The sequence below is a fragment of the Pseudorasbora parva genome, chromosome 16 (assembly GCF_024679245.1).
Source record: "Pseudorasbora parva isolate DD20220531a chromosome 16, ASM2467924v1, whole genome shotgun sequence".
NCBI classification, from domain to species: Eukaryota; Metazoa; Chordata; class Actinopteri; order Cypriniformes; family Gobionidae; genus Pseudorasbora; species Pseudorasbora parva.
Genome location: NC_090187.1, coordinates 40,677,275 through 40,918,299, shown reverse-complemented (window position 1 = coordinate 40,918,299; position 241,025 = coordinate 40,677,275). Strand labels below are relative to the sequence as shown.

Here is a 241,025-nt window from a genome sequence, read left to right as displayed (position 1 = left end):
TTGTAGTTGACAAGTTATAATTTCCTATAAATTAGGCTTTTTAATAATTTTTCAAAAGCAGTCAACATGAAATGAGATACTTCTCTTCCTGTAAAAAGGGATCAAATGACTTAATTTTATGAAATACTAAATATTTTGTATTGGGAGGAAAATCATGCACGGTTATGCACAAAGGTAAATAAGACTTTTTTTGCCTGTTGAAATGTATTAATAAACATGAAAAATTCTATATCAATTTAACAGAATTTGTATGCTTATATTTGTACAATACCAGCTTCTGAGGCCATTTTAAGGGGAATACAAGCATTTGATGTTTTTAAAATGACCTGGTTGGTTCAGCAAATCATGGATTTATGCCTCAAATGCTTAAAAAACAAAAAATCTACCATATTCATGAAAAGTGCCAGGTACCACCACACATGGAGAGAAAGCGCCCGCTCGTGTAATTTCTCATTTGGACTGCTCTCACATTCTGATTGGGTCGTGCAGAGAGTCCTAGTTTGTTTTTCCACACACAAAAAAGAAAAATATAAAAAATCTTATAGTACACCTATTTTTATATCAGCATATTACAGTGAAAAAGAGCTCCCTGTGTCATCGCAATTAACTGCATACAAGATTCTCCTGATTATAATTACAGAAAGCATCACTGAACTTTTACAATGTACACACTGGAGGGAACTTGTCATTTTCAGGTTATGTCCACGGAGACCATGATGAGGAAGAGGCCAGAGATATGAAGAAAACGAGGAAGGTCACAGGCCTACAGTAGTTAGACTGCCCTCTCCTGCTCCGTTTGTGAAAAAGCTTTCACTAGAGGCCGCCACTTAACCAACGACCTCGGTTGTTATGAGGCCCATTAAACTCGGAGACAGTGAGTCATTGCGAAACCAATCAAGGTCATTTATGGCTTAACCTGTCCAGAAGGCGTCTGTCTAGCTGCTGCAGAGGGCAGCTTTTCCATTAGAGCTGCCAGAGAGTGTGGTCTGATGGGATCACAGGGCAAACTGTAATGAGTGCTGGCTGAGGGTGCATCGGCCCAGGCGATGGGGCTCTCTATGAGTAATTCTGACCGCATAGAGTGGCTTTGCGTTGTCCGCACAGGGGGACGGTGCTGTCCTGGCTCTGGCCCTCCATGTCCATGTCGAGAAGGCTTGGATGTGTGGCGCTCACTCCGGCGCTCACTCCGCTGTCACCCGAGCCCAGCGGACTGTCACAGCTGCTACCTGGTGATGAGCTGAGCGTCTGGGACAGAGATGATAGTTTCCACGGGTCCGGACGTGCCCGAGCTGGGGTGGGGCGGGGGCGGGGAGCGAACTCAAGGGTTTTGGGACGCTCGAGCGTGCCCGTATGGCTGTCCGGCTCTGGCACGGGAATTGGAGGAGGGGGTTTGCGCCTGTGGGCTGAGGGGAAGACAACAGACGGGTCAGGTAGGCGTGGAATGTCAAGAGTTTCACGAGAACCTGGAGGAGAACATATGAATAACATGAAAGACTAAATTACATACAAGATATTACTTTAAAAAAAAAAAGTAATATCTTGTACAGTGATGCTTATTTTTAAAGAAAATGTCCACCTCTATATAGACTCTCACCTAAAGGATTATTAGGAACACCATACTAATACTGTGTGTGACCCTCTTTCGCCTTCAGAACTGCCTTAATTCTACGAGGCATTGATTCAACAAGGTGCTGAAAGCATTCTTTAGAAATGTTGGCCCATATTGATAGGAGAGCATCTTGCAGTTGATGGAGATTTGTGGGATGCACATCCAGGGCACGAAGCTCCTGTTCCACCACATCCCAAAGATGCTCTATTGGGTTGAGATCTGGTGACTGTGGGGCCATTTTAGTACAATCAACTCATTGTCATGTTCAAGAAACCAATTTGAAATGATTCAAGCTTTGCGACATGGTGCATTATCCTGCTGGAAGTAGCCATCAGAGGATGGGTACATGGTGGTCATAAAGGGATGGACATGGTCAGAAACAATGCTCAGGTAGGCCGTGGCATTTAAACGATGCCCAAATGGTACTAAAGGGCCTAAAATGTGCCAAGAAAACATCCCCCACACCATTACACCACCACCACCAGCCTGCACAGTGGTAACAAGGCATGATGGATCCATGCTCTCATTCTGTTTACGCCAAATTCTGACTCTACCATCTGAATGTCTCAACAGAAATCAAGACTCATCAGACCAGGCAACATTTTTCCAGTCTTCAACTGTCCAATGTTGGTGAGCTTGTGCAAATTGTAGCCTCTTTTTCCTCTTTGTAGTGGAGATGAGTGGTACCCGGTGGGGTCTTCTGCTGGTGTAGCCCATCCACCTCAAGGTTGTGCGTGTTGTAGCTTCACAAATGCTTTGCTGCATTCCTCGGTTGTAACGAGTGGTTATTTCAGTCAAAGTTGCTCTTCTATCAGCTTGAATCAGTCGGCCCATTCGCCCCTGACCTCTAGCATTAACTTAGCGTTGACTCTAGCATTGACTATTTCGGCCACAGGACTGCTGCATACTGCGTGAAAATCCCAGTAACTGAGCAGATTGTGAAATACTCAGACTAGCCTGTCTGGCACCAACAACCATGCCACGCTCAAAACTGCTTAAATCACCTTTCTTTCCCATTTTGACATTCAGTTTGGAGTTCAGGAGATTGTCTTGACCAGAGAAATTGAACAGGTGTTCCTAATAATCCTTTAGGTATGTGTGTGTATATATATATATATATATATATATATATATATATATATATATATATATATATATATATATATATATATATATATATATATATATATATATATATGCACCATATTTAATATTATATTATATACACTGTAATTTACAGCAATATTTTTTATTACAGTCAGGAGAATCACTATTGATTGCTAAAAAGTTGTTAGTGATTTTAAGCAGATGGATAGATAGATAGATGGATAGATAGATAGATAGATAGATAGATAGATAGATAGATAGATAGATAGATAGATAGATAGATAGATAGATAGATAGATAGATAGATAGATAGATAGATAGATAGATAGATAGATAGATAGATAGATAGATAGAGCATCAAAATACAGTACCTGTAAATGATGTTATGGTCGGGGCTGGTGCAGGGGGGAAGGGCATACTCCCGTCAGAAGGGGTGCGGCGATGCCCCACGACCGTCTGTGCTCGAGGACGAATGGCCCCATCCGAGGGTGTGCGGCGGTGCCCGCGGTTTAATGCCATTGCTGCAGAGACGTGGGTGGGTGTGAGGGACTGATTGGGCTCTCGTTTGAAGCTCTCTGCCCTCAGGTCCAGCAGAGGGTTTAATGCCGGCGCAGGAGAGATCACCGGAAGAGCACTACTAGGGGTCGGCGGAAAATCATCGGGGTCAGACGGCAACAGGGACTTGGTGGAGTTGCAGTCGGAGAGAGAGGAAAGGGAGAGGAGAGTAACGGAGGGGGACGGGTCCATGCTGGGCAGGGTGGAGTCGTGATGCCGGTTCTGGGACAGGGAGAGGGACAGTGTGCGGCTGGGTGGAGAGGTGCTGCGTCTGAATCGCCCCGTGCGCTGGAACAGGCCATCCTTCTTCTTCCTCTGCTCCTCTCGGGGGTCCTGCTCATCTTGACTCATCTGTACACGAATTAATGAATAATGTCACATGAGTTCAACAAAAGGTCAAACACATGGCATATGCCAAAGCATTAATTAATTGCATATATCATATTATCATCATTTAATAGTATCTGTCAGTGTCTATGCATTTAATTTTTTTAATATATTTGTTAAATATTTATACATAAAAGTATTTGTTGCACTTAATCAAATTTTGCGATGAAATATATACAATATATATATTTATATAATTTTTACTTTTAATGTAAGTTTAGAAATCATTCTAATATGTTGATTTGCTGCTAAAAACACATTTCCTGTTGTTATTAATGTTGAATGTATATAATTATTTTTGGTAAATTATAATTAATAATAATAATAATGTGTTCGATTTATATAGTGCTTTTCAAGGCACTCAAAGCGCTTTACATAGAAGGGAGGAATCTCCTAAACCACCACCAATGTGCAGCATCCACCTGGATGATGCGACGGCAGCCATATTGCGCCAGAACGCTCACCACACACACACACACACCAGCTGATTGGTGGAGAGGAGACCGAGTGATGAAGCCAATCAGAATAGGGGGATGATTAGGAGGCCATGATGGACAGAGGGGCCAATGGGCAAATCTGGCCAGGATGCCGGGGTTACACCCCTACTCTTTTTCCGAAAAACATCCTGGGATTTTTAATGACCACAGAGAGTCAGGACCTCGGTTTAACGTCTCATCCGAAAGACGGATTAATAATTAATTGAAATTAATTATAACATATTTTTTAACATATTAAATTACAAGCGTTAATTAGCATAAATAGTACAAATAAATGTATAATAATTATTAATTAATTAAAGTATTAAACACTATTTTCAATCTTGTTTTATATATATATATATATATATATATATATATATATATATATATATATATATATATATATAAATTAATGAATAATTATTTGTACTATTTATTTATGGATTTTTTTTCTGTTGATTTTTATATATATATATATATATATATATATATATATATATATATATATATATATATGCACCAGCTCAAACCCTCTTTTGGCGTTAAAAAACTACTGTCAGGATTTACTAAAGACACTAAAGAAAAATTAGCACTGAAAAGCTGTGGACAGGGTTATTTTTGCGGCTGACGTTACTGAATATGCATTTGAATTTTAATAAATCATGCAGTGATTTACTAACGTTTATGCTTGTAAATGTACTGGTGTTTGTGCCATTATTTACTGTACAAAAGCATGTCTTGAAACCTGACGCTAACCGGTAGATTGTGTTGGTCATTATGGAAATTATCCTGTTTTCTCCAATTTGCATGTCATCAGTAGATCATGCACTGAACTTCCATTCCTATTGGCGCTTTAATGCAATTGCCCTGTCTAGTAAATCTGGCCCTTAACCTGTTTTCTTCTATTACTTACTTTCCCACTTTCTCACTCTCTAACAGTGTGTACCTGTTGTCGTCCCAGCTGGAAGATGTCAGAACCGAGGCCCACAGCGGCCAGTATGGAGGCACAGCCCAGCATCAGCAGGTCACTCTTCTTCCTCTGGCTGCAGCGTCGAAGTGTCGAGTCCTGTGAGCCCATTCCCAGCCCTGTACCCGCTGATCCTGAGCCCACCTCCTCCATCGCCCCATTACTGCCCAGGTCAGGAGCCAGACGTCCTGGGGAACTATCATCAAACTCACAATGCTCCTCTACACAGAAGATAAAGGTGATGAATTAATAATAAACTAGTAGAAACAGACCATAAAATCACTATAATTTATAGTTCATGTCGGTAATGATTAGTTTGTTCATCATGATGGTCTTTAAATCTGAGTGTGATTTAGACTCACCCATTTCATTTAGACTTGAGAATCCAGCTGTTATAGGAGCATGTTTTGGGGACTTCCCCAGATTTGGGGCACTGGAGGACCACACCTTGCCCTCCCCGAGTGATTTTAACCTAAACAAAAATGCTATTAATTAACTTAGAAGTATGCTGTAAAATAGTGTTTATGGTATTTTATGGTAATTCCTATTCTGACAATCATGGACTTGATAATGTTAACTCTTTTTCTGCCATTGACTGAATTTTCTGGCTTTCTGTGTTTTTACTGTTATACGGTAGGGGGCGCTATTACACATCTTATGAAAGAGTACAGAATCTCCTGATCAAAACACATGAGATAAAGAAGCAGAAACAAGCAATATTTGTAATCATATGCATATGTAAAATAATGCGATCATCAACATTAAACAGCATATAAATCAAAACAGCCTAATGTTAATGAATGAAATGTCGACCCAGGAAGAGCTCTAGGACTGTGAAGCTTTGAGGGTGTTGATGGACCCCAGCTGTGTATTGATCATCGCTCTGAATTTGATCCAAATTGTAGTCTTTGACAAAAACACAATTTTCTCAGGTGTTTTGTTCAAAATGTTGCTTTTTCTTGAAACTTACCCATATTAAAGTGTTGATTAAAAAAACAGCTTGAAGCTAGAATTTCTTTGTTTAAAAGCAGAGGGTGAGTTTTTTTAATGATATATTGCATGTTCAGATATTCATACAACAAAATATTCTGGGGGTCTATTAAACTTTTGTGTAAATTATCAAAAATGCTGGTGACTAAAACACTGTATTCTGCTGTCAGGCCAGTAGGTGGCGTTGCCACTCTGTAAAGAAACTGCGCCTATAGACTGAACACTGTTTGGATAAATGCATATTTCTGTAGTTTACACTAAGACAATAACACTATTGTTCTCAAAAACTTGTCCTTTGAAACCAATTTTAAAATGTAGCATTTTCATGAGCATTTCCAGAATGCTTTCGTCATGTAAATGAACGGCAGAAGTGCAAAAAAGTTCTGTTTTTAGTTGAAAACGATGTGTAAACGACCCCTGGAATAAGCTGAAAACTTATTTTTAAAGTTGTGTACCTTGAGAACTTACTTTCAAAACTCAGAATGTCTGATTTAGACCACTTATTGAAACTAAAGGCTGGATTACACTACAGGACTTTTAAAAAATGAGTTTCAAACACTAGCCATCAATTTTTAAATATGGTTACAGAGAAAAAGTTGGTATTGTAAACTAAATGACTGAGGATTACACTCTAACAGACTTTAAGTCGTTCTGAACACAAACTCATGGAGAAAAATGTGGCTCTTTGACCAATGAAAAAATGTGTGTTTTAACAATTTGTTCTAAAATCAGCTCAAAATATAAATTCGTTAATTCGTGTCTGATATCCTCCGACTGGATGGAATCGCAGTCTGAAGCTAAAAATCAGAGTCTGTGCCGATCATACACTTTGCGGTTTTCTCTGAAAACGGTCAACTCCGATAACCCATAATTTTCAAACTAACTGTGAAATTCGGCAACTAGTGTTGACTTGTGTTGTGTATTCAAGCCTGAAGCTAAAAACATCTTGTTCTGTACTTTTGAAAATGTTTATATTTGCATATATTCTAAATTTGGCCAATGTAGTAATAGTGGGGTATTAAAAAATATATATATATTAAAATTGGCACAAAACCTTTACTAACATTGTAACTGGAGAAAATATATATTGACATTTTATATTTATACATATATATATATATATATATATATATATATATATATATATATATATATATATATATATATATATATATATATATATATATATATATATATATATATATATATATATATATATATATAGGCGAAAAATTAAATTTAATGAAATATAATATTTAATATTCTTTTTGTGTACCTGTCCTCCCCCCCGAGTCTCTCGCGCTGATGTGTGGAGCTGGGCCCCCATGTCCGGCCCTTCTTCTTGGTCCCTAGGTCCTCTTTCTTACACACTGCCGTCCGGCCCCACGTCTTCCTCCCATCACTGGGAGTCACTAGACCATACAAACGATGGCGTCAATATCAACACATTTTAGAAAATATTCAATATTATGTTTGTTTTAGCTTACTATATATTGCTACAAAACTACATGAAGTATGGATTTAATAGAAACACAAGTACAGTATGTAATCTAAGACAGTCTCAATGCACTCACAGGCAAGATAAACTCTTTTAAGTGTCTAGGTATTGATTGTTGGCACATGGCAGTGCAGGCATACGTCAATATGAACTGAGCTGTCCAGCAATGCACTCTGGTTCTTATTTATTCGTCTATATAAAAACCAAAACATCCCTCTCATCTTGACTTACGGCGTATTGCTCTGAGGCGAGGAATGACCCCTGGGCTGGCTGGAGGAGTGGTGCTTTCGCTCCCCTGACCTTTCCTCTTGTCCACGCTGGGTGACGCTTGCACCGTGATCTTATGCTCGAAACCTAGAACAGACACATGCTGTCAGAGACTTAAGGGACTTTCACACCAAGGACGATAACTATAACAGTAATTATAAAGTTCTACAGCAACCATGATAACGACACAGAAGAACAACATCATTGGAAACACATATAGAGTGATTTATTCGAGCTGACTGATGATGAAAACATTGACAGCCAATGAACAGAATCCACACGACTGTAAAGAGCTTAAGCATTTCAAGCGGCGTGTGGATGGTACTATAGTATTATTGTGAACAGGCCTTTACAGAATATGATTCAACACTTTATTACACTTAAAAGTTGACCTGAGACGGATGTTGCAACAATCTTTTCTTCCCTATTGTGGTGTATATCTGAGTGAGACTGCTTCTCGAACAAGAAAAAATGCCGAGCGGGACTTGATTTTGTGTGCAGATGTTGATTTGATTAAAGCCACACTGTGTGATATTTTCCCCCATCTAGTGAATATAAGTTTCTGTTCCTCTCAATTCTGATTTCGTTTTAACTCCTACGGTGGCCGATTTAGTCCAAGATTAACATGGCTTCCAGTTTGACCTCGTCCATGAGTGCCATCAAGTGTTAAAATGCGAAAGGCGAAGCTTGAATTTACGGGTATGTCCCTCTTTGGCTAATGTACTTTCAAGATGGAGGAGCAACATGGCGACCGGCATTCGAACCCCTCACCCGTATGTATTTTCAATGGCATATTATAAACTTACGAGAATACTTTATTACTTGAAAGAAGTAAATATACATTAATGAGCACATATATTTTTGAAAGAACTGTTTTTAGCTAAGAATAAACTAAAAAAGTTACACAGTGTAGCTTTAAAGATTACGAGGGAACATGAAAAAAAAAAAAATGCTGTTCACGGATAAATCGTTTAGATTTTTTTTGGTGCAATATTCCATATAAAAATAAGAATTATCAAATTTGATTTCATGGTGTATTAAGCGATTTCTGAAAAAAGCTGTTGAAAATGGACTGAGCCGAGAGGGCGTGTCCACTCATGATGGGGGAGGAGACAGAGGGAGCAAGAGGGAGATTTAAAAAAAGACTGTAGAAAGAGAGATTGCTGAGAGACATTACAAAAGCTAATGAGGGTTTACTTTAGAGCTTTAGGCAAGAACAAGAGCTTTAGGAGCTGCGTTAATATTTTAAAAGTTTTCCTGAAAAGGCCAGAAAACAGAAGCTGAGGTTGTGTTATTTCTGCTCCATATGTGATTAACATTGAATTTGCTATGTGCTGTTGTTGTAATGTTAAAGCTACACTGTGTAACTTTTTTAGTTTATTCTTAGCTAAAAACAATTAGTTCTTTCAGAAATATATGTGCTCATTAATGTATATTTACTTCTTTCAAGTAATAAAGTATTCTCGTAAGTTTTTAATATGCCATTGAAAATACATACGGGTGAGGGGTTCGAATGCCGGTCGCCATGTTGCCCCTCCATCTTGAAAGTACATTAGCCAAAGAGGGACATACCCGTAAATTCAAGCTTCGCCTTTGGCATTTTAACACTCGATGGCACTGTGGCGAATGTGAGTAGGGGGATTGCCATGTTAATCTTGGACTAAATCGGCCACCGTAGGAGTTAAAACGAAATCAGAATTGAGAGGAACAGAAACTAATATTCACTGGATGGTCAAATACCTTTACACCGCTAAATGGGGGAAAATATCACACAGGTTAGCTTTAACTGTAGTAAGAGTGTTATGGTTTGCCCAGAGCTGCTGGCGACTAACCACCAACTCTTGATTTATATCCACTTATGCACTCTATAATAAAGCTATAATAAATTCAGGAGATTATTCTGCTATAATAAAGAGACAGCCACTCTTGCATTGCGTGTTTGTGGGCGGAGCAATTAAGGCAGACGTGTGTTACTTTGGACTGATTTCACATTTCAACAGTTTTTCTTAGAGATCACTTACTGCACCTTTAAGGACATATTGATTTGGAATGCCTCTACAATTCAGAATTACAATTTACAATAATTAATGATTATCATTTTATGGCTTCCTTTTAAATTTTTGGATTATTTTGATTGGCATTTCATGGTAAAAACATACCACAAAAATTATGATTTAATTAAAAGTATATAGATTCCCCTTCCACCCACCAGATGGCAGACTAATGCAGTTGCTGTCCCTGCCGAGTTTCAGTAGTCTGCTCTTTTTGAAGTGGCCTTTGCGTTTTTTAACATGTGGTTTCTCTTGATACATCTGATGGATGATGATGTTGAGCTCTCTCTCCACAATGTCGATCTCCCGCTCGGCTAACTCCTGCTCGCGCCTCCTCAGATGCTCCTCTTGCTCCCTCTGCTCCTCAGCTGCCCGTGCCAGAGCTTCCTCCCAGGACCGCAACTCCTAATGAACAGGCAGTTATTTAGACCACTAATCCAATAAGCCTACAAGTTATTGCTTATCATATTGTTAGTGTAATTTCTTTAAGGCGTGGATGATATGATTTTCCCACGCTTTAGGCTCTCTTTGATGTCTTTTGTATATTGGTTCACAATACTTGTGGGTAAACATACACGGGTCTCTTTATCACTCAAAATAGCTCTACTGTATCTCTATTAGATCCTACTTTTATAAAATATCCACCTGAAAATGTACATTACTTTTACAAAAAATACATGCAGTCTTGGTGAGCATAAAAACAAAACAAAAAACTTTTATTAGGCAAGGATGCATTAAAACGGATCAAAAGAGACAGTAAAGACAATTAAATGTATATATAATAAATGCTGTTCTTTTGCTCTGTCTATATTTCTAAGAATATTGAGTATGTATTACGGTTTTCACAAAATATTACTCGGTTAAACTGTTTTTAACATTTACAATAAGAAGAATTTTTTTTAATTTAACACAAAATCATTATTTTAGAATAATTTCTGAGTGAACGTGTTATTTAAAAAAATTATCATAATTACAATTTTATAAAATATTACAGTATTACTGTTTTTATAATTTATTTATTTTTGATCAAAAAAAGCCTTGATGAACATAAGACACAAAAAAATCTTATTGACCCCAAACTATACTTTCTAATATAATAATATTTATTTGTTTTAAATTTAAAAAAATAATAATTTAAAAATGATGCAACTTTGATATGACCTGGTTTTAGTAAATTAATAAAAATTATTAATATAGTAAATTAATATAGTAAATATAATTATAATATAAATATTATCATGTTTTTTGATATTGGACAGTAATAAAGCAAAGATTGTTATTGTAGATATTTTATTTAAAAGTAAAACACTTGACAAGACTTTAATGTGACGTCTAGTATGTTAATATAAATACCAATAATTCATATTATGAAATAAATCATATTCATTTTAAAAATATAGTTGAATGGGTACATTTTGTGGTATGATAGTATAAGGAAAATGGTATTTCATAACTGAAACATGCATTAACCACAAGCTACTGTTAGGCTGCTGAATCCCGGAGATGTACCAAACGTGAAACAAACATCTATTAATGGTCCTTACCTTCTCCTTTGCTCGTAGTTCATCAAACATCTGCTGGATCTCCAGCCTCCAGTCTTCCTGCAGGGAATGGAAAGACTCCAAGGGCATCTGGAACATGGCTGATTGCTCAATGTCCACCAGTCTCTTCAGGATATTCCCAAAAGAAGGACGCCCATGTGGGTTAGGACACCAACACTCTACAGAGAGAGGGAAAAATGAGGATGTAATGTAAAGCAGGGGTTCTCAAATCCGGCCCTCGAGGTCCACTTTCCTAAAGAGTTTAGCTCCGACCATGATCAGACGCACCTGCCTTAACTTTTTAGTAGAGATGGTCTTATTATTGAGCGATACGAGGGTCTGTGGCTCTACCATTGGAGAAAGAGTTACGGCTAACTTGGATCACATGTGCTTTGATAACCAATCACAATACAGCCTTGACATTATGTGACTGTCAATCACTGAGAAGTGCTGTAAACTTATATCATACCCGTCACGCAATTTTTCAGTGTAAACTTTCGGTGGGTGGTCGATTCATTAAATGATAGACGCTTTCCCACAAAAGCAGTTTATCCAGTGTAGTGACGCCTCTCCTCCATTGACATCCCTTAAAAAACAGCCTCTGTTCTCCTTCCCTGCGTACCATAGTGTTAGCAGGCTTTACACTTTTTTGGCTAACCTTTGCAGAATTGCCTTCAAGTGGCTTTGTTTTTATGCCCAGTACACACTATACGATTTTAGGATTTCCCAGGTGAAATATGACCCGTTTTGGTGAAAATGGTGATCCTAAGTTGTACAGTGAAAGAGATTAGAGTGTCAGAAATTTGGCAAGATCATCTCACAGTGTGTTTGCTGCTACAACCTACGTCCATAGCCAATAAAAATGTGACATGAAATGGTGCTAAAACTTAAATGTGCCTTAGAATGGAAAATTGAATTAACCTTGCCATGGTGAAATAATAAGAGTTCAGTACATGGACATCACATACTGTGAGTCTGAAACACCATTGCCTCCTCTTTCATATGTAAATCTCGTGAATCAAAAACACGGAAAAATAAGTACTTCTTAACATAAACCCAACCGTGACGCAAGCGTTGGGGATCATTTATATGCACGCCCCCAACATTTGCATCTGTCCAAACATGTTCATTGTCAGGCGGAACTGACTGAATCATCGGGACTGCAGGTAAAGACACTTGAGGATAGCGAAAACGGCAGATCTCATGGACACACGTCATGTTCCAAGCTGTGCAGGAGACGTGAGGACTTTTCATATGTCAACAGTCATGGTTGAGGCTTATTATAATCGGATACCACAACAATTTATTTCAAAACCATTCATTTGTTCGGCCCATTTCAAGCAAGCTTCGCTTCGCATCTTGAACTGAAGAAAAGGGCAACTATATTCCTGCAAGCAGTAAGTAGTGATTTATCCACTTAATGACTGTTTAAACAATTTCTGATTAAATTGAAAGTTTCTTAGAGAGAGCATTGTCTAGATAACGCAAGATGCGAGTACAGTAACAACAGGAAACTCCATACAAAACTAAATAGTGTGTCAAATGACAAAGTTTAATACTATTTTGTATTACAAAATACAACCGTAGATACGTTGCTTACAGATCGTTCACTCGATCCTTCTAGCAAACGTCAGCTTTTCCACCATATAAGTTAAAACGACAGTCATTTGACAAGGCTATTCATTTTGTAAAAATATAAGTTATATATTTATATTTTTGAGAACTGAAGTAGGTCTATGATGTTTTTGCATGTATTTCAGAGTACATCACATCACTGCGTAGCCTACATTGTGACTAACATTATATAAACATGCAGCATGTTAACGAAAAACGACAAGTCTAAAATGTAGACTGAATGGCACTTTAAGCAGAACATCTCAAATGGAGATTGCTGAAATGCAGCTTACTTGTTTGTTGGTGTTTTCAGATCATCCGCGCGCGACATGTTTATGTAAAACACCAGATAGTATACGTGTTCTTTTCACAGAAAAGCTCTGTTTGGGGAATTTAAATGACAGAAATCTGGCAACCGCAAGGATGCAAGCTCTCTATCGAGCACGGATGATCTAAAAAGACCAATAAACAAGTAAGCTGCATTTTAGCAATCTCCATTTGAGATGTTCTGCTTAAAGTGTCATTCAGTCGGTCTGTGTTCTGTCAGGACGGTCAGGACTCACGAGCCGCTTCATGAACAACTGAACTGCTGTGAGCTGTGAGCTGCTGAAATAAGCCAATCAGAGCAAAGCTCAACATTAATATTCATGACTCTTCCATAAGGTAAAAACAGAGCATTACATCCTAGGGACAATTTATAGGATTGTATATGGACCTGTAAAACTGTATCTGGACAATTTTTGCCCTTAAATAAGCCACATACCCTCTATGTAGATATCAGAGAACAATTTAACAGATTGTTTCAACTCATTCTAGCGCACCTTTAAACCTACTTACCTCAAGCTCCATTTTGTGTGTTTGATTAGGGCTGGAAAATGTTGAGAACCCCTGATGGTAAATTTTACATGGTGTTCAACCAAAATGTGTTCTTACCTCCCAGCAGCTGTGCAAAGGCCTCGGGGCAGGTGGAGGGGATGGGAAGGGTCAGCTTGTTCATGGCAACTCCATAGGCCACAGCCAAAGCATCAATTTCACGGTACGGCACTTCACCAGTCAGCAGCTCCCAGAGTAACACTCCAAAACTAACACGAAAAAGACCATAATCAGTCACAGAACCTCTAATTAGGCTGCAAAACATAGTCCAGAGGAGGACGGCAGCTGAGCTCACCTCCATACATCACTGCTTTTTGAGAACAGGGACAGCTTGATGACCTCCGGAGCCATCCAGGCGTACGTGCCCGCCGCGCTCATCTTTGTGGTGCGATGCCATTCCCGAGCAAGCCCGAAGTCTGTGATTTTCAGGGTCTTTCCACACAGGTCGTCTCTCTCCACAGGCTCCAGAATCAGAACTGAAATGAAGAACAGAGAAATATAAAGCCACAGTGGATTGAAGATCCAGTAAGGAGTCTCAGTGGTGCCAGATCCTTTGGCAAGAAGTAGCTTTACACAAAGATGGCAAACAACATCCTTGATTTGCAATCAAGATAAAACTGAAGTGCAAACATACTGTATGTAATAAACATTTGAGTCATATGAGAATGACGTACAGTGACACAAAAAATGCATCTACAGATCACAATAGATCTCTATTAGTCTCGCATATCTAGACCTTCAGACTGACGGCAGAATTATCTGGACTTAGATAATGACCACCCAGAGGACATCTGACGTACATGTAAAGCAACCAATCACAGTTTGTTTTGTTCCACGTCAGGTTCAGGGGTGTGGAAATATGATGTTGATGTCCCTACAATAACAGACTAGTGTGTAAAACTCTTGGATTATCTTGTATTTTAAAGAGGCTATGCCGAAAACTTGACATACTTCACACACTTTTGAAAATCCAGCGTTTATTTGATCCAGATAAGCGTTCATTGTCACAGTTGTAAACACAACAGCTTTTTTTCCATAAGGCGGTTTGGCATCACAATGGCTTTGTAAGGACCTCATTGTCATAGTTTTTCAAGATGAACTGACATTACAACCCCATTTTTAAATTCTGCGATGTATTGCGACGAGTGAAACTGGATTTTCAGCGGGAACAAAATGTAATGCAGGATTTGATTATATCTATTAGGAATCAATTGGATCATGAAAAGCATCAGCAGCTGGAGTGCCCATGACCGCCACCAGAGGGCTCTCCTCCTGTCTCCTTTGCTTTCCCATCATGAACTTTGAGGAGTTACGTGACAACCATAATACAGTACGGTAAGTAAATCTGAATCTGAACCCGATTGATATCCACTTATAGAGGTTTTGAGATAAACCAAAAAGTCACAATTCACTTTCTAATGCACCTTGATGTTAAAGGCCATGGGCCTAATCAAACAGAAACGTATTTGTCACTTGATAGAAACTAGACAAATTATGCAGGGGCCGCATGGAAACCTTGAAAACCCTGAACAAAACAGCAAAAGATAAAACTAGTGTAACCCAATGACATTAAATACAGGTTATGTTTAGTACTGGCCCTGGGTTGGGTCACCGTTTGATGAAGTATAGGATTCTGTAGCAAAGACAAATAAAATATGGCCTAAAATTACACCTAAATTACTATATGGCTTTATTAACCATAAGCCCACGTGCCTCTCGAGATGTCACTAAAAAGCAAAGCTGTTTCAAATGTGGACCTGGTTGTTGCATTTTGATGATTTTTTTTTTCATCTTTGGAATAATGTACACAACTGTGTAAAATGTTTTTGAAAGAAATCTCTTCTGCTCATCAAGACTGCATTTATTTGCTCAGTAAAAACAGCAATATTGTGAAATATTATTAACATTTTAAATAACATGAAATCACATGATCCTTTAGAAATAATTCTAATATGCTGATTTGCTGTTCAAAAACATGTATTAATAATAATAATAATAATAATAATAATAATAATAATAATAATAATAATAATAATAATAATATTGAAAACAGCTGTGCTGCTTCATGGTTTTTTTCAGGATTATTTGATGAACAGAAAGAACAGCATTTATTTGAAATATAAATATTTTGTAAAATTAAAATTACTCTCACTTTTGATCAATTAAATGAGTTTGTGCTGAATAAAAGTATATTCAAAATAGTGTACATAATATATAATAAATGCAATGTATTCCTGAATTTAAAAAAATGGAATGAAATTGTTCATAGTAAGACCAGGAACATGTATTTAGAAAGAAATAAAGTAAATTGGTAACAATGAATGAATGAATGAATGAATGAATGAATGAATGAATGAATGAATTGATGCTATTTAATTCACATAAATGTAATTCAGTCCCTAAAAATTTTTCAATTGGAGACCTGAATTTTTTTTTTTTACAGTGCAGTTTGTAATTATTGCTTCACTGAGCTCATTGTTTCTGCCTAAAATGAATACATTGCTTGCTAATTGTATGATTTTATATATGTATTTCTGAAATGCATAATTTGGAGTCACCTCTGATAACAGATCACTCTAAATTGTAATGTAGATTGTACATGCATTTTCTGTAAAGCTGCTTTGAAACTATATGTAAAGCACTACACAAATAAATGTGAATTGAATTATTAGACTCTAGACTTTTGGAGGGAGTTAATGCTCTATACTCCATCAAATATTTATCAGCAGTAGCCTAGCGTGTGTGCAGGCAAGAGAAACAAGATCTCCTAAACACACACATGCTCTCTCTATCACGTAACTAAGGTAAAGCGCACGCTCATCTAAACACAACACAAGCTTAGTTTTACCTCACAAGCGAGACACATGACCAGCTTTAAACTGCACACACATACACGTAACAGGCGCCAGTAAATTGCTTGTGGAGCACAATGTCAATATTTCACAGAAGTGGCATTAGAGGAGAGAAACCAATCCCGGCATTGTCATCCGTGAATTCAGATCTGTTTACTGAAACTACTAAGACCCACACACTTGGTTTATTAGAACAAGAATTATATAAGTCAAAAGGTATACACAAGACAAAAACAGATAGGAAACACTAGTCAAACGTACTGTCACGCCACTTTCATCCACATGAGATTATACAGTTGGCATTAATACATGAAAGAGTTCAGCTAGACTTTCTGTCTAGTCCACATTTACAAACAGGAGTCACACTGGGTAGAATAAAAAAAAACATTTATATATATGTCGAGTAACGTAGTCACTCCTATAACCACTTTGCAGAGTTAAATTATATATATATATATTTATATGGCTTTTCAAAAGGCATCTGGAATAATAAACAAAGTGCAATATAGTGTTGTCAAAAATATCGATTTTTCAATATATATCGATATGACGGCGAGCTATACGCAAACTCGTCTTCCCTCACTCTTTTGTTTCATTCGGTCCGGATCAATATTGTTGGTGTTATGGGGCTTAAATTATGGCGTGGAATTGTGCATATTGCACATAATTTTAGTCATTTCCGCAGATTTTGTGCTTGCACCCAAAGTGTGGGCACATAAAGCTGCCTCTCAGGAGTAAATTGAGTTCTTTTTTGCTGCTTATTGCACTTAAATACACACAAAATAATGTCAAAATGCCGTTCTTGGCAAGTATTCACGTAAACGCAGTCAGTTCTGTTTTAAGTGAACATAAACCGTTGAGAAAGAAAACGCATGTGGATTAATGGATCCGTGTCAGGTCTTAAAGTGACAGCAGCCTCATTAACCTGCTGCCAAATTATGAGATGGTATTAAAAATATCTATATGACCGTTTTCTCCTATGGTATCAATGTCAAAATTGTTGCCAGTGAAAATGCTTCGTGGCTAGTAGCTCAGATGCAAAAAGCGCTAAATGCCACCTCTGTCAAAAACTGGATAATTATCGAATGCATTCCGCACATAGTTCATCAAATATTTTTGCTTTAAATCTCGACGTCAGCCCATTCAGAAATACGGGTTTGTTGGCAGAAACTGCTACACACCACTTCCCTTCGTCATCAAAATAAAAAGTCAGCAGAAGATGCAAATCAAATAATATGATTTCAAGATGAATGACGGTGTGTGTATGAGCCGGCTTTCAATTGCCTGCAAGTTTTTATCGTGTTTTGTCATGTTTCCATCATGGCAATGACAAGATTTTGCGAGTCTCTTCATTGTTACATTTTGAATTCTGCTTTCATCATTTGCAATTTTTCCAGTTGCATCGTTAGTGATTTTGCAACCGTGTTGTTGTCCAAAGAGGTGAAAAAAAAAATGTCGGTTTTGCATAGGGCTGTACTAGAATAATCGAATATTCGAATAGGTGAGGTGGCATTCGATTTTCAGTTTTGAGATTCGAATATTCTTTTTTTTTTTTCAACACGTGACTTCCGTCGCGGACTCATTCTCACTCATGCTTGAAATAATAATAATAAAAAAAAAAAAAACACTGCAACATGCTTTCAATAAAAGCATCGCGCATTTTAAAGATTTAAATTAACAAAAAGTCAGAATAAGACAAAATAAATCCCTTATATAGAATAAAACTAATTGTAATAGATATTACATTTTGTGTCATTTTAAAAACAATTCATTTATTCTTATTCAACTGTTTATAAGCATGCTACCGTGTTCTTTATTTATTACAGTTACTTGAAATCACTGTGTGTTACTAATTTAATTTCTGTTTTGGGATTCATTTGTTTTAAAGAAAAGTTCGTTATGAATACCTTATTAAAGTTCTTGCTCTCAACAGACTTGTGTTTTGTATCACTTGTGCACTGTCTGTTTTCGGAGCATAAACCTGCCCGTGTAATGCGTACCGGAAACTGTTCTATTTAAAAGATTATTAAATGTTTATTAATATTTAAAGAATGTGTGCCACCTGATCATATTGCACCAAATGCAACACTGCACTCCACTGGGTCTGCCGCAACACATTTACGATGCCGAAGAGTGAAACGTGAAGTCGTGAAAGATGATACAAATGCAAACCGACACTATTATTATATATTTAGCCCCATCCACCGAAGCTTCGAATATTAGATATTGATCGCCACCTAAGCTTCGAAGCTCAAAAAATGGCATTCGAAACAGCCCTAGTTTTGCAGCAAAAGACAGTTGCATTTTTTTAAATAGCAATGAATGGACTAAAGTGACATTTTTTAAAAATAAGGCATTTCAATAATTGACTAATAACATTTTCATTAAAGTGAAATTACTGAACCTAAACACTGATAAAACAAGCTAATTTAAAAGAAAACCAATGCTAGACCAACAAATACACACATATATAGATGAGATAAGAGAGTGATGCTAGTCTGTGGTGCCCTGCTCTTTCTCTCCTCCCTGTATTTCCTCCTGTGTTTCCGTCTGCGGGCTGGCTATGGAAATGTTTGGAGTGTCAATAGTCAGCTGGACTGGTTTGAGTGGAGTGGGGTGGGGACGGGTGGAGTGCATTATCTGCATTATCACCACACGTATGCAAACGGAGCAGAGAGAGACAGGAAAGGAAAACAGCTGAGTTTTCTGACCAGCACATCCTCTCAGGTTGAACAGGAGCTTTTCCCTCCAGAGTAACACATCCATTAACATGCTCTTTAATAGCGGTGTAAGAAAAAAACATTGTGAATATTGTGATATTATGTTTGGCGATGATGTATCGATTCTTAAAAAACAAAAACATTTTACATTAAGGATTTGTGGAAATGGCTGTTTTCAGTTTAAACCCAACTGCTAGATGGCAGTGTTGTTATCTCTGAACATGAACAGTGATGAGTTTGAATCCTGTAACAAAGATGACTTTATGGCCTGGTTTCACAGACAGGGCTAAGATTAAGTCAGGATTAGGCCTTAGTTTAGCATTTAAGTAGCTTTTATAAACGTGACTTACAGAAAAACATTACTACGGTGCCTCTTGAGACAAAACAATCCAACTGATATATTTTATGATATGCTAGTTCAAGATCTTTTCAGTTAAAACCGCTCAAACATGCATTTTAATCTGGGACTATTTTAAGTGTGTTTTTTGGAATTGACGAATCTGCGATTGTTCACATCTGGTCCCCGGTTGTTAAACTGAAACACGGCACCATCTGTGCTGCTGAGAGAGACATTTAGAGGAATATGTTAATATTTTGTTGTATGTTTTTCTCTCAATAACAAAATAAACACAACAAAAATGACAGCCATGAGAAAACAGCAGTTCAGAAAGCACCTGATCATAGCCATGTGATTTAGATTGCTATCTTTGTAATTATTTTAATATAATATAATATAATATAATATAATATAATATAATATAATATAATATAATATAATATAATATATAATATAATATAATAAATTATATAATAAATTATATAATATAATATATAATTTGTATATATATATATATATATATATATATATATATATATATATATATATATATATATATATATATATATATATATATAGACAGTAAACATATTATGTAAAAACAAACTTATTTTGGATGCGATTAATCATTTGACAGCACTAATATAATTAATATAATATGATAAAAAATAAAGTGAAAACAATTAGCTCACATAATGAAAGATATCTTAATTGATGAATTCCTGAAATATTAGATGAAAGTACCACAAAATGAACACATTATACCAAAAGATGTTCTGTTTTTGTCTGAAACATTGTGTATTTCACACGTTTCATGTGTTCAAACAAAGACATGCGTTCTGCTTAAAATATCTTCTAAGAGTTTTGACTGGTGCTAAGGCAAAGCAGTGAGTCAAGAGACAATCTGACAGAACAAAACACAAACAAACACACACACACACAACAACACACACACACACACACACACACACACACACACACACACACACACACACACACACACACACACACACACACACACACACACACACACACACACACACACACACACACACACACACACACACACACACACACACACACATATATATATTCCCTGGTTACACTCATTAGTTTAGTTCTGTTCAGCTGTGTTTAGTTAATTATCTCAGTTCTGTCTCCTATTTAAGTTCCTCTTGTTCGCTCTTTGTCTGGTCACTGTTATGTTAACCTGCTATGTTGGAATGGTTCCCTGCCGGTTCTGTCTGTACCCAATTACAGTTTATACAGTTATACATTTGTATAATACAGTTTAAGTTTATATTTGGATCTTCTGAGTCTTCAGCCTGTTCCTGTGCACCCACACACACACCGTTGCACTAATATTGGCAGCTTTTGCTTCTTAGGTAAATGATTTTGTTTTAAGAATGGTCAGATTGAAGACAAAAGCACTGATTAAGACAGATAAGGTTTTTTTTCTTCTTTTTTCTCAGTGTGTGTGGTTTGAAAATCTTATTTCTTAAGTCATTTATCTGCTCAAGACACTTTAAAATAAGGATCTGTTTTTTTACCATTGGTTAATTACATCAGCAATGAAAATCAATTCTAAAGCATTTATTAAACTCAGTTAATGTTCATTTCAACATTTACTAATGCAATATTAAATGCCGAGCTAACAATGATCTGTGGTATTTTTATTGAAGTCCCCCTGTAGTCAATCATTTTATCCCTTATCACAAAAATGACATATGTTTTTTTCATGTGAAAAAAAAATCTTCAAGCCTTAAAATAGCTGGAATGTAATTCGTTTAGTATACGCGGAACCGTGAACACGCAAATTAAAGCTTATTAAATATTAAAGTACATTAAAAACACCATAAATTACAAAGAAAACGTAGGTTTTACCACAGGGGGTCTTTAAATAATGTTAACAAAAAGGAATACGGTAAATACTGCAAATGTATTGCTCATTTGATTAATGCTAGTAATAGCATTATACGCTCCATGTGTTACCAACATTTCAGTCAATTTGTTAAGATCTTCCCCTGCTCTCTCTCTAAGTGTGTGTGTGTGTGTGTGTGTGTTTCTAGCTCTGGTGTGAGGGGCGATTAGGAGATGGCTGCTCACAATGTTAATAAGTCATTGTTACGTCCCTATCTTCCCGGCCATGTCACGCTGAGGGACGGACGGCTGCCACTGGAGGGTTATTAGGGGGTGAGTGTGTGCGTGTGTGTGTGTGTGTGTGTGTGTGTGTGTGTGTGTGTGCGTGTGTGTGTGTGTGCGTGCATGTCACAGAGAAAGAATATATAGGATTGTGTGAATGTGAGGAGAGAGAGGGTGTTCATGAGAGTGAACAAAGAGGCTCAAAACACATTGGTTGAACATGGTAGAGGTTGAAGAAGTGAGGGTGTGTCAATGGTAAATGTGTGTGTGTGTGTGTGTGTGTATGTGTGTGTGTATAGTACACTGCATATACAGTACGTGCATGTTTGTTCCAATTAAGTTCTGCTGTGGCTCGTCACTAAGGGCTATTGCTGTGCTATATGCCATTCACACCACGCATTGTAAGTGTGTGTTTATGTGTTGGGATGATATATGAGAGGACAGACACACAGGTTTTACCGCTCGCAACTGTATAACATCAAACAATCTCAAACCAAGCACCAAATCCGCAGGACATCAACCATAACTCCCATTTATTACATTGATATTTACTTTATTTACACTCTAAATATACAGATGTTTATGATTTATGTTTTTGAAAGAAGTATTTTATGCTCACAAAGGCTGCATTTATTTGATCAAAAATACACAAAAAGAAAAATATAAAATGTGAAATATTATTACAATTTAAAATAATGGTTGTTTATTTTAATATACTTAAAAATATAATTTATTCCTGTGATCAACTTATTTTTTTATTCCTGTGATCTAATATATATATATATATATATATATATATATATATATATATATATATATATATATATATATATATATATATATATATATAATCACATTTAGTGGTTTAACAAAAATATACAGATTTAATTAAAATTATAATAAATTAAATATAATATACAATAAAAATATGTATCTGTTTGTTTTAATATGTGGTCTGTTATCTCCTTCTATCTTGCAATAATGTCCAGCTGACTCTTACATGAATCAGTTATCGCATGCGTTGATGGGAAACTTCTGAAAACATCTGGCCCAATTGGCATAAATACAACTTAATTATAATTTCCTTGATATATGTCTCCATCTGCGGCTACTTTAACTTAAGCCTGATGATGATAAAGTGCAGTTTGTTTGGTGTCATGGCACACACATCTGTCACACTGCAACCCTTGTTTAACTGTTTGTCATTACAACAAGCAATTTGACCCTTGACCCTTCATGATCCGATTGGAGACTAGACCATTTGTCTCTTCGGCAATCCATTAGATTGGCACATCATCCAGCAGTTTAAAGTCAAGAGGGTGATAAAAATATTTGAATAGTCACTGATTTATAATGAAGCAATATAGAGGTTGTGTTATTGTGTTAATCACTTTTACTATAGCTTGTTTTTAGGACAAATTCTGACCAATCAGTATCCAGGTCAGCAAATATGTCTTTGACAATATCTGGCACAGGCATGTCACAGCCACATTGGCTGATTTGTCAGGCTTACAATCCAAGAAAGAGACAAGCTGTCTGTGAAACATATTCTCTCACCCACTCTATGCTTGTTGTCCTCTTTGTCTCCCTGAAAAGGTCTGTGTCTCAGTCAATAGCACAGTCGCCCACTCTTCCATATCTTCTAATCTGAAGGCACAACATTTTTACTATACTGTATATATCCTCACTGTATATCCTTATACTGTAAAAAATGTGTTAATAAAAAAGTTACCTGGTTGCCTTAAAATTTTGAGTTCATTGAAATAAAATTTTTGAGATTCGACAACCTTTATTAAAATATTATTAAAAGATTTTGTAAGCATATTGGGTAATTGTGTGTGTTTTATTTCTGATGACGCAGTGAAACATGCCAAATAGTGCTATTTTCATGATTTATGAAATTTTTTATGTAGTTCAGATACAATAATATTTTGAGTTTCTATTTATTAAACAACTGTCCTTCATTGTATCAAATCAAATTTTTAATTTCAATAAACTCAAAATTTTAAGGCAACCAGGTTACTTTCTTTTTTAAGTTAAACATTTTTTTTACAGTGTACTGTATGTATGTATATATATATATATATATATATATATATATATATAGATAGATAGATAGATAGATAGATAGATAGATAGATAGATAGATAGATAGATAGATAGATAGATAGACAGTACACTGTAAAAAATACAGATGTTTGTGTTCAAATACTTATTTTCCTCACTGTGTGTATATATATACAGTGAGGAAAATATGTATTTAAACACAAACATCTGTATATATATCTGTGTATGTGTGTGTGTGTGTGTGTGTGTGTGTGGGCTGGTAATCCCTACGTTATGGGGACAAAACGTCCCCACAAAGATGACAATATCTGAAATCCTTGTCCTCGTGGGGACATTTTTAGGTCCCCATGAGGAAAACATCTTATAAATCATACAGGATGAGTTTTTTTGAGAAAGTAAAAATGCAGAATGTTTCCTGTGATGGGTAGGTTTAGGGGCAGGGGCAGTATAGGGGGATAGAAAATACGGTTTGTACCGTATAAAAACATTACGCCTATGGAAAGTCCCCATAAAACATGGAAACACTACGTGTGTGTGTGTGTGTGTGTGTGTGTGTGTGTGTGTGTGTGTGTGTGTGTGTGTGTGTGTGTGTGTGTGTTTGTATATATATAGTGTGTACTCAGAAGTGTGAAATGAAACGGTGTCCTGAAGGCAGAACAGCTGGTTCTTCGGCTGAATCAGGTCCCTTGTTCTACCTGCTGCTTCAGCCCAGATACACTACCTTACACTGCTGAGGGAGAGATTTTACAGCCTCACATGCTAACGTAGCACTGTGAATCCTTCACTTTGTGTTTCTTAGGGGTTCCTATTTTTGGGCCTGCTTCTATAGAGAGATGGTGTAGAGATGGCCAACAGTCGTGAGTCACACCTGCCAAGGTCTCACAGCCTTTACTGATAAATGATCAATACAAAATTAGACACATCATTATAGCTCAGCTTTCTGTAGAAAAATCTAAACCTTTGTAATAAAAAGAACAGGTAAGACTAATAATATAGAAGTTGTACCGGCCAAAGTGTGTGCTGTTTGTCACAACAGTAATCCTAGAGCTCCTGTACTCAGATTCAAGCTACTTTTTTGTGGTAATGGCAGAAAACTATTTTTAGAACAGCAGTGAAAATTTTAAAGTACTCACTCACTCACTCACTCACTCACTCACTCACTCACTCACTCACTCACTCACTCACTCACTCACTCACTCTCTCACACACTCACTCGCTCACTCACTCAATCTCTCACACACTCACTCAAACGTACTCACACACTCAATCACACTCACACATTCAATCGCTCACACTCATTCACTCACACACTCACTCACTCAATCACTCACACACTTACTCGCTCACTCACTTACACAATCACTCACTTCCTCACTCACTCACACACACTCACTCACACTCACTCAATCGCTCACTCAGTCAATCTCTCACACACTCACTCAAACTTACTCACACACTCAATCACTCACACACTCACTCAATCGCTCACACACTTACTCGCTTGCTCACTTACTCACACAATCACTCGCTCACTCACACACTCACTCACACTCACTCAATCGCTCACACACTCACTCGCTCATACACTCAATCGCTCACTCACACATTCAATTGCTCACACACTCATTCACTCTCACACTCACTGACTCAATCACTCACACACTTACTCGCTCACTCACTTACACAATCACTCACTTGCTCACTCACACACACTCACTCACACTCACTCAATCGCGCACACACTCACTCGCTCATACACTCAATCGCTCACTCACACATTCAATTGCTCACACACTCATTACTCACAAACTTAATCACTCACTCACTCACTCAATCGCTTACTCACTCAATCTCTCACACACTCACTCAAACTTACTCACACACTCAATCACTCACACACTCACTCAATCGCTCACGCACTTACTCGCGCTCACTTACTCACACAATCACTCGCTCACTCACACACACTCACTCATTCGCTCACACACTCACTCACTCATACACTCAATCGCTCACTCACACATTCAATTGCTCACACACTCATTTACTCACACACTCAATCACTCACTCAATCGCTCACACACTTGCTTGCTTACTTACTCACACAATCACTCGCTTACTCACACACACTCACTCACACTCACTCAAACGCTCACACACTCACTTGCTCATACACTCAATCGCTCACACACTCATTTACTCACACACTCAATCACTCACTCAATCGCTCACACACTTGCTCACTCACTTACTCACACAATCACTCGCTCACTCACACACACTCACTCACACTCACTCAATCGCTCATACACTCACTTGCTCATACACTCAATCGCTCACTCACACATTCAATCGCTCACACACTCATTCTTACTCACACACTCAATCACTCACTCACTCACTCACTCAATCGCTCACACACTTGAGAAATTCCTTTCTTTACATTAACATCTTAATCGGCTTGGATACAATGGCTTTTAAAAACTAATTCCAGACCTTTTCAGATCAAATACATTACACCAAGACATCAAATAATCATCAAAATGGATGCAAAACACATCAACATTTTTTAGCTACATCACCCACCCAAATAAAGCAGGTCTTTATATTCAGCATTGAAAAATATCTCCTGAAAGCATATGTTAAATGTGTATATATTCATAAATGGATAGAATTGTTATAGCTGAAATTAGCACAGTGACATAAACAGCCATCAAAGCAGAATTTCACTGAAAAGGTTATTGACTAAAAGTGCTGGTGGCAAGCATGGCTGTGGACCAATCAGCAGAGGCATGACTAAGCTGGGCAGGGCTTGTTTGGACCAATCATTGAGTGTGGCCCCCTTCTCCTCCCTGTCCTCCGCTGCTCTGGGAGACTGCATTTCCTCTCTTCATCACTGTGCCCTACAGACAATCCCTCTCATCCCCCTCTCTCTCCATCATTCTCTCAGTCTCTCTCACCCAGCCAACCTCTCTCCATTCCCGTATGAATCAGATTCCAGCTGTCGCCTGCCGAGGCATCCATTCTTACACTCAACCAAAGGGGGAAAGAGGAGGAGAGGGATGATGATGATGGGAATGGGTGAAAGGAGAATAAAGGAATGGCAAGAGGAAATGGGGCATATCATCAGTGTGTGTGCGTGTTTGCATAAGTATGTATTCTTGTGCTGTGGCTTTGTGTGCTTTATATGTAGGAGTGCTAAACACAGGGAGTGACGTGGATATTTCAGACAGCAAGCTGAAAACGAAAAAGGAAAGCAAAGGAAAGATGAGAGAGAGGTGGAAATCGAAGGATTGGAGCTAAATTTACGGCAGTCTGTCTGGGCTTTATAATGTGTAATGAGACACTCATCATACTGATGTCCCATTCATTTCATGAAGCCATGTTTATAGTGCACTTTTACAGTATAGCTTCAGTATATTTTATGTGGTTATTTTGCCAAGAATACAGGACACGAACTACAAGAACTGACAGGAAAAGCCCCAGATCATAAAATATCAAGATGGCATCGGAGAGAAATGCAGTAGCACATTGATCTGCAGTCGCAGGTCTTTCATGCGGAGAACTCTCCATATTTATGCATAATGATGCATTTAAAAGTTAAGGGCCAAACAGGTCTTCATAAAAGTCTACATTGTTATTGCAGATCAAATATAACCGGGATAACATTAAATAAATAATGATTTATTTATTTTATAATGATTAATTACTTAGATTATTAGCCTCTAAAACCTTCTAAGTCCCGTCCACACGGAGACGCGTTTAGCTGTATGCGTATAAATTTTGTACCGTATCAGCGTTTCGTCAACATGGATCCGGCGTTTTAGAAGCATGAATCCGATATTTTCTGGAACCGGGTCCCAAAGTGGGTAAATCTGAAAACGACCATCTTCTGTTTTCGTGTGTACAGCGAATCCGTATATTTTCTGAAACGGTGATGTCATCACACTACGTCCAGCACGGTGAAAAAGTTAAGGGATACAACTACGGGCACTGGGCATGCGCACATCAATATAGCGTCATTTTATTACCGTATCTGCGTTATTGTAAGGGTATGTTTTGGGTTGGGGTAGGTGTAGGCATTAATAAAACACATCTGTTAAGTAGCAAATGTATTGTGGCAAGGGGGGCGTGGTTCAGCGAGGTCTGCAGCGGGAGAGAGGGCCACGGGACGAGCGGTAAGTGAGTGGGTTGGACGCAGATTAATAACACCTGTCTCTTGTTCTAGTAATGAGCGCGGAGACGGGATAAAACACCAGCGGAACCGGAGACCGAGGAGAGAGAGAGTCGGACTGTTGGTGCGAGACACTGAGTTTACCGGAAGCCGGAAGTGCGTGACCCGGAAGTGATACAGAGACTGAGCGATATATGAGAAAACAGACACACGAAGAAGTGTGCACGTTTGTGTTTGAGTTAAGAATAAAAAGCATCAACAGTCCTGCCGACCCCCGTGTCCTCTTCCTTCCTTACCTTATCGAACTTGTTACACTGGTGCCGAAACCCGGGAAGGAAGCAGGACAGAGCCGCCGCCATGACAACGCCCTCCGCCTCGCCATTTGCGGAGATCATCACCTCCCTCGCGGTCCTCCACCAGGAACATCATAAGGCATTGCTGGACCTTCGGACCGAACAGGAGCGCCGCTTCGAGGCCATTGTCCAAGGCCAGCAAGAGGACCGCGAGCGGTTCCGGAGCTGGATGGACCGGGAGGTTCGCGCCGAGGCCGCTGGGCGGGCCAGCGCACCGGTGCACGTGCCCCTACAGAAGATGGGGCCGGAAGACGACCCCGAGGCCTTCGTGGATCTCTTCCAAAAAGCCGCGGAGGCCTGCGGGTGGCCCCGGGCACAGTGGCCGGTGCGCCTCATCCCACTTCTATCCGGCGAAGCCCAGGCGGCCGCGCAACATCTACCGGTTGCGAACCTCCTGGACTACGACGACCTGAAGCGGGCCATACTTCAGCGGGTCGGCCGGACCCCAGAACAACACCGCCAGCGTTTCCGCTCCCTGGAGTGGGGCGAGTCCGGTCGACCCTTCGCATTGGCCCAACAGCTCCGGGACGAGTGCCGCAGATGGCTGCTGGCCGGCGGCAGCGACGTGGACCATGTCGTCGATCTGGTGGTGCTGGAGCAGTTTATCACTCGGCTCCCCAGGAAGACCGCCGAGTGGGTCCAGTGCCACCGGCCCACGTCGCTGGAGACGGCCATCAATTTGGCGGAGGACCACCTGGTGGCGTGCCCGGGGGTCGGCGCACCCCCACTAACTTCTCCCTCTCTCTCTCCCCCTTCTCTCTCTCTCTCTCGACCTGTCCCTCTCCCCAGGTCCCGCCCTCCAGGCCCTCCTCGCGTTCCCCCCAGAGGCCGGGGTGGGATGGGCCTTGGACCGTCTGGGAGTTCGCGGGTCCCGCCCAGGGGGGCGGGGCCGCTGGGGACTGGTAGTGACTATGGATCCGGTTCCGCCCCCTTTCCGCGCTCAGCCTCCAACCCACTCCCCGCCGCCGGGGCGGCGGGTAGGCCTGGGCTGGCCTGCTGGCGGTGCGGCGATCCGGATCATTTTGTGGACCGATGTCCGATGATGGACATCGGAACAATGATCCGGATCCCGGACGTCCAGCGGACCACCCCCGATCAAGCAGGAGAGTACCAAATTCCTGTAAGTATCAAGGGGGGTACATATCAGGCCTTGGTGGATTCAGGATGTAACCAAACCTCGATCCATCAAAGCCTGATTCAGCCTGGGGCGTTGGATACAAGCCGCGTGGTTAAGGTGCGGTGTGTGCACGGGGATGTGGTGGAATATCCGGTTGTCCCAGTCACGATACAGTTTAGGGGAAAAAAGCATAGTGTTGAGGTGGCGGTTAGTCCCCACCTCCGGCATCCGCTAATTCTGGGGACGAATTGGCCCGCCTTTTCGGCGTTATTGGGATCGTTGTGCGCGGATGCCGCTTGGGGAAACAAGGCTAGGAACGGGGCGGTGCGAGGGCAGGTTGGCGAGACTGACACGGGGCCCTTGGGAACAGCTTCAGAGGAACCGAGCGGGGTTGAGAGACTGATTCTCTCGGACCGCGATGACTTCCCTCTGGAGCAGTCCCAAGACGAGACGCTAAAACATGCGTTTCAACAGGTCCGCACTATCGACGGTCAGTCCCTCCAACCCGCATTGCCCGTCACGTATCCTTATTTTGCCATAATTAAGGATAGGTTGTATCGAGTGACCCAAGACGCTCAGACAAAAATGGATACAACCCAATTGTTAGTACCAAAGAGCCGCCGGGAAATGCTTTTCCAGGCGGCTCATTCTAACCCGATGGCGGGCCACCTGGGACAGGCGGCCACGCTGAATCGTTTAATGACCCGATTCTTTTGGCCAGGCATTTATGACAATGTGCGCAGGTGGTGCGCGTCTTGTCCTGAATGTCAGTTGGTGAACCCACTGGCCGCCCCAAAAGCGCCATTGCGCCCTCTACCATTAATGCAGGTCCCCTTCGAGAGAATTGCGATGGACCTCATCGGGCCATTAGAACGATCCGCACGCGGGCATCGTTTTGCGCTAGTTATCGTGGACTACGCAACACGATACCCGGAAGCAGTGGCTCTCCGCAACATCTCGGCGAAGGGTGTTGCGGACGCACTGTTTCGTTTAATCTCCCGGGTGGGGATTCCGAAAGAAATCCTCACTGATCAAGGCACGGCGTTTATGTCACGCACGTTAAGCGAATTGTACGGATTATTGGGCATTAAATCCATTCGAACCAGCGTCTATCACCCACAAACAGACGGCTTGGTCGAACGATTTAATCGCACTCTTAAATCCATGATCCGTAAATTCGTACAAGAAGACGCCAAAAATTGGGATCGGTGGTTAGAACCCCTCTTATTTGCTGTGCGCGAGGTCCCGCAAGCCTCCACGGGGTTTTCCCCCTTCGAGCTTCTCTACGGGCGTCAGCCACGGGGGGTGCTGGACGTCCTACGAGAAACTTGGGAGGAGGGGCCTTCGTTGGCCAAAAACGAAATTCAGTACGTCATGGACTTGCGAACAAAACTCCACACATTGGGGCGGCTATCTAGGGAGAATTTGTTGCAAGCCCAGGACCGCCAGAGCCGGTCATATAACAGGGGTACTAAACTGCGCAAATTCACACCGGGAGAGAAGGTGCTCGTTCTACTCCCAACCTCGAGCTCAAAATTAATGTCGAAGTGGCAGGGGCCGTTTGAGGTCGCACGGCAGGTAGGAGAGCTCGATTATGAAGTGATACGATCCGATAGGAACGGGGCACGTCAAATATACCACCTCAATCTGCTGAAAAAATGGAATGAGGTGGAATCGGTGTTGTTGGCAACGGTGATCGGGGGAGAGGATGATCTCGGGCCAGAGGCGAGCATTAAAGCGCAATCAGTCGCGCTGGCCCCTGGGGGAGATCACCTCTCACCGTTACAACTCGCTGATTTATCGAAGTTGCAAGCGGAGTTCGCTGACGTGTTCTCGCCCCTACCGGGACGTACCGACTTGATTCAGCACCATATCGAGACCGAGCCGGGTGTGGTAGTTCGCAGCCGGCCGTATCGCTTGCCTGAACACAAGAAAAAAGTAGTTCAGGACGAATTAGGCGCAATGCTCGACATGGGAGTAATCGAGGAGTCCAACAGCGACTGGGCGAGCCCGATAGTTTTGGTCCCCAAAACGGACGGCTCGGTCAGGTTCTGTGTGGACTACCGCAAGGTGAACGCTGTGTCGAAGTTCGACGCGTATCCAATGCCACGGGTTGACGAATTGCTTGATCGGTTAGGCTCGGCTCGATTTTATTCGACACTGGACTTAACAAAGGGCTATTGGCAGATCCCCTTGTCTCCATTGTCCAAAGAAAAAACAGCTTTCACCACGCCGTTCGGATTACACCAATTTGTCACGCTTCCTTTCGGCTTGTTCGGGGCGCCCGCAACCTTCCAGCGACTCATGGATAGGATTTTGCGTCCCCATGCTGCATATGCTGCTGCGTACCTAGATGACATAGTGATTTATAGTCACGACTGGCAGCGGCATATGCAGCATGTGAGGGCGGTCCTGAGGTCGCTGAGGAGAGCGGGGCTCACGGCCAATCCGAAGAAGTGTGCGATTGGGCGGGTGGAAGTAAGGTATCTGGGCTTCCACTTGGGTCATGGACAGGTGCGTCCCCAAATTGATAAGACTGCCGCAATTGCAACCTGTCCGAGGCCCAAGACCAAAAAGGAGGTAAGACAGTTCTTGGGGCTGGCGGGATATTATAGACGGTTTATACCAAATTATTCGGACCTCACCAGCCCTTTGACTGATCTTACTAGAAAGGGGCTACCAGATACGGTCCAGTGGACGGAGCCGTGTCAACAGGCTTTTACCCAAGTAAAGGCTGCCCTATGTGGCGGGCCGCTGTTACACTCCCCTGACTTTTCTCTCCCTTTCTTGTTGCAGACTGACGCGTCGGACAGGGGGCTGGGCGCAGTCCTGGCCCAGGAGGTGGAGGGGGGAGAGCGGCCGGTGCTGTACATTAGCCGTAAGCTCTCCAAGAGAGAAGCTAAGTACAGCACCATAGAAAAGGAGTGTTTGGCCATCAGATGGGCCGTTCTCACCCTCCGCTATTACCTCCTGGGGCGGGAGTTCACTCTCTGTTCGGACCACGCTCCTCTCCAATGGCTCCACCGCATGAAGGATACCAACGCGCGGATCACCCGTTGGTATCTGGCTCTTCAGCCGTTTAAGTTCAAGGTGGTCCACAGGCCGGGTGCTCAGATGGCTGTGGCCGATTTCCTCTCCAGAAATGGGGGGGGGGGGGGGGGCTGCAGGCCGGACGGCTCCCCGGCCTGAGTCGGGCGGTGGGGGTATGTGGCAAGGGGGGCGTGGTTCAGCGAGGTCTGCAGCGGGAGAGAGGGCCACGGGACGAGCGGTAAGTGAGTGGGTTGGACGCAGATTAATAACACCTGTCTCTTGTTCTAGTAATGAGCGCGGAGACGGGATAAAACACCAGCGGAACCGGAGACCGAGGAGAGAGAGAGTCGGACTGTTGGTGCGAGACACTGAGTTTACCGGAAGCCGGAAGTGCGTGACCCGGAAGTGATACAGAGACTGAGCGATATATGAGAAAACAGACACACGAAGAAGTGTGCACGTTTGTGTTTGAGTTAAGAATAAAAAGCATCAACAGTCCTGCCGACCCCCGTGTCCTCTTCCTTCCTTACCTTATCGAACTTGTTACATGTATTTATTGTTATTTTATTGTGTGAGTTTGCCTCACCTCCGACCACTGCTGTACCCCTGCTAGCCACAACTCTTCTTCTCCATTTTAAGTGTATTTCTGTGGCAGAATTACAGCGCCACACACTGGCCTGGCATACAAACTACATCGTTTTTAGTCCGTTTTCGCAATCTCGTGTGGACGCAGATATTTCTTGAAACGAGGAAAAAAAAAGATCGGATTGGGAAAGCGCTGGCTTCGTGTGGACGGACCCTAAACCTCTTACCATCAGTTGTGCATATCCACCATGTTTTGTTGTTTTTTAACTTTTTACTCACTTTTGTTAGCCTGGATGCCAGCCGAACTTAGCCCCGCCCACAACATTTTTAGGTCGGGCAGTTCGGTCTGGCCTCGCTCCATAGAGGAGTAATTATCCCCGAACAGAAACTGTTCAGACCAATGAAATCATCAGGGCGGGCTTTAGACGACGATGGACAGATGATCAACAGTAACGTAATCATGCACGTCATCAAACGGGGCTTGGATTATATTTTTTCGAATCCTAAACGGAGAGCTTGTTTGTATATGCATCACCTTCACTATTTCTCTCAGAAATGATGATCATGCTGGGTAAGTACTCTGTGTATCATTCAATTATTTTATTTTTTACAACACCGGCAAAGATCGTGTATTCCAGCCTGATACCAGCGCGCGTGCAGACAGGGTTGCCAAGTTTTTACAACAAAATCCGCCAACTACTAGCCCTAAACAATAGCTTCTCGGGGGGTTCTCCGGGGGAAAAATGGTGTTTGGGGGGTAAAATGTGTGTTATTTTGGCAAGGATGCCTGCTAAAATTCGCACTCATGGGTCTATATATCACATAATAAACGCTTCAACCCGCGGACATAGAAAACAACCCACGGGGGAAAAAACTCGGACTTGGCAACACAGTGCAGTTGAGCTATGTTGACATTTGACAATGCGTCACTTCGTTGCTCTGATTGGTTGTAGGTCTATCCAATTGATGTCTTCCCTGGTTCGGTTAAAACACGCCCCATAATCACAGCCCAATGGAGCATCAGACTCATATTCTGACTAGAATTGAGTATGACCACGTCAGGCTACCCTTTTGTAGTCCTGAACCGAATCTTCCTCCAAAGCGTAAAGGGTTGTGGGGAATATTAGCCTTTATAGTGTGCACGGATCCACACTTCCACAAAATCTACCAGAAAAAGTAGACCATCCAGCGACTTTTGACATACTCATTTTATTTTTTTATTTTATACATACTATGCTTAGGGACACACTTGTTGTAATCTCAAATACTATTTATGATGGATAGTATGGATGGACATTGGGACGCAGGGTAAATTTTATGACGTGACTGTAAGTCCCAAAGCTTGTCTACACACTCAAAAGTATGTTCTTTTTCTTCACAAAAAGAGTACATACTCATTCAGAGGAATTGGACTTCTACATGATTTCATCCGTAATAAAGTGTTTGCAAACACATTAGAAACTATTCATTTAAATGCGCTCGGGGTTTCAGTCTAGTAGCGTGCAAGTGCTTGGTTTTACATCGGAAGGCCTCGTGTCACCGATACCTTTGGTTGGCTGCAGAAGCGACACCAACGGCTCACTGAGCTTTAATCAGTTCCAGCACGGCACAATGTTGCCCTCCAGGAGAGATTTTATTATGGCTTTGTACCCATATGATCTTCTGCGTGGTGACTTTCAGACATTAGATGCTGCTGCTTTGTTGTCTGTGCTTGTAAAAGTTTCCGCATTCTCGATGAGAGTCAAATTTCTGTCCCCGACCCTGTTCGAATGTCAATATTAGACTGCCGGTAATGTCAATAGATAATTCTACAGATGATGGCCTTATTCTCTAGACATGCATTGAGTCTCTTTTAGGGACATTTGGAATGCAAACCACCAACCAGGAACTGCATGAAAATTTGCCTGAATAGGGAGGAGAGAACAGCGAACTCCAGAACAGGGTCATTCCTTTTCACTCTTTTGTCCTCTCCATACACTATCTTTATTTTACCTTCATAAGTAAATACTTTATTTTAAGTAAATCTGAAATGTTACTGACATTCTCTTGAGTTGCTGTAGTGTTTAATGAGTTGTAGAAATAAGACACCAGTGGTGGTAACCGCACGGCCTCCCTCTCCCACAGGGTTAAATGTACCTGTGGACGGCCAGCTTTTCTCTGTGTCAGCTGTGCCTCTGTCAGGCCTCTTTGAGGTAAATGTCACCTGAGGCACATGCAAAGAGACACTCACTCACATGACACAAGCAGCACCTGACAGTCAGCAAAGCACCTGCCTGCCAGAGCTACTCCGCTTATCTGTGTGCTGACACACACTTTCTTTAATGGCTGTTCTTTAATAATTAAAGTGTATTAAACTCAAACATAACATTTGGGGTTTTGTATAAACAACGTATTTGACTATAATCGATCGAATCAATTAACATTCAGTAGACAAAGTCCATTTCATGTTTTCTAGGTGCAGCGATTGTGTACTTAAAGTTGGCTTCTCAAACATCACTTAATGGAATTACAAAAACAATTGCTGTGCCTGAAGTCAAATACTTCTCTACAATAAACAGTGTGCCAAGGGAGTAGTATGTCCAAAATACAGTCACATCAGATGACCCACATCTTCCATCAAAGACTTTGAAGTGTGCATATGATGGACACCATGAGGCCACAGGAGAGGATTTATGACCCTGTCCCAAATGGCACACTCCGACTGCATCTGAAATCGCATACTCTTTTAGGTGCTTATTTTGAATAAACCGCTAAAGTGTCCATCATATGCACACAGGCATACTCTTTTATGAGTACTGTTAATTTGGACATGCTTCTTTTGTCAAATACTATATAGTAGGGAAGTATGCGATTTTTGGATGCACTCTTCATGTGCACTTGAAATCTTATGGACTTACAATGGCTGTTAATGCATGTCCGTTAAGTCCACGTTTTAGGTTCTAGATAAGTGTTTGTGAGCGTCCCCTTTGTGGTCGATACGCACCCTCAATGCACACTTTTGCTGGGCCCACAATCCTGCTAGCTCCTCAGCAGACTTATACCCGACAGTCAAAGCAACTTCACGTCATGAAAGTGTGGACTCTGAGGAAGATCAACTCAAAGCCTTGAAATGGCAGTGAAGCAACTAACACTGATAGATCCTGTGAGAGTAACAACATTCATTTATGCTACCCATATTCATACTCTAAAAAGTACGTTTCAAAAATAGTACCCACTATACAGTATGTGATTTTGGGTGCAGTCAAAGTCAGTTTTCACAAGCACTTTCCCCATCTGAACAGGGGGCCAGGTGGTGGCTAGCAGCATTATTTCCCACCAGAAGATATATCACAGCTACTGTGGTCACAAGTACCCTCATTTTCACAACTTGCCACATTTGAGATTACATTTTTCTTATCATTAAGCTGAAAAAAGTACATAAAAAGCAGCCCGATTTACATAATATCTTGATTTTTCAACTCGCTTTGTAGTGTTTCAATGTCGGTATATTTACACCGTAAAAAAGGCCATAAAAAAAGGCCACAATGTACTGTATAAGTATGAAGGAATTTTCCGTATTGTTTTTTTTACAGGTGTTTTATCTGTATTTTGAATTACACATTGCATTAGTTTGTGTTTTAAGGGTTAACGGAAATTGGAACACTATGGCAACCGATTTCTTACCTGTACTGGTTTGGGAAGAAGTGAAAGTGCGTCAGTTTCTTTTAGTTTTTCCTCCCTCCATTTGGGCTTAATCACTGTTCATCGGTTTGAAATGCTGTAATATAAAATTTGAGATTTTCCTTTGCAGCATTTTCTCCATATTTACAATTCTTTGTTGTCTTTATCCACTGCCTACACAGCTCTGGATCCTTCACTGGAATCTCACAGTAACTCACTCCCGTTAAACGTTCACTCTTTAAATTATTGCACTGGGAAAAATAAGTCGAAACCATTATGACTAAAAGTTTGCTAAGAAGTATTTCCTACTATAGCAAGGCAGTATTTGACTCTGGTAATCATAACAGAATAGTGGGAGTGGCCTTGGATGGCAACATGCCCCAGTGCATTATGGGTGTTGAAGTTTTTCTACCTATTTGGCAAAAGCGAGTTAAATCTCTAGTTAAGTAGCACCAATTTAAATTTTCTCTACTTTTCTACTGCATAGGTAGCCAAGTTAAAAGGCAGTTTTGCAACGGTGCAGTACCTCTTTTATTCACCCAAGCTACAATTTAAGATGAATTCACCTTACATTCTCTGAGATAATAAACCATCTGACCTCAAGGGACTGGTTAATGAAAACACGGCTGCTGTGCTGTGTAATGATCTGTTTACAGGACACTCTGATACAACCTGTTCTAGTCTAGGGAGGCTCTGCCTTGCTCCCCCGGCTCCCATCTGCCTTCTTTCAGTGATCCAACAATACTCCTCTGACTTCTATGACCCTGTAAGATGGCAGAAGAGCAGGCCACCCATGGGCATTGTGCTCAAGATCAGAGGGACTCGGCCATGCCAGTGTGTTCTGTGTACAGAGCTACAGTATAGAGACTGCCTGTGTTGTCACATTTGCATGTATTGTTCAGTGTGCACTGCATGGGTATGTGGACTACAACACTATGTACTCTGTGTCTTTCCCACAATATCCACAACATGCTCTGTGTGTCACTTAAGTTGGTGGGCATGGATGTGTGGTACTGTCTGTGTCAGAACACCTGTAGTAGACATTTCTGTAAGCGTAAATGTGTGTATATTAGCTGTGTGGGCAGGTCTTGCTTTGATCAGACTCGGTGATGCTGCAGTCCAGAGTAAATGTCTGTGTGTGTGGGATGCATTATAGTGTGTGCTCAGTTTGGGTGTGGATAAGCACTTTGTTGTCTTTGTGTCACGTGAGATCTGAGCCAAACCTTGGACTCTAGCTCTTTAAATAAAAAAATAAACAACTAAGAAATTCTCATGCCTGCAAAAATGTGTCTGGTTATATATTAACTAGAACAGTTTTACTCTGTCATATGAGCACTACAGTCTTCAGGTCATTAACCAAGACTGCCAGGTCTGCTTTTTATTGTCTCTTTATTGATTTTTGTGTGGCAGATACTGTGTGTATTTGCTATCTGGCTTGCATTTAAACTGTGTCAAAGTTTAAACTAAGAAAGACGCTGACCTACACTAGTTGCTTACTCTCACTCACACATGCCAAGACAAAAGATGACCAATACACACAGCTTCTAAACACACCTGCACTACAGATGCCCAATTCCCACCAAAATGTTTCAAATATGACCCAAGGAGTATCACAGTCAGTGCTGGAGCTTGCCTTTTTTGGATAAAACCTATATGTATGTGACCCAGGAGCACAAAGCCAGTCATGTATCTAGCGGGTATATTTGAGGCAATAGACAACAATACACTGTATGGGTCAAAATGATAGATTTTTCTTAATCATACACATATTAAGTAAACGTTCCACGAAGATTTTTTGTAAATTTCCTACCATAAAAATATATCAAAAGTATTATTAGTAGTAATATGCATTGCAAAGGACCTAATGTGGACGGTGATTTTCTCAACAAAACAAAAAAAACTTTTTTTTGCACCCTCAGAGTCCAGATTTTCAAATAGTTAATCTAGGCCAAGTATTATCCTAACAAAATATACATCAAAGAATATCTTTATTTAGCTTTCCGGTGATGTATAAATCTTAATTAAAGGGTTATGTTCACCCAAAAATTACATTTGTCATTAATGACTCACCCTAATGTCGTTCCACACCCGTAAGACCTCCGGTCATCTTCAGACACAGTTTAAGATATTTTATATTTAGTCCGAGAGCGTATCCAAGTGTATGCACACTATACTGTCCATGTCCAGAAAGGGAATAAAAACATCATCAAAGTAGTCCATATGTGACATCAGTTAGTTAGTTAGAATATCTTGAAGCTTCGAAAATACAGTTTGGTCCAAAAATAGTAAAAACTACGACTTTATTCAGCATTGTCTTCTCTTCCGCGTTTTTTTTCAAACCTCAAATAAAGATTCAAACGGTCATGAATCAGCGGATTGATTCATGATTCGGATCTCCAACGTCAAGTGATTTCAGCAGTTTGACACGAGATCCGAATCATGAATCCACTGATTCATGACCGTTTGAATCTCAAATAATGTAGAGAAATTCAATTAATTGGACTGATTTGCATCATTAGATGTTTCAATAAAAAAGACAATTGATTTACAGAGTTCTCAACACTACTTGAGAGTGAGGAATAGGAAAAAGCACACAATCGATCGATGTCTACAAAACAAAACTGTATGTGAAAGATAATGCAAATAATAAAAGAATAGTTACTGTAACAGAATTAAAGAGTAATCCTCTACACAGAGCCACTCAATTTGAGTCAAATAGAATTGCAGATTTCCGTAATAACCAATGCAATCTACAGTAGTGCAAATTAACGTCTCGTTGAAGACGACATGCTTTTTTTGTACAGTAAATAATGCCGCAAACAGCAGTTAATTGATGAGCGCAAACCTTAGTAAATCACCTTGCACGATTCATTTAAATACTCTCCTCATAAATGTTGCGTCTGAAAGGGAAACTCCTATAAATGCAAGAGTCAGCCACAAAAATAACCCTGTCCACTGCTTTACACCACTAATTTTTCACTGTGTCTCTTAAGTAAATCCTGACAGTAGTTTAAACCGCCAAAAGAGGGTTTGTGCTGGTGCAAGCTGCGAGTAAATTTGGCCGTAAAGCCTCTAAAAATGGCATTGGTGCATAACATTTAACACATAAAGGCCCGGAAAAATGACTCATGGTCACTAACCAGAGTGCAAACAATGCAAGAAGTCCATGGCCCCACTTTTACCACCATCCCTTTTACTGACTCATTCTAATCGGTGGGAAAGGAATGTATCCTATTACTTATTAACGGAACACCTAAAATTATGGGTGACACTTGTGTGTCGCATGAATGCAGGGTGTTTTCATGAAGGCAGCTTGTGAAACTGTCAGGCCTCTATTGTACGTCTTTTTTTGTAGCCTCAAAAGCAAAACTTCTGAATACCGAGTCTGTGTGAGAGAGGCAATAAAAACAGTAAAAGTTGAAAGGTCTGTTTAGAGCTGCGCCCTCTACTGTACAGGCGTGAATTTGCATTTCCTTCAGTCTGAGGATTATATCATTTTACTTTTGGTGCTAAAGGGCCATTTCATTTCCCAACTTTTTGTTGTTTAAAAAACAAGAAAGCAATCCCAGCCCAGGTGAGAAAAAGTAACAGATTTCTTTCCATAAAAGTAACTTTTATTGTAGTAGCACAAGTAGTTACTTTTTTAGAAAGTAACGCAATATTGTAACACATTACAGTTAAAAGTAACTTTTCCCAACACTGCTTGTAACGCTACAATACCAATATAAAATATTTTAGTCACAGTTTGACAGGTACATAGTTTGTGACGTCATGTGCAAGTACATTTAGGCTATGCATTTGGCAGATGTTCATAAGAGACATACAATTGTATATATTTTTTAATGTTCGATGGGAATTGAACCCTTGACCTTGTGCCATGCACTACAAATTGAGCAACAGGAAATTTAGAAAGACATATAACTACAGCAATTCATCTGTCATTTGTGACAAATGAGTCGCTCTACCCTGTACCCCGCTGACCCCGGTGCTTATAACCCAGCACTGACCATCCCTCCTCTGTGTGAGTTCAGACCCTGGGGCTTTTCCAGGACATACAAACATGTAGCCACACATATACGTCCCTTAGTCTTTTCCCCCTGTTCCCTGTATCCATCTGAATGGCAAGGTCCAGATGCTCATTTTCTCATATCCAAGCCAGACGAGTGACTCCTGTCATTGTAGAGCCATCTCTGTCTTGGGCGTGCAATAAAGGGCTCATTGTTCCTGTGTTGTCAGCCATTCTCTGACCATTTTCCCTGATTCATTTTCTCTACAACTGCTAATAAAACATTATTTGACAAGTCTTCCTTTACAACTTTACAAGCAAGTAGGATGGTATGGACATCATGGCCATTAATGGATCGAGTACAAAAAGGGCCCAGCCTCACTGAGGTGAATATTTCAGAACAGATCATCAAATCCAAAACAACCACAACCCTATTTTATATATACATTTTAGGTGTGCACATGCACATAAGAGAGTAAGGGATGTGTTAAGGCCATAAAAATGCAGGACTGCATATTTACTTTCACGGTTGAGAATATAAACTTGTCCTGTCACTGAAGAAGCATGGTAAACTAGTAACCTTAACTAGTAGTTACTAGTAATGTGTCAAACTAAATGGGTTGTTAATGCCCAATAATGATATTGACATCTAGAGGGCAGGGTGGTAGCTTTCCAAAATACATTAAACTTGTAAAAATAAATGTTTCTGTTTTATTTTGTGTAAAATGTCATTTATTCCTGTGGTGGCAAAGCTGAATCATCATCAGAATCATTCTAAAATGCTGTTTTGGTGCTGAAAGAAACATTTCTCATTATTATTATAAATGCTAAAAACAGCTGTGGTGCTTCATATTTTTGTAGAAACCAGTTTGTAGAAACCTATACATTTTTATAGGAACATTTAAACTGAAAATTCGAAAGAACAACTTTTATTTGAATTTATTTTGTATCAATGTAAGAGCCTTTAATGCCACACGTTACTAACAGTAAATTACTAACGTTACTAACAGTAAATTAGGCATAATTACAAGTAACTAACCCTTAACCAAACCCTAACCGTAAGTACATGTAGTTAATTAATATTTCTCAATATTTATTTAAGTACAATGTAATTATGTCACCTTAAAATAAAGGGTAACACTTTATTTCACAGTGTCCTTGTTACATGTACAAATACCACAGTAATAACAGTTAATAATGCATAATTACATGAAACTAACCCTAAAATAAACCCTAATCCTACCCTAACCCTATAATACACGTATTACTAAATATTACTCTGTACTTTAATATATAATTACACTTTAACAATGACACTTTAAAATAAAGTGTTACCTATTTTTGCTGAAAAAAAGTATTAATTTGTTATAGATAATAACAATTTATGAAATGCAAATTAATAATGACAAATAAAATTTGCCACAATATGTGTATCCAAATGCATAAAATCCAGAAACCATCAGCTGACATTGCTGTAAGCTGATTTAAAAGTGCAACTAGGTGGAATGACCAGCTACTGGCTGATGCTGATAATCTCAAAGTTGTCAAATATAATCTGATTAATATGTCTGACTAATATACACGTCTATCACAGCCTTTAACATCAGTATGCCTTTATTTTATTACTATAATATTTAAGTGGAGTGTAGGGATATAAATTGGCTTCATTAAGAGTGAGAAAATGTTTGCAGTGACTCTCTGATTGCACTAGACAGTGTGTATTAGCCATTCCTGTGTTTCAGGAAAGACCTGCCTGGAGTGTGTCAGGGGAAGGTGATCAGGGGTTTAGCGTTACTCGCAGCTGAGTCACCCTTCCAATTGATCCCCATTTCTCTTTTGTTTTGGGGCATTCTTTAATAACAGTAACTTAAGTCCAGCGTGAGCTCATTTACCAACATGAACTGACCAATGACTCCAGCCTATCAACTCGCACAGAGTGACATTACTTTAAAAGAGGTCACAGTAATCAGATTATCCTAGTTATTCAGATGCACTGACAACCAGCGAACCAAGTATGTTCAAATTAGCCCTCAAGGCAACATGAGGGAGAGGCAGCTATTACAGTCATTTTGGTATGCTAATATAAAAGTCTTTGTCTTTGACTCCTCGTATCATTGTTCTATATGATATATTTACAAATCCAAGTGAATTATGAGGGGTACTAGATAAATTGTGACAAACAAACACCAACACCTCGTAAAGGAATGCAATTGTTGGTGCACTAAAGAGGACACTATACCATCCACACAATCCCTCTGTACTGCGTTGTTGAGCAGGGACTGTACTGGGGGAGGGGGATGTCTAGGGTGCAATAAATGGGGAGCTGGGAAGAGGCTGGAGGGCTTGGAATCCGCCTCTGTTGCCACGGCAGCTGTGCCAATCTCCAAGTACACCTACAGTTTGAAGAGGATACCTGAGCTCAGAGCCCCTGGATAATGAGAAGCAGTGAAACTCTAAACTCTGACAGCTAATGCTTTCACCCCTCCTGTGTCTACAGGGGCACGGTAAACAAGCATCCCATTGCTGGGAGAGGGAGCAGCACTGGGAGGACTGTTTTCGTGGATTTGACAAGGACAGGGATTAGCAGACTTTGCTAAATCTTCTCTGGAGTGTCTGTCAAGCTCTGCTACTGCAAAAACTGCAAAAGCCAAACCCTTAGTATCTCGTGTTCATTTTCCAAAATGCGTCCATACTCATCCATTCAGCCACTCTCTTCTTTTCTGCCCACAACAACTCCAACTGTGCTTAGCAGCAAATAGCACAAAGGACCAAAAATAGCCCAGCGTTTTCCAGAGCAGAGCAGCCCAGCTCCTTAAGAAGAGAAAGCAATGCAACGACAAGAGGCTACACAAACAAAAAAAAGTCACCACACAGGATCTGTTCCTTTTGTCCTTTCACAATAGTCACAGATTCCCTTGCACAAATTTTAAGATAAGTAAATATACATTTGATGGAAACTGTTGTGGGGTCTGGATCTGACATAGCATAAGTGTCCCAAAGGCATTTACCCCTTATCAATATGTTGTCGCATATGTGTGTTGGTGTTGAGTGCATCAGAACACACACTCTGAAAACAATTGCAAAATTTGTGCATTTAGGGGTACAACAGCTTATCACATCTTTGTACCTTAATTACCCCTGAAGGATTCATAAAGTAAGTATATATTTCTATTCCCATGGTAATAATATATAACTTTTAGCTTAATGACCATTGAAAAGATGTCCTTCCGACACGTCTCGTCATGGTTGAAAAATAATTCCATAATGAAAGTTGAACGGCATGCATTTTTAGGAAATGTTCTGTGTTACATATTTTTACAGATTAATGCCATCCAACCACAACTATTTTTGGCCAGGGACACGAGTTGCCGTCGGACCAATGTTTTCTGGGTACTGACCCAGTGACAAGGTACAATTTAGCAGAGGGTTCTTCAAACTCTCGGTCCTGGAGGGCCACTGCCCTGCAGAGTTTAGCTTCAACCCTGATCAAACACACCAGAGCAAGCTAATGAAGGTCTTCAGGATCACTAGAGCCCTCCAGGACAGAGTTTGAGGAACCCTGATTTAGCAAATTTATTTTGACTGTGAATGAACGAAACATGACTCACTGTTGCTGGATTTGAGGTCTCGATGGATGATTGGCACAAAAGTCTGGTTGTGCAAGTAGTCCATTCCAGTCGCAATCTGCACTGCCCAATTCACCAGTACCCGAGGAGGCACCTTTTTCCCAGCAAGTGCCCGGTTAAGTGCTCCGCCACGGGCATATTCCATAACCAGGCAAAGATTTGGCTCCCGCAGGCAAACACCTCGGAGAGAGATGATGTTGCGGTGTCGGAGCATCCAGAAGAGTCTGGCCTCCTGCCTTACGTTCTCTGCCGTGGCGCTGATGTCCTCATCTGGGTCCTGACGAGCCGCTTTAACAGCCACTTCCTCAGCTCGCCATACACCCCTATACACCTTTCCAAAGCCGCCCGCGCCGATCACTTCCTCCAAGCACAGCTCTGAGAAATCAATCTCCAGTGGCGACTCCCCACCGACCAGACCTCCCGGAGGCAATGCTGGGTAGCTGGCGTCCCGTCGGGTCACATAATTACTAGGAAATATGCCCACCTTGCCTTTGATCTTTCCAGTCCACCAGCCCTCATCTCCAGACACTTTGGAGTCCTTGGAGAGCACCTCCAGTAGGTCGCCGCGACGCAAGGTCAGCTCCTCGTCTGCTGTGGCCTCATAATCGAAGACAGCTGTCCAGTAAGTGTTAATGCCTTCATGGTGATGGGCAAGATGTGAATCTGGGGATTCCACTGAGACGTGAAGAGTAGAGGAGTTCTGGCAGCTGCTGTTGTGTGTTGAATTTGGATTTGCTGGGGCAACTGGTGGTCCACAGGAACCCCCGTTGTTAGTGCAAGGTAGTGGGGCAGCACTGCCATTGCTTCCAGCTCCTACTCCACTCAGTCTTGTGTATGGATCCATTACTGAGTGCACAGGTCAGCGATGAGGTCTCAAAAGCTGGAGGAGGCCCTCTGTCAACTTGCGCACAATATCCATGCAGAGCCCATCTACTGAGTACAGGCCTTGTTCATGAGGGAAGAGATCACTGAGTAAAGCTTCTGCTCAGCTACCCCTTCACTGTCCTCGCTGGTTGCTTGGATTGTCCACAGCACACTTTTTGTGTGTTTTATAATTTAAAGAGCCATTACAGTGAGACAAATGCTTACAGCTCTAATATGACTAGGGAAAATCGTCTGAATAAGAGTTTTGCATTACAATGCAAGTTGTTCCTATGAGATCCAAAGTCTGTGAGATTAGGTGAGAATATCCAGTCCATCAAGATGTGAGAATGTTTTCTTTTTGGTTGCTTGATAAGACAGCATTGGGCTTTTCCATTGGAAGAATCATTGAAGCCCTTGACTGATTTCTGCTAGTAACTAGCTAGGATGAATCAGGAACTAGATGGGTCTTCTGATAATTTGCCCTACATCACATATCATGTTCTAGTAGGGGTTAAAATCTACTGGAATATTGCCTTAAGATCTAATCTATGCAAATTCGATCCATGTAAAACTATCATATCTGTAAATGTACATCGATGTTGCTCTTTGCAATGGATGTGCAATGCATATTCATAGCCTTAAACACACGCATGCACAGGCTTAAGGCATCTTCGGACATTCAGCTCTGATAGGCTCACAGGGATGCGCCAGCTCGTGATCTCAAAACATCCACGATTATTTGCAAATTCGTAATATTCACGTTTCTCTCGTCTCGTGCAAATCCGGCACATCGCGAACTCTATAAGATCTCGATATCCGTCAAGGAAAGCGCGCGTCCATTTTAAGATGAGAATCACAATGGCAGAGTCGTGGTTGTCATTAGCTTTAGTCGATATACATAATAATATATTCTACCCATATAGAGTTTTGCATATTTGGAAAGGCATATATTCGGTTTATTAATATTTAATCAATAACTACAGCTACAACTCGTCTACTGTTTGCAATTTAATCCAAGTCATACGATACTGTCAGTTTGTGTTATTTCTAAGTGCTTGTTTCGTCTTTATTTTCCACGATTGTCATTTTAACAGTTGTCATCGAGCAGTTGATCCATAAGCTGGAGTCAGTTGCGTATATAAATAGAAATGTATGACAAGCTTAAGCGGAACTTTGGCTTGGTATTGGATTATTAAAATGCAGCGATATTGAGAGCATTCTATGAAGAATGAGAGTGATGCAGACGGCTTGCATAAAGGTGACTTTTATTCAGGTCGTAGCGATTAGGCGAAGAATTTCTTAATAATATATTTATGTTGCCCAAATAAAAGCCAACACAAAATGCGTCCACCATCTTTATAATAATAATAACAACAACAACAATAGTAATAATAATAGCCACCTAGTTCCTTTCTAGATTCTGCAACAGTATTTCTTGTAATCCAGATATCAGTATGAAAGTATCCATGCGTCCTACCAGCCCAAGAACCGGTTTTCTAAATTCAGATGTATGTTTGTGGTTGCTTGGATCGTTCACTGTACATCACAACATCCACACAGCTCGTCGCATGGGCGTATCATAATGCTGAAATATTCCCATTTGTTGTATACATCATCGAATTCCACTGAAGGATGCTCTTGTAATATTTCTCCAAGCTGGGTCAGATAGTCTGCCTGTCGTCCATCTCAATCGTTTCTAACAGCGTTTTCTTTATCTGTGAGACAGACGATCTATTCCATGGACCGGGCTGTCAGCTCCTGAGGCTGACTTTGTATCCAAATACACCGGCTGGACTGGGGGTGGAGGACAGTAGGGCATTCTGGGAAATGGAGTTTGTAATGTATGCAAAGTGGATGTGGGACCTACTAGGACCAGATATAATATAATATAATATAATATAATATAATATAATATAATATAATATATATATATATATATATATATATATATATATATATATATATATATATATATATATATATATATAGATATAGATATAGATATATATATAATGTATCTATGTGTGTGTGAATAATAATATAAAATATATAATTTTTTAATATATATTTTATAGATAAAATGTGTGTACATGCGATGCGTCTGTGTGTTTATGTTTTTTCTGTCCCGGTGGTGAGTACTTCAACCTGAATGCACACTGACTCATGGGGACTCATGTCACTGTGGGGACCTAAATTGAGGTCCCCTTGAGGAAACAAGCTTATAAATCATACAGAATCTTTTTCATTTACCATTTGAAAATGCACACAATTTTGTTTGCAGAGTTAGTGTGAGGGCAGAGAATATATAGTTTGTACAGTATAAAAATCATTGTGGAGAGTCCCCACAAAAATAGTAGACCGTGCGTGTGTGTGTGTGTGTGTGTGTGTGTGTGTGTGTGTGTGTGTGTGTGTGTGTGTGTGTGTGTGTGTGTGTGTGTGTGTGTGACCTGGTAATCCCTACGTTATGGGGACAAAATGTCCCCACAAAGATGGCAATATCCGAAATCCTTGTCCTTGTGGGGACATTTTTAGGTCCCCATGAGGAAAACATCTTATAAATCAGACAGAAGGAGTTTTTTTTAGAAAGTAAAAATGCAGAATGTTTCCTGTGATGGGTAGGTTTAGGGGCAGGGGCTGTGTAGGGGGATAGGATGTACAGTTTGTACAGTATGAAATCCATTACGCCTATGGAAAGTCCACATAAAACATGGAAACACGACATGTGTGTGTGTGTGTGTGTGTGTGTGTGTGTGTGTGTGTGTGTTTGATTTACGAAGGCACACATTTTTTTAATGACACGGGTATTACACTGTTATTACGACGTAAACATTTCATACGTCCTCATATTTAAAATAGCTTTAAAAACATACTAACCAACGTTTTATTAAAAATGTAACAATGCAGAATGCTTCATGTGATGGGTAAGGTTAGTGTAAGGAGGACAGAAAGTACAGTTTATACATTTTAAAGACCATTATGTCAATGGAGAGTCCCCACAAAGATAGTGAACCACACACAAACATACCCAAGCTGGATTAGCTGGATCATACCTTAATATAAATAGCGACTAAATATGACTATATTACTATGACTTCAATTACGTAATTATATGTTTGACAACTTTATTGGACAAACTCTTTATTAACCTGAAACATAAAAGAATAATAATGATAATACAATTTTTTCATAAGCCTTAGATAGAAATGCAGTTCAGTATAGCTGACCTGAACAGCATGTACTAAAAGGAGAACAGTTTTGCTCCATTATGTCATACTGCCCCCTGCTGAGATTCTGGATTACATCAATGGCAGTTTTTCTTTTTGGCTTCTTGTAGTCACGCCATAAAGTCCTGTTCTCCAGTACAGGATCAGTCTGCCATGTATACTAACTGCTATATAAGTTGATGTTGGTTAAGTTGTCAGACTAGAGAACAGAAGATGTAGTGCAGAAGGTGTGTGTTAAGTGTCACTAACCTGCTCTTTCCCCATCATGCTTTGGTCTCATACACTATCTGGAGCAAAGATGCATTAAAGGGGACAAATATCATAAATTCAGAGGATGGAAAACTCATACATGATTCTCAATAGCCTGTATGAAGCCAGACAGTGATTTTAAAACAAATGCTTAATATAGATTAACCATTGCAGCAACGTAATAAGCTATTTTCCAATGAACATATGTAATAATCAGTAAAATTAAGAACCGCATTAGCCTGAGGAAAATATTTAGATTTTTAATGAATCTAAAGATATTTTAAAGCCTGTTTTATGGTGAAGAATAGGCCTAATGGCGTACCACATGTGTTTTTTTTCGTGGACATGCAAATCAACTGAGCTGCTTTAAATGTTTTTGCTTATGGAAAGTTAAACATAGCTTTGGTGTATTTTAAAGCTGACTCTCCATCTGAAATTATTTTAAATAATTCACTATTTTGTGTCAGACTCCACAAACTTAGTCTCTTGTTCAAAGCATTAGAGAGCATTTTTGGTTGTGATAGCCAATTAAAAAGTTGAACTAGGTTATTACATACGATTGACATATATTAACATATATTAACATATAACAAAGCTGGCTGCAATGAATTACAAGTAGTTTAGCAAACATTTCAAGCCATTTAGCCATCTTGGTTTAAAACGATTCTACAGAAGAGTGAACATTGATAATATTGAAGGAATTCTTATAACAAAAGTCACCACAAGGGTGTGCTATACACTACTAGAAAAAAAATACTCATATGCCTGCTAAGTTTAAAGTAGCCTACTGAATAGATAGAATGGTAGGCTACTGCCTGGTATATAAATGTGTCATACTATAGAGCCCTTAAAAAAGGATAGTCTTTACATACCGAGAATTGGCTTTGTTGCACGAACCACATGTGTGCTGTTTGCAAAAATGCTTTGAAATGACCCGAAAAGATATGACACTGCAGTCTGACGTCATACAATCGCATCAAAGCACATTCATTTCCAAATGGAAATCCTCATTGTGCTGCACAGTACAACACAATCAAAGTGTAATTTACATATATAGGATGGGTGGACCATTACGTTGCCGTTGCAGCAATCGTTGAAGTGTTGGTTTTCCCATTCAGTCACTATGTGTATGCTGACAGTAGTATTAACTGTTTTAATGCCAACCTCTGACATGAACATGATATAGAAATGGAGTACATTATTGATTTGCTTTTGTTTTAGGGACTTATAATGCAAAGCGGAGAAGTTTAAACCCAAATTTCACACATTTAGTCATTTTATTTGGAATAAATCAAAAACAAGAAAGACGTTGAATGTAATGTTTTATTTTATTTTATTTGTATTTATACAATGCATATGTTGTGTTTATTGTTTGTAATGTTGTGACAAACTATGTGCTATAAAATTATCGCAGTTGACGTTACATTGCGGATTTCGCTCTCTTTCCTATATTACTACAGACACTTATGAATGCACCCCCCGCGCATGCGCAGTGTCGTGTGTGTGTGCGCGAGTAGCAGCCGGGCGTCGTGGTTTCGGTTGGCTGGGAGGAAGAGGAATAACGAATGTGGGAGCCAAGAAGAATTCCTCGTTGGCGAACGGCGCTGGGGCGACAATATCCACAGGATTTCTGAAACGTTTTTACGGACTACACACGTCTTCTTAGGGGAATTTAGGGAAGTTTTCCCCTCACGCGTTCCCGGATCGGATAAGGTAAGAGACGTTTACCGGGGATAATTAGTTTTAACGACCAGGTTTAAATCAACAATGCGAAGTGGCGAGTAAAACTCGGGAGCCGTTGGACAGCTTTCAGATTTTGTCATGTTTCTTTATTGTGTACACGAGCATATAGTGGGCAATGGTGGTTTTTATGAGGCAAGCACTGGTCATTGTGCAGGATTTGGGCTCACTGTACTGTATTTTCATTAAGTGAAAAAACGTTAGAGAATATAAACGCTTTAGCGTCCTTCCTGATCAGTCAGCGCGCATGCGTCAGCACTATGTAGTTTTCACTCACCTGGACTAAGGCCATGCAACAATAGTGAGACTACACTTTTCACACAATGGTGTCCTTGTACTTAAAGAAGTTAATTTGTCTCCTTGAAGAATCTAAAACTGTGTGTTGGCCGTTGGTGAGGTCAGATTGTTGCTTAGTAAAGTTTCAGAACCATTGGGGAACCCAATGGAAAAGGCCAGTGTTGCTTTGCAGTTTGTTTATGAATAAATTAGCTTTACGTTTGGTATTTAACACATATTTTGTGTATTATCTGTGGTATATTGTAATGTATGTGGTTATGGGAGAACCATTTAAAATTTGTCTTCATAATCTTAACAACAGGTGGTTTGTGTCATTTATTGGATTAAAGGAATAGTGCTTGCAGAATTAATATTATATCATCATTTGCTTAGGCTCATCTTAGCACAAACTTGTATGATTAACTTTCTTTTGTGGAATACAAAAGTTGCATGCACAGTTTGAGTCACTTGCTTTCTGGCATCTGAAAAAACATGTTTGATACATTATGCTTTTTCATGGTTCATATTTATAGTATGATATAGTTAGTAGAATATGGAGCAGGAAAAACAGGCCCAAACTGAGCAAAATGCAATTTGGTTCCGTTGTTGTTATTTATATGGCCAAAAAGTAGATGGAATCCTGATAACCAATGTGATTTTATAACCTTATAGCAAACTACTTGCAAAAATGCGTAAGAATATCACTCCATATCCCCAAAATAATAAAATGCTTTAAGATGATATTTAAATGTTTATGATCAAAGTTATGTTGTGTTTATTGTGCATGACATAATATGAAATACAATACAATGATGATTAAGATAATCTACAAATAAATGTTCCTCAAAAGCCTGTTGTGTATCATACTTGATACTTTTAGATTTTTTCTAAAACATTATTTATAGGTAATACAAATTTCTTCAATCCATTACAATTCGATGTAGAGAGTCAATCCATTACAATGCGATGTTTAATTTATAAAAGCCAAGATTTCATAGCAAAAAAGACACGTGTACCACATCCTGGACATTTCAGCCTTTTACTTGCAAAAAATGTATTTAAATATCATTCAGAGGCTGGAAGGCTATGTAGATTGTGTGCAATAGGATTTTCAGCAAAGTTTATGTAATTTAAAACCTAGGAATTGTTGTATGATCAAATATGAAACCAGTAGGCTTTATTGCAGGGATGGGCAATGTTGGTCAAGGAGTGCAGCTGTCCTGCAGAGTTTAGCTCCATCCCAAATCAAACACACCTGAAAAAGCTAATGAATAGCTTCAGGATTACTAAGGCTACAGGCAGGTGAGTTTATTTTTATCAGGGTTGGAGATAAACTGCAGGACAGTGTTGCTTCAGATCTGACGTTGCCCATCCCTGCTTTATAGGGTTCATTTTGTTTGCGAAAAAAAAGTCAGTTAGTCCCTAATCTCAATCTCCGACGTCATGCCCACAGGCCGTTGGCTGAACATCGGATTCATATGGCGAACAAAACTTTGGGAGTTATGTAGTCACCATCTGATTGGTTGATATGTTGATTTCCGGGAGATGTATGTGGCACATTATTTTGCGGTCTATCTGGAAACAAAATTGCCAAACCTTTTTTGGAGAAAGAACGCCATTATGCAGTAAATGTTGTACAACGTTCATAAATTAATTGCATGCTGGATGGCTATTATGTGGACATTGACTTTGTTTTCACGCCCCTAAAGAACGCTGTGATTGGTTGCTTTTGGTCAGTTGTCCTTTTTGCCCTTGGCCAATGAAAGTGGACTCCGTCACAAGACCTTCAACCGTCAGTCTGAAGATCTGGCTACGCGCATTCAGAATTAAAATTTCCTGATAATTTACTCACCCCCACGTCATTCAAGATGTTCATCATGACTTTTACAACATGATGACTAATGTGTGGTGCATCCACAGATCAGAGGAAGAAGAGCATTTGTGGTAAAAAAGTATATACATTTTTTAAATATTTTTTAAGGAAATTTAAAGAAAATGACCAATCATTTGACTAGATAAGTCATTTATTCCTCGTCTGGCATCTTGCGGAGCCCTTTGAAGTTGCATTGAAACTGCAATTTAGACCCTCAACACCTATTGTACCCTTAAAACTCCACTATATGGAGAAAAATCCTGGAAAACCTTATTTTCTTTTAGACTAAAGAAAGACATGAACATCTTGGATGACGTGGGGGTGAGTAAATTCAGGACATTTTCATTCTGAAGTGAACTACTCTTTTAAAAGCCTTCGCTTGTCTTGATATGTTGAAAAATAATGTTAGATTTTTCTTTTTTCGGTGTTTGTTTGAACTATCCCTTTAAGTGCTTAATGAATATTATTGATTCTACTGCAGGTCATATGCTGATTTTTATACAGCTACACATCAGTGTATGTTTCAGGAAAGTCAGATGGCATCACCAACACACACACACACACACACACACACACACACACACACACACACACACACACACACACACACACACACACACACACACACACCATACCACAACATTAATCTGTACATGAAATTAGAGAACCAGACTGTCGTTCCTGGAATTTAGAGGTTTTATTTTAGCAACTTCCTCTCTGAGGCTAATTCAATCACATGAATGTATCTGATAACAGTCATATTGGCCAAATTTAGTTCTCATGGTATGTGTAGCAGAGAACTGCGAGAGGCTTCTTTATGGACAGATGTGGACATCAGTCATCAGTCACTGCTGCCAGTGACACAAAAATAGACTCAAACTTGGAGCCGATTCTTCTTTCAGGTAATAACTTAAGACAAAATGCATTTTTGTGAGGAGCTTAATGCCATTGTAAATCTAAATAACTGCATCCAGGTGTTAGGCTAAAGTCCAGTTTTCAGTAACGTGCCCTGTAAAGTAGCAGTATATCTGTGTGTGGACTCTGCGGAGGAATAGCTGGGGTTCTTGGGAATTCCTACGTTCTTTTTCCATCAACTAACCAAAAAAGCTTCTTAAACCCACATTCACTGCCTTTTGCAGTCTGCTGGTTAAAGTTATTGATAGGTTGAGGGTTTTGAATGGACAAACCCAGCTGAGAGTGTAGGCCTGGATTGTCTGAGGGATTTTGCATTTTGTCATTTGAGTCCTTGTTGGTATTTTTAAGGCGGTGGTGGCATTGTCTTCTGCAAACATGGCTTATTGGTTGTATGGGTTCTGTTTCTTTACTCTTGCATTTGTGTGTCATTGTTATCAGGTGGAGAGAAAAAGGAACAAGCTGTGGACCACGTCTTTTTAAGCTCTAAACCCTGAAGTATACTTTTTTTACTCATGCATAGCGTATGTGTACAGTTAAAGGCATAGACTTTCAAAGCATACTCTATTTGATGGCATGTGCAAACGCAGTCAGTTGACATTTTAGAAAGTTTCATCTTTGTCCAGTGTCTGTGACCGATCAAATTTTTAAACTGAAGTTGCATCTATCTCTTAATCCCATCACAAAAGCAATGGTCAATGCGGACGTCTGTTGTTGTAGTCTCCGGTATTTTGTTGGTGTTACTTATGTCTCCTTTAGTTAGTTTTTTTTACTGCAAAACAACATCCCGGTTCTGTGTTGTCACCTGGTGGAACAACTGATTAGTGCAAAACTAATTAAATTATGTGCATGTTACAAAGATGGAGCGGCATGCATACGGACACTGCACTTTTCATTACATTAACTTCCATTCATATGCATGATAGGCCGGAAATGCAAGCTCAAGTTTGCGTTTCAAAGCTTAAGTTTGATGAACTTTGACCAGACGTGTGACCAGCAGAAGACTAATACATCATGACGTGACCTCTTGGCTGAATTAAAAGAATGTTTGGTTATTTTTGCAGTAAAGTCATTTTTTTGTGTGTTATATGTTGAGTTCATGTTTATAAAAAAGACACTGTGGAGTCTGATGTCATATCACGGCCATTGCAGTGTCCGTAGAAATGTTGTGTGATCATAGTCTGGTGTGACCGCAGCTTCACGTACACTGTTTGCGGACCCACGCATAATTTAGGTATACTTTATTCAGAATGATAGCGGCTGAAGCCGATACCAATGGTTTTTCTTATATGGGTTAGTCTATATAATCTATGGGTAATCTGTAAACTATACAGAGAACCCTCTCATTTGGTGCGCTATAAGATTGGTTGCAACTAACAACGGGTATCATTTTAAACTGCTATTTATTTTCAGATATAATAATTAATAGTAATTACACCCAAATAAAAACTGAAATGTTTGTATTCAACTCAGTTGCTTATTCAAACATCCATATATAATTAACAGGAAGTAAGATTCTCTAGTGTTTCTGAACATCGGATAATGTTAAGTGACATTATTGGCATCTTTCTGCAGTTGAAACACTGATTGAGTGATTACATTGAGTCATGATATGGATTTCGGTAAGTTGTACTATCTTTCAACATAGCTTTTTGATGGTCATGTGTGTTTTTTCAAGCGGTAACTTGCATTAAAGAGTAAGAAAAGATTGCCGCTTGAACTGAGGTGGTACAGTGATCAGTCGCGTCACATTTTAGAGCGTCAAAACGGCATTTATTGTCTGAATTTCGTGATAAAGATAGAATTTGAAAACTGAGACTTTGTTTCCTTTTAGTTGTAAGAAAGCACAGTGTGATTATTAGATGAGAGGCGTGCTACAAATAGTGTTTAGTGTCGGGAAAAACTGCAGACCTGGAAACCCTGGCTTGAACTACGGGTGATTCATAGGGTCAAACATAGCCTGCTATTATGTAGCTATTATTTAACTGTTAATGTGTATTTGTCGTATTAATTTGCCCTAAATTCAACACAAGAGATTTTCTTCACACACAGTATGAGTCGGACATGTTTTTCTGCACCCTTTTGATTGACAGGATAATCGGCCCCAAGCTGTTTTTAAACAATTGGCTGATAGGGAAAATAATCGCTTATATTGGCTGATAGTTTCAACTTGAGGATACAAAATGATGAGAGATTTTTGGGCAACAGTCAGGTCAAGTTTAAACCTTAAATAAATTTAATTTCATGTAGACCGAGAGTAAGTTGTGATTAAAATGTTATCACCACACTAGTAGACATAGTTACACAGACAAAAACTTTTAAATATTTTCAAAATCATTTACTAAATGAACCATACTTTTGTGAGTAATATTCTTTAAACATGACAGACTGCTCTGGGTTACCTTCTCAGGTAGTTTATTAGCGTGACATCACTACCTGCTTTTATGACATCCATTAACTGGGCCAGAAATATCCCTAAAGCTGCTGAAGTTTCTTATTCTCTCTCTCTCTCTCTCTCTCTCTCTCTCTCTCTCTCTCTCTCTCTCTCTCTCTCTCTCTCTCTCTCTCTCTCTCTCTCTCTCTCTGTCTCTCTGTCTCTCTGTCTCTCTGTCTCTCTGTCTCTCTGTCTCTCTCTCTCTCTCTCTCTCTCTCTCTCTCTCTCTCTCTCTCTCTCTCTCTCTCTTGCTCTCTTGCTCTCTTGCTCTCTTGCTCTCTTGCTCTCTGCTTCTGCCTGTTTGGCCAGAGTAAATATAGCCTGTTTGGTTTTTTGCTGGAGGATAAACACAGATGTCGAATCGGACTGTTTGCCACTGTGGACTTACCCCAACGGTTTCTCTTAGAGATATAGAAAATGACAAAAAAAAAGGTATAATAATAGGTCTGATTTTATCCCTGTTGACCAGTCCAATTTGGCAAGTCACTGTTAATAGACTTACTTTTAAGTGTATAATTACTGTTATAGCATGTAAGGTAGTTAAATATTGCATTAGTAATCACACATTAACTAGAGAGCTATTTGCATCGTTAGGAGAGAACTGGTTTTTCCGCTTGTTTGCTAACTCTCATTGAACATTAAAACTGACAGCATTGTAATGTGATATGGTACAGGGAAGAATAGGTTTTATTTGTGTGATTTGCACAGCTACTCAACCGAAAGGCAACCAAGTGGTTCTGTCAGCTTGGTGTCATGACTTATTGACATGTCTTTTCTTGAACGCGTCACTTGAGAGAATGACTTCCATAAAGTGTCAGCCGAAGTGAGCAGGCTTCCATGCTGTTTTTACACCTGTTTCACTCCAGCCTCTCCACCTGCTCCGCTCCAGAACCAGAGAGACCTGATTGACGAGAGGGATCCAGCAGAGTTGAGGGTGTTTGTGCGCAGAACAAAACATCTTTGATATGGCTTCTCAGTCGCATGCATAACAGAATAACAGATGTCTGAAACCTAAAACTGTCATGCATAGCGGGAGTGAAATTTAGGAAGTTTAATTATTGAGATGCACATTGTAGGAATTTTGTCAGGCCTTTTGCATTAAAAGGAGGGATACACCGAAATCAAAATTCTTGGCCGAAACTGAAAAAGAGGAAACCAAGGCGGAAAACCGAAACACTGAAAGTACCTTTGCATTAATGGCTATGACTATGTAACTTTACTAAAAATCAAGGCATTGCAATTGCATAAATTAATATTAAAGTTTCAAATAATACATCAATTACTAATTATGCAAATATGTATTTAGCACATTAAAACAATGCACAGTATAAAATGCAATTCAAACTAAAATGTTTAACTTGACCTCACTCATGTGTACATTAAATAATTAATGCACAGGTCTACTGGCCTGCAGAAAGGTGTACAGAAATGTAATAACTGCATATTTAACTGTTTAAAGATGAATCTTTATTAAACTTACAAAAGCTATTCAATCAAGAGCAGTGAGTGATGATGTCCTTATCTTTGTTTGACATTAAACAGAGCAGTAAATGTTACTGCCCTTTTACGGCCTAATGCAGGGATATGCGTCGCCTTTCTCGACTGTATAAAGTTATGTCTGCTTGGATACTCATCAAGATGGACATGTCGAGATACTTTTTGTGCGAGTTTGTCTGTTTAAGCGCAAGATTTGAAAGTGAACTCAATATTTGCGCGCTGTGAGACGTGCGCGCTTTCAGATGGGTGCACAGAGACAGATCTCACAGTGCACGCGAGTTCTCATTCGCATCTTCTGGCTCTACACGCGGGTGATGGCGGTGAAAATTATGGCTCATATTCGAACATACGGCAACACTTGCATGCATTGAACAAAGTTTACAAAGAGAGACCGTTTTTGCCCATGGTTTTCTTTTATTATCGCTGTTGTTGTAGTGAAACACTGAGGAGCCAGTATGTGTATCCATCGACAGAAACATAAACAAAGCATTATTTTCAAGTTATATCAAATATATAGATGCATCGTCAGATGTGAGATGAACCACATACTTCCAACACCGCAGACGTATGACAAGCAAGCGCAGGTCGCGGTTTCTGTTTGTTTGCGTCATCACAACATTTCGGCCGTACTGTTTCAGTGATAAAAGTCTTTCGACCAAGAAACGAAAATGCACTTTTAGGCCATTTTCGGACGAAAACTTTCGGTGGCCGAATATCCAGTGCATATTATCAGTTATAAGCTATGATTTTAATATACGTTTGGTAAACATGGAACTTTTCCTTGGCATGAAACGGTAAAAAATCAAACCAGTGGAAGCAGTGCATTTATCCTTTATTCATACAATATCTCTTCAGTCAATACAGTAGCCTACACTTAAGTAATGTTTCTGTTTAACGTTAAATAAAATCAGGCATGGTATGCTAACTGTGTCTTACATAGCTTGCATACATCTTTATCTCGCAGCTCAGCAATTTTGGTGTCAACCTACTGATCAAAATCCAAAGTACTTCCAGGCTCTTTAGATTTTGGAGTTAAAATCGCTTTCTCTGCCGCGGTCGAGTTGGGCTCTGCACTTTCTGCCATCTTCCATGCAAGACGCGTCAGCATTGACTCCTGTGACCAACTCCTGAACCCTCAGGCACGTGATCGCGCCCATTAGCAAAGCAGACAGCCACGCCTCTCCTACCACGGGCTTTTTCCCCCACTTTTTAAAATTAGAATATTGATTTTCACCTTCGAAATTCGTTTTTTAAAAACTATTCGAATGTATATTAGAATTTAAAATATTCGTTGACAGCCCTACTACTTGTTCAAAAATAATTATTATACAGAGATATATTATACAGAGAAACCCTGCATCTCTAATAAAAATTAAAATCCATCAAAGAAAAGCTTTAAATGTCTTGCGATTTCTTAAACATCTAGCCTGGAACCGTTAGTGGATGTGGGAGTACTTGGGAGATCTGAGAGGGAAATTGACTTTACCAAAAAGTGTCTCAAAAGGGAAAAGGCTTTGTTTTATAGGGGATCTCCATTAAATTAATGACACCAGATGTTTCAGACCCACACAGTTGTAGAAGTAGGCCATTCATTGTCCCAGGAGATCTCCTTGTTCACAACTTTCTGTTCTTAAGGAATTTCCTATTGATCTGGCCGCGCAATTTATTTTGCTCTCTCTGGAGAGACGGGAGGAAGAGAGACATCGAGAGGAAACTGTCGGAGCGAGTAGGGGATCCTGGAGAGCATGTCAGCGGATACAGAGGAGGAAGTGTTGATGAATGGAAGCTGACTGTCTCGAATGTCTCCGGTAGCGTTTCCACACTTCCGGCAGTTTCTAGTCTTAAACCAGACACACCTACTGTAGTGTAGTTACGTCACATGGGCTGCAAGTGAACTGAGATGTGGAATTGATAGACTCAATCAATTGGGCAGTTTTGTTGTATCTTCCTCCATCTGTCTCTTATTGAGGGAAGTGTGGTAGTGTCGTGCGTCATGCTGGTTCTTTATGTTGCACTGTTGGAGAGGAGGGTAACTCAGACAGGAAATGAGTGCAGGGAGATGACAGGCCCATGAATCACCCCCACTTTGAGGAGATGGGTCGCATCAAACACACACAGTGCGTTAAAATGCCTCATGTTGCCTAAGCGGACATCAGAGGAAAAGCATTCGCTCCCATGTCCTCTGACTCACTCACACATGCCAAGAATTCAGTCCACTTTAACAATTTAAAGCTCTTTGTGAAGATTATTACAGGACATTTTACAAAAAAAAAAACTGTTTCAGTTTTTCATTATTTCACGTTTAATTTAACATTGCTTGTAATTTGTGAACTTTACTAGAAATTTCTGAGTGAAAATTGATAGAGTAAATTCTAAACCAAATGTATTTCAGTGTAAACGGCACATGTAACCACAGATTTATTTGATCATTCAATGTGACAATTTCTGCCATTCTTCAATGTTGGTACCTGCTGATAGCCAGTTTCTTTAAAACACTCCTGTGAGTTTTTGTGTAATCGCTCTGTGAAAAGTGTCAAACGTTTCTGTTTATAATGTGCTTTTGCCAATAGACTGTAAAAAAATGGACGTACTGTCTGTGATGTCACCCATAGGATTCTGAAGAGCAGTTTTGATGCATAAAGTAGGGTGGAGCTGGCCGTTGCCATCCTGGACTCCTGGATACCTGACAATTGGCAAAGTGGCGGGACGTGGGCGGAGCTGAGGTGAAGCGATGACTAACAGACAGCAGACAAACGGCAATCCACCTGTCACTCAAAGTGGCCACGCCCTTTATTATACAGAACTAGGCTTTATATAATGTAAACAAACGAGTAAAAAGTTGGGCTGTAAAATTGGCCATTTTCACATGGGGCTCAATAAGATTCTCTAGCAGCCAGTCAGATTCCCTAGCAGCTAGTCGATGAATTGCAGTTCAAGTCATTTCTATATTGGCTTCAAGAGAAACTGGGGGAGATTCCCGCTTGGTTTTTGCAGTGTTGAGCTTTGTAACCAATTGATAGTGTGAACACAATGGCCAATCAAAGGTGTTTAAGGGTGCGTTCACACGTCATGTTTGGTTCGATTAAAACGAACCCTGGTGCAATTGTTCGTTTAGTGCGGTTCATTTGAACATATGTGAAAGCTGCCATCCGAACCCTGGTGCGCACTAAACAAGTGGTTCTCAGCTGGTAAAAATAATGCCATATGTACACGCATAAAATGACCGCGTTTAATCCAGCACACAGCGTTGTTTTGAATGTTCGGTAAGCGAGCTCCTACATCATATAAACCGGCCAATCAGGTTGTGACCGTCTCCCTGTGCCTTTGGTTCGGTAACTTTAGGTGCGCTGTTAAAAATGCCAGTGTGAACGCCAAGCGGACTAGGACTATATGTTTTGTTTTCGTTTTTTGGTCCGGACCAAACTAACCAAACTAACCGAACTACAACTTTGAACTAAGTTTCATGCTGCTAACTACACATGGCAAAGTTTCTGGATTGACAACCGTATTTTAATGTGCATTTGAATCTGATTGACATTAGCTACATTTACATGGAGACTTTTTGCTTCAATCTGAACTAATTAATTCCGATCGATTAGTCCTAATGTAATGTTTACATGAACGCTAAATAAAGTGATTGGGTGGTGCGTATTTCACAAGCTTCTGACCAGATTAAATCTTTTGACATGCACGCACTGCACAACTATACAGTTTCATGCTGTTGTGGCATATTGATCATCCTCATTTTCTTTGTTTTATATTTTGAGTCTATTTCGATTCATAATTAGGCAGCGACGAGCACATAAACCGTTGTGCCGTGCTGCTTGTGTTTATCAAACAGTAAAAATGCTCCATCCTGCGCCCAAAACCAGGTGTCTGTGGATGAGTCTGAAACAAGTACTGATGGGACGTTGTCCTGCTCCACTTTACAGACGATGAGTGGAAAGAGAATTTCAGAATGACAGGCCACTCATTTATGACACTTTATTCAACAGGAAGAACAGCTCGTCTATTTTACGAAAAGGCACATGCTTAGTACTCCGTTTCATTTTTTAATCCGATCAAGTGTTTGTGCTCTCAATTCGTATTACAAAAGGAATAAACCACCCCTTAAAATCCCAATGATATTTTAATTGGATCTGGCCAATTCGTTCTGATTAAATTTTGACTTTTTTTTTATTTCAGTTGCACTTCCAATTTATTCCTACTAGTCCAATTACAATCGGGTTATTAGGGTCCAACGGTCCATGTAAACACAGCTAGTGATAACCAAAGCAGTGAATGGATGGAACAAAACAATCTGATACTGTTTGTAAAATGATCTGTGCATTAAGTTTTGGCATGTAATTGCTAAAGAATAGACCTGCCATTTTTTCATTATGTGCGTTAACATGGAGCACTGTAATTGCTTTAAAAGTCCCATCCGAATGAAAATGCTCCATATAAACACCTTAGTCGGAATAAAAATGGCCAAACCGAATAATATTGTAATTGAGAGGGGTGGGATAAACTTTTTCATGAACCGATCAAACGAAAAATGTCCACCATGTAAACGACCTGACCCGATTACTTTTGAGTGCATATCCTTCTGTGAAGTGATATTCAGCGAGCGCCTTCACCACTGAAGAGCAAGGCTATAATGTTGACAAGAGAGGAAAGTTACTTTTTCTCAGGTGTTAAACTTTTAATTTTGTTACAGGTTATGAATATAATGTTGGAATAATGAGACCGACATGGCTACACCATCTCATCTTGACAGTGTTTGTCCCAGGCACTTTTTACTTCAATTCATTTTTCTGAGGTGATTCTTACACTTTACAGCAAATAAATAGCTTTTATATAAAGGTATGAGTCTACAAGTCCTGGTGGTCGTTGAGAGTTGCCATGGCAACCAGGAACACATTTAAGCTGCTGCAGAGAACAGCGTCGACATTTCTGATGTGGCAGACAAAATGAAGCGCATCTCACACAATGATTGCGATTGAAAACGGTTTAGATAACGTCTCATGTAAACTCTTTCAATCGGAAGGACAAATAAGTGTGCATGTAAACGTGGCTAATTGATTTTAAACAATGTAATGTTTCTGTTTAACAGATAAGAAGATATTTTAAAGAATGTTGACGCCACCCATTGACTTCCATGGTATTTTTTTCCCTACTACGGAAGTCAACGGGTGTCGTCAACTGTTTGAATACCAACATTTTCGAAATATCTTCTTTTGTGTTCATGCAGGTTTGGAGCAACTTGAGGTTGAGTAAATGATGATGACATTAATTATTTTTGTGTGAACTATCCCTTTAGTAGTACAAACTCTTTCTTTGGCGTTTATTGTCAGTACCGGGGTCACAGTTCACATGGAATGGGTGCTTTGTACTCTGTGTTTTTATCCAACCATTTTTGACTCCATAAAATCTCTTAATTTAAGGGATTTTTTGGTTTGACATGCGTGCTGTACCCGACAAGTGTCCTGGGTATAGTTTTAAAATAGTGAGATGTTTTTGAGCTTCTTTAAATGCTTGCGTTCTGAATATTTCTTTCACAGAAAGCTTTCGCTTACCTCCTTCAAGAGCCCTGATGTGGTCAGAGCTTAAGGGCCGCACTTTTTCCGCTCTGTGTAGTCTGCACACGCCCACACGCGTATGCCTACACTCGTTTAAGTAGCCTACACACATTCCTACATTCACTCCATCTTCGGTCTTCAATACCTTGCTTTTTTTGCATCACTTTATAGTGGTATTGTGTGGTTTTATAGCCGTATATCAGTGACGTTTTATTGGGTTACTGCTTTCTAATCGGTAAAATCATAGGATGATATTCTAATGATCTCTTGATTAGTCCGTCCTGTATTATTATCCTCTGATTTAGTGTTTGGGCTTGCATCCAAAGAACTGATGAAGACCTTGCCAAGGTTCAGTGTTGAAGGATTTTTTTTCTTTTGCCAACTTTTCCACTGGCTATATTATAAAATGATAAATGTCTGTCTATAGCAAACTATTTTAGTCAGTATTTTTCAATATTGCATTTATTTTAAGCCTTATAATATAAAATGTATGACCATCTATCGTCTTATGCACTCCAAGACTGTATTTGATAAAAAATACAGTAAAAACAGTAATATTAAAAATATTATTATAATTCAAAAAGACTGTTAATATAATTGTATATATTAAAATGTAATTCCTGTGATGCAAACACATTTTCAGGATCATAACTCCAGTCTTCAGTGTCACATGGTCCTTCAGAAATCATTCTAATATGATGATTTTTAATAACATTTCTTCTTATATCATTGTTTTTGGCAACATTTGGGGTGCTTGATATCTATGATTAAAAAGGTAAGCATTTATTTGAAATGGATGTATTTTGTAACATTATAATTGTCTTTACTTTCATTTTCGATCAATTGCTAAGTATAAAAGTATTAATTTCTGGTAAAAACTGTCAATCTTACTGATATATATGAATGCAAAAATAGGTAAACAATATTTCTTCTATTTAACTTGTGATGTAACACTTTAGTCTTGAAATCATAACTCACAGACATAGATAATGTGATTGTGGCAATGTGTTTAATCCTTTAAATCAGGGGTCCCCAAACTCGGTCCTGGAGGGCCACTGTCCTGCAGAAATTAGCTCCAACCCAACCCCAATCAAACACACTTGAACCAGCTAATCAATGTCTTACTAGGTCATATAAAGACATTGATTAGCTGTTTCAGATGTGTTTGATTGAGATTGGAGCTAAACTCTGCAGGACAGTGGCCCTCCAGGACCGAGTTTGGGGACCCCTGCTTTAAATATTCAGTTAAACTTTGGGCCATACGGGTATAAGCTGACAGACAGATGATAACTGTAGCTCAAATATGCAAAACCTGCTGTAGTTCAGTTATAACTGCTGTAAACGTACTTGTGTTGTAACCCATGGTGGAGAGATTGAACTGTTCGTTACTACCTTAAATTCAAATCTAGCCTCAGGCAGTTCTGCCCACAGTGACCATATAAACTGAATTATGGCCTGTGGGCGAGCGTTTCTCAAATTTGACAAGGATAACTCGTACTGAGCTATGAACAAAGCTGCTTCCAGGACCACTTCAAAGATGCGATGTTGGCGCACTGGATGTTACCTTGCCTCGTGCAACCCTTATAAATGACTGCTCATGAGTGAGGCGTTTCTGCAGTGCAGAGCTGCCCTCCTTCTGTCAGCACTCTGGTTGTGGCTCAGACAAAGCTGTAGATTGTCTCCAAAAGTACAGGAGTGCCAGGCTTGGGGTTAATACTGATGCTTGTGCCAAAAGCACCAAGGGCCTTGTTTTCTTGCCACTGTTACAGACTGGAATTTCTTTAGAGGAAGTCGTGTATGTGCGTTCACGTGTGCCTGTGCCATTGTAACTTCCCATAGCCGAAGTCCAACAACTGTAGAGTCATTGTTTTAATTTTAATTGAGTTTAGCATTGAGTCAATCCCAGATGTCATTTAGTCCCTTTTCATCGGATGCCTTTATTCATTACAAAATCAGATTTGGTAAAAGGGCAGAGCTGCAAAAGCCAGTTGCGTGCAGACTGTCACAGATCATCTGTGGTAGACCCACAAGGAATGCCTGCAGATTTCCACACAATTTGAGTGGCTTAAATTCAAACTCTGCACTCAATAAATTACCATTGCTTTCGATTATCACCCTGAGGAGACCAGGAAGGGATTGAAGGTGATTATTTGTAAAGGATTGTTTACATGGAACCAACTACTCCCACAGTCAGTACACATTCACCCACCTACTATTATAATAAGAGCAGTATTTGTTTGGCCGCTATTTTGTACAATATTTGTTTTTACCAAAACAATGACAAGTTGAAATTATTTTCAGTTGTAACTGTATCTTTGGGATATAGCAAGGCAAACCTGTGATGGTATTTTGACCAGCTGAGAACTCGTGAAGAGCTTATGAAATGTGTGAAGTAGTCAAAACAGCGTCAGGAGACCGAACTGTAATGGGAAAAGAAAATCTTTTCTTTTTCATGAGACTGTGACTTCCTGCTTTTATTCCTTATGCTGTATTAGAAAAGGGAAGTGGAAGTGGCTAATATGTCAAGTAATTGCCCCTCAAATAGTCAAATAGTTGTTCCTCTGCTGCCAACTACTGGTTATAGTGGTAATTTCATGTTTGTTTGTTTTTTAATTAAAAGTGCTTTTTTGCCTCAAAGGATTAGTTTCCCTACACCTTTAAACTTTTAGTTTTACAAATCACATTAAAAATAAATAGCATTAAAAACTGGATAATATTTAGAGCTTTGAAGGGCTGGAAAGAGTGTGAAGCACTTGAAAACCCTTGATTTTTCTCTCATAAGGTTGTATGAAACTTGAGATGAATGTAGTAAAAAAAAAATGTTTTTTCCAAAATACCATGTGGTGTTACTACATCAAGTCTATGGTTTATGATTTGTGGTTTGAAACCCCTGACCTTCGTTCATGGCACAATGGTTCTTCTGGTTTCCACATCAGCACTGTTTGAGCTGATATATATGGTTTATAGCAGAGAATTCTGCGCCAAACGTTTCCCACTAAATCTCACTGCAATGTTATTAATTCTGTGGCGAATTCAAAAGCTTTCTCACTGGATCTCCAAGTGCTGTGTAGTAACGGTGGCACATGATCGAGATCGACCCGCGTATGAAAATGTGGTCACAGTCTGGACTGGAGCCCTGTATCATTCAAACTGTTCCAGAGTTCATTTGGAAGAGGACCAATCTTTTTAGCGAAAAAAGTTCAAATATTTTAATGCACCTGAATCTTAAATCTGAAAACATTTACATGCACAAATGTTTGGAGCAGCTCTTGTACTACTCTCCATTGGAATTGGAAATGAATAACATTTTCAGTGATATTTCTCTGTGGACTCCGCATGATTAAAAAGCAATCCACAGACAAAATGTATGTCCTGTTGCTCGCTGCTGGTTAGAAAAAAAGTCTGAATGCTATTTTGTATTGCAAGCAGTTAGAAAAATTATATGACTTGTATTTATCTCCAAATATTTAAGTCGGTGTGAGAAGATTTTTTTTATCCTCTTATTTGTTTATCCCACCATGAGTTTGTCTCTCATGCTGTACGCAATGTAGTGTCTGTGGATTTGAAACACACACACACACACACACACACACACACACACACACACACACACACACACACACACACACACACACACACACACACACACACACACACACACACACACACACACACACACACACACACAGATGCCCACTGTGAAAATGAAGAGTAATGACAGTAGGATGTTGACTGTTGTGTTCCTGGATCTCAGGAGAGTTACACTACACACCGCTGGAGAGAGAGGGAAGGAGGGAAATGGCCTGTTTTCTCTGAAGAACAGTGGAGCTCTTATCATCGTGGGAGAGGGAGAGATTGACCGATTAGGGATGAGAGATGGCTGGATCCACAGAGAGTGAAAGAGAGAGAGAGAGAGAAAAGCGAGGGAAGATCCAAAAGCATGTGTAAGAAAGGGTTAGTTGCACCTCTGTTCGTTTTTTGTGCATCTTGATTCTAGTTCACGCAGCAATGTCACCTTTCAGACGGCCATTGCCTCAGCTAGTCTGTTCTATTTCTCTTCCTGTGTTGATTTTATCAGTCTGACATAGTTACACGTTTTGGTCACACTAACATAAAGAAACTCCCCCGAGAGGCTAGATTGTCTCGCAGCGATTCAAAGGACTTTGTGGGCTGTGTAAGCGAGCGAGAGATTGATAGGGGTTTTCTAAAACAGAACAGCCTCTTTCTCATGAGCGAGGTCGGGGTTGTAAATTAGCCTGCGTGAGAGAGCGAGGCTCTGACCACAGACGTCGGCCGTGTTTCATTCTCCAGCGCTCGACGAGGATGAGCCATCGTCACCTCTCCTCCCCTGTCCACACGCTTTGAACGATGACGGGAATGTAAAGTGGGCTGAACTATGCGTGGAGCCATATGAATTCCTGCACAGATCAGCAGTATAAACACACACACTGTCACGCTCATGCAGGGGTGCGCCTTTCAACCCGTTCCCACGTTTCAATCTCGCAGGAATGTTCCTAGCCCTATGGGGAGTATTTAGACGTGTCTCCCTTTTTTTATTCCTTTATTCTTCCCTGAATCCATGCGCACCATCTGTTGTATCTTTACAGAATAAAGTGTGAAATCAAAGCACTTCTTTACTGCCACTCATTGATGAGCGATCTGTTGGATGTGACACTACACTTGCTCAGAAGTGATCGTTCAGCACACACACACACTGTGAAAATGCACATTAGAGCAACAGTATAAGTTCAAATGGCGATAAGGCCCGTTTTATCACTGAAACTCCTGGCAAGAAACTTTATGACCTCATCGTCTTCAATTCAAGAGACACTATTAGCAGTGTAACAGTATCTATCTTATGGCAGCTATTGTCAAAACACCCTTGTTCCCTGTCAAGCATTGAGGCTGTTATCAGTTTGAGACTGCTGACTGGACTTGAGTTGCGATAAACTATTTCGCACATGACTTTGGCATAAGAACAAGTTTCAGTTGCATTTTACAATATGTATGACCTGCTGATCAGACATTTAACATCACGTCATACACCAGTGTTATTTTTGTTTTATTTACATACTATTAGGGCTGTAACAATTTGACCAAGAATAAAAACCTCAATTAATTGATCATTTTACTTCGATTAAGATTAATGGCCGATTATTTTGATTCTTTTTTTTTTTTGGCTTTCATTTCCATTTTTTTTTTGCCCTCACAAGGTTTTTGAGTAAGTTCCTGATAAGGGTTTTACTGTAAATATTAGGGGTGGGCGATATCTCGATATTTAAAATATATCGAGATATTTTTTCAGCTCGATATGGATTTGGACATATCGTATATATCGATATATTGTTTGTATTTAATTCTGATTCCGCCACTTTGCTTGTTTGCCTTCTCTGTGTTGTGCTCGCGGAGCCTCGCGCGCCTCCCGCCTCTTGCTTTTGTTCCCCCTCCCCTCGCGTGTTGTCTCATTGAACACGGCTGCTTCCACAACCAGGTGAGGATTAGTTATCATGTTGACAAGCGCGCACGTTGTTCAGGACTCAGTTTAGAGACCATGTTTTCCTTCTAACACAACTGCTTGCTAAAATTCATAAAGAAATATTAATGTTCATCATAGTTCAAATCGCACGTTTCACCCACAGTCAGGTGATTGACACTACTGGTGCGACGTGCGAGACGCGGTCGCAATCATGTCAGTTTATGATTTGTGTCTAACTGATCGCATAGTTTTCGGTTAAAATGTCAAAATGATCGCATATCATTTGAAAACATTTAAAAAGTATTGCAATATCATTACTATTATTATTTTGTCAGCTTTATCACGGGATTATGATGAATAGGTCTATTCACGTTTTAACCAAGAGGGAAAAACGCGACATCCCGGGTGTCCTGAGACACGCGGTGCTCTTACTGTATCATATTATCATATAGCCTACCTTCTGACATTCATATTTCGTTCTGTAACTGGAAAAGAAGTGAAATTCAGCTCATGTGTAGCCTACATGATCTGCATGATGAGTTTGAATTTTGTCAAACTCAAGACAAATCACTGTTTGAATTTTGATACAAATTTAGCAGGAAATGGTGTTATGACAAAATCAGTTTATTTATATCTCAGTCATGCCCCCATCTTTCTGCAAAATGCTTACTGTTTACTTTAACTGTAAAAAAGGGAGACTTTGATTCATCTTTTGAAAGCATGAAATAAATGAAAAGAAGGCAAAATTATTTTTTCTTTTACAGTTAAATTATTATTATTTATGTAATCAGGGATTTTTTTTTTAATGTCTCAAAAGCACTTGACTACCTCTTTGCACTTCAATTTAAAAAAAAAAGAGTTTTTGTGGTATTTGGCATATTTGTTTTTGCTGTAGTTTTTAGGGGGTTATTTTTCCTGTAAAGAGATATATATCGTATATCGAGATATAGCAAAATATATCGAGATATATTTTTTGCTCCATATCGCCCAGCCCTAGTAAATATTTTTAACTATTAAAGGTGGGAAAAAAAAAAAAAATTCTAATGAAAAAGTGCATTTCTTTGTGATTTTTAAACTACTTGAAGGAAACGGTTCACTTTCAGCAGTTATTGTCTGTGGGGCAGATTTCTGCTTGTACATCAGGTACAGATAAATTAACACAGTAGGCCTACATTACATTTATTTGAATGCATTAATGAGAGGGTGTTGTGTGTGTCAATTACTCATTAGGAAGCTGTGGTTTGTACTTACTTCAAAGGTATTAAAATATATGCCTATAACGGTTGAGTTTCTAAGCTACTTTACTTTAGCAACAGGATAGCGTTGACACTGCGTTTCTTTTCTGTCTTCAGGGCTCGAGCGTGTTGTCAGAGACACGGCTCGGCTATCTGTTACATTTTGTAACGGATACATTTTGCGTATTGTTATTTTTGAATAGTGCACAATCGCTTTAAATGTTCAATCTGGCAAGCCTTTTCATTTAAACGCATTTACTTGACAAACTTTGAGGAAAAAGTGAAAACGACCTGGCTTCAAGGTTTACGCACGCTGCCTGTGTTTGTGGCTATAAGAACGGCATTTTACTTACCTGTATAAACGGTGTTAAACATGCAGTTAATATAGTGATTCTGGGCATCTATAAACAAAGATAACTGCTCCTGCATCTCTCTATGTGCCTGCAAACTGCAAACTGGATGGAGTCACGTGACTAAAATGGAAAAATACGTCGGTTAGAAGTTCTGAATATCGGTTTAGATTACTTTTCAATTAATCGTACAGCCCTACATACTATTAATAGTATGTACATGCTATTATATGTACATACTATTATACTATTGTATTTATAAATTAAATATATAAATATTTTTGTCATTTGTAGTAGTTTTTTAAAATCTCTATTTAGCTTTCATTTATTTTTTTGTTAAGTACTTCACCTTAAACTTATTTCAGGTATAATTGCCATCTAATGTTTATATTCTATTTTATTTCAGCTTTATTTTTTTCAAATTGAATAGTTATAGTTTACAATAACAACACTGGCATGCACGTAATGCAGTATTAAAGGTTTAGATCACTCAAAAATGCAAATCTGCTGCTCACTCGCTTGTAATATTACTCACTCTGTTGTTGTAAATATATTTAGCAGAATGCCTTGCGTCTCATTATATAGCACAGCAAAATGATTGGCAGGACTGACATAGATGCACATGAACCAGTTTTCTTTGACATGCCATATTTAAATTGAATGTGAGAAAACAATTTAATTTAAAAGTTTAACAGAATAATAAAAAGTTTTTGTTTCTCACAAAAATCCTAAGCGGTTTCGGACTACTTGAAATCACATTTATAATTTTAAATTTATAATGCTTAGTTATTTTTGTAACTTGACAGCCCCAGTTTATTGAGTTTTGTATCCATTTTCTATTGTGGTCTATGGAAGAAAGGCCTACCGCTTTGTGACCTATCATTTTACTGACACACCTTCCTCTTGGTGCTTTATATACATTAACAGTACCGTTCAAAAGGTTGGGGCTCAGTATGATTTATTTTATTTTTTTAAGAACTCGACACATTAAATTGATCAAAAGTGACAGTAAAGACTTTTTTACTTCTATATTCTGTTTCAAGTGATGTTCTTTTGAACTTTATATTCATCAAAGAATCCTGAATTTTTTTTATTGCAATTAGCATAAAAAATATTATGTAGCACAACTTTTTTCAACAACATTGATAGTAATATCATATAAGTTTACAAAATTGATGTGTGTTTGTTTGTGAGTGAGTGTGTTTGTGCCTGCGTGTTCGTCCGAGTGCATATCCATTCCAGTGTATGTGTCCGTGCGAATGTGAGTGTGTGTCCGTAATAGAGAGTGTGTGTGAGTGTGTCTCAGGTGGCTTCTGAAGTCACACAGCTCTATTCTAGATGGTAAACGTGAAGACTAACTCAAAATGAACAGCCTTTAAGAGACACAAACTGCTTCTTCCTCCATATGTTTTCAATACTCTACAGCACACGCTGATGGCCATGTTTAGTCTTCAAATGTTCACTGTCAAGGCACTTGAGTTGTCATAAAGCTCTCTTCCTGAGAATATAAACCTCATCAGCTTTTTAGTGCTGCTTATTTCAAGCTTTTTCTTGATCAATTTCTTTAGTTTCAAAACATATTTCTTTAATAAAGAAATGTACTTAGCACAAACTTTTGAACAGTAGTGTGTACTTGTAAATATTTTAAATGGTGCTACAGGTACTTCAAAGAATAGCATGGTACATGTCTTAAAACCATAGCAGTACCATGATACTTATTGTTAGATCTCTTTCTTTTCTTCTCTCCTCCTTCAAAACAAACTCTCTGCCTGCTTTTGTGTGTTTTCCTCCCCTTTTTTCTCTCTCACACAGATATGCAGCCACACCTTGTTCCTTTATATCTATCAGTCAGTGCTGCTTTTGTCGGGAAGGCTGAACGTGCCAGAGTCAATTCACGTCTTCTACAAAACACTTGTTACGTCACACTGGGTCCGAGGGAAAGCAGCGGTTTACCACGGTCTTTTCTTTCAGCCATTGCAGGTAGAACAGCCACACTATTCAGTCAGTTTCATGTGCAGTCCTGTGTCCGACACAATCAGTCTTCAGTTTGCCTCGCCGTCGCTCTACCTGCCCCGCTCCGACTGTTTTTAATGTGTGCCCTTGCAGCTGACAATATAACAGTGTCCTCATGTTACTGCTGTGCGGCGTGAGAATGGGACGTTATGAGATGTGTGTGACCTCACCCAGAAGCAGTTAAACTGTTTATGAAGCATTAGCTGAAGTATTCGTTTTAGCCATGGCTATTTATTTTGACACGCATACATACTAATGTACAGTGTTGATTGTGCCCAGTCAGACTCTCAAATACTCTGAGACGATTTGAAAATCAAATGGTCTTATAAGTAAGGATCAAACAGGAAGTTGTGTTCACTCTTTGGACTGGCCCTTGCACCTCAGTAGAGTCGTCTGGAGCTGGCTTCACACTGTGTACTAACATGGTGCGACACAACAAAGTGTCAAGTATCACATCTCCTCCATGTTAATCTTGAGTTTTTGTACAAATCAGTTCTGTTGGGATAAGATCAGGATGTGCTTGAGGGTGAACTTGACCTTCTGTCTTTGTCCTACTCCGTAAGCATTCAGGTCTAGCTCTTTTCCTCGAAGGTGGCTCACTTTTCATGAGCTAATTAATTCATATAGAGTGTGTGTGTGTGTGTGTGTGTGTGGGCATGTTTTTGTGACATGTGTATAATTACATGGATATACAAGGAGAGGGTGAAATATGAGGGCATTGGCCATGTCCCCACTTTTCAAAATGCTTATAAATCATACAGGATAAGATTTTTTGAGAAAGTAAAAATGCAGAATGTTTCCTGTGATGGGTAGGTTTAGGGGCAGGGGCAGTGTAAGGGGATAGAAAATACGGTTTGTACCGTATAAAAACCATTACGCCTATGAAATGTCCCCATATGTCACAAAAACAAACGTGTATGTGTGTGTGTGTTTGTGTTTATATACAGTTGAAAGAAAAAGTTTGGGAATCTGTGATATTGTACAAAATAAGAGCAATCATACAGCATGCATGTTATTTTTTTATTTAGTATTGTCCTGAATAAGATATTTTACATAAAAGATAATTACATATAGCAAAAGCTGAATTTATTAAAATGACCCGTTTAAAAATGTATGAACCCCTGATTCGTTCCCTTATGGTCCACAGCTGTTTTTTGCCTTTTTGCCTGTGTTGTTTGTTCTTGAGTCCATTGTTTGTCCTGAGCAGTTAAACTGATCAACGTTCTTCAAAAACTTTTGAACAGGATGAAGATAGGGCTGGGCGATATGACGAAATATATCGTCTGGACGATAGAAAATGTGTATCGTTTTATATAAGGCTCTATCGTTTACGTCACGATAAGGCGTTTACGGCAGAATTTTACGTCAAGATGCACCTCACGCCACGGCATGCCCATGCACGCTGCAATACATAAACAAACATGGAGGAAGACGGTAGTAGACGCGGTTCAGACAGACCAGGTTTTATCACCTGCGCAAGAACCACGAAAAAGAATACAGAGAGAGTCAACGAGCAAAAACTGCAAAAGCAGCGTCGAGTGGTGGCATAAGTGCTCAAAACAATCTCCAGACACAGCCGCTGCAACAGGCTTTTACGCGTGGCACACCATATAGCCATAGCTCCCGCAGATGGAAGGAGATCACTTCTGCTGTTGCCAAGCATATCTGCAAAGATATGGTTCCAATCTACACGGTCGGGAAATGCTGGTTTTGTGAGTTGGTGCAAACACTCGATCCGAGTTGCTTTCTGTTGCCTGCTCTATAAGAATACTACTTGGAAACATCTTTACACCTACATTATGCTGCAAGAGAAGTCTGGGTGGTGTTACTGTTAAAAGTTGACAACAGTCTTGCTTGAAAAAAAGGTTCTAAATAAAATAAAAATTTAGTCCATACTACCTTTATTTGTTTTGTATATCATTTCAAACTGCATTTCCACATTGCATTTAATTTTGTATAGACTATTCATAAACTGAATTAACAGAAAAATTGCTATATCGTTATCGGGATATGAAATTTTGGCCATATCGCCCAGCCCTAGATGATGATGTCAAAAATGTTCTTATTTTGTTTAAATAGTTCTGCCTTCAGAAGCAACAGAAAATACTTGTTTCCAGGAAGACAAATTTAGTACAATTTACCCTGATCTTCAAATTCACAAAGTTTCCCCTCGGCTCTTAGTGCACCGTGTTTCTTTCTGGAGCAACAGTGAATGTTTCAAGCTTTTTTAATAGTTGCGTTTGAGTACCTCAATCTTCCTCAGTGTGAAAAGATGGATCTCAAAATCAAAAAGCAAAACTTACTTCTGACTTCAGCATTTTCTGATTGGCTGCGAGGTGTTTTCGGATAAATTATAAAATGACTTGATGCTGGTTTTCTGTCAATACAACACAATGTTGCAATTTTCTAGCTTTTTTCAGATAGACAGATAAATATTTACGTTGAAAAGCAATAAAAAGCTTGCTGCAGGATGTGCATTAATGTGTGGTTTACAGTAATGCCCCAGATGATGTTATCTCATGAGTTCAGCACATCACCGTGTCATGAGCATGTCACAATACACACATGCAACATTTCCAGTTTTACATCAAGTTTCCCAAGCGATGTTTTGGGGATGTTTTACCACAGTTTTATGTTTTGGTACGCGACTGGTCCCGGGCTGGCACACACTAACTGACTAGCACACCCACTTTGGGCCTGAGAGTGGACACTGTGTACTAGGGTCCCAACATACCAATCACGGTACCAACATTTCAGTAGTCGTTACCAATACCAGTAAAATCACAGATATATCTGTGATTGGCTACAGTGTTCAATGCTTGTAAAAACATGCTATAATGGAAAGCTTTGGCAATCAGAGAGCGCTCAAACAAACACAGAGAGAGTGTTTGAAAGCAGCGTCTATCCGTGAGAACCGAGTATTGGTACGACCTGTACTCAGAAATGCTGTTACGTCGGGGCCGATAGCTTAATGGGCAGCACCAGCATATAGTGTCATTGCGCTTCGTGCGAGTCTCTGCTTGTGGACCTTTCCTGATTTCCACACAGCTCACTTCCTGTCCACACTATACAGTACTATCATGTCACAATAAAAGGCAAAAACAGCACACAAAAAATGCCGTTACATCCACTTTTTTTCTTGCTGTACTGATTGGTATACGGTAGTACAAGTACGTTTGACAACCCGTACAGTAAGTCCTAAAGAGTAGTTTCTGCAGTTGTTTTTTAATCTTTGCCTCGTTAATATTTACCGTTTTAATTCTAAAAGTTTTCTTGTCGTTGTTGATTATAGGTTCTTGTTTAGCCAGAGACTGAGAGAAAACAAAAGGGAGGGGAAGAGGAACCGTTTCAGCTGCTTAGTAAAAACCACAACACCTGGGATCAAGGAAGTGAGCGAGCATGTGTGGGTTTGTGTGTGGTTCCCATACGCCGTGATGTTTCTGACCCCAGCCGCCTTATAAAAGGGCCCTTTGATGCAGAGGCAGGCCTTCTTTAGCATGGCACAGCTTTAGGTGTGTGTGTGTGTGTGTGTGTGTGAGTGTGTGTGTGAGATTAGGAGGTAGAGGGTGTACTTTAACCCATTTAGTACTGGGAGCTTGCCAGATTTAGTAGCTTAGTCGACTAATCCCCTTCCGCCTGCCCTTTTCTTACGAACAAGTGTCTCTACTTGTGTCTTTGTGTACTTGTGTTTTTGTGAGCTTTTGTTAAAGCAAAAATAGGGGATGAGAGTGAGAGAGAATTGGGAACTGTGTTCACCTCCATTGATTGATTCCTGGCTGTAAAACATGTTGATGGTTTCCCTGATGGGATTTGAAACAGACCTGTAAGTTTAACCAGACAGCAGCTGACTCAGCTCTCGTTCTGTTCTGTCCCCTATATTCCCTATTTCTCTTTCTTTCACTTTTCTCCCCATCGCTCACTCATGGCTAGAGTTTTGGAGCTACTGCGGGGACTTCCATGATATTCTTAGCCACAGTAATAAAGTGCTTGTGTTGGCTAGGTTATATTTTAAAAAATACACGTTTATCAATAAACACAGCTATATTCTGGTGGGTCGAAACCCAAAAATGGGCTGCAGGTCTCTTCTAATTGTAATAGTCTAATCATTTAATTACCTAAATTTAAAAAAGGGCAAATGAGGATGCATAGTTTATATATCTAATGTTAATATCCAATTTGTTAGTGCAAAAAAAACATTGCGTCATGCATCAACTAACATGATCATTAAATTTTTCATCATCAAAACACATTCACTTACTTGCATTTGAGAATCAGAATATCAGGTAGTTGATGACAGCCATGCAAGTGTGTGAATATTTTGAATAAAAAAGGAAATAAAAGCGATTGATCTGCCATACAGCAATATTGTGGCTGCGGTGTGTCTCGTGAAGGACCAGATGCGTTGTCATAGAAATATTACTTAAAGGGGGGGTGAAACAATCAGTTTCAGTCAATCTCATGTCAATCTTGAGTACCTATAGAGTAGTATTGCATCCTTCATATCTCCGAAAAGTCTTTCGTTTTATTATATTTGTAAAAGAAATATGGGCTGTACCGAGTCTTTCCGGAAAAAACGGAGCGCCTGGAGGCGTATCGTGTGGGCGGAGCTAAAGAATGACGAATGCGCAAAGCGGTGACGTCCTCAAGCGTGGAGAAACCCATCTATCTCAGCTAATAGATATATGATCCATAATCATTCGGAGGCTGAAATAGAAACAGCAACAGCAGGACGTCCGTCTCTGTGGTATGTACTGTATTTAGAGGCCTGTCAACATGACATGATTCGGTTTATGGACTATTGTATGCGACCAAACCTTAGTAGCAAGCAAAACGGTTTTGCACGTCAGAGTAGTGCAATGTTATAAGTTACATGCAGCAATGAAGTCCGTTAGCGCATTTGAATGACGAAGCACGCGATCGTGTCGTTTATGATGTTTACATACGCAATGATAAGCAACAGCACAGACATTTGAAGCAGTTTTACTCACCGGCTGCTTCCAAAGCATGACCGAACCTTTGTGAGAAACCGGAAGGAGTATTTTTGACACAGAAATACTACATCAAACATCCAACATTAGTTTTTGAAACTTTGTCTATGTTTAGGATGGGAATCCAAGTCTTTAACAGTGTAAAAAGCTCAGTATGCATGAAACAGCATTTCACCCCACCTTTAATAAAATAACACCCATGGCAATATAAATGCATATAAAATAAATGTAGTAATTTTCTTTTATACTTGTTGGAAGCAATGTTCAGATACATTTTTTTGTGTGCAAATATCAAGCTTTTAGTCAAGTCAATCTTTACATCAATGCAAAACCAGCATATAGAAATCAAGAGAATGATTCATCATCATGCAAAGTCATTATGATTAATATATTGTTTTAAAAAAAGGGTTCGAGTTGCAGAGCAACTATTGTGAAGAATGAGTCTAGAGTCCTGATTTGGTAAATGTCAATAATACAAATACACCATTCAAAAGGTTTGGGATCGGTAAGATTATATATATATTTTTTAATTCAGCTTGGCTGTGTTGAGACAGTAAAGACATTTATAAAGTTACACAAGATTTCTGCTTTAAACATGTTCTTCTGATCTGATCTGTTCATCAAAGAATTCAGAAAAATGTATATTCATTGTTCTCATTTTAATTATGTTTCAAGAGACAAAAAAGCTGATTAAGCTGATTATTATGTATTATTTAATATTAATAATAGAAAACTGTTATTTTAAATTGCAGTATTTCACAATATTACAATTCTAGTGATGTTCTAGACATTGATCAGTCTTGGTGAGCATAAAAGATTTATTTCAAAACTAAGACATATCTGACCTCAAACGTTTAAATGGTAGTCAATAGTCATACATATTTTGTCATTATGTTTGCACACCTGCATTACAGCACATTTCCATTTACTCCGAGTAATGTAGCTCAATTTGCTGACAGTTTCTTGCATTAAATCACCCTGCAAGAAAGTCCATATGTTATGCTAGTGATGCCCATCGTGCACCTTTCTTCATAGCACATGCTAGACTACTTCAGCCGTGATTAAGAGAGCCAATGTAGTGTTGTGTTTTTAATCTCATTCCATCGGGATGGCAGCGCTGCATTTGAAGTGGTCGGGCATGTTTGCATGTGCATATGCTTCAGTCCTGCTTGGCTCGCTGAAGGCTGGGTACATTCTGTCTGAGCCGAGGCTCTGTCACGTTGCTTTATAGCTCAGCGTTATAGAAACCGGGTCAAACAGCTCGCTCTGCAGCTCTCCCTCACCCTCCTCATCCTTCCTCTGTCTCCTCCACCACCAGGGCAAAACGTCTGTGAATAATCTGCAAAAATTTATAATTAACCACAGATACATTTAGAATCAAAATCAGCTTTGTTTGCCTCCATTTTTCTCCCTATTAAATGAAGAAATTAAACATAAGGAATCATTCACCCATGAATTAAAATGATCCTCATTCTTATGAGTCCTTATGAAATGTCTTAAACATTTTGAAGAGTGTTTTGCATGCCATGCAATTGCGCTGAAGCTTCAGAAAGTAATGCAGGGTTTTCAATGAATATTATTTTAAAGATAGGTCTCTCTCTCTCTCTCTCTATCTCTCTCTCTCTCTCTCTCTCTCTCTCTTCTCTCTCTCTCTCTCTCTCTCTCTCTCTCTCTCTCTCTCTCTCTCTCTCTCTCTCTCTCTCTCTCTCTCTCTCTCTCTCTCTCTCTCTCTCTCTCTCTCTCTCTCTCCTCTCTCTCTCTCTCTCTCTCTCTCACACATAGCTTCATATAACATTAGAAGACTGCATGGAAAAGAACAACCTGAAAAATAAAAGTCAAATGACTGAATTTTAATTTTTTTTGGTGGATCTTTCTCATTAAACTGAACTGTAAATGCATTTTAATTGTGTTAAACTTTCCATGGGTATCTTTAGCTCACATTTGTGTCTAGTTACGGCTGACGCTTGGTTTGTTGTGGCTGTTTTTGAGATCACTATTGTGTGCATGAGAGCGTTGTCAGATCTGTAACAATCAATAGAGCGGTCCTGTCAAACACCGAACACGCTGATTGAGCTTCACATCATCACATGCGTATCAGGGATGGAAATTAACTTTTTTGTCCACCGGCCACAGTGGCTGGTGGATTTCAAAATCTACCAGCCACTCAATGTTTTAACCAGCCACTTTCTTGTTTATAACCGACAATGTGTAACTGCACGTGAAAATTAATACTACAAGCTCTACAATACTTAAGTTGTTTATTTAATCTCAAATCTCAATGAAATACTGAATTTTTTTTCTTTCACTCTAATACACACACAAACCATGAACTGATATACATTTCATTAAATGAGTAGGGCTCTGTGTGCTCTTTTTTTTTTTTTTTTTTTTTTTAACCTGGATGTGGCATTTGGATGATTTGTGATCTTTTATGGCTTCCAGTTTTAGGTTTTTAGTACCAACAATGAAACTATTAGTTTTGGCATCTCCTGAAGCGTGTTGACGACACACCGAGCAGAACATTGTCAGTAGGGATGCACAGAAATAAAAATTCTTGGCTGAAACCGAAGCACTAAAAGAAATTTAGCCAATTATCCATTGCATTTATGGCTAATGCTATGACTGTGATTTATTATTTGAAACTTTAATATTAATTAATGCAATTGCAATGCCTTGATTTTTAGTAAAGTTACAATTACAAATTATGCAAATATTTATTTAGCACATTGCAACAACCCACAGTATAAAATTAAATTCAAACTAAAATGTTTTACTTGACCTCACACGTGTACATTAAATAATAATGTACAGGTCTACTGGCCTGCAGAAATGTACAGAAATTGAATAAAGTAATCAAATGTAAAATAACTGCATATTTAACTGTTTAAATGAAAGATTAATCCTTAATAAACTTACAAAAGCTATTCAATCAAGAGCAGTGCGTGATGTCCTTTTGTTTGACATTAAACAGAGTAAAGGCGACTTCCCCTTTAAGACCTAATAGAGGGATATGCGTCATCTTTCACGACTGTATAAAGTTCACTTAAGGCATATTCAGACTATGTCTGCTAGAATACTCATCAAGATGAACATGTTGGCATACTTTTTGTGTGAGTTTGTCTGTTTAAGCACAAGACTCGAAAGATAACTCAATATTTGCGCGCTGTGAGACGGGTGCGCGCTTCCGGATGACAGTGACGGATCTTCTCTCAGTGCGCGCGAGTTATTATGGTTATTATTCGCGTCTTCTGGCACTACATCCGGGTAATGACGGCGAAAACGACTGGTCATATTCGGACATACGGCCGCACTCGCATGCACTGAACACAGTTTATAAAGAGGGGAAACAGTATGCTATTTTTATTTACCCGCCACGGTGGCCGGTAGGTGAAGCGAGTTTACCCGCCACAACTCAAAATCACCCGCATTTGGCTGGTGGCGGGTGCTAATTTCCATCCCTGATGCGTATAATAACCATATCTAACATTATCAAAGGCGTTTATAAACAGCGCTGTCAAAGCCTCCGTACATCTTCAACACGATATGAAGATTAGATAGCAGCTCCAGTGTTTTTTACTATTATTTATATACTGTTAAAGAATTTATTAATATTTTGAGTAATTAAAAAAAAATATTTTCTGGTTTTATTTTAATTGTAGTTTAAACTTAGTAGTTTTGTCTTTGTGCTTTTTAAGTTTATTTTTAAGTATTTCAAATTAGCTTAATTTTTCAGTTTTGGTTTTTAGTAATTTTAGTACTTTAACAAACTTATTTTTTTTCAATAAGTTGCCTAGGCAACTTTTATCTTATTTTTTCATCGGATGTATTTTATTTTACCTTTTTTTAGGTAAATTTGTAGTCATTTTATTAATAAAACTAACATTTATTTCATATCAGACAAAAAATTTCGGCTAATACTTTATTTATTAATATTTTATATTCCACAGTCCGTGCGTTGTGCATGTGAGTGTGTTTGCGCGTGGGGGTTCCTGCGCAATCTTGTGCGTAAGCATTATTGTAACTTTAACCCTAACACTACAGTTTCATGTGCTTTTAGCATTTACTAGTGTTTGTTCCTGTCGCCTGCTGTGTTCAGACTTAAGTTGTGTTTGATGTTGGCAACATTCAGGAAGTATATTTATTTGGAGCAGATAAAATAAAAAGGGAGTTCATATATCTGACTGTGATGTGTTTTCATTGCCTGATTTTTATTTTTATTTTTTTATTTTCTCAAACCTGGAGCCGATTCTGAGCAAGGCTGGACTGGGGCTAAAAATCGGCCCTGGAAAACCCAGCCCATCCGGCCCATAAGTTCCCCATGAATGTTTTTGCTGGGGTTAGGGCCTTAAATTTGAGTAAATAAATAAAACTAGTTCAGGGACAAATAATGATAGATATTATTGAATTTACTGCAAATGCACAAACTTAATAATGCACTTGACAGTAAAGCACTGATGATTCTGAGCTAGGACGCAGTAAAGTAAATTTACTGCTGTCAACATTTACTCAATCTCATTTTCTTCCAAACCTGTATGACTTCCGTGAAACACAAAAGACAAATTATTTTATGTTACACAGAAATAAATAAATTTGTTTTTTGAATGACATTAGGGTAAATAAATGATCACATTTTTGGGTTGAACTACCCCTTTAAAAACCATATAAAAATCATATTTTTCAAGTTAACACCTAATTTATGTAAGACACTGAGAGCTATCTTTCATGAGGTTCTCATTGAAATAACATTGTCACATTTCATTAGATCTATTAAAAAGTTCATAAAACATTTAGAGAGAAAAAAGCTATCCTTAATTCAGTTTAGGCCAGGTTCATTTAAATGTAAGATCATGGTACTCACAGGTAAAACCATGCTCCTCATTACCATGGCTATATGGTTTCTAAAATATATCAAACATATAACCGTTTGTAGTTGTGTGTATTGCCGTTTTCCACTTTACCTCGTCATGTTTGCTCGTGGCTGTTTTCAGCTGATTCACCACAGAACCTCTAATGTTCCCATATCACACGATTGTATAAAACTAAATTCGGAGTCAAAGTGCTGTTCATAGAGCAGCATAAGCGCAGTCTGCGTTCGTCAGTCGCTGCGCTGTGCGGATATTCGCCTTTATCAGTTCCACGCGCTCAAAAAAAGAAAAAAAAGAAAAGAAAAGAAAAAAGCGCCTAATATGGAGGTCTCTCTCTCTCGCTTTGGCCTGTAAATTCAGAAGACAAACCAATCGCTCGCTGTCGCTGCATGATGGGCCAGTCAGTGGCAAAAAATTAATTAAATAAATAACCTATCGGCCCCAAAGTGCTTCTGCCCACTGGGAAAATGCCCGGTATGCCAGATTACCAGTCCAGCCCTGATTCTAAGCATTTCATTGGCCATGTCAATCACAATAACGATTGCCTGCACCCAACCCTGATCCCAAAACCTACCCGTCACTGTAACCTCAACCAATGAAATTAGTTGCAGGGCGAGATTTCCGCTGAGCTGGTTTGGGGGAGAAAAAAATCACATGTTTTCATTGATGAAACTGTAGCCATGTGCAGTAATATTGAAAATTGTTGACATGATAATCGTAATCACATCGTAAGATTCACATCCATGTAAAAAAAAAAAAATCTGTTGGCCAAAATTCACAGAAATTAATTTTGGCCAACTGAAAAAATTTAGATGTGATTAGTCACTAGACATTTTTTAATTGGAGACCTGATTTTTTTTTTTTTTTTTTTTTTTTTTATACAGTGTATTGGCTCCTTGAAAGGAATCTTGAGTAAAAGCAGCTCAATATTTAACAGTGCATGCAAAAGACCTGAACCAGAAGTGATGTGACTTGTTTTACAGAATACGTAAGTTTGTTACACAAAACCCCCATGGTGTGTGTTGTCAGGCTCTCAGTCCGCACCCTCCAGCCGCCTGTGCCCGTGTCAGTAGGTGCACACTGCAGCTGACACGGTTCTGGACAGCTCGGTAAGGACAGGCCCTGGCAGACCGTTTGCCATCTGGGCTCATTGCTCCACAAGAGCCACTGTCGTCCAAACCTTGAAGAGAGCCACAAGAAACATGGTTCAGAGGTCACAAGAGGACAGGGAGATGACGTAGCTGAACTTCACAGACAGGATGTCAACCTGAAGTGCAGTAATGCACCATAGATTAACACAACAAAGCACTGCCGTAAAAGCTCTTACCGTCTCACATTTAGGCCGGAAATGCTGAAAACAGCACTGTGGTGAGGGCGGGGGTCTGTGTTCGCATTTCAGGGGCGTTAAAAGCTCAGATGCAGATGCTCAGCCGGGACAAGCGTCACAGCCGGGATTCTGCCTGTTTGAATTCATTGTTTGTTTTTGTGAGTGTCTGGCTTCAAACAATAAATGCACCCAAGAATCTGGAGCATGTGGGGACAGATGAGGGACTGAGAAAGCACAAGCTGCTTTCGACATCTTGTGTCCCCCTGGCCAAAGTTGAATAGAGCAGCTTTCGTTCATACTGGATTATGGCTCTTGTTCGTTTGCAGAGTAGGGTTGTCCAAAGTACCGGTACTTCTGTACCAAGTCGGAAATGTAAAAAATGTGACTCTACAGCAACCACTGTTTCTGCTTTAAAATGCTCCAGTGTGCATCTGTGTCAAGGTTTCTGTTTACAATGTGTTTTTTGAAGCATTGCTTATCATCGTAGCCAATCTCGGACGTATCTGCAAATGATACGGTATAATCACCCAAGTATGTAATTGCGAAAGAATGCAAAAGCATTGAAATACATGTTTTCCTCCCATCTCATATTTTCTTTTCCATCACCATGTCCATGTCTCCATAGAGTGCGTCATTTCCTTCCGGAACGTAATATTCGGCTTCAGGAATTACCAACACTGTAATAAAGGCTGGTGTTAAAAATTATTTGGTTTATTTTTACCCATCTTGTTGGGTTTTAAACATTAACCCATTTGCTGGGTTAGTTTTTGAAAGTGCTGAGTCAGTCAATTTGATATAGAAGGTTTTTCATTCTAAATTAAAGAAATGCACTCTAAAATCTCTTTTATATATATATATATAGAGAGAGAGAGAGAGAGAGAGAGAGAGAGAGAGAGAGAGAGAGAGAGAGAGAGAGAGAGAGAGAGAGAGAGAGAGAGAGAGAGAGAGAGAGAGAGAGAGAATAGAACCAGTTCATATACAATATATTTTATTTAAAGTCAGTCTTTTACAGTCAAAACATTTAGTAAATGTTTTAGGACGGGACAGGAGCAGCAACAGCAGCCAATGGGAATCTGTGGGTAGAAAATATGTATCATTAGGCTGTTCTGTTAGCAGATGACATTAGCTGTGACTTACCCTAAACAACAAAAGTAAAATGAGAGACTACAGACATTTACAGTAATAATTTGATAGAAATACAATGTAATACAAACCTTTAATTTCATTCAGGAATTTCCCCTCAGGAACTTTTCTCTCAGAACAGAACACAAAATGACCTTTGACAAATGTATCCAAATTTAACCGGTTTGGCACTGACCACCCAACATTGGGTTACATTGACCCAGCGTTGGGAAAGGTATGTAATGACACAGCAGCTGAGTTACAGAAAAACTAGTCAGCACTGGGTAAAATATTAAAAATAACCCAATAAAATGACCCAGCAGGCTGAAGCCCAGAAATGACGTGTACATTTCACAAATAATTGCAAAGAAATGGCTAGTAATGCATTGAATTAAACATGAAAAAAAAAGTGAATTTTTTCCCCCACAGATTATTGGATGTTTTATATATAAACACATACAATAATCTGTGTTTAATAATTTTTTTTTTAGTATATGCTGATTTGGTGCTCACATTGGTTTTAAAACATTTTTAAACCCTTCATAAACCTTCTGGTAATAGTACATCATCCAGACACTAGCATTCGGTTTTCAACACATTATGGGATGCTTGGATTCCTGCACATTGGTTTGGACCAAGCCTGCAGTCTCCCTCTAATTTACTGAAGCTTTCGCACCTCGATCGCCCCCCGGTGACCGGTCCCAGTATAGCCGCCCCTCTGTGTTTTCTAATGGACGCGAGACAAACTAAACAATAAAATTACACTTCAAATATTTTTTCCCCAAAGTTAGTTTATGTCATTGAAGGCAGTTATCATCACGATGATTTCATTTCAAGTGTTCGTTTTAAAAAAAGTTTAGTTTTAGTTAGTTATCTGGCGCTTTAAAAACGGGGGGTGTGACGTCATGATTGACAGCTGAGACTGACGGCTTCTCTGAGTGAAGTTGTCACTGAGGCACTAACGGACTTTTTTCGGAAGTTTTCGGAGCAGATTGGAGCTTTAGCTTTAATTTCTACATTTCCATAACTGTTTATTTCACACCAACATAATTAATTGTTCTGCATCTGCGAGAGTGTGGGCGGGCTTTTGATATCGCAGCTGTACTTCCTGTTCTACTTCCTGCGCTCTACTGCGCAACTCCGGTGTCATGACAAATCCTGTCCCCCTGTGAAATCGTGTCCGCTGGTAGCAGTTTTAAATGCCTGATCAAAAGTTGTTATACATGGTTCTGGACAATCAATTGTTTAAAAATAACTAAATAATAAACTAATAAACTATGAATTCATTGCCACACTAAGTACACACGCAAAACATTTATTTTAAATATTTAATTGATTGCTATAATGGGAGCAAAAACATGTTCTGAATTATATACTTATATAAGCACTTATAGCTTCAGTTATATACTACTAATATATAAAACAAATGCTTTGTAAGACATTAAAGACTAGTTTAACACAATTTAAACAGTAAAAATTAAAACGCGATTGTGTAAGAATTGTAATCAGGCTCTGAACGGATTACCTATTAAAATTTCTTTCAGCCAATAGAATCGCTCTGGGGGTCCTTGCGGACACGATTTCACAGGGGGACAGGATTTTTCATGACACCGGTCCCGAAATCGCTACTGAGATCGCTATCGGTCACAAGATGTCCGCGCCGTGCACCCCCGCCTGAAAGCTTCAAATCTGCCAAGCGGAAACAGATGATGTCGAGTCGTCCATATTTTTTTACGGTCTATGGTTTGGACAGATTGTATGTAAATTGGTACATTTATCAGAGTACATGTAGTTTTTAAGACTGTTAGGGCTGATTGAAGGATTGTGTACATTGTTGTTGTTTATTTAGGTGGTTGAATAATAGGAAAAAAGTACATTTGTGGAAAAGCCATCTTTTTAATTTGTCAGCTCAGCTGCTTAAAACTTGCTTACGGTCCTCTCAAAATGACAGTCTGGAAATTAGTGGGATATTTGGTAAACTCGGTAGCGTTGGCTGGCTTGCAGGGGCAGCAGACAGTTGGTTCTGGTTTCCAGTACCTCTCCCCTCAGCTTTAATTGTTTGCAGGAGCTGCAGTTCATTACAGTGCTAACTGCACAAACCAGCAAACTGCTAACAGCTTTAGCCAAGGCCACCCAGTGGGCTTACAGCTCCCCTTTTTCCTATTCTGTCCATCTGGCTCGGGGAAGGAGTAGAGATTGAGGGGGAGTTAGATTACAACATATCTCAAAGGGATGCAGAGCCCTGTAAATGCACGCTGTTGAAGTTAACTGCTGACCGAGTCTGCTCAATGATTAACGCCTCGCGTTCACATTTGTCTCCGTGGATGTGCACTTAATGCTGAGGAATGACTAAAATATTGGTCCTTTGTGATTTATATGTTCATTTTCTTAAAGGGATAGTTCACCTAGAAATGAAAATTCTGTCATTTAATTGCAACATTTTTTGAAGAGACGTGAACATTTAATTTAGGCTTTTATTCGCAAGTAAACTTTGATCAGCAGAAGCTAAACCGGATCTGCTTAATGTGAAAGAACAAAACTCTTGCTGAAGCTCAGACGTGCTGCGTAACACTAGAATTAAAAGGAAGTGTATGTAAGATTGTGGCCAAAACTGGTACTGCAATCACTTTCAAATGACTGTAGAGCGGTGTATCCCCCTCCCCTTCCCCCTGACTTGAGGTTGCCAGATAGGCTGCAGGAGATTTGTAGATCTCCAGCTGTGGTAACTAGAGCAGATCTGGCAACCCGGATGTTGAAACACCACTGACTTGATGTGATTGGTCGATAGGTGGAGGGCGGAGCTTCAGGCCAAAACACAACATGTCAACATCAGTTGAGGGCTGCAACAGCAACTTTTAAATGACAATATCCTTGCCAGACTACTGTTGTCAGTGATATAAATGTTTGAAATGAACATGATTTCTTATCAGGGCAATTTTATGATTAATTGAAATACATTTCTTACATACAATTCCTTTAACCTCATTGGTTCTTGCAGAAGGGATAGTTTATGCATATGGGTTAGTTTTAAGATCTCTTTATAAACTTTTTAAAGTATCAAAGTGGTAGTTGTGTAGCTGTCTATGGAGGGACAAAAAGCTCTCGAGTTCATCGAAAAGATCTTTCTTTATGTTCTGAAGATGAACAAAAGTCTTGAGTTTTGGAACGGCGTGAAGGCGATTAATTAATGACAGAATCAAAAATTTGGGGCAAACTATCCCTTTAATGAAATTATTATTGGGGACTTTTTTTATTTTCTTCCCCCATGACTTGCACTGACTATATCTGACTATATCAACATGCAATATTGTTGATGAAAAAATACACTAAAATGTAAAATGGTAAATGGACTGCATTTATATAGCGCTTTCAACAGACCCTATGGCCATCCAAAGCGCTTTTACATATTGCCTCACATTCACCCATTCATACACTCATTCATACACCGACGGCGGTGTTTGCCATGCAAGGCGCCATCCAGCTCGTCGGTAGCAGCTGGGCTTAGGTGTCTTGCTCATGGACACTTCGACACTTGGTCAGGTGGAACCGGGGATCGATCCACCAACCTTCCGGCTTGTAGACAATCTACATGAACCACTGTGCCACTGCCGCCCCTAAAATGTACACTAAAATGTAATCCCTTCATATTTTCTTCAACAAAAGTCAACTATATTGTTTGCAATTGTAAAAAAAAATGGCAAAGTGACAGTCCGCTTTGCTGCTGTTTTAATAATAAAACATATTTTGGAAGTATTTAATTAGTATTTGGAATTTTACTGTTTTAGCTTTTGAGTTAGTTATAAGTTTTTATAATTTAGAGGGTGTTCATTTATATGATAATATTATAAATCAGCGAACTAGATGAGTAAATGAGTAAAATAAACCATTAGTGTGAGTTGAAATATCTTGATTTGTGCTTATTGGTGAAAGTGCATTAATTCTGATGTAAAATGTAAAAAACATTCTCAAATAACAACAATCATGATCAGTAATCAACATTACACTTTTGAATTTAAACAGAATTTTTGTCTTTCATTTCCTGCACACAGACATGTTGAGACTTGTACGGGTTTGTGGGTGGAGAGTAACATTTTGCTCGACATCACCTCAGACCACATCATTCACTTACCAGACAAATGTCTCTTTTTAAGAATGTGTGTTTAGGCTGGGGAAATATGTGCATGCTGGTGTTTTATTGTGAGGGCAAACGTTACGCATCCAGAATCAGGCGTGAGGAATGTGGCGTACAGGAGAGTTGGGGATACACTCAGGAGTCATGGGAGGGTAGGCCGTCTTTGGATTACAACACAAACACACACAGGCCGGGAGGAGCCCCGCGCATGAATAATTCAGCCACTGTCGGTGATTATAGCGGCCCACTGCTGTTTCTGCCGTTCAGCTGTGTTACTGATCGCCATGCAGCGCTGTGCCTGTGCGCTCACCCCGCATGAATACTGCAAGACCTTCAGTTATTACACCATATGAATACCAGAACACTATATGCTTGTTATACATTATAAAAGGAAGAAATGCTTGGGGGTCGTGTGTCAGTTTTTCTTCCTGTAAGCTTGTTGACTTTAGTGAGGTTTTGGGGCGAGTGAGACTCAATGCACACTGATAAAAATGCTCAAAAGAGCAGTTATATTGGGGTGGTTTTGTGCCTGTGTGTGTTTTGCAGAGCGAATGAAAAGATGATGAAGATTAAGGGTTCGTAAAAAATCGGGAGATTTAAAACAGGCAAAGTATAAGTAGTATGAACTATTTTAGTGCTTTAGTAGTATTAGCTTTTACTAAAATAGATTTGAATACATTTGTTCTATATTCTTGAATATCCTATATTCTTCAGCGGTAGCCTAAACATACAGACTGTTAATATTATAAAATATTTAAGATATGTTAATATTAATTCTGTCAAATCCTTTAATCATGATTTAACCGCATCCAAAATAAGTTTTTGCTTACATAATTTATTTATATTTATGTATATTTGAATACACTCACATACATGTATTTATTTAAATATTTGCATGTATATACTGTTTATATATATATATATTAGGGCCGGGACTCGATTAAAAAAATTAATCTAATTAATTAGAGGCTTTGTAATTAATTAATCGAAATTAATCGCATTTTAATTGCATATAAATATTTGACCTGGAACAATGAGAAGTAATTATTCACATGGATTTTTAGTATACCATTGAATAATGACTGAATACATAAGCTTAATCAACAAAATATTGTTTATTTATTTCAGTCCAGCAGACCAGTGCAATGTTTGCCATTAAGTTTAGCAAAAGCATATTTGGGATATTTGAGGCTCGGTGTGCTGCGGTGATACGCAAATTCCTTGTTGTGTAGCTTGCACACACCCATGCTCTTGTCGACGCTTCCATCCTTTCGTTTTTTAAAACAAAATTTCCCATCCACGTGGCCAAGCAAAGCGGTCTCATCAGCTTCTTCGTTCATGTTCACACTGGTTTGTTGTTGTCGTGACTCGTGAGGTGAGCGCTAGTTGGTGTTCCAGTATAATCGGTCCGTCGAAACACATTTATTGAAAAACGTTCCGCGGTGCAAAAATAAGTGTGGTTAAAATTATGTTAGTTATTTTTTTGCGTAATTAGTTAACGTTAAAGTCCCGTAGTTAATTAATCTTAATTAACGCGTTAAAGTCCCGGCCCTAATATATATATTTATTTATTTATGTGTGTGTGTATGTGTGTGCATGTATTTTATAATATAATAATTATATTCAGTACAACTTTTTTTTAGATGCGATTAATCATGATATATCTTTTTGACAGCACTAGTTTATATTTTAAAAGAATTGTTTTCTATTTATATGCATTTTGAAATGTAATTTATTTCTTATTCTATTTCTGCATCATTGCCTTAGTCTTTAGTGTCATGTGATCCTTCAGATATGCTGATATGGTACTAAAACAAACAAAACAATTCTTGTTATTAATGTTGAAAACAGCTGCTTAATATTTTTGTATAAATGCAATGACTTGATAATTTAAAAGAACAGCATTTATTTGACCTATTTTTAAAAAATATTTCTTTCTAACTTTAACTTTTAAGTTTAATGTGTCCTTGCTAAAAAAAAGGTGTTTCTTGAAAAAAATTCCTACTGACCCATGTGTATTCCTACTAAATTCCTACTAAACTCTTTGTTTTAGACAGTAGTTGTCCTCACTGTTACACGACCTCATTACATTGGTTTGGTTATCATCTTAGAAATAAAAATCTATTTTATGTAAAAATGGCTTGACTATTGGCAATCTGGTCAAATAATAAGCTGAGGACGATGTTTAAAATCATGACTAATAAATCTTCCAGTTCATTTGTTTCTCTGGAAATGTCAAGTCAAGTGCATTGCATTGTGGGATTCTGTATTCCATGCAGTGTGCTCTTTTGTAGACTGCACATTTTGGAAAATATGGGTCATGTGGGTATTCCGGTTGAAACTTTGCATGCTGTGCACAGTATTCACACTATATGCTCGAGCAATAGTGTGACGAGTAGGATGATGTTCTGAGCAGAGCCGCCGCACGTATTGTAGTCTCTTATTCTTCTGTGCTTCAGATGTTGGGCTTCTTGGCTAACAGGCAAACATCCTCCTCAAACAGAATTTGGGAAAATGAAGAAAATAAACTTTCTGAACTTGCACATTTTTGAGTGAGTTAGAAACTCATTCTCTTACCACAAAAACATTCTCAAACACATTCTTCCTTATTTTCTTTTCCCTTATTTATTGTCTTTCTCCTCGCTCATGGTGGAATGAGTCTGAACACAAGCTGATCCTAAAAGCCAGAGATTATTCTTATTCACTTAAAGGGATAGTTCACCCCAAAATGAAAATTCTGTCACTAATTCCTCACCTTCATGTCGTTTCAAAGTCGTAAGACTTTCGTTCATCTTCAGAACACAAATAGAGATCTTTTTAATACAATCTGAGAGCTTTCCATCCCTTCATTGACAGCTATGCAACGACCACTTTAACACTTCAACTAATCGTAAAACGAATCCAATAATTGAGAAGTTTAGTCCAAATTTCTGAAGAGACTTGATCGCTTTATTTGATGAACATTTCATTTAGGCTTTTATTCACATATAAACATTCATCAGCTCACACGTCAGTTGTGTGAGAACCAATGAGGCTCACTCTTGTTACGCAGCACATTTAAGCTTCAGCAAGAACCAATGAGATTCATTCTCGTGTTACGCATCACGTTTAAGCTTCAGCAAGAACCAATGAGGTTCATTCTCGTGTTACGCATCAGGTTTGAGCTTCAGCAAGAACCAATGAGATTCATTCTCGTGTTACGCATCAGGTTTGAGCTTCAGCAAGAACCAATGAGATTCATTCTCGTGTTACGCAGCACGTTTGAGCTTCAGCTAGAACCAATGAGGTTAATTCTCGTGTTTCACAGCACGTTTGAGCTTCTGCAAGAACCAATGAGGTTCATTCTCGTGTTTCACAGCACGTTTGAGCTTCAACAAGAACCAATGAGATTCATTCTCGTGTTTCGCAGCACGTTTGAGCTTCAGCAAGAACCAATGAGATTCATTCTCGTGTTACGCAGCACGTTTGAGCTTGTTGCTTTGCTGTCAATGGAGGGACAGAAATCTCTCAGATTTCATCAACAAGATCTTCATTTATGTTCCTGAATATGAATGAACGTCTTATGGGAAACGACATGAGGGTGGGTAAATGACAGAATCTTTGGGTAACTATCCCTTTATTTCTGATTTCCCTCAATACTTTTCATCTTTCTCCAGCTGTTCAAATAATAAATGATCTACTCTTACTCTCGAAAGGTTATCTTGATTCCTTATTCATTGAATCATGACTGACCTTTGTCTGTTGGCGCTGCTTTTTCTAGTTTTAGACCTCATACAGAATAGATGTATTTAATAAAGTGATGTAATTGCTTTCTCTTGAACTTTTGGGTTATGAACGTTGGAGAAAAACAATGTTGGAGCTGAATGTATGCTAGGAAACAATCACAAACAAGACACCGATTCCCCAGGGCCCCGAACAGGGAACAGAGTAAAATTCCCTCTTCTACTTAACATGGATCTCTCTCTCTCTCTCTCTCTCTCTCTCTCTCTCTCTCTCTCTCTCTCTCTCTCTCTCTCTCTCTCTCTCTCTCTCTCTCTCTCTCCACCCTCTCATCTCATTGTTAGTGGGTGTAACTCAGAGAAAGGCGTCGTTTCATCAGGACTAGAGTAGCAGCATTATCTCTATCACTGGCTCCATCATCCTCAGCACTGGCTTCTGCTTTATCTGGTTCTCATGACAGCTCTGAAAAGCCCTTTCCCACAAAGAGCCACTCAGATCTTTACAACGAAGGGAAAGCGATCTAGGGCATCTTTGGAGGCTGATCTGCTAGTGAAAGCACAAGAGCTCTGCAGACTCATTCAGAAATCTGCACACATGCAGTAATACATGCACAGCCAGGCATTTTCAGACATGCAGATGCGCTTGCATTCTCTCGCATTTTCTAAATTCATGCATGCAAGTTCTTTGTTTGTAAAAGAGGGAGAGGAGCAGACAGAAGAGAAACTGTGTCAGAGACTCTTTTGTTTGACTACAGTAACCCTCCTCCCCCTTTCTAATGCCTCATGACCCATGCTATTGTGTGTTTGGTCGTGTTGGTTGGTTGAGGTTAGAGAGGGTTCAGTTCTGTTAGATGGATTTGGTAGCGTTGACCTATCAGAAGTGGATTTACAGAAAAAAAAGCTGTTTTGGAAAAACCTGGGTGTCCAGAATCCAGATCAGTTTTGACTGTAGACTCATGGGAAAATAGCATTTGTCCTGATGTAAATGAGTTATTGTTCAGTTATCTCTCTTGCAGTCCATCCAATCATAGCAGCCTAATCTATCCTGAGTTATTAGATTAAGTTATTAATCAGTTTATCAGAAAGCATGTCCCCTGAGGGTTAGTGTACATCTGTGTATGTTTAAAAGAGCGAGAAACATATGATGTACAGTTAAGCTCCAGAAACAAACATCCACATGAATCATGTAACAGCTTTAATATCCAACAGAGTAAAAGAATAACTCTGATTGGATAAGCTTCTTTGAAGACATATGGTCTCATTATATTTTGACTTTTGTGAGTGCAAACAATTCTCACTTCTGTGTTACTGGCATTAAAAAAAGAAACAGCCTATGTTTTTCCTCATATACCATAAAGGCCAACTATATTACATGGAGTAATAAACAACAGCAGCAATAGTAATGAGAATAGACATTCCTTGTGCCAAGTAAAATAACCTAACATTCAATTTTTTTAGGGTTATTGAAAATTATTATTAATTATAATAATTTTATTATCTTAGTACAAGTATGCTGTAGTTGCATTAATACAAATAAAAATGTGAATATAATGGAAATAAACTATTTTTCTGCCCTTCTTCTTGACCTATAAATGTGAGGAACATGTTTATGAATATTGTTCATAAACTGCATCCATTTTGGCAGTTTATTAGTGTTTAAAAATTGTTAATACAATATTATTTTATTAATATTAATAATAGGAATCAACTTTTTTTCTGCAAAGGGTGAGTTGCCCTAAATGAGACAAAAATGTAGGCTAATGTTAACATTATTAAATCATTTTGGGGGCAGGGTCATGTCATCTTGCTGAACACTTTTAACGTTGTGTGTTCAGTTGTTGTTTCAGACTTGCAGTTGTTATTTTCGTTGCTGTCTGGGACAAAGTTTTAATTAAGACGTTTTAATCTATGATTGACCCAATGTTAATCCAAAGTGAGTGTCTATCCTGGGGGAGTTTTTTTTTTTTTTTTTTTTTAAAGCAAAAACTAGAAGGGAGCTTTAGCATTCTCCAATGAAGATTCACTCCAGCCTGGCCTGCAAAGCCTCATCCGCCCCCCACCGGATGCTGTCCTCATCACTAGGCCCATCAGTTCTTGTTAAGCTGTCTGCAGTGTACTACAGTTCCCGGTTGTGTCTTCAGCCCCTCATGGCACAGCTCTCATCATGCACATTCACTATGTGATTACACTCAATCACAGGACGGCATGAGTTTCCCCCCCAAATGGGCCTCCATGGACTCGGTGCTGTCTCCCCTAGCTAAATGTTAGTCACAGCATTTCCCCTCAGGGATCAGATAAGAATCTATGTATCCGTCAGTATATCAAAACATTAATTAGTCTGGGTTAAACTAGGCACATGTCTGGACATGGTTATGAAAATACACAAAGAATCTGAGATGCTTGCATGCTAATTTAATTCCCCATCTCTTAAAGTCTCTCAATGTCAACACTGATTCAGTCCTACATCACACCAGTGTTTCCTGCACTGCTCTTCTCTGAATCTATAACACAGTCAGGATTTTACACAAACACACACAGAGTCTGGTTCACTATCTTTGTGGGGACTCTCCATATGCATAATGGTTTTTATACATATTACAAAGCGTATTTTCTATCCCCCTACACTGCCCCTGCCCCTAAACCTACCCATCAAAGGAAACATTCTGCATTTTTACTTTCTAAAAAAAAAAAAAAAAAACTCAATCCTGTAAGATTTATAAGTATTTTGAAAAGTCTGGACATGGCCAATGTCCTCATATTTCACCCTCTCCTTGTAATACCTGTCATACCCATGTCATTATACACATTTGTGCCCCATATGTCACAAAAACATGCCACTCAAGTGCTGTAAACACGCACATTTGTTAACAGATGTTTGAGCTCATTTTTTAAAATCTCGCAATATATAGGATATTTAAAATGTAAATTGTTTTATTTAAAAGCAGACATTCAAGCTTTCTTTAAAAATATGTTTCATGTTTGTGTGATACATAGGCTATAGGCAGTGTTTTAGTTCATTGTTTCAGTTTCAGTTTCATCCCCCACCCTGAGAACCCCACAATCACCGTAAAAAACTGCCACCGTCACAGCCCTATATGACATAGGTATTACAAGGAGAGTGTGAAATATGAGGACATTACCCATGTCCCCACTTTTCAAAAAGCTTATAAATCATACAGGATGAGTTTTTTTTTTTTAGAAAGTAAAAATGCAGAATGTTTCCTGTGATGGGTAGGTTTAGGGGCAGGGGCAGTGTAAGGGGATAGAAAATAAGGTTTGTATAGTATAAAAACCATTACGTCTATGGAGGGTCCCCACAAAGATAGTCAACCAGACATGTGTGTGCATATGTGTGTGTGTGTGTGTGTGTGTGTGTGCGCCCGTGCAAACGTGTACATTCACTCTCTCGGGAGAGGGATGTAGCTCTAGCAGCTGTGGGGATGTAATTCAGTCCTGTAGGCTGTCATCATTATCAGCAGCCCTGCGGTTGTTGGCATAGTCTCAGAAGTTTGTGAACTGAGAGAGTGGGGACTGAGTTTTGTCTATAGAAGAGAGTATATAAACAAAAAAGAATAAAAAATAGTACAGATAAAGGGAATACAAGGACAAGAGAAAGTGTGTAAGGAAATGAGTGGAGGATATATAGGAGGCTTTCACAATGAGTACTTTTAGGAACTTGGTTATAGGAACTAGCCACCAGGGTGGTTTCCCGGCAAACTAAATGTTCCCCTAGTGCCGTTTTCCTGATTGCATTCGCACCGCCATTAGGAACGCTGAAGGGACGTAAGCCACGCTTCTTGTGACTTTTATTTTGACTGCGCTCAAAAGTACCGACTTTGGTACCAAGTCAGTGCTAAAATGTAAAGAATTTATAGTTTATTTATAACTGAACGGATTCTGAAACACCTCTGATTGGACCGTTGTGTTCACGTGCTCAACATCTATAGCCCTATTCGGACTGGATTAGATTAACATGGGGACGTGGGGGTAAAGTAATTATTACCAGAGGTTCTCTGTGATTTTAGTCCCGTCCGAATGTGCCATCTCGGTAATCATTACGGACAATGTCAGTAAAGATTACCGAGACTTTTACCTTCTGTAAAAAGGTCCGGAAAAATTACCTTGGGTAATACTAATCCCGTTCGAATAGACCCACTGTAAAAATGTATGGTAAGTGCATTTTGCGAGCATTGAGGCGCTTGAAGCATTCGGTTGCGGACAACTCTGTGTCAAACGTCCAGTATATCATTTTCCGCATATCATTTAAAGCAAAAAGAAGATCAAAAGCAGAGGCACAACACTTATTTTAGCTCTAGGAAAGTTTCTATTACCAACACAATCCAATCAGAATCGTTAGACTGGACCAAACTGTTTATTAAAACACACATATGAGACGGAGTTCAGACTGGCGCTCGCGTGTTTGCTCACGTGATAACAGCAGCGTCATACGCACATGACGACACGGAGGATACCGTTGTGCGTAAAGCGAGTTACTCCTCCCACTTCTGCTAGTTTTACTGAGATGTCTTATCCCGTGCGAATTGGCCATTAATATTACAGACGTCCTGAGGTAAAATGACTTTACCCCCACGTCCGAATAGGGCTTAAGACTGTGATTGGCTACAACGATCGGCGCTCTTCACCGAGTACTTCAATGATGCTCTTCACCGAGTGCTTACACAGATACACCAGGAGAAGCGTTTGAATCACAGAGCCAATCACGGACAAATGTTGAGATGGCCACACAATGGCCAATCAGAGGGGTTTAAGAATCTGTTCAACAGCGCTCAAAATGCTAGAGGGAAATGCTGGTATCGTCACATTTCAGTACCGACTTGGTTTCTAAGACAGTGTTTTTGACAACTCTAGCGCTGAGAAACACCAGAGCACGAGAATGCTCCCATTCACCGTCTTCATTAGTTGATGATCTGTTTAACAGTCCTGTCTAATACGTTATCAGACAGAACTGTTATACAATGAAAGCAAACCCTATATGGAAAAGTGTTGCTATGTCGCTAGCTAAGCTGAAATACATGATTGTGTTTAGCTTGGTCCCATCAAAGTCACGTTGGATTTTCTCTTTAGCATAAAGGTTGAAAAGTCCATCTATCACTGTCTTCAATGTTCGTAGAGGCTATAGTATGTGTGTGTCAGCTTTTAAAAAAAAATGGTGTGTGCTGGTGTTTTGCATGCTTTCGGCCAATCATCTCACTAATATGCATCACTGGTAGATCCTATTGGTCTGGGTTAGACCCTAATCTGGGAGCTAAATTAGTTCCCTCAAAAGGTGAAAACACGCCAAAAGAGGATACTTCTGACATTAGGTCTAGGTACTATGAAACTATTCCTCCGGTGCAAAAGCCTTCATAGAATTAAGGATGAGCTAAGAGTTGTTTTCTGGCTGAAGAGTTGGAGGAGGACAGCTGGAGGAAATGGCCTGAATCCCTGCATTCCTTCTGTGGGTCAAACATGAGTCTGAGAGACCCTGCCAGATCCCCAGTTCCTGGAGGATCTCTTTAAACAAAAGAACTGTGTTTCTGAAAGCATGTAATATATTGCTTTTTAAAACAAATCATACTTGGATCATTCCAATAATGTGTGTGTGTGTGTGTGTGTGTGTGTGTGTGTGTGTGTGTGTGTGTGTGTGTGTGTGTGTGTGTGTGTGTGTGTGTGTGTGTGTGTGTGTGTGTGTGTGTGTGAGCCTGTTTATGTGGTTTATGAGGACACAAATTTGTATAACTACATGGGTATTACACTGGTATTACTCTATAAATGTGGTTTATGAGGACATATCAAATGTCCTCATAATTCAAATGGCCTTAAAAAAATACTAAATGATGTTTTTTTGAGAAAGTAAAAATGCAGAATGTTTCCTGTGGTTTAGGGGCAGGGGCAGTGTAAGGGGATAGAAAATACGGTTTGTACAGTATAAAATCCATTACGCCTATGGAGAGTCCCTATAAACCACATAGACCAACATGTGTGTGTGTGTGTGTGTGTGTGTGTGTGTGTGTGTGTGAATCAAAACCCTTGATAATCTCATATGATATCATTATAGGATAGTGGCCTCACATAAGCCACTTTAAAAATGGATGGTTAGACATACACTACTGCTCATATTATTTTCCAGCAAGGATGCATTCATTTGATCAGAAGTGACTGTAAGGACGAGACCTATTTTTGCAGTTCTTGTGACTTCTACAGTATTTATAAAATAATCCTGATAAAAGTAAAGTGGTTTTCAGCACTGATAATAATCAGAAATGTTTCTTGAGCACCAAATCCACATGATGGTATGATTTCTGAAGGATCAGGTGACACTATAGACTGGAGTAATGATGCTGAAAATTGAGCTTTGATCACAGGAGTAAATTACATTTTAATATATATTAAAAAGGAAACCGTTAATTTAAATTGTAATTGTACACTCTAAAAAATGCAGAGTTGTTTTAACCCAATTTTGGGTCCAATATCGACTAACCCAGCAATTGGGTCGTTTTAACCTAGTGATTGGGTTGTTTAAATCCTGCGGTTGGGTTAAATATTTGCTTAAGACAACCCAATCGCTGGGTTAAAACAACCCAACTGCTGGGTTAGTCCATATTTGACCCAACATTAGGTTGTTTTTTACTCAGAATTTTTTAGAGTGTAATATTTCACAATATTACTGTTTTTACGGTATGTTTATCAAATATATGCAGCCTTTGTGAGACTTTTTAAAATATATAGAACAAAATATAGAAAAAACACTAGTTTTTTAGGTTTTATGTTATTTATAAAATTATAGAAACAATAAAGGGTCCATTTGTTTACATTGGTTAACGCATCAACTAACATGAACTAACAATCAATGAGCAACACATTTGTTACAGTGTTTATTAATCTTTTTTAATGTTTGTTAATAGAAATACAGTCATTCATGTTAGTTCACAGTGCATTAACTTATGTTAACAAAAACAACTTTTGATTTAAATAATGTATTAGTAAATGTTGGTATTAACATGAACTAATATTAATAAATGCTGTAGAAGTGTTGTTCATACTTAGTTCAAACTAAAGTACTTAACTAATGTTAACCAATTGTAAACTGTTACCATTATAGATTCTCTGTTTAGTTTAAAGTCAGAAGTGTTTAGTGTTGTGAAACATTAGTGGATCATTTTACTCTGCTCAGATACCTGTGCGAACTTGAATTGATCTATTACAATGAGACGTTGTAAGCCAATGGACACACTGATCTGGATACGTTGTCAGTTGGAAAATCCACAGCCGTCACACATTAATGTCTACTTGATATACCAATATTGAAGAGCTGGAAACCAGCTCCTGGTGGTCTCATTGGTTACATCTTCCAAAAATGCTGTTTATCACTATAGTTTTTAAGATACCAAGAATGAAACCTTTTATCCCTTATATAGTCATGAAGAAGCGGCTTGCACTGTGACCCCTGTTGAGGAGAAGTCTGGAGGAAAAGCGAAACTGCGAGGGATTATTATTAGTGTCTCTTCTCTTAGACTGGTTTGACATTACCTCCTGTTGCATAATTTCTAGCACTTCTTTCTTGGAACTGAAGGAGAGTAATTAGTCATCAGGCGTAATAGATGGAAATTGCCTCTTTGGCGGCTCTCCCACTGATTGGCATTGAGAGATCTTTTTAAAGCAGTCGAGATGTTTGTAATGGCTGTTCTGTGCTCTAAGGCTTATGTAATTGCGGTTTTCTCATTTTTTTTAAACTTATTTACGTGCGAAAAAATTCCATCAACACGGGAATCATAAAGCTGTTTACCCCGACATGAGAATGTGAGGGCGATAGGTACGACTTTGATATCAGACGGCGAGAATGAATGTGCATCCCAGCATCAGATGAGGCCTGACATGACTGCCGTGATGGAGACACAATAGTGTGCATTTCTGTGTGTACGTACGATATGAATCCAGCAGCGCTGTGGGCTTTATCATGGATCTGCGAACTTAGACTTGGACTTAGAAGAGTGGAGGCTGGCTTGGGGTGTTAGAGATGAGATAATGCTGAGAGACTGATTCTGGGTAAACCATGAATAGCTCTTTGTTCTCTCTGAGTTTGAAGTGAAGTTTTCTGTATGTGCTTATTCTCAAGTCGTATATAAAATGATATCTTGGCTCAGTGGCATATGAAGGCTGTTGTTATGTGTATGGAGTTGCAGTCGCAGCCATACTGAGCCTGAGGCTGAAGCTCTTCCATATCAAAGCACAGGTCAAACCCTCTTCTCTTCAACAGACACTTTATGTACATTTTGTCTAGTGATGTGCTGACATTTCAGTAACAGAAAAATTTGGCTAAAACAGCAGGAAAAAAGGGTTTCTACTCCTTCACGGATAACGAGTGGTAGGAGAATTTTAGAATGAAACGACAGTCATTCATGACACAACTACAACAGCTCGTTCCACGCGTCACATGTCATTATGCCATTTCTACATCATTGCGTTCAAGTTATGCGCTGAGGAAAACACGTGTCAAAGGCATTAAACATCACACATATCTGTCAAAGCATGGTAAACACTTGCTTTAGTTTGAAGAGCTTATAAATATAAAACATTCTTATTGTTTAGACAACGTGAATCATGGACGCTCACTCCGTCCTCCGCTGTTTTCCATGTTTTGTCCATAGAAATAACCCTCCTTTAATTAGTAATTCTCTGATGACATGTTTTCACAGTGTCAGCAAGCAGTACACAATTTGGAAAATCTACAACAGGTCAGCATGTTAGCAGTGTGATCAACATGGATGCTTGAGTAGCAATATGTAAAATTAGTTTGCCTGATTTGATTTATCACCTGAGAACACGTAACCCTGAACAGCATACCGAGTTCAGTTTCCCATAGTGAATTGGTTTCAGTTTTTGGCTAAATGAAAACTTTAATTTCATTTTCAGTAAATTAATTTTGTTGCATCACTAATTTTGCTCCTCTGCTCAGCTTTTCCCTGTCCCTCGTTACCTTACATGGAGAGAGAAAGGCATCCCTTTACCTCTACAATCTCTAATTTTTCAGCAGATTGCCCTGGCTCTACTGTAAACTCACTGCTATTTGGACTGCTCGTATGAATTCACAGAAATATCTGTCTATCCGCATCTGTGCCAGAGAAGGTTGTCAGCGAGCCCTCGGTTCTGTCACAGTTGCGTCTCAATATCAGGATGTTGTGTTTCCACTGTCACCCTTCCAACCGTTGTAATTCTCAGCTGTCAGGACGGTTACAAGATGCTGGATTTGAAGAAAGAGTGGGAAATTGTCCACAAGAGCTTCCCAGAGAGCTTTTAACGTATTTGGGGCAGCAGCCCTGAAGTAGAACAGTTGAGCCGAGGAGACTCTTGTACTGTCAAAGCACAAAGCAGCATTAAATACAAAGACGTTACATTGTGGCGATTCTCCTCAGAGGCAGACACTGCTCAGTGGTTAATGCCGAGAGATTGTTCTCTATGTATTTAGAGTCTCACTCATTCACCAGAAAACTTCGAAAGTCGAAAAGACTGAAATAGTCTCACTAATAGCAACTTTTTACAATATTCATGCGGCTCAGATTGAATAATCCTTCTAATGTGTGGCTCTCCATTGCAAATGCGACTGCATGTCACAGCGCAGCTTCTATTTCAAACTGATGTTTCTTGCTGCGTCAGCGCCTGGAGTGTCTTCCAAGGCACTGTCCCACTAATGATGTATGTAAAACAGGAATTTTTAATCTCTTTTGAGGGGTTTTAATTTTACAGGGATTTTTCTAACTAATGGTAGGCCAATACTGATAATTAAAGGTGAAGGGTCTGATATATGGGCTAACCTAATTAATCAATAATGCGTGTTAAAATGTTAAATTCTGCAAACATTGCATGAACACGATGTTTACTTAATGCACTGTATTAAAATATTTGAAAACAATGGATATTGTGTAATTATATACACTACTGTTAAAAAGTATGGACTTTATTATTACATTATATGAAATTGTGTGATATCACATTTATCATCTTTATATAGGCCACCCTGCTTTCTAAATTATTATCAGCATAGGCCAACAAAAATTTGGTCAACCACTAATCAGTTTACTTTTTAAAGTAAGTCTTATTGTACAAATGTTATTAGAGTTTGAAATAACTGTTTTATATTTTCATATTTTGTTTATTCCTATAATGCAAAGCTGAATTTGTAGAATAATTACTGAAGCCTTCAGTGTCATGTGATACTTCAGAAATCATGCTAAGATGCTGAAAGGGTACTCAAGAAACATTTATTATTATCAATGTTGATAAAAGTTCAAGATTTATATTTAAAAAAATGGCATTTATTTTAAATATAAATCTTTTGTAATGCAAATGTCTTTACTATCACTTTTGGTCAATGTAATGCCTCCTTGCGGAATAAATGCATTGATTGAATTTTGAAAATTGAATGTTACTTTAATGCATAATGCAGTTGAGATATACGTATACCTATATGCTGAAAACATTTACATTATTTTACATTAAAAATATTTGAAAGCAGAAATCAAGCATTATCCACTCGAAGCCAAATATCTGCTATTTTGAGATAATGTAGATATATTGGCCTTATACTGAAGTTTAGATATCTAGATTTGTCATTGTCATTGCATTCGATTCTGTTCTCTAATATCAGAATGAGTCTTATGTAAATACGTTGGGGAACCTGACCTACAGGACTTCCTTATGTCGTTTAGGGAAGCCATCAGCTAATTGATTTTTTTGAAAACATTGTTTTTGCATGTTCCTACATACCGTAGGCAAGCATGCATATTGCTCTTTTAGGCCTGTTCACGTACGCTGTCTGCACACATAACCTCAAAATACCCTTTCTCTGCCCACCGCCTTGGTGTGCTGTATTTTGAGTCTTGGCAGGCCTAATTGGATGAAGTGGAGCATGCTGTAATGTGTTGTCATGGTGAAGCAGCGCTGGTTTGTAATGTGATTTGCTGTAGTGGCAGTCAGAGCTGTAAATTCTTACTGATGAAATCAGGAGTGTGTCAGACGCCCAGTGTGAACACTAAACGTAGGTGTGTATCGGCACGCGATCCTCAGTGCACACCGTTGCCAGCCGATCTCTGCTATCGTAGACATACTCACACTCTTCTCCTTCACACAAACAGTCAGGATGGGAAATAGAGCTGAATTGATCAGTATTGATGGGCGGGAGTCTGTCAGGACATAACGTTTGACACCGCAGGGAATATTTGTGTGCCGGAGCGTGTCTCCTCTTGTCCCTTCAGTATGAGAGTTTGTATGTGTGTGTGTAGAAGGTCGGGAACACACACACACTTTTATCTTTCCCTCTAAAACAGCTCGTGTCTATGCCTGTGTGAGATAGATAAACCCAAAATTCATGAGCTATGAATCAGGCTTAGGCTGCCTTTGATGTCCTATGCTACGAGGAGACATTCCAAAGCCTTCTGTATTTGTGTGTGTGTGTGTGTGTGTGAGAAGAGCGAACCGTATTAGCGGTACGAAGGCAAGAGCAGCAGCTGTCAGCTTGTACCCATCAGTTTGGCTTTGACTCTATTGTCTGAGGAGACAGTGGGTAGATGCCTGCGGGCTGGCACACATGCCACAGCTACTGTTATTTCACACATGCATGTTGTATCGCACCTTGTGCGTTGTAATTCATAATAATATCAAGCTTATTATTGTGACGTGTCATCATTTTCTCACTGTTGTTTCTCATAAACACTCGCGACACACACACACACACACACACAACACGCAATGATAGCTCTGGTGAGCTGCTGTTTCTATAGCAGCAGGTAGTAATGCTAACGTCTCACTCTGCTCTCTCTGACAGATCGCTCCATCTTCTGACAGCTTGGTGACGCCCACAAAAGGAACAGACTGACCATAACTCATGGCTTCCTTAGTACTGGGACTTCACTTACACCTGACCTAGGACTGGGAACTCACCGTGTTGCATTATACTGTAAGTTTCTTCTTCTTGATGGCTGTCTCTTAATCTAGTGAGATCATTTCATAGATATTATTATTGAGCATCATCAATGTGACTTGTTCGATTAATCAACGTGAAAGAGAGCTCAATTCAGCATTTGCATGCTGTCTGACATTATTTAAATGAGTTCACTTTGACATCATCATGCCCTTGAATATTTAAATTGGCAAGGCTTAAAACATGTGCACATGATAAACTTTCGTATTGCAGCACTGGGCCAATCAACATTTATGCTGGACTTGGGCCACTGGACAGTCCTTATTGTCTAGCCCTGCCCTCTGCTGAAATAAGAGGTCACCTTCCTCTGTCTCGTCTATAACAAATGACTAATATAAAGCAATTTAATATGAATTAATAGCGTTTCTGGAATAAAATAATCAGATTTTTTTGATATAATGCGATAGCTAATTGAATAGATTTTTCCCCCAGCCCTAATAAACACAAGAAACAGTGCTTTACGTTTTTCAGCTATAGTAATAGTTACAGGTTTACCGGTAGTTTTCAGGTCCAGAAATTGAATAATCAATTGTAAAATAGTACTACATGCTTTAAGTATGGATTAATACAGAATTCAGTTGAGAACAGTGAGTGATTTATCTGTTTTTCTTTGGTTAACAATGACTACAGCAGGGGTCTTAGGCTGCGTTCACTTTAAGACCTAATGCACAGATCTGACACAGCATAGACGTCATTTTGAACAATATATACTTAAAGGTGCACTATGTAGTATTTTTGCAGAAAGAAAAAAAAAAAAACACTAGGCCAGTGTTATATATTTTGTTCAGTTGAGTACTTACAATATCCCAAATGTTTCCAACTATTAGTAAATTGTGAGAAAATTGCTATTTTAACTAAGGACCGGGACGTGTCAGCATAGCGTTTGAGCGAGTCGCCTGCCAATCGTGTCACATCTGCACTACCCTCGGTTTCGGGTTTTATTTGGCAGAAGCGCTTTACTCTTAGCAGTGTGAACAAGTGAATGCACGGAGTAACGTCATAACATCATTTTCAACACACTCAAATGTATCTAATATGATAAACAGAGCTGCATTACCTCAAAATCATAACCGGAAGAGCGGATCAGTGCAGGCGCCTGGCGAATGTGTCCCGTCCCGTCATAATAAAAGTCCCGGTGCTCGCGAACCGTGTGTTTGTTTAACAATCGCTCCAGCGGCCGTGCTCAGGTCCAGAACACTTGGTCCTGCTCTGCTTCACACTACAGTAACGTTAATAACTGCATGAATGAACATAATTTCTGCCCGAGTCCTATTTTCCACTGGCTGTGATGGGAAGACCACATGTCCCAAGATGCTGCGCTCAAACTTTGTGTCATCAAACTACACCTTTGTTTTGAATAGGCGCCCTCCAGTGGACGGAAAGTTGCATAGTGCACCTTTAATATTTAAATAGACATATTTTAGTTTTTGGTTCAAAACCTAACCTTACTCTAATAATCTTAGACAGCATTTCTGAGCGTCATTGGCATGTTGGACCGTTCAGCTTGACATGATTGATTTGATAAGTGAGGTTAACTACAGGATTTGTCATGATCATTAGTGTTGAATTGTTCAGTACATGTTTGATTTGACACATTCCATTATATTTTGAAATGTTCAGTTTTTGAAATGTTTGGTTTGGCATTTAAAACCTAGTGAGCTAACTATGGCATGTTTAGTATCATGAACATGTTGAAACATTTAATTTGACGAGTTTGATTCAACCCTCAACTTGAGCTGACTGCAAAACTGAAATGTTTTTATAGACATGCTGTAAGATTAAAATTTACGGTCATTTCCCGAGTCAAAGCGTTACGTTATGGTGGATTCAACATTAATTTCAAGTTGATTCAATATGTTCGATGAAATCAAAACACACTCACGCTCCACCTAGTGAGCTGACTTTCTAGACGGCATTTTTGAGCAACATTGGGTTCATAACATTAGATAATGCATGTTTGATTTGACCCTCGCTATCTAGATGACATGAAGAAACGGAGATGTTTGGTTACTGACTCAAAATATTGTGAGTTCACTATCTGGCATGTTTGAGCATCATAGACATTTTGGGTAGTTTGATTCATCACGGATGATTCATCACTCCAAATTTAGTGAGCCAGATTACCATCTATAGGCTACATTTTTGAACACAACAGACATGTTGTAACATTTACTGACATTCGGTTTTGGGCTCAACTTTACTGTCTGGACGCCATTTTTGAACATTGTTTGCATGTCAGAATGTTCAGTTTGGCATAAATGTTCAGTTCAATGTGTTTGATTCAACACATTTCTTAACATTTTTGAATGTTCAGTTTGAAATGTAACACATTTTGGAACATTTCAGATGTTCGTGTAAGCATGTTTGGTTTCAGACTCAAAACATACTAAGTTCACCTAGAAGCCATTTTGAGCATCATTCATTGTTCAATTTGACACTCAAACCCTAGTGAGCTGCCCACATAGATAACACTTCAGACATCATAGGCACTTACGTTCGTAATTTTCGTCTCGATTGGTTGAACTCTAGGTCCTGAAAGACAGGTAGTGGGATACCGTTACAAGCTTTTCTTTCAGTTGCACAATAAGTGATGTTTGTTGGCGGTATAAGAGCACTGTTGAAGAGAGAAACAGACAGAAGGACACTCCCGATGCCCCGCATGGGAGATTTTCGGCCTGCAGCCTCATCTGTTTGTTTCAATTCTTGATTTGTTTGTCTGGTGTGTGGGCTGACCTGTTTTTCCTCTGCTGTGTTGTTTGCGTGGTGTGATAATGGCTCATCTATCAGTGATCTTAACAAAGCGAGTCTGTGTGTGTGTTTGCGATGCTGTGTTTGGGAGCCCCAAGGACAAACTGGTGTTTCGAGTTTTGTTGCCCTTAGGCAGAATTTACTTCCTCCTCCTCTTGTTTTGCGTCTGGATGCTTCCAACACAAGATTTGGGTTTCTTGGCCAGTCAAGTGTGAATTCTGCCATGTTGTTTTAGCAAACATGATCAGGTGTTTATATGGCTTACAAGGTCGTGTGTGTGTGTGTGTGTGAGTGTATTGTTTGAATGGTTATATAAATTGGTCAGTATTCAAATTTGGTGACATCAGGAACAATCATAATATTTTTTTAACTATAGTATTTTATGAAAATACTAATCCTGGTCTTTTTTAGCCATTTGCTTAGACACTCAGACTACACGTGTACTATGGCTCTTCCTGTCACATTCACAAACTCAAACACCTGTGCACTATTTGATCACATGCCAGCCAGATGGCACACATGGGCATTTCCTAGTAACCCGCTGGCCTCCTGAGATCGGGATTTTCTGGCTACAATTACAGATGGGTCAGGCCATCCAACAACCAACTATTCAGTTATTGATGTGTTTTTTCATTCTTGTTTTATTTTAATATATGAAATTGTGTGATATCACATGTATCAGCTTTATATAGGCCACCCTGCTTTCTAAATTATTATCAGCATAGGCCAACAAAAATGTGGTCAACCACTAATCAGTTTACTTTTTTAAGTAAGTCTTATTGTACAAGATCAGTATATATTATTCCAAATAAAAACAAATAATTTTTTTTATAAGACGGACTGGCCATTCAGATTTTGTGAACATGAAGACTGTGTATCCGTGTGTTCTGCTAACTCCCACTGTGTGGCACATGCTAACACGACCTCCAGCTAATCTATAATTCATATTTGCATGTTTTCTCTGCTTTATTGATTAGCCCTTCACTCACACAATGGATTTTATGCACCTTTGACCTTCATCGCTTATCTTAGTGAATTAAAGGATTATGACTGCACACATGGAGCAAATGCGAGTCCAAAACACCGTCTCATGAAACTGTAACGACCTTCCTCTCTTCACCATGACCCTCACCTTTTATTTTCAGCATCATAAGCTATCCTCTGTCCTTCACATCCAGTCAAGTAAACCCTATAGGGCTGATGAAATGCACAGCCCCTTCCCTCTACTGCATGTCTTTCCATTTTAATCACACTGGCCAGCCGATACCAACAGGGGGTTCATTTCTGACGCCCCAAAAACAAAGTGACAGGAAATTGTCAGAGGAAACAAGCTGTGTTGGGATTGACAGATCCTGTCCTGGCAGTCTGTTGGCAGGTATAAGAGTCACTTGCTGTAGGCTGCAATTGTATGTGCGAGAGGAATTAGTGTGATTTAAAGCTCCAGGGCTCACAAACCAACACCAAATACTGTCAAGGTCTGATGGAGGGATCATGTGACCCAAGTTAGTTGAATTAAAATCAGTACTGTGTGTGTGCGCGTGTGTGTGCGCGTGTGTGTGCGCGTGTGTGTTTGTGCGCGTGTGTGTTTGTGCGCGTGTGTGCGCGCGTGTGTGAGTGCACGTGTGTGTGGGGGGTCTCCGTTTGAGCTTGCAGAATCTGAGCTAATTACTATGTGAACAATTAAAAACAGTTTGAAGTCTTTGAGATCTGGCGCTTGGTGTGGGCTTGCTTCCCAGTAGTGTGTTATTTTAAAGCGTCTGCATACACACACACATTCACACAGTTCATACTTGCTTTTCCCTGTTCACTCAGACAAAATAAAACAAGGAATTTACAGGCTGAGGGAAAACGAAACACTCAATTTGAAAGTACTTCCCCTTATTTCTGCGGCTGCTGTTGTGAACTTGCCCCGTGAGTGTTGGGATGTGGCAGCTGCCAAATGTTGAGGGTGAAACTTTTACATAGACTCACCTTGAAGTGCTTGTACATTCACACACAAAAAAACGAAGCTATATGGGACATGGTGCGTTTAAACTCAGTGACTGTTGCTAATGGCATAACTGAGAGCAAACACTGAATAACTACTGTTTTGAGTTCTGACTGGATTGCATTGAATTTGAATTTGGAAACGTTTAATAAATTAGCAATGTTTTGTAGTTTAATATCCAGCAGATAAACTTGATGCACATATCAAATCAGTAATTATTCCATAACTACTGTACAGCTGTAAATTGGGGTCAGAGAAGGAACTACAGGAAACGTTATAGATTTTTTTATTAGACAAAAAGAGATTGCCAAATTGATGTTGTGAGCTGAGAATGACCTTGAAATGAAGGATTTTGTGGAGGGATTGAGCCTAAATCTCACCTCAGAGATGAAATGTCTGTAGATGGCGTTAATCTTGGAGGGAAAGGGGTGTAGTGTGCTGTTCTTTGGCCAGTACTCAGATCTTTAAACAGTAACAGTAAAAATTGACAAATGCCTCATAAATTGTCATTACTGTAACCTTATCACAAACAGAGGCAAGCTGTGTATGCTTAAGCTAATATATGGATGGATGGAGTGCAACGGAAGAGATGGAGATAAGAGACGATGAAAAGGGAGATAACATGAAGTTATACAGAGGAACAGGCGATGCTGAGTGGCTTTTCATAGTCACTGAGCTGCAGTGAAGCCTGATTCAAGCTGACTTTCATATTAAAGCAAGTCACTGGGATTCAGATTCCCTCTTGCTCTCTTCCCTGGATTCCTTCACCGCAAACCCTGTCAGATTTCCTCTCTTCCAGCTCCTCTGTTTGCTCTGCTTCTGCCTCTCTCTAGTGTCCTGTCTTTTTGTGTTTGTCTTGTTCTTTGACTTTCTGTCAGTTTCATTTTGTCATTTGTTCACAGTGAGGGATGAAGCATGTGGAGAGAGACTCTGAGACTCAAGGGTCCTTTCTCTCCGTCACCACGTTTGAGCGTCTTGTTCTGGTGTATCGCAGTCCTGTGCTTAAAGGGTTAGTTTACCCAAAAATGACATTTCTTTCATTAATGACTCACCCCTATGTCGTTCCACACTTCCGTAAGGCCTCTGTTCATCCTCAGAACAGTTTAAGATATTTTAGATTTAGTCCGAGGCCTTTCTGTCCTTTGAATATAAGTGAATGCCCACTTGCTGTCCACGTCCAGAAGGTAAAGAAAACATCATCAAAGTTGTCCGTATGTGACATCAGTTGGTTAGTTAGACTCTTTTGAAGCGTCGACAATACATTTTGGTCCAAAAATAACATAAACTACGACTTTATTCATCATTGTCTTCTCTTCCATGTTCCTCAAATAAAGATTCAAACGGTCATGATTCAAGATTCAAATCGCGTGTCAAACTGGCAAACTGCTGAAATCACGTGACATTGGTTATATGAATCACGAATCAATCCGCTGATTCGTGACCGTTTGATTCTTTATTTGAGGTTTGAAAACAAACGCGGAAGAGAAGACAATGCTGAATAAAGTCGTAGTTTTTGTTATTTTTGGACCAAAATGTATTGTCGACGCTTCAAAAGAGTCTAACTAACCAACTGATGTCACATATGAACAACTTTGATGATGTTTTCATTCCCTTCTGGATGTGGACAGCAAGTGGGCATTCACTTACATTCAAAGGACAGAAAGGCTTTGGACTAAATCTAAAATATCTTAAACTGTGTTCCGAGGATGAACGGAGGTCGTACGGGTGTGGAACGACATTAGGGTAAATCATTAATGACATAAATTTCATTTTTGGGTGAACTAACCCTTTAAGCATTCTTGGTTAAGTCTGTAAAACAGTCCACCCCATTACACACTCAGCAGTTTCCATCAGTAATCTAGAGTCCTTGTTATGTAACCCCTTTTGTATGCAGTTGAATGTGGCCAGAATCCTAATCTTACTTTCAGATATCTCTCAGGTAATTGGACGCTTCACTCTGCTGACCCAACGACTCCATCTGTCATAGCGGTCATGTGACCAGGGTGATGGTTTTCATGGCTGGTAAATCTGTCAGCACCTGTCAGGAGCACCAGGGGGCGTGGCCATGTAGTAGTAGTAGTACTAGTAGGCATGACACTTTGCCATAACTGATGATCAACACTTCCTTAGCTAGTAAACACAGGTCTACATCTGACCTTCACAATTTTGGACTTTGGGTTTGCTCCTTAATGTCCAAAGATTACACTGAGTGACCGAAGTGCCCCTCACGTGAAAGGTCATTCGCTCTATTACTTTTGTCAGTTGATCTATCTACTCATTGACACTTCATTTCACTTCACTTTTGTAAAACACCACTTTTGAAAAAAAAAAAAATGCATATTATGTAGTGTGAAGTCTGATGTTTTGATAAAAATAAAAGGGGTCATTAACTTAGTCAATTCTTTCACTGTTTATTGAACATTTTTACTGAAATGTGTCCTATGTAGAGGTGTGCGTTATTGACAAAAAATTATATCTCTATATTTTCTGGGATTTTCTCGATAACGATAATTAGACAATATTTTGCTGAGCGTGTTATTGTGCTGGTATCTTGGTGCTGGTGATCAGCTGACTCCTGAAGTTCATATTCTTCATATTCTGTGTGGTGGTCAGTTCACAGCAGTGACAAAAATCATCTTTTCCAAAACATTTAAATGTATTTTTTCCTTTTATGAGCATTTTCTAACACAGAAGTGGCATTTACACAGACTGTTTAATGAGTTTAGAGGTGACAAAAAGCCTGCAGTTATGCATAAATAATGTTTAGATGTTTTAAACACATATATTTGAAATTATTTAAAACATGAAAAGATACTTTAAAACCGCCAGTAGGCGGCAGCAAGTCACTGTTGATGAATGAGTCATTGAGATTCAACCGATTCATTCATACAACTGATTCATTCAGGAATGAATCATTTGACTATCTTAATCTACCTTAGTCACTGAATCATTGATTCAACTGATTTGTTCAGAAAGCTGATTCATTCAGTAAGGAAACACTGCGCGCTGCTCAGAGACTCGATTACAGTGCTGAGACTTTGTTTTGAACTATTCTTGTTGGCGAAATAGGGTAAACATGGGCAATATGGTGTTTAAAATGTAAGTCACTTAATATTAAATTCTTGTTTAGTAAACTTGTATAAAATAAATATCACATTTATGATATAAAAAAAGAGTCATGCAGTGAAAGTGTGCGCCCGCACTAGTCTAATCTTCAAGACTACATCATGTAGTGTGTAGTATCGAGTAGTGTACTACTCGATAATGTCAGATCGCACATCGTTAAAACAACAATTACGATATTATCGCAGACGATGTATATTGCACACCCCTAGTCCTATGATGTGACAACTAAGAATATAGGGGTGTCACTGTCGCACCACAGGACAACAAAACGTAACACTTTTATAGTGGTTACAAAAAAAGTTAAATATTAAAAAACTCTGAGACAAAGTTTTACCTTGTGCACATGTCATGGCTTCACAGTAACACGACCTTGAATGGGGTCCTTCAACTAATTCAGCTTGTCAGTGGAGTTGCCCGATTTAAAATCAGGATATGGTGTCATGTGTGTTGGTGACATGGTTTTCATTTACTACATTTTAAATGACGACAATATTAATTATATACATTTTAATCTTGTGTGACAGTGAAAATGCCATGTTACATTAACAACCCAAGAGAAATATCTACATCACGTTAGGTAACCATATTGGCCAGCTGCTAAGTACTAGGTGTGGTAGTTGCTTGCTTAGAGATTTGGTAAATGTTTTTCTTGACTGTATATTTAAAAAGAATGCAAAGTGGTATTTTTGGCTTTAATACAGAATATCTGCCAGGAATAGTAATAGAGATTAGCCTCAAAACAGTATGAGAAATCCACATCTTAAATCCGCTCACCTCACTTCGCCTCTCTCATACCAACGTATTTCTCTTCTCGTCTCTTTTTCATCCTACTCCCTTCTTCTTATTTTAGTTTTAGTCAGCTTTTCTCTGCATTTTTCTCTCAACTGCTATCCCCTTGAGCAAAATAACATCACAATATTAGGTAAAATGTTTTGGGAGAAGTAGGGGCTCCAAAGTGCTTAGAGTAAGTGGTATGTAGGGAAAGGAAAAAAGATCCCAAACCCAAGAATCACAAATGAATGTTATCCATATGTTGTATAACATTTAGTCAGATTAAATGAATCATACCAATTTCTCTTTGTTTCTTGTCTTTTTGCAGGTCTGTGATTTGAAGTGGCCATTGAGCTTACTGACTGGTACAGAAGGATTAGGGAAGGTGAGACCTTTCCTATTAAAGAAATGAGTGTGGGAGGAAGAAGCAACAGCAGTGTGGAGCTTGTCCATCTCTCCTCCCTCTCACAAAACACTTGCAGTCTCGATCCAGGATGCTCTCTTCCTCACAACCCCTGCCCTCATCTTTGGCCCTGAGACTACACTGGGCTCCATGAACATGTACAGAGATACAGGGGTGTGTGCCACCCCTCTCTCTCAACCTCTTCCTCCACCCCATCTCCGTCTACCCCTTCATAATGGCCACTCTTCCATTGGCGATCCAGCCCCGCCCCGTGTCTCAGTGCCCAAAATGGGGGTTCGAGCTCGGATTGCCGAGTGGCCTCCTCGCAGGGCACTTTCGCGAGAATCGCTACTTGAGAATGGTCAAGGGAGTCATTCGGACGACCTCAACAGCGAGGATGGGCTTACACATGCAGGTGTGACCAGGTGTGCACCGCGAGTGACCAGAGATGCTGACTACCTTGAATCAGGTCTAAGGCCTCCAGGCACACCGCCAAGGTTTCGGACTTCTGGATTCGCTCCCCTCCGACATCGCTCCAACAGTGAGATTACATTGAGTGAGCAAGATGAAACGGAGGTGGAAGGTCGTTTGTTCCGGGAATATGGCAGTACATCTTCCATCAATGTACAGGCAGTGTCTGATCAAAGCTTTTTTGACATGCTCAGCCAGTTTCAACAGGAGCGGCCAGACCAGCGTAGCACAGCCCCCGACAAGTTTGGAGAGCTGCTTGGTGCTTCTTTAGAGGGACACTCTTCACATGCCACATTGTCGACGCCACAGCCCGATGACCGCCCGGAGAATCGTGTACGCAAAAAGAGTGGAGGAACAGAGTCATCCCTTGGCAACTCCTCCTTATTCCGTAAACTCCGTAGCACCAGTCGGGGTGAAACAGAGACTCCACGTGGTGATGCAGATGACTCAAGGCCCCCTGAGACATTGTCTTCCAAACCCTGGCTATGTGTGAGAAGTTTTGCCCACTATGACGCTCAGAGCGTTCTGTTTGACTTGCACGAAGCAGCAGCTCGCCGTAGCTATGCTGCCCAGCGGCGAAACACGGCCACCGGAGCATCTGCCGCTTCTTCAGCTGCCGTTTCTTTGGCGGTTTCCAGAGCTATTGCTCTGGGGGGAGTGGAGCCCAACTTTTCTAGCACTGATGACCTCAGTGTCAGAGACCTATCAGAAGGATCAACCACAGGACTGGAACAATCAGAGCAGGGTGGTCCAGCTAGCATTAACCCCAACTCTCAGCACCAGTTGTTGCTGAGCTGCCCGCACTTTCTCAACGAGACCGGAAGCTGTGGGGAACGTAACGTCAGCTTCTTGAGCTCGTGGGCAGAGCGAGGAGAGGCTGGTGTGGTGGAGGCTCAGCTTCATCTTCGCTGCAGTAATGCCAGTGTGTCCAAACTGGAGGCACTGCCAGAATTTCGGGCCACCAGGTTAGAGAGACTGCAGCAGCACTGCATCGAGCATGTAGACCTCGGTGCCAAATACTACCATGAGCACTTTTATGGGAAAGGTAGGACATTTATATCATATATTTCATCAGGAGACTTTCCCACAACCTCTAACTATTTTATGATACATTTAACAGAATATAAGATGCATCTGAATATCAAAATTGGGACCCACTTTATATTAGGTGGCCTTAACTACTATGTACTAACATTTTAATTAATCATTTGATACAATGCACTTATTGTGTACATACATGTTTTTACATTGTACTTATATTTGAAAAAATACCTTCATGTAATTACGTCTGTTATTAATTTCTGTAGTTACATTTGTAATCACACATTTGGCACTTCCCTTACACCTAACCTTACCCTTAAACTTATCCATACCACCACACCTGTCCCTAACAACTGTGTTTTGCTATACAATTTGAACACAGTAAGTACATTGTACTTATTTTTTGATATTAGTACATAGTACTTAAGGCCACCTAATATAAAGTGGGGTCCAAAATTGGATTGCATTTGACCCATTGTGTTGGCAGGATCCGCTTCAATCTCACTTTAATGGTTTACATAATTTATGTTCAATATAGTGTATCTTAGAGGTGGTCTGACCTCCAATTGTATCTTTACAGCCATAGCCTCAATTATACTACTAAATTTAATGGTTTCCCTTCATTTAGGCCATTTTTACACTGGCAGTTTGGTTCCAAACGGGGCTCAGTTCACATGAACAATTGCTAATGTGAAAGTTGTCATGTTGACCTGGGAGCGCGCCAAGGTACCAAACTCAAGACTACCTGGAGGAGGTGGTCTGAGTTTGGTTGCACTTGAACAGTCACAATTTGTTTAAATGAGAAGGCAACACGGACTCGGATGTGCACTTGCTCAGGAAGGAAAGTAACCTGGTATATATATATATGCATGACCAGGTTACTTTCCTTCCTGAGCAAGTGCACATCCGAGTCCGTGTTGCCTTCTCATTTAAACAAATTGTGACTGTTCAAGTGCAACCAAACTCAGACCACCTCCTATATATATATATAGGAGGAAAGTATTTTAAGTTTAGTTTAGTTTAATCAAGTTTGAAAGTTTGAGTGTGAAACCAGACCAATGCTACGGGGAGCGTTGGGAACAGCAAACGTGCCCAGTGTAAAAATGCCCTTAGTCTCATTACAGGACACATTTTTAACTGATTTAATCCTGCAAACCCAAATTCCACCTTCAGTTCTACCTTTAGAAGAGATTATCAAAGCATGCCACAATTATCAATGCTTCTCACTATTAGCCAACAGAAGCACAAACTGAAGCTGAAGCTACAGTCCTGCCACACATCTGCCTCCCAAATGTTAATCTCACTAAAGGTCTTGCTTTCTAAAATGCCAATGCTGTAAAAACAATCCACAATGTCTAAAAATAGCATGCTTGTCACCTCGTAGTCACATTAGATAAATCCTTGCAGATGGCGAGTTATCTGAATGCTCGATCATCCAGATTTTTAGAAGTTTGTTTTTAATGACCAGGCTACATGCCAGAAAGGGCATGCACTAGTTTCACATTTTATTTTTAAGCAGCAAAAAATGCAACCATCTTAACATGGGGATATGGATACAATGACAAAGTGAAGTGTGTAATTTCTGCACCACTAGCAGCATCAAATGGAAACGCAAAACTAATTTTCAGACATTTCCTCCTATCTGAAATTGGTTGGATTGAAAGATAATCCAGCCCTAAACTCATTTGCTGAGTGTACGTTGCTCAGATGCTAAGTTAATTGTGATGTTTTAATAGCGTCCCTTTATACCTTTCGGGAGAATCAGCCCATGATTGGATTACTTAAAGTTGTCTCTGCATTGTAAGCTGGGAAAGAGAAAGTATTTTAACTTTTTTAAAGTTTAAAGTTTTTCACTTTTATGCCATGCTTTTCATTGTGTGCTCTCTTTTTCTCATTTAAGTGCTAAATGTTTAACTTAATGAGTAAGGATTCCAAGCCGCCAAGGTATTTTACCTAGTGGTGCCAATTACTACTCGTTACAGGTTTACTTAATTTTCCAGTGCAGCAACAATTAGTTTGAAGTACTTCTGCTTTGTCAGTGAGGCACTGAGGTAGTGCATGTGCATTTGTGTTAGTGCCAGCCATATAGCAGTACTGATTTAGCATTCCTCAGTCGGGAAGGGTAACATAATGCAAAGCGTTGTATCAAAATATTTGCTGCATTATTAAAAAGCCCATATCTGCATGCTCCCGAGACTTATAATTCTCTCAACTCGAGTTTCCTGAGCTTTCAGTACCCTCAACAAAACAACTAAACTCATATCATGTGATGAGAAATACCGGATAACAGATTAAGGAAACATTAGACCAAATGCCAACAATAAATTAAGGCCGGAAAATTTCAGGATATTGCATTCACATCTTGCTTCTTCCTATGTACAGTTTTTTTTTAAAAGCCTGGATGCAGTAAATTGTGGAGTATAGCATTTTTCATGCAAAATATGTAGTCCATTTTGTGAAGGAAAAAAAACTAAACAGTAGTTGAATCAGACTGAAATCACCACAGAAGTCATCCATCTGAATCATGGCTTTGAATCACTTCCTCACCATTTATTCTTTTACAGACAAACCACATTATTACTAACATTATTTATCTTAATTTTAAGGATAAAAATCCAATCCGAAAAGCTGTTGAAAAAATGAAATGTATTGCCAAGAAAAAAATTAAATAGTTGGTTATAAAAATTATTTTGCAAGTTAGGCACGATTGCGCGATTTTAGAAGGGCTCGATCCTTCTCTGCAGAAAATAGTAGGAAACACAGGAAAACAATGACTTCCTTCATTCTCAAAAGCATGTGTAGTATTGTATTAGTGGCTTTGTTCATGTTTTTTATTAGATTTGAATGCTCAACGTACTTACAGGAAGTTCTATAGCCACCATGACCTAGATTTGTAGGTTTTCCTTATAAATCCCTTCTGTGTCCCCAGTGTCCTTCCATCCATCTCTCATCCTTCATATCAACTTCCACTTTTCTCCTCTCCATTGTCTTCACCTCATTAATTATTTTCTTCTCTTCTGTATGGTCTCATTTTCTGTATTAATGGTATTAATCTGTCTTTTTTGTCTCCTCTCTCTCTCTCTCTCTCTCGCTCTCGCTCTCGCTCGCTCTCCACAGAGCACTGGAACTACTTTGGTACCGATGAGAAACTGGGGCCCGTGGCACTGAGCATCCGGCGAGAGAAACTGGACGATACCAAAGATTTAAAGGACCAGTACCAGTACCGCATCATCTTTCGCACTAGTGAGGTGTGTATAACAGAAAAGTATGTGCAAATAAACTTGGATCATACTTTGGCTCAAATCAGGACCCATGACAGGATGTTTTCATTCATCTACAAAGACCCAGCCACTTTTATTCGGCCCCCCTGAGCCTGAAAACGAATCAGTTTTTGTTGTCTGTTCTCACAAATATCTGATTAAATCTGATAAAACTGCTTAACAATACGACTTGAGAGGTTAAGGCCATTTGCTCTTAATGTGAGACACTGTAAAAACAGGAATAAAGCATTTTAAGTACTTTTCAGCTTCTCTTCTTTTATAAACATAAAGAAGCATGACACTGGTTTGTGTCATGCATTTATGGGTCTGCCCATCCTGTGTCCTGAAGTTACATTAAGTGAATAAAAATTCTGAGTGTGTTTGGTGCCTCCCATGTTTGCAATAAAGACCACGAGGCTCTTTTTACTTAATAATAATGGCGTGTTTGAAAAGTGCTGAGCTGTACTAGTATAACTGCTGCTCTGCTGGGTTTAGTCAGATTACATGGCTGCCTGGACACATCAAAATCACCCACTCTGAACAATGCAGCGTCTTCAGGACATTCACACTCACACAGTCATTATTCCCACTAAAGATGTGCTCAAATCGTTTTGAAACGGCCTTCAACATGTGCACACTAGTTCAAGGGTGTTATTTTGGTCAGAAGTTTGAATTGAATGATTGAACGGGTGGCTCTACATGTGACCCAGTCATATGACCTCGTCAGATGTGTGACTAATGCCAGAAATCAGAAACACAAGCCTTAAAAACAAACTTTTTTAAGTATTCCAGGGTTTCCAGCTGTTTGGACTGTACTTACAGTAGCTAATGGCTTTATCGTCAGCATGTGTGAGGTTAACAGAGATGCTGCGTGCATTGAATCAGGGAGATGTGGGGAAAGGATGCCACACAGTGGGCACTTCTATGCAACATTTTTCAACCATTCATAATCATTCTCATGCTCTGTCACATGCACCCAGGGGATATTTGGCCAGTCATATGATGGTATTTGATGATGTGTGTGTGTGTCTGTGTACTTCTCCCCACATGGTTTCCTGTGGCTGCTGCAGCTGGTCACATTGCGAGGAGCAATCCTAGAGGACGCGGTTTTGTCCACAGCAAAGCACGGAACGGTTCGTGGTCTGCCTCTAAAAGAAGTTCTGGAGTATGTGCTGCCAGAGCTCAGCGTATCCTGTCTGCGATTGGCTCTCAGCACGCCAAAGGTCACGGAGCAGCTTCTTAAACTGGACGAGCAGGGGGTGAGTAAAGGATGACCAGTGGGACACTACTTCCTGTCTGATGAAAGTCAAGTGTCAAAAGTACATCTGTGAGTTCTTAAATGGCTCTGCGACTGTGTGTGTTCAATAGCTCAGTCAGAAACACAAAGTGGGCATCCTGCTGTGTCGAACGGGGCAGAGTACGGAGGAGGAGATGTACAACAATGAAGAGGCTACGCCAGCCTTCACCGCCTTCCTCGAGCTACTGGGAGAAACTGTCTGTCTGAGGGGTTTCAACAAATATGCTGCCCAGCTAGACACCAAAAGTGAGCATGGCTTTCTGTCTCTCTTAAACAAGTCCTAAAAAGGCTCAACACAATAAAGTGTCAAGCGATGAATCACATCTTTTCCATGTTAATCTAAGTTCCATTGCGACCATGAAAATACATTTTGATGGTCTCTCGGTTATATTTGGAGCACCACACTGGGTAACTCCAAGAATTCACTGTGAATTTTCATTGGCCCAAAATCTTGCTCAGGACTGACTAATTCCTTTTGGTGGTGCAGAAATTACACACTGCACTCTTTAAGTTAACATCTTTGGCTACGTCGGCACTAATCCGGATACATTTGAAAACACTGTTTTCGTTACGAATCGCTCTCTGTCCACACTACCGTTTTCCAAAAGTACTAAAAAGTTAGAAAACGCTGAATTCTAGGGGTGTAACAATATATTGTGTATATATCGATAATAATAATATATCGATAGTTCACCCAAAATAAGTGCGTGAGGGGAAACAAATATAGTTTTAGTGTCAGTACTACATATAACTAGTATATATAATGTAAATATGATATTTGTGGGTCCTGATAATGCCAAATGTCTTGTTACCAGTAAAAAGTGGCCTACATTATTTTAAATATATCTAGTCAGTGACAGTGCAAGCATATTCATTTAAAATAATTCTGTATTCAGCTTCAGAATCATTAATGTTTTTATTCTGGTGTCACTATTGTCCTGTGCACTGGGTTTCTAGCCCCAAGTCCAACCCTGTTAATTTTCACCCCCAATGTAATACCAAATTAAGCATTTTAAATCAACAGTATATTTTTTTTATTAACATTTTAGCATAGTATCACAATAATAGCATATTGTGAGTTCAGTATCAAGATATGTATCGAGTCGTGACATGAGGGTATCGTTACACCCCTACTAAATTCACCTTACAGTGCATGCGTAAAACCTCATAAAAGCTCACTGAGATGATACAGATGGAACAGGCATCATAAAGTTCTGGCAGGATCATTATCTCACCGTTCACTGATGCGTCCAGGTCACACTCAATCACTATTATATGTTTGGTGTAAAACGCAACTGCTCTCATGTTTTGGCCGCAGGAAAGCAATTGTACGTAAATTATCGAAGTCATCTTTGCAGGACTGTGATATAAAGAGTGTGCGAAGTAACATATCGTCAGCAACAGTCTGAAAGCACAGGCACAATAGTGGTATAAACATGCATCAGTTGAATATGCGTCACATGACTAAACATGCATCATCATTTTCAAATACATAATGAAAACAGCATTTTCCAGTGTATCCAACGTGTTTCAAAAAGCTCAGTTTTCATTGGACAAAAGCAGCGTCTGAGTGTGGACGGAAGGAGAGAAAAGATGTTTCCAAACTAAAACGTATTAGTGTGGACTTTATAAACATTTTGAATGTTCATATCACACACACGCGTTGTGTTTTTGTGTTTTATGAGGACTCTTACAGACATGTTTTAATAAAAACTTTGTTCTAACACACACGCACACAACACCGAGATCTTATGACATCTTATCACAACCAGAACTTAAGAACTTCTATTCTATATTTTCAATGAGGTCTCAGAGATTTGGACTTTACATCGTCTTCATAATCCTTAATAAGCATGTGTATGTTTAACAGCGGACTCTACTGGAACACACTCCCTGTATACCACCTATCAGGACTACGAGATCATGTTTCACGTGTCCACCATGCTTCCATACATGCCCAATAATCCTCAACAGGTAAGTAAGCACACATGCTCACCACTGCATCTGTATAGCACAGACATGACCTAACTTATCCTGACACATCCCCCCTCTCTCCCCCACCTGGACAGACTCCCAGATTGCCTTGCACATTGTTCAGATGCTGTTCATTTTCTTTGCTCTTATTCACCAGTGTGTGTTTGTGGTGGTGCTGCATGTGGTAGACCCATTTTGCATAGAAACATCTGGAACGGTAGTAAAGTTTATGAAGTGGCAGCAGTAAATTCAATGGATGTTCTTGCTCTTTTTTGCGTTCAAAAGGAGTGGCCACATCTTCTGGACGTCCACTCTCGAAGTCAATTTTTTTGTTACATGTGGTTATGAAGGAATTGTTCGCCTTCTTTCTCTTTTGGTTTGTTATTGTCAGGTTCTCCCGCTGTTTTTATATGCACTGGCGTATGAATCAGAGCAGGGTGTGGTTGTCTAGTGATTTCCATGCTGTTGATTAAAATCCAGTAATGTGGCATCTTTGCCCTCAGGACGTTTCATGTGCAGGAGTGCATATGAGTCAACAGCTTTGCCCTAAAAACATTAATTGAAAACAGGCTAATTTGGTATTTGCACATTTAAAGGTGCACTATGCAACTTTTCGTCCACTGGAGGGCGCCTATTCTAAACAAAGGCGTAGTTTGATGACGGCAAGTTTGAGCGCAGTATCTTGGGACATGTGGTCTTCATCTCACAGCCGGTGGAAAATAGGACTCGGGCAGAAATCAGTTTCATGGATGCGGTTATTAACGTTACTGTAGTGTGAAGCAGAGCAGGACCGAGTGTGGCCGCTGAGCTGAGCATGGCCGCTGGAGCGATTGCTATACAAACACATGGTTTGCGAGTACCGGGACTTTTATTATGACGGGACGGGACACAGTCGCCGGGCGCGCGCACTTCCGCTTTTTCCAGTCAGGATTATAAGGTAAAGCAGCTCTGTTTATCATTTTAGATGTGTTTAAAAAGATGTTATGACGTTACTCTGCGCGTTCGCTCGGCGCTGCTGTGACATTTTCACACTGTTAAGAGAAAAGCGCTTCTGCAGAATAAAACCGAGGGTAACGCAGATATGACACAATTGACAGGCGACTCGCTCAAACACTATGCTGAAACATTACGGTCCTTAGTTAAAATAGCAATTTTCTCACAATTTACAAATAGTTGGAAACATCTGGGATATTGTAAGTACTCAACTGAACAAAATATATAACACTGGCCTAGTGGTTTTTGGATATTTTACAGCAAAACTACTACAATAGTGCACCTTTAACTTGCATAGTCTGAGTATAGTGAAATAGGCTATTAATAGGGAAACAATGTAGGGAGAGACTTTAACCTCAATGCATTTTAGTGATGGTTTTAATATTAATTATAGTTATTAATGTATCATGTACCATTTGGCTTGGTTTATGACTTAGTTTAAAACTGGTGCATCATAAAAAAATTATTATTAATATTAATTAATTATTATTAATAATTATCTATTGTTATTTGATTACACTGTGGGGTATTGGGATGAAACGTTGTTATTTTTTATGTTTTTGATTATTAGTTTTTCTCTGCCTGTGCTGCTTTGGTTATATCAGTGGCAAAAACAATTTAGTTTTAAGATGATTTTTTGCCTTAAAACATGCACCAATAAAATGTATGCTGGAAGATGGGTACATTTATTAATTGATAATACAAAACAATATAATAATAGAATATAAAAGTAGGATATTTAAAAAATATATATAATAATTTTGTAACTGGTTGTGCAGAATATTTGGTAAATTCATGTGAACTGCAGAGGGCAGTGTTTATCTTTCAGATATATTTTTTTAAAACACCCACACTCACATGGGAGTGTGTTGTAGTGATTAAGGAGAGGTAGAAAGGGATGTCAGGCTGTAGAATAATCTCAGGGTACAGGAGTGTCCCCCTCTGGACTCGTTATATGGGATAGTGTCAGCATTCATGAAAGAGCAGTGTTTCTATGGTTTTTCCTTTGTGTGTGGTTGAAATGTAAGATGGCTTATGTAATTGATGGCCTCACTCTGTTGTAAACGGGTGGGCAGCCTCTATTGCTCTGACTCAGATTGGAGGCCAGTCTCTTTAACACACAGAGATGCTCTTAATTTCATGGTCTATTTCTAAATGTTGATTAACAGTGGTTTTAAACATCGGTTCTCAGCATCTCTGCTGTCAGCTCTCCTATTACTTTAGGAGTTCAAATGAGTCCTTGTAACTCACAGCCCTGATCACAGCTCAGAATAGACCAATCGACCCCACACATGACAGCAGAGAATGGCACTCCTGGCTGTTTTCTGATGGTTTTTGCATTGCTCGCCAGACAGTCATCAAACTTTCTGATTAGAGAGTCTTTCAATTCTGCACTTCATTCATCCTGACATTGAACATGCAGAAGCTATTTAAAAATGTTTTGTTTGTAACTGATTTATGGATTTTTGTTTTTGTTTCGCATTTCTTTATTTTGAACTTTCCATTGATTTTCAAATGAAAAACAATAGATCAGAGATTTTAGACATACAGTATAACACGAAATTATTCAGACAGCAGATATCATTTTTGATATAATTTTACTAGTGTGTGCAGGATACTATATTTCTGTAGGTGAGGTTAGGAAAATAAAGTAAACTGTGACATATACCCAAGCATTCTTCATACTGTGACTACTAGTAATATTGAGAAATATTTGGGAGTAAAATTATTCAGACACTTTGTCCTGAGCATGTTTTGATGAAGTGTTCTTTCTTTAATTGCTAATGTGACCTTTGACACCACAGACTGAACAAAATGAAGCATTGATTGGTCATTGGTTGAGCTAAACTGGTATTATTTGATTGTGTCTTGTATCGAACAGCTGATTGGTTGATTATAATCATTACACCCTTTTTATCAAAGTGATCTGACATTAACAAGATGAATCTGTTCTGACACAGTTTAACTCTGAGTTCTTGTCATATTTTATTACCCTTTTCTAAGAGAGAGAGTATAGAGAGAGTAATACTGTGATAATGTGAGAAAATGTTGAAGGTGCCAGAAAACATTTTGGTTGGATCAATCAAATGTTTCGGCAATCAGCCGCCTTTAGTGAATCAAATGTAATAATTTAGTAGGAAGACACAAGCGAGTGCAGATCTTTTGTTTTTCATTTGAAATAATTGCTATTTCCACTCTTGGATTTCTTTTCACTGAGCTTGTTTCAGTGCATTCTGGGATTGCTTTCCCTATCAAGGATATCATGAATTTGGCCAAAATTAGGTTTCTTAGAATGCAGAATAAATATGTTGGTTACTATTTGTCTTGGTGTTGGAAACGATGCCTTACAATTCTGCAATACTTTGAAGGCAAAGTGACTCAGATGCATCACTTCATTTAAAGGGTTAGTTCACCCAAAAATGAAATTGATGTCATTAACTCCTCATCCTAATGTCGTTCCACACCCGTAAGACCTCCATTCATCTTCAGAACACAGTTTAAGATATTTTATATTTTAGTCCGAGAGCGTATGCAAGTGTATGCACACTATACTGTCCATGTCCAGAAAGGGAATAAAAACATCATCAAAGTAGTCCATATGAGACATCAGTTTATTAATTAGAACCATTAGACACTTTATTCAGCATTGTCTTCTCTTCCACATTTGTTTTCAATCCTCAAATAAAGATTCAAACGGTTATGAATCAGAATGACCGTGATTCAATATTGATTCATGATTCGGATCGCGTGTCAAGCTGCTGAAATCACGTGACATTGGCGATCCGAATCATGAATCAATCTGCTGATTCGTGACCGTTTGAATCTTTATTTGAGGATTGAAAACAAACACGGAAGAGAAGACAATGCTGAATAAAGTCGTAGTTTAGGTTTTGTGATTTTTGGATCAAACTGTATTTTCGATGCTTCAAGAGATTCTAATTAACCCACTGATGTCACATATGGACTACTTTGATGATGTTTTTATTCCCTTTCTGGACATGGACAGTATAGTGTGCCTACACTTGGATAATACTATACCTTTGCTGTCTTGCCCTCGCCGGTATATCCTTCAGGAAATGTAATCCTTTACAACATAAGTACATTTACTGCTTGTGTTTTAGTGTCCGTCTCTCAGATTTGCTGCAGTGTTTTTAACAGGCTTTTTCACACCTCTGTGTCTCTCACCAGAGGAATCTTTGTGCATTTATGAAAATATTTCTGCCAGATACTTTCCTTCAACAGAGCACTCTATCCTTTCTATCTCTTGCGCTCTCTATCTCTCCTACTCTTCCACGCTTGCAGTCTCTTTTTCATTTCCTTTTTTGTATGGGTACATTGTGTGCATTAAACAATTAAACAAGGCATATTGAAGGACAGAACTTAGCCATATCTAGATAAATATCATAAAGACCTAAGGGTAGGCCCTTTTGCCTTGAGCTAATAAGTAACCATCTAGTTTTATATTCATTCATTATACTCACACAAAAATCTTATGTCTCTTTCAAAAATATAAACAAGTTGCATGTGGTTGCCAGAACTTCAATATAAAATATATATACACATGCATACATTTCTCAGTCAAACAAAAAGTTGCTGTTTGGATTTAAGCAAGCAAGAGTCATGATTGGATCATTATTGCAGTGATTATGTTTCTAGCATGTTATTTGGCAACCGTTCTTCTAACCCTAATTGATGGAGTGTGGAGCTTTTCATCTATTAAACAACAAATTAAACCAAGTAGGAAGACACATCATGGCTCAAACTGTGAAAGAATGGTTTGGAGGGAGCATGAAGAATCATTTTCACACATGAATCAGCTCCTCTGAGTCCAGATCTTAAATTCAGTGAAAGTCTTCGGGGTGTGCTGGAGGAGACTTTACACAGTGCTGGACTCTTGCATTGGCAATACAAGATCTTGAGTAAAAATGCATTCCTGTAATAATAAACGTTTGATATTATTTCCATGAAGAGGTGCATACATTTTTGGTTTACATTTTTAATTAAAGTACACACACACACACACACACACACACACACACACACACACACACACACACACACACACACACACACACACACACAGACAACCATTATGGTAAGATATATGACACTAAAATAATGGAATAGATTTTTAATGTAGCAACACAAGATAACAGGTAGCATAAAACTCATAACTGATATAAATAACTGATAACAAAAAACTACGATGACACATTTGAATTTGATATTTTGGGAATGATATTCTGGGAATGTCAATTTCCATTTGCATCACTGCAATCTATACGATTGCTTGCTTGTTTTTTAACATAAAAGCTGTTCAATTGACAGTTAATTTGTTTCCAGTCAGACTGATTAAAAAACCTTGTGTCCTCATTTCCAGAATAAAGTAAGCCAATCAGAGTGAAGCTTGCCAGTTTTGTGTGCAACATGCATCAGGCGGTCAGTGAATGCGGCTGGTCTGAGACAAAAACTGCCTAGCAACCCATCTAGAACATCTTAGCAAACGCATAGCAACACCCTGGCACTGTGGCAGCATTTTCTTTCAGTAAAATCTATTTTTTTATTGCATTAAATTTCTCCCTTTTATTTCTTTCACAGCTCCTGAGGAAGAGGCACATAGGAAATGATATAGTCACGATTATATTCCAGGAGCCAGGAGCCCTTCCGTTCACTCCACAGAATATTCGCTCTCACTTCCAGCACGTGTTCGTCATTGTCCGTGTGCACAACCCTTGTTCTGACAACACCTGCTACAGGTTGGCCTTGTTTCCATAGCAACCCTTGCATGATTTGCCTGTAGTTGATTAGTTAGGTGTTACATCATGGAAAATATGGTTGAGGGAGTGAAAGCTCTGCTGGGATTGGTTAAAAATAAGCCATTTGCTCTCTTTTTTTTCTTATAGTGTGGCAGTGACCCGCATGAAGGATGTCCCTCCATTTGGTCCTGCGATACCTTCAAATGGCACGATGTTCCGTGACCCCGCTGCCTTCCGCGCTTTTCTGCTGGCCAAGATCATTAATGCGGAGAATGCTGCGCACAAATCAGAGAAGTTTCACGCCATGGCAACCCGCACACGCCAAGGATACCTGCGAGACCTGGCGGAGAACTGCGTTTCCACTACACCACTGGACACTGCTGGCAAGCTGAACAATCTCATCTCTCTGGCCTCCAAACGCAAAGAGCGCGTCCGGGCTCGCGAAGCAGCGGAAATGGGCGCCGCGGGGGCGCTTGTTTGGCGAGTACTTGCGCAGGACTACAGTGGCGGAGGCGCCGAGCTTCCTTGTGCTTTTGCCATCTCCAATGAGTATGTAGTGCTGGCAGACTGCTCCACTAAAGAGGTGGTGTTTAACTGTTTCTGTGCTGATGTGATTGGCTGGACAGCAGAAAGACTTGCGCTGAAGATTTTCTATGGCAGAGGAGACCACGTGGCCTTACGGGTACCGGAGGGCAGTGCACAAGATATCAGAGAGGTGGTGCAAAGACTTAAGGTACTGGTACAACATATGTGGATGGCTAAGTAATTGGTTTGCATTAGGGCTGCCCAACCTAATAGTCGACTAAACGTTAGTCTGCGAGAAGAGGCTTAGTCAACCAATATTTTATTAGTAAGTTAGTTCACAGTCACAGTATGTTGGGCAATAAATCCAAACGTTCGCCTATCATCCATGGACCTTAAATATGGCTTATTTGAAACATGCAAGTAGTAGCAACTTTACATGGCCACTCAGTTTATCGTTAACCTAGATAAATGTGCACTATTATTAGGAACATATCCAAGTGTTCATGCAGAGTGTGAAGCTGGAGGCGTCGGCGCGATCACTTTAATTTTTTCAGCTTCAAGGCAAGGCAAGGGACGTTTATCATAGCACATTTCATACACAATGGCGATTCAAAGTGCTTTACTTAGAAATTAATTAAAATAGTGATAACATGCATAAGACCAAAATACTTTCATTTTTGTCATACAGATAAATGTAATACATTATTCCAAACTGTATAGTGTCTACTTTTAATTGTGTAAACTGACAATAACAAAAAAATACTGTCATTTTGTACAATAAAGACAACAAACTGGATGCACTTTCTGCCATCTCGGTCTCTCTGAACGACGTTGCGTCACATAAATGAACTTAAACTCAGCGTATAGGCTATACTTAACACACAGACATGAGAAATGTATCTATAGAATGCTTGAAATGTCTACTTTTAAACTAACCAATTCAAATCTAAATTATTATCTGATTATGTAATCCGTATGAAAGGTGTATAGTATCTCTAGTGTATTTAAAGGCGCGTCCACTACTGCGGAGATATGTCAAAATCGTCTTTGCTGCCGACACTGACTCAGAAAACACTAGTTTATTAATAAACAATTAAATTGTCTCCTTGATATTTTTCAGACACATTCATAATCATTACCTTTGTCAGTGGTTTTTGGGCAAACTTTGTGCGCCCTTAAGTGTGGAATCCGCATATATTCCAGTATCCCCCAGTATATATTTAAGTAATTCAATTAATATAAACTTGCGATTAGTTGACCATTGGCTTAAACGAACGACGCTAGTGAGCTAGAAAAATCCTTAGTCAAGTGCATCCCTAGTTTGCATTATGGATATTTATTTTATCTGTCTCTCTTTTTCTTCCTTGCAGGCATTGACTGTAGGCTGTGAGACGGTTGATATGACATTGAGACGTAACGGTTTAGGCCAGCTTGGTTTCCATGTGCGTTTGGACGGAACGGTGTCCGAAGTGGAGGAATATGGTTTCGCTTGGCAGGCGGGACTCCGGCAGGGTAGCCGATTAGTCGAAATCTGCAAGGTTGCAGCGGTGACGCTCTCCCACGACCAGATGATCGACTTACTGCGCACGTCGGTCACCGTAAAAGTGGTCATTATTCCACCCTACGAAGAGGGAGGGGCCCGCAGGTAAGCCTTTCGTAATTTGCACTTATTCTTCGAGTTTGATAATGTAGATGGCTGCTGTTTGAGAAATTAAATGCTGTCTGTTGGGTGTCAGTCAAGTACCTCACAATACAGTAAATATTAGATATGGATTATGATTTAACTGCCGTGCAGTCTGACTTGAAATCCCATATGACTTACAGCGGGATCATGTTTGTACAGTCTGACAAGCAACAGTCATATAGGTCATGTGAACCCGGTTTTACTAGAAAATTACAGATTGGTGGTAATGAAAATTAGATGAAGCTTTGAGGATCCTGGGCCAGGTTTGAGGAATTCTGTTGTCGCATCTTAAAGATTTTAAAAACGACATTAATAAACGTCTTTATTCAGTAACTATAAACTCATATTTATATTAATTTATATATATTTTGTACCCTGTTCCCGTACATACCCTGCCAAACTATTGGAATTGGTACATAAAAAAATCAAACAAGCAAGCCATATGCAATATAATTGCTGTAACATTAATTTGGGTTATTTGATTTCATACTAAATACTACAAATTCACTCCTGAATCAATTAAAGCTATGACTGATTGTTTGTCCATTTGCTGGGAAGAAAATGTAAAAGTTGGACCTCTTGGAGCTTTAATTGAATATCCCTGCAGAAGATGGGTTAAGAGCCATTAGCACAACATTTTTATCAGAACATTAGATAGCTCTTGTGAGTCCATTAAACTCATTCTGCTTTGATAAGTCATTAATGGAGAACACCATAAAAGACCGGCAGACTCCAGCCTGTCTCATATAGAGACGAGAATCTGCGCGTACTGTTGTCTGTGATGTTCCAGAGATCTAGAGAGAGCATCAAATCCCTTCATCACGTCTGTGTGGATGTTTTAAAGAATGCCAGATATACAATTACAGTGCAGCGCAGCTGAAATCAGTGCAATCCTGGAATCCTTTTCTTTGAGTAAGACAAACACAAAATATAAATGCAGTCTGACCGATGAAGGTAGGAAGCTTAATTCAGCCATTCAATTCAAGTCAGTCTGTACTGAAAACAGCAACTTTAAGCCTAAAATCTGAAAAGCAGCACATTTCAGATCTAACAGGGCTGCTGTTATTGGTTGTTTGCACTTTGCACCCCTCTGGAGACACATTCTCGTTTTGGAAAGATTAATGACGAGCCTCGTGGCAGAATTAATGCTGCTTGTTGCAGCTGCCCACAGGCTAGGACCCCTCTGACATAATTCAAAGATTTACTGTTTTTATAGGTGATGCAAAAAACATCTTCAAACGAGAGGGAAGAAGCTTTTGTTTCTCTCGCCCGTACCTCCTCCTCGTCTGGTGCACAAACGCGCGCACACAAATACACACACATGCACTCACCAGATTTTGAGAACGTTGGCAGACGCCTCGGTTCTCGGGGGAACAGTGAGTGGGAGTGTTAGAGAGAGAGAGAGAGGGACAGAGAGAAGGAGAGTGTTAGAAGAGGAGAGGAGAGGAGAGAGGGATGGAACAGTTTACAAATGAAAACAGTGATTATGTGAAGCCTCGGTTTTGCTGCGTCGAAAAGGTATGTATGCAGACTTCAAAATAATTTGAAATGCACGTTTTGTTTCATATTGCATAGTTTAGCATCACATGTCTGAACTTTTTGCCGAGTGGCTGCTGGTAGGGACTAATTACTCAGCAGCGTGTTTGATTGCATGCTAGAGGGACATGTGTTCGCCGTTGTGGTTAATTACACAAGTAAACTGTATTTGAAATGTTCTCTCTTGCGCACGCATGCATCCCAACACCCACACTGTGCTGTAGAACGAAAGCGTGTGTTAATTGCATGCTTCGACATGCTTGTCTTTTTGTCATTCTGTCTCATTTGCGTTCCCTCCTCTGTTTGTGTCTTTTTCCCTCTCTGTGGTCCAGCCTCTGTTTGTCAAGGAGTGCCAGGGGACCAGATTGCATGCCTGGAGTCTGTGAAAAAGGGGCTAAAAATACATAAATAAAGGGGTTTTAATTGAGAAATGCGTTTGGCGTGCGACTGAGAGGGAACGGACAGTGCTTAGCATGCAGAGAGAGATATAAAGAGCGGAGATGCTGAGGCATGTCTGAGCGCCTCCTCGCTGGGAAACAAAGTGGGAGGGTGTTACATACAGAGGAAAGAAACACCCCTCCTCCTCTTTCTCCCTCCATTTCTCCCTCCCTCTCTCTCTCTCTCTCTCTCTCTTTCCTCTTGTTATCATAGTGAAAGAGAGGATTGGAGGGGTGGGGAGAGCAGAAGTCTGTGTGTGTGTGTGTGTGTGTGTGTGTGTGTGTGTGTGTGTGTGTGTGCGCGCGTCTGGTTGTCAGTGTTCGTTTGTACTTCAGCTGTCAGTCAGAGCCTCATGGCGCTGCCGCGGACATCCGATACAACAATCTGGTCTACACACAGAGGTTAGTGATGGGCTTGGAGACAAAGAGAGGATGGACGTGAAATGCTGGAACTCAGTTATATTACAGTAATGAATGACAAAGGACACATTGTAGGTGTTGGATGGGTCGATGGATAGATGGCAGTAAAAGAGGAGTGCTGGAGCTGACAGCACTCTTTCAGTGATGAAGAGGAAGATCTCCAGTGTAGCAACACGAGGCTGTGCTTCTGTATTTCACGCTCAGGGTTTTTCTAGTCTTTGTCCACCCGTGGCTTCAGTCTCTTTGATTAGGAAGCATTAATGCGTGCTGAAGAATTATGCGTCTTTAACAAGAAACTGCATGTGCTGAGGGTTGTTTGAGAATTTGTCATTTTCTCTAAGTTAAGCAATAATGTACAGTGGGGTCCAAAAGTATTGCGATCACGTAGATTTTTTTTTTTTTAAAGATGGCAGTCAAAATTTTGAACAAAGAAATGTTATGATGTAAAATAAGAAATAATGGTAACATTTCATAATTAATTCATTAATGTAAGTAAATATGTTAACAATGAGAAATATATTTGTTACAACATTTATTCATCTTTGATAACGTTTATTAAAAATACATCAGTTCATTGTTAGTTCATGTCAGCTCAGGTCCATTAAATAATATTAACAGATACAACTTTTGATTCTAATAATGTTTTTGTAAATGTTGAAATTAGCCAACTTAGATTAATAACTGCTTTAAAAGATTTTTCATCATTAGTTCAGGTTAACTAATTTTAAGTACTGAGTAATACTAATTAACTACATGTACTTACTATAGGGTTTTGTTAAGGGTTGTTTGATGTAATTATGCATCATTTTTGTTATTACTATACTAGGTACATGAACAAGGACACTGTAAAATAGTGGGTAACACTTTATTTTACGGCATCCTTGTTATATGTACTTACCTTTTTAATAACAGTAAATTATGCATAATTATAACCCTTAACAAAACCCTATACTAACTACATGAAATGAATTAGTATTACTCAGTACTTAAATGTATAATTACACTGTAACAATGACACCTTAAAATAGTGTAACCAAATAGTACTTTAATATTTGTAAAAATTTTAACATTCTTTTACTATTTTAAGATTTGCGCTGTTTTTAATTATGGAGCCCCACACCAAAAATTATGGAGGATGTTTATTTTAATTTGATTATTAAGTGTTTACTTCGCTCAAATAGCGTGGTTTGCCAGCCACTGAGAAACTGGTAGCCAGGCAAGTGACCAATCCTAAGTGTTGATGTCACTACGCGGATTACATCAGCGCGATTATACGGTTAGACAACCGTGTTGAGAATCCCGGGCCTTGCCGTTATTAGAACCATTCAGCCCAATGCTGGAAAAGCGGCTTTAGTCTTGAATCATTTACTCCACCTAAGCCCGCACCTTTCTTACAATTAATCGCAAGCTCGCATTCAGATCTGCCTCCATCCAGTTGCAAACCAATAAATGGCCGTTTCATAAGGACTTTAAATCGTGGCATTAATTTACTACAAAGAGAGAGTGAATTAAGTCATGGGATCAAATTTGTTAGTTGGGGCCATACTAGGTCACCGGTCAAAAAAGTACATTTGTGTCATTGATTATGTGACAAAGTTAGATGATGTTCTTCTATTGAAGCTCAATTGTCTTTAACATCATCATTAGCTTTTACACAAACAATTGCTGTCCTTGAAAACAAAAGGGGCAAAGCAAATACTAAGAAATTAATACATTCATGTTTAATTTAAATGTACATTTTCACTCATTTCACTGTTCATAATATATTTTTTTAATTGAAAAATGTTGTATTGAATTATAGCACAAAAGAAATGTTAAATGGAAGTATTTCATAAGCTTTCAGACCTTTGGACCTCTATGTAGGTGGCAGGTTTATATAAACATGAGTTTTATTAATACAGTCAATAGTTAGTATTCAGTTGACATCCTCTATGTCTCCATGCACTCTCTATACGTGTCTATAGTCAGTCAGGGCTGGTTTATATGTTCTTGTGGTCTGCAGAAGAGAGTTTTTCGGTGTATTAGGCAGAAGCGCTGTGGTAGACTCTCCCCCTCCTTCTCTCCCTCTCCTCTTTGCTTTCTTTTGTCTCATTTAGGCTTTCTGGCTCTCGGTTTGTCTGTCTTTTTCTCCCTCCCTGTGGATGGAGGATAATAATAGGTAGCAGCATACAATAAAGATGATGCATGAAATATAGATGTCAGAGAGCAGAAGGGATGGAATATCAGGTCAATTGCCGGGCTCTGATTATGTTTTGGTAGTGGCTGGACAGGTAGGAAAGCCGTGCTTTACTAGACTTCCCGGACTTGTAACCATACATAATCGGGGTCTGTAAGATTGAATTTTTTCATGTTTATAAAAGAGGTATCTTATGTTCACCAAGGCTGATCAAAAATATAGTAAAATGGGTAATATTATGAAATATTACATTATTATTTAAAATAACTGTTTTCTATTTTAATATATTTTAAAATATGTGATTATGTGAAGTATGTGAAAATATGTAAATTTTCAGCATCATTTCTACGGTCTTCAGTGTCACGTGATCCTTCAGAAATAATTCTAATAGGCTTATGGTAAAGAAACATTTCTTCTTTTTGTGTAAACCTTGATGCATATTTTTCCAAGACTCTTAAGATGAGTTTAGAAAGTTCAATTTAGGGTTAGGGTTCAATGTTTATTTGAAATGGAAATTTTTGTAATAGGTCTACATTCACACTGTGAGTTTTTGGGATTGGCAGCCACATTTACTTACAGGTGAAAGTCTCGAAATGTCCCATTCACACAGCAACTTACATGTGTATGAACATGCAGCAGGGAAACTAGTCTGTGTTCTAGAGATGACGATTTTCCGCATGACCGGCCCGGACCGGTGACAGGCCGATCAGTCTTTCCGCTTCCAAGCCAGTCTGTTTTGTTATCAGCGGCACAGGCAATAACGTCAGCTGCGCGTTCTCACACTCTACTCTCCGACGGCGAAGTGACACACACCCGCCACCTCTCCCGCAGGTTTTGAACTTACACCAGAAGCGTGCACACCGCTGATCTATAAGTGGAGTACACAAGCCGCTTCTCAGTCTCAGGGTGCGTTCACACTTGTCATGTTTGGTTCGATTAAAACGAACCCTGGTGCGGTTGCTCGGTTAGTGCGGTTCATTTGAACATATGTGAACGCTGCCATCCGAACCCTGGTGCGCACCAAACAAGCGGACCGAGACCGCAAAAAAGATGGGTCTCGGTCCGCTTCCAAACGAACTCTGGTGCGGTTCGATTGATATATGAACGCAACACGGACCAAAGACATGTAAACGAACCAAAAACCGGACGTATAATGTCACAAGATGCCACGCATAATGCAGCTGATTTGACGACGCGGAAAGATCGGCGTATCCAAAATGAGTAACTTTAACGTTAGAGGGCAAACGTAGAGCAACGAGGAAGAGCCTCATCAATATTTGGTCTGACGAGCATGTTTCGAAAATGCTAGAAAAAACACACAAAAAGCATACCTGGCTCTTCTCATCAAAGTTCCTGTGTTGCCTATTATTATCAGGTACAGACGACAGAACGGCCGTCTCTTTTGCATAAGAGACGCCCGACTCTTTTCTGCACAACGGAGGAAATCCTGCTGCTGTTTTGAATGTTTTGAACATTTTATGAGCTCTTCATGAGTTCTCAGCGGGTAAAAATAATGCCACATGTACACGCATAAAATGATCGCGTTTAATCCAGCACACAGCGTTGTTTTGAACATTTAATGAGCTCTTCATGGTAAAAAATAATGCCATGTGTTACACGCATAAAATGATCGCGTTTAATCCAGCACACACCGTTGTTTTGAATGTTGTGAACATTTCATGAGCTCTTCATGAGTTCTCTGGTAAAAAATAATGCCATATGTACACGCATAAAATGCCCGCGCGTGTAATCCGCACACAGCATTGTTCTGAATGTTCGGTAAGCGAGCTCCTACGTCATATAAACCGACCAATCAGGTTGTGAGCGTCTCCCTGTGCCTTTGGTTCGGTAACTTTAGGTTCGCTGTTAAAAATGCCCGTGTGAACGCTAAGCGGACCAGGACTATTATGTTTGTTTTTGTTTTTTGGTCCGGACCAAACGAACCGAACTACAAGTGTGAACGCACCCTCAAACAGCGTGAGTCGCAAGTACCAAAATGAGTGGCTTACTGCACTTAAAAGGTCAAATACATAAAAAGTTATGTCAAGATGTCTGTCTTGGAAAGTATTCAGTTAAATACAGTTAATTTTGGAACGTTAAATTGTTAAGAAAGATAACGCATGTTGTGTAACAGTATATTAGATCGGTGCATAAACTGTTAAAGTGACAGCAGTCTAAAATTCCTGCTGCTGTTTGTCATGTTAATCAAAGAACAAAAGACAAAAAAATTATTATTTTCTCTTGAGTGAGGAGGGTTTATAACTTTAAGTCTTAACATTATTCTGTATTACATTTTACAGTAAAGACTATACAGAGTTATTTTATATTTTGATTAATTTAATATTTCTTATCTATGCTGTCAATAATAGTTATTAGAAAGAAAATCGGAATCACAGCACAGTGTGGGATGCATGTGTGCGCGAGAGAGAACATTTCAAATACAGTTTAAAGTTCAAAGACATATCAAAGATGACGGCATACATAAAACTGAAGTCTTACCACTTTTGACACACAAGAGTCTAGTTGATTCGAGAGTATATCCATCAAATCTACATTAACCGGCATAGATATATATGAGGAGCTCTTTTCCAAAACACCATAAATCCATTTTAGTAGTTTTCATGAAAATGTAATTTTTTTACCTACACCCAAACATTTCGTTAATATTCGATTTATCCTGTGAAAATTTTCAATTATCTCAGTTAGAACATGTTCAACAATGATTGTTAAAGGGGGGGTGAAACACTCAGTTTCAGTCAGTGTCATGTCAATCTTGAGTACCTATAGAGTAGCATTGCATCCTGCATATCTCCGAAAAGTCTTTATTTTTTTAATAATTATATAAGAAAGATGCGCTGTTCCGAGTCTTTCCGAAAAAAGCCGAGCGGGTGGGGGCGTGTCGTGTAAGCGGAGCTAAATAATGACGTGTGCAGCAGCGCGCTGTGTGTTGAGTCGAGTCCGTCATCCCTGACAGCGGGAAAAAAACTTTATTCAAAATAAAAATATGGCTTTTAATCAGATACAGCCATACATCTATGATCCGGAATCAGACCCAGAGGCTGCAGTTGAACAGGAGCAGCAGCAAAAACGACTAGAGCAGGACGTCTTTATGTGGTACGATATACACTAACTATATAATATGCTTAGCGGCTTGTGTTATTTACATATTTATACTTGAATTATATCGTCGTATTTTTGTCTTTGAAGGTGTACATGTGGGAAGTGCAGTTGTGCACGTGTGTTTGTGTGTTTACGCGTGGTTTGTGTAGACGGTAAGCGGACTAAAAAAAACACAGACATTTGAAGCAGTCTCACTCACCCTTCTAACGTTGGGACTGCTCCATCCTTCAGCATTAGGCGATTGGGAAAATGCGGCGTCGAGCTGGGCCTTGTTTATGAAACAGTCGGCACCGAAATGCAGCGAACAGATATAAACATTCGCGCAACTCAGTTGCTGATCCGGAAAAGCAAATTACATCCACTGTTGCCTTAACGCGGGGTTTTGGCGAATCTGTGCAGGACTGTCTTGGTCTGGCAACCAAAAACGCACTTTTTTGGTGACATTATGTGCTATGTGTAATTGTCACCTGTCCAGTATCCTACAAACCAGCGCTTTGATGGGCGTAGGCTGTTGCTTTCGCTCTCTCCCTCGCTCTCTCTCACGCGCTTCCGGTAGAATTGTCCGTAAGGCCCATACAAGGAAATTCCGCCCCCACTAACGTCAAAGGGGACGCATGATCTCAAAAAACTTGCCGAAACTTATGACTAACCGGAAGTAGTATTTTTGACAAAGAAATACTCCATCAAACGTCCACCTTAACTTTTGAAACTTTGTCTATGTTTAGTATGGGATTCCAAGTCTTTAACAGTGTAAAAAGATCAGTATGCATGAAACAGCATTTCACCCCCCCTTTAAATGAAACAACAATATTGTTGATTATGAATTCTAAGTTTCTTTATTTTTTTCAAAACGCTATAAATCCATCCTTTTTATATGTAGTTGGTTTATGTATTTAAAAAAAATAAAAACAACAACAAGCAACACATGTCACATGCAGCATATGACATCAGGGGTCAAGACGATTGCCGGTTACAATCGCGTTCCGGGGGCGGGTGGAGGATATTGGTGCCGTAGATTGCCAGTAAGGCGTCCCGGTGTGGGGTGTCGAAGATTGCCAGTAAGACTCGCGTCCCGGTGTGGGGTGTTCTAGATTGCCGGTAAGACTCGCGTTCTGGACGGGATTGTGTTCCGGCTGGGATGGCGTTCGCGGGGCTCTGCACTTATAGTGGTTTGGGAAAAAAGCCACATCTTTGCATCTTGCAGTACATTTTAAACAAGGAAATATAGCGATTTGGCATTAGATATTTATAGAGCAGACAATGGGTTCAGTACACAGCAAAATGCCATGACAAACTCATTTTTTTTAAATTTGGCGTTTATCGCGTTTTGGAAAAGAGCTCTTCATATATATATAGTCAAAGAAATATATAGACATGAATGCACTTGTATTTCTAGGAATGGGAGAAATTGTATCACGCAATATGGTGGAATAAGTCCCGTCTTCTAAATAAGAGGCAATTGCCGATTGGTAAATTCATACCCTCATTGCTGCTGCAGTTAGAAGCTCCGGTTCCTATAGAAACTTTCAGTGTGCGCTTAAGTCTGCCCATGTGCATTAGCTTGGTCCAGCCTGAAAAATGCAGTTTTTTCCAGATTTCCTTGGTGATTTTTCACATATGAATTTAATCGTAAGCTTGGCAAACATTTTTGGTGAATTCTGATGTTCCAAAGAGAGATGATCTGCACTTGCATGCCTGAGAGGTGTTTCAAAGATGGCTGCCGAGTGAAATGACTCGTCTTAAAGGGACTTTGATATTTTCCAGTCCTGTTCCCTTCACACAGCGCGGGTTTACAATTAATGCAGTTGTGTTGTGAGTCCTGAAAATGCACAGGTGTTAGTTCAGGTTATAGAATGCGGTTGTCATTCCTGTAAATAACTGAACTGTGTGTGAACGTAACCTTATTGAGGACTCAAATACAGGACTGACAACCGTGTTCTACTGCTGTGTGAACGTGGCCATATTATAAATGTCTCTACTGTCACTTTTTATAAATGCGTCCTTGATACGCATTTGAATAAAAGTATTAATTTCTTTCTTTTTTTACATTTACTGACCACAATCATTTTGAAACGGTAGTGTAAGATTTTTAATGATTTTATCAGGAAAAGGCACTGACAATCTTAATGAAGGTAGATGAGAGTGGTAAAGCTCAAAGGACAGTTACCTTGTCTTGAGTCCTTGTGTGAAAGTGCTGACAGTGTGAGGGGTTCAGAGTGGGTTTCAGATTCTCATCATCATCAGAAAGCAGAGAGACCCAGAGGGATTCTGGCGCTGATGAGAGCATTTCATCCTCCTGCTGTTTGGCATTCAGTAGGGGTTAGTGTACTGGTCAACAGGGGTTTTAGACTAATCTGCCAGTGAACCCACCCGCTGTGCTCAAACACACACTCAAATTACTACAGAACCAGTCGCTCAAACCATTGCTTAAAATCTCTAACCTTTAACACGGGATGAAGCGTTTTCATCTGGCTCATTGGCTTTAAAACGGTCATGATCCCCCTAGACTCTTGACTTGCAACAAGACATCTGATCCTCATTCCAGCTCATTCCAGATCCATTCCTTTAGACAGGAAGAGACGCATACTTAAAGTCCAAATACTGTTTTTGTATTTACGTGCTGCTTAGGGTTGGGTTTATCTGGAACATAAAGTGCCAAAAATAGACCTTTATGGAAATATTATTTCAAAAAAGGGTGTGACCGAATTTCAGTTTCAGTGGCTGTGACTGTGATCTCTGTAAAGTTGTGTAGTTGTTCCCATAAGTTTAATACATTTATTTAAATGGGTATAATATGTTTATATACACTACTGTATGGAGTCAGTAGGATTAAAAAAAAATACTTTTATTCAGCAAGGTGCATTCATTTTATCAAGTGACAGTGAAGACATTTATATTACAAAAGATTTATGTTTCAAATAAATGCTGTTCTTCTGAACCTTCTATCCTGAAACACGTAGAATAATAACTTGAATGGCAAATCATCACATTAGTATGATTTCTGAAGGATCATGTGACTAAAGACTGGAGTAATAATGCTGAAAATTCAGGTTTGCATCACAGGAATAAATTACATTATTTTAAAATGTTTTTTTGTATTCAATCTTGGTGGCCATTTTACAGTACAATGTTATTCAGTAAATCTATATAATTCAGTATAAAAATAATAATATATAGATATATTGAGTTATGAACGGATGACCGTTTTAGAGTATAAGGAAGTTTTTTGCCCATTTTTAAATTTGAATGGTTTATGTAATGTTTGTGTGTTTTTAGGGGCTGTACGGAGGAGTACGAGATGAAGATGATGGAGCAGAAGGGAGAAGCGGAGCCAGTGGCTGCAGGGTATCGTGGGGGGCAGCGAACCCCAGTATGGCGTTGGGACAGCCCCCCTGGCACACACAGCTCTGGCCAGCGCTGGACCCCCAGCGGACCCCCACCGGTCCCCAGCCGCACACACAAAGCTCTGGTCCCCATTCCATACAGAGAGCCCCAACACATCTCTGCCAAGAGGTGAGACGTTTAAGCGTTGTGTTAAAATCTCAGGAAAACCACATTTCGGGCACATATTTTGGCTTTGTTTTTCTTCTCACTAGCTATTTCCGTCTCCTCCCACAGGCCTGTCAGTTACCCAGAGAACCATTACAGTGTGTCTCCTCTTAGTGTAGACAGAGGGATGCCGTACAGAAACCCTTCGGCTAGTTTCTCCAGTCCAGGATCTGGGTTTAACGCCACTGCGCTGGGGGTGCCGGGACTCAGCGGACCCTTTGTCCGCTATAAACCCTCCCGAGACGGGTCAGTGCTGTTCGTTGTTTTTTAAAGCATGTGGCATCAGTACATTGCAACACTTTCTCTTGACTGATCAGTCTATTGTGTGTTATTTTAATTCACAATATGAGAATTGCACAGAGAATTTGCTAAGTTCCCAATGAATGGCATATCTAAAATTCATAGATATGACATTTATTGGAAACTAGGGCTTATGTTTTCAACCATTTTGACCAAGTAGGGATAAACTCAGCCAGTTATCACCTGTCATGGTGTGATGGATGATCATTTTGAAACGTGTTATTTTGGGATATTGACAAGGTAACTACGTTTAAACTATTGTCTGTCTAAAAAAAAAATTTGATTGGCTGGAAGGTGGCCAATAAAGTTTTTTATGCACAGGTATTTCCAAGTCAGTTGAATCACCGTTCTGTATTAATGCGCTGTTTTCATTGATGCACACACACACACAAATATTAAGTATATTTGATAAGTGACGCATAGTCACTTATCAACGCTGCCCTGTGACTTTTATTAATAAAATAGCTTCGCTACTAAATCGCTACTTTATATTTCTTAGCAACGAGGGAATTACATGGCTTGAAGTAATTAAAAACTCATAGCTTTATTGTTAATGGAGAGAGAGGCGCTGAACAGACACTGGTACACATCTCTCCATCTCTCTCCCTCTTGCTCTTCCTTGATAATTAATTAAAAATAAATTATATAGTTAATTAATTCAAATAAATGTAATCTTACGCACTACTTTATCTCTGTGTCTGATTCAAAGAGGGCAGAATGCTAGAGTAATAATGAGCTGTAACTGATGAAATTACTCTTCAGGTCAAATATTGCTCTGCAAACATCAATACCAGCTTTAAGTGGTCAATGCTGGCAAATGACCGTGGTATAAGTGGGATAATCCACGGCTAGCTGTGCATTAAATTATTTGAATGTATTTCGACGAGTAAACCGATTTACGTTGGGTGGTTCTTTGCCTCCACGTCATGCATTAAAATAATTTAATGCACAGCTAGCCATGGATTATCCCTTTCTTATCGTACTTGTTACAAGGCACCTGATTAGATGGTTGGATAGTATTTCTTTGACCTGAAACTGCTTTATGTAAGAAAAAAGACACAGCACATGATAATAGACGTGAATTTTGTGCAGTGTAAGGGATTTAAAAGTGCAAGATGCAGGACAGTGGAATAAAAAAAAAAAAAAAAAGCAAGGGTCAAACACGTCGATCTAGCATGTTTACATAGAAAAACAACCCCTACCAGTTTGGCCTCAATTCAAAAGAGTTTATCGAACTAAATGAATCAAAATTCCCAATTCTGTAGCATGTTTGCTCTCACGAACACTATTAAAATATCTGTAGTGATCTCACATAGTGTAAATATTCATTATTTTGCTCAGCACTATTGGAAACTGATACAACAGAAAGCTATAAATGTTAGTGAGGGTAGAAATGAACATCTTCAGGCACTGTTTAACATCATCAGTGGGTGTGTCTGGTAAATGAGAGGCTGCGGTTGAGGCATGTATCAGCTAGACCTACAGTGCTGATTCACAGGGCTATTGTGTGTGTTTGTGTGTGAATGTATATACGTGTAAAAAACGAGGTCTTGGCATGTATATGCAGTGTGTGATGCCCTGTTTAACCAGAGGAACTTGTTGTGAATGTTTTTTGTTTTGTTATAATGTAAGTTAACATACACTGAATTGTTCACAGAGAGAGAACAAAAAATCATGTTGACTTCTTTCTCATTTTTCTTCTTTTCTGTGTTCCCATGCATTCATATTTAATGTAATTATAAAAAGTGTGTCATTGATTAGCATATCTTGGTTGTTATGCATCTGATTAGGGCTTTTCCCTTCCAAACACTATTCCCATGATAAACGAAAATATTTATAGAGCTTACAAAGAGATTTATGAGGATAATTCATCTGATTGTGTTTTTGACCCATATTTTAAAGTCTGCATAAAATCAAAATTGACCTTTTTCTTTGTTTGTGCAAATGACTTAGCCTTGCTTTGCCCTCCTACGTACTTCCGCTCAATTTTCATTTTCCTTCAGTACATTGTCTGGGTTTGTGGTATATAATGATGACGTTGATGTTGTGCGCTAGACTAGTTTGCGCATGACATACGTCACAAACGATAACGATAGCGATTGGTTATGGCAGATCCAGAGTGGCTCTGGGCAGATCCAATAGTTTTAAACTTCAACAGAGTTACCCGCCTTCAAGGAAGTTAACGCGTGTCAATGGACAGTGGCCAGACTCTCTGTACAAATTAAATGCCCTAAAGTCTGGTAGGACCAGGCTACAAATTACTAGTCTTGTAGTGAATGGTTTATATCTGTCCAAGATAATCCACAGAAACAAATCATCTTTGTAATCTTTGGTCAAAATCTAAAAATGTGTATATATATATCTGAAGCTCTGCCCTATAAATTCAATATCTAATTTCACTTCAAAATGCAACACAATAATAATTTAAGGTCGGTTTCAACTTTTAGCTCACGCAGAAGTTCCCCTTAAAGTGCATTAGAGCATTATAAAGATGCGCTGTGAGTCTGTTAACATTTCACACTGACTAAGTTTATGTTGGTGATTTAGTGAGATGTGCTAATGAGTGCTATTAATAATCCCATCAGATCCAACCGTACATCACACAAACCCACAGGGTGACAAGTGACAGAACACTTTAGTTGCAGCATGATTGAATGTGGCGTGTGTATGATGCAGTGTCTAAATTGACCCTATTTGGTTTCCTAATGCACATGATGTGCTTTAATCATCGATGCATGTTATATTGGCTAACAAATAAAATGTTTATCTTAATTAAACAAATGAAATAAAAATTCATCAGTGCGTGTTGTAGATCTTATTGTGGACAATTCATCTGTGCATACTTTTCATAATAAACCATTACAGTCAAATGTACAGATCTATGAAAGAAAAAAACTGATGGTACTTCAGTTTCATTGCGACAGCTTTCTTTTTCGGGTGATATGAGCAAACTCCCCTCGGACCATACAACCATTATACAAACCATTTCCGCAATCCATAAAGTCTGATGACTAAAATCACATTCCTTGTTCTCTGCGAATGTTATTTCAAAGCACCTGTAAGTGATTTGCCACACATACCCTTCCTTCAAAACCCTGCTGTCCGGTGGCACGTCAGCCAACCTGAACTGTGGTGTCAATGTTTAGCTGGTTAACAGGATCATATTTAAAACATGTTGATATTTGTTGTGTTTGTCCAGGTTTGGGTCAGTCCAGCGGCCTCTCCAGCCATTTGACCCACACGTTACTGTTGATGTCTCGAGTGGAGAATCGTCATCTGGTTTCACGAGCCAAGAAAGCACAATGGAACGCAACAAATCGGGTAAACACAAACGGCAAGACATTTACTGAGCGCCAGTCCTTAAACAAAAACTGTGTACCGCCCCATCTCTGTGTGAGCTCTGCCCTCTGCTGGATAAACTCAGAATATCGGCTCCTTTATCAAACTCATTGGGTTGCACTGGTGATCAGAGACTGAGATGCTTATATTCAGGCATAAACTGAATGATAGACTGAGTCTGATCAAGGTTTTTATTATTAACTAAAATAGTTTTGTTTACTGCAATAAAATATAAATATTAGATTAAAAAAAATCTACATAAATGTTATTAGACCTTAAATTAATATTTTAAATGTTCCCCCGTCAACAAAATGAAATTGAATTTGAATTACTGAAATTATTAAATGACTAAAACTGAAAAAGAAGGTGCATAGAAATATTCTATAATAGTATATAAATAATAAAGACACTAGCATAAATAAAGCTGAGCACACTGCCAGCGACTGTTTACACCTGGTATCAAGATGCGTTTTGTCCGATCAGATCACAGGTGGACGAGGGAGACACGTTCCCGTTTGCACCTGGTGTTTTAATCCGTCTCCTTTGTCCACTTTCAACCACTTCTGTCCTGATTTCTTCAGGGGGAGGGTCTGTGGGTGGGTAAATGTATGGACTTTTTCAGATCTTTCGATCTAATGGTTGAAATAAGCTCACGCAATTTACATATGAGCGTGCCCGGAGACGACGGAAAAACACACCGAGAGCATCGGCTTTCACTTCTGATCAGACAGCTGCAAAACCAGCCGAACGCCGTGAGTGCGTGTTAGAATTCAGAAATGGTGAGAGAACATTGTGCTTGGTACATTTTTAATCTTCAAAACATACTTGGGTCTCTAGCTGACAAAGTTTAAATCCCGTCTGGCTAGCGTGTTTCCCAACGCCCTGTGCTTTACGTATTAAGTCAGTAGGCGGAGAGTTGGCGGTCTTCTGCGGCTGTTTGGACATGAGCATCTGCACTACTAATGCAATCCGGTCGAATGTTTTGAGTCGAAGCTCAAAACGTTTTAGACCACGCTTACACCTGTATTTAGCCTCGTCCACTTGTGATCTGATCAACCAAAACGCATCCTAATACCATCTTAGTAAACAGGACAGAAATACAACAAACATTTGATTATCAAGCACAATAAAGAGTGGCAGACACCCTTAAGGGGACGTACATACTGACACCCGAGTACAAAGCGACTGGAAGTCATTCATTTTCAGTGAGGAGTGACTGATTCTGTCAGTGTGAACTGGGCTTTACCCCTTTCTGTTTGTGTTGGACAGAGCCCATGTGGCATGTTCCTGCCTCATCGCGAGGCGTGTCAGCTCAGAGAAGACAGACCCGACAGGATGTTGCAGGGAAGGACTCTCCAAACCGCCACTCTAAGGTTAGCAGTCATCCTCATTATCACGTTAACACAGAAGCTGTTTCCTGTACTAATCTCTCTCTCTCTCTCTCTCTCTCTCTCTCTCTCTCTCTCTCTCTCTCTCTCTCTCTCTCTCTCTCTCTCTCTCTCTCTCTCTCTCTCTCTCTCTCTCTCTCTCTCAGGGTGAGGCTCACTATTCCAGTCACTCCAGCAGTAACACACTCTCCAGCAATGCTTCCAGCAGTCACAGCGACGAGCGCTGGTTTGACGGGGTGGGAGGCGGGGTTTCTGGAGTCCTGAGTGACCCCTCAGACCCTGACCCTGACCTAATGGGCAAGGGAGGGTCCAGTGACAGTGGCATCGATGCATCTCTCTACACACCAAGTCCCAACACTAAAGGAGCCAAACCTAGTCGCAGTCTTGCAGGAACCCCCCACAAGCCCTTGCATGGCTCTGCTACCTACAGCGGCTTGCAGGAGCTGTCAGGAGGGGGAGGGAGGGAGGCCGGAGAGGGTCGTCGCAGGGAGTCGTCGCCCGTCATCGCTGCATCAGCCAGTCAAAGCAAGAACTACCGCACACGCACATTTCCCCCTCCGGGATCGACCAATGCTGACAACTTCAAAGCGAGGTAATGTATTTATTCTGAAATCTGAAGACTACTGTTTGAGTCAGTAAGTGTTTTTGTTTTTATAAAGAAATTTAAGGGGTCATATGTTTTCCTTTAGTGTGTAATGTTCCTGTTTCTGCATGTATACGATCTGCAAAGCTCACAATCTCCCACAAAGGGATTTATGTAGGCAAAGCAAGCAGAGTTTATTTATATAGCACATTTCATACACAATGGCAATTCAAAGTGCTTTACATAGAAATTAATTACAATAGTGATCACGTATGCATAAGAAATAAGAATACCATGTGTAAGAATTCAAATAAAAACAAGGATAATTAAAATAGTTGTAAAGAGAATTTAAAAAATAAAAATGGTGTAACAGATAACACTGTTCAAGATCTGCCTAAAACACCTCGTTCACACACCTCGTTCATCTCAAGTCCAAATATTACTTCCTCAAATGACTACATCACAATGTGAAATAATAGCACAATGCCCGCCCGCCATAATTCTGCTCAAATCGTGCTTGCAAAGTTGGTTTCGATATCGATTGATTGGCATGATCATCCACATTTTCAGACTCGGGCTCAAACTGATGGGGTAAAACCTACAACATTATTTTTGTGTTTACAATTGTTTAAAGCCTTGAAAGCTGAAGATCGCGATTATGGTGATTGGCTTTGTAGAAATCAGTTTCAGACTAGGAATAGAGGAGCTGCATATGCAATAATGTACAGTAAGTGTGTAAAATCCAATCAAACCAAAATGTATTCAGAAACCTTAAACATTTTCTCACATCATCACAGTTTTTTCGCTATAGTTTAGAAAATGATAATACAGAACAAATTCATCTTGATAATGTCAGATCACTTTGATAGAAAGTGGTGTAATGATTACAATCAACCAATCAGCTGTTCGATTTAAGACACAATTAGATAATACCAGTTTAGCTCAACCAATGACCAATCAATGCTTCATTTTGTTCAGTCTGTGGTGTCAAAAGTCGCATTAGCAATTAAAGAAAAAACACGTGAGCAAAACCTGCTCAGGTCAAATTGTCTGATTAATTTTGTTAATTTCATTAATTCGTTAATTTCATGTAAAATTTCATTAATTGTTGCTGTTTGAAGAATCTTTGGGTATAATATGTCACTTAATTTTGCTATCGTCACTTAAAGAAATGAATTATAGTGCCCTGCATCCACTGGTAAAAAAGGATATCTGGTGTCTGAATAATTTTTGTTTTGACTGTGTATATAAGGATTTTTTGAACATGAAAGCATGTTAACCTATTCTATTTCACCCAATAATCAAAATAAGGAACTTTTAAAATAGTATCATATGACCCCTTGCAAGGATGCATTCATTTGATCAAAACATTTACAATGGTACAAATGCATTCTGTTGTAAATAAATTGTTCCTCAACCTTTTTTTTGCCAAAGAAAGATTCTAAAAAATAAAAAAATAAAGGATCTGAAGGATCATGTGACACTGAAGATTGGAGAATGATGCTGAAAATCAGCTTTGCATCACAAAAAATAAATTCAATTTTACAATTAATTAGAAAACAGTCATTTGAAATTGTAATAATATTTCACTTTTATAATTTTTTTGATCAAATAAATGCTTGGTGAGCAGAAGAGACTTCTTATTCAGAAGAGAAATCTTAATGTCTCCAAACATCTGAATGGTGTGTGTATTCTTGTGTCTGGGGGACAAAAGGGCCTGCTATACCCCTCAAGGTTATAAAACCCCTGCTCTGGCTGATAAACCCCGGCCTTTCAGATCTTCAACAGTCACACCCACGTCAGGATCCGCCCAGCTGTCAAGCTCCGCCCCCAAGTCATTTAGTAAAAGCAAGAGTGCATGGCAACAGGAGGAGAACATCACCGTAACCAGCGCCACCTCCACTGACAGTAACAGCAACAAGTACATACGTTTATAATGCATTTTCATATTTTTGAGACAGCTGTTGGGTTATGACATGGATGCATCACATATTTTAATCTGATTTTTGTGTATGCTTTCAGGCAGGTGGATATGAACAGTAAGAACGTGTTCGGACAGCCTCGGTTACGTGCCTCTCTGAGGGACCTGCGCTCACCACGCAGAACTCACAAGAGCACCATTGAAGACGACTTGAAAAAGCTCATCATTATGGACAACCCTGCGGAGACGCCATCACGGGATGCGGTGAGCACACACACAAACACTAAAAAGGATTCTGCTTGTAAACACGACACTGATTCAAACTCATCTGTACGTTGTGTGTATGTTCTCCTCTACAGTCTCCTCATCGGACTCTGCAACGTACTTTCTCAGATGAGAGTCTGTGCAGTGGACGGAGAGATTCTAGTTATGCAAGCACGCCACTTTTTGAAGGGCAAGTGCCACCCAGTGACCTTCTTTTCACCTGCACGCTGCCTATTCGACGCCACGGTCACAATGCCAACCATGGAGCCCTCATGCCCAGTAAGAAAGGTGGGTGTCATCTGCTGGACTTAGGGCCCGATCACACAGAACAGCGAGAACTTTTGCAGCGAGAGGCGCCTTTTTTGAATGGATTTCGGTCGACAGAGAGCGTTATGCACGCTGCTTATGCGCCCTGGGTGCCTCGCGTTTTTACCGCCGGCTATGCCTCGCGTTTTTGAAGGAGCGCTCCAAGCCAGTGTTGGGTAAGTTACTCTATAAAAGTAATTAAATACTAGTTACTAATTACATCTTCAATAGTATAATTAGATTACTGTACAAATTACTCTCTCCAAAAACTATTTAATTACTTATTACTAATTACTTTCTAAATCCTATATCAACCTCGAGTTAAGCGATTCAAGGTTAGACATGAAATAAAAAATATAAAACTACAAAAATTACTCTTATTAACTGACCAAAGTATTACAAATGTGAGAAGGATACATAAAAACATGCATTTTTAAGTTAGACTTTAAAGCAGCACTTGGTAACTTTTGCTCTCGGGGTCCTCCTACAGTTGGGAAAAAATAATGTCCTCAACTACTGTCCTAAAATCTGTCATCCTACAACGATGGGGATGCCATCGCGCGTGCATTTGTTGACATGATAGCCCTGATAGCCCTGAGCTAGTGATGCGCGGGTCGTCTCATAACTCGCGGACCCCGTATGTCTATTTAATAGTCGCGGGTGCGGGGCGGGTTGTAAAAATATATACAGTGGTGCGGGGCGGGCCAAATAATTTCATAAAAGCGTCCCCGCAGGTTGGTGCAGCACTAAGAGTTACCCTGAACAATGCAGGAGGAGTTCACATGCAGGTGTTCTTCTGGCGTCGCGTGTGAAATGTCTTCATCCCAGGTACAGTCAGTGGCTTATGCTTCAGCATGTCATATGAATATAATTTCATGGGTTTTATTTTTTTCAAACGCCAAATAATCACGATGCTCACGTTTACAAGCCAGCGTCATTATAGTAGTCTATTGGTTACCGTTTTACAGAATCTATATGATACTTCAGTTCAATGTTTGAGTGGTAGCTCACCGTAACAAGCAGGACAGCATCGGTCGGGCACGCCTCCTCCAGCTCACGCCGACGAGCAAACGCTGGTCCAATGTTGATCCTCGTCCTGCCCTTAATCACATCACTTTTTCATTTCCTCTTATTGCTTTCCTCCAACAAAACCTTTTCTTTCTTATGTGTCTGTGCGGCTTCGGACATGACTATATTATAAGACGAACAAAGTTTGGCTCGCACGTCCGAATGTAAGGAAGTGTGTGTGTTGGTGGAAGTGACGTATATGCCGTAAAGCAGTCGAATTTTGTAGTTCTTTTCGTTCTCGGGTTACTACCCGAAACCCGAAGTTTAAAAGTACAATTAAAAACGATACAGACCCCATCAGGCTATGGCAGAGGTGTCATTCAACCTATTGCAAGTCGATTTATCATCACAAGAGTCTTGAAAATATATTTTGAAAGTTGAAAAGTTACCTAGTGCTGCTTTAAATGTTAAACCTCAAATGTTGATGTTAATTCCACTATTGTATGATGTATAATTATATTTATTTAGTTCAAATACTTGTGAAGTAACTGTAATTAAATTACAGAAAAAATAAGAGTTATCCCTTACTTTACTTTTTCAAGGGAAAAGTAATTAAAATACAGTAACTAATTACTTAGTAACTAATTACACCCAACACTCACTCCAAGCCCATGAAGTTGAAAAAAAAAAATCAACTCTGAGTGGAAAAGTACACAACGTCATTGCGTTTATTTTCTGTTGTCCAATCGAATTAATGGAGAGGCGGGCCTTCCGTTGTGTTGACCGTTATCTTGATTTGACTGACAGGACAGCTGATTTGGGGGTTGCCTAGAAACATTAAAAAAAGTGCAGCGCACTGCTCTTTTCTAAATTAAAAAAACGTTAACCAAGAAAATGCAGTGCGGTGCGCCTCACGTTTTCAAACATGAAAAACGCGTTCTGTGTGATCGGGGCCTTAATCCGTCTGCATGCATTTGCTGCTGATAGAATTGGAATGAACTGTCCATTTCTTATTGGTCCAGTACCGTTGTCTGCATCCGAGTTGTCATTAACTGAGGTGAGGGATAAGGTTCCACCTCTCAGAAGGCTGGACCCTGGACTCATGCCCCTGCCTGACACTGCCTGTGGTCTGGAGTGGTCCAGCCTCGTCAATGCAGCCAAAGCATATGAAGGTACGGTTTCTAAACTAACCAAGATACTCAAAGGTGTGAATGCCAAAAAAATCTAAATTATGAGATAAGATCATTTACATGTGATTACATTTAATTTCAGCTTTTTGTCATTTTTGACATATCTCATAATAACTGTCATAATTATGTCTCAAAAATGGCTGTCATAATTGACTTAATCTCTTGATTTTGAATTCTTATTTCATTATTTCAACTGTTTTAATTTAGATTTTATCTCATAAGAATCACTGTCATAATTTTGACTGTAAATTTAATTTGAATCTCTTATGATTTATATAATTTCAGTGTTGTTATAATTTAGATTTTTTTATCTCATAATAATGACTGTCATAAATTTGACTGTCATAGTTGACTTTTTATTTTATAATTTCAACTTTGTTGTAATTTAGACTTTTTATCTCATGAGTCATAGTTTTTACTGTCATAATATTTTTTTTCTCTTGACATTATATAATTTCAGTGTTGTTATAATTTATGTTTTTAATCATTATGACTTAGAATTTTTACTTTTTATGTCAGCATTGTCATAATTTTGACCTCATAGTTTTAACTGTCATATTTGACTTTTTATCATAATTACTTATTTCATAATTTCTTAAGTCATAATTTTTACTCATACCGATAATAATGACTCATTTTGACTTTATCATAATGGATTTTTATATCATAATTATGACTTCTTATTTCATAATTTCAACTTTATAATATCATAATATAGATTTTTTATATATATATAATTCTGACTCATAACCTTTCTGATATCACAACTTTATAATTATGACATTTCATAATTTAAATTTCAGCTTGTTAATAATTACAAATTACGGAAGTATGATTTTTTTTTTTTTCTTATGTGGTAGAAATGTGCTTCTGTTTAAAGGTGATGTCATATGTAAATTAATCCACTGAAGAGTGTAAACACTGGCTTTTTTTTACAGACTTTCCCATTAAGTTTTGTAGTGTGAAATGTAATAAAGAGTCATTCATCACACTGCTGATCTTTATGATTAATAATGAATTATGACTGCATGTTTTTTTACAGTGCAAAGAGCTGTTTCTTTGTTCTCATTGTCCGAGTCTCATTCGGGCAGCAATGAGCTGAGACCCGTCATCAGCCCGGTGCCTTTCCACACGCCACAGACTCCTCGCACCACTCCTACTTTCAGCAGGTGACACACACACACACACACACACACATACACGCACGCACATACTCATATATACTTGAGTTGAGGGTTTAGGGTCGAGGGTTTGTTATTATACCAAGGGGACAACATTGTATCTGCAATTCTCTATAATGATTTGGATGAATTATTCAAATAAGAATTCACATGCTAGGATACTTGTTTTAAATTGTTTTTAATGTGTGTGTTGCAGTGAAGAGCCTCCTAATGACCTGTCTGGGCGCTTGTATCATCTGGAAGTCATGCTGAAACAGCTGAACAATGATCTGGAAAAAGTGAGTTAGCGCAGGACAGGTTCACTTGGTATTGAGTCTTTTTATTGGTGATTATTTATATAATGTTCATTTAAATTGATATTAGCATATCAATAAAGTGGTGCAGGAATGGTGTATTTTTGTAGGCCAACCCAAGTTGGCATCACACTGGTTCCCTCAGTAAAAAGCCAATAGGATTCTTCCAGTGGCTTTTGGATTATTGCAGAAAATAGGTTCTATGACCAAGAAAGGTTTATGATTCTTGCATGTTTTGTTTATCATCTTCACAATCTCAATTTTTATAAATTTTAAAGCCTTATCCTCAAAAAAATAGCAAAAGCTGAGTATGAACACAACGGCCTCATGAAAGCAGACTTAGTCAGAAGATGAGTTTCCTGTTCAGCGTGATGATGTTTAATGTCCAAGATAGACCTATTTAACCACTTCTTAAAAACTGCCTGTTTAAAGACATGTAAAAAAAAATATATATATTACACTGGGATTTTATTTTGTAAAATAAAACATGAAAATATCTTGAGCTTGTGTGAACCACAGACTTTATTTTAGGTGAAAAATCCATCAAAAAAACCTCAAGACGATGGAAACAGAAGTAAAATGCGAACTAGTTTCCGGGTTTTAAGACACATTCCTCTTAGCACACTCGGATCTCTGAAAAAGACGTCACATATTCATTACGGCATGTGATGCATTGTCTCTTGAAAGCGAGATTTAGGTGAAGGATTCAGTGCATGATGTAAATAAATAGATTTGTAAAGCTTTACCTGTGGACTAGTTGGTGCAGAAAAAGTACCCGACTAGCTGATTACTTGTGCACACCTCTACTTTAGCCTGGACAGTTAAAGGGGTCATGAACTGCATTTTTTATGTTTCCGGAGGTGCACTTATAATGTCAGTATGATTTTTACATAAAAATCCTCATAATTTAGAAATAAAAGGCCATTTTCTACCCTGATTTTAGCCCTCTGGAAGTGGCGTGTCTGCTGTGAGGCTTCAGTGTAAACGCCCACTGCTGTGATTGACTAACATCTTGCAAGTATTACATGGAACTCTCTGGAAATATTTTACTACATTTTTACTATTACAGCTGTTGAGATGAACTTATCATGAGAAGTGTTGATTGCAGCATTATATTTAGATCTACTCCCATCACATGACAGTTTGCAGTGATGAGCATTGTAGCCGATCACAGACATGTTGAGCGCATGAATGCAGTTATCTCATCATTGCAACTCGATTTCTGCACTCTCATGAATGCTTTCATCAAATCTAACAGTACATAATGAATCTTTGTTTCATTGTGTTTGCAGTGTAGACAGCTTTATTGATTATAAAGGACTCAGCCACTGATAAACTTGTCCATCGGTTAAAAAGAGAGCATTCTTTCATCACTTTCTGTATATAATTTAATCACAATTTAAATAAGAGATTATTTCCATGCTACCAAAGCCCCTTTCACACTGCACGTAGGACCCACAATATTCCCGGAACATTGCCGGGTCGCCTTCTGTGTGAAAGCAACGTCCCGGAATTGATTACCGAACTGAACCCGGGTCGGGGACCTAGTAACATTGCGGGGTTCGACCCGGGACGAGCGCTGTGTGAACAAAAGCCAAAACTAATGCCGCAACGTGTACGTAGTTATCGTGCGACTCCTAGAGCTTGTTTTTTCAATAATACAACCCTGCAGTGCCAGAAGAGCTAGTCAGTGTTTTAAACGCAGAGTGTTCGTATACAAAAGAAACTAAAATTAAACAAGCAAGAAATGTGCGCAAACTGGACACAAGTCGAGACCACGGAGCTCCTTACTATCCGCGCTGAAGCTGAGATCGCTCGCCATTATACGTCACATCAGGATGTCACGTGTCAACTCGACCCGGGACCGTTACAGGTTGTGTGTGAAAGCTCACATATTACAGTATTTCGCTGGCAGTGTGAATGGTCCAAATCTAGCGGTCCGGGAACAAATGCCGGGTCGCATTATCCGTGTATTTGCCGGAATCGCAGTGTGAAAGGGGCTAAAGAGAAACAATGTGAAGTTGACTGTTAAGTTACTGGCATGATTTACTGCTGCATTAACGGCATGTACGTGAATCATCAGAAATCACTGATTACAGATCAGGCATTAGAGTTAACATGGTAATTTACATGTTGTGGGTTCATATCTTACAGTAAAAGTGTGTTTGCAAAGCCTGCACTGAAATTGTGACAGATTTTCCAAAGAATCAACAGTGAAATGTACTGAATACAAAAACATAATGCTAAACTGAGACATTCACATTGTTGAAAATAAATAAACCCATCACTGGGATCTTTTGGAAGGTGATGTTATTTGTTGTGCAGTGATCCTGTATCTCTCTTCTCTCCTCGTCATCTCACTAACACGCCAGTGGGCGGAGCCAGATATGTGATGATGTAGAAGTAGGCATTGGTCTGATCCTAAAAAAGCGCTGATAGGTCATAATGTGACAATCTGTCATTTTTAGAGTTTGTTTTCAATACAAGCTGTTTTTGGATAAATTAGGAACTTTTTAAGTTCTGAAATTTTGCAGGAATTCATGACCCCTTTAAATGAAAAAAGTTATAAATAAGTGAAGTCAGATTTTATAGTAACTTAGCCATTTTTGATGACATCCTCATTTTGCTTTTTTTTCCTCTCCTCCTTTTCTCTCGTCTATTCCTTCCTGTCCCGCACTTTCAGGAGAAACAGGACAAGGCCGTGCTGTTGGCAGAGATGGCTAATCTGAGGCACAACAACCAGCGCCTGCAGGAGGAATCACACTCGGCCAGTGAACAGCTCCGCAAGTTCAGTAAACTCTTATCCTCCACCATGCCTGAGAGGAAATGAGGGCTTCCTTTCATATGAGAAGAGAAGATGAGTGGGATCTTCACCTGTACCTGTACGTTGCCTAATATGGCATGTTTAGCTAATCTAATTCAAAGTCTCTTATTGCCCAGTACATCCACTGTCCCGCTCGCCCTCAAATAAGGCTTGTCCTCACCACACGCAAACCTGTGAGCTTTATGAAAGTGTGATGGAGAGAGTTTACGCGGGTCTGCCTGATGACTTGAGACTTTAAAGCTTTAAATTAAAGCCGGTACAGAAAGTACAAACGTATATTTTTAAACAAACACACACACACACACACACACACACGAGTCCTACCTTGAAATGAGCGAGCTCTTCATCCGATCGAACTATTTTCTCATTGTAGATTTATTTTTGTACTCAACGCGTCGACACTAAGCTTGAGCCAGTCGAACTGAGAGGCCTATTTACTGCACAGTCAGCTCAACAGCCAAAAAAAAAAGAAAATCAACCAATCAGAAAATAAACACGAGCCACGCGAGAGAGCCTTTTCACGGTACTGTCAGTGCTTTGGGAAAGTATAGTTATAAATCACGTACTCTCATGTGCAGGTACATTAAATGCTGTTGTATTCATATTTATAGTCAAGGGAGAGGCGACTGTACAAACCATCATCTCATCTCAACATCTTCGACAGATTTCATAGCGACTGAACGTCTTCTGCAATAACAGCTCTATAGATGGAGAATCATCACCACTTTCGAACTAAAACTGTGATGTTAAACCCAAGTCTTTGATCGTTTCCTCTGTGCATGGAAATGCCACTTGCTCTTTTATGTATAGTTTCGGCATAGCACTGTGTGTAAACTTGGGCTGTTCTGTCTGACTCCGACACTGTATATGTATATGCAAAGCCGACTCTTAAGAAACCCTAGTCAGCTGTGATCCACACAGACTCTATTTTTCTATTTGTATTTAGTTCAGGTTTATCAGGTGAAACGACTGTTGGCAATAGATGGCTGTTTTCGACCTTCTAGACAGATCATCGTGTTTACATACGAAGGCGATCCGCGCCGCACTCGGACTGCAGATGGTTATGAGCTTGAGAGTAACTGGAATAACAGATGGAGTGTGGTTTATCATGTACCCCGTGTTAATCTGTACATGTCTGCCTTAAAAAGCGGTCAGCTGTGACCAGTAACGTGATGTACGACTCATATCCGATCTCTCCATCCCTTTAACCTGACGCGACTGGAAAAACATCCTCTCTCAGGACCCGTAAGCTGCCCTCTCGATGACCTGATTCGTCTCGCATCAAAACAGACAGTCCACTTTATTGCATTAGTCATCATAGCTAGCTCTAAGTGAAAATATGATGTCTCAGACACACTAAAAACAACTATACACAGTAACTAGCACTGTAAAACGCGAAGGGTTTTATTTATAGGGTGAGAGATGCAAATAATAAGCCCTGCCGTCATTCGCCGCAGCTGTTTAGTAGTGTAATTGTACATACAGTGATTTTATACGAACTGCTGATAGCTAACCTTACATGTTAAATGCATTTAAAGGGATAATAATACAAATGATATCATCGTTTTGTTCACCCTCATGTCGTTTCATACCTGTATGGCTTTCTTTCAAAGGAAGTCAATGGGTTTGAAACATCACCAGGGCAAGTAAATGAAAGTTGGACCCTTTTAGTTGCACATCGTCACCCTGGACATTATGATCATGTTACGATAAGCTCATCCACCCCCTCTTTCAGATCAGTTTTGACTGTTTTCTCAGATGCTCATCTCATTGCTGTGACTACAAGAAATTCACCCACTGTATTTTTTCTGCCGATAAAGTGGGAGGTTTCTCAGACTCTTGGTGTGTCATATCTGCACCATGGATCGTCTTCTGATTTCTGTGCGTATGCTTGTTTGATAGTCGGGTGGAGGTGTTTTGATTTTAAGTTTGTTCTTTTTGATTTTTAAAGGGTAAATATGAGTAATATACTTGTGAAAACATCTATGTGCATCTGTGTTGCGCATTCTTAAATCATGGCAATTATATAGCCCAGCTGTAATATTTGAAGGTTTATTTTTGTGTGTAATATTTCGACTATTTATTTTGATTCTTTTTTTGTTCTTTTTATAAATACGAAAAGACAAATTCAAGGTGAAGATGACAGATTTGGTAATATTATTGGAGGGTACTGAGTTTATGTATGTATTTTTTTTAGTTTGTCCTTTATATTTTGTTTGATTCATGATCTTTTGTACAAAGCTGATTTTATCGTCTTTTTTTAAACTATTGTAATTCATCTTTTTTTTTTTTCCCGTCTCTGTTTCCATTAGCTTCATGCATGAAACAGCGGCTCCAATGCCTTGATTAACTATTGATAACTGATCAATCTTTCAGTTTCTTTTGGGGATGTTGTATCGATGAGTGTACATTTAATAAGTGTAAATTATGTTTTCATTATTTTATAAAAAAATATATTAAAATATTTCATAATTATACCAGTTTTGATTGTTATTTTGTTTAATGAGAGAAAATATGCAAGCCGGCCTGTTGACAGAGGTTGACATGTTTTATTGTTAAGTCTGTAAATTTGTCTAATACAGTTGCAAGAAAAAGTATGTGAACCACTTGCAGAATCTGTGAAAATGTGAATAATTTTAACTAAATAAGAGATCATACAAAATGCATGTTATTTTTTGTTTAAATAACATTCAGGATAATATCTGTCCTGAATAAGAAAAAAACTAAATTTATTAAAATTACCTGTTCAGAAGGTTGTTGGATGATCCACGTGTGTGTGTGTGTGTGTGTGTGTGTGTGTGTGTGTGTGTGTGTGTGTGTGTGTGTGTGTTTTGTGATGGTTGTTCTTGACTCTTGTTTATCTTGAGCAGTTAAACGGCCCATCGTTCTTCAGAAAAATCCTTCAGGTCCTGCACATTCTTTAGTTTTCCAGCATATTTGAAACCCTCTCCAGCAGTGACTATGATTTTGATATCCATCTTTTCACACTGAGGACGATTGAGGGACTCAAACACAACTATTTAAAAAGGTTGAAACATTCACTGAAGCTCCAGAAGGAGAAACAGTGCATTAAGAGCAGGGGGTAAAAACTTATCATATTAAATATTATTTAATTTGTCTTCCAGGAAACATGTAAGTGTCTTCTGTGGCTTCAAAGGTGAAAATTTGGACATCTTCATCCTGTTCAAAAGGCCTCTATTTCGTTGTGTTTTTTTCTGGAGCTTCAGTGAATGTTTCAACCCTTTTAAAAAGTTGTGTTTGAGTCCCTCAATAGTTCTCAGTGTGAAAAGATGGAGCTCAAAATTATACAATCACTGCTGGAAAGGGTTCAGATATGCAAAACATGGTGGAAAACTGAAGGTTTTTTTTTCTTTTTTAAGAATGTTGGTCAGTTTGCCTTCTCAGGACAAACATAACATAACACAAAAACAGCCAGGGATCGACACACAGTATTAAGAATCAAGGGTTTATAAACTTTTTTTTTGCAACTGTATACTGCAACTAAGATGCAAAAACATCTCCCAAACCCAAAACCTTAACACCTTCAGCCTTAACTGGCTCTGATTCGATATTCAGAAGCTTGGCCTAACCGTTCCGTAATATGGAGAAAGTAGGACAGGTGCTATTATTCCTAAAAGCCAGAAGAACTAAAACATAAAATCAGTCATTCATGCCACCTCTGAGCTCCACAAATCATCTAAATACACTGAAAAGCCTCTTCAGCTTCTGTGCCACTTCTGCAGTGCAAAGATGGATTTTGTTGATACTGATTTAATTTGATTGGTAACCGCTCTTATTAGTTTCTGGTTTTGGAAAAGTAGTAAATAAATATTTTTTCTATTCAATATTGAAATGGCAAATATTTTTCCATAACAAAACAAAAAGGCATCACATCATGCATCACAAACCAAATGTGTCTAACTGCATATTTCGTTGTTTTGGGGGGGGGGCTAAACGCTTCGAGGAGTCATTTGACGTTGATTCACAGAGTTGTGGAGCAAGAAAACCCTCAATACATTTTATTCGCTCATAAATACAGATTTGTAGTCAGATAGATTAGTTGTGTTATATCTTCCCCACTACTCTCATTACATGTCCAACATCTCTCCGGGCGTGTTGTCGGCTCTCAAAAAATACAGAGGAAGTGCGGGAACAGTTCACAAGCTCAAAGCCAACACATTATAACATACACATAATACATTATAGTTATTTTTAATTACTTTAATCCTGCCAAGTGCCAACCTAGGGCCCTAATAATTCAACATGGGGTCGCAATTCGCCACAGACAGCACCTGAACTAACGATCAAAAATGTAAAAATGATCATTCCGACGTGAACTGAGTAAGCAGGTCAACATTGCGGCTGGTATTTGTCGCCTGTCCCTTTAAGATGACGTAATACCTCAACCAGACTGACATCATCACCATGGCGGAAGCGCAGTCAATAGAAGCTGCAGCAGACTCTGCTCCCATCAAAGCCTGAATAAAAAGAGGAGAGTATAAAAGAACAAGCCTTCTATTGTTAGTCAGTTCGCCATGCATAAGACCTCAAACATCCAGTGACTTCAGTTCCATCGTCACCCATGATTGGGGGATTAAAGCTGCCGATGTAGGCGGCGACTGACTTTCTGAAGTCCGGCTCAAGTGTTGACAGAGACTTCAGTCAGTGAGTGTATTATTAATAGACAGATCTTAGTGACTCCAAACGGAAGGATGTACTTCACGCATTTGTGCTCTTTGTGGGTGCAGGGCTATTAAGGAAGTCACTGGCAATATTTAAATTCCTTTACAAGGTAAACTCGCTTTTTCATGTGAAATGTTACGTCGGTAACGTTAATTCTAGTAGAGTAAAGGTTAACTCTGGTTCATGTTTACCAGGCGATTCAAACGAATAGAAAACACTTCTGTGAAACATAAGTTAACTCGGTTTGTAAAGCTTTGAAATGTCATATCCATAGCGTTTAACCATAGCGTTAACGGACAAAGTTGGCCGTTGGAAGTGCTGACGTGTCCTTTAGCGCGCGGTCAGTGCGGACGCTGGCGGGACGCGCCTCGAGCATCTCTAACGCCACGTCAAAATGTCAAGAACCGGCCGAAGGGCCAAAGCTTTGCACGCCAATAACGGGCACGCGCTGGCCAGATGTGACCCGCTGAGAGCGACGCGTGTGCGCGTGCTGCTGCTGTGTCTGTGCGGCGCGTTGTCGCTGGCGATGATTCTGGCGCTGTATTTGTCTGCAGAGCCCATCAGCTCAATACAGCATCATGATGCTCATCTCATCAGGGACAGGGTGAGTTGACACTGAGGCAATGCATTTTAATTTATAATATAACCCATTCCGTCTTACTTTAGGGATAGTTCACCCAAAAATGAAAATGAGGTCATTATTTGCACCCTCATGATTAACTAAAACTATGAATAAATTATAGAAATAAAGCTAGATAACGCACAATATAAATATTAAATGAAAAAACTTAGGCAATGTTTAACTAAAAGGCAATCCATACACTCCCAAAAATGTAATGTTAATGTGTTTTTATGCTTTTCATGTTATAGTAAAATTCCATCAAATTAAATAGAATAATCATTACATATTATTATTATTATTATTATTATTATTATTATTATTATTATTATTAAGAATTTTAAATTGGTTACAAATCTTAAACTTAAACATTTTCATATATAAGTGTGTTATAAATAAAATATATTAGTATTATTTTAATTATTATTATTATTATATACATTTATGAAGACGAATCACAAAATAAACGGTCGATCCCCTTGTTCAGTTTAGATTTATAAAACATGTTTTATTAAGGTCTTTTTTATTTTTTAATTCTTAATTCATAATATTTATAATATGTAAGGATTATTTAGTTCAGTTTGATGAAATTTTACTATCAATTGATATGCATAAATCTTGAAAAAAGGCTTACAATGTTTGTGTATATATACAAATAAAAGATAATACACTATATTAAGGAAAACTATAGGTGTGTGTGTGTTTATATATATATATATATATATATATATATATATATATATATATATATATATATATATATATATATATATATATATATATATATATATGTATGTATGTATGTGTATATATGTATGTATGTATGTGTATATATGTATGTATGTATGTGTATATATATATGTATGTATGTGTATATATATATGTATGTATGTGTATATATATATGTATGTATGTGTATATATATATGTATGTATGTGTATATATATATATATATATATGTATATATATATATATATATATATATATATATATATATATATATATGTGTATGTGTATATATATATGTATGTGTATATATTATACAATATGTGTAACATTGTATACACTATACACAGTGTTCTGGGTATAGTAACTGGGTGTTGACATTGCCATGCTCCAAAAGTGGCAACAAAAAATATATTAAATCTAGCGTATAGTGTTAGTTCTGGCAGGTCACATCAGTCAAGCTCACATTAGCTGACAAGCTGACCACCTCTACCTTTGAATACGAGGCCTATTACAGCATACATATCTAAGCTTTTTCAGTACTATCAGCAGCTATCTCGTTTCTCCAGGGATTTGGTAGTTGATTCCTCCTGAATCTAACTAAATTCCCTCAATTCAGTAAACTAGGGTACATTTTAATATTGACATTAATGCTATTTGCAATACGTCGTTGCTTCTGTTCTGTTTACCCTAAGGGGGTTTCTCACCGCTCTCCCTGCTCTTATCCGTGCTCGGCTGCATGGATTCGCAGGGAGTTCTTGCCCAGAACAGAACCATCCCGGAAATCCAAGCCAAAGATGTATATCATCTTTGACAATAGTAATCCTGACAGAAATTAGCATATTGTGCATAGTATTCCCTTAGATATTGCATGCAAAGTACTGCTTTAATGGTGCTTATTTAGTCATTATTCAAATCACAGCCCAGCCTACTTTAGTTTTTAACCTGCTCCAACACACCTGCCTTAACATTTCTACAGGGTATCCGCGGGGTCTTGAAAAGTCTTAAAAGGTGATAAATCAATTTTGGGAAAATTAAGACCCTTATAAAGTATTAAAAAGTCTTATCACGGCTTTATAAAGTCTTAAATTTTGAAAGTATTTTGTTCAAGCTTTGTCAAAAGCGTTTGACTCCAAAAAGTATTTATGAATATATTTATTTTCATCCCCGTAAGTATTAAAAAACAACCGGGTACTCAGTCTGAGATCTGCTCGGAGCGTGCGCGCCAGGGATGGAAATTAGCGCCGCCACGCACGCCACCAGCCAAATGCGGCTGATTTTGAGTTGTGGCGGGTAAACTCGCTTCACCTACCGAGCTGTTTCACCTCTCTGTAAACTTTGTTCAGTGCATGCGAGTGCTGCCGTATGTGCGCATATGACCAGTCGTTTTCTCCGTCATCACTCGCGTGCGCTGTGTGACTCGCGCGCGCTGAGAGAAGATCTGATGCTGTGCATTATCCGAGAGCGCGCGCGAGTCTCACAGCGCGCAAATATTGAGTTCTCTTTCAAGTCTTGCTCTTAAATGGACAAACTCACACAAGAAGTATGTCAACATGTCCATCTTGATGAGTATCCTAGCAGACATCGCCTGAATATGCCTTAAGTGAACTGCACAGTCGAGAAAGACGAGCATATCCCTGCCTCAGGTCTTAAAGGCGCAGTAGCCTTTACTGCTGCCTGAGGGATGTCCTTATATTTAGTTTGACATTAAACAATGCTCTTGATTGAATAGTTTTTGTAAGTTTAATAAGGATTAATCTTTCATTTAAACAGTTAAATATGCAGTTATTTTACATTTGATTACTTTATTCAATTGCTGTACCTTTCTGCAGGCCAGTAGACCTGTACATTATTATTTAATGAACACATGAGTGAGGTCGAGTTAAACATTCTAGTTTGAATTTTATTTTTCGGTTTTCGGCTTTGGTTTCTTCTTTTTTTGTTTCGGTCAAGAATTGTGATTTCGGTGCATCCCTACTGACAATGTTCTGCTCAATGTTGTCAACACGCTTCAAAGATGCCCAGAACGAATAGTTTCATTCTTGGGACTAAAAACCATAAAACTGGAAGCCATAAAAGACCACAAATCATCGTGAAAATATCAGGAATTCATTGAGACTTGAGATTAAATAAACTGCCCAAGTATTGTAGAGCTTGTAGTATTAATTTGTTAAAAACAAAAAAGTGGCTGGTAAAAACAGTGGTAGACTTTGAAAAAAGTTAATCTCCATCCCTGGCGCGCGCCGTCTACGGGTGACGTCATGTATTTTGCGGAATGCGCAGTTAGGTGATGTGTTGCCCTCCATACGTTGTAAAACAGATATGCAATATAAACAATACAAAATTGGCCTACGATAGAGATTTTAAGTCTACATTCGACTACAACTGTTTATTAAAGGTTTGTTGCCGATTAGAACTTGAAGTGCGATGAGGTCTTAAAATATTTTGAGAAGGTCTTAAAAAAGTCTTAAAAAGGTATTGAAATTAACTTCAGGATTCCTGCATATACCCTGTTCTAGTAATCCCTACAAACTTGATTCGCTGGTTCAGATTTGTTTAACTAGGTTTGGAGCTCAATTCTACAGGAAGGTGACTGGACATCTTTTTAAGGCCAAGTCGAATGTCCACCTCTACCTTATTCTTTCTGCAGCTTTCCCATAAGCCAAGTAAATACTCTGTGGCACAAGTAAAGAAGTTTGCAGCCCAGGTGGATGGGCATCGGCTCTGGGAGACTCACCTGCGGCCCCTCCTAATTGAACGAGTGCCTGGGACTGCAGGCAGTCAGACCATACGACAGGTAACGCCACGGCCAGAACAACACATTCTACTACTAACATCTCACAGTGTGACCATATGCATTGTTTCCTTTCCTGTTGGTTGTATTTCGTGATAAACAGTACTTTTTTACAGTATTTTAAATACAGTATTTTACTGGCTACATATAAGTTGGAGAAATAATCAATTACAGTACTGTGCAAAAGTCTTAGGCATGTTCGTATTTTCACCCCCCAAAATTGTTTTTAAGCCAGTTATTTATATATTTTGCAATAGTGTGTCTGTTTGAAAATGTAAACTGATATTACCTACTTTTATTTTGCCATTAATTGGAATAATCCATTCCAGTGAGATTTTGGTATGCACAAGGAGTCTGAAAACAGCTGTTTGATCCACACGGAGATCTGATCTCACCATCATAAATCCTTCTGGGATTACATGAAGAAAATGAAAAAAACGGAGACAAATTCCACAAGAACTGCGTCAACATCTCCAAAATGCTTGAAGAAACCTTCCTGCAAAGCTCCAGTACTCTGAACAGTTTTAGACACGTGGGTAAAAATGCTGTAAAGTGAGAATGCTTTCAGAAAAATAATGTCATAAATATATTTTGTTTATCAATTAACTCCTAATAACTAAATCAAATCAGTGTTTGGTGTGACCACCCTTTGCGTTTTAAACATAGTTTTTCAGGGAGCTTTGCAGGAAGGTTTCTTCAAGCATCTTGGAGATATTTTTTTCATTTTCTTCATGTAATCCCAGACGGATTTATGATGGTGAGATCAGATCTCCGTGTGGATCAAACTGCTGTTGTCAGATTCCTCCTGCATACCAAAATCTCACTGGAATAGATTATTACAATTAATGGCAAAATAAATGTTTGAAAATGTAAACTAATATTACCAACTGAAATTGCACTATTGCAAAATATATAAATAACTGGCTTAAAAAGATTTTTGGGAGGTGAAAATACTAGGGATGCAACAATACAGTTAGTCCACGGTACAGTACAAACCTCGGTTTTTCGGTTCAGGTTTTTTTAGTATTCTATTCTTAGGCGAAGGGAACAGAAAAGGGTTAAGGAGAAAATGTTTTTATTGCAATACTCTTTCTTTATTTCACTTAAAAGACTTGAAAACCCTTACTTAAACTTAAAACTTAACTTAAAAAAACCTGTGTACACATTCCCAGTGTTTTGTATAATATAAAATAAATATATTTACAGTGGCAGCTCAGAGATGTACAGTAGCATTTAAGTATGAATTTGAATGAATGTAGGCTAAAATTAAAACTGCATATCCTTTAATATGCAACATTGATTTAAAGCTACTGGATTACTGGCTACTGCGCTGCTGTCAATTGAAGACCTGCTCGCATCTCATAGATGCACGCAATTTTACTTTCACTTTAAAATATAACCGACTGTTAAATGTTAAAGCTACACTGTGTGATATTTTCCCCCATCTAGTGGTGAGAAGGTATATGACCATCCAGTGAATATTAGTTCTGATTTTGTTTTAACTCCTGCGGTGGCCGATTTAGTCCAAGATTAACACGGCAATCCCCCGCTTCACATTCGACACGGTGCCATCGAGTGTTAAAACACGAAAGGCGAAGCTTGAATTTACGGGTATGTCCCTCTTTGGCTACTGTACTTTCAAGATGGAGGAGCAACATGGCGACCGGCATTCGAACCCCTCACCCGTATGTATTTTCAATGGCATATTATAAACTTACGAGAATACTTTATTACTTGAAAGAAGTAAATATACATTAATGAGCACATATATGTTTGAAAGAAGTAAGTGTTTTTAGCTAAGAATAAACTAAAAAAGTTACACAGTGTAGCTTTAAGCTTGTGTGTATTTGACAGTATTAGCGCAGTAAGACTGTCCAGTAATCACGTGTGTTTGACAGACATTTAGATGCGCGCGCTCAATGCAAAACAGTGCATAGGCACGCAAATGAAATGTTTAACCGGCAAGGCTTTAAAACGTGGGTAAACACCCCTTAACTTTAGTGCATATGATTGGATATTTGCTCATATCAGCACGTAGACTCACAGGCACACTCAAATAGAGCCAAAATAAACTGAGAGAAATATTTAAAACGGAGAGAAATGGAAATAATTAATTAAATGCAAAAACAAAATTCACCAGCGCGCATTGAACCGTGAATGCCGTACTGAACGGTTCAATATTATATTGAGTATTGTGGCATCCCTAGAAAATACGAACGTGCCTAAGACTTTAGCACAGTACTGTATTTGCTGATTTCTCCAGCTTATATGTAGCCAGTAAAATCAGTGCTCTCTTCTTAAAGTATCTTCTGCTTTCTACTACAGCATATCTTGTCCCAGCTGGGTTCACTGTCGGCAGGATGGACGCTGGAGGAGAATGCCTTCGTTTCATCCACCCCGAAGGGTGACGTGACCTTCACCAATGTGCTAGCAGTGCTGGACCCGTCGGCTCCTCGCAGGCTGCTCTTAGCGTGCCACCATGACTCAAAGATCTTACCCGCGGACCCTAAAAACCCCAGGCGGGTGTTTGTGGGTGCCAGTGATTCAGCCGTTCCCTGTGCCGTGATCTTGGAGCTGGCTGCTGCTCTGGACACACAGCTTAAATCCCTCAAACACCAGGTATATCGCAATCATGAGGAAAAGAGTTCTTCTAGACGTTTTCTAAAGCCCTATTCAGACCAATTGAATCAAGTCAAAAGTGTGTGTCCATCATTGTGAGTCAGAATGAGATGGTGTTTGTCTGTCGAAGGTACACAACACATCACACCTGCGTTCTCTGTCTCCTCTTCTCTCCAGAGGGCAGATGTGACGTTGCAGTTGGTGTTTTTTGATGGAGAGGAGGCGTTTGAGGAATGGACAGACACAGACTCTCTCTACGGTTCTCGTTATCTGGCTGAACTCATGGCCCGTACCCCCCACCCTTCCGGAGCCACCAAAACCACTCTACTCCAGGCAGTGGTGAGGATGTGTGTGTCGGGATAAGCCTAACTTTTCATGTATATTGCTGTATGATCTAGGGTAAAGAATGTTAACGGATGAAAGGTTTTTAGTTCAGGTTATTGTCCAATTTAGTACTTTTTAATTCCCTTTTTATATTTAAGGGCTCATAACTTTAAAATATCATTCAGTTTAGATTGCATACATCAGCTAAATCAAAGTAAATAGCCTAGTATTTAAAAATAAGTTCTTTTTTAACAGTACAATAGTAATATTACCTGTTGGGTGAAATGTTAAAACAAACAAAAATATATATAGGTTTTTTTTACTGTAAATTAAACATGTTAATATTTAACTATAATTCTTATTTTTATTATTTATTATTTTATTTTACAGTAGATATAGTATTTTCATTTATTTTTACTAATTGTGAGACCCTAGACCAAGTGAGGGAAATGCTAAAAACAAATTGATTTATTGTCTTTTTAATATTATTAATGCCCTGTGGATATGCTGTTGTTTTTTTAACGTTAAACTCTATTTTCCTTCCAGGATCTGTTAGTCTTGCTGGACCTGCTCGGTGGCCCAGAACCATTGATTGTAAATCATTTTGATAACACGGCAAGATGGTTTGACCGACTCATCGCTGCAGGTATAAGATAAAAACAACAGAGATTTGGTTTCTGCCTACAAGCACATGACCTCTACAGTCAGCATCGCTCTCTGTCTCTCTTTCAGAGAAGCGACTCCACAAACAGGGCTTGCTGACATCTCATCCATCAGAACAGAGCTACTTCAGGAAGGATTTTTATCTTGGCCCGGTGCAGGATGACCACATACCGTTCTTAAACAGAGGTATGGAAACAGACAATACACACTACTGTTCAAAGGTCTGGGGGTTAGTAAGATTTTTTTTTGTTGAAGAAAATAATGATGCATTAAAAAGGTTATGACATGAGAATTAAAACATCCTCCTCACTATAAATAAACCATTTATTTAATCAAGCTCCAAAAACGGCTCGTTTGGATATTGTGGAATTTGTGATGTCACACACTGGCAAATATGTTTGCATATGACATCGAATAGTTGTACTTCATTTTAGTCTCATCTTTTTTCATCAACGATATTGCATGTTGATATAGTCACAGTTATCATTTAAGGTATTTTGTGTCGTCTTAGTCATGGAAAATAAGCTTGTCAACAAAGCATTTTTCATATTATACGAAATTAACACTAGATTTTAGAAGAGTCCCATCGTCAGAAACAATTGGATGGTTCATTTTAATGCCGTCCCGAATCACGTCCGAGGATTATGTTTGTTCAGAGTGTTTTGTAAACGGGGCAGAGTGTAATGGAGAGTTAGCAAAAATACTTTGTTGAAAGATGAAGCAGCAACGTTATTGAATCTGACAGCAGTAAATGATTTCAAAATGCTTTGTCTATAAATAATGGTTTTATATCGATAAGGTTTCAAAACATTTACTCGCGTGCAGGAGTGTGAGTGGCCGTTAAACGGGTTCCTATGTAATGACATTAGCCAATCGTAACAGTGGTCATTTACTGTCTAGCCTTAAAAAATGAATAACAAAATTGTGCACAACTTTATTAACATTAAAAGTGAACCTCAAGAAACATTCAAATAAAAAGTCTGTCATAACCCCTATGTACACTTATGATACGAGATTTTCAAATAAATTGTTCTTTTGAATTTTCTTTTCATCAAAAAAGTCATGAAAAAAGTATGTATAACTATTCTTAACATTGATAATAAGAGATGTGAGCATATTGGAGTGATTTCTGAAGGGTCATCTGACTCTGAAGACTGGAGTAATGATGCTTTTGCATCACAGAAATTAAATTTTTTAAATAAATTTAAATAGAAAACATTTTTTGTAATCATTTGACAACATGACAATTTTTTTGTACATTTTTTTTTATCACACAAATGCAACGTTTGACGAGCACAAGAATAACATGTTTTAAAATCTTTCTGACCCCAAACTTTTAAACGGTCGTGTGGAGACAGACAGACAGACAGACAGACAGACAGACAGACAGACAGACAGACAGACAGACAGACAGACAGACAGACAGACAGACAGACAGACAGACAGACAGACTCGTATTACAGTGAACAGTTTGTATTTCCCAAACAACATAGAGCAAACTAAACTCGATTGAACCATTTGATTTGTTTGTACCCCTGCACCAGGAGTCCCAGTGCTGCACTTGATCCCCACGCCGTTTCCTGTTTTCTGGCACACACTGGACGATGTAGAGGAGCGGATGCACAGACCCACGGTGGAAAACCTTACCAGAATCCTGGCCATCTTTGTGGCTGAGTACCTGAGCCTCTAAACATGATATAATGATCATCTTACAGCAGACACGTGTTCAGCGCAGATGAATGTGTGATGTACGAGCCAATAATAATATCGGACTGACCAAAGAGACACACATGCAGTATAATGATGTGTTTATTTGGAGTGTGAATGGTACAATGTGACTGGTAATATTCCTATATTTTTCTGCTGAAAAGAGCCATAAGTCATAATAGGACAAACACTCATGTTACGGCAGCTGTATGAGCCCTAATGCCATCCTTAAAGAGACGGTTACACCGTCATTTTGTGGTAAAAGACTGAGAATGAAACACTGACAATGACTGTTTTTAGTTCATTAATCATAATTTGCACAGCATGTGCTGATGATGAACTACTTTTTAAATGCTGTAGCATAAAACCTGTGTTGGCGGTGCACTTTACAAGGTCAGTACACAAGACAATAAGAGATGCTTGTTTAAGGAATCTGTGAGTAGAATTTCATGCGACCTGAGAGAGATCTAATTTTTTACATGCTTTACTCATTAGGCTGTTACCGTTATCAACCAAAAGACCAGGTGAAGGGTCCGATGGACATTCATAATAAACTTCAGGAAACATTTCTTAAATTGTGTTGTTGTTGTTGTTACGCTGAGATTGACTGAGTCAGCAAATTAAACAGTGCTTTTTTTAAGTCGCAATGAAATGGAAGTAGCGACAGATCTTTTTTTTCTGTAGTGTAACGTACAGAAAATGATTAGTTCATGTTAGTTACATTAACTAATGACCATTATTCTAAAGTGTTACCGAAAAAATATATATAAATTATGAAAATACTAAGATTTTATACTTTTCCAAACCTGGAAATCACACTTTTAAAGACCCCCTGTGGTGAAAATCAAATTTTTACTGTTCTTTATATGTGGTGTTTTTATTATCTTTTTTTTCTGTAGTGTAACGTATGTCCGAGTGAAACAGATTACAGAAAAATTCCCACATAGTTTGGAAAAGTATGGAAAAACATTTGCATTTCCAGACTATTGCCCCAATTTAGTTTTCTATAGTTGCAAATTATGAATTTAATAAGCGTGTTTTCATTGCAGTTGTTTAGTGATTCTTTAGTGGTTTTCAAACTAGCACTGGAACACAAATGTGCTCTAAAAACGTACAAAATTAGTCACAAAAAAGGCATTTGCTGACAGTTGCTCTGTTTTGTTAAAGGTGCTGTAAGTGATCACTATCAGCCAAACCCACGGTAGAAAACACAACCGCATAGACGGCTAGAAAGAGTCAGCCGATTCCCCTGACTCTGCTTTTTAGCTGTGATTTATAGACCCCTCTTTCAGGTTGTAAACCCTTTCTGCATGTACAAATGCCCTTACAGCATCTTTAAATGACACAGCTGTGACTTGTATCCTGAATTGCACCGTACTGATGTCAGTAGTGTGCAGGTCCCAGGTGTCGGAGAGGAGGCGGGTGAGCAGAGAGCTGGGAGCAGGAGAAGAGCGTGCCGGGGCTTCCTGGAGGCGAGAGCTCCTCATCAGAGCTCAGGAACACTCCCGCGGGTGTCCTGCTGGAGCACAGGAAGATGCATCTCAAACGGGTTCATTCTCAGATCAATTAACAAATGCATTCTAGAAGTTAGACGTCTGTTTGTGACCCATCCAGCAGAGGGCAGCATGGAGCCAGCTTTGCTTTGCTTTGCTAATCTTTTCTTTCTAGGCTCTCTAAAGGAAATGTTCTCAACCATTTTAACTCAAATGCACCATGACTTTTCCAGTTTTTGTGATTTAATGGACACAGATAAGGGCTTTCGGTCTAAATTCTACCAATTCTATTAATTCTACACTATAGACTGTTAGAATTTGGTTTAGAATAATGGTCATTAGTTAACATTAACTAAAAATTAACTGCATTTATAAAGCATGTATTTATCTTTGTTAATGTTAATTTCAACATTTACTAATCAATGCATTATTTAAAAAAATTAGTTAATGCACCGTGAACTAACATGAACTAACCTTAACGAAGATGAACTACAGTAACAAATGAACTGCTCATGATTAGTTCATGTTAGTTACATTAACTAATGACCATTATTCTAAAGTGTTACCGAAGAAATGTATATAAATTATGAAAATACTAAGATTTTATACTTTTCCAGACCTGGAAATCACACTTTTAAAGACCCCCTGTGGTGAAAATCACATTGTTACTGGTGTTTATATGTGGTGTTTTTATTATGCTTTAAGACAAACCCTGTGCAAACTCCTCACTAAACACTATTGCTGAGTATTTTCTCCTTAAACTGCAGTGAACCAAAGATGAGGTTTGAAATCACTGGTGTTTCTGGTGTCAAGTTGTTCCAAACCTGTATGAATTTCTTTTTTCTTTATTTATTTTTAAAACAGGAAAAGATTAAGGACAATCGGGCCTGGCTCAGTATACAACTGATTTTCAGCAGGTTCCTGCTCTGCAGAACATAAAAACCACATTCACAACAAAGCTCACACACTTGACATCTAAAGACAACAACAGACACACATTACCGATATGGGCGACAGGGGGGCTATAGAATCATCTCAATGATCAGATATACCTGTCCATTAAATATTGAGCAAATGTTTTTTTAAATAGTCTTCTTGATGTGATAGTCCTGATGTGCTGTGGGATCTCATTCCAGTTTTTAGTGAGCACAAGAAAAAAAGATCTCTGTCCATAACAATTTCTAAAAGCCGGTAAAGGCAATAATCCATTTGTAAAAGATCTTGTAGTGCGTTCAGACCTTGAGCTAAGTTTCGGAACCAATTCGGTTAAAGCAGTTACAGTGTGTCCATTACTGATTTGATGAAACAGGTTTATCCCGTGGCTTATTTTATAATTCTGAAATGTCAGTGCATTACACAAAGATAGTGCAGTACAGTGGTGAGTCCAGCCTGGTAGCCTGACATGGATCTTATGAGCTCTATTATAAAGACTTATTACTGGTTCAATAATCTCATTTGTTGTTAGTGACCAAACAGGTAAACAATACGACAAAGTGGACAGAATGATGGCATGAAGATAGGTTTTTGAAACAGAAAGCAGCAAATATGGTCTAATTTTGCTATAAACATAATTTTTGATTTAACTTTCTGGTTAGGGTTTGAACATGTTCTCGATAAGTAAGATGAGAGTCAAGATAAACTCCCAAATACTTATATACTGATACAATTAAAAGCGTTTGATTAGAAAAAGTGATAGGATTGGATATGGATAATTGTCTCCTGGATGAATAAAAATACATGCATTGTGTTTTCTTGACATTAAGTGTTAAATGATTTTCATGCAGTTCACTGTTAAGCTTTCTTGTGCTTAACAGTGAACACAAAAGAAGATACTTTGAAGAATGAGAGTTGATAGACCCTATTGACTTCCATAGCAAAGTCAATGGGGTCCATCAACTCTCATTCTTAAAAAGATCATATTTTTTCTTCACTGTTAAGCCGAAGAAAGAAATGCATACAGGTTTGGAACAACTTGAAGGTTAGTAAATGATGGCAGAATTTTCATTTTTGGGTGAACTGTCCCTTTAAGTTATCTTGAGGGGAACTTTTCATACATAGTGATGCTAACTGCTTAGGCAAGTAAGAGTATGTCAGCAGGGCTCCACCATGTTAAAGTGAGGCCGTTTGTCTTACTCTTGGCGGCTGGTCGCAGCTCTGTCCCGTTGTCGGCGGTTCTTGAACCAGTTGCTGACCTGTGTCGCGGTGAGTCCCGTAGCTGCCGCCAGATCTCGCTTCTCTCGTGGCGAGGGATACGGCTTTCTGCAGTACCATTCTCTCAACACGCTCCGAGACTTCTCCTGCCAGCAGAGGATGCCATCATGCAACCAAACCTCTTAAAACCTCTCCCAAAAAGAAGCAAGATTATTTTGAGACTAAAGCCAGATTAGATAAATCGGCGAATCAACGTACACGCATTATGATGTTTACCCTATGGTCTAACCCTCTCCATGCTCGCGTGTCCGTCAAACGTGAGCGATTATTATTATTATTTCAATACAATGATTATACTATATTTTAATATTTTGAATTGTTAAGGGTAATTTATGTGGTACTGTATTATATTTATGCAGTAAGCTATTCATAATCCATTTATTAACTTTTTGGAGCACGGACCTGAAATGAAATGTCCAACTTAAACTTTAGACTTAAATTTGGTCTCTTTTTATAGAAGACACTCGTCAGATTATTGCTGAAGTGAAAAATGCACAAAAATACCATATTCAGTTTTTACAATAAATATACAGTAAGGTCAAAATTTTGGAAACATTATTTTAATGTTTTTGAAAGTAGTCTCTTTGGCTCTTCAAGCCTGCATTTATTGTATCTAAATTAGAGATAACATTATATAATTTAAAATAATCATTTTCTGTTTTAATATACTTTATAATATAATTTATTCCTGTAATCAAAGCTGAATTTTCATTATCATTACTCCAGTCTTCCGTGTCACATTTATTAGCAATGCTGGTAACAGTTGTACTACTTAACTTAGTTGTACTATATTGTGTAACCTAATTTACACAATTGCTTTATATATTTATAATACATCCTCATATCCGAATGATTTCTGAAAGATCATGTGACACTGAAGACTGGAATAATGATGCTGAAAATTCAGCTTTGATCACAGAAATACATTTTATTTGAAAGTGTATTAAAATAGAAAATCATTATTTTAAATTGTAATAGTTCACAATATTACTGTTTATTCTGTATTTTGGATCAAATAAAACCAGGCTTGATAAGCAAGAGACTTCTGTCAAAAACATTTAAAAAAATATCTGGTACTGTGTATTTTTTTCTGAAATCACATTTACTTGAAATCAAAGCCATAAGTCTAAACAATCTGAGGTTGATACTGCAAAAAATTAGCTTTCAGTAAGATTTTGTTTGGGTGCAGTACCAAACGTTTTCACTAAATTAAATTTGTCTCCCATTAATTTCACTGATTTTTGAATACGAGAAACACAAGTGTGACTGACTATATATTTCAGGACCATTTAACCTTTTTGAATCATGTCCATGATTGGCGTTTTTTTTGTGTGTTCACACAGCAAATGCCAAAACCTTTACCAAATTTTCTACCATTCAGATGAAGTAAAAAACAACAACAACAACTTAAAAACAGCACCAGAGGGTTAAAACATTGTGCTACAGCAACAGACTTGAAAACCTTGAAGCAGTAGCTGGTCTCCTCTCCATCCCAGATGGTGCGTGGAAGAGGAAACTTGCGACGAATGCGGTACTTCCCCACGGCCCCGAGAGGACGACCCCGCTGAAGTTCAGCCTCCATGTAGTGAGCCCGAAGCCAGAGCTGTTGGAGGAGAGGGTGACTGCGCGGGGAGAACACGTTCCCCTCTAACAAGGCGTACAGCTCAGTGAAACGGCAGTGGTGGAAGGCAACCGCAGCCCGCGCCTTCAGCACGCTCTCCTGACTCTGGGCCATGGCCAGATATGCATTAGAAGAAGCGGCAACGGAAGGTAAAGAGCATAAGAAAGAGGACAAGCGATCCATGCTTCCACTCTGGAGAAGAACCTCACAAACACATGCCACCTGCTCTGGGGAGAAGCCCATCGCCATGATCCGAACCAAGGATGGTGGAAGGGATGTTGAGGAATTGTTCTGCAAAACAAGTTGTAAAAGGTCCAACTACATTACCAAAGTCCATTAAAGGGATCCAAAGGACAACTGAAACCTGTTTCAAATCGAATCATTAAATCCAAACGACTTGACAAGAATACCAAAGTACCTTCTGATGTGACTGCAGTGCAGAAACTCTCAGGTGAGGTTCTCACAATAGTCCTTTATGTTCTCCGGTGATGTGTTAGCCAATAAGTGCAGTCGTGAGTGTATCAGATTTTTTGTTTTTGCAGGTTTTACCTTCTTCAGCCACAAAGACCCGCCCAGACAACTTGGTACATGCAGGTAACCGGAGAGCATAGGGGTTAAAAAAACAGACAGGCACCAACACACACACTCACACAAACCTCTCAGAGTAAGTGTTGTTTGTATTTGTATCAATTACCTGGGGAAGATGTCAGGTGCACAATAGAGCTTGTTTAAATAGAAAGGCAATCTTATTTTCTAATCAAATTATGGTGGCAGCATTTGTTAGACAATTTGGTTAGACATTGCATAGTACAAGTAAGTGTTTGTATATCCCCGACTATGGGACATGGCCATACACACACACACACACACACACACACACACACACACACACACACACATATACATATGCATGCTAATAATGGTGTGTAAAAGTGCTTCTAAAAACATGTAACCTTAGATTAATTTCAAAGGGCACACGGGTAGCTTTATATATGTTTATTACATATCACAATAAAATGGAATATAAAAAATAAAATAGCTATACGATACAAAACACACCTCTATAAAAAGAGACGTTGTTTACAATAAGGACAAAAAACTCCCTTTGAAATGATCCAAAAAAAAGTCTTTGGTTTGATCAGCTGCATATTTTTCTGTTTGTACATGAATGTGAATCGAAAGTATTAAAAAGTGAACAGAACAAACAAATATAACTCTACTGCCTAAAATACATGTGCATTAACATAGTAATCATTACATTCTGGAAGAGTAATAGCAATACTCAGGGACAAACGTACACGCACTCACACATTCCCTTACTTTCCAAAAAGTTAAAAACATTGTCCAGGTGCTTGGGGAAGAAAAAAAAAAAAAAACTTTGGCAGGTCAATACAAAAACTCCTATGTAACTTAAATGTGATATACAAAGAAAAAACTTGTTATATCACAAAATGGAGTGTACACCTAAGCTACAATGAGGGAAACGTATTAATGTAATCATAGAATGACACAAAAATGATTGATAAATGCATTAAATATTGGAAAAAAAATATGAAAAAAGACAGACATAAAGTTAACACAGGGTGACTACTGTGCACCAAGGGAAAACAATCTCACAGGCCTAATATTTCACAAAAGCCTTAAATGTACAGTTAATGGTTTAAAAATAGCACCAGGTTTTGTAGGGCCAAAAAAACAAAAACAAAACTAAATGCTTCACGAATAAAAACTTTAAAATGTGCAAAACATACAGAGCCGTGCTCTGCATTAATCAAACTAGTCTGGTGGTGTTAATGAAGTGTTGAAAAAGTCACACTTGTAGCTTTGAATCACCTAGACTAAATTGCAAAATATTTGATTCCAAAATACAAAAATTCAGGAAAACCAGGACAAGTGAAAAATATGGAGAGAAAAATGTCACTGTACATGTACTTGGTGGATCTGTAGTGTAAGAAGAGGCTGTTTTTAACAGGAAACAAATCTTAGGGTTCAGTTATCATGCAGAACAGTTGCATAGACTTATATTCAGTACTTCAATTCCCTTCAAACGCTAGAGCCTTTATATGTTTATACACAGTTTCATGGTAATGAGCTGGAATGCTTGGGTAAGCTCAAATCTACGGAAAAAAATGCCATTGATCTGTCATATCAAAACGTGCAGGATTTCCATGGACAGCTTAGTGCACCATCATGAACTTACTCTATACATAGAATATAAAACAACAAACATGGAGAGAGTGCTTCACTGTGTGTTCAAAGTATGTCCAAGCATCTTGCCATCCACAAATCTGACATGCACCATCCACTCACCAATGCCAATTCAATGTTAAAGGACTTGAACCACGCTGTTGCATGTAGTATAGCCGATGTAGTTGTGACAGGCACGTTTAAAGTTCAGAGTCTCATCTTCCACCCAGTGCTGTGAGTTAATTGAACCTTCTCCCGTACATCTAGGGATATTTTTATGAGCCACATGTACAGGACGTTTGAAGGAAAAGCTCCCCATGCCTAGCTCATGTTCAGACCCATTTCACTCCAGGATTGTACTTTTACCTCTATTACATTGTCTCTAGGAGGGAAACCTAATATGACTTTTATTATTAAAATGATAAAAGTTCTGTTCAGAGTCATTTTATCTATAACAATGAGAAGTAACAAAAATGTAAGGCACAATAGAAGGCATTCGCGCATGCTCTTCACTCCCAGATAAAACAATCTTGATTGCCTTGTACACATTAGTGCCTTTTTTTACCAGTCAAGGTAGCCCTTGTAACAAGCCACAAGCCCTGTGTTTCATCAAAATCAGAGCAAACATGCAGACACAAACTTGGATTCCTAGAGGTGAATATTGGTTATACAAACAAACATCATCTCTGACAAAATGGCAGTGCCTTTTCCTCTACTGAAATTAAAACCTCTAGTCATGCCCTTGGTGAATACACTGCTTTCACACATGAATTCAAGATATAAGACAGAGGTTCTTCTCAACAGCTTAGTTTAAGACTTAACCTACACAAGGAAAAGTGAGGAAAGACTTCAGAGACATGGTTGAACGCAACTCTAGCCAGGCTGAGATTTAACACAAACCGCATCTAGCAGAACTGGTCATTACAAGCCCAGGTCATCATCCACAGGGACAGACTGCAGTTGTGTAAGAATTTTCGAGTCCCCATCCATGTCCTCCACTTCATCCAGCTGAGAATCTCTATCCACATCCTCACCTGGAGGAGTGCCCAACAGGAGGGACTCTCCTCCTGGAAGACCCAACAAAGCGGGATCCTCTGGAAGATCCCCTTTCCCACGTATGTCAAATAATGTCAGACCGACAGAGGAAGACAGCGGGACGGGGCTCCAAGCTGGCTGGGTGAGGTGAGTCCCAGATGCCACACCACTACAGATTGGACTGAGTGGTAGCATGCTATCAGGGCTGAGGGACTGCTGGGATTGTAGGATGCCTGTAGGAGTGGGAGTGCTGGATGAGTCTGGGGTGTTAGGAGAGGCTCCTGGGGTAGGGTTGGCAATGGTCCCTGGCTCAGGGCTGCAGTAAAGTGTAGATGATCCAACAAATCCCAAAGGAGATGGTTGTAGTGAATTTGAGGTTTGAGCAGTGAGTAAAGGTGCTGGTTGATTCTCGAGTGGATGTACAGCTGAGGTTTGCGGATCAAAGGTGCTGTTGCTCGAGACCAAATTGTCTGGGACGGACTTGACAGGCATGCTGGCAAACTGGATGCCAGCTGGAATAGTAAGGATGAGTTTCCCGTTTTGAACACTTAGGATGGGGCTTCCACCGATGCCACCTGCTAAGAGGATGTTGCCTGGAGACAAAAGCAGAACAAAGACTTCTCATTACACTGTCATAAAAAAGATAAATTTCTGTCTCTGGGGTACCCTAAAGTACAAAACCGAAAAGGTACTACTATGTACCTTTAAGGTACTAATTCCCACTATTAAAGTACTGATATGTACCCTTTAAGGTACTAATATGTACCATTTATGGGTGAGTAAGATACAAAGATGTACCTTTTTACTTTTGTACCTTAGGGTACCGCCCTAGTGACAGCAGTGTACCATTTTTTCTGAGTGTACAGAACAAAACAAACATATATTTTCAACTGCTGGTGAATTTCTTTTCGTGACATACCTGTAGAGGAAGAAGGCAGCTGAATCACCCCAGAGTTGAGAAGCTGAACACCTGGGATGGTTCCAGTAGGGACACTCTGAGGAGGCCCTATTGGGCTAAGGCGTATCGGTCCTTGGGCAACACTCAATCCTGTTCCAGCTCCAGATGTCAGAATCTGGAAAGCACCTCCAGGGGACGGAATGGAAAGAGACGGTGTTGCTGGAACCACCTGAGGGAAGGAGAAGGTTCCAGTTTGAGTTCCCGCAATAGATGTCACAGGCATAAGTTGAGGCAGCGACAGGGGGACAAGCTGAGGCTGGCTGGGGTCTTTGGATTGGGATATGGGAACAACTTGAGTCGGGGAGGAGATGGGGATGACTTGCGTCCCCATAGAGGTCTGTATCTGTTGAAGGGCGGCTGACGTAGATTCATCTCCTAGCTGAGGTGTAAGCACTTGTGTAACTTGTCCATCGGCCATCAGGGGGAGTGATAAAGCACTGCTGGTGCTTAGTGTGGTGGAGCAATTCTGAGCAAGTCTAGGACCAATGTGCAAGGTCTGTGTCTGAAACTGAGGAATGGGGACATGGGGTAACTGTGGATTGACCGGAACAAGCTGGGGGCAAGATGACAGTGTGGCTCCAGATGTAGGCTGCATCAGTTGAGAAACTGGAACGCCCTGTATCGACGGTACCACTTGTGGTAAAGACAGCACCTGAGGGCTAGATACGGAGCTGCAAGTTGGGGACTGAGGGTCAGCCTTTCCCAATACAACAATTTCCGGTGGCTGTGTGGACTGTAGTGGCACCATGGGACTGGAGATGACTGAACTCACAGAGCCAGCTGTCGATGCAGAGATACGATTCGGGGCCAGTATCACCGAAGGAAGAGATGTGGGAGAGATGACAGAAGTGGAGATAGTAGGCAAGGACATAGAGTTTGTAGGCACTGACGGACTATTATCCGGACTCTTCAAGGCTTCTGGAAGACTGATGAAATCCAGCGGAGAGACATTGCTGCTGGGGGTTTTTGCGTCCTCGCTGAGAGAGAGAGGTATTGTGCTAGTTAGACTGGCTTGTGGATTCAGAACCACAGTGGACAGGCTGGCTTGGGCCTCCATTTCATTGATGCCTCGTTCATCTTTGGAGATTACTTGAGCCCCATTAAGTAGCAACGGTGCATTAGTTGTAACAGGACTGAGAGTGACTGTGTGGCCGTCACTCAGTGTCAGGCCATTAATGATAACTCCGGTTCCTGCCCCTGAGAGTATAGGGCTCCCATTGAGCAGCAGTGGATGAGAGCTTGTAAGGAAACCCCCGGTGCTGTTGAGAATAAGCTGACCAGTACTGCAAGGAGCACCAGTGAGGGATATAAGAGAAGCATTGGAGCTGCCTGTTTCTTGAGCTGAAGGTTTGTCAGTAATATCCTCCAGATCTCCTTTGCTGGCTTCATCTTCTGTGCTGTGGTTCCCATCAGATTCACTAAAGAAGAGACAGAAATATCACATTCGGTCAGGCTTAATGTAGTTTTTGATCAATGTCTACCATGTATTTCCAATCCTCGAAACATTTTTGACATCTCTATCAACAGAGGAGAAACCTAAATTGATTACAGACCAGACCCAGTGAAGCTTGTGGTCTGACAAACCCCCCTAGATTACTCTCTACTGCGCTATATTCAGTTTCCCACTATGCCATTGTCATGTCATTTCCAGAGTTTTTTTTGTAAATTTTTTTTGTAAATTTTTTGTAAATTTTTTTTGTAAATTTAGTGTTACCTTGTGCCTTGACTTTATTTGGGGAAAAGGGATTCCCAGTACACACAAATTTAACGTAATAAGTGCCCTGTTGGTTTTTATTCATATATTTTTAGCAATTTCTTTCTTGTGTAAAATACTGTAAAAGCATTTCAGAATTATAAAATATCAAGTAAAATAAACATATATCAGCTTTATATCAGCCACCCTGCTCTCTAAAATATCAGCATAAGCAATCCAAAAAATTGTGGTTGACCACAAATTATAACCTGTTGATTTTATGGTTAAAACATTTTTGGCACTCATCTCGATAGATAAGTTTTTTTTTAATTGAAAACTATTAGATCACATTACACAAGGAGGATTTTTTATTTTATTTTACAAGCTTTACTGGCCAAGTTACCATAGTGATAGTACATACCTACTTTGCTGAATATTACTGAAGCTAGCATAGAACCAAATCAACAGAAAAACTTTTACTTAAGACACCCATTTTTCCTACACAGAGCTTGGTAGAGCTGCCTTTTCCAATCATGAGCTTCAAGATATACTAAACATGGAATCTGTACCACCTCTTGGTCTAATTTAACATTTTATAGAACAGTGCATTTAATAATTAACTGTTTTTTATTTCTTGATCTTGGTATTTTGTGTGCTTGTTAAGAGTGTGGTTTTCATGTAGGCTACTATGTATTTTTATGTGAATTTTCTTTTGTAGATTTAATGTATTTTTGCATTCTATTATGTTATCTTGAAAATATAGACATGTGCTTTTAGGAAACAAACAGCATAACTGATCAATAAAAGAGATTGAAAACCTAGCCTAGCCTAGTTGATAAAATAAATGTAAAAAAAATTCTAATGACCATATACGACACAAATATTGAATCTGAAAATCAACACTTTGATTTTGTCAGCTGAAATCGTTTTAATTTAAAAAAAAATATTTTTGGCTCTGGAATATAGTGATCTATGACACTATATGTTGAATATCAAGGCTTTTTTGTGTCTATATGTTATTGCATGTTTTTAGATTAGTGGAGTAAAAGATATTATGAACTTAAAAGATAAAATTAGACCCCTGGGGTAACATGCGCCACTCAGAAATGGCAAAGAAGGAATGTTGTTTGTTATTAATTTTAAATGTAATAAAATTATTGTGATTTAATGTGGTTATTAGTAAAATCTGTATTTTATGCATTATATGTACATTTCTTTTATTAAAACCTATAGGTTAGTTGAGTGAAAATATTACATTAAAATTTATAGTGTTGCTATTAGGACAACCCTCAATCCAAATATGGTCAATTCAATATAAATAGTCACAGAATAATTTTACCTTTCTGCCTTGTCTGTGAGCGGTTATTAAATAATGACACTTTAACAAAAAATCTAAATATTAATAAGAATTGTATCAAAAGTAATTTATAGTGGGGTAAGAAGGCCTCTGAATAATTTCACATTTTGTTCTATAACAACTTAATTAGCAGATTTTTCTGGTTATTTCCTTTAATAACAGACTGGCTGATGCATCACGTGCTAAACTTGTACCTAAATATGTTACAATTTAAAAGTAATGCACATTGTTCTTAACGGGGGCATCGTCCCCCATGTTATCCTACTTTTTCCTTAAATCTGAGATTGAACAGTCCATGGACAGAGACATTGTGGTGCAGAGTTTCAGGAAACTCGAGCCACTCCTGGCGCCCCTATCTCACATTTCACAACAAAGCAACATGCTTCCAGCCTTGTTTTCTAAGAGCTCCGTGTCATTTTCACATGTCAGACACTTCAGTTAACAATGCTAGTGCAAGAAACATATTCAGCTTTTTCCACAGATGCATCATCCTCTGCGTTCAAACAACAAAACAGGCCTACACGAAGAGTATAGGCTACAGTAAAGTAAGAAAGTAACAGCCTCCATCAGAGCGCGCAATCAAGATGTGTAGTTTACACCCTCGTCCTAGTGTAAACCTCACACACAATAGCGGTTTGTTTACTGCTCTCTTCTCTCGGTTTGGCTCAAGAATGTCTCTCTTGGGCCTGAAAGAAAGCTTCGAAATCTAACGCGCTTACCTTTTGCTGTTGGTACCGGACGGGGTCCGGTCCCTCTGTCGGCGATTCTTGAACCAGTTGCTTACTTGAGTCAAAGAAAGTCCGGTGACTTTGGCTAAATTCTTCTTCTCGACCGGAGTGGGATACCTGTTGATCTTGTAACATTCCTTCAGAGCGTTGCGCGACTTCTCCTTGAAGCAGTACACCGTCTCCTCTCCGTCCCAGATGGTTTTGGGCAAAGGAAACTTTTTGCGCAGTCGGTATTTGTCCACGGCGCCCAGACTGCGACCCCGGGACCTCTCAGCCTCCTTGTAGCGCGCCTTCAAGTAGAGGTCTTGAAGGAACCCATGGTTACTCGGGTGGAAGTCGTGGCTGTCTAGGAGGGCGTACAACTCTTTGAATTCCTCCCGGTGAAAAGCGACCAGAGCCTGGGCCTTCAGCAGGGTCTCGTTGCCACGTAGCAGATCGGCCGAAGGAGGGATGGTGGAGAGGAATCTCCACAGGCGATCCACATTGCCCGCTTGCAGGAGCGCTTCGCACAGACACGCGACTTGGTCGGTGGAAAAACTGAGCGCCGAGTTCTGGAAGTTCTGGAGCAGTTGTTCCGAAACTTCGTCCGGATCCGTCTCCTCTTTCACTTTGGCTTCGTCGTCTTGCGTGGACTCCTTTGGGCCGTTTTCAGTTTGTTCTGTGGACTCCAAAGACAAGGAAGCCATTTTTATTTTAACTTTTTCCTTCAAGTTCCTCCTCCCTCCCCTTCTGTGTGTCTCTCTCCCATTCTCCCGTAGGCGAGCGAGCGCCGCTGCAGAGCGAGGAGTGCGTCACGCCCCTGCGTTTCGTCAACCTCCCCCATCTAGAGCACACATCCACCGCAGGCCTGCTGCATTTCCATCTGCCTTACCATTGTGCAATCATCACAGGCTTTCCTTAGCTTGTGTGTTTGCATACAATTCTTTTGTTTTGCACTTTTTAAACTCACACGTGGATCTATCTATCTATCTATCTATCTATCTATCTATCTATCTATCTATCTATCTATCTATCTATCTATCTATCTATCTATCTATCTATCTATCTATCTATCTATCTATCTATCTACTAATGTTGTTAACTGCAAACGTTAACAACATTAGTAAAAGCCTGTAAAAGTTTTCTGTGGTTGGTAGGCCATAGAAATTTAGATAGATAATTAACCTGATAAAAACAATGCAATATGCAATGTCCTCATTAGTGAAACAAATTTGTGTGTGTGTTCTGGTAAACCTAACATTATGAGGACAAAGTGTCCCCACAAAGATCGCAATTATCTGAAATCCTCTTCCTTTATAAAAAAAAAAAAAAAAAAAAAAAAAGGTCCCTATGAGGAAAACTTATAAATCATACTAAGTGAATATTTTCTATGATGGTTGGTTTAGGGATGTCGGATTATTGTAAAGGTCCAGTTTGTACAGTATAAATACACTAATGAAATATAACAACTGACTAGTGAATACATTTTATTCTAGTCCTCATTAGTTAAAAACGCTTTTAAATCAGCAAAAACATGTTTTTTTTTAATTTAAATCTAGTGTTTTACACGTTTCTGTGACGGGTAAAGGTAGGGCATATCAAATATCTTTAACCTGATACAAAACCATTGCAAGTCTATGCAATGTACTCATTGGTGAAACAAACATGTGAGTGTGAGTGTGTGTGTGTGCGTGTGTGTGTGTGTGTGTGTGTGTGTGTGTGTGTGTGTGTGTGTGTGTGTGTGTGTGTTTTGAGACTTTGCATGCTGGATGGACAGGGAGAGTAAGGGTTTAAATGTGAAAGAGGACACGCACACCTGGAAACAGAAGGACAGAATGAGATTAAGCAGAGCTCTACCTCCATATCATCCCTTAGCAAGAATGTAAACTTTGTTTTCAGATCAGGCTGTCGTCTGTCACCCTCATCCTACAACTTTCTTTCCTCTGAGCCCGTAACCCCTCACCCTTTGATCGTCTGCCTGTGCACACTTGCCTTTCAACATAGCCAGTCATGTTTTGCAGCAAAGACCTCTGCAAATAAGTAGCAGTTTTCTGAATCATTTGCCACTGCAAAGTTAAAATTAAATTTGCCTTGGTTTTCAGGGTATAATGTCTTATAAACACAATACGACTTATCTATATCAGCTCTGAAAGCATGTCAACAAAATAGAAAATGTGGTTATTTAAAATAAAGTAATAGCTAACATTAGTAATGCAATGAGAAATATATTTGTCACAGTGTTCATTGTTAGCTCATGTTATCTCAGGTCCATTAAATAATATTTACTGAAATCATCAATAAAGGCTTTAGAAGCATTGTTCATGTTAACTAATGTTAACAAATGGAACAATTTGAATGATATATAATTATTGCACAGTCACAAACAAGTCCCATACAAATATTTTATTGTTACTTATGGAAGCTTGTTTCCACCACACAAGATAATTGCCACTTTTTATCTCACAACTGTAAGTTTATAACTCGCAATTCAGATTTTTTTCAGAAGTTATCAATTCAGAATTGCGAGAACTTTGTTGATCCTGGAACAACATTCCAATCAACCAATCAGATTTAAGGGACAAGTTTAAAGTTTATGTCAAGTTTATTCTTCCAACGGGGTTTGGTGTTTCTACATCATTATCTTTCACCTAAGCTATGGGTAGGGTTAGGGGTATGTATGGTTAGGACATCATTTTCGGTTAGGAATGTTTTTCCAGGATCAAAATATGATGATCGAGGAACATGTCTTACTTGGTAAAATCACGTGATCTGTGGTAAACACGAACTGTTCATTGCTATGTATTCCAGTTGTTCCCTTATTTTAGTATTGCCAGTAGCTTTTAATTTAGTTGATTTAGGTACTTATTTATTCGTTATTAAGTACAATTACAATAGTTAGGTATACTATCTATCTAGTACCTATCTATCTATAATCTATTTATACCCCAAACTAGTTGTCTAACTATTTTACCTGTTACGATAGCATTTTAGTTGTCATATAACTAGTCACAATGGATTTATATTTCAGTAAAAAAAAAAAACTTGCTAGTAAGATTAAGGCCACAATATGTAATTTTTTGCTATAGAGGTCACTTATTTAAAACTAAGTTGTAGCTTGATGGCCTTGATTTCGCAGAGCTTTTATTCTGCCTCAGACGAGCGTTTCCACTTCTTCCACTCATGTGTATGTGGGGCAGTGCAGCGCTTTATCATATTAGATATATTTGAGTGTGTTGAAAGTTATTTTATAATGCTACTCTGTGGATTCCCTTGACAGTTATAAGCTGTTGTTCACACTGCAGTAAGCTAGATCATATTATACAGTCTTGTTCAAAATAATAGCAGTACAATGTGACTAACCAGAATAATCAAGGTTTTTCGTATATTTTTTATTGCTACGTGGCCAACAAGTTACCAGTAGGTTCAGTAGATTGTCAGAAAACAAACAAGACCCAGCATTCATGATATGCACGCTCTTAAGGCTGTGCAATTGGGCAATTAGTTGAAAGGGGTGTGTTCAAAAAAATAGCAGTGTCTACCTTTGACTGTACAAACTCAAAACTATTTTGTACAAACATTTTTTTTTTCTGGGATTTAGCAATCCTGTGAATCACTAAACTAATATTTAGTTGTATGACCACAGTTTTTTAAAACTGCTTGACATCTGTGTGGCATGGAGTCAACCAACTTGTGGCACCTCTCAGCTGTTATTCCAATCCATGATTCTTTAACAACATTCCACAATTCATTCACATTTCTTGGTTTTGCTTCAGAAACAGCATTTTTGATATCACCCCACAAGTTCTCAATTGGATTAAGGTCTGGAGATTGGGCTGGCCACTCCATAACATTAATTTTGTTGGTTTGGAACCAAGACTTTGCCCGTTTACTAGTGTGTTTTGGGTCATTGTCTTGTTGAAACAACCATTTCAAGGGCATGTCCTCTTCAGCATAGGGCAACATGACCTCTTCAAGTATTTTAACATATGCAAACTGATCCATGATCCCTGGTATGCGATAAATAGGCCCAACACCATAGTAGGAGAAACATGCCCATATCATGATGCTTGCACCTCCATGCTTCACTGTCTTCACTGTGTACTGTGGCTTGAATTCAGAGTTTGGGGGTCGTCTCACAAACTGCCTGTGGCCCTTGGACCCAAAAAGAACAATTTTACTCTCATCAGTCCACAAAATGTTCCTCCATTTCTCTTCAGGCCAGTTGATGTGTTCTTTGGCAAATTGTAACCTCTCCTGCACATGCCTTTTTTTTAACAGAGGGACTTTGCGGGGGATTCTTGAAAATAGATTAGCTTCACACAGACGTCTTCTAACTGTCACAGTACTTACAGGTAACTCCAGACTGTCTTTGATCATCCTGGAGGTGATCATTGGCTGAGCCTTTGCCATTCTGGTTATTCTTCTATCCATTTTGATGGTTGTCTTCCGTTTTCTTCCACGTCTCTCTGGTTTTGCTCTCCATTTTAAGGCATTGGAGATCATTTTAGCTGAACAGCCTATCATTTTTTGCACCTCTTTATAGGTTTTCCCCTCTCTAATCAACTTTTTAATCAAAGTACGCTGTTCTTCTGAACAATGTCTTGAACGACCCATTTTCCTCAGCTTTCAAATGCATGTTCAACAAGTGTTGGCTTCATCCTTAAATAGGGGCCACCTGATTCACACCTGTTTCTGCACAAAATTGATGACCTCAGTGATTGAATGCCACACTGCTATTTTTTTGAACACACCCCTTTCAACTAATTCAACTAATTGCCCAATTGCACAGCCTTAAGAGCGTGCATATCATGAATGCTGGGTCTCATTTGTTTTCTGAGAATCTACTGAACCTACTGGTAACTTGTTTGCCACGTAGCAATAAAAAAAATATACGAAAAACCTTGATTATTCTGGTTAGTCACATTGTACTGCTATCATTTTGAACAAGACTGTACATCAAGAAAACCAGATTTAAACAATAAGACTAACTGGTATTGAGCTATATCTGTGGTTAGTTTCCTGCAAATATCTCCCAACAGTTGCTCACCTGACTAATAAAACACATTATATATTGAAGCGTATTTGGTATTTCCATGGTTTCTACAAAATAAAACCAGAGGGTAACGCGGTTATGATGTCATTGATAGGAGATGGCCCCTGTTCTGGTTAAAATAACTTATTTCTCTGGATTTAAACATTCTTGGAAACATTTTGAATATGTCCCTCATAATTTGGGTGATGTGTACACAAGTCAACTACATTGTTCTAGTTTTTATTTTATATAAAAATCGTACATAGTATGCCTTTATCTGACGGATGTCGTCCTTTTTCTGCGTTTCTGAAACTCTAGCAGCATCGTGTGTAAAACATTGGTACTGCAGACATTTGTGTTCTCGGTCAGTCTTTAGCTTTAGGAGCGGTCTACTTCAATAAAACAAACAGTGATTGGATACTGAACCGTTTCACCGAGCAACCCGATTCGACAGAGTACGTTTTCCTCGCCCACTGAAAGACTCATAACAGAATATTATTGGTTGAATTCAAGATCCCGCCCAAATGCCGTTTTTTAATTGGCTCAACGGTTAAAATGGGTGGGCAGAATCTTCCAGAATAGCGGCGTGGTCTGTTTGTGACGGAAGAGCTTTTTTCATTAGACCTAAAACAAAAAGTAGACTCTCGTTTTGGAGGTTTGTTTTCTGAATACAGGCCGTAAGGTATTGGATCGCGTGTAACTGACGATAACCGAAGCAGTGAATAAAGCGACGATCTTGTACGTGAGTAAAAGCATGTCAATATTGGCTAGCCGTAGCAAACCAGTATGATCGCAAACACCAAACTTTAAGAGGAAGGCGTGACACGATAACTTAACAGTTGTGTCCAGACATCTGCTTTTTGATGTGTGTGAATACCAAACACGGCGTTTGTTTTTCAGCTCGACCACACACACCAGCAGCAGCGTCAGACTTTGCTTGGTAACCGAAGATGGACGGGACTGTGACCGTCATCAGCAACCCCACCGTGTCCGTGCGGGTGACCAGCACCGTCAGCTCCTTCGAGGTCAACCGGAGATTCAACCGAGGCATCACGATCGCGGAGTTTAAGGTGCGCAGTGCAGATCATGCGTCATGATGCTTATTAATCTCATCGTGATATATGCGTGCATTTTTAAAGATGTCCGTAACTTCTCCGGGGTGTGGCACCTTATTTATAATGTTAGAACAGATTTCGTACTTATTTTCTAAAGCTTTGGATGTAATGTGACAATATTGTCAAATCAGGAAAAAAAAAACAGGGGCGTTGTCATCATTTCTGAAGTGAGGAGGACCGAAATGGCAGGTTTAATACCAGTTTTTATCTGACTTTTGTCTTATTGACCGATTTTATGTATCTTATTTTTATTTAATCTCTTACAATTTACATTTAATCTTTTATCCAAAGCGATTTACAAAAGAGGAGAGCAATAGAAGAAACTAAACAAACAAGGGCAATGGCCTACAAGTGCTGTAAGGAAGTCTCAGTTAATCGAGCACAGTAACCTTACACACTCTTTGTTTTTAATTCGTTAGGAAATCAAATGCACTGCTGACCACTTATATCTATAATATATTTTATGTTAGTTTTATTATTTGTTTATGTACTACAAACACTTAAAGTCATCATGGATTTTATACTGTAGAAAATGATCACAGAATAAAGACATTTTCAGTTCCTGAATAGTTTGGAACATTACAATTGTTTAATGTTTTAAGAAAGAAGTCTTTTCTGTTCACAAAGGACAATAATATTGTGAAATATTAATTACAAATGAAAATGTTTGTTAAAAGTAATGAATTCTTGTCAAAGGTGAATTTTCAGCATCAAACTCCAGTCTTCAGTGTCACACGATCCTTCAGAAATCTTTCTAATATGCTCAAAGTACATTTCTTCTTCCTATAAGTGTTTAAGGGTGCGTTCACACTTGTAGTTCGGTTCGTTTGGTTAGTTTGGTCCGGACCAAAAAACAAAAACAAACATAATAGTCCTGGTCCGCTTAGCGTTCACACGGGCATTTTTAACAGCGAACCTAAAGTTACCGAACCAAAGGCACAGGGAGACGCTCACAACCTGATTGGTCGGTTTATATGACGTAGGAGCTCGTTTACCGAACATGCAAAACAATGCTGTGTGCGGATTACACGCGCGGGCATTTTATGCGTGTACATATGGCATTATTTTTTACCAGAGAACTCATGAAGAGCTCATGAAATGTTCACAACATTCAAAACAACGCTGTGTGCTGGATTAAACGCGATCATTTTATGCGTGTACATGTGGCATTATTTTTACCCGCTGAGAACTCATGAAGAGCTCATAAAATGTTCAAAACAGCAGCAGGATTTCCTCCGTTGTGCAAAAGAGACGGCCGTTCTGTCATCTGCACCGCTAAAAATGGGCGACACAGGAACTTTGATGAGAAGAGCCAGGTATGCTTTTTGTGTGTTTTTTTCTAGCATTTTCGAAACATGCTCGTCAGACCAAATATTGATGAGGCTCTTCCTCGTTGCTCTACGTTTGCCCTCTAACGTTAAAGTTACTCATTTTGGATAACGTACGCCGATCTTTCCGCGTCGTCAAATCAGCTGCATTATGCGTCACATCTTGTGACATTATACGTCCGGTTTTTGGTCCGTTTACATGTCTTTGGTCCGTGTTGCGTTCATATATCAATCGAACCGCACCAGAGTTCGTTTGGAAGCGGACCGAGACCCATCTTTTTAGCGGTCTCGGTCCGCTTGTTTGGTGCGCACCAGGGTTCGGGTGGCAGCGTTCACATATGTTCAAATGAACCGCACTAACCGAGCAAACGCACCAGGGTTCGTTTTAATCGAACCAAACATGACAAGTGTGAACTTAAGTGTGAAGATTAAAAAAGAGAGAGAAATTAATAGGTTTATGCATCAAGCATGCATTAGGTTGATTTTTAACGTTACAAAAGATTTCTATTTAATAAATACGTTAATAAGGGCCAGATTTACTAAACAGTGCAAATTGGCGTAAGAGCGCAAGTCCAAAAAAGCGCAGATGGGAGTGGAAGGTTCTGTGTGTGATCTACTGACGACACGCATTTAACACAGACACCGCCGGATCATTTATAGAATGACCAACACAATCTACCTGTTAGCATCTGGTTTAAGACATGCTTTTGGGCAGTAAATAATGCCACAAACACCAGTAAATTGACAAACTTTAGTAAATCACTGTGAATGATTCATTTTAATACTCTCCTCTCATAAATGTTGCGTCTGAAAGGGAAACTCTTACAAATGCATATTCAATTATGTCAGCCGCAAAAAAAACCCTGTCCATGTCTTTCAGGACTTATTTTTCACTGCGTGTCTTTAGTAAAACCTGACAGTAGTTTTTTAACGGCAAAATAGGGTTTGTACTGGCGCACGTTGTGAGTAAATCTGGCCCTAAATGTTCTAAATAAATGCTGTTTTTTAAAACTTTGTTCATCAAAGAATCCTGAATAATAATAAGATGCATCACAGTTTCAACAACAATTTGTTTTCAACACTGATAATAATCAGAAATGTTCTTCGAGCAGCAAATCATCATATTAGTATAATTTCTGAAAGGTAATGATGCTGACATTCAGCTTTGACATTAAAGGAATAAATTATATTTTTAAATGTATTCACATAGAAAACAGATTTTAATTTGTAGTAATATTTAGCAATATTACTGGTTTACTGTATTTTTGATTAATTAAATGCAGTGTTGTTGAGTATAAGAGACTTCTTTCAAAAACATTACAAAAGCTGTCGATTAGCAGTGCATTACTCATATAGTTTATTGTCAAGAAATACTTTGATATGGCTTAATAAAACATAAATGTCCGTCCAACCTTGCGTATTCTACGCCCATGGCCAAGAACAGTTTACAGATAAAATGTGTAAATATTGCACCTTGTTTCTGGGGCAATAAGCTGAAAAAACGACAGTCAGTGCCGTTTCTAGGCATAGGCAAACTAGGCGGTCGTCTAGGGCGCCAACAGCTGGGGGGCGCCAGTGAGCCCCCGCCCCAACAAGATTTTTTAGTTATTTCATATATATATTTTATTATTAATATTTCGTACTTTTGCTATTTCAAGCCATTATGATTAGTTGCGATTTTTGGAGTGAAGTCGCCATGGTGATAGTGGCGCTGCTGTAATGAAATGAGATCATGTAGAGGGCGGCAGGGAACGTCGTCATCCGTGGCGTTGTAACGCTTGTGTCTGAGTGAAAAATGCAGAGAGCTCAATTAATGTAACTGGAGTGGATGGAATTGGAAACACGGAGGCGATTGACATCAAACAGATCGCACTTTATTCCCCGCTGAACTCTCATCACAAACTCCCTCTCCGTCCACAGCATTACTTAATAAAACAAAATAACTGACTGTTAGCAACAGAAAACAGAAAATAATCCCCACACATGGGAGCTCAAGAGTCAGTGCGCACATACACAAAATGCAGACTTCGTTTGCAAGGAGCGCGCGCAACTCTTAAAGGAGCCACACTATATTTCTACTCGTTACAGCGTGCTTTAGTTTCATCATCATGAAAAGGTCAAAGCCATCAGGGGCTCAGTATCGTAAAAAGAAAAAAGAGGAAATATAAAAAAGAAAGCGAAATATACAGGTATGTTAGTCTACTTATTGGTTACTTGTTCTCCACTAAGCTGGTCGCTCTTTCATAACGTTGAGCAAAACATTACACTGAATATTAGTACTGGACGGACCACACGCCGAGCTCATTTCAGGTGCAGAACATTATAGCATAGTTAATTTGAATAAAACATTTTTTACATCAGAGATAGCTGTTTAGTGTAAATTGATCAAGTAGGCTAATAGTGTCATAACCATGGGCGTCAGTCACTCATAATGTTCTTACATATGAATCTTGCCTAGGGTGCCAGAAAGGCTAGAAAGCTGCCCTGACGACAGTTCACCCAAAAATGAAAAATTGTCATCATTCACTCAGCCTGATGTTGTTCCAAACCCATTAGACAGTAAACCCTTGTTCATCTTTGAAACACAAATGATATTTTAATAAAACATGAGATTTTGGTCTCCTCATTGAATGTCTATTCACCCACAACATTCATAAAGAGGTTTTTAAATAAATCCTTACGAATCAAGCGGAATCCATCTCTTTATGAATGTTTTGAAGTGTCAGCGTTTTGGCTGAATAGATTTTCAACGCAGGGACCGATATCTCTCATGTTTCATTAAAAATATATTCTATTGTGCTGCCAAAGATAAACAAAGTCTTATGGGTTTGGAAGGGCATGACTGTGGGTGAATGATGACAATTTGGGGTAAACTATCACTTTAAAGGTAAAGGGTTTAACACTATATTGTTTGTTTGACAATGTATTGCAATACAAAAATCAACAGTATGTTATGTGGGTAATGACATCCTGTATAGGTCACCCAAAATAAAAGTTGAGACAAATTTAGTTTAGCATAAATTGTAGTAAACCTAACCATAACCTGTTTAAGTCCACCCTGATATAATACAAAGTTTAACATTTTAATGAACATTTTTTGAAGTTTTTTTGTTTTTGTTTTAAACCATGTGTTAGTTCAAATTCTTTCCTATTTTGGCTGTTCAAAGTATCGGAAAATCAGCATCACCGAATTCTATTGTAAGTGTATTGTAACCATAGACTATAAACAAATATGGACGTAGTGTCCGTGACGTCACCCATTGGTTTCCGAGAAGCCGTTCTGAAGCTTATGCTGCGTCCCAATTCGCCTACTTATACTACGTCCTAAAAGTATGTACTCTTTTTGTGAAGAAAAAGTATATACTTTTGAGTGTGTAGCAGAAAAGTATGCAAGCTTCGGGACATACTACTTCGCCATCTTTAACGGACTCTGTCGCTTCGTTACGTGCATCCCGTCACCATTTAACTGTCCTGTCAATCATCGTCAGATTCGTCACAGTTCAAATCCTCCACATTCAGATTAATCTCTTACCGTATCGGAGAGAAATGTAGCCGCTCGTTGATCTGCTGTTTGTGGGTCTTTAATGCAGAGACTCTCCTCATGTGTTTGCAGTTTAAATATAATGATGCATTTAAAAGTTAATGGCCAAACGTGTCATTACAAAAGTTCACAATGCTGCTGCAGGTGAAATATAATGTGGACAACACTGAATAAATATATTTTTGTCAGGTTAAATATTGATAGTTGGTCACTCAAACCCCTTTATCTAAACTTCTCTACTTAACCGTCGAACTCGCACATCCGTCATGTTTGTAGTTTTTAACGCTTTTTATCCGCGTTTGTAGTTCTAGTCGAATCCCCATACACCTCGCAGTGGGTTGTGGGCAATATCAGCCGTTAGAGTGCCCATCGATTCATACTTCGAATTCGGACCGGAAATAGTAAACCATCCGGGAATCTTTGGAATACTCTTTTCAACATACTATGATTTGGGACAAACTAATTCTATTTTCGAATACTATTTAGGATGGATAGTATGCGAATTGGGACGCAGGGTTAATGTAGGGGCGAGCTGGGCGTTGCCATCTTGTTAGCATGTCATCGCGTGCCACTCCCGGATAACAGAAAATGGGCAAATAGGCAGGATGTGGGCGGAGCTGAGGTGACGCAATGACTATAGACGGCAGATTAATGGCTATCCACCTGTCACTCAGTGGCCACGCCCTTAATTATGCAGAACTTTAAGGCTTTATATAATGTAAACCAATGTTATAAAAAAAAATTCGCCCCCCTCACAGTTGTCACGAAGGTCAAAATTAGCCATATAGGCCAAAACCACAATTTGAACCATGTTTTTTTCTGCTGTAAAGTTGGGAATTTTAACATGGGGCTCAATAAGATTTTTTGCTCTCTTCTGGAGCCTGTCCCTAGGGGCCAGTTGAGGAATTGCAGTTTACATTACTTCCATATTGGCTTCAAGCGAGATCGCGGGAGGTTGCCACTTGATTGTAATGCAAGCCAGACGCACATCAAGATGTCGGATCTGGGAACACATCGTTGGCAGGGCTCAATCTGAGGGGCGGGATAAACGGTTGTCTTTCATATTCCCTCTGCACGCGATAGCAGAGCTACAACCAAGCAACCACAGCAACGATGAAGGTGAAGCGTAGCTAGTTGATGGATTAAACTAGGCCAGTATCAGAGCAACCTGAGCTCTCATAACACCCGAGCAGTGCCACAGACCGATCGACTCCACGCCACGCCGCATTGCTGCAGCAATTCAGGCAAAAAGAGCCCCAACTATGTATCGAGTGTCTGTACATGCTCATACTTTTCAGTTGGCCAAGATTTCTAAAAATCCTTTCCTTGTATTGGTCTTAAGTAATCATATTTTCTGAGATACTGAATTTGTGAGTTTCCTTATTTGTCGGTTATAATCATTAAAATTAAAAGAAATAAACATTTGAAATATATCAGTCAATGAATGAATATGATGCAAGTTTCACTTTTTGAATGGAATTGGTGAAATAAATCAACTTTTTGAATATATTCTAATTATATGACCGGCACCTGTATAGAGTAGTAATATGGAGCCTTAGGAACCACTGTAAGCAGTGACCAGCTCTCTTCTGTTTTTGTCCAATGGTTTTATGAATGCATTACATCCACAAGTCAGTCAAAGTGACAGGTTCTATCTGGAATCATATTGTTGTTTTAGTTTATCATCGTCTCACTTTAGATGTGTGTTTGTTTTACAGAGTAAACTGGAGATGATTGTGGGCACCCCCGCTGCCTGTATGGACCTTGATCTGTTCAGCACTTCAGACAAGTTCTTACAGAAGCTAGATGACAACGAAGCTCTGCTTGGCTCCTATCATGTAGATGATGACTGCAGAATACATGTGCGTATTGACTCAACTGTGATGTGAGATGATGGTTCTTGAAGTTTCAGAACTGTCCTGTTCTGGACCTTTTGAAACCAGTTGGCTGCCATTATAAAGATTGAATTTTTCGTCTGTGCAGGTGACCGACCGCAGTGGTGCGCAGAGCGGGGAGTTCGATGATTTGTCGAAGGTGGAGAAATTTGAGATCTCTGATGATGCCTATGAAAAAAGGGCAGGTAAAGATGGCCTCCAGTTTCTGCCTATGACACGTTTGATGAATGATGTAAACGTATATAGCGACTTGCGGCACCGCTCAAATAGTCAGTCGTGATGTAGTGACATTTGTTCCTCACTGTGACAAACCTATGTTTGGTGCCTTGGTCCTATCAGTCGTTTGCTGATTGAATTGAAGCAGATCGACTAAATGTGAGATTGCAGTCGATTGTAAGAAAGGGGCAGGTTTGAGCAGACTAAATGATTAGAGAAGCCTGTCATTTCATATGTCAATATGTATATACACCGATCAGGCATAACATTATGACTTTCCTAATATTGTGTCGGTCCTCCTGTTGCTGCCAAAACAACCCTGGGTCGTCGAGGCATGGACTCCACTAGATTCCTGAAGGTGTACTGTGGTATCTGGCACCAAGATGTTAGCAGCAGATTATATTAAGTCCTGTAAATTGCGAGGTGGGGCCTCCATGGATCGGACTAGTTTGTTCAGCACATCCCACAGATGCTCGATTGGATTGAGATCTGGGGAATTTGGAGGCCAAGTCAGCTACTCAAACTCATTCTTGTGCTCCTCGAAACAATACTGAACCATTTTTGCTTTGTGGCAGGGAGCATTATCCTGCTGAATACCGTTTCCATGAAAGGGTGCACATGGTCCAATGCTTAGGTAGGTGGTACGTGTCAACATCCACATGGATGGCAAGACCCAAGGTTCCCCAGCAGCATCAATGAGCCTTGGCCACCCGTGACCCTGACGCTGGTTCACTGTTCCTTCCTTGGTCCACTTTTGATAGATACTGACCACTACAGACCGGGGAAAGCCCACAAGAGCTGCAGTTTTGGAGATGCTCTGACCCAGTCGTCTAGCCAACACAATTTGGCACTTGGGGAAACTCACTCAAATCCTTACGCTTGCCCATTTTCTTTTCAACTTTGAGCACAAAATGTTCACTTGCTGCCTAATATATACCATCCACTTGCAGGTGGCGGGATGAAGAGATGATCAGTGTTATTCACTTCACTGATCATAATGTTATGCCTGATTGGTGTATATGTGTATATGCATAGATGAATCATTCACATGACTTCAGTACCTCAACATGCATTTAGAAAAGATTTCTTTGACATTTGTGTGGTGTAATTTGACACATTTCCGATTGCATTTGTGTTTCACTGTTTTAACGCATGAAAAACAGAGTAGCCTAAAACCATTGAGAAATCTGGATCGCACATATTTTAAATGCCTTAGCCATTAATGTACTGTCTGTTCTCTGTAAAATATGTTAGAAAAGCAAATATCTAACTTTTCTGTTTTCATACATGTCAGATTCGGTACGGAGCTTCAAGAAGAATATGAGGTTGGGGCGTTTTAATGAGGAAAACAGAGCCAAGCAAGAAGAGGCTCTTGCTAAGAAAGAAGAAGAGGAGAAGACTGCGGCTGACGCCATCGCTGTTGGAAACCGCTGTAAAGTTGAAGTTCTTGGGCAACCCACCAAGATTGGCACTGTAATGTTTGTGGGTAAGCTTAGCATCATTTTCATATCACACCACTCAGCTCAGGGCTCAACATTAGGGATTTTGTTTAGTTCTGTATAATTAGCGCATTAACGCATACGCATTCAGTTTAATGTGTTAAGAGTATGTAACACATCATCCTTTGGTTAGCGTTACACTATATGATCACGCTCTCATTCATGCAAATGCTTTGAAAACATTTAAACGTTACAAGACGGAAGAGAATTCGCTTTGAACGTCCTGTCTATGCGGCAACAACGCGCACCAGTACCGACATCTTTCGTGCTTGAATAAACAGTAACACAGAATTATGTCAAAATGCCCGTTTTGTCAAATATTCTCATAAGAGCAGTCTTAAATGAGCTAACTAACGTCATGAACGTAAAGAGTTGTGACAGCGCCTCAGATCCGTGTCATGTTTGGCAACGGCAGATCTTAAAGACACAGCAGCCTAATAAATCAGTTGCTGTGATGTCTGTCATTTGATTACTGTTAATGAAAGAACAAAGATAACGGAGAAATGTGTTTTTGATAACTTTATTCAATTTCTGTACATGTCTAACAGGTAAAAAGGCCACAGGTAAATATGACATTTATTATAATGGATTTATGTGACGAATGTTTTAAGTTTACTGAAATGAAAGGTTTTTTTATTTTTAATTTAAGCCCAATAAATGTTGAAATTAATATAGCTTTGAATTATACTGTAATGTTGAATGTCTATCATTAATATTTCATAGAGACATCAGTAGCTGTGTCTGATACTGGCCTTCATTAATCAAAAAAGATACCATTACGACAAATATTTTAAATATACTGTCTTTAGGTTGTTAGTTTAATTTTAATTTAATTTGACAATAATTTGGAGAGTAACTGACATTACAATATGAAAATATATTTTAAAAAAAATGTGGTGCACTAATAAACAATTGATAATAAATACTGTTAAGTTCCATAGAAAAACAAGAATGGTCTATTTTGATTTCATGCTAACTTCCTGAGGTTTTCTGACAAAATAAAAGCACTATGGTTGAATGTTTTAAAACAAAGCATTTAAATTAAAATTGTACCATTCTCTAAATAAATTTCATTTTATTTTTAGTATAAAAATAGCTTGTTAGCAATTCATGATAGCATTTAATTTGTTACTGTGGATGTTCATCTTTGTTAACTTTTGTTAATAAAAATGTCGCTGTTCATGCTTTGTTCACGTTAGTTCACAGTGCATTAACTAATGTTAGCAAGATTTGAATAATTCATTAGTAAATGTTGAAATTAACAAAGATAAATAAATGCTTTATAAGTGCAGTTCCTTATTAGTTCATGTTAATTAATGGTAACTAGTGAACCTTAGTGTAAAGCGTTACCGATTAATGTTTATAATGGCTCAAAGATATTTTTAATAATAAAAGTAGTAATAGTAATTATTCATTATAATATTGTTGTAGTCTTATTGAATGGGGATAAAAGCTGATTTTCCTTCAATTTATTTAGTCCTTGGCTGTTGCCTGTTTATTGCAGTGCTTTCCTTGTTTTCAGGTACGGTAGATTTCAAGTCGGGCCACTGGATTGGTGTGAAATACGACGAGCCGCTCGGGAAACATGACGGCAGGTTGGTGCTCACAAAAGTTTAAATTCAACTTTATGTTCATGAAAGACCGGCATGCCTCAGAAAATGACTAACGTGAATCTAACCGATGCTTCATGTTTGTCTCGATTTAGCGTGAATGGGAAACGTTACTTTGAATGCGAGCCAAAGTACGGCGCCTTCGTGAAGCCCCTCTCAGTAACGGTGGGAGACTTTCCCGAAGAGGACTATGGTTTGGATGAGATGTAAGACTCACTCGAGGATCGGTCAGAAGCGTCCGAAGAAGGGTCGTTCGACTCCACGCGGCGAGACATCGCTGCGATAGAAGGTTTTCTGTCGTCAATGCAGATCATTTTGTTTTATGCTGGTCTGGAAGAGATCGGCCAAAATTCTAGTTTAATTTCCTGCAGGCAAACTCAAGAAATGATCTAAAACGCATCTGTGCCCTGGCGACCGGAAGTAACTGGTAAGGTAAAAGTGAGAACATGAGTCGAGGTCAGAGTAAAAGAATCTAGTTGAGCTATAAAAGCGTTCACTTGCACGTTGAATGTTCATTATCGAATTCCAAAGGCACGCGGCTCATTTGAGCCCAGGCCGATGCATTTAACTTCAAACAAACCACAACAGAAAATGTTGACATTTTTGCAATTCTGTACACACTGTATCATATGAATGTCTCATTCCTTTTTTTTCTGCAACCTACGACATTGTTGTCATTCTCTTAGGCACTTTAGCGATTAGCTCACAAACGAGTTGTATAATATTGAATACCGTGGCCTCGGTTTTCCGTGGTTCTGTATTTTCTGTGTAAATGACTAAAGTGTGAAGAGAATTCTTGCCTTTTTTGTGAAAATTGGCACACTTGTCAAATTCACGTGTAACGGAAAGCCTTGTTTTTATGGAATTCTGTGTTCGGCAAAATCTCTGAATGCTTCAAATAAATCAATGCACCAGTTTTGGACATCCTGCAGACATGTGGCCAAAATGTCTTTTTTCTGAAACTGCCTTAATTTGCAGCATGGGACGCGTTGCACTGAAAAACACTTGTGTAGCACAGCCCTAAAATCTCGATAGCTTGTGGCGGGTGATAGTCATTTTTTGTTTTTGGTCGACAGAAAGCGATTGGTTTTATAGGAATGTCAGCAACAGCACTATTTGAACAAATCAATGCAGGGTTAAAAGTAGAAATGTTGGACTCTGGACTAGGCACAAACATTTGTTTGTTGGAGGCAGATATGCTAGAAAACTGCTTGCGTCTTTTCCTCCATTCACTCCATGTTTGTTTGGTCTTGATTTCCTAATATCTTAAAACTTTGTTGAATCAAGATGCATTTACTTGAGAAGCAAAACGATGTAATATTTTACATATTGTTTCGTTTTCTGAAATAAATGTATCAAAAATTAACTTGAATTGATCACTCGTGGAATTTGTGTCTCATTTAAACGTGTCTGAGTGTACTTGCTTTAAGTATAGGTTTATGTATTACGATTTTGTTTCCTCCCAGATTGTGATTTTGCAAAAATAAAAGAGTTTAAAATTACTGTCATTCTTGTCTGCGAATTATTACTTGGGAACAAGTAACAGCTCGACTACAATTAACAAATATCCAGCAACACTGGGCAGTTTTAGAGCGTGCACGCACACACACACACACACACACACACTCACTCACTCAGTGCATACCAAACCTCCAGAGGAGACCACATATTTTAAGGTTGTTGCCGTCAGCAAGCTGTGTCGGTGTCAGTGTTGTGCAAGTTACTTACAAACTCTAATATAGATTACTTATTACTGCTATTTAAAAGTAATTCTTTACATTACAATATTACTGTCTCCGAATTGTAATGCGTTACATTACTCCTGTATTACTTTTGAGATACTTTCACCAAAATAACTACAGAAGTAGCTCCTAACATTCTAAAATGTAGGCTACCAGAGAGCATTTTGCATCCAGTAGAAGGCGATATGATGAAGCATAATGACATGGGTTATCCAGGCTAACAATAGAGAATTGGCAAATGCTGTTTCATGCATACTGAGCTTTTTAAAGACTCTAGGACTCTACTGTTAAAGACTTGGATTCCCATCCTAAACATAGACAAAGTTTCAAATACTAATGTTGGACGTTTGATGTATTTCTAGTATTTCTGTTTTTAAAATACTCCTTCCGGTTTCTCACAAGTTTCTGAGAGTTTTTTTTCGAGTATGGCTCGACTTGACGTGAACAGAACGGAAGGTCCTTGTATGGGCCGTACGGGCTCTTCTCCCGGTAGGGTGCGCGCGCGTGACTAGAGCGAGAGAGGAAATGCACGCCCATAAACACTCTCTCAGCTGCAGATCCAGTCGTCCGTGAACACTGTTTCTGCACTGTTTGAACGCAGAAATAACGGGAAGCTTCACAACATCGCTTTAGTCGCGTCGCAAAATGGATCTCCACCGTTCACTGCTGTCAGGACTTTACCAAATCATACCAAAGAAGTGTGTTTTTGACGGAGCGGTCCCACCAATAAAGGTTTGGTCCTGCTTTGGAAGCAGCCGGTGAGTAAAACTGCTTCAAATGTCTCTGCTGTTGTCGCATGAGTAAACATCAGTAAACGACACGATCACGTGCTTCGTCATTCAAATGCGCAAACGGACTCCATTTTTGTTCTATGTATAACGTTACACTAGTCTGACGTGCAAAACCGTTTTGCTTGCTACTGCTAAGGTTTAGTCGCATACAATAGTCAATAAACCGAATCATGTCCTCATAAACTGCGAGTAAACACACACAAATGTTGACAGGCCACTAAATACAGTACATACCACAGAGACGGACGTCCTGCTGTAGCCGTTTCTCCTGTTCAATTTATTTCAGCCTCCGAATGATTCTGGATCATATATCTATTAGCTGAGATCGATAGCGATGAGCTTCTCCACGCTTGAGGACGTCACCGCTTTGTGTGCGCTTGTCATTCTTTAGCTCCGCCCACACGATACGCCTCCAGGCGCTCGGTTTTTTCCGGAAAGACTCGGTACAGCCTATATTTCTTTAATAAATATAATAAAACTAAAGACTTTTCAGAGATATGAAGGATGCAGTACTACTCTACAGGTACTCAAGATTGACATGAGATTGACTGAAACTGAGTGTTTCACCCCCCCTTTAAATGGTTCTGTCTCAAATTCAATCTGAGCGAGCTCCCTACCTAGACAGCAGCTCCGAGATAAAGCTGGTTTTAAAATATGTCTATCAGTTTTATTACCGCTACTCGCAAAAAACGTAACAATAACTATCTTGTAGGTCATACTTTAAAACAAAAAATCTTTTACGCATAGTTTTTCAGTAATATATTTTCCGCGGTAACCTATTTAATATAAAGATTCAGGCTTGAACATATATTTTTTTTTTTTTTTAAATAATGTTGCTTTTAATGAAATTTTGTACAAAATAACTTCCCTCTTGCAATTTAATTCCCTACGTTTTTCCTTGTTCGAAGCTGCATCTGAAATTCCTCCAAAGATTAGAACAATTTAAGAGACTTGTGACTTTTTATCTCACAATTGTGAGTTTATAGCGCAATTCTGACTTTTTTAAGAGATATTCTGAGATATAAAGTCGCTACTGTGAGGTTATAAAGTCCAATTCTGAGGAAAAAACAGACTGACTTTTTTTATTCTCAGAACTGCGAGTTTATATTACACAATTCTGAATTATTAACTTGCAATTCTGACTATATCATGCAATTATGCAGAAAAATTTCAGAATTGTGAGCGTTGCAATGACATTTGTAATTTTGTGTTCAGTGGTGAAAAAAAAGCTTTCATAGAAATCACATATTGGACAAAAGAACAAAAAGAGTAATAAAAGAAGTGTGTCCGAAATTCACAGTAGGGTCTACTCATAAAAGTTTCGAGTAAGTGTACCCGAATGACTTACTATTTCCATTGGGATTGTGAAGTGTGCATAATGGACACTTTACTATCCTATGATGCCACGGGAGAGGATTTGTGAATAAGTGTGTTGACTTGATCAGCACACTGCGAGAGCGATTCAAAAGCACCGTCATACATTGATCGGTCTGTGCAGCGTTTTCCTGTCAACTTTAAAGGGATAGTTCACTTTAAAAAGAAAATTCTCTCATCCTTTACTCACCTTCAAGTTGTTTCAAACCTGTATGAATTTCTTTCTTCAGCTGAACACAAGGGAAGATATTCTGAAGAATGTCAGTAACAGTTAACTCGAGCCATTGACTTCCATAGGATGAGAGAATTTTCATTTTAAAGTGAGCTATCCCTTTAATATATTTGATGTTTGTATTCCACATAAGTGGAGACCATGCTGCAGTTGTTATTTTGTTGGGGAAAGAAGCTATTATTTAGGTAAGAAATGTCCCAGCAATGCCCTTTCAGTGAGTAAATATTGGCTCTTAATAAGAGAAGTTAAAGTTTGTGATATTCCTCGACAACATTTAATAATGTTTGGAGGCAACTACGATCTGCCAAAATGTTGCGTAGGTCAGTAGTTATCAACCTATTCGACTCCATTGCAATAGTAATATTGACCCAATGACTGCAAGTTGGTTGATTTATTGGATAAGGATTAAGGATAATGACTTTTTAAAATATATTTTTACACACTTTGGTTCCTTAAAGAAGTATCTGATAAATGAAATCTATCTGCTTTTTCTTAGTAGTCTGGCTCTATTTCAATGCTTGTTCTGTCTATTTGAATTTCTTTAAAGTTGTCTGCAGGCCTCCTGGTTGAGGACCGCTGGTCTAGGTAGAAGCTCGCTATGGAAAGCGATCTTGAATCACGTTCTTGAAGTAGTACACCAAATGCATCTATTAAATCACACCATCTTTACTGAAGTTTTCAAGTCATGAAAACAAAGATTGCAACATGCACCATGCAAGTTGTGGGCCAGATGTGAGCTATTGCAGCAACATCTTACACAACACTAAAAGTACTCCAATAATGGCTTTTATTGTTATAAGAACCAATAACATGCTTTTCTGCCGATTTGTATGTCGATCTCCATTTATTTTCCATACGTAGACATGCGAGCTGTGCTGGGTCATCCAGCTGGAGGAGATCAAATGCGTCCAGCTGTTCTTCATTATCTGAAGCCATCACCTCAACTAAACCGTCTGTGAACACCGAGCCCATCACAACGAAGAGCAAACGCCTGATTTCTGCACCTACAGGTACAGTGTGATTTTGACCAGTTGATTGTATGTTTCATCACACATAGTTTCCTTCATTAAACAGTGAAGTTTACATTTTACAAACAATATTTAACAGGCGTTCTTCCTAGTGTCCCACCAGCAGGCGCTCGGTTCCACGCGGCTAGTTTAGTCGGCGGCAATTTTGTGAATTTCAACTAGGAAAAAAGTGTTATTTTTATAAAATTATAATTTTATAAAAAATAAGTTATATGTACTTCATCCAAAATTTGTCCCGATATTTTGTGGTGTTTATTGCGATAACAATCGTTAGGGGTGAATACAGTTTATGACTCAAGACCAGTAGTGAAAAATAAAGAGCAAGAGTCAGGAGTGCAATTGATGAAAAGAAAAATGTACTAAAGAATAGTTTGCAGTTTCATCAGTAGAAGCCATCTTCAGGTCTCACGAGGAGTTCGTAGGCCACGCTCCCTCTCTCTCCGTGTATCGTACATACAATTGTCCCAACAGCTATACTGTTTTCAAGGTCCATCCAAGTCATTACTGTGAGTTGGATGATTCTGATTGGACAAAATAAACAGTCATGGTAAATTTCCACACGTCACCAAATCACATGCACGTGTCCGTAAATGACTTGTTGACGCGTTCACCCCGAAATTAGGCCTGTAGTGACCTTCCAGGTCTGGAGCAGGCGCCAGCTTGCCCAGAACACCAAGTCCACCCATCTGTTAGGATGTCTATTGTACACCTTCTCAACACTGATCTGTAACACAGAATATTGTGCACATACGATACAGTCTCTCCAAGGTTGGAGGTAATCGAGCTCCAGTTCTAAGTATAATGTTTCCGAAAACATACTGATAACGTGCTTTCTCTCAGTGAAGGTACAGACATTAGTACAGGCAATATTCATCTTGACTCTTTAGTGTTTCTGGAAAAGACAATATACAATTAATCAAAGAAAAGAAAAATGGAAGATAAATCCATATTTCATATGTGGGAGCTGGGATAAGTGAGCAAACACTGTAATTGGTCTTTGAGGAGTCCAGAGACAAAGTGTAGAAAACAAGAAGCAATCAGTGGTTCATCAGTCAGTTTAAGCAAAATCATAACTGAAAGAATCATTAAAAATCATGAGGATATAGGAGGATCAATATTGATTAAGGTTTTATGAGTTTAATTAGTAAAAAAATCAAGTAATATAAGTAAAAGTAATATAAAGTGTAATGGATATATAGGGATATATCCACTTTGGTGGCTGAACAAAAACAAGCCTTGACGCTCACTTTCCAACTTGTTCAAACGAAAAAATATTTATTACAAAAAACTGCAGGTATCCAAAATCTCAAAACCAAAATATCAAAGTCTCCCAAAAAAAAAAAATATATATATATATAAATAGGATTGAAGCAGTCTGTCTGTTAGGCCATGAGGTCAAAGACTGCCACTTCCTGTTCTGGCCACACCATCAGAGGAAATCCCAGTCCCTTTATTCCAAAGGCCTCAGGCTCTCCAGCTTCTACCCCTAGATGGCACCAACTCGCATAACATTGAAAGTTAATTCATTATTTAACACACACACATTAGTTCTATTTAGCTAAATTCTATTTTAGCTCCTACATAAAGTAAAACATACCTGTCATCAAATAGGCTGCTATATATAATGGGAAAAGTTGCAGATATAGTTTTGTTGTGTAAAAGTGCAGGTAATGTTTAAATAGTGCAACTGTGCAGAAACGCTTTCAATTCATTTATTCATATTGTCGTGGCGCAAACAGCAAAAATAATCCCAACCATGTGTTCAGAATACAAAAAAGTAGCAAATAATGGTGTAATGATAGAACTTGAGTAATTTGAAGTAAAACTTGGTAATCAATCAAGTGCAAATAAAAAACGTACGAATGCATATGATTTGAACTGAAGGTGGTGGTGGTTAAAGGTGCACTATGCAACTTTCTGTCTACTGGAGGGCGCCTATTCAAAACAAATGCGTAGTTTGATGACGCAAAGTGTGAGCGCATTATCTTGGGGACATGTGGTCTTCACATCACAGCCGGTGGAAAATAGGACTCGGGATGAAATTATGTTCATGGATGCGGTTATTAACGTTACTGTAGTGTAAAGCGGAGCAGGACCAAGTGTTCTGGACCTGAGCACGGCCGCTGGAGTGATTGTTAAACAAATACCCGCCTCACGAATACCAGGACTTTATTATGACGGGACGGGACACATTCGCCGGGCGCCTGCACTGATCCGCTCTTCCGGTTATGATTTTGAGGTAATGCAGCTCTGTTTATCATATTAGATACATTTAAGTGTGTTGAAAATGATGTTATGACGGTACTCCGTGCGTTCACTTGTTCACACTGCTAAGAGTAAAGCGCTCCTGTCAAATAAAAGCCGAAACCGAGGGTAACGCAGATATGACGCAATTGACAGGCGACTCCCTCAAACGCAATGCTGAAACGTTCTGGTCCTTAGTTAAAATAGCAATTTTCTCACAATTTACAAATAGTTGGAAACATTTGGGATATTGTAAGTACTCAACTGAACAAAATATATAACACCGGCCTAGTGGTTTGTGGATATTTTACTGCAAAAATACTACATAGTGCACCTTTAACAATAGTTGTTAATTTGGTGTTTCTGTAAAAAAAAAAAAAACTACACAAAAAAACAATACTGATAAGATAATACTATGAACTCATAAAAATAAACGGCACTAATGATTTTAATGAGCTGCTGGGTCATCACATTGTCTGCATTGGCTTGAGCTGATTTGCAGAAATCCAAACGTGTTACAGTTAGGGTTAACAAAGACAAAACTGAAATCACTACATTTGGAAACAGAGATGAAATTCTCAAGGTGAACGCATATCTTGAGGCCAAAAGTCTGATAACAAAAAATCAAGTCAGGAATCTTGGTGTGATTTTGGAGTCAGACCTGAGTTTCAGTAGTCATGTCAAAGCAATAACTAAATCAGCATACTATCATCTGAAAAATATTGCAAGAATTAGATGTTTTGTCTCCAGGCAAGACTTAGAGAAACTGGTTCATGCTTTCATCACCAGTAGAGTGGACTATTGTAATGGCCTTCTCACCGGCCTTCCCAAAAAGACCATTAGACAGCTGCAGCTCATACAGAACGCTGCTGCCAGGATTCTGAGCAAAACCAGAAAATATGACCATATCACACCAGTCCTCAGGTCTTTACACTGGCTTCCAGTTACATTTAGGATCGATTTTAAAGTACTATTACTTGTTTATAAATCTCTCAATGAGCTAGGACCTCAATACATCGCAGATATGCTGATTAAATACAAACCCAACAGATCACTCAGATCAGCAGGATCAAGTCAGTTAGAAATACCAAGAGTTCACTCAAAGCAAGGAGAGTCTGCCTTTAGCTATTATGCCAGCCGTAGTTGGAACCGGCTTCCTGAACAGATCAGATGTTCTCCAACAGTAGCCACATTCAAATCCAGACTCAAAACACATCTGTTTAGCTGTGCATTTACTGAATGAGCACTGTGCCACTGTACGTCCGACTGATTGCACCCTATCTTATCTCTTTATTCTTTTTAATAATTGTTTTAGTTTACCTTTGTTCTTATCTTTGGTTATTGTTAATTTATTATTATTATTATCTTTACAACTGTTTTAACTATGCTTGTTTTTAATTTTTTATTCGTCCATATGGTATTCTTTTTTCTCATGGATTTGTTACCACTGTTTTAATTAATTTCTATGTAAAGCACTTTGAATTGCCATTGGGTATGAAATGTGCTATATAAATAAACTTGCCTTGCCTTGATGGTACCCCTTATGGTTTTACTCATAAAAACGCTGATGGTACCCCTTATGGTTTTACTCATAAAAACGCTGATGGTACCCCTTATGGTTTTACTCATAAAAACGCTGATGGTACCCCTTATGGTTTTACTCATAAAAACGCTGATGGTACCCCTTATGGTTTTACTCATAAAAACACTGATGGTACCCGTTATGGTTTTACTCTTAAAAACGCTGATGGTACCCCTTATGGTTCTACTCATAAAAACGCTGATGGTACCCCTTATGGTTCTACTCATAAAAACGCTGATGGTACCCCTTATGGTTTTACTCATGAAAACGCTGATGGTATCCCTTATGGTTTTACTCATAAAAACGCTGATGGTACCCCTTATGGTTTTATTCATAAATCGCTGATGGTACCCCTTATGGTTTTTCTCATAAAACGCTGATGGTACCCCTTATGGTTTTACTCATAAAACGCTGATGGTACCCCTTATGGTTTTACTCATAAAAACGCAGATGGTACCCCTTATGGTTTTACTCATAAAAACGCTGATGGTACCCCTTATGGTTTTATTCATAAATCGCTGATGGTACCCCTTATGGTTTTACTCATAAAAACGCTGATGGTACCCCTTATGGTTCTACTCATAAAAACGCTGATGGTACCCCTTATGGTTTTACTCATAAAAACGCTGATGGTACCCCTTATGGTTCTACTCATAAAAACGCTGATGGTACCCCTTATGGTTCTACTCATAAAAACGCTGATGGTACCCCTTATGGTTCTACTCATAAAAACGCTGATGGTACCCCTTATGGTTTTACTCATGAAAACGCTGATGGTACCCCTTATGGTTTTACTCATAAAAACGCTGATGGTACCCCTTATGGTTTTACTCATAAAACGCTGATGGTACCCCTTATGGTTTTACTCATAAAAACGCTGATGGTACCCGTTATGGTTTTACTCATAAAAACGCTGATGGTACCCCTTATGGTTTTACTCATAAAAACGCTGATGGTACCCCTTATGGTTTTACTCATAAAAACGCTGATGGTACCCCTTATGGTTTTACTCATAAAACGCTGATGGTACCCCTTATGGTTTTACTCATAAAAACGCTGATGGTACCCCTTATGGTTTTACTCATAAAAACGCTGATGGTACCCCTTATGGTTTTACTCATAAAACGCTGATGGTACCCCTTATGGTTTTACTCATAAAACGCTGATGGTACCCCTTATGGTTTTACTCATAAAAACGCTGATAGTACCCCTTATGGTTTTACTCATTAAACGCTGATGGTACCCCTTATGGTTTTACTCATAAAAACGCTGATGGTACCCCTTATGGTTTAACTCATAAAACGCTGATGGTACCCCTTATGGTTTTACTCATAAAAATGCTGATGGTTCCCCTTATGGTTTTACTCATAAAAACGCTGATGGTACCCCTTATGGTTTTACTCATGAAAACGCTGATGGTACCCCTTATGGTTTTACTCATAGAATGCTGATGGTTCCCCTTATGGTTTTACTCATAAAAACGCAGATGGTACCCCTTATGGTTTTACTCATAAAAACGCTGATGGTACCTGTGGCAAGCAGCGAGGCGAGTGACCGTGAGAGCGGGCCGGTGGCGAGTAATAATAAGCGCCAGCTGCACGACACAACGGTCTCGTCTCACCACAGCGGAGTGACGGGAGTATAAAAGGAGGAGAAAAGACAGTGGAAGACGAGAGAGGACCAGGCCTGGACTTTACGGTGAGTTTTGTTTATGGTTTATGTGTGTGCGGGCAGTTGCCCGTGAGGGGCTGCCCGCGGTTTACTTTCGTTTTGTTTATTTTGATTAACGTTGTTGAACGTTCGCCAGCTCCCGCCTCCTTCCTTCCCATCTAAGAACCTTATTACAGTACCACTTATGGTTTAACTCATAAAAACGCTGATGGTACCCCTCATAGTTTTACTCATAAAATGCTGATGGTACCCCTTATGGTTTTACTCATAAAAACACTGATGGTACCCCTTATGGTTTTACTCATAAAAACACTGATGGTACCCCTTATGGTTTTACTCATTAAAAATCGCTGATGGTACCCCTTATGGTTTTACTCATAAAAACGCTGATGGTACCCCTTATGGTTTTACTCATAAAAACACTGATGGTACCCCTTACAGTTTTACTCATAAATCGCTGATGGTACCCCTTATGGTTTTACTCATTAAAAATCGCTGATGGTACCCCTTATGGTTTTACTCATGAAAACGCTGATGGTACCATGGTTTTACTTATAAATATGCTGATGGTATCCCTTATGGTTTTACTCATAAAAACGCTGATGGTACCCCTTATGGTTCTACTCATAAAAACGCTGATGGTACCCCTTACGGTTTTACTCATAAAAACGCTGATGATACTCCTTATGGTTTTACTCATAAAACGCTGATGGTACCCCTTACGGTTCTGAACATAAAAACGCTGATGGTACCCCTTACGGTTCTGAACATAAAAACGCTGATGGTACCCCTTATGGTTCTACTCATAAAAACGCTGATGGTACCCCTTATGGTTTTACTCATAAAAACGCTGATGGTACCCCTTATGGTTTTACTCATAAAAACGCTGATGGTACCCCTTATGGTTTTACTCATAAAACGCTGATGGTACCCCTTATGGTTTTACTCATAAAAATGCTGATGGTACCCCTTATGGTTTTACTCATGAAACGCTGATGGTACCCCTTATGGTTTTACTCGTAAAAACGCTGATGGTACCCCTTACAGTTTTACTCATAAAACGCTGATGGTACCCCTTATGGTTTTACTCATGAAAACGCTGATGGTACCCCTTATGGTTTTACTCATAAAAACGCTGATGGTACCCCTTATGGTTTTACTCATAAAAACGCTGATGGTACCCCTTACGGTTTTACTCATAAAAACGCTGATGGTACCCCTCATGGTTTTACTCATAAAAACGCTGATGATACTCCTTATGGTTTTACTCATAAAACGCTGATGGTACCCCTTATGGTTTTACTCATAAAAACGCTGATGGTACCCCTTATGGTTTTACTCATAAAAACGCTGATGGTACCCCTTATGGTTTTACTCATAAAACGCTGATGGTACCCCTTATGGTTTTACTCATAAAAACGCTGATGGTACCCCTTATGGTTTTACTCATAAAACGCTGATGGTACCCCTTATGGTTTTACTCATAAAAACGCTGATGGTACCCCTTATGGTTTTACTCATAAAACGCTGATGGTACCCCTTATGGTTTTACTCATAAAACGCTGATGGTACCCCTTACGGTTCTGAACATAAAAACGCTGATGGTACCCCTTATGGTTCTACTCATAAAAACGCTGATGGTACCCCTTATGGTTTTACTCATAAAAACGCTGATGGTACCCCTTATGGTTTTACTCATAAAAACGCTGATGGTACCCCTTATGGTTTTACTCATAAAACGCTGATGGTACCCCTTACGGTTCTGAACATAAAAACGCTGATGGTACCCCTTATGGTTCTACTCATAAAAACGCTGATGGTACCCCTTATGGTTTTACTCATAAAAACGCTGATGGTACCCCTTATGGTTTTACTCATAAAAACGCTGATGGTACCCCTTATGGTTTTACTCATAAAACGCTGATGGTACCCCTTATGGTTTTACTCATAAAAATGCTGATGGTACCCCTTATGGTTTTACTCATGAAACGCTGATGGTACCCCTTATGGTTTTACTCGTAAAAACGCTGATGGTACCCCTTACAGTTTTACTCATAAAACGCTGATGGTACCCCTTATGGTTTTACTCATGAAAACGCTGATGGTACCCCTTATGGTTTTACTCATAAAAACGCTGATGGTACCCCTTATGGTTTTACTCATAAAAACGCTGATGGTACCCCTTACGGTTTTACTCATAAAAACGCTGATGGTACCCCTCATGGTTTTACTCATAAAAACGCTGATGATACTCCTTATGGTTTTACTCATAAAACGCTGATGGTACCCCTTATGGTTTTACTCATAAAAACGCTGATGGTACCCCTTATGGTTTTACTCATAAAAACGCTGATGGTACCCCTTATGGTTTTACTCATAAAACGCTGATGGTACCCCTTATGGTTTTACTCATAAAAACGCTGATGGTACCCCTTATGGTTTTACTCATAAAACGCTGATGGTACCCCTTACGGTTCTGAACATAAAAACGCTGATGGTACCCCTTATGGTTCTACTCATAAAAACGCTGATGGTACCCCTTATGGTTTTACTCATAAAAACGCTGATGGTACCCCTTATGGTTTTACTCATAAAAACGCTGATGGTACCCCTTATGGTTTTACTCATAAAACGCTGATGGTACCCCTTATGGTTTTACTCATAAAAATGCTGATGGTACCCCTTATGGTTTTACTCATGAAACGCTGATGGTACCCCTTATGGTTTTACTCGTAAAAACGCTGATGGTACCCCTTACAGTTTTACTCATAAAACGCTGATGGTACCCCTTATGGTTTTACTCATGAAAACGCTGATGGTACCCCTTATGGTTTTACTCGTAAAAACGCTGATGGTACCCCTTATGGTTTTATTCATGAAAACGCTGATGGTACCCCTTATGGTTTTACTCATAAAAACGCTGATGGTACCCCTTATGGTTTTACTCATGAAACGCTGATGGTACCCCTTATGGTTTTACTCATAAAAACGCTGATGGTACCCCTTATGGTTTTACTCATGAAACGCTGATGGTACCCCTTATGGTTTTACTCATAAAAACGCTGATGGTACCCCTTATGGTTTTACTCATGAAAACGCTGATGGTACCCCTTATGGTTTTACTCATAAAAACGCTGATGGTACCCCTTATGGTTTTATTCATAAATCGCTGATGGTACCCCTTATGGTTTTTCTCATAAAACGCTGATGGTACCCCTTATGGTTTTACTCATAAAACGCTGATGGTACCCCTTATGGTTTTACTCATAAAAACGCAGATGGTACCCCTTATGGTTTTACTCATAAAAACGCAGATGGTACCCCTTATGGTTTTACTCATAAAAACGCTGATGGTACCCCTTATGGTTTTACTCATAAAAACGCTGATGGTACCCCTTATGGTTTTATTCATAAATCGCTGATGGTACCCCTTATGGTTTTTCTCATAAAACGCTGATGGTACCCCTTATGGTTTTTCTCATAAAACGCTGATGGTACCCCTTATGGTTTTACTCATAAAACGCTGATGGTACCCCTTATGGTTTTACTCATAAAAACGCAGATGGTACCCCTTATGGTTTTACTCATAAAAACGCTGATGGTACCCCTTATAGTTTTACTCATAAAAACGCTGATGGTACCCCTTATGGTTTTATTCATAAATCGCTGATGGTACCCCTTATGGTTTTACTCATAAAAACGCTGATGGTACCCCTTATGGTTTTACTCATAAAAACGCAGATGGTACCCCTTATGGTTTTACTCATAAAAACGCTGATGGTACCCCTTATGGTTCTACTCATAAAAACGCTGATGGTACCCCTTATGGTTCTACTCATAAAAACGCTGATGGTACCCCTTATGGTTCTACTCATAAAAACGCTGATGGTACCCCTTATGGTTTTACTCATGAAAACGCTGATGGTACCCCTTATGGTTTTACTCATAAAAACGCTGATGGTACCCCTTATGGTTTTACTCATAAAACGCTGATGGTACCCCTTATGGTTTTACTCATAAAAACGCTGATGGTACCCGTTATGGTTTTACTCATAAAAACGCTGATGGTACCCCTTATGGTTCTACTTATAAAAACGCTGATGGTACCCCTTATGGTTCTACTCATAAAAACGCTGATGGTACCCCTTATGGTTTTACTCATAAAAACGCTGATGGTACCCCTTATGGTTTTACTCATAGAATGCTGATGGTTCCCCTTATGGTTTTACTCATAAAAACGCTGATGGTACCCCTTATGGTTTTACTCATGAAACGCTGATGGTACCCCTTATGGTTTTACTCATAAAAACGCTGATGGTACCCCTTATGGTTTTACTCATGAAACGCTGATGGTACCCCTTATGGTTTTACTCATGAAACGCTGATGGTACCCCTTATGGTTTTACTCATAAAAACGCTGATGGTACCCCTTATGGTTTTACTCATAAAACGCTGATGGTACCTGTGGCAAGCAGCGAGGCGAGTGACCGTGAGAGCGGGCCGGTGGCGAGTAATAATAAGCGCCAGCTGCACGACACAACGGTCTCGTCTCACCACAGCGGAGTGACGGGAGTATAAGACAGTGGAAGACGAGAGAGGACCAGGCCTGGACTTTACGGTGAGTTTTGTTTATGGTTTGTTATTTGTGTGCGGGCAGTTGCCCGTGAGGGGCTGCCCGCGGTTTACTTTCGTTTTGTTTATTTTGATTAAAGTTGTTGAACGTTCGCCAGCTCCCGCCTCCTTCCTTCCCATCTAAGAACCTTATTACAGTACCACTTATGGTTTAACTCATAAAAACGCTGATGGTACCCCTCATAGTTTTACTCATAAAATGCTGATGGTACCCCTTATGGTTTTACTCATAAAAACGCTGATGGTTCCCCTAATGGTTTTACTCATAAAAACACTGATGGTACCCCTTATGGTTTTACTCATTAAAAATCGCTGATGGTACCCCTTATGGTTTTACTCATAAAAACGCTGATGGTACCCCTTATGGTTTTACTCATAAAAACACTGATGGTACCCCTTATGGTTTTACTCATTAAAAATCGCTGATGGTACCCCTTATGGTTTTACTCATGAAAACGCTGATGGTACCATGGTTTTACTTATAAATATGCTGATGGTATCCCTTATGGTTCTACTCATAAAAACGCTGATGGTACCCCTTACGGTTTTACTCATAAAAACGCTGATGGTACCCCTTACGGTTTTACTCATAAAAACGCTGATGGTACCCCTTACGGTTTTACTCATAAAAACGCTGATGGTACCCCTTACGGTTTTACTCATAAAAACGCTGATGGTACCCCTTACGGTTTTACTCATAAAAACGCTGATGGTACCCCTTACGGTTTTACTCATAAAAACGCTGATGGTACCCCTTACGGTTTTACTCATAAAAACGCTGATGGTACCCCTTACGGTTTTACTCATAAAAACGCTGATGGTACCCCTTACGGTTTTACTCATGAAAACGCTGATAGTACCCCTCATGGTTTTACTCATAAAAACGCTGATGATACTCCTTATGGTTTTACTCATGAAAACGCTGATGGTACCCCTTACGGTTCTGAACATAAAAACGCTGATGGTACCCCTTATGGTTCTACTCATAAAAACGCTGATGGTACCCCTTATGGTTTTACTCATAAAAACGCTGATGGTACCCCTTATGGTTTTACTCATAGAATGCTGATGGTTCCCCTTATGGTTTTACTCATAAAAACGCAGATGGTACCCCTTATGGTTTTACTCGTAAAAACGCTGATGGTACCCCTTATGGTTTTACTCATGAAACGCTGATGGTACCCCTTATGGTTTTACTCGTAAAAACGCTGATGGTACCCCTTATGGTTTTACTCGTAAAAACGCTGATGGTACCCCTTACGGTTTTACTCATAAAACGCTGATGGTACCCCTTATGGTTTTACTCATAAAACGCTGATGGTACCCCTTATGGTTTTACTCATAAAAACGCTGATGGTACCCCTTATGGTTTTACTCATGAAACGCTGATGGTACCCCTTATGGTTTTACTCGTAAAAACGCTGATGGTACCCCTTACGGTTTTACTCATAAAACGCTGATGGTACCCCTTACGGTTTTACTCATGAAAACGCTGATGGTACCCCTTACGGTTTTATTCATAAATCGCTGATGGTACCCCTTACGGTTTTACTCATAAAACGCTGATGGTACCCCTTATGGTTTTACTCATAAAACGCTGATGGTACCCCTTATGGTTTTACTCATAAAAACGCTGATAGTACCCCTTATGGTTTTACTCATTAAACGCTGATGGTACCCCTTAACATTTTATATGTTCTTTTGAGTTAAATATGATGAGTGAAAACTGGGTTTGATGGAAATAGTAAGTTTGACAAAAAGGTTTGAGTATGTGTAAATCTGTGGAGGGTATGATGAGTGAGAATGGGTTTAACAAGAAGGTTCCTGAGTAAAAATCAGGGAATAGTGATTAAAATGGATGTTATGAACATGTTTGAGAAAGAAATGAATGAGAGGTGCTCTAATAAAGATGGTACATGTATGTAGGCTGTAAACTGAAGAATGTTTATTTTTATATCAGGGATCTGACCTTTTTATTTTTATTTTTTATTTTTTATTCTTATTATTGTCTTTACAACTGTTTTTAACTATGCTTGTTTTAAATTTCTATTCGTCCATATGGTACTCATTTTTTCTCATGCATTTGTTACCACTGTTTTAATTAATTTCTATGTAAAGCACTTTGAATTGCCATTGGGTATGAAATGTGCTATACAAATAAACTTGCCTTGCCTTGCCTTATGGTTTTACTCATAAAAACGCTGATGGTACCCCTTATGGTTTTACTCATAAAAACGCTGATGGTACCCCTTATGGTTTAACTCATAAAACGCTGATGGTACCCCTTATGGTTTTACTCATAAAAATGCTGATGGTACCCCTTATTGTTTTACTCATAAAAACGCTGATGGTACCCCTTATGGTTTTACTCATAGAATGCTGATGGTTCCCCTTATGGTTTTACTCATAAAAACGCTGATGGTACCCCTTATGGTTTTACTCATAAAAACGCTGATGGTACCCCTTATGGTTTTACTCATAAAAACGCTGATGGTTCCCCTTATGGTTTTACTCATAAAAACGCTGATGGTACCCCTTATGGTTTTACTCATAAAAATGCTGATGGTACCCCTTATTGTTTTACTCATAAAAACGCTGATGGTACCCCTTATGGTTTTACTCATAGAATGCTGATGGTTCCCCTTATGGTTTTACTCATGAAAACGCTGATGGTACCCCTTATGGTTTTACTCATGAAAACGCTGATAGTACCCCTTATGGTTTTACTCATAAAAACGCTGATAGTACCCCTTATGGTTTTACTCATGAAAACGCTGATGGTACCCCTTATGGTTTTACTCATAAAAACGCTGATAGTACCCCTTATGGTTTTACTCATAAAACACTGATGGTACCCCTTATGGTTTTACTCATAAAAACGCTGATGGTACCCCTTACGGTTTTACTCATAAAAACGCTGATGTTACCCCTTACGGTTTTACTCATAAAAACGCTGATGGTACCCCTTATGGTTTTACTCATAAAAACGCTGATAGTACCCCTTACGGTTTTACTCATAAAAACACTGATGTTACCCCTTACGTTTTTACTCATAAAAACGCTGATGGTACCCCTTATGGTTTTACTCTTAAAATGCTGATGGTACCCCTTATGGTTTTACTCATAAAAACGTTGATGGTACCCCTTATGGTTCTACTCATAAAAACGCTGATGGTACCCCTTATGGTTTTACTCATAAAAACGCTGATGGTACCCCTTATGGTTCTACTCATAAAAACGCTGATGTTACCCCTTATGGTTTTACTCTTAAAACGCTGATAGTACCCCTTATGGTTTTACTCATAAAAACGCTGATAGTACCCCTTATGGTTTTACTCTTAAAACGCTGATGGTACCCCTTATGGTTTTACTCATAAAAACGCTGATGGTACCCCTTACGTTTTTACTCATAAAAACGCTGATGGTACCCCTTATGGTTTTACTCTTAAAATGCTGATGGTACCCCTTATGGTTTTAATCATAAAAACGTTGATGGTACCCCTTATGGTTCTACTCATAAAAACGCTGATGGTACCCCTTATGGTTCTACTCATAAAAACGCTGATGGTACTCCTTATGGTTTTACTCATAAAAACCCTGATGGTACCCCTTATGGTTCTACTCATAAAAACGCTGATGGTACTCCTTATGGTTTTACTCATAAAAACGCTGATGGTACTCCTTATGGTTTTACTCATAAAAACGCTGATGGTACCCCTTACGTTTTTACTCATAAAAACGCTGATGGTACCCCTTATGGTTTTACTCTTAAAATGCTGATGGTACCCCTTATGGTTTTAATCATAAAAACGTTGATGGTACCCCTTATGGTTCTACTCATAAAAACGCTGATGGTACCCCTTATGGTTCTACTCATAAAAACGCTGATGGTACTCCTTATGGTTTTACTCATAAAAACGCTGATGGTACCCCTTATGGTTCTACTCATAAAAACGCTGATGGTACCCCTTATGGTTTTACTCATAAAACGCTGATGGTACCCCTTACGGTTTTACTCATAAAAACGCTGATGGTACCCCTTACGGTTTTACTCATAAAAACACTGATGGTACCCCTTACGGTTTTACTCATAAAAACGCTGATGGTACCCCTTACGGTTTTACTCATAAAAACGCTGATGGTACCCTCTTCCGGTTTTACTCATAAAAACGCAGATGGTACTCCTTATGGTTCTACTCATAAAAACGCTGATGGTACCCCTTACGGTTTTACTCATAAAAACGCTGATGGTACCCCTTATGGTTTTACTCTTAAAACGCTGATGGTACCCCTTATTGTTTTACTCATGAAAACGCTGATGGTACCCCTTACGGTTTTACTCATAAAAACGCTGATGGTACCCCTTACGGTTTTACTCATGAAAACGCTGATGGTACCCCTTACGGTTTTACTCATAAAAACGCTGATGGTACCCCTTACGGTTTTACTCATAAAAACACTGATGGTACCCCTTATGGTTTTACTCATAAAAACGCTGATGGTACCCCTTACGGTTTTACTCATAAAAACACTGATGTTACCCCTTACGTTTTTACTCATAAAAACGCTGATGAGCCCTTATGGTTTTTTGGAGAGCCCTTATGGTTTTACTCTTAAAATGCTGATGGTACCCCTTATGGTTTTACTCATAAAAACGTTGATGGTACCCCTTATGGTTCTACTCATAAAAACGCTGATGGTACCCCTTATGGTTCTACTCATAAAAACGCTGATGGTACTCCTTATGGTTTTACTCATGAAAACGCTGATGGTACCCCTTACGGTTTTACTCATGAAAACGCTGATGGTACCCCTTACGGTTTTACTCATAAAAACGCTGATGGTACCCCTTACGGTTTTACTCATGAAAACACTGATGGTACCCCTTATGGTTCTACACATGAAAACGCTGATGGTACCCCTTATGGTTTTACTCATAAAAACGCTGATGGTACCCCTTATGGTTTTACTCATAAAAACGCTGATGGTACCTGTGGCAAGCAGCGAGGCGAGTGACCGTGAGAGCGGGCCGGTGGCGAGTAATAATAAGCGCCAGCTGCACGACACAACGGTCTCGTCTCACCACAGCGGAGTGACGGGAGTATAAGACAGTGGAAGACGAGAGAGGACCAGGCCTGGACTTTACGGTGAGTTTTGTTTATGGTTTGTTATGTGTGTGCGGGCAGTTGCCCGTGAGGGGCTGCCCGCGGTTTACTTTCGTTTTGTTTATTTTGATTAAAGTTGTTGAACGTTCGCCAGATCCCGCCTCCTTCCTTCCCATCTAAGAACCTTATTACAGTACCACTTATGGTTTTTACTCATAAAAACGCTTATGGTACCCCTCATGGTTTTACTCATAAAACGCTGATGGTACCCCTAATGGTTTTACTCATAAAAACGCTGATGGTACCCCTAATGGTTTTACTCATAAAACGCTGATGGTACCCTTTATGGTTTTACTCATAAAAACGCTGATGGTACCCCTTATGGTTTTACTCATAAAAACGCTGATGGTACTCCTTACGGTTTTACTCATAGAACGCTGATGGTACCCCTTATGGTTTTACTCATAAAAACGCTGATGGTACCCCTTACGGTTTTACTCATAAAACGCTGATGGTACCCCTTACGGTTTTATTCATAAATCGCTGATGGTACCCCTTATGGTTTTACTCATAAAACGCTGATGGTACCCCTTATGGTTTTACTCATAAAACGCTGATGGTACCCCTTATGGTTTTACTCATAAAAACGCTGATGGTACCCCTTACGGTTTTACTCATAGAACGCTGATGGTACCCCTTATGGTTTTACTCATGAAACTGCTGATGGTACCCCTTATGGTTTTACTCATAAAACGCTGATGGTACCCCTTACGGTTTTACTCATAAAAACGCAGATGGTACCCCTTATAGTTTTACTCATAAAAACGCTGATGTTACCCCTTATGGTTTTACTCATAAAAACGCAGATGGTACCCCTTATAGTTTTACTCATAAAAACGCTGATGGTACCCCTTATGGTTTTACTCTTAAAAACGCTGATGGTACCCTCTTCCGGTTTTACTCATAAAAACGCTGATGGTACCCCTTATGGTTTTACTCATAAAAACGCTGATGGTACCCCTTATGGTTTTACTCATAAAAACGCTGATGGTACCCCTTATGGTTTTACTCATAAAAACGCTGATGGTACCCCTTATGGTTTTACTCATAAAAACACTGATGGTACCCGTTATGGTTTTACTCATAAAAACGCTGATGGTACCCCTTATGGTTCTACTCATAAAAACGCTGATGGTACCCCTTATGGTTTTACTCATGAAAACGCTGATGGTACCCCTTATGGTTTTACTCATAAAAACGCTGATGGTACCCCTTATGGTTTTATTCATAAATCGCTGATGGTACCCCTTATGGTTTTTCTCATAAAACGCTGATGGTACCCCTTATGGTTTTACTCATAAAACGCTGATGGTACCCCTTATGGTTTTACTCATAAAACGCTGATGGTACCCCTTATGGTTTTACTCATAAAAACGCAGATGGTACCCTTTATGGTTTTACTCATAAAAACGCTGATGGTACCCCTTACGGTTTTACTCATAAAAACACTGATGGTACCCCTTATGGTTTTACTCATAAAACGCTGATGGTACCCCTTATGGTTTTACTCATAAAAACGCTGATGGTACCCTTTATGGTTTTACTCATAAAAACGCTGATGGTACCCTTTATGGTTTTACTCATAAAAACGCTGATGGTACCCCTTATGGTTTTACTCATAAAAACGCTGATGGTACTCCTTACGGTTTTACTCATAGAACGCTGATGGTACCCCTTATGGTTTTACTCATAAAAACGCTGATGGTACCCCTTACGGTTTTACTCATAAAACGCTGATGGTACCCCTTACGGTTTTATTCATAAATCGCTGATGGTACCCCTTATGGTTTTACTCATAAAACGCTGATGGTACCCCTTATGGTTTTACTCATAAAACGCTGATGGTACCCCTTATGGTTTTACTCATAAAAACGCTGATGGTACCCCTTACGGTTTTACTCATAGAACGCTGATGGTACCCCTTATGGTTTTACTCATGAAACTGCTGATGGTACCCCTTATGGTTTTACTCATAAAACGCTGATGGTACCCCTTACGGTTTTACTCATAAAAACGCAGATGGTACCCCTTATAGTTTTACTCATAAAAACGCTGATGTTACCCCTTATGGTTTTACTCATAAAAACGCAGATGGTACCCCTTATAGTTTTACTCATAAAAACGCTGATGGTACCCCTTATGGTTTTACTCTTAAAAACGCTGATGGTACCCTCTTCCGGTTTTACTCATAAAAACGCTGATGGTACCCCTTATGGTTTTACTCATAAAAACGCTGATGGTACCCCTTATGGTTTTACTCATAAAAACGCTGATGGTACCCCTTATGGTTTTACTCATAAAAACGCTGATGGTACCCCTTATGGTTTTACTCATAAAAACACTGATGGTACCCGTTATGGTTTTACTCATAAAAACGCTGATGGTACCCCTTATGGTTCTACTCATAAAAACGCTGATGGTACCCCTTATCGTTTTACTCATGAAAACGCTGATGGTACCCCTTATGGTTTTACTCATAAAAACGCTGATGGTACCCCTTATGGTTTTATTCATAAATCGCTGATGGTACCCCTTATGGTTTTTCTCATAAAACGCTGATGGTACCCCTTATGGTTTTACTCATAAAACGCTGATGGTACCCCTTATGGTTTTACTCATAAAAACGCAGATGGTACCCCTTATGGTTTTACTCATAAAAACGCTGATGGTACCCCTTATGGTTTTACTCATAAAAACGCTGATGGTACCCCTTATGGTTTTATTCATAAATCGCTGATGGTACCCCTTATGGTTTTACTCATAAAAACGCTGATGGTACCCCTTATGGTTTTACTCATAAAAACGCTGATGGTACCCCTTATGGTTTTACTCATAAAAACGCAGATGGTACCCCTTATAGTTTTACTCATAAAAACGCTGATGTTACCCCTTATGGTTTTACTCATAAAAACGCTGATGGTACCCCTTATGGTTCTACTCATAAAAACGCTGATGGTACCCCTTATGGTTCTACTCATAAAAACGCTGATGGTACCCCTTATGGTTCTACTCATAAAAACGCTGATGGTACCCCTTATGGTTTTACTCATGAAAACGCTGATGGTACCCCTTATGGTTTTACTCATAAAAACGCTGATGGTACCCCTTATGGTTTTACTCATAAAAACGCTGATGGTACCCGTTATGGTTTTACTCATAAAAACGCTGATGGTACCCCTTATGGTTCTACTCATAAAAACGCTGATGGTACCCCTTATGGTTTTACTCATAAAAACGCTGATGGTACCCCTTATGGTTTTACTCATAAAACGCTGATGGTACCCCTTATGGTTTTACTCATAAAAACGCTGATGGTACCCCTTATGGTTTTACTCATAAAAACGCTGATGGTACCCCTTATGGTTTTACTCATAAAAACGCTGATGGTACCCCTTATGGTTTTACTCATAAAACGCTGATGGTACCCCTTATGGTTTTACTCATAAAACGCTGATGGTACCCCTTATGGTTTTACTCATAAAACGCTGATGGTACCCCTTATGGTTTTACTCATAAAACGCTGATGGTACCCCTTATGGTTTTACTCATAAAAACGCTGATAGTACCCCTTATGGTTTTACTCATAAAACGCTGATGGTACCCCTTATGGTTTTACTCATAAAACGCTGATGGTACCCCTTATGGTTTTACTCATAAAACGCTGATGGTACCCCTTATGGTTTAACTCATAAAACGCTGATGGTACCCCTTATGGTTTTACTCATAAAAATGCTGATGGTACCCCTTATGGTTTTACTCATAGAATGCTGATGGTTCCCCTTATGGTTTTACTCATAAAAACGCTGATGGTACCCCTTATGGTTTTACTCATGAAAACGCTGATGGTACCCCTTATGGTTTTACTCATAGAATGCTGATGGTTCCCCTTATGGTTTTACTCATAAAAACGCAGATGGTACCCCTTATAGTTTTACTCATAAAAACGCTGATGGTACCCCTTATGGTTTTACTCATAAAAACGCTGATGGTACCCCTTATGGTTTTACTCATAAAAACGCTGATGGTACCTGTGGCAAGCAGCGAGGCGAGTGACCGTGAGAGCGGGCCGGTGTCGAGTAATAATAAGCGCCAGCTGCACGACACAACGGTCTCGTCTCACCACAGCGGAGTGACGGGAGTATAAAAGGAGGAGCAAAGACAGTGGAAGACGAGAGAGGACCAGGCCTGGACTTTACGGTGAGTTTTGTTTATGGTTTGTTATGTGTGTGCGGGCAGTTGCCCGTGAGGGGCTGCCCGCGGTTTACTTTCGTTTTGTTTATTTTGATTAAAGTTGTTGAACGTTCGCCAGCTCCCGCCTCCTTCCTTCCCATCTAAGAACCTTATTACAGTACCACTTATGGTTTAACTCATAAAAACGCTGATGGTACCCCTCATAGTTTTACTCATAAAATGCTGATGGTACCCCTTATGGTTTTACTCATAAAAACGCTGATGGTTCCCCTAATGGTTTTACTCATAAAAACACTGATGGTACCCCTTATGGTTTTACTCATTAAAAATCGCTGATGGTACCCCTTATGGTTTTACTCATAAAAACGCTGATGGTACCCCTTATGGTTTTACTCATAAAAACACTGATGGTACCCCTTATGGTTTTACTCATTAAAAATCGCTGATGGTACCCCTTATGGTTTTACTCATGAAAACGCTGATGGTACCATGGTTTTACTTATAAATATGCTGATGGTATCCCTTATGGTTTTACTCATAAAAACGCTGATGGTACCCCTTACGGTTTTACTCATAAAAACGCTGATGGTACCCCTTACGGTTCTACTCATAAAAACGCTGATGGTACCCCTTATGGTTCTACTCATAAAAACGCTGATGGTACCCCTTACGGTTTTACTCATAAAAACGCTGATGGTACCCCTTACGGTTTTACTCATAAAAACGCTGATGGTACCCCTCATGGTTTTACTCATAAAAACGCTGATGATACTCCTTATGGTTTTACTCATGAAAACGCTGATGGTACCCCTTACGGTTCTGAACATAAAAACGCTGATGGTACCCCTTATGGTTCTACTCATAAAAACGCTGATGGTACCCCTTATGGTTTTACTCATAAAAACGCTGATGGTACCCCTTATGGTTTTACTCATAAAAACGCTGATGGTACCCCTTATGGTTTTACTCATAAAACGCTGATGGTACCCCTTATGGTTTTACTCATAAAAACGCTGATGGTACCCCTTATGGTTTTACTCATGAAACGCTGATGGTACCCCTTATGGTTTTACTCGTAAAAACGCTGATGGTACCCCTTACGGTTTTACTCATAAAACGCTGATGGTACCCCTTATGGTTTTACTCATGAAAACGCTGATGGTACCCCTTATGGTTTTACTCATAAAAACGCTGATGGTACCCCTTATGGTTTTACTCATGAAACGCTGATGGTACCCCTTATGGTTTTACTCATGAAACGCTGATGGTACCCCTTATGGTTTTACTCATGAAACGCTGATGGTACCCCTCATGGTTTTACTCATGAAACGCTGATGGTACCCCTTATGGTTTTACTCATGAAACGCTGATGGTACCCCTTATGGTTTTACTCATGAAACGCTGATGGTACCCCTTATGGTTTTACTCGTAAAAACGCTGATGGTACCCCTTATGGTTTTACTCATAAAACGCTGATGGTACCCCTTATGGTTTTACTCATAAAACGCTGATGGTACCCCTTATGGTTTTACTCATAAAAACGCTGATGGTACCCCTTATGGTTTTACTCATGAAACGCTGATGGTACCCCTTATGGTTTTACTCATAAAAACGCTGATGGTACCCCTTATGGTTTTACTCGTAAAAACGCTGATGGTACCACTTACGGTTTTACTCATAAAACGCTGATGGTACCCCTTATGGTTTTACTCATAAAACGCTGATGGTACGCCTTATGGTTTTACTCATGAAACGCTGATGGTACGCCTTATGGTTTTACTCATGAAACGCTGATGGTACCCCTTATGGTTTTACTCGTAAAAACGCTGATGGTACCCCTTACGGTTTTACTCATGAAAACGCTGATGGTACCCCTTACGGTTTTATTCATAAATCGCTGATGGTACCCCTTACGGTTTTACTCATAAAACGCTGATGGTACCCCTTATGGTTTTACTCATAAAAACGCTGATGGTACCCCTTATGGTTTTACTCATAAAACGCTGATGGTACCCCTTATGGTTTTACTCATAAAAACGCAGATGGTACCCCTTATGGTTTTACTCATAAAAACGCTGATGGTACCCCTTATGGTTTTACTCATAAAAACGCTGATGGTACCCCTTATGGTTTTATTCATAAATCGCTGATGGTACCCCTTATGGTTTTACTCATAAAAACGCTGATGGTACCCCTTATGGTTTTACTCATAAAAACGCTGATGGTACCCCTTATGGTTTTACTCATAAAACGCTGATGGTACCCCTTATGGTTTTACTCATAAAAATGCTGATGGTACCCCTTATGGTTTTACTCATGAAACGCTGATGGTACCCCTTATGGTTTTACTCGTAAAAACGCTGATGGTACCCCTTACAGTTTTACTCATAAAACGCTGATGGTACCCCTTATGGTTTTACTCATGAAAACGCTGATGGTACCCCTTATGGTTTTACTCGTAAAAACGCTGATGGTACCCCTTATGGTTTTATTCATGAAAACGCTGATGGTACCCCTTATGGTTTTACTCATAAAACGCTGATGGTACCCCTTACGGTTCTGAACATAAAAACGCTGATGGTACCCCTTATGGTTCTACTCATAAAAACGCTGATGGTACCCCTTATGGTTTTACTCATAAAACGCTGATGGTACCCCTTATGGTTCTACTCATAAAAACGCTGATGGTACCCCTTATGGTTTTACTCATGAAAACGCTGATGGTACCCCTTATGGTTTTACTCATAAAAACGCTGATGGTACCCCTTATGGTTTTACTCATAAAACGCTGATGGTACCCCTTATGGTTTTACTCATAAAAACGCTGATGGTACCCCTTATGGTTTTACTCATAAAAACGCTGATGGTACCCCTTATGGTTTTACTCATAAAAACGCTGATGGTACCCCTTATGGTTTTACTCATAAAACGCTGATGGTACCCCTTATGGTTTTACTCATAAAACGCTGATGGTACCCCTTATGGTTTTACTCATAAAACGCTGATGGTACCCCTTATGGTTTTACTCATAAAACGCTGATGGTACCCCTTATGGTTTTACTCATAAAAACGCTGATAGTACCCCTTATGGTTTTACTCATAAAACGCTGATGGTACCCCTTATGGTTTTACTCATAAAACGCTGATGGTACCCCTTATGGTTTTACTCATAAAACGCTGATGGTACCCCTTATGGTTTAACTCATAAAACGCTGATGGTACCCCTTATGGTTTTACTCATAAAAATGCTGATGGTACCCCTTATGGTTTTACTCATAGAATGCTGATGGTTCCCCTTATGGTTTTACTCATAAAAACGCTGATGGTACCCCTTATGGTTTTACTCATGAAAACGCTGATGGTACCCCTTATGGTTTTACTCATAGAATGCTGATGGTTCCCCTTATGGTTTTACTCATAAAAACGCAGATGGTACCCCTTATAGTTTTACTCATAAAAACGCTGATGGTACCCCTTATGGTTTTACTCATAAAAACGCTGATGGTACCCCTTATGGTTTTACTCATAAAAACGCTGATGGTACCTGTGGCAAGCAGCGAGGCGAGTGACCGTGAGAGCGGGCCGGTGGCGAGTAATAATAAGCGCCAGCTGCACGACACAACGGTCTCGTCTCACCACAGCGGAGTGACGGGAGTATAAAAGGAGGAGCAAAGACAGTGGAAGACGAGAGAGGACCAGGCCTGGACTTTACGGTGAGTTTTGTTTATGGTTTGTTATGTGTGTGCGGGCAGTTGCCCGTGAGGGGCTGCCCGCGGTTTACTTTCGTTTTGTTTATTTTGATTAAAGTTGTTGAACGTTCGCCAGCTCCCGCCTCCTTCCTTCCCATCTAAGAACCTTATTACAGTACCACTTATGGTTTAACTCATAAAAACGCTGATGGTACCCCTCATAGTTTTACTCATAAAATGCTGATGGTACCCCTTATGGTTTTACTCATAAAAACGCTGATGGTACCCCTCATAGTTTTACTCATAAAATGCTGATGGTACCCCTTATGGTTTTACTCATAAAAACACTGATGGTACCCCTTATGGTTTTACTCATTAAAAATCGCTGATGGTACCCCTTATGGTTTTACTCATAAAAACGCTGATGGTACCCCTTATGGTTTTACTCATAAAAACACTGATGGTACCCCTTATGGTTTTACTCATTAAAAATCGCTGATGGTACCCCTTATGGTTTTACTCATGAAAACGCTGATGGTACCATGGTTTTACTTATAAATATGCTGATGGTATCCCTTATGGTTTTACTCATAAAAACGCTGATGGTACCCCTTACGGTTTTACTCATAAAAACGCTGATGGTACCCCTTACGGTTCTACTCATAAAAACGCTGATGGTACCCCTTATGGTTCTACTCATAAAAACGCTGATGGTACCCCTTACGGTTTTACTCATAAAAACGCTGATGGTACCCCTTACGGTTTTACTCATAAAAACGCTGATGGTACCCCTCATGGTTTTACTCATAAAAACGCTGATGATACTCCTTATGGTTTTACTCATGAAAACGCTGATGGTACCCCTTACGGTTCTGAACATAAAAACGCTGATGGTACCCCTTATGGTTCTACTCATAAAAACGCTGATGGTACCCCTTATGGTTTTACTCATAAAAACGCTGATGGTACCCCTTATGGTTTTACTCATAAAAACGCTGATGGTACCCCTTATGGTTTTACTCATAAAACGCTGATGGTACCCCTTATGGTTTTACTCATAAAAACGCTGATGGTACCCCTTATGGTTTTACTCATGAAACGCTGATGGTACCCCTTATGGTTTTACTCGTAAAAACGCTGATGGTACCCCTTACGGTTTTACTCATAAAACGCTGATGGTACCCCTTATGGTTTTACTCATGAAAACGCTGATGGTACCCCTTATGGTTTTACTCATAAAAACGCTGATGGTACCCCTTATGGTTTTACTCATGAAACGCTGATGGTACCCCTTATGGTTTTACTCATGAAACGCTGATGGTACCCCTTATGGTTTTACTCATGAAACGCTGATGGTACCCCTCATGGTTTTACTCATGAAACGCTGATGGTACCCCTTATGGTTTTACTCATGAAACGCTGATGGTACCCCTTATGGTTTTACTCATGAAACGCTGATGGTACCCCTTATGGTTTTACTCGTAAAAACGCTGATGGTACCCCTTATGGTTTTACTCATAAAACGCTGATGGTACCCCTTATGGTTTTACTCATAAAACGCTGATGGTACCCCTTATGGTTTTACTCATAAAAACGCTGATGGTACCCCTTATGGTTTTACTCATGAAACGCTGATGGTACCCCTTATGGTTTTACTCATAAAAACGCTGATGGTACCCCTTATGGTTTTACTCGTAAAAACGCTGATGGTACCCCTTACGGTTTTACTCATAAAACGCTGATGGTACCCCTTATGGTTTTACTCATAAAACGCTGATGGTACGCCTTATGGTTTTACTCATGAAACGCTGATGGTACGCCTTATGGTTTTACTCATGAAACGCTGATGGTACCCCTTATGGTTTTACTCGTAAAAACGCTGATGGTACCCCTTACGGTTTTACTCATGAAAACGCTGATGGTACCCCTTACGGTTTTATTCATAAATCGCTGATGGTACCCCTTACGGTTTTACTCATAAAACGCTGATGGTACCCCTTATGGTTTTACTCATAAAAACGCTGATGGTACGCCTTATGGTTTTACTCATGAAACGCTGATGGTACCCCTTATGGTTTTACTCGTAAAAACGCTGATGGTACCCCTTACGGTTTTACTCATGAAAACGCTGATGGTACCCCTTACGGTTTTATTCATAAATCGCTGATGGTACCCCTTACGGTTTTACTCATAAAACGCTGATGGTACCCCTTATGGTTTTACTCATAAAACGCTGATGGTACCCCTTATGGTTTTACTCATAAAAACGCTGATAGTACCCCTTATGGTTTTACTCATTAAACGCTGATGGTACCCCTTAACATTTTATATGTTCTTTTGAGTTAAATATGATGAGTGAAAACTGGGTTTGATGGAAATAGTAAGTTTGACAAAAAGGTTTGAGTATGTGTAAATCTGTGGAGGGTATGATGAGTGAGAATGGGTTTAACAAGAAGGTTCCTGAGTAAAAATCAGGGAATAGTGATTAAAATGGATGTTATGAACGTGTTTGAGAAAGAAATGAATGAGAGGTGCTCTAATAAAGATGGTACATGTATGTAGGCTGTAAACTGAAGAATGTTTATTTTTATATCAGGGATCTGACCTTTTTATTTTTATTTTTTATTTTTTATTCTTATTATTGTCTTTACAACTGTTTTTAACTATGCTTGTTTTAAATTTCTATTCGTCCATATGGTACTCATTTTTTCTCATGCATTTGTTACCACTGTTTTAATTAATTTCTATGTAAAGCACTTTGAATTGCCATTGGGTATGAAATGTGCTATACAAATAAACTTGCCTTGCCTTGCCTTATGGTTTTACTCATAAAAACGCTGATGGTACCCCTTATGGTTTTACTCATAAAAACGCTGATGGTACCCCTTATGGTTTAACTCATAAAACGCTGTAGTACCCCTTATGGTTTTACTCATAAAAATGCTGATGGTACCCCTTATTGTTTTACTCATAAAAACGCTGATGGTACCCCTTATGGTTTTACTCATAGAATGCTGATGGTTCCCCTTATGGTTTTACTCATAAAAACGCTGATGGTACCCCTTATGGTTTTACTCATAAAAACGCTGATGGTACCCCTTATGGTTTTACTCATGAAAACGCTGATGGTTCCCCTTATGGTTTTACTCATAAAAACGCTGATGGTACCCCTTATGGTTTTACTCATAAAAACGCTGATGGTACCCCTTATGGTTTTACTCATAAAAACGCTGATGGTTCCCCTTATGGTTTTACTCATAAAAACGCTGATGGTACCCCTTATGGTTTTACTCATAAAAACGCTGATGGTACCCCTTATGGTTTTACTCATAGAATGCTGATGGTACCCCTTATGGTTTTACTCATAAAAACGCTGATGGTACCCCTTATGGTTTTACTCATGAAAACGCTGATGGTACCCCTTATGGTTTTACTCATAAAACGCTGATGGTATCCCTTACGGTTTTACTCATAAAAACGCTGATAGTACCCCTTATGGTTTTACTCATAAAACACTGATGGTACCCCTTATGGTTTTACTCATAAAAACGCTGATGTTACCCCTTACGGTTTTACTCATAAAAACGCTGATGTTACCCCTTACGGTTTTACTCATAAAAACGCTGATGGTACCCCTTATGGTTTTACTCATAAAAACGCTGATGGTACCCCTTATGGTTTTACTCATAAAAACGCTGATAGTACCCCTTACGGTTTTACTCATAAAAACACTGATGTTACCCCTTACGTTTTTACTCATAAAAACGCTGATGGTACCCCTTATGGTTTTACTCTTAAAATGCTGATGGTACCCCTTATGGTTTTACTCATAAAAACGCTGATGGTACCCCTTATGGTTTTACTCATAAAAACGCTGATGGTACCCCTTATGGTTCTACTCATAAAAACGCTGATGGTACCCCTTATGGTTTTACTCTTAAAACGCTGATGGTACCCCTTATGGTTTTACTCATAAAAACGCTGATGGTACCCCTTACGTTTTTACTCATAAAAACGCTGATGGTACCCCTTATGGTTTTACTCTTAAAATGCTGATGGTACCCCTTATGGTTTTAATCATAAAAACGTTGATGGTACCCCTTATGGTTCTACTCATAAAAACGCTGATGGTACCCCTTATGGTTCTACTCATAAAAACGCTGATGGTACTCCTTATGGTTTTACTCATAAAAACGCTGATGGTACCCCTTATGGTTCTACTCATAAAAACGCTGATGGTACTCCTTATGGTTTTACTCATAAAAACGCTGATGGTACTCCTTATGGTTTTACTCATAAAAACGCTGATGGTACCCCTTACGTTTTTACTCATAAAAACGCTGATGGTACCCCTTATGGTTTTAATCATAAAAACGTTGATGGTACCCCTTATGGTTCTACTCATAAAAACGCTGATGGTACCCCTTATGGTTCTACTCATAAAAACGCTGATGGTACTCCTTATGGTTTTACTCATAAAAACGCTGATGGTACCCCTTATGGTTCTACTCATAAAAACGCTGATGGTACCCCTTATGGTTTTACTCATAAAACGCTGATGGTACCCCTTACGGTTTTACTCATAAAAACGCTGATGGTACCCCTTACGGTTTTACTCATAAAAACACTGATGGTACCCCTTACGGTTTTACTCATAAAAACGCTGATGGTACCCCTTACGGTTTTACTCATAAAAACGCTGATGGTACCCTCTTCCGGTTTTACTCATAAAAACGCAGATGGTACTCCTTATGGTTCTACTCATAAAAACGCTGATGGTACCCCTTACGGTTTTACTCATAAAAACGCTGATGGTACCCCTTATGGTTTTACTCTTAAAACGCTGATGGTACCCCTTATTGTTTTACTCATGAAAACGCTGATGGTACCCCTTACGGTTTTACTCATAAAAACGCTGATGGTACCCCTTATGGTTTTACTCTTAAAACGCTGATGGTACCCCTTATGGTTTTACTCATAAAAACGCTGATGGTACCCCTTACGGTTTTACTCATAAAAACGCTGATGGTACCCCTTACGGTTTTACTCATAAAAACGCTGATGGTACCCCTTACGGTTTTACTCATAAAAACGCTGATGGTACCCCTTACGGTTTTACTCATAAAAACACTGATGGTACCCCTTACGGTTTTACTCATAAAAACGCTGATGAGCCCTTATGGTTTTTTGGAGAGCCCTTATGGTTTTACTCATAAAAACGCTGATGGTACCCCTTACGGTTTTACTCATAAAAACGCTGATGGTACCCCTTATGGTTTTACTCTTAAAACGCTGATGGTACCCCTTATTGTTTTACTCATGAAAACGCTGATGGTACCCCTTACGGTTTTACTCATAAAAACGCTGATGGTACCCCTTATGGTTTTACTCTTAAAACGCTGATGGTACCCCTTATGGTTTTACTCATAAAAACGCTGATGGTACCCCTTACGGTTTTACTCATAAAAACGCTGATGGTACCCCTTACGGTTTTACTCATAAAAACGCTGATGGTACCCCTTACGGTTTTACTCATAAAAACGCTGATGGTACCCCTTACGGTTTTACTCATAAAAACACTGATGGTACCCCTTACGGTTTTACTCATAAAAACGCTGATGAGCCCTTATGGTTTTTTGGAGAGCCCTTATGGTTTTACTCATAAAAACGTTGATGGTACCCCTTATGGTTCTACTCATAAAAACGCTGATGGTACCCCTTATGGTTCTACTCATAAAAACGCTGATGGTACTCCTTATGGTTTTACTCATGAAAACGCTGATGGTACCCTTTATGGTTTTACTCGTAAAAACGCTGATGGTACCCCTTATGGTTTTACTCATAAAAACGCTGATGGTACTCCTTACGGTTTTACTCATAGAACGCTGATGGTACCCCTTATGGTTTTACTCATGAAAACGCTGATGGTACCCCTTATGGTTTTACTCATAAAAACGCTGATGGTACCCCTTATGGTTTTACTCATAAAAACGCTGATGGTACCCCTTATGGTTTTACTCATAAAAACGCTGATGGTACTCCTTACGGTTTTACTCATAGAACGCTGATGGTACCCCTTATGGTTTTACTCATGAAAACGCTGATGGTACCCCTTATGGTTTTACTCATAAAACGCTGATGGTACCCCTTATGGTTTTACTCATAAAAACGCTGATGGTACCCTTTATGGTTTTACTCATAAAAACGCTGATGGTACCCCTTATGGTTTTACTCATAAAAACGCTGATGGTACTCCTTACGGTTTTACTCATAGAACGCTGATGGTACCCCTTATGGTTTTACTCATAAAAACGCTGATGGTACCCCTTACGGTTTTACTCATAAAACGCTGATGGTACCCCTTACGGTTTTATTCATAAATCGCTGATGGTACCCCTTATGGTTTTACTCATAAAACGTTGATGGTACCCCTTATGGTTCTACTCATAAAAACGCTGATGGTACCCCTTATGGTTCTACTCATAAAAACGCTGATGGTACTCCTTATGGTTTTACTCATGAAAACGCTGATGGTACCCTTTATGGTTTTACTCGTAAAAACGCTGATGGTACCCCTTATGGTTTTACTCATAAAAACGCTGATGGTACTCCTTACGGTTTTACTCATAGAACGCTGATGGTACCCCTTATGGTTTTACTCATGAAAACGCTGATGGTACCCCTTATGGTTTTACTCATAAAAACGCTGATGGTACCCCTTATGGTTTTACTCATAAAAACGCTGATGGTACCCCTTATGGTTTTACTCATAAAAACGCTGATGGTACTCCTTACGGTTTTACTCATAGAACGCTGATGGTACCCCTTATGGTTTTACTCATGAAAACGCTGATGGTACCCCTTATGGTTTTACTCATAAAACGCTGATGGTACCCCTTATGGTTTTACTCATAAAAACGCTGATGGTACCCTTTATGGTTTTACTCATAAAAACGCTGATGGTACCCCTTATGGTTTTACTCATAAAAACGCTGATGGTACTCCTTACGGTTTTACTCATAGAACGCTGATGGTACCCCTTATGGTTTTACTCATAAAAACGCTGATGGTACCCCTTACGGTTTTACTCATAAAACGCTGATGGTACCCCTTACGGTTTTATTCATAAATCGCTGATGGTACCCCTTATGGTTTTACTCATAAAACGCTGATGGTACCCCTTATGGTTTTACTCATAAAAACGCTGATGTTACCCCTTACGGTTTTACTCATAAAAACGCTGATGTTACCCCTTACGGTTTTACTCATAAAAACGCTGATGGTACCCCTTATGGTTTTACTCATAAAAACGCTGATGGTACCCCTTATGGTTTTACTCATAAAAACGCTGATAGTACCCCTTACGGTTTTACTCATAAAAACACTGATGTTACCCCTTACGTTTTTACTCATAAAAACGCTGATGGTACCCCTTATGGTTTTACTCTTAAAATGCTGATGGTACCCCTTATGGTTTTACTCATAAAAACGCTGATGGTACCCCTTATGGTTTTACTCATAAAAACGCTGATGGTACCCCTTATGGTTCTACTCATAAAAACGCTGATGGTACCCCTTATGGTTTTACTCTTAAAACGCTGATGGTACCCCTTATGGTTTTACTCATAAAAACGCTGATGGTACCCCTTATGGTTTTACTCTTAAAATGCTGATGGTACCCCTTATGGTTTTAATCATAAAAACGTTGATGGTACCCCTTATGGTTCTACTCATAAAAACGCTGATGGTACCCCTTATGGTTCTACTCATAAAAACGCTGATGGTACTCCTTATGGTTTTACTCATAAAAACGCTGATGGTACCCCTTATGGTTCTACTCATAAAAACGCTGATGGTACTCCTTATGGTTTTACTCATAAAAACGCTGATGGTACTCCTTATGGTTTTACTCATAAAAACGCTGATGGTACCCCTTACGTTTTTACTCATAAAAACGCTGATGGTACCCCTTATGGTTTTAATCATAAAAACGTTGATGGTACCCCTTATGGTTCTACTCATAAAAACGCTGATGGTACCCCTTATGGTTCTACTCATAAAAACGCTGATGGTACTCCTTATGGTTTTACTCATAAAAACGCTGATGGTACCCCTTATGGTTCTACTCATAAAAACGCTGATGGTACCCCTTATGGTTTTACTCATAAAACGCTGATGGTACCCCTTACGGTTTTACTCATAAAAACGCTGATGGTACCCCTTACGGTTTTACTCATAAAAACACTGATGGTACCCCTTACGGTTTTACTCATAAAAACGCTGATGGTACCCCTTACGGTTTTACTCATAAAAACGCTGATGGTACCCTCTTCCGGTTTTACTCATAAAAACGCAGATGGTACTCCTTATGGTTCTACTCATAAAAACGCTGATGGTACCCCTTACGGTTTTACTCATAAAAACGCTGATGGTACCCCTTATGGTTTTACTCTTAAAACGCTGATGGTACCCCTTATTGTTTTACTCATGAAAACGCTGATGGTACCCCTTACGGTTTTACTCATAAAAACGCTGATGGTACCCCTTATGGTTTTACTCTTAAAACGCTGATGGTACCCCTTATGGTTTTACTCATAAAAACGCTGATGGTACCCCTTACGGTTTTACTCATAAAAACGCTGATGGTACCCCTTACGGTTTTACTCATAAAAACGCTGATGGTACCCCTTACGGTTTTACTCATAAAAACGCTGATGGTACCCCTTACGGTTTTACTCATAAAAACACTGATGGTACCCCTTACGGTTTTACTCATAAAAACGCTGATGAGCCCTTATGGTTTTTTGGAGAGCCCTTATGGTTTTACTCATAAAAACGCTGATGGTACCCCTTACGGTTTTACTCATAAAAACGCTGATGGTACCCCTTATGGTTTTACTCTTAAAACGCTGATGGTACCCCTTATTGTTTTACTCATGAAAACGCTGATGGTACCCCTTACGGTTTTACTCATAAAAACGCTGATGGTACCCCTTATGGTTTTACTCTTAAAACGCTGATGGTACCCCTTATGGTTTTACTCATAAAAACGCTGATGGTACCCCTTACGGTTTTACTCATAAAAACGCTGATGGTACCCCTTACGGTTTTACTCATAAAAACGCTGATGGTACCCCTTACGGTTTTACTCATAAAAACGCTGATGGTACCCCTTACGGTTTTACTCATAAAAACACTGATGGTACCCCTTACGGTTTTACTCATAAAAACGCTGATGAGCCCTTATGGTTTTTTGGAGAGCCCTTATGGTTTTACTCATAAAAACGTTGATGGTACCCCTTATGGTTCTACTCATAAAAACGCTGATGGTACCCCTTATGGTTCTACTCATAAAAACGCTGATGGTACTCCTTATGGTTTTACTCATGAAAACGCTGATGGTACCCTTTATGGTTTTACTCGTAAAAACGCTGATGGTACCCCTTATGGTTTTACTCATAAAAACGCTGATGGTACTCCTTACGGTTTTACTCATAGAACGCTGATGGTACCCCTTATGGTTTTACTCATGAAAACGCTGATGGTACCCCTTATGGTTTTACTCATAAAAACGCTGATGGTACCCCTTATGGTTTTACTCATAAAAACGCTGATGGTACCCCTTATGGTTTTACTCATAAAAACGCTGATGGTACTCCTTACGGTTTTACTCATAGAACGCTGATGGTACCCCTTATGGTTTTACTCATGAAAACGCTGATGGTACCCCTTATGGTTTTACTCATAAAACGCTGATGGTACCCCTTATGGTTTTACTCATAAAAACGCTGATGGTACCCTTTATGGTTTTACTCATAAAAACGCTGATGGTACCCCTTATGGTTTTACTCATAAAAACGCTGATGGTACTCCTTACGGTTTTACTCATAGAACGCTGATGGTACCCCTTATGGTTTTACTCATAAAAACGCTGATGGTACCCCTTACGGTTTTACTCATAAAACGCTGATGGTACCCCTTACGGTTTTATTCATAAATCGCTGATGGTACCCCTTATGGTTTTACTCATAAAACGCTGATGGTACCCCTTATGGTTTTACTCATAAAAACGCTGATGGTACCCCTTACGGTTTTACTCATAGAACGCTGATGGTACCCCTTATGGTTTTACTCATGAAACTGCTGATGGTACCCCTTATGGTTTTACTCATAAAAACGCTGATGGTACCCCTTACGGTTTTACTCATAAAACGCTGATGGTACCCCTTACGGTTTTACTCATAAAAACGCAGATGGTACCCCTTATAGTTTTACTCATAAAAACGCTGATGTTACCCCTTATGGTTTTACTCATAAAAACGCAGATGGTACCCCTTATAGTTTTACTCATAAAAACGCTGATGGTACCCCTTATGGTTTTACTCTTAAAAACGCTGATGGTACCCTCTTCCGGTTTTACTCATAAAAACGCAGATGTTACCCCTTATGGTTCTACTCATAAAAACGCTGATGGTACCCCTTATAGTTTTACTCATAAAAACGCTGATGGTACCCCTTATAGTTTTCCTCATAAAAACGCTGATGGTACCCTCTTCCGGTTTTACTCATAAAAACGCAGATGGTACCCCTTATAATTTTACTCATAAAAACGCTGATGGTACCCCTTATGGTTTTACTCATGAAAACGCTGATGGTACCCCTTATGGTTTTACTCATAAAAACGCTGATGGTACCCCTTATGGTTCTACTCATAAAAACGCTGATGGTACCCCTTATGGTTTTACTCATGAAAACGCTGATGGTACCCCTTATGGTTTTACTCATAAAAACGCTGATGGTACCCTTTATGGTTTTACTCATAAAAACGCTGATGGTACCCCTTATGGTTTTACTCATAAAAACGCTGATGGTACCCCTTATGGTTTTACTCTTAAAACGCTGATGGTACCCCTTATGGTTTTACTCATAAAAACGCTGATGGTACCCCTTACGGTTTTACTCATAAAAACGCTGATAGTACCCCTTATGGTTTTACTCATAAAACACTGATGGTACCCCTTAAGGTTTTACTCATAAAAACGCTGATGTTACCCCTTACGGTTTTACTCATAAAAACGCTGATGGTACCCCTTACGGTTTTACTCATAAAAACGCTGATGTTACCCCTTACGGTTTTACTCTTAAAACGCTGATGGTACCCCTTATGGTTTTACTCATAAAAACGCTGATGGTACCCCTTATGGTTTTACTCATAAAAACGCTGATGGTACCCCTTACGGTTTTACTCATAAAAACACTGATGGTACCCCTTATGGTTTTACTCATAAAAACGCTGATGGTACCCCTTATGGTTTTACTCTTAAAATGCTGATGGTACTTATGGTTTTACTCATGAAAACGTTGATGGTACCCCTTATGGTTCTACTCATAAAAACGCTGATGGTACCCCTTATGGATCTACTCATAAAAACGCTGATGGTACCCCTTATGGTTTTACTCATAAAAACGCTGATGGTACCCCTTATGGTTTTACTCATAAAAACGCTGATGGTACCCCTTATGGTTTTACTCATAAAAACGCTGATGTTACCCCTTACGTTTTTACTCACAAAAACGCTAATGGTACCCCTTATGGTTTTACTCTTAAAATGCTGATGGTACCCCTTATAGTTTTACTCATAAAAACGCTGATGGTACCCCTTATAGTTTTCCTCATAAAAACGCTGATGGTACCCTCTTCCGGTTTTACTCATAAAAACGCAGATGGTACCCCTTATAATTTTACTCATAAAAACGCTGATGGTACCCCTTATGGTTTTACTCATGAAAACGCTGATGGTACCCCTTATGGTTTTACTCATAAAAACGCTGATGGTACCCCTTATGGTTCTACTCATAAAAACGCTGATGGTACCCCTTATGGTTTTACTCATGAAAACGCTGATGGTACCCCTTATGGTTTTACTCTTAAAACGCTGATGGTACCCCTTATGGTTTTACTCATAAAAACGCTGATGGTACCCCTTACGGTTTTACTCATAAAAACGCTGATAGTACCCCTTATGGTTTTACTCATAAAACACTGATGGTACCCCTTAAGGTTTTACTCATAAAAACGCTGATGTTACCCCTTACGGTTTTACTCATAAAAACGCTGATGGTACCCCTTACGGTTTTACTCATAAAAACGCTGATGTTACCCCTTACGGTTTTACTCTTAAAACGCTGATGGTACCCCTTATGGTTTTACTCATAAAAACGCTGATGGTACCCCTTATGGTTTTACTCATAAAAACGCTGATGGTACCCCTTACGGTTTTACTCATAAAAACACTGATGGTACCCCTTATGGTTTTACTCATAAAAACGCTGATGGTACCCCTTATGGTTTTACTCTTAAAATGCTGATGGTACTTATGGTTTTACTCATGAAAACGTTGATGGTACCCCTTATGGTTCTACTCATAAAAACGCTGATGGTACCCCTTATGGTTTTACTCATAAAAACGCTGATGGTACCCCTTATGGATCTACTCATAAAAACGCTGATGGTACCCCTTATGGTTTTACTCATAAAAACGCTGATGGTACCCCTTATGGTTTTACTCATAAAAACGCTGATGGTACCCCTTATGGTTTTACTCATAAAAACGCTGATGTTACCCCTTACGTTTTTACTCACAAAAACGCTAATGGTACCCCTTATGGTTTTACTCTTAAAATGCTGATGGTACCCCTTATGGTTCTACTCATAAAAACGCTGATGGTACCCCTTATGGTTTTACTCATAAAAACGCTGATGGTACTCCTTATGGTTTTACTCATGAAAACGCTGATGGTACCCCTTATGGTTCTACTCATAAAAACACTGATGGTACCCGTTATGGTTTTACTCATAAAAACACTGATGGTACCCCTTATGATTTTACTCATAAAAACGCTGATTTTACCCCTTACGGTTTTACTCATAAAAACGCCGATGGTACCCCTTACGGTTTTACTCATAAAAACGCTGATAGTACCCCTTATGGTTTTACTTTTAAAACGCTGATGGTACCCCTTATGGTTTTACTCATAAAAACGCTGATAGTACCCCTTACGGTTTTACTCATAAAAACGCTGATGATACCCCTTATGGTTTTACTCATAAAAACGCTGATGGTACCCCTTATGGTTTTACTCATAAAAACACTGATGGTACCCCTTATGGTTTTACTCATTAAAAATCGCTGATGGTACCCCTTATGGTTTTACTCATGAAAACGCTGATGGTACCCCTTATGGTTTTACTCATAAAAACACTGATGGTACCCCTTATGGTTTTACTCATTAAAAATCGCTGATGGTACCCCTTATGGTTTTACTCATGAAAACGCTGATGGTACCATGGTTTTACTTATAAATATGCTGATGGTATCCCTTATGGTTTTACTCATAAAACGCTATTGGTACCCCTTATGGTTTTACTCATAAAAACGCTGATGGTACCCCTTACGGTTTTACTCATGAAAACACTGATGGTACCCCTTATGGTTTTACTCATAAAAACGCTGATGGTACCCCTTACGGTTTTACTCATGAAAACGCTGATGGTACCCCTTACGGTTTTACTCATGAAAACACTGATGGTACCCCTTATGGTTTTACTCATGAAAACGCTGATGGTACCCCTTATGGTTTTACTCCTAAAAACGCTGATGGTACCTGTGGCAAGCAGCGAGGCGAGTGACCGTGAGAGCGGGCCGGTGGCGAGTAATAATAAGCGCCAGCTGCACGA

At 39.3% G+C, this 241,025-nt stretch overlaps 7 protein-coding genes across 14 annotated transcripts; 4 read left to right on the top strand and 3 right to left on the bottom strand.

The window, feature by feature from the left end:
* Positions 1-1,006: 1,006 nt before the first annotated feature.
* On the bottom strand, positions 1,007-47,245 carry map3k10 (mitogen-activated protein kinase kinase kinase 10). 2 transcript variants are annotated; one of them, XM_067419040.1, is made up of 11 exons: positions 44,590-47,245; positions 14,234-14,414; positions 13,999-14,147; positions 11,455-11,630; positions 10,069-10,315; positions 7,824-7,946; positions 7,371-7,506; positions 5,467-5,576; positions 5,084-5,325; positions 3,088-3,622; positions 1,007-1,463 (listed from the first exon to the last, which is right to left on the bottom strand). In XM_067419040.1, exons 1-11 carry the CDS (start codon positions 45,449-45,451, stop codon positions 1,057-1,059), a joined length of 3,168 nt encoding a protein of 1,055 aa, XP_067275141.1. In that variant the 5' UTR covers positions 45,452-47,245; the 3' UTR covers positions 1,007-1,056. The 2 variants fall into 2 exon arrangements, with proteins under 2 accessions (XP_067275141.1, XP_067275143.1); XM_067419042.1 differs by having other exon boundaries at positions 1,007-1,403.
* Positions 28,180-33,276, top strand: LOC137043540 (uncharacterized). Its single transcript, XM_067419839.1, has 2 exons — positions 28,180-29,703; positions 33,019-33,276. Exons 1-2 carry the CDS (start codon positions 28,588-28,590, stop codon positions 33,019-33,021), a joined length of 1,119 nt encoding a protein of 372 aa, XP_067275940.1. The 5' UTR covers positions 28,180-28,587; the 3' UTR covers positions 33,022-33,276.
* A 3,211-nt stretch (positions 47,246-50,456) lies between the features above and the next one.
* sipa1l3 (signal-induced proliferation-associated 1 like 3) lies at positions 50,457-157,752 on the top strand. Of its 2 annotated transcripts, none has more exons than XM_067419039.1 (22): positions 50,457-50,657; positions 104,286-104,417; positions 113,402-114,992; positions 118,106-118,236; positions 119,319-119,507; positions 119,617-119,791; positions 121,416-121,519; positions 127,112-127,269; positions 127,417-128,002; positions 129,165-129,439; positions 140,444-140,680; positions 140,786-140,962; positions 144,216-144,337; positions 145,625-145,728; positions 145,890-146,335; positions 148,104-148,247; positions 148,349-148,511; positions 148,607-148,799; positions 150,848-150,997; positions 152,058-152,184; positions 152,393-152,474; positions 155,173-157,752. In XM_067419039.1, exons 3-22 carry the CDS (start codon positions 113,627-113,629, stop codon positions 155,317-155,319), a joined length of 5,076 nt encoding a protein of 1,691 aa, XP_067275140.1. In that variant the 5' UTR covers positions 50,457-50,657; positions 104,286-104,417; positions 113,402-113,626; the 3' UTR covers positions 155,320-157,752. The 2 variants fall into 2 exon arrangements, with proteins under 2 accessions (XP_067275140.1, XP_067275139.1); XM_067419038.1 differs by having other exon boundaries at positions 148,041-148,247; positions 155,173-157,751.
* Positions 157,753-159,748: 1,996 nt separating this feature from the next.
* Positions 159,749-170,023, top strand: qpctla (glutaminyl-peptide cyclotransferase-like a). 2 transcript variants are annotated; one of them, XM_067419034.1, is made up of 8 exons: positions 159,749-160,105; positions 160,271-160,600; positions 163,992-164,138; positions 166,461-166,754; positions 166,932-167,093; positions 167,625-167,724; positions 167,811-167,927; positions 169,286-170,023. In XM_067419034.1, the coding sequence occupies exons 2-8, from the start codon at positions 160,391-160,393 to the stop codon at positions 169,429-169,431; spliced, it is 1,176 nt and encodes a 391-aa protein (XP_067275135.1). In that variant the 5' UTR covers positions 159,749-160,105; positions 160,271-160,390; the 3' UTR covers positions 169,432-170,023. The 2 variants fall into 2 exon arrangements, with proteins under 2 accessions (XP_067275135.1, XP_067275134.1); XM_067419033.1 differs by having other exon boundaries at positions 159,749-160,600.
* A 93-nt stretch (positions 170,024-170,116) lies between these two features.
* On the bottom strand, positions 170,117-175,282 carry six9 (SIX homeobox 9). Of its 3 annotated transcripts, XM_067419036.1 has the most exons (4): positions 175,192-175,282; positions 174,615-175,064; positions 173,075-173,238; positions 170,117-170,967 (listed from the first exon to the last, which is right to left on the bottom strand). In XM_067419036.1, the coding sequence occupies exons 2-4, from the start codon at positions 175,020-175,022 to the stop codon at positions 170,832-170,834; spliced, it is 708 nt and encodes a 235-aa protein (XP_067275137.1). In that variant the 5' UTR covers positions 175,023-175,064; positions 175,192-175,282; the 3' UTR covers positions 170,117-170,831. The 3 variants fall into 3 exon arrangements, with proteins under 3 accessions (XP_067275137.1, XP_067275136.1, XP_067275138.1); XM_067419035.1 differs by having other exon boundaries at positions 174,615-175,200; XM_067419037.1 differs by having other exon boundaries at positions 170,117-170,964; positions 174,615-175,193.
* Positions 175,283-175,762: 480 nt separating this feature from the next.
* Positions 175,763-183,617, bottom strand: six5 (SIX homeobox 5). Its single transcript, XM_067419031.1, has 3 exons — positions 182,723-183,617; positions 178,915-180,371; positions 175,763-178,588 (listed from the first exon to the last, which is right to left on the bottom strand). The coding sequence occupies exons 1-3, from the start codon at positions 183,415-183,417 to the stop codon at positions 177,882-177,884; spliced, it is 2,859 nt and encodes a 952-aa protein (XP_067275132.1). The 5' UTR covers positions 183,418-183,617; the 3' UTR covers positions 175,763-177,881.
* A 4,675-nt stretch (positions 183,618-188,292) lies between these two features.
* tbcb (tubulin folding cofactor B) lies at positions 188,293-200,448 on the top strand. 3 transcript variants are annotated; one of them, XM_067419029.1, is made up of 8 exons: positions 188,293-188,480; positions 188,643-188,812; positions 195,445-195,588; positions 195,710-195,806; positions 197,132-197,323; positions 197,885-197,899; positions 198,859-198,931; positions 199,042-200,448. In XM_067419029.1, exons 2-8 carry the CDS (start codon positions 188,693-188,695, stop codon positions 199,154-199,156), a joined length of 756 nt encoding a protein of 251 aa, XP_067275130.1. In that variant the 5' UTR covers positions 188,293-188,480; positions 188,643-188,692; the 3' UTR covers positions 199,157-200,448. The 3 variants fall into 3 exon arrangements, with proteins under 3 accessions (XP_067275130.1, XP_067275129.1, XP_067275131.1); XM_067419028.1 differs by having other exon boundaries at positions 188,293-188,484; XM_067419030.1 differs by lacking the exon at positions 197,885-197,899 and having other exon boundaries at positions 188,294-188,484.
* Positions 200,449-241,025: the final 40,577 nt, after the last annotated feature.

Bases quoted from the DNA above. Each gene is read 5' to 3' on its own strand.
- tbcb (XM_067419029.1), top strand. From the start codon at position 188,693: ATGGACGGGACTGTGACCGTCATCAGCAACCCCACCGTGTCCGTGCGG. The intron at 188,813-195,444 runs GTGCGCAGTGCA...TTTGTTTTACAG, and splicing joins TCACGATCGCGGAGTTTAAG to AGTAAACTGGAGATGATTGT. The intron at 195,807-197,131 runs GTAAAGATGGCC...CATACATGTCAG, and splicing joins TGCCTATGAAAAAAGGGCAG to ATTCGGTACGGAGCTTCAAG.
- map3k10 (XM_067419040.1), bottom strand. From the start codon at position 45,451: ATGGATCCATACACAAGACTGAGTGGAGTAGGAGCTGGAAGCAATGGC. The intron at 14,415-44,589 runs GTGAGTCATGTT...TCTTCATTTCAG, and splicing joins AGACCTCAAATCCAGCAACA to TTCTGATTCTGGAGCCTGTG. The intron at 1,464-3,087 runs GTACTGTATTTT...GTTCTCCTCCAG, and splicing joins GACCATAACATCATTTACAG to GTTCTCGTGAAACTCTTGAC.
- six9 (XM_067419036.1), bottom strand. From the start codon at position 175,022: ATGGCGATGGGCTTCTCCCCAGAGCAGGTGGCATGTGTTTGTGAGGTT. The intron at 173,239-174,614 runs GTTTTCAAGTCT...CTCTGCTGGCAG, and splicing joins AGACCAGCTACTGCTTCAAG to GAGAAGTCTCGGAGCGTGTT. The intron at 170,968-173,074 runs GTAAGACAAACG...CCTGTGCTCCAG, and splicing joins GCTGCGACCAGCCGCCAAGA to CAGGACACCCGCGGGAGTGT.
- six5 (XM_067419031.1), bottom strand. From the start codon at position 183,417: ATGGCTTCCTTGTCTTTGGAGTCCACAGAACAAACTGAAAACGGCCCA. The intron at 180,372-182,722 runs GTAAGCGCGTTA...TCTCTTCTTTAG, and splicing joins TCCGGTACCAACAGCAAAAG to TGAATCTGATGGGAACCACA. The intron at 178,589-178,914 runs GTATGTCACGAA...TTTTGTCTCCAG, and splicing joins GCTGCCTTCTTCCTCTACAG to GCAACATCCTCTTAGCAGGT.
- qpctla (XM_067419034.1), top strand. From the start codon at position 160,391: ATGTCAAGAACCGGCCGAAGGGCCAAAGCTTTGCACGCCAATAACGGG. The intron at 167,094-167,624 runs GTGAGGATGTGT...TTTTCCTTCCAG, and splicing joins CCACTCTACTCCAGGCAGTG to GATCTGTTAGTCTTGCTGGA. The intron at 167,928-169,285 runs GTATGGAAACAG...CCCCTGCACCAG, and splicing joins CATACCGTTCTTAAACAGAG to GAGTCCCAGTGCTGCACTTG.
- LOC137043540 (XM_067419839.1), top strand. From the start codon at position 28,588: ATGACAACGCCCTCCGCCTCGCCATTTGCGGAGATCATCACCTCCCTC.
- sipa1l3 (XM_067419038.1), top strand. From the start codon at position 113,627: ATGAACATGTACAGAGATACAGGGGTGTGTGCCACCCCTCTCTCTCAA. The intron at 119,508-119,616 runs GTGAGTAAAGGA...TGTGTTCAATAG, and splicing joins TTAAACTGGACGAGCAGGGG to CTCAGTCAGAAACACAAAGT. The intron at 129,440-140,443 runs GTAAGCCTTTCG...GTGTGTTTTTAG, and splicing joins GAAGAGGGAGGGGCCCGCAG to GGGCTGTACGGAGGAGTACG.